General features: G+C 44.0%; 4 protein-coding genes and 2 long non-coding RNA genes across 6 annotated transcripts; 3 read left to right on the top strand and 3 right to left on the bottom strand.

Moving 5' to 3' along the window:
• The first annotated feature begins 26,710 nt into the window (after nt 1–26,710).
• On the top strand, nt 26,711–110,130 carry NUP205 (nucleoporin 205). Its single transcript, XM_082693262.1, has 43 exons — nt 26,711–26,979; nt 33,915–34,057; nt 36,029–36,200; nt 38,225–38,369; nt 38,745–38,904; nt 39,358–39,586; nt 42,468–42,632; nt 45,543–45,718; nt 50,404–50,520; nt 50,742–50,879; nt 53,225–53,375; nt 54,830–55,035; nt 57,059–57,241; nt 58,628–58,678; nt 59,276–59,485; nt 62,111–62,210; nt 62,642–62,779; nt 63,876–64,065; nt 65,195–65,315; nt 67,265–67,346; nt 67,610–67,774; nt 68,077–68,201; nt 72,041–72,155; nt 74,247–74,396; nt 74,974–75,045; nt 75,415–75,572; nt 76,294–76,374; nt 77,822–78,013; nt 78,556–78,823; nt 78,914–79,012; nt 87,342–87,490; nt 89,639–89,830; nt 90,719–90,840; nt 92,848–92,986; nt 95,689–95,815; nt 100,469–100,545; nt 101,957–102,085; nt 102,311–102,437; nt 105,290–105,456; nt 107,031–107,154; nt 107,607–107,735; nt 108,070–108,143; nt 109,772–110,130. The coding sequence occupies exons 1-43, from the start codon at nt 26,952–26,954 to the stop codon at nt 109,922–109,924; spliced, it is 6,039 nt and encodes a 2,012-aa protein (XP_082549388.1). The 5' UTR covers nt 26,711–26,951; the 3' UTR covers nt 109,925–110,130.
• Nucleotides 110,131–114,368: 4,238 nt separating this feature from the next.
• On the top strand, nt 114,369–133,828 carry STMP1 (short transmembrane mitochondrial protein 1; the record flags this gene model as incomplete). The annotated part of the gene is made up of 5 exons (XM_082694136.1): nt 114,369–114,381; nt 115,331–115,509; nt 116,844–117,089; nt 131,891–131,944; nt 132,931–133,828. The coding sequence occupies 5 exons, from the start codon at nt 114,369–114,371 to the stop codon at nt 133,003–133,005; spliced, it is 567 nt and encodes a 188-aa protein (XP_082550262.1). The 3' UTR covers nt 133,006–133,828.
• A 415-nt stretch (nt 133,829–134,243) lies between these two features.
• SLC13A4 (solute carrier family 13 member 4) lies at nt 134,244–178,969 on the bottom strand. Its single transcript, XM_082693283.1, has 16 exons — nt 178,108–178,969; nt 172,830–172,958; nt 162,827–162,963; nt 160,730–160,902; nt 160,250–160,304; nt 157,848–157,887; nt 156,771–156,848; nt 154,672–154,856; nt 151,015–151,134; nt 149,990–150,091; nt 148,598–148,699; nt 147,744–147,841; nt 147,429–147,553; nt 143,903–144,064; nt 142,540–142,677; nt 134,244–140,462 (listed from the first exon to the last, which is right to left on the bottom strand). Exons 1-16 carry the CDS (start codon nt 178,204–178,206, stop codon nt 140,325–140,327), a joined length of 1,881 nt encoding a protein of 626 aa, XP_082549409.1. The 5' UTR covers nt 178,207–178,969; the 3' UTR covers nt 134,244–140,324.
• Nucleotides 141,916–145,826, top strand: LOC309845392. Its single transcript, XR_014301265.1, has 2 exons — nt 141,916–144,085; nt 144,201–145,826. It is a non-coding gene; the product is annotated as an uncharacterized lncRNA (long non-coding RNA).
• Nucleotides 178,970–180,174: 1,205 nt separating the features above from the next.
• On the bottom strand, nt 180,175–197,738 carry FAM180A (family with sequence similarity 180 member A). The gene is made up of 3 exons (XM_082693291.1): nt 197,361–197,738; nt 185,390–185,490; nt 180,175–183,947 (listed from the first exon to the last, which is right to left on the bottom strand). The coding sequence occupies exons 1-3, from the start codon at nt 197,434–197,436 to the stop codon at nt 183,603–183,605; spliced, it is 522 nt and encodes a 173-aa protein (XP_082549417.1). The 5' UTR covers nt 197,437–197,738; the 3' UTR covers nt 180,175–183,602.
• Nucleotides 197,739–212,724: 14,986 nt separating this feature from the next.
• Nucleotides 212,725–230,911, bottom strand: LOC309845388. Its single transcript, XR_014301261.1, has 2 exons — nt 230,876–230,911; nt 212,725–213,161 (listed from the first exon to the last, which is right to left on the bottom strand). It is a non-coding gene; the product is annotated as an uncharacterized lncRNA (long non-coding RNA).
• Nucleotides 230,912–259,967: the final 29,056 nt, after the last annotated feature.

The following is a 259,967-nucleotide window of genomic DNA, read 5'->3' as shown; positions in this document are numbered from 1 at the left end:
CTACATTATCGTAACTTTTAAAATATTCTTATAAATAGTGTTTAAAATAAAATGTCGAAGAGGAGCACCTAGCTGGCCTGGTTGGTGGAGCATGTGACTCTTGAGTTGTGAGTTCGAGTCTCAGGTTGGGGGTGGAGACTACTTGAATTACAAATTAATTAATTAACTAATTAATTAATTAAAATGTCTAAGAAACAATAAGAAATTATGGAATACATTTCAGGACAAGATAATGTAGGATTGAGGGGCTCCTGGGTGGTTCAGTGGGTTAAAGCCTCTGCCTTCGGCTCAGGTCATGATCCCAGGGTCCTGGGATCAAGCCCGGCATCTGGCTCTCTGCTCAGCAGGGAGCCTGCTTTACTCCTCTCTATATGTCTGCTTCTCTGCCTACTTGTGATCTCTCTGTCAAATAAATAAATAAAATCTTAAAAAAAAAAAAAAGATAATGCAGGATTGAAACCCAGGTGCTCACCACAATGAGCTGATCATTAAAGAGTCCTTTTTCCTCTCTTCTACCTATGGGTCTCACTACCCATGCTCCCTCACATCCTATTACTTCTTTGAATCTCCCATGTAACTACTTTCACCCAAGTCGGCTTCTGAAGGATTGCAAACTAGTACAACAGAGGGGCCCCTGGGTGGCTCAGTAGGTTAAGTGTCCAACTCTTGATTTTGGCTCAGGTCATGAACTCAGGATCGTGAGATTGAGCCCTGCATCAGGCTTAAGATTCTCTCTTTCCCTCTTCTCCCCCATTTTGCATGCACATTCTCTCATTCTCTCTATAAAATAAGTAAACTTAAAAAACAAACAAACAAACAAAAAATATTGGGGCACCTAGGTGGCTCTGTTGGCTAAGCGTCTGCCTTCAGCTTGGGTCTTCATCCTGTGATCCTGGCGTCCAACGCTACATCGGGCTCCCTGTTTAATGGGGGGCCTGCTTCTCCATCTAGCCACTCTTCTTGCTCTCTCTTTCTCTCTCTCACTGTTTATCTCTCTCTCTCAAATAAATAAATAAAATCTTAAAAAAAAAAAACCCTAGTACAATTACACAATCACATAACCCCCACCACAATCAAGATAAAAAACTGCCCTCACCCTAATAAGTTTCTTTGTGCCTGTTTGCAGTCAATTCTCTCTCCCTACCCTCAACCTCATGCCGCCACTGATCTGCTTCTATTACTACCTTTTTGCTTTTTACATATTTTCATGTAAAATGGAAAATTTAATTGATTTTTTCCATCTTGTTGATTTTATTGCATGGAAGTTAAAGGAAATTTCTTTTATCTGCTTGAAACTGTTGACTTCATCCAAGGAGTATCCTAGAGAGACTCCCATTTGTGTCTGCCTCTGGCATTCACGGAAGTCTCACACCTCTGGGAGACAGGGATGGCCACCAAAAGTCTATCTGTAAAAGATCTTAAGAAATTTCCTGAGAAATGAGTCTTTGGGGAAGAACCTGGCATATAAGGTTGTAACAAAACCTTTGTCATTGGAGGGCCAGAGGATATTACTGAGTCAGTCATGTTTGTTACTCAGATCTGTGTCCCAGTTCGGCCCTCTCTATAAACTCATATCTGAGTAATGTGGGAACCCAAGTGCAGGTGTGTGTGCTGGGAAGAAGAGGAAATGTGAGCTATGAGTCAAATATAAAAGAGCAATTTCCCTAAAATCTCTGTGTGACATTGGTATACAAGCATCGTGTTTACTACTCATTCATAAAGTGGAATATCCAAAGCACACTCGCCCAGAATTCAGAGGACCTTTGGCAAATCCAGCAACCCTGCCACAGTGATCTTTATTGGGGAAGGAGGTGGAAACAAGAGCAAATGACAGCTTGGCAAGCACCAGCAGCGTGATGGGCACATGCACGTGGTTTGGCAGGAAGCCAAATCCTCAGCTCTTACTGCCCCGGGGGGGATGGGGGTGGTGTCTCAGAAGTAGACCAGATAGCCCAATGATTCAGAATTTGGACTTCTGGGCACATGGGTGGCTCAGTTGGTTAAGTGTCTAACTCTTTATCTCAGCTCAGGTCCCTCACTGGGCACCTCGCTGGGCGTAGAGCCTACTTGATTTAAAAAAAAAAAAAAAAGGCATTTGGACTTCAGAGGCTGGTCCGTTCTGAAACCCCCGTGTCATTCTATCCTACCAACACGGGGTGCCCTGATATGCCAACTATTGGTAGATGTCTGAGCTTTAACAATTCTTTTATTCCCTCAAGAAATTCTTATTGAGGATCTGCCATGTATCAGGCATCCATGAGGATGTGGCTATGAGCAAAGCAAACCACTAATGGAGAGATGTGCCAAGGCCCAAGTCATTCTGCGCTGGGAGCACATAGATTCATTCAGCCTGCTCGTCGTGTCTTACTATTTCCAAGTTACAGACTCCTTGCCACCTGCCACCAAGCTCTCCCTTTGAACAACTGAGTTTGGAATCTGCAGCTCTGACCTGAACAGTTCCATAAGTTTCCTCTTGAGTCTCTACCCTTCCCATCTCCTGCTCCCCTTCTGTGAGAGAAGGGTGTTCAGACATTTATCCTCCTACAACCCAGATAACTTCATCAGAAGGGATGGAAGAGAGAGAGCGAGAATCCCCAGGAGATCCGTGTAACCCTAAGTACCTTTGCTCTGCTTTTGTCTTTTCTGATCTTACAGGAAGAGACCAAGGCTGTAGTTCAGTGTTAGAGGTTATCCCATGTAGGACACCCTGGTTCCGGGGCTCTCTGCTCTGTTCTCGTTTCTGTGAGAGACTGGCTCCAGCTCAGGTTGTTTTTGTCATTTTCACTGCATAGGGTTCCTGAGTGCCAAGAACACCCCTGGACCCTGGCTAACATAAGTGGGAAATAAATTTATTAGAAGGATATTGGATGACTCAGAACTGGCTGGGAAATGGAGAACCAGGCTTAGAAAACAAACAGGAACCAGGGGGCAGGCAGCTGGAGCAGTCTGGTTAAAAGGACAAACATGGGGGCACCTGGGTGGCTTAGTGGGTTAAAGCCTCTGCCTTCGGCCCAGGTCATGATCTCAGGGTCCTGGGATCGAGCCCCGCATCGGGCTCTCTGCTCCTCAGGGGACCTGCTTCCTCCTCTCTCTCTCTCTCTCTGCCTGCCTCTCTGCCTACTTGTGATCTCTGTCTGTCAAATAAATAAATAAAATCATTAAAAAAAAAAAAAAGGACAAACATGGCAGGCATCATATCATCACCATTGTTCTGCATGGCTCCAATGGTACCGTTGTATCTGTTGCGTACTGCCGCAGGTAGAATCTGACTAATTCCTCCTCCTTGCATCATTCATTGAGTCCCAGAAAGAGCATCTCCTTACAGGGCCTAGGTCACATGCCTGAGCTTTAGCAGTCCAGCAACTCAGGCAAAACCGATGGCGTATTATTCATTGGTTGCCCTCAGCTTCCCCTGGCTGATGCTCCCCCAAGTGGGAGAAGAAGGACTGGTCATAGGTCAAGATGTAAAATCATATTTGACAAGAGGCGTCCATGGGTTTCGTGCTGACCCTGTTTGAGCCCATCATTGTATAGCCATCCTTCAGATATCATTTCTTTTTAATTCAATAACTATTTTTATTTTTTTAAATATTTTATTTATTTATTTGACAGAGAGAGATCACAAGTAGTCAGAGAGGCAGGCAGAGAGAGAGAGAAGGAAGCAGGCTCCCTGCCGAGCAGAGAGCCTGACACGGGACTCGATCCCAGGACCCTGAGATCACGACCCGAGCCGAAGGCAGCGGCTTAACCCACTGAGCCACCCAGGCGCCCCAATTCAATAACTATTTTTAGTTCCATGTGGCTCCCTTGCCCCCGTTCCCACCTCTCACTTTGCCCCATCTCTCTGCAACCTTATTTGAACCTATTTATTCTGCTCTTTTCATGACTAAGACCCTTCCCGTAGCCTTCATAATTTCAAATTTGTAGTCTTGTATTCTGTACTTTTTCCAGCTTTAAGGCCATTGTACACTGGAAAAATCTGTGCACTTGGAGCTTAGGTTATCTCTTTTCAACCATCCTGTTCTGCTATCTAAACACTTCACTTAATTTGCAAACCATTCTACTGATAGAGTAACTCATTCCAAAAAATCCAGTTTTCCTTTGCATGTTACAAATGTCTAATTTCTGTTATAGTTCATTATTCTCCTCAACTACTAGAAATTTATTTTTTCCCTTTTTAAAAAACTTCAGAAATAACTACTCTAAAAAAGGTTTCAAAGAATCTTCTTGGGGTACCTGGGTGGCTCAGTCAGTTAAGCATTTCCCTTCAGCTCAGATCATGATCTCAGGGTCCTGGGATCGAGACCCGCACAAGGTTCCCTGCTCGGCGGGAAGCGCGCTTCTCCCTCTCTCGCTCCCCCTGCTTATGCTGTCTCTGTCTCTCTCAAATAAATAAGATCTTTAAAAAAAAAAAAAAAAAAAAAAAAAGAGCAGCTTTATTTAAAAAAAAAAAAAAAGAACCTTCGTTTTCAGTGTTTACCTAATGTTATTTTCCCTATAAAAAGAAACACCTGTGGTCTATATGTTTAAGTATATTCTTTTCAGTATTGTTTGTAACAGCAAATTATAAGTTCTAACTGTCCAAAGGTAGTGGACAGGCTAAAGGTATTATGACATATTAATATTGGAAGTCTACAGAGTCACATAAATGAATGATTCAGATCTGTATATATAATGGTATGGATCCCTGCCCATCATGTCGTGGTATAAAAAAAAAAAAGCAAGGAACAGAAGTTTATGTATGGTATGTTATAATTTGTGAAAAAAAATATGTATGCAAAGAATATCTCCAGATGGATATACAAGAAACTAGTAATAGTGATTCCCTCTGGAGAAGGAATCTGTTGGCTCAGGAGGTAAGATGAGAGGGAGAGGTTCTTTGCACAGTACACTCAATGTGGTACCAAAATAAAATAAATTCCTTCTACTGGGAGAAAATCCAGACACAGAGACAAAGACTATAATAATTTATAATTCATCTGGAAGACTTTGAAAAACTACTCCATTTAAAGACTTTTGGTTTGTGGTTTAAATATTTTCTGATTTCTCCTCTGGGTTTGATTGCCACAAAAACTTTGGGAAAACGGGATTTTTGGTTTCACTTTATTTCTTTGGAGGAGGCTGATCTGCATTTTTGAAGAGCCATTCTAGAACAGAGGGGATGGATATTGGAACTGCATCTTCTCTTCTCTGTTATTCTCTCTTCAACAAGTATTTATGGAGCACCAGCAGGCCCATGAGGCCCAGTGGCACACATTCAAGTGGCCTGTATGTCTCATACCCTGATGAGAATAAAGTGGGAGAAAATATACACTTGATTGATCATAATTAATTCTCGTTCCATTGTTCAGGGTACATTTCTGGGTGATTTTTCTCATTCCAAGTCCTTGAAATACCAATAAAGAGACGTAAGAGTAAAACGAAAAATCCTTATATGTTTAGGCACATTTGCTTCCCAACTGTGCATTATATTTTTTCTCCTGGTATTCCAGGAGGCAGCAAACAGTATTTAAAAAATGAGGATCCTGGGGCGCTTGGGTGGCTCAGTGGGTTAAATCTCTGCCTTTGGCTCAGGTCATGATCCATGATCTAGATAAAGCCCCTCATCGGGCTCTCTGCTCAGCGGGGAGCCTGCTTCCCCCCTCTCTCTGCCTGTCTCTCTGCCTACTTGTGTTCTCTGTCTGTCAAATAAATAAATAAATCTTTAAAAAAAAATGAGGATCCTATTTTCATGGCATAAGCTTTTATAGAACAAACCAAGTATATAATAAGCTATAATAATGTCATAGTAGAAGTTTCCATTTAAATATTTAAATACATATGTTTAATTGTATTTCAATCGTTTTCACAATTTGCTTGGAACCTGAAGAGATCAGCAAAATAATGCTGCATGATTGGAAATAAAATAAATCTTTTAACCCCCCCCCCCACATGGCATCTACTGACATCTTGCAATGCTGTGAGAATTCAGTTCTCTAATTCTTTTCCAAAGATTTAGACAGCTATTTCCACCTTGAGACATTTGTAGAGACTAAATAAAAAGCAGAGCATCTGAGACAGAAGTATCTGGTACTTCACACACCCGTGTTGCAATTGTAATGCAAAGGCCAATGAAAAGTAACAAATCCAAGCCATAAAGAAAGCAATGAAGAAACCACTAGGAGAAGAATCAATGAAACAAGATGGGATTGGGAGGGAGACAAACCATAAGTGACTCTTAATCGCACAAAACAAATTGAGGGTTGCTGGGGGGAGTGGGGTTGGAAGAAGGGGGGTGGGGTTATGGACATTGGGGAGGTTATGTGCTTTGGTGAGTGCTGTGAAGTGTGTAAACCTGGCGATTCACAGACTTGTACCCCTGGGGATAAAAATATATGTTTATAAAAAAAAAAAAAAATTAAAAAAAAAAAAAAGAAACCACTAGGAAAACTACTTGACCACAAAAGTCTAAGGAACAGCAATCCCAGATTCCATAGTACATTCAGATAGATAGTTCATGCATTCATTATATACATTAAAGAACATGGGCTCCAAAGTCAGACAGCCTCAGTTATAATCTTGACTTTGTTACTTATTGCTAATGTGACCTTGTTCAAATTACTCAACTTCTCTGTGTTTCAGTCTCCGTATGTGTAAAATCATGCATACCTCCTAGGACTTTTAAATATCGGCTCTTTGCACAGTACCTGGCACAAGGTCAACATTATAGAAGATCTTGTGAAATTAATAATTATTTGAACAAGTCTGCATTGAGCAACTGCTATGGTCCAGGCCCATTTACAGTGGTAAATGCGGGAGTCACAGCCTCTGCCTCCATACCTTTGAGGCTATGGAGAAAAACAACTAAATACGTGATTAGAGAAAATGTGAGGAGTGTTTGGACAAGGAATGTATAAAGTGTTACACTTTACATCTCTAGCTTAAGTCAAAGCAAAGTCCGGCTGGAAGAGGCAGTACAATATAGGGGTTAAGTGGCTCTGGGAAGTCCAGCTCTCTGGCTTTGTATCATGGGTTCCAGTACTTCCTGCTTGTGTGACTTTGAACAACTTACTTAACCTTTCTGTACCTCGGATTTCTCACCTATAAAATGGAAATCACAATTGTACCTGCCTCTTGGAGGCAGGATTAAATGAGTTTTATTTAAAATACTTAAACAGTACCTAAAATATGGTAAGCACTCTAAGTGCTTATAGAAGTGTATTAACAGGGGCACCTGGGTGGCTCAGTGGGTTAAAGCCTCTGCCTTCGGCTCAGGTCATGATCTCAGGGTCCTGGGATAGGGCCCCGCATCGGGCTCTCTGCTCATCGGGGAGCCTGCTTCTCCCCTGCCCCCGCCTACTTGTGATGTCTGTCAAATAAATAAATAAAATCTTTTTTTTAAAGTGTATTAATAATAAATAGTACTTGAGTGTTATGTATTATTACTTAATAATTATTATCACATCATGAAAATAGGATAATAATATGATACTCTCATAGTTCATCTTGTCTAACTCTCTTCTTTAGTTTTACCTCCCTTTTTATGAGACATGCAAAGATTTTAGAGCATTATGTTTTACCTGCGTCTTTTGCCTAAATCAATTGTATAACTAAAAGCTTCCTCCTTTTAGGTCTGGCTTTTAGTACAGGTTGAAAAGGGACATTTAAGCTGGAGAGGTACTTGGCTGACTCGGTCAGTAGAACATGTGACTCTTGACCATTGGATGTAGAGTTTACTTAAAACTCTAGAATCTGAAACCATTGCATGTACAGATAATACCAGCATGCCTTATAATATAATTTGGGCATTCCTCTTCTGGAAAGAGCACTGAAATGGTAGTCAGAAGACTTGGGTTTTATGCCAAGCTGTGTCACTCTCTGGATGCTCTTGGGCAAGTCACTTAACTTGTCTGAGCTTCAGTTTTCTCATCTGATAAAATTAGAGAATAATAATTCCTCATTTACCTAGGTGGTATGAAGACACATGAGATAATGTATGAAGGAAGGAAGACTTCATAACCTGCAAAGGTCCGTGCAGTTAGACACGCGGTTAATCTCATATGTGAAATGTCAAACAGTCAAACTCATAGAAGCAGAGAGTAGAAGTGGTTGCTGAAGGGTTGAGGTGTACAAAGTTTTAATTATGCAAGATAAATAAGTTCTGAAGATCTGCTCTACAGTATAGTGCCTCTAGCTAACAATTTGCTAAGAGGGTAGTTCTTAAGTGTTCTTAACACACAAGTAACAATATAATAATGATAATGGAGGAAGGAGGAAACTTTGGGAGGAGATGAATATATTTATGGCCTTGATGGTTTCACAGATACATACCTATCCCCAACCTCATCAAGTCGTATACACTAAACATGTACAGCTTTTTGCATGTGAGTCATACTTCAATAAAGTGGTAAAAAAAAAAATTAGAAATGCAGCACATGCATTTCCTTTTTATAATATCTGATCTAGTTTGTTGGTTTTTTTTTTTTTAAGATTATTTATCTACTTATTTGAGAGAGAGAAATAGGGAAAGAGAGAGAGCAGGCAGTGGGGAGAGGGAGAAACAGGCTCCCCACTGAGCCAGGGACCCTGAGCCAAAGGCAGCGGCTTAACCCACTGAGCCACCCAGGCGCCCCTCAATGATCTTTTTCTGATGAGAACAATAACCCATGCTCATAAAAGAGCATTTAGAAAAGACAGAATGGTGCAAAGAATAAAAACTGAGATTTGCCACAATCCTAGAGCCAACACCTTGATTTAATTTTATTTGGATAAATTTTATTTGGACAAATTCATTTGGACAAATTTAATTTGGACACATAGATACTAATATAGATTTAAGATATACAAAATATATTATTTATATATTAAAATATATTTTCATATAATATATTATATACTATAATAAAAATATATTTATATGTAAAAATATATAAAATACAAAACATAAAATATATATTTAAATATATAAAACATAAAATATGTATATAAATATATTTAAATATATAAACATATTTAAATATACAAATACATATTTAATATATAAAATATATATAAAAATATAAGAAATATATATTGTTGCGGGGCTCGATCCCGGATCCTGGGATCATGACCTGAGCTGAAGGCAGATAGATGCTTAACCGACAGGGCCACCCAGGCAACCCGGCATGAATTTTTTAAATACTCTCAATAGATAAAGTAAAATTGTTTTAAAGACTTTACATTTCTGCCACAGAATGTACCTGACTCTCCAACCCAACTATTACTATTTTAAAACATATATTATTAGGAAGATTTTCTTTTTAAATGGTATCGAATTTTTACTTACTTTTTTTTATTGCTAGTGAAGTTCGGGAAATGGTTCCAAAAAATTTCTTTAAGAATCCAAATAGTCTCTCTATCCTATTTTAAAAATAAAATTAAACAAAGGATTATGCCTTTAAAATAATGTTATATAATAGTTTTCTCACACGGACAAACTATTTTTTAGAGGACCTCCGTGAATATGAACCAAAATAACTCAAGTCTAATAGTGAGAGGCAATATTTTAAAGCAAAACTGCGGTAGCAAAGCCAAGACGTGCTGCTTACCTATTGATATACCATGTCAATTTCAGAATTATTGGTGGGGGAAGAAACTGCTAGGTCATAATTTCAAGACAAACAGGGCTTAGAAAAAGATTTCTGTAAATCGTGATGATTTATTATGTGCTCCTGGGTTAAGCCATGACTAAGATTAGAGAGATGAGGGACCGGAAGGACGTGTACTCCAGACAGAAATTCATCTTTGCCAAAGGTTCAAAAATACCCAGACATTTCCCTAGTGGGGTTTTGCAATTCTTCGTATTTGCATTTTTCTCATAACAAAGACCCTAGCCTGCAGCCAGAGCTGTTTTACCCCCTCCAACAGTCTCTGAACAAAACTGCCTAGATCCAGCTTTCTATTTTTAACCCCCTTGAAACTCTTTTTGAATTAATCACTTGATCTGTGTGTGTGAAATATGTTCTGAGCCCTGAAGAGCTTTGATTGTGTTACATTCCATTCAGGTAAATTCAATCCCACAAACATTTATGGAGAACCCACCATGAAAAACAATTTTTTAAAAAGAGGTCTGTAGGAGTAACAGGGAAATCAACACATAACGGTAATGCTCCGTGACTCTCCATGTGATACAGATGGATCTAAAGGACCTAAAAATACAGAGAAGGGACAGGAAGAAAAACTCCTCTTACCTCCACTCCTTTTGTTGAATGGGTAGATCAAGGATTTTTCAGGATATAGAGGAGAAAAAAGAAGAAAGCAAGTTTAGTTTCTTTCCCATACCTACAAACCTACCCCTCTTGCAATTTAAGCCCTAGGTGGGCTCCTAGATTGATCTGGAATTGAGGTAAGTAGCCCAAGTTTTGGGGCAGATGTCTGCAGATTTATTGGGCAACAGGAATGGGCCATGAGAGTGGCCAGATGTGTTGAAAACTAGATCAGGGGGCACCGGGGTAGCTCAGTGGTTTAAGCCTCTGCTTTCTGCTCTGGTCATGATCCCCGGGGTCCTAGGATTAAGCACTGCATCGGGCTCTCTGCTCAGTCGGGAGCCTGCTTCCTTCTCTCTCTGCCTGCCTGCTTGTGATCTCTCTCTGTCAAATAAATAAATAAATCTTAAAAAAAAAAAAAAAGAAAAGAAAAAGATCATTGAAAATTATGGAACCTCAGTGAACCTCAGCATACGGATGAAATATTACACATGGTTAGATGGGGTGAGTGACAGAGTCAGAAGTTTTTCTAAGAAATTCTTGCTTGGAAAGAGCATCTCAGAGGATCCAGGGATCAGAGTTCACCTTTGCCAGTTGTAATCTAGAAAATATTTAAGTGCTATAAACCAAACTCATAGAAGAATCAGGTATGAGCATGTTCAAAAGAATTGGGACCTTGGCTAACTAGCAGGAGAGATGGTCCTAGAAGAGATCACTGAATATCGAAGGAGGGTCTTAAAAACAGCTATTGACTCTGAAGCCGCACAGAGAGGCAGAACACCATCTTCTACAAAGATTGGTCAGGCACCCAGACAAGTCCTATACCTCTGTGCAGGAAGGTAGAAATTAAGTAATTAATTACTCTTTTCTTTAATTAACATATGTATTATTTGCTTCAGGGTACAGGTCTGCGAATCATCAGTCTTACACAATTCACAGCACTCACCATAGCACTCACCTTAGCACATACCCTCTCCAATATCCATAACCCAGCCACCCCATCCCTCTGCCCCCTCCCCTCCAGCAACCCTCAGTTTGTTTCCTGAGATTAAGAGACTCTTATGGTTTATCTAGTAATTAATTATTCTTATTCTCATTCATCTATTTATTTATCCAAGATATTAAGCACTTCTCAAGTGGCGGGCACTGTGCAAGTCTCAGGGGATATACTGGTGAAGAGTATATCGAGAACCACACTGGAGGCTGAACAATTTGGATTTATTAATTCATTGCTGTGCAGGAGAATACCATGGAGAGCCATGGGGCATTTCAGTAAGAGGGTATTAGAGGACTTGGGGTTAGGTTAGGTAATTTTGGGAAAGGTCTCAGGAAACAGAGCTTTAGTCTGTATTGGTGCTTACAGGAAGTAGAGGTGATTCTATGACTGGCATATCAGTATATCTTATTTATAGGGAGGCTACAGCTGTAATTAGGAAAGAAGTAGCAGTCACTATATTAGCTGAAGGGAAAATATTTGGTATTTTGTACCTTGGAGACTGTTAATATTTTCTCTGTTCAGATATGATTATGAGTGGTTTGATTTTTTTTTTTTTTAAAGATTTTATTTATTTATTTGACAGACAGAGATCACAAGTAGGCAGAGAGGCAGACAGAGAGAGGAGGAAGCAGGCTCCCCGTTGAGCAGAGAACCCGATGCAGGGCTCGATCCCAGGACCCTGGGATTATGGCCCCAGCCGAAGGCAGAGGCTTTAACCCACTGAGCCACCCAGGCGCCCCATGAGTGGTTTGGTTTTGATCTTGATTCATCACAGTCACAAAGTGCCCTTGTCTCATGTTGATGTTGTGTGTTATTGTGCTATTGTTTATGCTCACTGGGAATATATCAAGACCTGGCTGCGAGGGCCCGGCCTGCTGCTCATAGCAACACCAAGTCCTAAATGATAACATCAGGTCAGTTCCTGGATATCAGGGGACTGCTTTTCTCTTTCAAATAAATAAATAAATAAATAAATAAATAAATAAATAGATAAATGTATAAATGTAGAACTTCAGATTATGCTTCACACCATTAAAAAATGAATGGGATGCAATGGTAGAGAATCAAGGTTGAGATGGGACCCATCCACACAGGTTGGTTGAAGAAAACTTCTCTTAGGAAGTTATACATCAGTCAAGATCTGAAGCATGTTATGTTTGCTTGTGTATATGTAGACTCTGGATCACAGTGTAAAATGTATATATTTTTTTTTAAGTGGATACCACACCCAATGTGGAGCTCAACACGGGGCTTGAACTCATGATCCTGAGATCAAGACCTGAGCTGAAATCAAGAGTTGGATGCTTGGGATGCCTGGGTGACTCAGTTGGTTGGATGACTGCCTTTGGCTCAGGTCATGATCCTGGAGTCCCGGGATCGAGTCCCACATCGGGCTCCCAGCTCCACCGGGAGTCTGCTTTGCTCTCTGACCTTCTCCTCGCTCATGCTCTCTCTCACTAATAAATAAATAAATAAATAAATAAATCTTTAAAAAAATAAAAAAAGAGAGTTGGATGCTTAACCGGCTGAACCATCCAGCCTCCCCTATAATATATTTCTTGTATTTTTTATTATGGATTGCCATTAAAAAAAAAAAAATGGAAGCCATTGCATGATGAAGGTAACATGGGTAAAAGAGGGAAGAGATTAGGTCCTGTTCATACACATCCTTATACACAAGGAGCTCCTGTTTTAAGTATTAGGTTGATCAATGTAAAATCATTGATTTTCTTTTTTTTTTTTTTAAAGATTTTATTTATTTATTTGACAGAGAGAGATCACAAGTAGGCAGAGAGGCAGGCAGAGAGAGAGGGAGGGAAGCAGGCTCTCTGCTGAGCAGAGAGCCCAATGCGGGACTCGATCCCAGGACCCTGAGATCATGACCTGAGCCGAAGGCAGCGGCTTAGCCCACTGAGCCACCCAGGCGCCCCTCTTTTTTCTTTTTTTTTTTTAAGATTTATTTATTTATTTGACAGACAGAGATCACAAGTAGGCAGAGAGGCAGACAGAGAGAGAGGAGGAAGCAGGCTCCTCCCTGAGCAGAGATCCTGATGTGGGGCTTGATCCCAGGACCCTGGGATCATGACCCGAGCCGAAAGCAGAGGCTTCAACCCACTGAGCCACCCAGGCACCTCAAATCATTGATTTTCATTTTGACCAGTAATTTCACTTGGTTCAACTTAATACAGTGACGCACTTAATGTTAAAGGTTTTAGGCAGGGGAGTGCCAAGACCATTTATGCTATAAAAAGACCACCTCAGCTGCTGCATGGAGGGTAGCTGGGAGGCAGGTGAATACAGTAAGGAAAAGGTCAGTAAAGATGTCATTGTTTTGAAACAATCCTGTTCTGATACTCAGTCTTCAGACTGGTTGGCTTGGAAATATGTTTTGTTAATTACCCATTAGAATGTGGGCAGTAGGGAATTGACTGATGCTTAAAAATAATTCATAAAGGGGTGCCTGGGTGGCTCAGTCAGCATCTGAGTCTTGGTTTCAGCTCAGGTCATGATCTCAGGGTTGTGAGATCAAGCCCCATGGTGGGCTCTGCGCTTGGTCTGGAGTCAGCTTGAGATTCTCTCCCTCTGCCCCTCCCCGGCTTATATGCAACCCCTCCGTCTCTAATAAATAAATAAATAAAACTTAAAAAAAAAAAGAATTCATAAGAGATTGATAATAGTAAAATGTTAATTTATTAATCCACGGTGAGAAATAAAACTATCAAAAACCTGAATACTTATAATCATTGATTAATGCCATCTCCTTTATGTGAGGAACTAAATTCAAATCAGTAGATTGTTTGATAAGATTGCAAGGAATCAGAGCAAGCGGAATCAGAGCCACTGGTAATGAACTTTGTTTACATGACCTCTAGTTGGAAATACATTTTGCCTGAAGACTTAGTTTACACTACGCAAAATAAGCTGAAACAAAATTTTTACAAATCAGAACAGACCCTTTTTACTTGTAAGACCCTGATATGTTCTGTTATATATATTTTTTTAAATTAAAAAAAGTAGGGACGCCTGGGTGGCTCAGTTGGTTGGGCGGCTGCCTTCAGCTCAGGTCATGATCCCAGCGTCCTGGGATCGAGTCCCACATCGGGCTCCTTGCTCCGCAGGGAGCCTGCTTCTTCCTCTGACTCTGCCTGCCATTCTGTCTGCCTGTGCTCCCTCTCGCTCGCTCTCTGACAAATAAATAAATAAAATCTTTAAAAAAAAAAATAAATAAAAATAAAATAAATAAATTAAAAAAAGTTGAGGTGTAGGCCCATTACATTTAATTTAGGATCTACTAATGGGTCACAAGTTGCAAGTTTAAAATCACTCTTTTTATTTTTTTTAAGATCTTATTTATTTATTACAGAGATAGAGAAAACACAAGTGTGGGGAAGGACAGAGGGAGAGGGAGAGACAGGCTCCTCATGGAGCAGGGAACCCACTTGGGGCACAGTCCCAGGAACCTGAGATCATGACCTGAGCTGAAAGCGGATGCTTAACCAACTGAGTCACCCAGGAGCTCCTGAGTTGGTTCATCTTTTTTTTTTTTTTTTAAGATTTTATTTATTTATTTGACAGAGATCACAAGCAGGCAGAGAGGCAGAGAGAGAGATCGTGGGAGGCAGGCTCCCTGCGGATCAGCAGGCCCCATGTGGGGCTCTATTCCAAGGACACTGGGATCATGAACTGAGCCAAAGACAGAGGCTTTAACCCACTGAGCCACCCAGGTGCCCCGAGTCGGTTCATCTTAATGCTAGCTAGCATCACACTGTGATCATCTAGGTTGGGATGGTGCCTTAACAGTAGTACCCCTAGACTCAGGGTGAACCTGTAGGCTGCCCTCCACATCAACCTGGCTTTCATGGCTCACAGCCTTAGGCCATCATCTCCCAAGGCTTCATTCCCTGTTGTCCTCTATCTCAGCCCCCTTGTCAGCTCAAAGTCGATTTCCAGGTCTCTGTCCAGCTCCTGGGTAATGAGCAGTATCTGGGTGAAATGCCTCCATTCTTAACCTTGTCTTCTCTTTACCCTTCTGAGTCAAGCCGGAGGAAAGGGCATTGAGGGATTGGAATCTCCTGCAGGTTCCAGGAAGGTACAGCTTCAGTGGAAAGGAGTGGGCCTGGCCACCCATGCTTGTACCTCAGCAACTGGTACCTCGGACCAACCAGGCTACCTTTGGGACAGGACATGGCTGCTGTAAGGTCAACGTCCCTGGCACAAAGCTGCCCAGCTGCGAGGGCTGCGTGTTCTCCCAGAGCGCTCCCTGTGCCCAGTGAGCCACGGCGTTCTAGAACCTCTCCATGGCATCCAAGATCAGTTTGAATTGTGTTTGGTCCAATGCAGGAACTCATTCTGGAGCATGTAGGACGAAGACACCTATAGGGTGTTCTCCACCGCCAAGTCTTGCTATAGAGAGAGCCCTCCCGAGCTAGCTTTTCCCCGAATGATGGCAGAGGAGCCAGGAGCCATTGTAGAACCTGTGGCCTGAAGCCACGCCCCAGCATTCTCCAGTTTGCTTGGAAGAAGACAGATACCGCGTTGAAGACTTGGCTTTGGCCAGTTCTTGTGTTGCATTCTTTGACCTCAGGCTCTGCTGGGATTTCCCAAGTACAACTGTTCTGTAAAGTGGCTTAGAAAGGTTCAAGAACAAGTTTAACAGGCGAGCTTGTGGTGTTGGCACTCCCGGGTGTCTCTATCAATGAGGATTCATCAAACTCAATAAGTAAAGTATTGTCTGGATTTCGTTGGAGCAGTGTGAAAGTAATATTTTATATAGGAAGATGTCGTGCCTTGATAGTCAAATATATTCAAAGACACTGATCTTCCTAAAGCAGTTTGTCTCCCTAAATAAGCGTTCTCAGAGGGTGAAGTCTCTGGCAATTGTTTTTTAATATTTGATCAAAAATCTATTTAGTTCGCACTGAACATTTTGGATTCTGTGTGCATTTGCAATGCTAAATAGAACTTCATAAATGAAAGAAATGTGCATGTCAGGATGTTTTACTATCTCATTCTTTTGGGGACTCAGTCTAGTGGATGAGTCTGTCTTATGTGGGTTGTCACTGGTATCAGACTTTCTTTGGAGCTTATTTGAACTCTTGAGCTATGTAACAGAGATTTAATGTGAAAACAGCTTATAAAAAAAGTTTTCCTTGCAAATTCATAATTCATTCATTCAGCTGTCCTTTGAACCAGATGGTTCAGGAAGTTGCTGAAAGTTAGCTGGAAAGGAAGTTGGTCTCTTCTCCCTTACTCCTTAACGAGTTTCATTAAACAGTTAATTTGCCAAATAATTAATCTGAGAGCAAAATTAATCATGCTTATAAAACTAAAATAGTGATTGCATGGAATGGTCATTTGCAAGAAATCCTGTCTCAGTCCGTTCAGGTCGTTACAGCGAAATACTCAATAGATTGAGTGATGCACAAACAGCCAAAATTTGTTTCTCAGTTCTGGAGGCTCGAAGTTCAAGGTCAGCATCCAGCATGGTCAGGTGAGGGTCCTCTTCCAAGTTGCACATTTTTCATTGCATCCTCATCTCCTGGAAAGGGTGAGCTAGCTCTCTGGAGCCTCTTTTATAAGGCTATTAATTCTGTTCACCTCCTAATACATCACATTGGGAATTAGGACTTAAATACATGAATTTGAGGGAAAACAAACATTAAGACCACAGGAAATCCTAAGACACAGAGAACAAGTGTGTTCTAGAAATTGGAAGACCGAGTCTAATCCAGAGACAAGAGTCTGTCCCAATCTCATCAAGAGGTTGCTGCTTGAATTAATTCTGGGGGAAACAAATGAACAATAAAACAAAGCAAAAATTTGTTAACAGAAACAGAGTGATCTGTCTTCTTGGGAAAAGAAGAGCAAAAGACTTAGATTTGTGACTGTCAGTGTCCTGTGGAGAGAGCACCCGGGCTAGCTTATCCAAAGATTTGGCTCATTATTACAAGCTCGATTTCATTAACAGATACAAAGCTACGTGGGTTTTCTATTTTGGAAATTTGTCTGTTAGGGAAAACTCTTTCATTTATGCTGTCAGATGTATTGGCATGAAGTAATTCATAGCATTTCCTCACTGTCACTATCTTTTGTTTTTAAAATTTATATAATTAATTTTTTCAGAGTGTGTGAGTATATGCACGAGCGCACAAGTAAAGGGGAAGGGACAGAGGGAGTGGGAGAGATTCTTTTTTTTTTTTTGTAATTTTATTTATTTATTTTTTTCAGTGTTCCAAGATTCATTGTTTATGCACCACACCCAGTGCTCCATGCAATACGGAGCCCTCCTTAATACCTACCATCAGGTTCACCCAACCCCCCACCGCCCTCCCTTCCAGAGCCCTCAGTTTGTTTCTCAGAGTCCACAGTCTCTCATGGTTCATCTCCTCCTCTGATTTCTCCCAATTCACTTCTCCTCTCCAACTCCCAGTGTCCTCTGTGTTATTCCTTATGCTCCACAAGTGAAACCATATGGAAAGAGAGAATCTTAAACAGGCTCCATGCCCAGCGCAGAGTCCAACCTGGGGCTTGGTCTCAGAACCCTGAGATCATAACCTAAACAAAATCAAGAATTGAATGTTTAACCGACTGAACCACCCAGGCACCCCGACATTGCTATCTTTTAAACGCATATGGCATCTGAAGTGACACTTCCTCCTTCTTGATACTGTGTTTGATTTGTGTTTTTCTCCTTCTTTTCTTGATCAACCAAGTTAAAGATTTATCAGTTTTATTTTTTTCTCCAAAGTACAAATGGTTGATTTCACTGGCTTTCTCTTTCTTTCTTCTATTTGATTCATTTCCACTTGTTTATTGTTTTCTCCTTCCCCATGTGTTTAATTAGCTTTGCTTTTCCAAGAGACAAAATTTTTATTCAATTTGAAATACTTTTTATATTGCTTGTGATTTTTTTTCCTAGCTACTTCTCGATATTCTTTCTCTCTCAGTCTAATTCTGCCTTGTATGCTGACTTCTTTTCCTATACAATGAGTCATTAAACAAATATTTGTTGATCACCTGCCATGGGGTATTACATATGGTTCTAGGTACTTAATGATATAGCACTGTCTACTTAAAAGGGTTAATTTTAAGTTATGTATATTTTATCACAATAAAAAATAATGAGGGACGCCTGGGTGGCTCAGTCGGTTAGGTGTCTGTCTTTGGCTCCGGTTGTGATTCTGGGGTCCTGGGATCAAGTCCTGCATCAGGCTCCTTGGGAGCCTGCTTCTCCCTCTGCCTGCTGCTCCCCCTGTTTGTGTGCTCTCTTTCTCTCTAGCAAACAAATAAAAATCTTAAAAAAAAAAAAAAAAAAGAGTACCCAGCCTTGTTCTAGGTACTATAAAGATGTAACTTTAGAGAAACCAAGATGCAAAAATATTTCAGTGCTGGACAGTAACATTTTTTTTCATAAATTACCTCTAAAAAGATGATTACTTTGCTTTGCTGTTGCCACACTTGTGGCTGGGGATTGAAATCTTAGAATTACAGTAAGTTCAACTCTGATTTCCTGCAGCCACATCAATTTTCTATCTAATTTTGAAAGCGTTTAGCTTATTACTACTTATGTGCTTATTAAATGTGCAATTTAATAGGTATAGAGTTGTGTAACATGGCTGAGTGAATACTACTGTGGGAGCCTCATTAATAGAATTCATTGATGTTTAACTATTATTAGTACGAGATTCATACATCTTTATCAGACACTCTTACTCCGTGGTTCCTTTCTCTTTTCTTTAATCCCCATACCTTACCCTCATTACTCTGTAGTCTGATCGTCCTTATTCCAGCAGAATGTCTTTTAAGTGTTTTATGTTAAATATCCACGTTATTTCACTGAATCTTCACAGCTTTCTTTTTTTTATTTTTAAAGATTTTATTTATTTATTTGACAGAGCAAGAGAGAACACAAGCAGTCAGAGCAGCAGGCAGAGGCAGAAGGAGAAGGAGTAGGTTCTTCACCAAGCAGGGAGTCCGATGTGGGGCTCGATCCCAGGACCCTGGGACCAGGACCTGAGCCGAAGGCAGACGCCCAACGACTGAGCCATCCAGGTGCCCCTCTTCACAGCATTCTAAAGAAAGTATTTCTATTTTATTAGATGAGGAATCTCAGACTGAAGGGGTTGAATAACTTGGTCACTCTCCTACAGGAAGTCACAGGCAGAGCTGAAATCCAGATTCCAGGCAAGCTGTCTTAAAAAAGTCTCTCCTCTACTCCGCCAACACACTGTACTTACATAGTGTGTCAGTCTCTTCATGCATCTCAAGGGTTCCTGGAAGTGGGAAGAAAGTCCCTAAGCCAAATGCAAGCAGAGCAATGACCCCAAATGACCCCACACGACAGCTTCATGTTCATCTGGAATTTTTCTTCAAGTCTCTTTTCTCTCATTTATCTAGTTTGCATTTGTCTGCACTAGGGAATGTTTCCTATTATCCTTTGTTTCTGCGTTTACATCATGTCTTGAACAGTGCAGTACTTTATTTCAATTAATAGTTTCTTGTTCCGTGTACAGTTTCTCTTGGAGCGTTCTTTTGATGGGATAAATGCTGTGTTCTGTCATTAGTCTCAGACTGAATTCTGCTTTCCTCAGTAACTCCCCACTATCCTTCACACACTCGTGCCCTACAAATTCTCAGAGTCCAACCCAGACTCCCGATCAGGTTAAAAACAAAAACAAAAACAAAAACAAAACAGACAGACAAACAAAAAACAAAACTTCGCCACCAGTGTTCATCCACTACTCTTCGTTTTCCTGTTCTGTGTCAGGCACCTTTTGTCATGACCAACTTTCCACACATACCGGTATGCAAACCTCTCAAGGGGATTAGCTGGAGCTAATTAGTTTCTTAGCTGGAGCCCTGGTGTTCTTCACAAGAAGAAATGTGGAGTGCCCCATCCCCTCAGGTCCTTGCTGGTAGTCCAGACATCCGAGAAAGATGGTCCTGGCTTTCTTATCCAGGAGTATTCAGGGGGTTGTGAGAGAGGTGGTGGTTTATGAATCCATCTTCAAGGAGTCCACAATACAGCCTGGCAGTGAGTAGAAGACAGTGGCGTGACCCTTCTTCACCCTTAGTCATTCAGCAAACATTGTGTACCTATTGATACCGCTACTCCTCTGTGTGAAACTTTTAGCGGAGGGGTAGACAGAAAGAGAGAGAGTGAGTGCATACAAGTAGGGGGAGGGGCGGAGGGAGAGGGAGGGGGAGAGAGACACGCAGAATCTCTGCTGCTGGTCTTAATCCCAGGACCCCAAGATCACGACTTGAGCAGAAGTCATGTGCGTCAGCTTAACCGACAGAGGGTAAGTGCTCCTGCAGGAGGGTATTTAATCTAGCCTCAGGTAAGGGTGCTGTGGGGAAAGGTGACTTCCTGAGAGAACCAACCAGATGAAGGGGCTAAAGAAGAGAGTGCCAGCAAAGATTGGGGGGAAGGAAGATGTGGTCCAGTAGCTGGAGGGAATATCCTGTGAAGAAAGGGCCTGCACCGACGAAGGGTCTTGAGAATGTGTGTCTTAGTACCTGCAGTAGTCGTAGAAGCCCAAGTGAGCAGATGTGAGATTCAACTGAAGAGGCCTAGAGGAGCCAGCTCCTGAACAGCCTTGTAGGCCACTCTAAGAAATGCATTTCGCCTCAGGCCCGTGACAAGAGTGTGAAGGGTGTTGTGGAGAGGACAAAGTGATCCCTCTGGTTATGGGGTGGAGTGGGAGTTGGAAAGAAGAGACCAGAAGCAGGAAGACCAGGTAAGAGGCTATTGGGATGAGGCAGCCTGTGAAGGGGAAGCAGTTCTACAGAACCCACTCGATACATTGTGGTTGTGGATCTCTAGGGAAAAATCTAGGGCCAATTAGTTTCCTGTTCCACCAGAGACCACTTGTAATCCAAGGCCAGTGGTTCTGCAACTACAAACTTAACTGGCCACTAGCTGGAGTCAGCACATACAGGTAGCGACGAATCTGTCATGTCTGCGGTCCTCCCCTGGGTGGGATAGGGAAAATCATAGAACAGGAAACACCACACCTGAATTTCATTTCTCTTTCTTTCTTTCTTTCTTTCTTTCTTTCTTTCTTTCTTTCTTTCTTTCTTATTTTCTTTCTTTCTTTCTTTCTTTCTTTCTCTCTTCCTTTCCTTTCTTTTCATTTCATTTCCTTCCCTTCTCTTTCTTTTCTTTTCTTTTTTAAGATTTTACTTATTTATTTGACAGAAAGAGAGAGAGCACAAGCAGGGGGAATGGCAGGCAGAGGTAGGGGGAGAAGCGGACTCCCCACTGAGCAGGGAGCCCAATGTGGGGCTCAATCCCAGGACCCTGGAATTCTGACCCAAGCCAAAGGCAGACACTCAACCTACTGAGCCACCCAGGTGCCCTTACCTGAATTTCTAAGCCTTGTCCAGAGAAGGTGCTGCAGCTCTATAAATACTAAACCTTGGACTTTTCATCACTTCTTTTTCACTGGTCTGTTCTCCCATTTCCTGTTCCCATCCACTTTTAAGACCCTGTAAAATCCCACCATCTGACCATCCAAGTGCTACCTCCATTGTGTACCTTTACCTAATTTTCATTTCCTAAACTCCAAATAAGAAATGACTGCCATTATTTTAAGATCTCAAAGCACTTTGTGTATACATTTAAAACTCACCTAATAGGGGCAGAGAGGGAAATTTCAAATAATGAATTGGTTTGATTGGGGCAGAACCCTATCCCAATCCCAGAGAAACCACACATTATTTAATTGTTGCATGCTTCCACATTTGCAGTACACTTTTTTAAAAAAGATTTTATTTATTTATTTATTTATTTGAGAGACTTGGGAGGGGCAGGTGGAGAGGGAGGAGCAGACTCGCTGCTGGGCAGGGAGCCTGAAATACGGCTCAGTCCCAGGACCTGGGGATCATGACCTGAGCTGAAGGCAGATGCTTAAGCAACTGAGCCATCCAGGTGCCCCTGCAGTACACTTTTTTTTTTTTTTAAGATTTTATTTTTTTAAGTAATCTCTGCACCCAACATGGGGGTCAAACTCACAACCCCGAGATCAAGAGTTGCATGTTCTCCCAACCAAGCCAGCCAGGTGCCCCTGCAGTGCAGTTTTGGTTTTAAGTAATTTACTATTCTTCCACTTGACACTTATTTTGCCTTAGAAATAATTGATTTTTATTTAACGAACACTCATATGGCACATTCTAAACACTTTACAAAAGCTTCTTAAAAATTCTTCCATGAGGGTACTAATATTATCATCCCTATTTAGAGATGTGGAAATTGATTGGCCAAGGAATGTTTCATAGTTAAAAGAATTTGAGCCCAGGAAGCTGGGCTCTGGGTCTGAACTGTCAGCCATAATGACATGTTCCATCTCTCTTTCTTTCAGGTATCAAGCACCAAACTCTGCAAATGTTTTTTTCTGAATTGTACCTGCAAGCCAGGGATGTGGCAGGAACAGGAAACGGGCTCCATGCCCAGTGTGGAGCCCAACACGGGTTTTGATCTCACAACCTTGAGATCATGACCTGAGCCTCAATCAAGAAGAGTCAGACGCTTAACCGACTGAGCCACCCTGGTGCCCCAAAGCAGTTGTTTATTGAACATAACAGACCACAAAACTGTAGCTTAAAACAATAGCTGTTCACTTGATCACAATTTTGGAATCTGGGCTGGGCTCGCATACCCCACTGCCATCAACCCGTGGCTCAGCGAGGACTGGAGGATCCAAGATGGCCTTGTTCATATCTGACATCTCATCGAGGAGAGTAGGAACAGCTAGAGGCTGGCTAGGCTTCTCTCCACATGGTGCTTCATCTTCAAGGAGGCAAGCTCAGATGTCCTCATGTGATGTTCAGGGCACCAAAAGAGGAAAAGTGGCAGCAGCAATGTCTCTTCAGTCCTTGGAATTTGCCCATCGTCATTTACACTGCATTTTTTTGGGCCAAGCAAGTCATAAGGCCCGCCCAGATTCAGCGTGGCAGATGATGACACACTAGAATTCAGAGGTGTGTGATTCTTTGGGGGCCTTTTAATAACAGTCTACCACAGGAAGCTAACAGTTTCGATGGAGAGATAGTCATCATAGCACATAGGGACGTAACGGAGTGGCTAATAGTACAATAGGGATGTGGGGAAAGTAACCCTTGAATTTGTCTCCCAAGTTGGAGTAATCATCAGGGAGGCAGCATTAACACAGGCCCTCAGACTTGGAAGATGGGTTATATTGGGGTGGTTAATTTAATGGGGGGTCAGCAGGATAGAGAAGGGATGGAAGGACATTCCAGGAGTATAGAACAACAGGTGCAAAGACATTCATTCATACACGGTACAAGAAAGCAAGTTGTAGTTGGGGAATAGAGACTAGTTGAGAAGGATCACCAAAAAGAGAACTTGAGAAGAGTGAGGGCGAGGAGGTTAAAGAAGGAGGCTGAACCAGATCAGGAAGTGGCATGATTTCCTTGCTAAGAAGTTTTCAGATATTATTTTGGGTAATAGTTCATTGATGAATTTTGATCAGGGCAAGTATAGGATCTGATTTGTGTATTTAAAAATCACTTTGGTGGGGGTAAGGGAGTGCCTAGGTGACTCAGTCTGGTAAGCCTCCTACTTTTGTGATTTTGGCTCCGTTCCTGATTTCATGGGGTGGGACCCTGCATGGGGAGTCGGCTTGAGAGTCTCTCCCTCTGCTTCTCCCCCAACACCCGTGCTCTTTTGCTCTCTCTCAAATAAATAAATGAATCTTAAAAAAAAAGAAAAAAGAAAAAAGAAAAAAAAATCACTTTGGAGTCCGTGAGAGGAGGATAAAATGGAAATCAGGAAAACCTGTGAGAGGTTATTGCAAAATACAAGTTAAAAGAAGTTTGACCTGAAGAAAACAAGGGCATAGGGCACAGAACAAAGAAAAAGGGTTCCAGAAACATCTATGAGATAGAATGAGTAAGATTTGGCCATTGAAGGAAGCATGTAGAATGACTCCCAGATTTCTGACTTTGGCAACTGAGTGGATACAGGTCACAGAACTTTAGGAGGAAAATGCTAATTTAAGTTTGGATTTAATTGGTTAAGTGATTCTGAGATGACAATGTGTGACAATCAATAGATATGTGGATATGCAAACCTGAAGCGCAGGAGGAAGACTAGACTAAAGATTTATTTATTTATTTATTAGAAGATTTTATTTATTTATTTGACAGAGAGAAATCACAAGTACACGGAAAGGCAGGCAGAGAGAGAGGGAAGCAGGCTCCCCGCTGAGCAGAGAACCCGATGCGGGACTCGATCCCAGGACCCTGAGATCATGACCTGGGCTGAAGGCAGCGGCTTAACCCACTGAGCCACCCAGGCGCCCCTAGACTAGAGATTTAAACACAGAATTCATCAGCAAACAGGGGGGTAGTACGAAGCAGTAAGATTTCCTAGAGAAAGCATGTAGAATGAGGAAATAGACACCCAAAGGAAAGACCTACATTTAATGGGCAAGAGGAGGAAGAGAAGTCCATACAGGAAACTTCAGAACTAGAAAACTAACAGGGATGGTGTGTCACATGCCAAGGGGGAAATAATTTCTAAGAAATTCAGAAAAGTGGGGTGCATCATTAAGCATCTGCCTTCGGTTCAGGTCATGATCCCGGGGTCCTGGAATCGAGCCCTGCATCATGCTCCCTGCTCAGCAGGAAGCTTCCTTCTCCCTCTCCCACTCCCCCTGCTTCTGTTGCTCTTCTTACTATCTCTGTCAAATAAATAAAAATTAAAAAAAAAAAAAAGAAATTCAGAAAAGTGCCAATGGGGTTGACCATTTGTCATTAGTGACCATACTGAAAGTTTTAGGGGAGTTATGATGGCAATATCTCAATTGCTATGGATTGAGGAACCTGTGAAAGAATCCTTGTAAATGTGATGGTGGGTAAGGGGGAGTGGCAGGAAGTTGAAGTGGTCCTTCACAGAAAGCAAAGTGATCTGTTGAGAGGGAAGTGTGTGGGCCTGCGGGGGTGGAGGGAAGGAGGGCTTGTAAGAATTGTTCTCAGAAAGAAAATCTTTAAATGCCCCCCTCTGCCAAGTTTCTGCTGAATATTTTTCTCCCTTTCATGCTAAACTTCAGGAAATATCACTTTGCCTTTTCATTTTCTCTTCCCCTTCACTCCTTAAAACCACTTTCATGGTAGTCTGGCATTTGTGTCTGTATAGCAATGACTTTCAAAAAAAAAATCGCCAGTGACTTTTGTGTTCCACTGAATGTACATTGTGTCACTCAATACTATTTGTTCAAAAGAATGAACATGCCTGCTCTGATTGTGTCTAAATTATTTAATTCTGATTTCCAACAATGAAGTAGAAATATAAACTCTTATCTCCTCCCAGCCTCAGTGGAATGTTGGAATTGATAAATTGAGATTGTAAGGCACAGGTAACGTTTCTGAGATAAATAATTATAATTAACATCATTTTGCTAATAGAGTTGTTTTGGGGATTAAATGAGATAACATAATAATTATTACATTGTTCAATAATGTCAGATTTGTAATCAAAGTCTGGCATAGATAGTAAATGGTAATCTTTATATTTTAGTTTGAAAATTAGTAAACTAAAATTTAGTAACTAAAAGAAAAGGCCCAGCTATCTGGGGGCCCTAGGTGGCTCAATCAGTTCAGCATGAGCCTTTAGCTCTGCTCATGATCTCCAGGTCTTGGGATCAAGTCCCATGTCAGTTCACTGCTCAGCCAGAGTCTGCTTCCCTTTCTCCCTCTGCTCCTCTCCCCCGTTCCTGCTTTCTCTCTCTCTTTCAATGAAAAATCTTTTTTTAAAAGGTTTTATTTATTTAGGACAGAGATCACAAGTAGGCAGAGAGGGAAGCAGAGAGAGAGGGGGAAGCAGGCTCCCTGCGGAGCAGAGAGCCCCATGCGGGGCTTGATTCCAGGACTCTGAGATCATGACCTGAGCCAAAGCCAGAGGCTCAACCCTCTGAGCCAACCAGGAGCCTAATAAATGAAAAATCTTAAAAAAAAAAAAAAAAAAAAAATCCAGCTCTTTGGGGTGTTTAGGTAGGAAAAATATTTGGTATTTATGAGAGGATATGTCTGGAAATTTCTTCAAAATAATCTCCCCTGTTAGGGGTGGAGGCCATGTGATTGAAGCTGAGCATTCATTATTTTACTTTTGCATACGTTTGAAAATGTCACAATAAAAAGTTATGATTTGTTTCACTGTGATTTGTTTCAGTCTATGCAACTATGTTGACACAATACACTTGGTATATTGGAATGTAACAAAAACTTAGTTTATAACTGATAAATAAATGGCTTTTGAGATTTATACACCTTACACTCCACTCCTCAAAGAAAGAAACGCAAGGAAGTTTTGATTTGACATGGAGATAATGACCTAGGTTTACGGCTTTTAAAATATCATAAATAGTCTTAATTTCAATAATTAGTCTCGTTTTCTTATTGTTACACTTACACTTCAAGCATCATTAAAAAAGAAACTACAAGGCCCAGTATGCACCGCACGACTAACGTCATATCGAGGACCTCGTATTTCCGAGCTGGTTGCCCTCGCCTAATTTGAATAAGAAGATCGCGGCCAAAATTTACGTCTGCGACCTACAGCAGATTTCCAAGTTGTTGTCCGCTCGAGTCCGTCGAGACTGCCATTCCGAGACAGGGTGATACCTTCCTGTTCAGGCATGATTTCGGGCAGCCTCGCCCTTTTCTGGGGCTTTCGTGCGGCAGGAGGGCTCCGTTAGTGCGCCTCCAAGATGGCGACGCTGTTGGCGGTAAATTCGGGTAAGGGCGGCCGGGGCAGAAAGGAATCAGTCGGGCAGGGCGACGGTTGGTTCTTTAGGGAAAGACCCGGACTCTGAGGTTCCTCGCAATCAGGCCTTCACTTGAGTATTGTGCTTGCTTTTCCCTAGCTCTGGGCCTAGAGTCCCACCCCTCCCCAGTTTGAATGGCGCGCGTCCGCGCTGCGGCTCCAGCCCTCGAGTTGGGGTTTAGTGTGCAGGCACCGAGGCTTGGTCCACTGGAACCCCGCGTGCAGTCTCTTGCAGCCCGGGGCTGAGCTTGGTCCTTTCAACTCCCCACCCCATTGTGTGTCTTTGGCTCGGATTTCGCCAAGATAGACAAGTCTCTGGCAGTGAGGCCAGAGGACCCGAGATGATTTTTAGCCACGAGCGCGGGCCGAAAGCTCCCACATCAGAGTAGCCAGCACAGCCCCTTATGAATGGATGTTGGGCGGTCTTGTAGGAAGCGAGGGTCTTTGATTATGAAGCCTGCAACCTGGAAGGTGGCTGGGGAGGGGGTGCCACTGCCTTAGCAGAGGATTCTGACCTCTGCCTTTGTGGCGCGTCCCTCTTTGCCTATGGAGAGGTAGCAAGGTAGAACCAAGAAGGTAGTAGAAGGACACTGGAGGATTTGGGGTGGGTTCTCTTTTGCTGATGCTCATCCTTGGGCAGTACCGTTCCCAGAGGCTTTTGAAAGAGTGGGTGCATTTTGATTGTCACAATTCCTGGCGCCTAATGGGCGGGGCAAGGATGCCAAAAGTCTTGCACAGGGTAGAATGGTCTTGAAAACGGAGAATTTCCTGCTCAGAATGAGGTGCAGTTAGCTTCTTAGATTCAATTATAAGAGCATGTCTGAGTGGTAAATGCTGGTAGAGAATCTCACTCAAGAGTAATATTTAAGGGGCGCTCCAACCCATACCCCCCCCACCCCATGTGATCTTTTTCTGGAGGGGTAAAAGTGCTGGTTCTACTTTGCACAGGACCGATATTCTTGTAAAGTTGTCTAAATCTGAATTTTGCAAATCAAGCCATTTCAGAAACACTGTAATAAATTATTTTATGACAATGAAGGATTATGTTATTGAGCATCTGCTATGTCCCAGGCATTGGACTAAGTGTCCTGTTTGCATCATCTCATTTAATCCCCTTTGTACACTGATGGAGTAGCTGTTGTTTAAGTACCCCAGTCTGCAGATGGGGAAGTAAAAGCTTAAGGTAGTTAAGTAACATCCCCAGGGTTATACACATAATGACTGTAAACCAGTCTTAGGTGCTTAAACTACTTAAGCACATTTTATTACATCGAGTTTTCATATATATGAATGCTGGTCATGAAGTTAGGTTCTAAATACTTCTGTCCTTTCTCATACCCAGATGTAATCTTAAAAACAAGACTTCGATATTATATGTGTCACTATATACTGTTCTTTAGTGCACATTCCAAGGTACTATCATTAAACATAAATCACGGAAGGACAGAGAAAAGCGAGTTACCAACAACTGCAAGGAGTATACATTGTATAATAAGGCCTTGTGCCAGGAGTGTTTAATTGATAACACAGAAAGGAAACATTTTTTGCATCTGAGTCAGGAGAATATATTTGTATTTAGTTAAACATCCTAGGGTAGCAGCCTGAATGTGCATGGATGGATGAGTGGCTAAGCAAAATGTAGTATATACATACAGTGGGCTATTATTTGGCCTTAAAAGGGAAATCCTGTCATATACTACAACTTAGATAAATCTTGAGGACATTGTGTTAAGTGAAGTAAGCCAGTCACAAAAAGATAAATACTGAATGATTCCACTCACTTAAAAATTTTTTTAAAAAATATTTTATTTATTTATTTGACACACAGAGAGAGATCACAAATAGGCAGAGAGAGAGGGGGAAGCAGGCTCCCTGCTGAGCAGAGAGTCGATGTGGGGCTCCAACCCAGGACTCTGAGATCATGTCCTGAGCTGAAGGCAGAGCCTTAACCCACTGAGCCATCCAGGCGCCCCATTCCACTTATTTTGATACCTAAAGTAGTCAAACTCATAGAAACAAAGAATGTTCATTGCCTGAGGAAAGAGAGAAATGGGCAGTGTTCCCTCTTACTTTGGGAACCCACATGCTGTCCTCTCTTCCTTGATGTATGTTCTTTCTTCCTCCCTTCATTTAACTCTATTCTTGATCCTTCAGATTTCAACTAATGAGCACTTCCTCAAGGAATCCTTCCCTTTTCTGACCTCCTTGAGTTGATCATATTCCCTGATTCTGTAATCTCTTGCCCTGAGTATCTCTTCTTCATAGCACTTGTCAAACTAGATACTACCCTCACGTCTGGCTGTATGATTACATCTTACCAGTAACTAGTATACTGTAAATGAGTGAATGAATGTGATTTGTTGGAGGTATTCCTAAACATTAAAGATTTATTTCTCAAATGAACTAATCACTTATGTTAAAAATACATCAATACATATTTAGTAATTTGGAAGAATTTATAGCTTCTTTACATTTGTAATCACAGAAAGGTGTTTATGAAAATTAGCCAGCCAAAGACAAGCCAATGAAAACTCTCTGTTGCAATTACCTTCTGTGATGTGTTGATGTTAATGATAGACTAAGGATGCCAGGATACATGGGGTTTTTGGTAGTTTTTGACCAGTTACTGGATGCCTCTTGGTTTCATAAAAGGGGGGAGGTTAGAATTTTTCTCTGTAACTCAGCTTATAATGCTAAGTATGTTTAATACAAAGAAATTTATTGGTTCTTCAGAGGTTCTGTTGTATATTGTTACTTTATTATTTTAATGATTTCTTTATTTATTTTTAAATATTTATTTAATTTTATTAGAGAGAGAGAGAGAGCGTGCGCCTGTGTACCCTGTGCGTGCCCTGGTTGGAGGGAGGTGGGTGGGAAGGGGCAGAGAGAGAAGGAGAAAGGCAGTCCCAAGCAGACTCCCTGTTGAGGGCGGAGCTGCACTTTGGGGTCAGTCTCTCCACTCTGGGCTCAGTCCCTCCACTCTGAGATCATGACCTGAGCTGAAATCAAGAGTCAGACAAATGAATAACCAACCAAGCCACCCAGGTGTCTCAATATATTGTTACTGTTAAAAAAGAGAATTTACTTTTATCAGCTCAGAATTTTTAAATACCTGAGATAAGACAAGTTTCAAATTTGCCTAGAAGTTGTTTTTTTTTTTTTTTAAAGATTTTATTTATTTATTTGACAGACAGAGATCACAAGTAGGCAGAGAGGCAGGCAGAGAGAGAGAGAAGAGGAAGCAGGCTCCCTGCAGAGCAGACAGTCTGATGTGGGGCTCGATCCCAGGGCCCTGGGATCATGACCCGAGCCGAAGGCAGAGGTTTTAACCCACTGAGCCACCCAGGCGCCCCTAGAAGTTGTTTTTGATGCCTTTCTTTCTTTCTTTCTTTCTTTTTTAAGATTTTATTTTTAAGTAATCTCTACACCCAGTATCTGGCTCGAACTGACAACCCTGAGATCAGGAGTCACATGCTTTACGAGCTAAGCCATCCAGACTCTCCTTGATACTTTGTTTTGTACCCTGTGCCAATCAGTTGCTAGTTCTGGCTCTTTTCTACTAACAGGCCTTTTCTTGTGCTTTTATTGCCCTCATCCTACTTTAGGTTCTGTCACCTTATTAGCAGCTTACTTACCAGTCATCCTTGGTTCCTGACACTTCTGTGATTCTATTTAGTCCAGAAACCACACCATTGCCCTATAGTACCCATTTCATTTTTTCATCTACTGCTTGGAACTTTCCTATTTACTAATAGGAAAAATTGCCTCTTGGACTCAAACCTACTCTATTTTTGCCGTTAGAGAGGGCCAAGAATATGACCTCTAGGGAAGTTAACTGGTTACCATCCAACTAGTTAGTACGTCACTGGCTGTCAGTAGGATCCAGGGGTTAGGTTCTCATTTTGTCAGGCCTGAACTCTTAGTGTATCCAGAGTGCTGGATCCTAGCAATTGATTTTCTTTAATAAGATTCAGAAAAGACAGATATGTAAAGTAGTATTTCAATTTATTGATCTTTAATGGGAAGTGTATCTGCACTGGTACTCTTGTTGGTTCGTTAGCACATTTTTTACTCTAGCAATTTATATGACAAGGTATATTTTTTAAATCAGAAGATTGGCAAAAATGGAAGCAAAGCAGGGAGTAGATTGCTGTTGATATGAAGTCTGGACCTGCTGATTCTCATCCCCCAGGTCCCCGAACCAATGACCTATGGCTTCCTGCCCTGATCTTCAGATTAGGTTTGGCTAGGTTCTCCCTTTTATACATTCTCCTAGCACTCTGTACTTCATCATCTTTTATTATACTGGTAATTGTTTTCTGAATTCTATGTTTAACGTCTTTCTCTGTGTCAATCTCAAAGTTCCATGAGGACTGGGATCCTGTTTGTCTTGCTTGGTTGATAGTCCCTGGCACATGGAAAGCCCTCAGTAAATACTTGTTGAGTGAATGAATGATCTGGTTTGACTAGTCTGTCCTCTCCCAGCACATTCTTCCTGAAAAAAAATTTTCCCCAACGCATTGCCTTTTTCTGATAACACTGTTCATAGGACAATGAACATTTAACATATTTAATTAGGTTACATTATTATGCCATCTTACTGCCCTGGTCGGTTTTTTAATTTATTCTTTTCTTTTCTCTTTCTTTCTTTCTTTTTTTTTTTTGAGAGAGAGAGTGTGTGTGCACTTGAGGTGGGGGCAGTTGGGGGGAGGGCCAGGGAGAGGGAGAGAGAGAATCTCAAGTAGACTCTGTGCTCAGCAGAATCTGCCCTACCTGCCCTGGTAGGTTTATTTGGATTTGTGTTTTTCTCAGACAGCAGTTAAGCATGTTTACAGACGACCCTTAATAGTTTAGGCTATAGATAAGTTCCACGTTTTTGGAGTGACTGATTGGTTTTGACTAGTTTCCCTTTCAGAGTCTTTATAAACACATATAGGTACCATATTTGATTGTTTGCAAACAGAAACTTGGGTCTTCAGGGAGTGTTATTCAAACAGTGGGTCTAAAATAAATATAGTGATTTTAGATTTTTTAAAAAATTTATTTATTTGACAGAGATCACAAGTAGGCAGAGAGGCAAGTAGAGAGAGAGGAAGGGAAGCAGGCTCCCTGCCAAGCAGAGAGCCTGACGTGTGTCTCCATCCCAGGACCCCAGGATCATGACCTGAGCTGAGGGCAGAGGCTTTAACCCACTGAGCCACCCAGGCACCCCAAATATAGTGATTTTACATAGTGAATAAAATAGTGAACAGGATAAAAAATTTGGAATGCACTGATACAGTGAGTGAATATTTATATACAACTTTTCGTTTTGCCCATAAGTATGTACTGGATTGAGATATAGAATATTTCTTACCATGGGTTATAGTGGAAATAGTTTGAAAGTCACCAGTCTGTAATGTCACTATGGCTCTGTGAATTCTCTTTTACACTTTCACATCTGTCTTTGAGCCTTAGCTCCTACTTTCCCTTGGCTACTCTTTGTCACCCAGATTTTCCCCAAATTGCTGCACAAGTGTAGCCATCCCTTAAAAACTTTTGACCATCATTTTGATCTTTTGATCTTTTGTGGCAACAACCATATTCACTTTTTGTATTGTTATTGAAATTTTTCACTTAAGTATGCTTTGTCTGTAAAACTTAATTGTGAGTTTTTAAAGATCAAATTGTTTCTCTTTTTCTCTGTAATATTTTATTATTTAAGGGCTTAGATAAGTGAATTTGGCTGAGTTTAGTTAAATTCACCTAGGTATGTCTAGATGTTGTGATCTTAATTTCTTCGCTTACTGGATGTTTCAGAAATACCTGTATTATCCCAAATCTTTTCATTTTCCAAGTGTTATGTATAGAGACAGTATAATTCAGCAGTTAAGGCACATTTTGATGATAAACTGCCTGGGTTCATGACCCACCTATCCAGTGTGGCCTTGGGTGAGTTTCTTGACCTCTCTGCCTCAATTTCTGTATCTATAAAGTGGAGGAAAACGTAGTGCTGTCCTCACAGTGTTCTGAAATAAAATAATATGTGTGACAAACTTAGAACCATGCTCGGTAGCACCTAGCAGAAGCTCAGTATTGCTTCCTGTTATTACCTTTACAAATAAAAATGTGATCCTTTTTATATAAATTTATAGAAGTGTTTCATATTTCTATGTTGATTTTTTTTTTTTAATTTTGTTTATTTATTTGACAGAAATCACAAGGAGGCAGAGAGGCAGGCAGAGAGAGAGGAAGAAGCAGGCTCCCTGCTAAGCAGAGAGCCCGATGCGGGGCTCGATCCCAGGACCCTGGGATCATGACCTGAGCTGAAGGCAGAGGCTTTACCCCACTGAGCCGCCCAAGTGCCCCTCTATGTTGATTTTTAATAGCTAGTATTCCTACCAAAATAAAGTGCTTTTTTTCAGCTGCTAAGTTTTACAAAACCTAATCTTTTTTCCCTCTACTCCTGCTTTTATTTGGATGATAGGGAGGCTAGAAAACACTGTATTTATTGAGTGCCTACAGTATGCCAGGCACTGTGTTGTGTGTTTCATCTAGTTTATATCATTTAATCTGTTCAACCTTATGATGTAGGTAATAGCTGTATTATTTATGTACAGAAACTGAAGTTCAAAGAGATTGTTTCCTTGCTCCCTGTCACACAGCTGATAAAGTGGCAAAACCATAGCAGATACTCCAGTTTAAAGTCAGGATTTACTTTATGTTATATTAAGTTAAGTAGAATGATGTTTTTATTGTCGCTTGAGAAGGCTGATATGTATGCTTTTATATTCATGTTTGATTTGTATGTATAACTCTATATTTTAAAGTAGGTATGGTGACCAAATTGAAATGTATGGACAGTAACTTTGCTATTTTCCACATGTATGTTTTATTTGATGCTTGTTTCATTTATTTTTTCCTGAAGCTGCCAGTCTCTGGGGTCCTTACAAAGACATTTGGCAAACAGTGGGAAATGCTCTTTGGAGAAGACAACCTGAAGCCGTCCACCTTCTTGACATGATTTTGAAGAAACACAAACCTGACTTCATCTCACTGTTCAGAAACCCAGTAGGAAATTTTCTTTTTTACTTCTTGGATATGCTTTTTTTAAAAATGTGACAAGGAAGTAAATTCTTAATGCATGTGAATGAAATACATAACTTGTATAGTCCTTGGCTCAAGTTTTCTCTATGAATGTAATTTTTCCTAGAAGCAGCTGTTCTCTTCTTTTTGTTCTCCACAGATGTTATACTGTACTTATCTCTAGCGGGGAGATAGCTTAGCAATATTTGAATGCAATTTAGAAGGTTTAGTATATTCCAGAAATATGAGCCTCCTTGGAATTTCTGACCTATAGTTAATATACCTAAGCTCAGTAAGATTGATTATTTTGTTTGTTTCCAGGTACACTTTCAACATTTTAACTCTTCATAATGTTATGTAAGTTGTATTAGGGGAACTAATTAATTCTCGCGTGTCATTAATCACCACATCTTGAAATCCTTTTCTTTTCTTTTCTTTTTTTTTTTTTTAAAGATTTTATTTATTTATTTGTGAGAGAGAGAGCATGAGTGAGGAGAAGGTCAGAGGGAGAAGCAGACTCCCCATGGAGCTGGGAGCCCGATGTGGGACTTGATCCCAGGACTCCGGAATCATGACCTGAGCCAAAGGCAGTCGTCCAACCAACTGAGCCACCCAGGCGTCCCTTGAAATCCTTTTCAACCAGGAATGGAGTACTTCAGTGGAGGGAATTTATATTTGGAAATTCTTTTCCTTACTGTTTGATAATTTTCTTTTATAGACTAACAAGACTATCTAAGAACTGTTTGTCTTACCAGAAATGGCCTTTTGCTTTTTAGCTTTTTTTTTTCCCCCTTTCTTGATGTCTTTAGTAGAAAGAGCTCTAGCCGGGGTCCATGTGAGCTGAGTTCTAGTCTTGGCTCTAACTAGAGCTGTATGTGCACCAGATGTCACCTGACTTATCTTGGCATCAGCTTTTCCATCTGTCTGTTTTTTTTTTTTTCTTTCAAAGATTTATTTCATTTTTTAAGGAGAGAGAGAGAGAGAGAGCGCGCGAGTGAGCATGAGCAGGAGGGGCAGAAGGAGGGGAGAGAGAATCTGAGGTAGACTCCGCACTGAGGGTACACGGAGGCTGGAGCACAGTATAGGGCTTGATCTCATGATCCTGAGATTGTGGCCTGAGCCAAAACTAAGGAGTTGGACGCTTAACCGACTGCATCACCCAGGTGCCCGCTTTTCCATCTGTTAGTAGAGGAGTTGGATTAAATGACTGATATGGCCTTTTATAAGATGTACATTTCTTTTTTTTTTTTTTTTTAAAGATTTTATTTATTTATTTGACAGACAGATCACAAGTAGGCAGAGAGGCAGGCAGAGAGAGAGAGAGAGAGGAGGAAGCAGGCTCCCTGCTGAGCAGAGAGCCCGATGCGGGACTCGATCCCAGGACCCCGAGATCATGACCTGAGCCGAAGGCAGCGGCTTAACCCACTGAGCCACCCAGGCGCCCCAAGATGTACATTTCTAAAATTTTATGATCCATCAAGTAATTCTATACCATATGTCATTTGTTAATTATTTGAACCTAGTAAGACCTTTGGGACTAAGATTACATTTTATGTAATATATTAATAAACTATCCTTAGCCTTCCTAATTGATTCAACAATTCATGTATCTATTTGTTATTTCTCACTTGAAGACCATATTGTTTTTATTTATAAAATATATAATCAGAAATGTTCTTTACAAATTTGAAAAATAGTGTATTATTTGGTTTGCTTTCTCAAAATTTTGTATTTCAGAGTTTAGCAGAAGCAGTTTTTAAGAAGATAGTAACAGCATAAGTGTTGAAGGTAATAGGAAGTGTCACGTCTTAAAGGTCTAATGGTAGATTGTCTGATAAGCAGTACTTCTTCCATCATGTTACCTGTCACGAATTACCTTCTTTAGGTAATAATTTAAGACCTTGTCTCCAGTATACGATTTTCATTCCATGATTTTATTTATTTTTACCATTGTAGCCCAAAAATGTCCAACAGCACGAAAAGGTTCAGAAGGCCAGTACAGAGGGAGTCGCCATCCAGGGTCAACAGGGAACCCGACTTCTTCCTGAACAGCTCATTAAAGAGGCCTTTATCCTTAGTGACCTTTTTGATATTGGAGAATTGGCAGCTGTTGAGCTTCTCCTTGCCGGTAGGTTGACATTTAACTGAATCTGTCGTAAGGTAGTACAAAATTATAAAATCATCCACTCAGGGTTTCAAGTGTTGTATCATTTAGATTCCAAAGTAGTTTAGTTGAAAAACCATATTCAAAATGTCTCCTTCTGTTTATCTTTGACTAATGGGAGGGCTTTAATGATTGGAATTGTTAAAGGTAATTTAACTGTTTTAAAATAGGCTTTTCCATGGTAATTTATTAGCAAAGTATTGTTGACTGCATCTCACAAATTTTATGGCACAAAGAATTTATTGTCCTGTAATGAGTAAGAAAGTAAGTTCACTCCTTTTTGGAGTTCTTTTTGAGAAGGTGATTCAGATAATGAATAGGTTAGAAACAAGATAATTTTAGTAATACTGTGCGCTAGGAAGAAAATTTAAAAAGGTGGTGATATAGAGATATGGGAGCTTCTGGGGGGGCATCTCTAAATAGGATACTTAGAGAAGTCTTCTCTGGGACACTTAACCTGAGACCTGAATGATGACAAGGTACCAGAGTTGTTGGAGAAGGTGACCCAGGCAGAGCAAACAGCAGGTGCTTGAGGTTACACCAAAGGCACACTAAAGAATAGAGAGACTGTGGGTAAAAAGATGAAGGAGCCTCATAAAGACAGGGGAGAGTGAAGGAAGTTAAGGAAGAGAGCAGGAATCTGATTATATTCAGTCTTGTAGGCAAGGCGAATTACTAGGATTTTATTCTAATTGCAGTGGGAAGTTGCTGACAGGGAATTTAAGCAGAATAGTTACATGTAAAGAGGGAGTGTGTGTGCATGTCAGTGGGGGGAGGGGCAGAGAGAGAGAATCTCAAGCAGATTCTGCACTGAGCATGGAGCCCCACGAGAGGCTCAGTCGCACAACCCATGAGATCATGACCTGAGCTGAAACCTGAGTTGGGCACTTAACCGACTGAGCCACACAGGTGCCCCAGGAAAGTTTCATATGTTTAAAGTTATCACATGACTTCCAAAATCCTTTTTGACCTAAGGCTGCATTAAAAGAAGTATGTTATTGAGAAGAAGAAAGGTAATTTACCGCTCTATTATAGAAATGTTACCTGGATAGGCTTCAGTTTTGAGTTTAACTCAGAACTTCCATTAACAAACATTTATTTTATGTTTATCATGGGCTTGGCACTGCATTAAGACTCCAGAGATAGAAACACAAATGGAACTTCAACTAGTGTAAAGGAGCTCATAGTCTAGTAATTGAGAAAAACATGGAGACGAGTAATTAGACACTAAAGTGCCTTGATGCCAGTTTATGCAAGATTTAGTATCCAGAGGCGTACTGTCCAGAGGCAGAGGGATTAAATTGACCTCAGGATGTACAGAGAAGTCTTCACAAAGTTCATGAGGACTGAACTAGATGTTGAAATCTGAGTAGACACATGTCACATGGAATATGTATGTGCTCAGGAGGACGAAAGGCATCCAGGCACAAAATGGCCTGTACAGAGGTGTGAGCCATGAGATGAATTTGGGGACAGGAGAAAGTGGAGTGATTGGGTTTTGGGGAGAAGACAACCAGCTCAGGAAATGAAACCAAAACTAAAAAAGACAAAAGTGGAACTTATTCAAAGGCGAACAGTTAAAAGGGTGAGTGAACTAGAAATGTAGGAATAGATTATTTACTTTTCAGAGAAAACTCAGGGGAAAAACCTTCCAAACATTTGAAAGATCTCGTGTGAAAGAGGGGAAATGGGCATTAAATATCATTAGATTCAGTGGACCAAGTGAGACCAGCATGTGGAAATCATAGATGAAGGTGAAACTGAGAGTTTGGGAAACAGTGAGTTCCGTGTCAGTGCTGGTGTTCCAGCACAGATTGGATGGCTTCTTAAGATGTGGGAGGAGGAAAACAGTGTTTGAAGTAGAGGAGTCCTACTGTCCTCTAGAACCCTGAAATTCTGTGATTTCTCTGAACTGAACATTGGTATGGTAATTTTTGTCTCCTCCTAAACACATACTTACCAAATTATTTCTCAACTCCCTTTTCTAGGAGAGCACCAACAGCCACATTTTCCTGGTCTCACCAGAGGATTAGTAGCTGTTCTTTTATACTGGGATGGAAAACGGTGCATCGCAAACTCCCTGAAAGCCTTGGTACAGTCTAGACGAGGCAAAACATGGACCCTCGAACTCAGGTCTGTTCGCTTCTTAGGATTTCAGAGCTTTTTTGGAAATTACTTGACAGATTATTATTTTAATTATTAGAAATAACAAAAATTTCTCCTTTTAGTGTGTATAATTTAAATAAAATCAGTAATATAACTGAGTATTCCATAAAGATTGACAGATTAGAGCTGCTTTATTTTGTTTACAAATAAAAAATAATTTATGGTTAGAAGTTTATTGACACCTAATTATATAGCAAGGATGGAAAGAGCTGAGTTATAATTCATTCTGTTTCTTTTCCAGTAATGAAACATTATTGTCAAGAACAACTGCTGTATCTGTGTGATGAAGCATAGACGTGACTATTCCTTGTAACTTTCTCCATTGATTTCTTTTCATTTCAGTCCAGAGCTGGTTTCCATGACAACACGCTTCACAGAGGAGCTGATGGAGCAAGGATTGACTTACAAAGTCCTTACTCTGGTGTCACAGATTGATGTGAACAATGAGTTTGAGAAACTACAGCGAGAGAGAGGTTTGGGCAGTGAAAAACACCGAAAAGAGGCAAGGGTTCAAATATCATCAGTTCATGGTCATCTGTGTCAGATCTCAGGCAGAAATGTCATAGCATTTAGAACATTCTAACACAGGCATAGGAAAATTGCTAATGCCCATTGAAATGTGTGGGTATCTGTATCCAAAATTGACTTACAACTGTTTCCACTTCTTTCTAGTCTCTTATGTGCTATTGTTGCTCTTTCTGGAATGAACTCTTGAAGGAACTGGTCATTGCATAAAGAAGGTTGGAATATAAAATAAGGAATTGATAATAGGGTTTGTTTAGAATTCTAGACGTGAGATTTTAGAGTTACTTGTGGATTCAGATGGATTTAGTTAGTTAGTTAGTTAGCTTTGTAAAAGGTAGTTTACTGTTTTTTTTGGTAGTTTACTTTTTGAAATAAGACCAGGCTTCACTGTGATTTATGTATACTGATAATCGTACATTTTTATCTCTAGGTTTCTGATCTCATCAAGGAATGCAGGCAGTCTCTGGCAGAAAGCCTTTTTGCCTGGGCTTGTCAGTCACCTTTAGGCAAAGATGACACTCTACTTCTTATTGGACATTTGGAAAAAGTGACAGTTGAGGCTAATGGCTCGTTGGATGCAGTGAATCTGGCTCTTCTTATGGCGCTTCTGTACTGCTTTGATATCAGTTTTATAGAACAAAGCACAGAGGAACGAGACGGTATTGAATTCTGTACTACTATTGTCTTTGTTTTTTTAAAAAATCAGATTAAATTGTGGAGGTAACGTTTAAGTAGGGCATTATTTTAACTATTTTAACTACTAAAATAAAAAATTATGTATTTTATTCCTGTATTCCTGTGTGTGTAATTCATCGGTATTTGAATATTTAGATATAAGATCACATTTTATAAATATGCACCCTGTTAGATATCTCTATTGTCCTTTCAGTTTTGGAATAGGGGAGTGGTAAAAGTTAGGTAATATATGTCATGAGTTCTGCATTCCTTATTAATTGCCTGTTCCTTTCTATATTATTCACATTTCAAATCTTTCATGAAAACATTTTAATGGAGGATAATTATCATTTTTAGTAATATATCCTCTTTAATTTATATTGTCACTTGGTGACATTATAGTTACTGCTTAGAAATGAGGATATTAAAAATGATTCTCCAAGATTATTGGAAGATTATTGCCTTTTAACATCACAGATACTCGTACTTATTTGAACAGTTATCCCCTGTCCACTTTTGATTGTATCATCAGCATGTTCTCTCAGTAGGTATATAAGGAGAATAGACATTTTCCACTCATATTTGGTGACCATCCTTAGGCATTGGGAAAGGCTTATGGAAAACATAAGTACCCCTTTCCTCCAGTCACACTGTCACACAATGCTTTGCCTGTCACAGACTAGTGGTACCTTTGCTCATCTAGGAATGCTGCCAGTTATTGCATTTGTCAGATATCCTGTCTTGAATGAAATGAAGCACAGAATTAAGTAGGGGTAGACTGTGTTAATGGAAGCTGGTAAGTGGGACTTTCAAAAGCAAAATGAAATGCCTAGAAGGTCTCCTAGGCTAAAATGGAAGGTTTTGTATTAGGTTGCAATTTTAATCAATTTAGAATGCTAATATTATCTCATTTTAATTGTAATTTCTTGCTGTTTTTTTGTGTATATGTTTGATTAATAAATGGGAGAAGTGAATTATTAGTACATGTATAGTTGTAGATGAAGATTTAAAATATAGGAAATTAAATAATGAGTATGTTCTTGGTTAAAGGTTGGGAACCACTGACAACAGAAGGAAATACAAGAAAATAATGAAGTAAAATAAATGAATTCTTAGGTGTTAGTGGGGTTTCCCATTCTAGTATTTTTTCAGAATCCTGTGCTTGTTTGAAGTACCCTAATATAATTGAACTGTAAATTGAAAATTATTATTATTTAGCATTTTTATTTGTTATAATCAGAATAGATACTTGTTTGCAATTTGGATCTTTGTTTTGGCCAGTTTTTGCTTGATATTTTAAATTGAGGCATTTATTTATCTAGTAAAAAAATAGATATTTTTTTAAATTTTATTTTTAAGTAACCCCTGTACCCAACATGGGGTTCAGGCTCACAACCCTGAGATCAAGAGTCATATACTCCAACTGAGCCAGCCAGGTGCCCCAAATTATATCTTTCTTAATCTTTAAATGACATTGATTTGTATTTTATTATTTATTTATTTAAAGATTTTATGTTTTATTTTTTTAGAAAGAATGCATAAGCCATGGTGAGGACAGAGGGAGAGGAAAAGAAGGGACTCTTTTTTTTTTTTTAAAAAGATTTTCTTTATTTATTTGACAGAGAGAGACACAGCGAGAGAGGAAACACAAGCAGGGGGTCGGGGATGGGAGAGGAAGAAGCAGGCTTCCACTAAGCAGGGAGTCCGATGTGGGGCTTGATCCCAGGACCCTGGGATCATGACCTGAGCTGAAGGCAGACCCTTAACAACTGAGCCACCCAGGTGCCCCAAGAGAAGGGACTCTTAAGCAGGCTCCATGCTCAGCACAGAGTGGCTTGATCTCATGACTCTGAGATTGTGACCTGAGCCAAAATGAAGAGCCGGTTGCTTAACACACTAAGCCACCCAGGTGGTTCTGGAGACTGGAGAGTCAAAGATCAAGATGCCAACATAGATGGTCAGGTCCTGATGAAGGCTGTCTTCCTGGCTTGCAGATAGCCACGCTGTATCCTCACATGGCAGAGAGAGAGAGAGAGCAAGCTAAAGTCTGTATTTATTTATTTTAAAAAATATTTTATTTATTTGACAGAACGAGAGATCACAAGTAGGCAGAGAGGCAGGCAGAGAGAGCTGGGAAAGCAGGCTCCCTGCTGAGCAGAGAGCCCAATGCAGGGCTTGATCCCTGGACCCTGAGATCATGACCTGAACTGAAGGCAGAGGCTTAACCATCATAGCCACCCAGGCATCCCTAAAGTCTTTATTTTTAAGTAATCTCTACACCAAATGTAGAGCTCGAACTTAGACCCAAGATCAAGAGACTGAGCCAGCCAGTTGCCCCGATATGTTTTAGAATTTAAATACAGAAGAAATGAGTGGCTTTTTAACTGTTTTTTAAAAGTTTTGTAGTATACTTATTAAAAAAATGGAAAAAATAGAACTAAGATTTAGAAATATTGTCAATTGCCACTTTGAGTTTGCATATGATTTTTGCGGTGGAATTTTTTTTTTTTGGTTTGTCAAACATTAATGTTAATTAGTCACAGTTATTTGATAAGAGTACTCTGATTTTCTTATTTTTAGACATTATTCCTGTCTATCAAAAGTGAGAATTTCTCTGGCGCCTGGGTGGCTCAGTGGGTTAAGCCACTGCCTTCGGCTCAGGTCATGATCTCAGGGTCCTGGGATCGAGTCCCGCATTGGGCTCTTTGCTCAGCAGGGAGCCTGCTTCCCTCTCTCTCTCTCTGCCTACCTCTCTGTCTACTTGTGATCTCTCTCTGTCAAATAAATAAATAAATAAAATCTTTAAAAAAAAAAAGTGAGAATTTCTCCACTTTTCAGTATAGTGTTCGATTTTTGTGTTTTCAGATATGATTCATCAGCTTCCTTTGCTGACAGAAAGACAGTACATCGCAACAATTCACTCCCGCCTTCAGGACTCACAGCTTTGGAAACTGCCTGGGCTGCAAGCCACTGTTAGACTTGCCTGGGCACTGGCATTGAGAGGAATATCTCAGCTACCTGATGTGACAGGTAAATTGACTGTGGGTAATTTAGTTACGAGAAAGAACGTATCAACATTAATGGTATTTTGAAAGAGGTATTATCTTTGATATATATAAGCATGAGCACAGGACGGTATCTAGAGTTGTGTTAAATGAAGCTTTGGAATGTGGTGAAATACACAGTTTTTTCCTGTCTCCCGGAAGAACTTTTATGAAATATTTCCCTTAGAGCCAGTGATTCTCTTTTTTTTTTTTTTTTTTTTAATTTATTTATTTGACAGACAGAGATCACAAGTAGGCAGAGAGGCAGGCAGAGAGAGAGAGAGGAGGAAGCAGGCTCCCTGCCGAACAGAGAGCCCGATGCGGGGCTTGATCCCAGAACCCTGGGACCATGACCCGAGCCGAAGGCAGAGGCTTTAACCCACTGAGCCACCCAGTCGCCCCAGAGCCAGTGATTCTTTTGGCTTCTTTTTTTTTCCTTGAGTGTAAAGTTTGAAATAGTGGTATCTTGAAAAAATAATTTTGAAGATTTTATTTATTTATTTATTTGACACAGAAAGAGAAGGAGGGAACACAAGCAAGGGGAGGGGGAGAGGGAGAAGCAGGCTCTCTGCTGAACAAGGAGCAGGACTGGTGAGGGGTCTATCCCATGATCCTGGGCATGAGCGGAAGGCAGATGCTTACCCCACAGCCACCCAGGCACCCCCAGACAAATTTTAATAAAATAGGAATTTTGAAGAATTAGTTACTACTGTCTTCATAGACTTCTGAAGAATTTAGCAAACGTTCACTAATTTATAGTGTTTGAAACTTTATTAAACTTCGACATTTCAAAAAACTTTTTAGGCATTAACACTTAATTTACATTAATATATTAATGCTGCTTTATTTAAATAGTCTTCAAGTAATAGACATTAGATAGAATTGGTCTAGATTGAAATAGAATTGATCATCATGTGATTTCAATTCCAGTATTTCTGAGTTCAAGTGAAGCTTTGTAATGAGTCATTGTTACTAGTATTTAATTAGTAATTTTAATAATAAGTATTAGTCATAAAGAATTAAACTATTTCATTCTCAAGGGGTAGGTATGGTATCCATAGATGAGCAGCCTTTATTTCAAAATGCAAAATAAAACATAAAAACGCATCTGTTTTCCTCTGGTTGAAACTCTTGGCTTGTATCTTTTCCTGACCCTTTTCAAGGCAATGAAAGTGTACTTTGAGTAGCACACTCTGTATTTGGTCTTAATGACGCTCAAGTAGAAAGAACTACATAGTAATTCTTTTCCAAAGCCAGATTACCTCAAAGTAACTAGCAGTTTTATGTTTTAAAAGAAGCAAGCAACAATGTATTTCTTGATGGAAGGACACAGTAGCACCTGTGACATACTTTTACCAACAAAATTGAATGTAAGTCAGATCAAGTCTTTAAATCAAACTACCAATTTTTTAGTGTAACCAGACAGAGGAGTATGTTAACTATACCACTGGGATGGGTATCAAACCACACTGTGGAAACTATAGCATAAAAGTCCAGTGTCTATAGTGGATAAAGGGCAGTGTCAAAAAGATAAAGGAGGAGTCTAGAGGTTTATCACTCAAACATAATCTGTAGATCTTATTTGAATCCTGATTGAAGCAAATTGCTCAAAAAGGCAAAAAGCAAAAAACCAAACTGAAATCTTTTATAACATTTATGGGATAGTTGTAAATTTGATTCCTGTGTGGGTATTTGATACTGAGAAATTGTTTTTTTAAGATATAATGGTATTAAGGTATAATGTTATTGGTATGTAATGGTTTCTTTTTCTTTTTCTTTTTTTAAAGATTTTATTTATTTATTAGAGAGAGCACAAACAGGGGAAGTGGCAGAGGGAAAGGGAGAAGCAGGCTTCCTGCTGAGCAGGGACCCTGATGCGGTGCTCGATCCCAGGACCCTGGGATCATGACCTGAGCTGAAGGCAGATGATTACCCCACTGAGCCACCCAGGCACCCAATTTTTCTTTTGTTTTTAAAGTATTCTTTTGAGTTGTATACTGAAGTACTTACAAATGAAGTGTTAAATTATCTGGCATTTGCTTAAATCTCCTTTGGGTACGCGTGGAGGTCTACATTACTTATGATCATAAATGCGTAACGTCGAAGTTAGCTAATGGGGTTTGTGGTGGTTCATTATATTGGTCTATATTCATATACCTGTTTGAATTTTTTTAAACTAAAAGCTAAAAGAAGTTACAAGTAGACCAGTTTGTCTTTAGGTTAAGGTTTAGCTTTTCAATTTTTATTACTTTGTTATCAAATTAGATGAGTTACTTAATGTGGTTGTGTTCAGGTCTTGGTCTCACTTATGAGCTGTGATGACTTTTTCTGAGTGCTCTAGTTCATCTCTCTGAGATTAAAGCCTTAGCATCATTTTCATATGTTCATGTTTTGATAATAACTCCCTGACTATATCAGTGTTACATAATATATCTCTGAAGTAATTTTTTATTGCTCATGATGTTGCTGTGAAGAGCACTTTTTTTTTTTTTTTAAAAGATCTTATTTATTTGAGACAGAGAGAGAATGTGCATGTACACAAGATGTGGAGGGTGGTGGGGAACAGAGGGAGAAGGAGAAGCAGACTTTCTGCTGAGCAGAGAGCCTGTTTTGGGACTTGCTACCAGGACCTTGGGATTGTGACCTGAGCTGAAGGCAGATGCTTAACTGACTGAGCCACCCCACGTGCCCTGAGCATGTGGTTTTCTAATGTACTTTTTCAGTAGCTCTTTTGAATTTTTGAGGCAGTTACAATAATACAGTCTTATTTTATGCATAGCACATGCTTGAAGGTTGAGAAGATACCTGAGTTTTGAAACATCAACAGAGTATTCTGAGATAGTATAATTTAGTTTAATAACTTTCCCTCCATGCTGTTTTCCTAATGTATTTCCAGCCCTGGCTGAATTCACAGAAGCAGATGAAGCAATGGCAGAGCTCGCAATTGCTGACAATGTTTTCTTATTCCTCACTGAATCGGTAGTGGTATCAGAAAACTTCTATCAGGAGGAATTTTATATCCGTAGAATCCATAATCTCATCACAGATTTCCTTGCACTTATGCCAATGAAGGTAGGTTTAATAATGTAAGATAAGTAAAAAGTAGTAGAAAAATTTTATGAAATAATAAAACTGATAAATTAACTTTGTTTTGGAAACTAATAAAATTTTTTATTGTAGACTATGATTTGACAATAATTTTGTTACAGCTTTTGAATTAGTTATTCATGAAAATAAAGTAAGACCTGTTAATTGAGACTAAGCTAAAAGAACAAAATATTTGATACTGAGAATAGCTTATAAGGAGAGAGTAATAGTTAAATTTCTGTGGGTAGAGAATTATTAATGCCGTGATACCCCAAAATCAATGCTTAGATTGTCTTATATATTTATACATGATTTGGAAGAGGCATAGTGGAAAATCTCAGTTTTATAGATAATTGTATAGACTCTTAATTACAGTGTATAAGTGGACTTCTGCATTGGCTACAGGTAATGTAATGGATTTAAGAAACAAAGGAAAAGACTACTTTCTTTTTTTTTCTTTTTTTTTTTTTAAAGATTTTTTAATTTATTTATTTGACAGACAGATCACAAGTAGGCAGAGAGGCAGGCAAAGAGAGAGAGAGGAGGAAGCAGGCTCTCCGCGGAGCAGAGAGCCCGATGTGGGGCTCTATCCCAGGACCCTGGGATCATGACCTGAGCCGAAGGCAGAGGCTTTAACCCACTGAGCCACCCAGGTGCCCCAGGAAAAGACTACTTTCGAATTAAGAGTTTGAGCTGTAACTTTGATCGAAAAAGAATTCTTAGAGCCATTTCAGACAGTTTCTTCAGAATATATGCTTTTTGTGCAGCTTTGTGCCAAGGAAGCCATGAAAATGGGGTCAGAAAATAAATGAGGGAGAAAAGCCCTATGAACTCACTTTTTATGTATGTATATTTTTAAAACGCCCCCCTAAAGAACCTATGCTTATAATAATGTTGTACAGTTAAGCTCTCATACCCTCTCCCCTGAAGCACATAAGGTAAATGGAAAGATTACCTCAAGTGGCAACAAACAATCAAGGTGTGAAGTGCTTATTTATTTTTAATTAATTAATTAATTAATTAATTAATTTTTAAAAAAGATTTTATTTATTTTATTTGACAGAGATCACAAGTAGGCAGAGAGGCAGGCAGAGAGAGAGAGAGAGAGAGGAGGAAGCAGGCTCCCCGCTAAGCAGAGAGCCCGATGCGGGACTCGATCCCAGGATCCTGAGATCATGACCTGAGCCGAAGGCAGCGGCTTAACCCACTGAGCCACCCAGGCGCCCCTTATTTATTTTTTAATAAATTAAATGTTTGTTGAGTTTCTCCCATGTGCCAGGTACTATACTAGGAGTTGTGAAGAAGACAAATAGGAGACTCATTTTTTACCAGTAAAGAATTTATAATGTAGGGGCACCTGGGTGGCTCAGTGGGTTTAAAGCCTCTGCCTTTGGCCCAGGTTGTGATCTCAGGGTCCTGGCATTGAGCCCCACATTGGGCTCTCTGCTTAGCAGGGAGCCTGCTTCTCTCTCTCTCTCTGCCTACTTGTGATCTCTGTCAAATAAATAAAAAAAGAATTTATAATCTAGTTGGGGAGATTAGGTAGTAACAGTAAGTAAATGAGAAGTATAGACAGTAAACTTATGGATTTATATAGGCTAAGAATAGTTCTCTCTGGATTAGAATATTCGAGGAATACTTTAACAGATAACTTGAACCCTTGGTAACCTAGAAGGAATTGGTAGAGTAACATCACAGAATTTTGGAATAGGTAGAAGTGTGTTAATCCTTTCATTTTACATTTGCAGAAACGAGGCTGTAGAAAGGTTAAGACTTAAGTGTTTCCTAATCAGTAGTCCAGATGGGACTTTGATTATGGAAAGATGATCATAAATGACTTGAATCGTGTAAAGAGTGAATTCACACAATTGGGGATACTGGAATTTCTTTGATAGATATAGGAGCATTTAGGTTATCTGTCTCTTTTTTTAAAATTTATTTTATTTATTTATTTTTAAATACTTTAAATATTTTTATTTTTAAGATTTTATTTATTTATTTGACAGACAGAGATCACAAGTAGGCAGAGAGGCAGGCAGAGAGAGAGAGAGTGGGGGAAGCAGGCTCCCTGCTGAAGCAGAGAGAGCCACCCAGGCACCCCAATATTTTTATTTTTATTTTATTTATTTATTTATTTTAAACATTTTTTTTTCTTATGTCAGAGAGAGTGAGCACAGGCAGACAGAGTGGCAGGCAGAGGCAGAAGCAGGCTTCCTGCTGAGCAAGGAGCCCGACGCAGGACTTGATCCCAGGACACTAGTATCATGACCCAAGTCGAAGGCAGCCGCTTAACCAACTGAGCCATCCAGGCATCCCCCCAATATTTTTATTTTTTAAAAAATTTATAATTTTTCATTTTTAATATATATTAAAATTTTTTTTTAAAGATTTATTTATTTATTTATTTGAGAGAGAGACAGTGAGAGAGAGCATGAGCAAGGAGAAGGTCAGAGAGCGAAGCAGACTCCCCATGGAGCTGGGAGCCTGATGTGGGACTCGATCCCGGGACTCCGGGATCATGACCTGAGCCGAAGGCAGTCGTCCAACCAGGCAGAGAGGCAGGCAAACAGAGAGAGGAGGAAGCAGACTTCCTGCTGAGCAGAGAGCCCGATGTGGGTCTCGATCCCAGGACCCCGGGATCATGACCCAAGCCGAAGGCAGAGACTTTAACCCACTGAGCCACCCAGGCGCCCCAATATATATAGTTTTTAAATTAAATTTTTAATTAAATATAATTAAATTTAATTTTCTTAATTATATAATGTGTTATATGTTAATTATATAACATATATACTATATATTGATTATATAATGAATATATAAAATATAAAAATATAATAAAACATTATAAATATATAATATACCTAATATAATATAAATATATAAGATATAGATTTATTTATAAACCTAATAAAATATAATAAAATTAAATGTTTAATACTTATATTTTAATTTTAAAATTATAAGATTTTAAGCAATATTTATTTTTATTTTTTAAATTTTATTTATTTAGGTTATCTGTCTCTTCTTGAATGAGCTTTGGTTTGTGTGTGTCAGTGTATTTGTCCTTTTTATTCAGATTAACATAAAGTTATTGCTAATATTCCTTTATTATATTGTTTGTGCATGTAGGGTCTGTAATGATGTTTCCTTTTTCATTCTTAATTTTGGAATTTGCATCTTCTTGCTCTTTCTCTCTCTCTCTCTTTATTTTTTTGCAACTTCTCTTTTTGTTTCTTAATTAACCTGGCTAGAAGTTTATCAATTTTATTGAACTTTCTAAACAACTAGATTTTGGCCTCATTGATTTTCTTATACTTTGTTTCACTGTTACTGATTCCTGCACTACATTATTTTCTTTCTTTTGCTTTGGGCTTCATTTGCATTTCTCATTTCAGTTTTTTCAGTTTATTAAGGTAGAAGCTTAGATTATTGATTTGAAACTTTTTTTCAAATGCAAATATTTAATGTTACACACTTATCTTTATTGCTTTAGCTGTGTCACATAGATTTTGATACGTTGTGTTTTCTTTTTCGTTCAATTTAATGTTTTGTAATTTTCCTTGAGACTTCTCTGATCAGTGGGTTATTTAGAAGTATTGTTTAATTTCTAAATATTTGGGGTTTTCCAGGTATCTCAGTATAACTGATTTCTAGTTTATTTTTGTTATGGTCAGAGAACATACTTTATAGGATTTCAGTTTATTTTAAATTGGTTGAGGTTTGTTTTATGATTTAGAATATGAAATATCTTGGAAAGGTTCTGTGCACACATGAAAGGAATCTATATTCTGCTGCTGTTCTGTGGAGTATTCTGTAAATGCCAGTAGGTAAATTTGGTTGATAGTGTTAAGTCTTCCATGTCCTTATAGATTTTGTATACTTGTTCTATTAAGTTTTGAGAGAGGAGTATTAAAATCTTTAATTGTGGGTTTGTCTAGCTCTTTTTGTTTTGTTTTTAAAAGGGAGTATTGGGCACCTTGGTGGCTCAGTTGGTTAAGCAACTGCCTTCCGCTCAGGTCATGATCCTGGAGTCCAGGGATCTAGTCCTGCATCCGGCTCCCAGCTCCATGGGGAGTCTGCTTCTCCCTCTGACCTTCTCCCCTCTCTTGCTCTCTCTCACTGTCTCTCTCTCAAATAAATAAATAAAATCTTAAAAAATAAATAAATAAAAGGGAGTATTTTCTTATATCAGTTGACATTTAGTTCACACAAATGTTACAGGGTAATGGTTCTTAGCCAGTGCAGTAATGTCCACCAGAAAATGTTTGAGAAATTAGTGGCACCACTTTTCCTTGTTATAATATCTTTGGTGTGGTTATTGGTAGCTAGTAGGTAGTCCAGAGATGCTAAACTGTCCTGCAGTATTCAGGATGATCCAAAGCAGGGAGGAAATGTCTTGCCCAAAATGTCAGTAATGTTCCTTTCAAGCAACACTATAGTTTTAAAACTCGACCTCTCTGTAATGGAAAATGCTTTGACATTTTAAGATCTTATAAATTATGGATAGTGGTATCATACAATTCCTGGTATATTTCTTCATGTCATTAAAGTGGAGTAGATGTTTAAACAGTTTTTCTATTACGTAACCACTCTTAGTTGCTGGATTTCAGTATTATTGACCTATATACTAAATTTCCATATGAAGCTGTCTGTAATGTATTTAATAGGTGAAACAGTTGAGGAATCGGGCAGATGAAGATGCTCGAATAATTCATATGAGTATGCAGATGGGTAATGAACCTCCCATTTCACTTAGAAGAGATCTGGAACACTTAATGCTCTTGGTAAGCCATTACTCTGGATGAACGGTCATCTCTCCCTCCTTCCATTACTTACTCCGTAATTGTGGAAAGTTTCAGTTTTAATGTCTTAAATGTACAAAAAGTAAAAGTTTCGGTTTTAATGTCTTAAATATACAAGTGAATTCCATAAAAATGTAAATTTTTACTTAAAAGTAATTGTTGAATTAAAGGCATTTTCACTCAGTTTTGCTTACATTTTGCAGATCGGTGAGCTATATAAAAAGAACCCTTTTAATTTGGAGCTTGCTCTCGAATATTGGTGTCCCTCAGAGCCTCTTCAGACTTCCACGATCATGGGTTCTTACCTTGGTGTAGCTCATCAGCGACCCCCTCAACGCCAGGTGAGCTCTTAGTTTTCTTGCTTTTCTGCCTTGGTATGATAATTGGGAGTGTTGAACCATGAACAAGTGTTATTTCCTGATGTTACTGCCATTAACACAAGTGACCACTTGTGTAACTTAAAAATGTACACTGTTTTCTTAAGGAAATTTGAAACTCTAAGTTCTGATCATTTATGTAGTTAGCCTTTTGTAACATACTAGGTATGTGTCCAGTTGTAGACAGGTGTCTGTAGTCTTTCTATGTGTCACTTATTTGGTAATCTTGGTATTAATATTAGTCTTTCCTCAGCAGGCATGACAATAACTGGTATACATCATTCCTTTTTTTATTTTTATTTTTTAAGATTTTATTTTTAAGTAAACTCTACACTCAGTGTGGGGCTCGAACTGACAACCCTGAGATCAAGAGTCTCATGCTCCACAGACTGAGCCAGCGGGTGCCCTCAATACACCATTATTAACAAGTTAGGTAAGATAGGAGAGGTATACGTAATAGAAGGAAAGGCTTAGAAGTTAGAATTGATGACAAAATGCCTATGATCAATATCATATTGATCCATCCATATCAATAGATGATATGGAAAAAATCCATTTTCTATTCTATGTTAAGTATGATAGGCAGTAGCAAATATGGGATTTGCTCTTCTAGAAGCTTTCATGTTGAATAATTTTCAGTTATGCTAGAGTCTGGGATCAGGTACCTTTTCTTTTTACTGCATTTCTTACATTTATTGTTTTTCTCCCCATTTATAAAAATGTTTTGAGAAGGGCTTATTAAAATTTTTTGAAGATTAAAAAAATATATTATGAAATATTTCAAACATATGGAAGAGAGAATAATTATAATGAACACCCAGCATTTTAATAGCTATTAACATTTGCCCTGTTTGCTTCATCTACTACCGCTATTTTTTTTTTTTAATTTTTTTAAAGATTTTATTTATTTATTTGACAGAGAGAGATCACAAGTAGGCAGAGAGGCAGGCAGAGAGAGAGAGAGAGAGAGGGAAGCAGAGAGCCCGATGTGGGACTTGATCCCAGGACCCTGACATCATGACCTGAGCCGAAGGTAGTGGCTTAACCCACTGAGCCACCCAGGCGCCCCATACTACCGCTATTTTTACTACTTTGATTTTGCTGGAGTACATTAAACTTACAGACAACATGGCATTTCCCATTTTCCTGGGTAAATAGTATCTCGTAAAAATAAGGGTATTTTTCTAACTAATTAGAAAATGACTTATACCTAATAGATTTTACAGTGATTTCCAGAGATCTGTAACATTTTCAGTTCTGAATTCCAGCCAATGAGCCTCAATGTCTGAATAGTATTTTTGTTTGTTATTAGATTTAAGGAGTAAGCAAGATAAAAGAAAAAACTAAGAGGTAGATTTACAGAACAGGAATGTAAGAATGTGGCATTGGCTGAACACAAAACAGTATGTTTAGGTTAGCATCCAAAATTCTTTCAGGTTCCTAGGTCTTCATACTAAATTTGACTGGGATTCAGGAACCTTGGTTTCCAAGTATATCTGACTTTGCTGGTTAATTTTAGAGGAGTCAGTTTCTTCCATTGCTTTACTGTTTAAAATGTAAGTAGTCTTGTCCACAGTAACCAAACTATGGAAAGAACCTAAATGTCCATCAGCAGATGAATGTATAAAGCAGATGTGGTATATATACACACACAATGGAATATTATGCAGCCATCAGAAAAACAAATCTTGCCATTTGCAACAATGTGGATGGAACTAAAGGGTATTAGGCTAAGTGAAAAAGTCTATCAGAAAGACAATTACCGCATTCTCCCTGATAGGAGGAATTTGAGAAACAAGACAAGATCATAGGGGAAGGGAGGGAACAATGAAACAAGATGAAACCAGAGAGGGGGGCAAACCATAAGAGACTTGTAACCTCAGGAAACAAACACAGGGTTGCTGGAGGGGCAGGGGCTGGGATGAATGGCGTGTCTGGGTGATGGACATTGGGGAGGGTAGGTGCTAGTGAGTGCTGTGAATTGTATAAGACTGATGCATCACAGACCTGTACCCCTGGGACAAATAATACATTATATGTTGATTTAAAAAAAAAGAGAAAAGTGTAAGTAGTCTTATATTCTGTGACACTGAGATGATTTAAAAACATTGTACTTCATGTTCACAAAAGTATTCTATAATTGCATTAAATTGCTAATGATCTTGAAAAATAATGTTTCATAAGTAGAATACCAGATTATTAAATCAGAGCACTTAGTTTTAGTTCATATGTAGTCTTTATTAGCTAGTCCATGCTACCTTAAAATTAAGATAAGCTTTATGTAAACTATTGATTTTTCCCTATTTCAGGTTGTGTTGTCAAAGTTTGTTAGGCAAATGGGTGACCTATTGCCTCCAACGATTTACATTCCTTATTTGAAAATGCTCCAGGGATTGGCCAATGGGCCCCAGTGTGCCCACTACTGTTTCAGCCTGCTTAAAGTCAATGGTAGTAGTCATGGTGAGAAAAATCTGGATATTGTCTAAGTTTGTTGTGACATTCTTGAGTTCATTATCCCCCTGCCTATTAAAGAATATTGATTATATTCTTGGTTCTACCAAGTGTATAAATTATTTTTATAATAATGGGAAAGAAATGCGTTGGTAGCTTCATGCATTAGTGATGGTCTCACAGATTGGGCAGCTCTACTATTTGCTTTATAAAATAGAATTCAGGGGCACCTGGGTGGCTCAGTCGTTAGGTGGCTGCCCTCAGCTTGTGTCATGATCCCAGCATCCAGGGATCAAATTCCATATTGGGCTCCCCTCTCAGTGGGGAGCCTGCTTCTCCCATTCTAGCTCCCCCATGCTTGTGTTTCCTCTCTCGCTATCTCTTTCTGTCACAAATAAAAAAAAAATCTTTTTTTTTTTTTTCAAAGATTTTATTTATTTATGTGACAGACAGAGACCACAAGTAGGCAGAGAGGCAGGCAGAGAGAGAGGGGGAAGCAGACTCCCTACTGAGCAGAGAGCCCCATGTATGGCTCGATCCCAGGACCCTGGGATCATGACCCAAACCGAAGGCAAGGATTTAACCCACTGAGACACCCAGGTGCCCCAATAAATAAAATCTTTAAAAAAAAAAAAAAAAATATATATATATATATATATATATATATATATATTGTACATATATATATATATGTACAATAAAATTCGGTTTAAGAAATCAGAATTGATACATAAAAACTTTCAAGAACACATCTGGTACTCAAAACAAAATATATTCCCTTGGCACATGAGTTTGATTTTCTCAATTCATGTTTGTAAGTACTTGTTTTCTAAATTTCTGTACTTACAGTTTCTCCGTCAATCCTCCCAATTTCCGCATTTAATTTTCAGACTTGAGTCTGGTTACATTGCAACACTGCAAAAGAGAAGAGAAAGAAATAGTTATTAAGCACCTGTTTAGTTAGGTAGATATTATTACTTTCATTTTTACATGGGAGGAAACTGAGGTTTAGAGAAGTAACTTATCCAAGGTCACGAGGAGGAGCAGGATTGGAACTGAGATCTGCCCAGCTCCAAGGCCATTTTTCTGGCTACTCTGTCAAGGCCTGCTTGCCTTGCCCAGTGGTTAGTATATAATGGAGTATATAGTAGTCTTACCTAATTATAGCACAACACAGAGAACTCTTATGGATATAAAGTAGATAACTGAAATCAAAACTAATTTACCTTTGCGCTTAGATGGGCACCACCCATTCTTAGCCGAGGAAAAATTAATACAGAGTTTTAGTTTATAGAGGAATTCTAACCCTTTTTCAACACACTACTTAATCTGGACAAGACAACACACTCTACTTAACTAGGACAAAGACAAAGTTTATTGCTTTAAATTTATTTTCTCCCTCCATTTCCAAGCAGATGCTTAGACATTTTTGAAACGAAATTCTGTGCTGTCTTTCTTTACAGTTGAAAATATTCAGGGAACAGGTGGCAGTCCTGTTTCCTGGGAACATTTCTTTCACTCCTTAATGCTTTACCATGAGCACCTCCGGAAGGATCTTCCAAGTGCAGATAGTGTCCAGTACCGTCACCTCCCTTCACGCGGCATCACCCAGAAGGAGCAGGATGGATTGATTGCTTTTTTACAGCTCACCTCCACCATCATTACTTGGGTAATTATTATCCACAGCATGTGAGGGTGTATTTTAATGCACGGGGCATTTTAAGGAACTTGCAAATTTTCACGAAATGCTTGAAGTTTATGAGTGATGAGTTTTGTACATATAGAATTCTGCATATATGGAATTCTGTTTTTAAGCTCTGTTTCTTTACCTTCAGAGGGTGTAGTAATGGTAGCCCAGCTTATTGCTGTCAGCTAGTGGGAAAGTAATAGCATATGCCTAGAAGAAAATAGAAGGGCAAATAAGAATCAGTTGTAGATGCACATCCTTTTAGAAAGTTCCTAGCATAGGTTTGGATGTGTGTGTGTTGGTGTTATGTATACATAAACAATATATTTTTTTATTTGTTATTTTTAAAATTTATTTTTAAATTTATTTTTTTATTATAGAGCATGTGCAGGGGACGTGAGAGGGACAAAGGGAGAGACTCAAGCAGGCTCCATGCCAAGTGCAGAGCCCAAAGTGGGGCTCAGTCTCTTGACTCTGAGATCAAGAGTTGGATTCTTAACCGACTGAGACATCCAGGAACCCCAAGAATATTTTTAGCTAAAAAGAAATATTTTTTACTAAGAAAGAAAGAAAGAAACCTAAGAGAAGTTATTTACTGAATCCTCTTTTAGTCTCTCCTTACACCAAACCATCTTACCCACCACTATCAAATTAGTCTTTATAAGAAAACACAAGCTTCAGGGGCGCCTGGGTGGCTCAGTGGGTTAAGCCTGTGCCTTCAGCTCAGGTCATGATCTCAGTCCTGGGATCGAGCCCCGCATCAGGCTCTCTGCTCAGCAGGGAGCCTGCTTCCCCCTCTCTCTCTGTCTGCCTCTCTGCCTACTTGTGATCTCTGTGTGTCAAATAAATAAATAAAATCTTTAAAAAAAAAAAAAAGAAAGGGACACCTGGGTGGCTCAGTTGGTTGGATGACTGCCTTCGGCTCAGGTCATGATCCTGGAGTCCCGGGATCGAGGACCGCATTGGGCTCCCAGCTCCACAGGGAGTCTGCTTCTCTCTCTGACCTTCTCCTCGTTCATGCTCTCTCTCACTGTCTCTCTCTCAAGTAAATAAATAAAATCTTTAAAAAGAAAAAAAAAAAAGAAAACACAAGCTTCATTACATAATCTTTCTACTCAGAAACCTCTTCTACTTGTTCTGTTATTTCCTAGAACAAAATTGCTTAGTGAGACATTCTGTCTTGAGGACAGGAATAGTGACTTCTAACTTTTTGGCTTTTCTAGTAATGCTTGTTATTAAACATTAAAACATAAAGTTAGGGGGTGCTTAGGTGACTCAGTCGGTTAAACGTCTGCCTTCTGCACAGGTCATGATCCCGTGGTCTTGGGATTGAGCCCCATATAGGGGTTCCTGGTCAGCAGTGAGCCTGTTTCTCCCTTTGCTGCTCCCTCTACTTGTGCATGTTCCCTCTCTCTCTGTCAAATAAATAAAATATTAAGCAAAACAAAACAAAACCCCCCCATAAAGTTAGTAGTTATTACTTGTTGAATTAAAATGGAATGGTATTGGCGTGCCTGGGTGGCTTAGTCAGCTAAGCATCCAACTTTTATCTCAGGGTTGTGAGTTCAGGCCCTGCATTGGGCTCTATGCTGTGTGTAGTCTACTGAAAAAGGAAAGTGGTATATTTTACCATATATATCTTCATTTTTTTTTTTATCAAAAAACTAAAAGGTATTCATTCATATATTATAGTAAAAAACAGTCTACATTTGTTTAAGATTGAAAATGCTTAGGTAAGATTTATGTGACCCTCATATGGATTATTTTCCAAACTTAGAGCTCTGAAAGTAATTCTAAAATGCTGTTTCTCCTCCCTTCTTTACACTGACTGAGCTGTAATCTGATTTGATCCCTCAAGCATCAACCATAGGCTTATCTTTGTTTTAATATGTATTAAGCCCTTGAATACTCAGTATAAGTGCTAGCAATTTAGATGATTCCTGGTCATTTTTCTTAGGTTTTGAATATGGGAAAGTCTCTCTCATCTTTTGTGTTTGATCCCCAGAGTGAAAATGCTCGTCTGGCACTCTGTGAACATCCTCAGTGGACCCCGGTTGTGGTGATTCTGGGACTCCTGCAATGCAGTATTCCCCCCGTTCTCAAAGCAGAGCTGCTGAAGACCCTTGCAGCTTTTGGAAAATCCCCTGAAATTGCTGCTTCCCTCTGGCAGTCGTTGGAATACACTCAGGTAGTATTATCAGCTCTCTGATGTAATAGTTTGGAAAATGAGGCTCGATAATATGGTAGAAGCAGGGGCATCCAATTTGCAGCTTCCCAGTTAGTTATGGTTTGAGTACCGAGCATAGCATCAGAAATTAACAGGCTTAGGTTTTTCTCTTAGATCAGCTGACAGCTTCAGTAGGTTACTGGAGATGGGTTCTTCTCCTAAGACTTTGTTTTTCAGTGTCTTTGAGATATTAATAAATGGACAGAATTCCTCAACTCTGTCTTTAAGACCAGGCTGATAAAAGCCTTCAGATATTATTTGTACTCATTAAATGTGGGGAATACCTGTTTTTCTTTTCTGTTGCTTCCTTCCCTGTCCTCCTGTCCCATACCAGAAGAACGAAGTATCTCTGTTAACACTTATTTCTTTAGATATAAGGCCTATTGGAATTGTTTTGTGAAGATATAGTTATTCTATATATATACACACACACACTAAGATTAAAAAGGAGAGTAAGGATGTGCTTTACAGAAATACCTCTGTGAAAATAGTTAGGTGGAATATGTGTTTGTCTAAAAAACAATAAAGCATATAGGTGTCTGTGATTCTAACACTATTTTGAAGGAGTAAAATATTCTAGTTATTTTCTAACGTGTGTCCTGAAGATGTAATGCTACTTTATAAGAGCAAAATGAAGGGAGCTGGTGTGTGCTGAGAGGCTGAATCACTTTGGATTTAGTATTAATACTTCATTTTTTTTCATTTGTGAATATATCATACTTAGTGTTCGAAGTGCTTAGTGCTGCTTTATACCGAAAATGAAATATGATTAGGTTTAGACATTTTAGATACCCTTAGAGCAAGACTTGTTTTTAAAGGATCCTACCTGATAGTATATTTTCAGCTTGTAAGAGAGGTAAGTAACATAAAATTAAGTGAAATTAATTATACCATTTATTGCTTATGTTCCTAGCAAGGTCAGGTCAGAACATCTTAACTCAGAACTTTTGCCCACACAAGAAACCTTTTCAAACCTGTTCTTAACAAATTTAATTATTAGTTTTCTGGTTCTAATTGTAGGGCTGGTTTTGAGCATTGGTGAGATTTCATCCCATAAATCCTCTTAAGATGATTCCTAGAATATCTCAGAGGAAATTTTTTGTCATACTTCTTGTGTGCTCTTAGAAACTACCAGTTTTCTGAAGCCCAGATAATCAGAGGTTCTACCTGAATCCCACATGATTGCTAATGAAAGTGCCATCAGAAACTTTTCAGTTGTGCTTTCTGATCAGCATAAGATATACGCATGTGGTGTGGGAGGAATAGGACTATTATATTGCAGAGCCACTATTTTTCATTGAGGAGTGGGGGGGAGTGTTCCTAACATCTGTTTCTTAATATTTTAAGATTCTGCAGACCGTGAGGGTTCCAAGCCAGAGGCAAGCTATTGGTATTGAGGTAAAGTTTTCCTTTTTGTTTAAATGTTCTCTATTCATACAGTCACATGATGAAAATTAACAAAATTGTTCCTACCCTGTTAGGTTCCTATAGTTTTCAAACTTAATATATTTCATTTGAAATGTCCGGTCCATGTTGAAATGGAGATGAAATTTTTCGTGAGAGGAACCAAAATACTTCAGATTTCAGAGTTGGGAAAGGATGTTACATGGCAGCCATCCAAGCTGAAAGTTTGCTTTAAATTCAATTTAATTAGGTTACTTGAGTCAACCTGAAATGAGAATTTACTTGTTTTAGTTTTTTGTCTTCTCTCTGTCTACACTCGCCCTCTCTTTTTCATAAGGAAACATGTAAGATTTCTATTTTTAATTCGCAGTTGGGAACAGTATGTGGGAATTTAAAATTCTCCCATCTGATTGATCTAGATTTATATACTACTTTGTGTCTTTTCCTCTAAGTGAAAAATGGTGATATGCGTTAGGTTTCTTTTGCTGTGATGATGATAAGCTCAATATTAATGAGTCAATATCTGCAAATGTTTTGTACTTTATAGCTGATTGTTTTATATTACTAAATGTCTTTATTTTTCATTGGTAGGTTGAACTAAATGAAATAGAATCCCGGTGTGAAGAATACCCATTGACTCGGGCTTTTTGCCAGCTTATTAGTACCCTGGTGGAGAGCTCATTTCCTTCTAATTTGGGTGCTGGCCTGCGGCCCCCTGGCTTTGACCCTTATTTGCAGTTCCTTAGAGATTCTGTGTTTCTCCGATTCCGTACAAGAGCTTACCGGAGAGCTGCTGAAAAGGTAATGTTCAGAGAAAATGTTTTTTGTCCTTACTCATTTATTGCTGCTTTTTCTTATATGAAAGGTATAAGGAGCTATAGATTCATATTAGCTTTTGCCAGTCAGTAAAATCCATAGTCTTTAATACTGTGTCGTCCATGATCTGATTAGTTTATATGCATTTAAAAAAATCCCCCAAGGGACGCCTGGGTGGCTCAGTTGGTTGGACGACTGCCTTCGGCTCAGGTCATGATCCCGGAGTCTCGGGATCGAGTCCCACATCGGGCTCCCAGTTCCATGGGGAGTCTGCTTCTCCCTCTGACCTTCTCCTCGCTCATGCTCTCTCTCTGTCTCTCTCTCAAATAAATTAAAACAAAACAAAACAAAACAAAACCAAATCTGGGCATTAAAACCAAAGCACTGACTTTTTAGTGATCAGTAGTTTAGTTGATATGAATTCGTAGTCATTCAGATCCTTCACTGAACAAATTTGGGCCAAAATTGAACCAAAAATGTCATACCATTGTTCGTTGGAAACACATTGTCCTTTTTTGGGATGATTTTGTTTAGGAATTAAAATAAATTAATCCTAACTTGCACACCAATTTCTATAGATTTAGTAGTGCTTTTGGGTTGTGAAGTCTTGGCTTAGTGGGAAAGCGTATTATAGTCTGTCAGGTATGTTTGTGATGGAGGCTCAGGGAGCATTGACGTTAACATACATATTTGCTCTGGTTGCAACACACTCAGAACTGAACGTATATATATTTCATCTTATGTAATTCTAATATTACCCTGAGGCAGGTACTATTAACATTCCCATTTTACAGATGGAGGCTTAGCAAGGTTAAGGAACTTGGAATCAAGTTCCTTGATTCCAAGGAATCATAGGACTATGATTCCAGATTCAAGCTTATAACCTTTAAGCTATATAAGAGACCCTTCCAGGTTCTGATGTAATTCACTTAGTCTATAAATACTGTTTATCACCTCACAGAATACACTTGAATATATCTTGTAGGGACATTTCTGCTTTATTTGTATAATTTTCTTGTTTTTTAACCTGTTGGATTTATTTGTTATTGTATGGGGATTATAAAATTTTTATGCTGATTTGGGACAGTTAGGAAAATAGAGAACAATATAAGAAGTAATATTGTCCGTAATCCTGTTGCCAAAGGAAGATAACTTTTTCCTATACATATATATTGTAATTGAAATAATTAGTTTAGTTTGCATCTCTTTTTGGCCACTAAATACGGTATCATGAGCACTTCTTCATGCCGTCAAAGATTCTTTGAAAATAGTCTAATGACTGCACGAGCCTCACTTGTTTTTAGCGTGATTCATGTATTCATTCCCCTTTCACTGGACAGTTTGTTTCTAGTATTTAGTCTCAAGTACTGGAAATTCATTTTTTTGTCAGTTGCTTTATAATTTTTCCTTCTCACATAGTAAAAATAAACACTGAGAGGGGTTTACATTTAAGTCCTCAAATTATCTCAGCAACCAAATAATGGATGCTAAGAATGGCTGTCTCTTCGACAAGATGTTCTGATACATTTTTGCACTTTGCTTAGGTAGCTTATTTGCCTTTTCTTAAAAAGGTCATTATGACCCTAAGTGTTTAGAGCTTCAGGCAGCCACGTTCTTTCCAGGTTACTGTTTTTCATTCACGCGTATGGACATTTCCAGTCCTACACTTTTCCCAAGCTACCATTGATTGTGTTTCCGGCCCAGCATACTAACCCTCAGACTTTTGTTCCTCAACTTCGTGAATTTTTTGATTTGAAAGTCTTCAGGTTGAACTTCTTTTATTTTAGAACACTAGCTTCTCACAAAAACAGCTTTAGATCTCAATCTAAATAGCATAGATTATTAGAGACAGTGTTTGTGTATTTCTCAATCCTAAAATCCATTCTTATGTGGTGATAAGCCTTTTTTATTTAAATAAATGATCTTGAAATTTTTGGAAAATATAGCTAAGTGGACAATTTTAAAATAATAATTTTTAAAAAATCACTGTATAGTCCCAATTCCCAAACTCCGTCTTGATAAAATTATATGCAGTGGAAATGGTTTTAAAATGATAATTAAAAAAAACACCCTATCTATATTTAGCAAACTCCGCCTTCATAAATTCTATATGATGGATTTTTTTAAATAAAGTTTTAATTTTACTGTCTATACTGTTGTATATATTTTTCCTTTGGCATAAATATTTTTACTTGTTACACGGCTTTAAAAAACATTTTTTAACAGAAAGGTGTTAATGGGGTCATTAGGGGGCAAGCCCAGCAGTGACTGAGTCCTCTTCACTTTTTTGGCTAGGGCCGTAAGGTAGAATACTGGTCTGGGAATAGAAGTCCAGGCCTTGTATTTCCAGTACCTTTGCTACCAAGTTTTATGGTTTTGGGGAAGTTACTCATGCTTTGAGCTTCATTTGTTTCCTCTGTGAAATAAGGGTGATTAGATGATGTCTCAGAACCTTTATAGCTGGGATTTTTAGAGAAAATAGGAAGTATTTGACACGTCAGAGAAGGGGCTTCTTCATGTTCTGGAGAAAAGTGGGAGGAATGGAAAGCCTAGCAAGGCTATCACCTTGGACTGTTTTATTGTTACTGTCACGTTTATTTCTTTCTGTAGTGGGAAGTTGCTGAGGTTGTTTTGGAGGTGTTTTATAAATTGCTCAGAGATTATGAGCCTCAACTGGAAGATTTTGTAGACCAGTTTGTGGAATTACAAGGTAATTTAATTCTGTCACTTTCCAATAAGCTGTCAGCTATTTGTAAAGCTATTTGTAATTTATAAATTATAAGATACAAATTATTTCTAAGTTTGTGAATTAGGTTAGAATGTAATCTTTTTTGTTACATTACTTTAGTTAATATTTTCATTGTTCTGAGCAAGAGAAAATAAAGTAAAATTTTGCTGAATGAAAGATAACACTGCCTTACAGATTCTTGGATAGTTAACATGTTATAGGTAACTAACTGCTCTGAGCAAAACAGCCCTTTTGGAAATTATAGCCTTATATAGTTTGTGTCCTTGTCTCTATATTGAACCTTGCCCGTTTAGATGCCATTTAATTTACAAGTTTCATACATTTCATATAAACCAAGGGTCTGACAAAAATACTAACTGTTCGTCTTTTGGATTGTGTTGTGTTCTATTTAGGAGAAGAAATCATAGCCTATAAGCCACCAGGATTTAGTCTCATGTATCATCTTCTGAATGAGTCACCAATGTTGGAGCTTGCCCTTAGTTTACTGGAAGAAGGTGTTAAGCAGCTGGATACCTATGCCCCTTTCCCTGGTATGTGCCTGAATGTCTTAATGTCATGAAAACAGTTCTCATATTTTTATTTTTTTGTAAGCAGAGGGTTTGAAAGAGATGATTTCTGAAGTTCTTTTTCACTGTGAGATTCTTCATAGGTGTTTCCAGTGAGTCATGCAATGAAAGCATATTAAAAGTGAAAGTACAGTACACTATCACTGTGTCTCATTGCATGGTTTTTTAAATCAGTAGTTATAATAATGTTTCTTTCACTTTAATATCTGTAACATGCCTAAATATAAATCTAATGTACTTTTTGTTTTCTTGTCCATATAGTTTTTGTAAAGGTACTTAATTGGTGGTTCATAGTGTTAAGTTTTATTCAAAATCATTACTGCTGCTAATTATCATGATTTATTGAGTGCTTAATATTCATTTGGTGCTTTTAAAAGCACATTTAACACATTTAATCTGTACAAAAGCCCTCTTATTAGATACTGTTATTTCCGGTTTGCAAATAAGGAAATTGATGCAACAAAGTGGTTTCGTATCTTTCCACAGTAAGTTGTGGCTCTGATTTGAACCTAGGCAGTTTGGCTCCAGAGACCATGTATTTTAAATTTGAATGGTGGGATTGCAGATGATCCTGTTCAAATTCTGTTTATTTATTTACACATTTTCTGCAGTATGTATTACTCGAATCAGTTTCTCAGTCTTGGTGCCATTGACATCTTGGGCCATGAAATTCTTTGTTGTGGGGATTGTCCTGTGCACTGTAGGCCTCTAACCACTAGATGCCTGTAGAACTTTCCCAGTTGTGACAACGAAAAGTATCTCTAGGTCTTGCTACGTGTCCCTTTGGGCCTAAATCACCCCCCAGTCTCGGAACCATTTCTCCAAATAGTTAAGGAAGAACTAAGGGAAAGTGACTGAGAAGCCACTGCATACGGGGATTCTTAAGTTAACGGTAATTACCGTGAATTGGCATGGGTGAGTAGTTTTATGAAATTGCTGCTGCAAGTGAATATTTGAGGGCTTTTTAAGTCCAGAACTTGTCCCTTAGCTTGTTTTCCTAAGAACTGTGCATTTCTAAGGTTCATGTAGAACTTTAACTTCAGTTTGTGTTTTTTTGTAGGGAAGAAACACTTGGAGAAGGCAGTACAGCATTGCCTTGCACTTCTCAATCTGACTCTGCAAAAGGAAAATCTCTTTATGGATCTTCTAAGAGAGAGTCAGCTGGCTCTAATCGTCTCTCCTTTAGAACAACTGTTACAGGGAATCAATCCCAGAACTAAGAAGGCCGATAATGTGGTGAATATTGCCAGGTAAGTTACAATTGTAGGTAGAAAAATGATGAAATAAATCACGTGGGCATTCTGTCTTTGATTTCCAAATCTGGTAAGCTCCTTCATTCATTACTTGGTGGGTGGGGGGCTCATTTTGTTCTTGCTTTCTTTAGTCCTTCTTATTTTAATTACTCTGACCTTTATGGTTTCTTTTTTTCTTTCTAATGGGTTCCACATCCTAAACATTTCTGAGTATAAAATGACATTATCTTAATATTGTTTGTCTCCTTGAGGGGAACCCCTCACACTGTTGGTGGGAATACAAACTGATGCAGCCACTCTGGGAAACAGTATGGAGCTTCCTCAAAAAGTTAAAAAATAGAGCTACCCTATGACCCAGCAATTGAACTAGTAGGTATTTATTCAAAGGATACAAATACAATGACTCGAAGGGGCACATGCACCCCAATCTTTATAATTGCATTGTCCATAATAGCTGAACAGTAGAAGGGCTGAAACAAAACAGATAAGTGTAGGGGAAGGGAAGGAAAAATAAAACAAGATGAAAATGAAGAGGGAGGCAAGATGAGATGAGATGCTCAACTCCAGGAAACAATATAATATTACATATTATATTATATATACTATATATCACTATAAATATATAGTTTTTTTCCTTTAGGGAAGTTGGAAGTTTGGCGGTTAGGAGCTAGGAAGAAAACTTCTCACGTATACATCCTAGCTTCCAGTGGTTTTCTTGGCAGTGTTTGTTGTTCTGTGACTTGTAGAGGCATCACCCTGATTGCTGTCTTCAGCTTCACATGGTGTTCTCCCTGTGTGTGTGTCTGTTTTGAATCCCCCCCTAATTTTAATAAGCCATCATTGGACTAGGGCTGCATGTAGTCTGTAATGACTTCACCTTAACTTGAATTGACTATGTCTGCAAAGACCCTGTTTCCAAATAAGGTCACTGTGGGTTTGGATATCGTGATTGAATTTTGGAGGAATGCCATTCAACCCACAACAGACTGCATCTAGTTAGAACGGAAACCTTTATCTCATTTACCCAGGAGTGCTCTATGCCCTGGTTCTACATGTTCCTTGTTGAGAGGTGTGAAAAGCCAAAAGTTTCGTCACATTGTTCCTCAAATGTTTTTTTGCTTTAAAGATACCTGTATCATGGCAATACTAATCCGGAATTGGCTTTTGAAAGTGCCAAGATTCTCTGCTGTATCTCTTGCAACTCCAATATTCAGATAAAATTGGTTGGAGATTTCACACATGACCAGGTAACTGCTTTTGTTGTTGTTACTTCTTTTGGTACATTCTGAGTGCATATGGAAGTCACAGTGTCTGTGGAGGACTCTTACTCGTGTTTATGAAAAAATTCTTTGAGAGTAAGTGTATTTGTATATGATGGTGAAAACCTATCCGTGTCCTGGGCTGTGATTTGTGTTTGAAGAGTGTACCATCCACAGTGATGCTGCAGACGCTGTGGTGTGTGCCTGGCAGGCGGAGTGAGACTCTTGCTCCTCTGAGTACATTAAAGGGATAAGGTTTCTAGTGTAGCTTCTGCTTGTGTTTGCATCCTTTGTTTCACTCTGTCGGTTACTCTGACTGTAGTCTGAGCTTGTGCAGTTGTGAATGTGTCTCACTATTGAGTCGTCTACTGTTGTGGTTTTCTGGTAACTTCCATTTGTGTCACTTCATCTGATATTGCACTTTAGACAGTTTTCAGATGCTATTCTGTTAAACTGATTTATAATCTCTTTCTGTCCTGGATAACTCGTTTCTATGCTGAATAGCTACCTTTGGGGAATTTGCTGCTTTTTTCCCCTCTTTATAAGCATTTGTCCCCTTGTATCTTCACATTAGAAAGCACTACTTTAGCTAGTTGAATTTTGTTGTGTACTCCTTGGTAGCTGAATTTTGTTATGTACAGTTTTTTTTTTTTTAAAGATTTTATTTATTTATTTGACAGAACGAGATCACAAGTAGGCAGAGAGGCAGCAGAGAGAGAGAGGAGGAAGCAGGCTCCCCGCCAGATAGAGACCTGATGCGGGACTTGATCCCAGGACCCTGAGATCATGACCTGAGCCGAAGGCAGAGACTTAACCCACTGAGCCACCCAGGCGCCCTGTACAGTGTTTTAAAAGAGGGACTCTTGGGGTGACAGAGTGGCTCAGTTGGTTGGGTGTCTGAGTGTTCGTTTTGGCTCAGGTCATGATTTCACAGTCCTGAGATCAAGCCCCATGTCAGACTCTGTGCTCAGTGGGGAGATTCTCTTTCTCCTTCTCCCTCTGTCCCTCCGCTGCTCATTCACTCTCTCTTTTTCTCTCAAATAAATAAAATTGTTAAAAAACAAAACTGAGACTCCTCGGGCCTTTTGGATGGGACAGATATTCATTTTGTATCACTCTTCCTCATACTGCAAGACTCTTAGCATCCCTGGTCCCCTGCCACTGTCTGTCAGTAATAATCTCTAGTTGTGACAACTCAGAATGCCCCCATATATTTCGAAGTGCCATCTGGAGTGGCAGTGCCACCCAGGTTGAGAACCACTGTCTGATCTAGCTTTTGGATAAGGTTCTTGAAAACTACATGATAGGGAGGATTGTATTGTTGTCAGAATCCTCCTTTGTTGGGCTAATAATCAGTGTATAACCCACATACTGAACTAAAGTTCCATTAATCAATTGTAACAAACCCCACAAAAACTATATGAGAGGAGATGTGGAAAGTGAGGGTTCTTAGCTCATTCATATACATTTGAGTATGAATTATTATTACCAATTTTAATATCCTGCTTGAGTCCTCGAGGAGACTGGGTAATGTCTAATCTCTCAGCCCAGCCTAGAAACAAATTCTAAAGAGAAAAGGTGAGAATTTTATTTTGTATTTTAGTTAAGATCTCATAGTCTTGGGTATACAATGAGGAGGTCATCAGATGGCAATTTAATGTTATTTTTTTAAACTGGTTTGATATTTTGGGAAAGGAAATTAGGGAAGCGAGTTTTGAAACCAATAAAAAATATTTGTTTCTTTGTTTCTATAGAGAGCTAACTTATGGCAATTTAAGGAATTGCATTTCTTATTAAAAGTGAAATTGAAACCTAAATACTTTAGAGATTTACCTTTTTTCTTTATAAACAAGTGTCTATAAAGAAATGTATCATAGTTTCTCTGATATTTAAGAAGTTTATAATTTGTCTTTTAAAAAATCTTTATATGACCCCAGGGTGTAAGTCAGAAGCTGATGGCTGGATTTGTGGAGTGTTTGGATAGTGAAGACACAGAAGAATTTGTACGTCTAGAAGAGGGTATGTCTTCTACTAACATGTATTGTTTTTTCACTCTGTATAAATAATATAAAGAAAACTGTTAACTGTCTGTTGGTGATAAAAGAGAAGTTTGAGAATTTGCTAGCACAAACATGTAAGGCTTTAAACAAATCTGCATTCTAATGGCTGATGAAGTGAACTTAAAGAGAACATGGAGGTTTGGAATACAAGCTTTATATATTTAAACTTATCTTGACCTTTTTATTGTTTTGTAACTTTGTGTCATGAATTTCCACGTTAAGGATCAGAACTTGAAAAGAAATTAGCTGGAATCCGTCATGAAACAAGAATTCACATCTTGAATCTTCTCATCACCTCTCTGGAACGTAACCCCCCCAACCTTGCTCTCTACCTTCTGGGCTTTGAACTGAAGAAACCTGTCAGTACTACAAACCTGCAAGATCCAGGTATAGCCAGAGGACACGTAGACATTGATTTCTGTTCATCTTTATGCAGCTAAGTGGTCATTCGTTGAATTCTGGGCTCATGGGATAATTCACTGGCAGTGAGAGGTCAGATGGTAGATAAGTCTTTAGAAATTAGATCTAAGTCAACAAATTAAGCCTTGGAGAATTTAATTTTCTACGGCATTATTTGAAAGTGTGTTTACAGTGGAGCATATATTTGTGGAGTTTAATATTTATAAAAGGATTTTTAGGCTTTTAATGCAAAAGTTTGAAAAGCTGAGTTTCTTCTTGGTTTCTCGTAGGAGTGTTGGGTTGCCCTCGGACGTGCCTTCACGCCATTTTAAACATCTTGGAGAAGGGAACTGAAGGGAGAACAGGCCCAGTAGCAGTGAGAGAATCTCCTCAACTCGCCGAACTGTGTTACCAGGTATACAGAAGGCTGTATTTAATAGCAATTAGTAGGAGAGATTTAAGAAATGCTTGAATATATCACAGATCTGGAAGTATAACAGTAAGACTTGAGTTGTGAGTTTGGCTTGTCTTTCATTTATAGATAAAATCCGTGGAGCACAAACCCCAAGAACCTATAGATGTATAGATCTTACATGTTGCTCCCTTGAGAAATGAGGGAAATTAGATTTTCGAGATGGATTTTGACCCAGTAGTGTAGAAAGTATCCAGTGGTGCTGTTTCAAATTGTTTCTTTTTAGTGAAGACAGTAGTGGATTTGGGTCAGAAGACCTCTAATTCTCATCTCTGTCCCTTAACGAGCTACGTCAGCTTGGGCGTGGCGCGGAACTTGTCTGTGTGTGTCTGTGTGTGCGGTGGGCTATTGTGGGACTTAGCTGAGAATGTAGGACTGTGGGTGAAAGCGCTGTTTAAGAACCACGTGACTGGGACGCCTGGGTGGCTCAGTTGGTTAAGCAGCTGCCTTCGGCTCAGGTCATGATCCCAGCGTCCTGGGATCGAGTCCCACATCGGGCTCCTTGCTTGGTGGGGAGCCTGCTTCTCCCTCTGCCTTTGCCTGCCATTCTGTCTGCCTGTGCTCACTCTCTCTCCCCCTCTCTCTCTAATAAATAAATAAAATCTTTAAAAAAAAAAAAAAAAAAAAAAAAAAAAAAAGAACCACGTGACTCCAGCACTGGAGCCAAACGTAAGGTGGTGGAAAGTCACATTAGTGCCAAGTTGAAACTGTCCTGAGAGCTTCTGTTTTGCCTTTGTTCACTTACGATTATTTCTCATCTTACTCATTTTGTGTTTGAAAAACTAGGCTCTTTAAGGTGTGACTCATTTCTTAATTTCAGTAGCACCCTTGATTCACGTTTTCAGAGTAAGAAAGGCATTGTTGGCTTCTAGTGACCTGGAGATTTTTCTTCATTATGCTCCCATTTTTCTTTTTGTAGTTCTTTACAATTTTCTTCTGTCCTCTAGCTATCCAAACAGTCCTTCACTGTGAGTCCTGTGAGGAAGACCTGTAAGCTTGGTCTCCCTCAGAATCAAAATGGGGGAACGAACTTGATGTGCATTTTAGCAGTGCTCTAGAATTCGACATATTTATGTAGAAGTAGTTGATAAGCTCGATCTAAAGGAGTTAGGCTAAAGGCTAAAGGAGGCTAGAGGAGTTAGGCAGGTGAAGTAAGTGAACAGAGCCAGATTTAAGACAGAGGTGGGGAGAGGGCAGTGGGGGAAAGTCTGACCGGAAAGCAGAAGCGCTGCTACTCAGCTCCGCTGATTTTCACCACATCAGAGTGCGGGCCCTGGTTCACCCAGATGCTCTGGTTTGTATCCACCGTCCTGACCAACGAAAACGTGTCTATCCCAGAGGTCTGCCAGCTTCTTACAGCTGCTCTGTGACTTCACTACTCAAACTGGGGTCCAGCCTCATCAGCCGGCCCCGCTCAGGAGCTTGTTAGTGCCGAAGCTCGGGTCCCGCTCCAGACTGCTGAGTCAGAATCTGCACTGAACCAAGGAGCACTGCTCCATTTTTAATGGAAGATGCTTCCTTCCCCCATAGGTTTATACTTTATCCTGCTTCCCTTGTAGCAAAGGGAAGAGTTTGGACCTTCCTGATAACTTCGTCATCTAGCAGTACAAGGCCTTCTGGATGAAGAAGTTGAGACTGAGCCTGTTCCTTTGTGCTCCCTCTGAGGATGGAGATTTTTCCTGCCTTGTCTTGGGAACTGGGGAGGTTATTGGGCACACACTTGTAGAATGGCTTGTAGTGTTTCGGGAACTCACTTGCCATGTCCTTCCTCCGACAGTGTGACCTCTCCCACATCTTTGAGCATCTGTTCTTGTATCTTCTCAGTAGAGAAGATCTTGTATCTTCCCTGCTGAGCAGAGAGCCTGATGCAGGGTCTCAATCCCAGAACCCTGAGATCATCTTCTCAAGTGGCCACATAATATGGATAACTGATTTTGTTTTGTTTGGAGAAGTTCAGTATTAGCTTCTCAAATGCTTATTTGTTTATAGAGTACCAAAAATAACATCACAGCTATCTGGAAGACCAGCGTACATCTGCAACCACACAATTCAAGTTTTACCTTGTGTTATTTTTAGTTTTTTTCCTTGTGTAGACATGGTTTGTGTAGTTCTTTCTGCTGACAGCTTCCTGCACTGCTGCCGTGTAAATTACCTGTAGATTGTTGCCAGGTTCTTTGCTCTAGCCAGCACCTTCAGAACTTTTTGTATTTCTCTCTCTCTCTTTTTTTTAAGATTTTATTTATGTATTTGACAGAGAGAGGGAACACAAGCAGGGGGAGTGGGAGAGGAAGAAGCAGGCTTCCTGCTGACCAGGGAGCCCAGTGTGGGCTCGATTTCAGGACCCTGGGATCAGGACCTGAACCGAAGGTAGATGCTTGACTGAGTCATGCAGGTGTCCCTGTTCTTCTGTATTTTTCTTTTTATTTATTTATTTACTTCTAAAAATTTTTTTTATTTATTTTTTTAAAAGATTTTATTTATTTATTTGACAGACAGAGATCACAAGTAGGCAGAGAGGCAGGCAGAGAGAGAGGAGGAAAGCAGGCTCCCTGCAAGCAGAGAGCCCGATGTGAGGCTCGATCCCAGAACCCTGAGATCATGACCTGAGCCGAAGGCAGAGGCTTAACCCACTGAGCCACCTAGGTGCCCCCTCTTCTGTATTTTTCTTAAGAATATAAGGACAGACATGGATTTATAGTTGATTGTCATTACTGGTTTTATAAATTCACATTGAACACCGAATTGGTGAATATTGAGTCATTGCTCCTAGGGAAAACTTAGTGTTAAGCCTGTAAGCCTTGGATCCCGGCAACCAATAATTCAATAACCTGGTTAGATATGTGTTTCTGTTAAAAGACACTTTACTTAATACATATCATTGATTCGTTAGCATTGAACTCAAGGCAAGTAGCACTACAGCTCATGCCTGAATGAAGCTTACCTAACACCTGTATTTTCTCTGTAAGGCACGTCCTAGCCTTCTTGTACTTAGGAACACTTACTTCAGCCCTATGCTTGGGGGCTATTTTAAATAGCGAAATCACAAAATATGAAAAACAGGCACAAAATAGGAAAAACAGATCACATACAATATATAGAAAGGACAGCTGTTACAACATTAAAGCTGAAATCAGGACAGAGCATTGCCTTCTTCGGCCTCAGCTGAGACTGTACAAGGTGTTATTTAATCTGCATCTTCTTTCTATTTTTTTTTTAAATTGCTTCAATTCTGGTAAATTTTTTATCTTCCTGAGAGTACAGTTTTTAGAAGTTACTTCGAGTATTTTGCTATTAATAATAATTGAAGGGGTGCCTGGGTGGCTCAGTGGTTTAAGCCTCTGCCTTTGGCTCAGGTCGTGGTCTCGGGGTCCTGGGATCGAGCCCCACATCGGGCCCTCTGTTCGGCGAGGAGCCTGCTTCCCCTTCTCTCTCTGCCTGCTGCTCTGCCTACTTGTGATCTCTCTCTCTCTTTCAAATAAAAAATAAAAATCTTTTAAAAATAATAACTAAAATACTAAACTTAACTGTGTGTATTAACAAACATACTTAGGCTGACTCCAAGATTAGCTCTGTAGTGATGTCATCAGCACTCTCAGTTATATTCCAGGACGTTGTCTTGCGTCGGCTTCCCTACAACTGCTTGTACCTGAGCATGTGTTTTATGTGTATTTATCTATTTTGCTTGAGTTACCGATGGGTGTTAGTTTCTGGTTCACCTTTTACCTTAAAATATTGAACACACAGAAAATGACCTGGGGCTTTGCGCATCTCTAACCCTTCAGGTGATCTATCAGTTGTGCGCCTGCTCGGACACTTCCGGTCCCACCATGAGGTACTTGAGAACCAGCCAGGACTTTTTATTTTCTCAGTTGCAACATTTACCTTTCTCTAACAAAGGTAGGACATTATTTTCCCATACCATTAATATCTAATTTGTCAAGCCCGTGTTGCCTGGTTTTGTTTGTACAGTGTTGGTGGTGGGGGGTAGCTGTTACAGTATTTGTGGAATTCTGCTTTCATTTTGTTACTTTGCTTCTTTGTTACTTTGGATTGCTTCTGTAATTGTTCTCAAGAAGCCTCATGTTCTAGCTGCTGGCATAAAATTATTTAAAAATAGCTTGCCAGGGATAGAGTTTATCCTTGTTCTACCAAATAAAAATTTTTTTTGTTGAAGAGATAAGAAAGTACTTATATAAGAAGATTCTGGAAATTCAGATTTTTCTGAGTGAAGGTGTTTAATTACAATCTATTGTTTTACTTTTGTTTCTTGTGTATATATTGAAACCAATCCAGGTCTTGACATGAGAAATGGAAAGCTCAGTACGGTGGAAAACCATAGGGGAGTTTATTGATGGGGCCAACACAATCCCAGGCTACCTGTGTTTTATAGGATTCTACTTTATATAATTTTCTTTTTGATCATTTTGTAACAATTTTCTTAATTCATATTATATCTAGATAGTGTAATCTGTGGAGTTTTTTTTTAAGATTATTTAGCATCATCTTTATGTTTTGGGAAATACAAGCTCACAGATTGCATAATAAATTCTTATTACTAGGAATTATTAGCTACTAATCTACTTTTTAGAGTGATGGTTCGAGAGGCCCTGGGGAATTACCTAATAGCAAAATATTTTTCACTTCATTTTCCTATTAAGCATGTCTTATTTTTAGTCCTAAGATTTTGTTTATATAACAAGCTTTTTAAGAAGCCCTCTTTTCTATCTAATTAGGAAGAAAAGTTCATGTCTTATCTATTACTGTATCTGTCTTTTTAAAAGTGAATCTAGTTTTGCCTGTTGGCAGTAGAGCTGGTGGCAGTAGTAGTATTTGGTGTATTTTAAAGATTTTATTTATTTATTTGAGGGAGAGAGAGAGAGATCACAAGTAGGCAGAGAGGCAGGCAGAGAGAGGGGGAAGCAGGCTCCATGCCGAGCAGAGAGCCCAATGCGAGGCTCGATCCCAGGACCTTAGATCATGACCTGAGCTGAAGGCAGAGGCTTAACCCACTGAGTCACCCAGGTGCCCCTGGTGTATTTTATATTTATACTTTTAGAAATTAAGACTTTAGATCAGGCATATTAAGAATATTGGATTCAAAAGCTTTAAGTGATTCCCAATCCTAATTATATAGTTTCATTTTTGTTCTTGTTTCTGGAAAGGTTTTAGTATGCCCAGAGTAGGGAGGGGCTCAGTCCTTCTTGATAGCAGCTTTCCTCGTGGCTGGCAGGACATTGCGAAATTTGTCTCATCTTCTTGGTGTCAAGAAAAAGGCCCCCCCCCCTTTTCTTGATGAACTTGAGAGCCCCTTGCTCTTGGAGACCTTGAGTGGCTCCACAGCATATCTTGGATAGTGTCTACATGAACTTGGTGTTCTTGATGAGGTGCCTGTCATGGCTGGGCCTCAGCTTTCTCATGTTCTTGGTCACCCTGTGGCCCCTATTGAGGCCCACAGCCATAGGATGGCTCAGGGCCATGGCTGTAGCTCTTGAGTCACTGCTATGGTGTAAAGATGAATGCTAATTCTGTGTTAAATCAGGTGGCCTTGATTATATCAAGAGATATAAAATTATGAGTTATATATTTGTTTTAGAAAATAAAAGTCAAACTGTATGTTAGGGCTTTTTTTTTATAAGTTATATATTTGAGAATTAATTTTTTTCAAGTATGAAGTTCCATATTAATGTCCAAATAGGATGGACTTATAATTCTGTAGATCTCTGTAAAGTTCTGGTAATGGAAGCTTGATTATCTTGTATTCTTCATTTGCTTTGGCTTATCTTTTATAGACATATACTTGTTTATTTTTTCTCTCTTAGCCATCTGTTTTTGCTTTTTTAATTTCCTTAGAGTGATAAATTATTATGATGGCAGGTTTCAGAAGTTACTGACTGTGTTACGTCGAAACATACCTGATGAGTTACAGAATTTAGGTCTGTTACGATCCTGTGTTACTACTCTGAAACCAAATCTCTATGTAACTTGCAGAGTATGAAATGTCTATGCTGAACCAGATGTCATGGCTAATGAAAACTGCCTCCATAGAACTAAGGGTAACTTCTCTGAATCGTCAACGGTCACATACCCAGAGGCTCCTGCACCTCTTACTGGATGACATGCCCGTGAAACCGTACTCAGGTCAGTGTGTATGCGTTGGCATTTGTTTTATTGTGCTGCTGACTGGTCTGTGTGAATGTGAGCACAACAGTCTTGTGCTTAGCATGTAATTGTAGACCAAATAAGTTCTTCTGTCTTTAGAATTTTCTTCCTTAAAACACAGAATTTTTAAGTCATCCCATAATTGTCATTTTATTATTGTTTGAAGCATCCATTTTCTGCTATATGCATATTCACAAATATTCAGTGGAGTGTGTCACACTGAGCCAGCATGACCCATGATATTTTAATGTGTCTTATGCATGCAAATTAAGCATAAGCTTTTCTAATCATCTCCCTGGCATGATTGGGTCCTGCCTCTTTGGGAGTTCTGATTATCCTCTTTACAATTGTGAAGTGGATCTCCTAGGAACGGAAAGAATTAGATGAATGTTGTTGGTAAGTTCTCATCATCTCTGCATTTCAATTATCCTTTTGCAGAGGACTCTTTGACCTAGCAGCAGTGACCTAGAAAAGAAATACTTTGTTTGTTATTTCCAAATAAATGTTACAAGTGTGTTGTTCTTTTCCTAATCTGCTATTATTGATGCTCTAACAGATGGTGAAGGAGGAATAGAAGATGAAAATAGGTCTGTCTCTGGGTTCCTTCACTTTGACACTGCTACAAAAGGTAAAGCCCTTTGAATCTGTAACGACTTTATAGGTATATATTAAATTGCTTAAAAATTTAGAAGGTAATTATTACTCCTGTATCTGCAAATTCTGAACTGGTATAGAAGAGTGGATTATTTGCCACAGAAAAGTGGAAAGGATTATTTGCCATTCAGAAATATTTTTTTTAAAACTAGGATGAATGAATGGAAAAATGTTCTTGTAAATGGGTATATTAGAAATAAAGTCAAATTTAGATTTCAACCCTGTCTTCTGTTGCTGGACTTGCTTGAACATAGCACAGCCTTTGTGCGTGAGCTGAGTACAATGGTTTGTTCTTCTCCTGATGGTCCCAAGTAAAACTGAACTACTTTTATTTTTTTTCTAGTACGTCGAAAAATTTTAAGTATTCTTGACTCGATTGACTTCAGTCAGGAGATCCCTGAACCTTTGCAGTTAGATTTCTTTGATCGGGCCCAGATCGAACAAGTTATTGCTAACTGTGAACACAAGAATTTACGGGGACAGACAGTCTGCAATGTCAAGGTGAGGATTAGTCTGAAGTGTGTGCAGTATCAAGTGCTTCTGACTTTGAGTCATCGGAGAAAAATAGAGCTATACAGTTGTTTTCTGATAAGGATTTTGGTTCATTGGGCTGTGGTTTTCATTTTTCAAATAGCTGAGAAATGAAACTGAATAAGCCACACTAACTTTACCTCTTTTTTTTTTTTTTTAAGATTTTATTTATTTGACAGAGAGAGATCACAAGTAGGCAGAGATGCAGGCAGAGGGAGAGGGAGGGGAGAAGCAGGCTCCCCGCTGAGCAGAGAGTCCAATGCGGGGCTTGATCCCAGGACCCTGAGATCACGATCTGAGCTGAGGGCAGGGGCTTAACCCACTGAGCCACCCAGGCGCCCCCTAACTTGACCTCTTCAAAAGGTTTCCCATCACCTTCCTGAGAGCAGTCACGCTGCCCAGCTGTGGAATGGTTTTAGCTATTTAATTCTCTACCAGGTGAATGGTAATGGCCTCACTAGTAGGAAGAAGATATCCAAGGGCATTTGCATGAACTGATCTGCTACAGAGGCTCTTTGGTAGCACTTAGTAATGTAAGGGATATCTAAAGTTTGTAACTAGAAACTAGACAGTGCCACTTGAAGATGGTATCCAAAACTTTTCCCTCTAGGGCTGTTTATAGTAATTGCTAAAGGTATTGTTCTGTCAGTGTCTGCAGTGGTCTGATTTTTCTCTTTTCTCAATTCTATAGCTTCTCCATAGGGTTCTGGTAGCGGAAGTAAATGCCCTTCAGGGTATGGCAGCCATAGGCCAGCGACCTCTGCTAATGGAGGTAAGCCTTGTTGAGTATTTGTTAGTTTTAACCTTTTTTAATGACTTAATTGCCAGTTTGAAAACAAAACAGTAAATTGACTTGTAGTTGATTAATAAGTAAACTATTTAAAATTAAATATTCATGGAATCTTTCATTTTGATTTTAAAACTTTGATACTCTAAACCGAAGTTAACATCTGGATGCCAGAGGGAATAACATCTTTTTCTGCTATACTAGTTAAGGATTTGCAGCCTGTCCATATTGCGTATTACACTTCCCTTGCTCTCTGTCATTTAGGGAAGAGAAAGTCATTTGTCATCACAGGTGGGGAGGAATGGGTAAGAGGTCAGGTGGGAAGAATCATGTATATGGACACACTGCTGGTTAGGCCAAAGAAAGAGGCAAAGAAATAAAATATGTGTCAGGGAAACATGCCCTTGACCGTGAGTTATAGGCAACTCTGGTGCTCCACAGTAAGTGTAAGTAGATAATACAAAGAGAAGATGGAGTTAAAAAGCTCATTTCTACCCATACTGCCTCAGCTTTTTGACGTGTACGTGGAAGGTTTCCCAAGTATACTGTAAGTGTATTCAGAGGAACAGACAGAGTTAAAAATAGGACTCCACTGAGACTCAGCCAAGCTTAGCTGGAGGAGTGTGCAACTTGGTCTCAGGGTCATGAAGTTTGGGCCCCACGTTGGGTATAGAGATTACTAAAAAAGATAAATGAATTGAGGGTTGCTGGAGGGTAGAGGGGAGGAAGGATGGGGTAAATGCGTGATGGACATTAAGGAGGATATGGGTTGTAATGAGCCCTGGATATCACATAAGGCTGATGAATCACAGACCTGTACCTATGAAACCAGTAATACACTGTATGTGAATTAATTGAATTTAAATTACAAAAATATTTAAAATAAAATAATTTTATTTTATTTATTTATTTATTTATTTTTTTCAAAGATTTTATTTATTTGAGAGAGAGACAGTGAGAGAGAGCATGAGCGAGGAGAAGGTCAGAGGGAGAAGCAGACTCCCCATGGAGCTGGGAGCCCGATGTGGGACTCGATCCCGGGACTCTGGGATCATGACCTGAGCCGAAGGCAGTCCTCCAACCAACTGAGCCACCCAGGCGTCCCAAATAAAATAATTTTAAAAAGATAAATAAATTTTATTTTTTTAAAAGACTTTATTTATTTGAGAAACACCCTCAAGCATGAGTGGGGGGCGAGGCAGAGGGAGAGGAAGAAGGAGAAGCAGACTCCCCTCCGCGTGAGGACTTTGATGTGGGGCCTGATCCCAGGACCCCAAGATCATGACCTGAGCTGAAATTAGACATTTAACCAACTGAGCCACCCAGGTGCCCCAATAAGAAAAAAAAAAAAAGAAAAGAAAAAAGGACTCTGGTTGGTAAAAGTATCATTTGCCCATGCAGTAACCTTGTGATTCAATTTCTGTGGCTTTAGGAAATCAGCACTATACTTCAGTATGTGGTAGGAAGAAACAAATTGCTGCAGTGTCTTCATGCAAAACGGCATGTGTTAGAGTCATGGAGGCAGCTGGTAGAAATTATACTGACAGCTTGTCCCCAGGACCTCATTCAGGCAGAGGATCGACAACTGATTATTCGTGATATTTTACAAGACGTGCATGACAAGGTAACGTATTTCCTAAATTGCTTCCTAAACTTTCTTACTTCATAATTACTTCCTATATTGCTGAACAAATATTTGTACACCATCTAAACACAGTTTGCCACCATCCTTTTCTGCCCCCTTTTCTATTAGGAATAAATAGAGTCGCACACTGCCATTGTTAAGACTTCCCTTGAGAAAGGCTTCTGTACAGTAGTGGCTCTCAGCCCAAGTGTGTATCAGAATTATCTAGGGAGCTTTTTAAAGATACACAGGAATAGATCCCACCCCGGACATTCTGGATGGGTCACTGGTTATGAGGCCATTTACGTGAATGTACATTAAAAAACCTAAGGAATGTTGATAGGAATCCCTTTTGGTTAGGAACACGTGTTTACCAGCTTCGTGTTTCAATTTCTTTCTATATTTTAGTTTTTGTTTTCTTTGAACAGTGCCATTCCATTCTTACATTCTTATGGTAGTTGAAAAGCTAAATGCATGTAAAGCCTGCTAATGACTGTAGCTAAAAGCAGAGTCCTCACTCTGATTTGTCTTTCTGCTTTAAGATACTGGATGACGAAGCAGCCCAGGAGTTAATGCCCGTGGTGGCAGGTGCTGTGTTCACCCTGACTGCTCACCTAAGCCAAGCCGTTCGCACGGAACAGAAACAACCATTAGTCTTGGGATCTGGAGAGACTCATTGTGCTTTTATGCTTGATAGTTCTTTCACCTCCCCTCCTCCAGCAGAGAACCCAGTGGTGGGTTTTGCTTCTATTGGAGATTCTTCGCTTCACATCATATTGAAGAAGCTCTTGGACTTCATTTTGAAGACAGGTTTTTTTCGTCTAACGTTCTTATAAATTATATTTTTATGTTTGTTTTAACTTTAATCTGAAGAAAGGTTTTTACTATATATCTCCTTAGGTGGCGGATTCCAGCGAGTGAGGACACACCTCTATGGCTCTCTGTTGTATTACTTGCAGATCGCCCAAAGACCAGATGAACCAGACACATTAGAAGCAGGTAGAACTGGATAGATTTCTCATCTTTTCTGTTTTAGTGATTGGTTACCTTAAATTAAAAAAAAAAATCCCTTTTCCATCCCTTGGCGAAGCAAATCTTAATAAATGAGTCTTTATGGAATCATTAAAGGTCTGCTCTAAAGTCAAGGAAGAATGTTTAATTTTCTAAAATTAAGAAGATAGTATATGAGTACTATCTTCTCATAATAGCCTGGGTGGCTCAGTGGGTTAAAGCCTCTGCTTTCGGCTCAGGTCGTGATCCCGGGGTCCTGGGATCAAGCCCTGCATCGTGCTCTCTGCTCAGCGGGGAGCCTGCTTCCTCCTCTCTCTCTTTTTCTCTCTCTCTCTCTCTGCCTCCTTGTGATCTCTGTCAAATAAATTAAAAAAGAAATCTTTATAAAAAACAAACAAACAAACTCTCAGATACCACTTTAGCTTATATATATTTTTAACTCCCTCTATTGTCTCTGGTCCCACTGAACAATACGTGATACTTAGTGTATCCATGTCTTTCTTCCTTTTGCAGTACATCACAGTGCACATCTAGTTGAATCTTTTCTTTTTTTTTTTTAAAGATTATTTATTTGACAGAGCGCACAAGTGCACAAGCAGAGGGAGTGGCAGGCAGAGGGAGAAGCAGACTCCCCGCTGAGCAGGGAGCCTGACAGGACCCCGGGATCATGACCTGAGCTGAAGGCAGCTGCTTAACTGACTGAGCTACCCAGGCGCCTGTAGTTGAAGCCTTTTCAAATGACTATGTTGTTCTGTAATATGGAAACATTTATTTCCCTACTTGGATTATGGCACTTCTGTTGTTTCTGATTTTTTACTGTCACAAAAGTGCTACATCAGATATTCTTTTATATGCCTGTGTATTTTTCTCGAAGAATCCTTCATGGTAAAATTTCCATGTGAAAGAGTGTGCACATATTTATTTTAGTAGATTCTACTAAATGGCCTTTTCCTATATGAAGTCTCATCAGTAGTGCACATGTGTCTTTGTATTAATGTGACCATGTGACACATGGAGTGCACATGTGTCTTTGTACTAATGTGACCAAGAAGTAGCATTTCTTGGTCAAATGTAATGCCTGTTTCAAATATTGATAAATTTCACTTTCTAAAATATTAGCGTTTTTAATTAAGAGTAATAACGTGGACTCTTCGATCTCCGAATATGAAAAATGTTTTTAACAATTCAGCAGATGAGTATATAATACTCTATATCAGGGTTATCCTGCTATTTAAGAACTTGCCATAAGCACCTTTTGATAATGGACTCCTGGTACCCTGCTAAGAACGGTTATAAGTATTTGCTATTTTGTACACAGATTTTTAAAAGCCACTTTGTGTGTAAGACCCAGATTATCTCATATTACTCTTTACTGGCTATATATTTTTACATATCTTTCTTAGAAAGATAGATAATAACCAAATGATGTGTTTATGGAAATGCCTTACTCACTTAAAAAATGCACAAAAATATTTTTAAAGTCATTAAATAATAGTTCAGAGAAGTTTTTTAAGCAAATAGGAACTTTTATAAAGAGAGACAGTAATGATGGAGCTTCCACTCCCTACTCCTCTCCCCCAGCACGTCACCCCCATGTTTCTCTTGTCTAAAATTTTTTAATATTCTATTTAGTAGAACTATGGCGAAATCCCCACATAACCACTAGGTGGCACGCCAACTTGCTTTTTTATAAAAGGCATGATTATCAAGATGTTAAAAGTAGTGTGGCCACAAAAGAAAATTCTCCTTTGTTTTTAATTTTCAAATGATCTGTTTTTAATTTCATCCCTTAGTTTTTTTTTTAACCACTTAATTGCTGCTAATTTTGACTTATTTTATTTTTATTTCTTTTTTGATATTTTATTTATTTATTTGTCAGAGAGAGAGAGAGAAAGTGAGAGAGGGAATATAAGCAGAGCGAGTGGGAGAGGAGAAGCAGGCTTGCCGGTGAATAGGGAGTCCAATGTGGGGCTTTATCCTAGGACCCTGGGATCATGACCCTGGGATCATGAGCTGAAGGCAGATGCTTAATGACTGAGCCACTGAGGCAGCCCTATTTTGACTTGTTTTAAATAGCAGAATATTTTATTCCGTAGATACTAGAGTTTTAAAGGTTCAAATTAGGTATATTAAATTCAGGGGTGCCTGATTAGCTCAGTCGGTTGAGCATCCAACTCTTGATTTAGCTGAGGTCTTGATCTCAGGGTCTTCATTTTAAGCCCCACCATTGGGCTCCATCCTGAGCATGGAGCCTACTAAAAAAAGAAAAAGAAGAATTAAATTCAATAAATATTTATTGAGGACATGTGTGTATACGTATATTTTGACACTATCTATTTTCTATTTTGTTTTAAAACAAAAACTGATTTAAAAAAAAAGATTTTATTTATTTGTGAGAGAGAGAGAGAGAGAGAACATAAGCAGGGGGAGCAGCAGAGGGAGAGGGAAAAGCAGGCTCCCTGTTGAGTAGGGGGCCCAATGTGGGGCTCGATCCCAGGATCCTGGGATCACGACCTGAGTCAAAGGCAGATGCTTAACCAACTGAGCCACCCAGGCACCTTCCAGAAACTGATGTTTTAATGTCTGTATACTTATTTTTCCATACCATTTTCACTTTACTTATTTATTGATTGATTGTTTAAAGAGTTTATTTATTTTAGAGAGAGATAGCACACCTGCAAGCGGAAGAAGGGGTGCAGGGAGAGGGAGAGAGAGAATCTCTAGCACACTCTACACTGAGCACCTAGCCCAGCATGGCGATCGTGACCTGAGTTGAAACCGGAGGGTTGGACAGTTAACTGAATGAGCACTCAGGTGCCCTTACTTTATTTTTAACATAGCTATATATACAAGATACTGGGCAGTTATTTTCCCTGTTTTGTGTAAAAGGAATCTTATTTACATAGACTAAATGACTTGCTTGTCTGTAATAGATCTGAGATTAGAATTCGGCTTTCTCAATCTGTAATAGAATGTTCCTTCTCCCGACCAGAGCATCTCACATCTTCATCTTTTTTGTTGTTGTTGTCTTTTTGCAATTTGTAATTTTTTCCTTTTAATTTGATAGATAATATCTGCCAGCAATGTATTTGTAGCTCACTTTTTTTTTTTTTTTTAAAGATTTTATTTATTTGACAGAGATCACAAGTAGGCAGAAAGGCAGGCAGGCAGAGACAGAGGAGGAAGCAGGCTCCCCGCTGAGCAGAGAGCCTGATGTGGGACTCGATTCCAGGACCCTGGGTTCATGACCTGAGCTGAAGGCAGAGGCTTTAACCCACTGAGCCACCCAGGTGCCCCTGTAGCTTATGTTTTAAGTGACTAATTTCTAGTGTGTAAAGAGCACCTATAAATCAATAACCCAGTAGAAAAAATGGACAAGGGATAGGAACATATAGTTTAGGGAAAAGGGAATTCAGATGGCTCTTAAGTGTATAGTTAGCTTTCTGAAAATCCCTATAGGTAGATTTCATCACCTCGAGCTGTCAGTGCAGATCTGGGGAGGAACAAAACCATACGTTCTCTGAGTGAATTCTTACATGTCTTCTTATATGGAAGATTCTTAGATGTTTTTCCAGTTAAGAACATGGTAGTGAAAATATGACATTGCTTTTGCATGTGTAATCCCTAGGGGTTAGTTGATAAGAGTTGACATCGTGACTATCTCTCTTTGTATTCTTTTCACCTTTTATGTTCTTTTTTTACCAGTGACCACTAGGAGAAAATATGGATAATTTGACCAGAGCCTAAATGTTTAATATGAGGCTCCATTGTTATATTCCTAATTTCTTTTTTGGTTTGTTTCCTAAACTCTTGTATTATAAAAACACTTTCCATTTAAATACAGATTGATAATTACAAAGATAACACATTTTTAGCACTTTTTTTTTTATCAGGTTAATGTTTTCAGTAGAAGTTTATTTATAAAATTATGCTAACACTTCAGAGTAGAGAGTGTAGTATATCTGCCTTAGTTTTATCTCCATGAGATTAGCCCTGTTTGAATGTTCTATTGTAATCTCAGTAAAATGGATTATATTGCTTTTAAAACAAGTTAATAACTTTTCATTTTCTAGGAGCTTATCATTCAACTTGATAAGCTGATTGGTACAGCTATATGGAAGATGTTGGTTCAGTTACTTAATTTTGAAAGTGTTTAAATTGTTACAATCTTAAACACTTTATTATAAGCTTTTCTCATGTGTTCTTTATTTTTTAAAGATTTATTTATTTGAGAAAGAGCACGTGCGTGCATGCTATGTGTGTGGGGGGGGGTGGCAGAGAGAGAGAATCTTCAAGCAGACTCCCCACTGAATGCAGAGCCCAACACAAGGCTTGGTCTCATAAGCAATGAAATCATGACCTGAGCCGAAATCAAGAATTGGACACTCAACTGACTGAGCCCCCCAGGCACCCCATGTTCTCATAGTTTTAAATTGGCTTTTCTTTTCTCTTAATTTTGACAAGTTAATGATACTCAGTTTTATACTTTATTTATAAGTAACCATTAGAAATTTTCATAAGAATAAGGAATTTTCTGTTCTCATAATTCTTTGGGGGCTTTTGTAACTTTTGAGCAAGAATATTATTCTTTGTGAAACCATAATATCAATTCATCTTTTGTAAAAAAGGGTTTAGAAAAGACAATCTATTGCCATTATTAAATTTTTTAGACTCCTTTGGTGAGATTCTCAGTTTTTATGATCTAGGCATTAGTGGGATCTGGTATTATAGTATAAATACATATATAATTCATAAAGTAGTGGGACTAAAAGGATTTCATAGAGAGTCGTGCCTGCTATTGACTCTGTTCTTTTGAGTCTGATTCCAATAAGAGACGTAAAAACACTAGCTGTAGCTATATGTGTATGTATTGTAGTTACGTGTAGGCTCTTTGCTTGATGTGAATTTAGATGTCCATTTCTCATTTGTTCTTTTAGAACCTGGGCTGCCTGGGTGGCTCAGTTTGTTAAGTGACTGACTCTTGATTTTGACTCAGGTCATGATCTCAGGGTTGTGAGATGGAGCCCTGTTTTGTGCTCTAAGCTGGGCATGGAGCCTTCTTAAGATTCTCTCCCTTTTCTTCTGCCCCCATAATTCACACACATGGGCATGCATTCTCTCTCTGTCTCTCAAAAATAAACCAAAAAAATCAAACCTGAGAACCTGACTAAAAGTTAATAATCAGGCATTTAGAAACCATTTTTAGCTTTTAGTTTTTATTTCAAAATACATACTGAATGTAGGAAGTTTAGAACATACTAATAAATAAGAGGAAGAAGAGGTCACACATTTTACCCTGCTAAGAACTACCACAAGATTTTGGTTAGAGTCAGCCATCATTTTGTACTTATTTATAATTTCCCTTTTCTCTCCACTCAATATTTTATGAACTTTTTTCTTAAGTAATGTTTTTAATAGCTCTGTACATTTTATCACTTAGAAAATACTGTAATTTATTTAGCTTACCCATTTTTGGACATTAGGATCATTTCCAGTTTTTCGTAATACAAATAAAAATCAGAAATCGTTTGGTGGGGTTGGTTATTTTTAATCTAAGAAGCAGAAAATACTAATTGGGTTCTTGTTTTCATAAGGATTATATTCTAGTAGAAATGACAATATATGTACTTATAAAAGAGGAAGTGTTAAATTGGATGATATGGTCCAGATGCCAGCAAACTTTTTCTGTAAAGGGCCATATAGTAAGTGTTTTAGGCTTGCAAGCCATATGCTGTGTGTTGCAGCTACTCAACCCTGCCATTATAATGTGATAGCAGCCAGAAACTGCAAATGAAGGACCGTGAGTTTGTTGCATTTTCATTAAGCTTTTTAAAAACAGGTCAGATTTTGCCCGCAGCCCTTAGTTTTCAAACCCCAAGTATGAATTTATAAGAGGTAAGAGATAAAAAAAAAAAAGATCAAGACTTTCACTGTTCTTTTCAGGTAAAGATGTATTTACACAGGAATAATTGGTGGAGGGCTTTTCAGGCAAGGCCCAGACTAGGAGGGAGTAAAGACTAAGGAGAGTGGCCTATAAGTAGGGGAGAAGGTTGATGGCAAATAAAGTCAAGTAGAGAGGGTAGGACCATATTATTAATGACCTTGAAAATGAAATTGCAGTGTTAGAGGTGGTTGGATTAAGCATTGATAGCTATTTCATTATTTATTTATTTATTTATAAGATTTTATTTATTTATTTGACAGAGAGAGAGATGGCCAGAGAGGGAACACAAGCAGGGGGAGTGAGTGAGGGAGAAGCAGACTCCCTGCTGAGCAGGGAGTTCCATGTGGGGCTTGATCCCTGGGATCATGACTGAGCTGAAGGTAGACACTTAGCAGCTGAGCCACCCAGGTGCCCCAAAACTATACAGTGGTTTTTTGTTTTTTTTTTTAAATATTTTATTTATTTATTTGAGAGAGAGACAATGAACAGCGGCAGAGGCAGAGGGAGAAGCAGACTTCCCACTGAGCAGGGAGCCTGATGGGGACTCAGTCCTGGGACCCTGAGATCATGACCTGAGCCAAAGGCTCCTGCTTAACTGACTGAGCCACCCAGGTGCCCCAGGCATTTTAAATTATTTAGAAAAGTTATACGAAGTTGGTATTTAGGAAAGTTTGTATGGCAGTAATTTATAAGGTATGTTGGAAGAAGGGACAGTTTGGTGTATAAGAAACTAACTTGATAGTTTCTAATGAACGAATTTCTCAAAAAATGAAGATTTGAAAGAAAGTTTTAATCTTATTTCTAGGTGGTGGTGTTAATAGTATGTAGAACTTGGAGACCTTATTCAAGTTTGAAAACGAAAATCAAGTTATTTCTTTGATACCTAGTCGGCTGTAAAGCACTGCTTTCAGTTTTCACCGTGAGGCCCTCGGGGTTCTTACAGGGGTCTCAGGTTATGTGGAAGGAAGAGTCTCCAGAGTCATGTTTCAGCAAGCCCTCTACCCTCATTTCAGCCATGTTTGAAATATGCAGTTTGTAGCTAAAACAAACTTGAAAGTGGTGGCTTTCAGACTTTTACTCAAAACCTCTATTCAAACAGAAGTTTGTGGGAAATAGAAAAGGTACCATAGCTCCTCAGACTGGGTTTTTTCCGCACCCGTCCTTAGGGCAGCTGGTGGCATCCCTGGGGCAAGGTTCTGAACTTTCTTTACGCTGTTAGTCCATCAGAAATATTGGTGCTACCGTGCTAGCCACTGGGCTAAATACTGGGAGACTAGTGGTAGACAACACAGAATCCCACTGGAATATCACCCGAGGTCCTGGTAAGTGAGTACTAGACAGAAAACACAATAGAACTGTGATGTGTCTGTGTGTAGTAGTGGAGGGAGATCCTGAGATCTGCACGAGATCCTGAGGCCAAAGTGGTAAATTTCGAAAACATAAAGGCTCGTGTGGTGGCAGCTAGTGGGAGAGGCAAAGAGTGGAAAGTGAGGCTGAGAGGTAGGTGGGACCATATGACTGAAGGGAGTGACATTGAGAAACGTCAAAACATACCCTCCTTTGACACTATTTGAAATTAAAAATAACTATAACAAATAAAATTCATAGTAGTGCTAAAAATATTTTAGGGAAAAAATATTAAAACTGAAAGTTTGCCTGCTGCAAACTTTATAATGGAATATAGGCCCAATGTGGGTTAACTTTTTTATTTTTCATGATTAATCCTGCTTCATTTTTACTCTCCATTCTGATCAGTTAATCTCGAGAACTTTTCTTTAATTTTAAAACAGCTGCTGTGTAGTAGGTGGAAAAAAATCACAAGATTGGTTTCAAATACAGGTCATGGCTTTATGTAATATACTTTTGAAACTTTTCTGGAAGGTTACGTGAATCTCATGTTTAAGATATGTGATGTATGATCATATCTTTAAGATACAGGGTATACTCTTTCTTTTAATAAGTACTTCAATTACACAATATAAAAGAATAAAATTATCTTAATTTTTTGGGAAGCAGATACTGGTCTACGTTGTACCTGATTTTTTTAGCCACATTTCTCATAGATCTCAATAAAGGATGAAAATAGGTTGGTTAGCAGAATAAACACAGGGTATTGGTTCTCTTGTACTCTTATAATTCATCTTGATTTCTTTAAGAATAACTAGTCTATCCTTCTCCTAATACCATTGTTATCTTAGTGTACATACATGGAATGTGTGCGTTGGGTCCTTGACATTCGCCTGCGTGGACCCTTTGGTTGGTGGGCCTGTGGGTACATGCGATAATGAAGGGGTTTTTTTCTCGTCTGTATGAGGTGTACTCAGTTACCAAACTGTTTTTTATTGGAGTATTTTCAATGTTTTCTTTTATTAGCCAAGAAAACCATGTGGGAAAGGCTGACAGCCCCTGAAGATGTATTTAGTAAATTACAGCGAGAAAACATAGCCATCATTGAGAGCTACGGTGCTGCGCTCATGGAAGTGGTCTGTCGAGATGCCTGTGATGGTCATGAGATTGGAAGGGTATAGTAACTCTCTATTTAGCAGAATGATTGAATAAGTGTTTTGACTTACTAAGGTATAAACTGAATCAACTTTTCAAATGCGTGTTGCATATTGAGAATTGTTTTCTATAATATATTTTAGTGAATTTTCTTACTTGCTATGATTTGGAATTTCTGTTGTTTATTCGTATGTTTTAATTCTGTTCAGAATCTCAGTTTTTTTTAGAATTTTCCCTCAGAATAATCTTTTTGCTGATTGTGAGATTGGCCCTACACTGTTAGAAATGCTGCTTAAGGAAGATTTTGGTTAAGAGAATGCTGGAGGCACAGCTTTTGTACTGAATATGTCTTTCTTACATTTATATTTCTTTCTTTTTTTTTTTTTTTAAAGATTTTATTTATTTATCAGAGAGAGAGAAGGGGAGAGAGCGAGCACAGGCAGACAGAATGGCAGGCAGAGGCAGAGGGAGAAGCAGGCTCCCCGCTGAGCAAGGAGCCCGATGTGGGACTCGATCCCAGGACGCTGGGATCATGACCTGAGCCGAAGGCAGCCGCTTAACCAACTGAGCCACCCAGGCGTCCCACATTTATATTTCTTTTAAAATATTGTGTCATACTAGTGATAATGCAGTGAGAAAATGACTTCCTGCTAGTGGAGAATTTCATAGCCTCTGAATCATATACAAGTGATCCTTGAACAACAATGGATTTGAACTGCATGGGTCCACTTATATACAGATTTGTTTGTTTGTTTTAAAGATTTCATTTATTTGAGAGAGACAGAGAGCATGAGAGAGGGGAGGGAGGTCAGAGGGCGAAGCAGACTCTCCACTGAGCAGGGAGCCCGATAGGGGACTCAATCCTGGACTCCAGGATCATGACCTGAGCTGAAGGCAGTCGCTTAACCACCTGAGCCACCTGGTAATCCTTACACACAGATTTGTTTTGACAAATAGAGTACAGCACTGTAAATGTATTTTCTCTTCTTAAGATTTAAAAAAAAAAGATTTTATTTATTTATCTTAACAGAGAGAGTGAGAGACAGAGAGAGCACATGAGCAGGAACAAGGAGGCAGAGGGAGGGAGAGGCAGAGAGAGAGGGAGACGCAGACTCCCTGCTGAGCAGGGATCCTAATGCTGGGCTTGATCCCAGGACCCTGGGGTCATGACCTGAGCTGAAGGCAGATGCTTAACTGACTGAGCCACCCAGGCTCCCCCTTCATATGATTTCCTTAATAACATTTTCTCTTGTCTAGCTTTACTTTATTGGAATAATACAGTATATGGTACATAGAACATAGAAAACATATGTTAATCTACTCTTTTTTGTTTTTTGTTTTAATCTACTGTTTATATTACCAGCAAGGCTTCTGGTCAACAGTAGGCTGTTAGTAAGTAAGGCAGTGGGGATTCTTAAGTTATACGTGGATTTTCCACTGTGCTCCTAACCCCTGTGTTGTTCAAGGGTCAACTGTGTTTGAAGACTGTGGGAAATGAGATTTTAAGAAATAGGATAAGATATAAACTATATAGTAAGTTCTCAATTATGTTGAAAAAGTTTAAGTGTTCTTATGCATTGAAAAAAGACTGGGGTGCCTGGGTGACTCAGTTGGGTGGGTGTCTGCCTTCCACTTGCGTCATGATGCCAGGGTCCTGGGATCGAGCCCTGCATTGGGACACTTGCTCAGCGGGGAGCCTGCTTCTCTCTCTCCCCGTCCCTACTCGTGTTCTCTTTCTCGCTCGCTCTCTATCTCAAATAAATAAAATCTTTGAAAAAAAAACACACACAAAAAACAAGGAAAAGAAAAGAAAAAAGACTGGGAGGAGAGAGAGACCAAAAATGGATTAACAGACCATGTATTTCTATATTCTTTTCTATATTTTCTAGGTTTCCTGTAATGAGCAATTAAAACTTCACAGTTAGGAAAAAAAAAAGCTATTTTAGAAAGTCCCTTTCCTCCTTTTATTAATAAACTGAGATTCTGTATGCATAGCTTTCAGTTTCTCAAAAAAAAAAAACAAACAAACCACAAAATAAGAAAATATTATTGTTAGCTACCATTCCCCTTGTAAGAAAAGTGCTAAGTATTTTCACATGAAGGCAGTTTCTGTTGTTGATTCTGGTGGCCATCTCCGTGTTCCAGACTGTGATTTGTTCTTCCCTCAGATGCTGGCGCTGGCTCTTCTTGATCGGATTGTCTCCGTAGACAAGCAGCAGCAGTGGCTTTTGTATCTTTCTAACAGTGGCTATTTGAAGGTGCTTGTGGACAGCTTGGTAGAAGATGACCATACTTTGCAGAGCTTACTAACTCCACAACCTCCCCTTTTAAAAGCGCTTTATACTTACGAATCCAAAATGGTAAGGCTTTATGTTCATTTGAAGTTAGATCAACAGCTCACTGCCTCTTAGAGCTGTAAATAGATTAAAGAACATTAATGTGACCACCATTTTGAATATTTCTATCATGTAAGCTGTAATCATTTTAAGGAGTTTGAAATTTGGAACCGTGTTAGAAATGCGTCTTCTAGGCTGCTGAAGTTGAGTTGAAGTGATCCTGAGGGGGTTGGTTGGGTCATGGAACCGCTACTCAGTCAGGTTGCTGATGATGGCAAATGATTGGACACTCAGTCCTCTGAGGAGAGCCATGAGCAAAATTTTCTCTTCACAATAAAATTCAGACCATTAGCTGCCTGGTGAACATTCTAGTATCGATGTGCTAGTTCTAGTTTAACACAGGATTTTCAGGACAGCATATAATCCATCATTTCCTTTCCTCCAAATTTTTTTTCTCTGTTCCCTCCTGGTTGAAAACACTACCGTGTCATAATAATAGGAGCACTGAAGTTTAGATTCCTTATGAAGTTCTTTCCCTTCCTTTGGTTATTCAGTAAGTATTTATTAAATACCCATTACATGTCAGGTGTGGCACTAGGTACTAGAGATAGAGCTGTGGGCAAAACAGTCTTCCCTGCCCTCCCTCTGCCCACATGATGGTAAGAGAAACTCCTGTGGAGTTGAGGACTTATTTTCATGCAAGGCACTGGAGGCAGCACTTGAGATGTGTGGTGCCATTCAGTCCTCACAGAATCCTGAGAAATGTAGTCTAATGTGCCCCTGCATAGCTAGCTCAGAGTTTCTCTTCAGTGTGATCGAAGATCATAAATGTGCTGGGAGAGAGTCTTATTTTTATCTGAGGCCCTTGGAAATGATTTCTGTACTGATGTTTTTCCCTTTGTAACTTCTTAGGCATTTCTTACAAGAGTGGCTAAGATACAGCAGGGTGCTTTAGAGCTGCTGAGGTCTGGGGTGATAGTGAGACTGGCACAGTGCCAGGTCTATGACATGCGCCCAGAGATGGACCCACAGAGGTAAGTGTCCCTACACGTTGGTGCTGTTTCCTTACTAATTCTTCACTGTAAAGGATCAGTGAGGAAAAAAAATATTCCAAACATTATTTTGCCATTGGTTTATCATTCTGTTTGAGCAGTATTCTTTCATCTTGATGACGCTTTTTGGGTCCTCTGTCCTGCCATTTACTAATAAATGGAAGTTGCTAGTGAGGATAAAAGTAGGAGGGACCTAATCCTTTCCATTTTAGAGCAGTAATGTTAAGAGGAAAATAGAGGATTTTATTAGTAAATGTTTTTCTTCCCAACTTTAGTGTTCTGTTCAATAGAACATATATTTTTAGGGGTGCCTGGGTAGCCCAGTGACTGAGTATCTGACTCTTGATTTTGGCTTGGGTCATGATCTCAGGGTCCTGAGATCAAGCCCTGCATTGGCCCCAGAGGTCAGTTCGATATCTCCTTGAGATTTTCTCTCTCTGTCTACCCCTCCCACTTGTGCTTGCTCTCTTTCTCTAAATAAAGTCTTCAAAAAAACACATTTAGTTTTAGTTGTAGTGTGATTCTTTAAAGTATTATAGTGAAATTATAATTTGTTGTAGATTTCCTATTCCTGATGATTTGAATAGTATTTTATTTTATTTTTATTTTTTTTTTTTAAAGATTTTATTTATTTATTTGAGAGAGAGACAGTGAGAGAGAGAGCATGAGTGAGGAGAAGGTCAGAGGGAGAAGCAGACTCCCCATGGAGCTGGGAGCCCCATGCGGGACTCGATCCCGGGACTCCGGGATCATGACCTGAGCCAAAGGCAGTCGTCCAACCAACTGAGCCACCCAGGCGTCCCTGAATAGTATTTTATATTTTTCTTGTATCATTTTACCAACTCTTTGCACATTTGAAATCTTTTAGTCAAACTATTTTTAAGTTTCAAGCTTTTTAACAGATATCTCAGTTCAGTTTGAATATGGGTTTTTTTTTTTTCCTCATTTTTGTCTACCTGGCTACAATATTGTTAGCATACCCTCTTAGCAGTAAATAACACTTAGGTCAGTTTTACTAATTTTTGTCAAAAGATCAATTGCCAAATTGAATATTTGAGTATTTCAGGATTAACTGTAGAACTATTTTACCTCCAGCAAAGAAATGTTTTTTTTCTTTTTATATTGCTTTCTGAAATCTTAAACATGAGAATTATTATTTTTCCCTTTATGTAAAGAGGATTGAGTTAATTACATTCTTTAGCTATTGGCATCTAATCACTTGTCTGTGCAAAGCCTTTTTCTTATTTCTGTATTTTGCTTCCATTCCCTTCTCTTCAACAGGCAACCATTTTCTTTTGTTTAAAAATTTAAATGTAAACATTTATAATAAATGATAGCTTATTAATACTTTATTTTAAAAGTGAAATTTTACAGCCTCATTTTAACTTTTTTAAGTTTTTTTTTTTAAAGATTTCATTTATTTATTTGAGCGAGAGAGAGAGTGAGACAGAGAGCATGAGAGGGGAGGAGGTCAGAGGGAGAAGTGGACTCCCCGTGGTGCTGGGAACCCGATGTGGGACTCGATCCCGGGACTCCAGGATCATGACCTGAGCCGAAGGCAGTTGCTTAACCAACTAAGCCACCAAGGTGCCCCTCATTTTAACTTTTTCAAATCTTGATTTATTAGTGTAATGGACAATGTGGACTCATTTCTGGCTCTGCGTACAGGAGAAGGAAATGTGGAGAAAATAAAGTTTTTTATCTGTTTCTTGTTTGTAGTTTTTGTGGCCCACAGAAGCATTTAGAGTAGAATAAATATATTGAAGTTCTAAGTATTGTCTTCAAATTATACAGATTTTCTTTACCACGATTTTTCAGAATTGAAATAACTCCGTTTTTACTGTTGGTACGGGATGCCGAGTTCTCCTTAGTAGCCTCACACCTTAATCAGGCACCTGTGATTGCTTGCCATGGAGATGGGCAGGAACTGTTAGCATCCCTTAACTCTTGGACTGTCGCTCTCTCCTTGTTGGGTGGAAATGAATGAAGCATGTTCGGCATGAGAGACCCGCCAGTGTTCATCCCCGCCCCGGTGGACCGCTACCGGCAGATTCTGCTCCCGGCGCTCCGCTTGTGCCAGGTCATCCTCACGTCCAGCACGGCCCAGCACTTGCAGGCAGCGGGGCAGGTGAGAAGAGCCCTTGGTATAGACGGTGTCGGTCCTCATTTTACCACTGCACAAACCCGAGGCATAGACCACATCCGTGATTTGACCATACTATCTGTGACAGCCCTAGGCGTCGAAAGCCAGCCCCTAGTACTTTGCTGTGAACTTCATTGACCCGCTCTTATTTGAATGAAACCCCACAGTGAAGAATAGAATAGTGAGATGGAAAGCAAGATCTCTAAATTTGTTCTTCTGTAAGAGAAAGTGGTTATTGTAATAGGAATAAACTGGCTTCTAAAATGTAATTTAACCAGAGATTTATTGAGAGGCTGTACACCATTTTAGGCCTTGCAGAAAATATGGAAGAGAGATGATTATGGCCCATTGGGTTGTGATATTTAGAGAACGAATTGAGATAAGTGAATTTTCTAACTAATAAAAATCTTTTTCATTGAGCACCAGAAATCAGTTTTATTTTCATCCCTTTTCAATGAAACCTTCAAAAAAAAAAAAACACTTTGTTTCTTTAAACTAATAATCTGTGTATATTTTAGCCATTCACTGATGAGACATACCATTATGACTAGCAGATTTTGATTATACTGCTCTATTATTGTGATACCCCCAGGAACTGTGTCATACTTTACGGTAATTTTAGGTGTTCTCCCTGCCATCAGTCTTTTTTTTTTTTTTTTTTTTTTTAAAGATTTTATTTATTTATTTGATAGGCAGAGATCTCAAGTAGACAGAGAGAAAGAGGAGGAAGCAGGCTCCCTGCTGAGCAGAGAGCCCGATGCAGGGCTCGATCCCAGGACCCTGAGATCATGACCTGAGTCGAAGGCAGAGGCTTTGACCCACTGAGCCACCCAGGTGCCCCTCCCTGCCATCAGTCTTTAGGCTTATGTCACTGAGGTAGAATGCTGCTCTTTCCAGCATGGCCCCTTGTTTTATGCTGCTTTAGTATGTCCTGCCACTTCCGTATGTGGCCTTGGAGTCAGTTCTTTAAAACTCAAAAGACTTTCCTTGTCTTCTCCTTTATTGAGATTAAGATTTTTTTTTTTAATTAGAAGTGGGACATTCTGATGATACAAGATTCTCTAATAGCACTCTTGTACTGGCTGTGGCAGAATCCCCTGAGGAGCTTGTTTTAAAAATAGAAATTACTGAGGAGTGTCTGGGTGGCCCAGTCAGTTAAGTGTCCAACTTTTTTTTTTTTTTAATTAACATATAATGTATTATTTGCTTCAGGGGTACAGGTCTGTGAATCATCAGGCTTACACACTTCACAGCACTTAAACTGTAGCATATATCCTCCCCAGTGTCCATAACCCAGCCACCCTATCCCTATCCCACCACCCCCTAGCAACCTTCAGTTGGTTTCATGAGATTAACAGTCTCTTAATGGTTTGTCTTTCTCCCGATCTCATTTGGTTTTATTTTTTTCCCTCCCTTCCCCACATGACCCCCTGCCCTGCCTCTCAAATTCCTCCTATCAGAGAGATCATATGATAATTGTCTTTCTCTGATTGACTTACTTCACTTAGCATTAATACCCTCTAGTTCCGTCCATGTTGTTGCAAATGGCAAGATTTCGGTTTTTTGATGGCTGCATAGTATGCCATTATATATATACACCACATCTTTATCCATTCATCTGTTGATGGACATCTAGGTTCCTTCCATAGTTTGGCTATTGTGGACACTGCTGCTATAAACATTCCGGTGCACGTGCCCCTTTGGATCAATACATTTGTATCTTTGGGGTAAATACCCAGTAGTGAGATTGCTGGGTCCTAGGGTAGCTCTATTTTCGACTTTTTGAGGAACCTCTACACTGTTTTCCAGAGTGGCTGCACCAGCCTGCATTCCCACCAACAGTGTAGGAGGGTTCCCCTTTCTCTAAGCATCCAACTCTTGATCTCAGCTCTCGTCTTGATCTCACTGTTGTGAGTTCAAGCCCCACATTGGGACCCAGCATGGAACCCTCATTAAAAAAAAAAATAATAATAAGATTGCAGAGTTCTATATCCAATAGTTACAGGCTAAGGCCAGGAATCTGAATAAAAAATAAAAGGGGGCACAGTTCCTGAGTGATTCAGATGTTTGGCTTGTTTTAACATAGTTCAGCCTTTGAGGCATTTATGATCTAGTTGAGAAGACATTACATGTAAAAATAATTGGATTCCTCCATGAAAGTTCACTTGAAAATGCCACAGTGGAAGGGCAGAGTTTAGAGGTCAGGATTTTTATCGTATTTGTATTATATCCAAAGGAGAATTTAACAAAAGCTTTTATGTGATTGTTTCCATGTCAGGCTAGTCAGATTTTCCCAGAGCAACTTAAATTCAGGGATTTTTATCCCCACTCATTCTAAATTCCTATTCTAGTTCCATTTAGATAAAAATAAACAAAATAAGGGTCAAGTAATAGTTTTCATGTAGTAGTTGTAAGTTATATTATACTTTTCTACCTTAGCCTCTGAGTACAGTAATTTCTAAAAGCTGAAATCATCTTTGGTTTTCTTTTGCATTTTAGGTAAATGTTTGCTTCTTGAGGAAATAAACAATAAATGCAGAAGACAATCACTTAAATTACGTTCACTGTGATTTATGACATCACATTTGGTGCTTTGGCTTTATTAAAAAGATGAATTACAGATGTAGAAAAAATGTGCTCGTCTTGACCTCCCTTTTTTCTGTTTCTCCTCCCTTGGCCCGGCTCAGGTGCTGCAGTTTCTCATTTCCCATTCGGATACCATCCAAGCGATCCTGCGCTGTCAGGACGTGAGCGCCGGCTCCTTGCAGGAACTGGCTCTGCTGACAGGAATTATAAGTAAAGCAGCCCTTCCTGGTGAGTTGAGTATGTTGAACGGACTTTGAATAATTCTCTACAGACTGACGTACACTTCATAGAATGAGGTTTTTATGGCTTTGCAGTACATAGGACTTATTGAAATTGGTACTAACGGAGTTAACTGCCTTTTTTTTTTTTTTAAAGATTTTATTTATTTATTTGAGGAAGAATGAGTGAGAGAGAGCATGAGAGAGAAGGTCGGAGGGAGAAGCAGACTCCCCAAGGAGCGTGGAGCCCGATGCAGGACTTGATCCTGGAAGTCTGGGATCATGACCTGAGCCGAAGGCAGTTGCTCAACCGAGTCACCCAGGCGCCCAGCCTCTTTTTCTTTTTTAATTAGTAAGTTTACATGTATAGGATGATATATGATCATACCAAAAAATTCAGAAAGTTAAAGAAAATAATTAATACTCAAAACCTCACTGCCTGGAAATTAGCAAGTGTTTTTTTTCAATCCTTGTGGTGCTGAAGCAAGCACAGAATCACCACATGTTAACATTTGGTGAGTGGCTTCTCAGACATTGTTTTTTGATTATGCACGTACAGGAGAGACTCGGACATCCTGAGGTGACTTATGAGAACAAGATTACCTCTTATGTGCAGTTTAAGAAAGCAATTTAGTTTTGGGGTGCCTGGGTGGCTCAGTTGTTAAGCATTTGCATTCAGCTTAGGTCGTGGTCCTGAGGTCCTGGGATTGAGCCCCAGGTCAGGCTCTCTCTCTCTCTCTTGCTGTCAGATAAATACATAAAATCTTTAAAAAACAAGAAACTATTTATTTTTACATGAACTTAACTGATTAAAGAATTAATTGAAGAGACTCTGAAAACATTGCTGAATTCCAGACAAGTGTTTCTTCACTCTGAGAGCATAAGAGCTATTAGCTCTTTTTTTGTTTTGTTTTGTTTTTTGTTAAAGATTTTATTTATTGGAGAAAGAATTAGAGCGAGGGAGAGGAAGGGAGTGCTTGTGAGCAGGGGGAGGGGCAAGGCGACTGCACGAAGCACGGAGCTGGTGCTGGAGCCCAGTGCCTGGGCTAGATCTCAGGACCCTGAGTCGAACGCTTAACCGGCTGAGCCACACAGGCGTCCCTATCTCTTGGTATTTTTAATTTGTACTGAGGTCCCTTTTCCCAAGGAAAAGTATATTATGCTCCCTAAATACTCTAATGTTGATGAATGTCTAAAAGTTGCCTTTATTCATGAATGATGGCATGGCTGATTATGATTTTATTTACCTCAGAACTTGTAGCTCTTATTTACTAAGCATAATGTGCCAAGTACTTATTTTAAACATTTAGTATATTTATTTATTCCTCACAACGGCCTGACGAGATTATTTTCTACGTTTTACAACTTAAGAGAACAAGAACTTATGAGAACGTGCCTTATTTTCTACATTTTACAACTAACAAGAACAAGATTACCTCTTACGTGCAGTTTAAGAAAGCTATTTAGTTTTGGGGTGCCTGACAGAGAGGCACAGAGAGGTTGCCTTGTCCAAAGTCACATGGATAATACTGGTGGTGTGGTTTCCCAGCCAGTATGGCTTCTGAGCCCGTGCAGTGAACTCGTAGGCTACACTACCTCCATTTTTAACCTGCTGCCAAGTCAGAGGCCAGCCCGTGATTCTGCTCCCCACAACCCCAATATGTTTTTCTCTCCATGGGGTATCGGTGCTTGGGCCCTTTTGTACTGGGAGAGAAAGAGTGTTTGGCAGGGCAGAGTGCGGTGCCTGGGGAAGCACTGGGAGCCCCTGCTTATTCGGATGAGAGTGCAGCTTCCACTCCTCGCAGTCGTGGTGTATCTCAGTCCTGTGTGCTTGTTAGGCTCATTTCCCCAGATCATCCCAGTGTCTTCAGATGAAACCAGTCAGGTCATCCTTCTTACCTCTGCTGAGGTCCCACGGTGCTTTGTAATGGTTCTCCTCCTAACGGGTTTCCCTTGATTTCTCTAGGCCTTGCCTAATTACTCTAAAAGATTTCTCTGCAAACTGAAGAGTCTTCATAAGAATTTGCAAGAGTTTTTGGTTTATCTTCTTTCCTTCACTGCATCTGAGGAGTGGAATAAGGGTCATGAAGCTGAATAATGCTACTTACTTCACCAGAATTTTCTCTTATTTTTGTCCTTTGCCATCACCATTTTTTAGTGTTTACGGCATAAGTCCCCCCACCGCCACCCCCTTTTTGGCAAATTTCATTCATTTTGTAGGTTGATGACAGGGGAGACATTCTTTATTTTTTTTTTTACATTTTATTTATTTGAGAGAGAGAGAGAGAGAGCAGGAGGGAGAGGTAGAGAGGGAGAAGCAGATTCCTCACTGAGCAGGCAGCCTGATGCGGGACTTGATCCCAGGATCCTGGGATCATGACCTGAGCCAAAGGCAGACACTTAACTGACTGAGCCACCCAGGTGCCCCAACAGAAGGGACATTCTATGATGCTGCTTCATTCTATGATGCTACTTCATTCAGCACCAAAAGTGCTGAGATAGGATAGAGAGAATTTATCATATCCTCTGGTAAGATCGTTATATTCATGAAATCTCCTGTCATTAATTTTTTTAAATGCCTAAAATTTTTGTATTTTGCTTACTAGCATCATTTGACCCTGTTAGGGTATTAAGATTGTATTTGGAAAAACAGGTTTTTTTTTTTAACATGCTGATGATAAATTCAAACAAAATAAAAGAATAGAGTGAAAATACCATGACTGGCAGTTCTAAAAGGAATCAGTAATCAATTTATTTTTCTAGACATTTCTATGCATATGGTATAAAACTGTCACCTCCCTACACAAATGAAATCACACTATACACACTGCTGTGTAACTTTTTTCCAGATCTTTTCTCATCATCACATAGAGTTCCTACCTCATTTTTAAAAATTGGCTGCATGATTCTCCAGTTATGAGAGCTAATCAGATCTTTATTGTTTAAGCATATCCCTGTAACATGTTGACTGTTGCCAGTCTTTTTTTTTAATTTCCAGAAGTGTGGCATTTAATAACTGTGTGTGTGTCTTTGTACACATATGTGTTTTTGTAGATTTGAGGTGATAGGCTTGATAAATTTCGATAGTGTTTGGTCTGAAAATATATATGCTTAAAACTTTTTTTTTTTTTTTTTAAAGATTTTATTTATTTATTTGAGAGACAGAGATCACAAGTAGGCAGAGAGGCAGGCAGAGAGAGAGGAGGAAGCAGGCTCAGAGAGCCCGATGCGGGACTCGATCCCAGGACCCTGGGATCATGACCTGAGCCGAAGGCAGAGGCTTTAACCCACTGAACCACCCAGGCAGGCGCCCCTAAGATTTGACTTTTAAGTAATCTCTATATTCAGTGTGGGGCTTGAACTCACAACCTCAAGATCAAGAGTTGCGTGCTCCACTGACTGAGCCAGCCAGGCGCCCTAAGTAGTCTTTTTAAACAGAGGCAGCGGGTGGAAAAAAAGAACTGGGGAATATCAACACATGCTGCAGAGATCAGAAAGTTTGAGGACAAAGAGAAAAAAGCCTGCATTCCATGACAGGGTTAGATACACAATCCGGCTTTCAAGGGGTGGGACGGGAAGAGAAGGGCTTAGAGTTGTAAGCAGCAAATGTGGCAAAAATATTTCAAGAATTTTATATTAACGAGGTTTTTGCTTGTCTTTGTTTTGTTTTGGAGTACAAAGGAGACCTGGACATATTTTCAAATAGTGAGGAAAAATCCTCTGTGGCAGGCTAGATTTTGGTAAGCTGGGAAAGAAGGGGATTCTGGGAGCAGACTCGCGGAGGAGGTAGAGGCGGGAAGGGACAGAGAATGAGGCACAGGTGAGGTATTGCGAGCCGGCATGTGTATTTTCTGTAGGTTTGGGTGAGGTCATGGGCTGAAAAATCTAGAAAGAGGAGGTCTTATCATCGTGAGTAGCAAAGGATAAGGTTCTGGGTTATATACCCTGGAGTGGATGCTTGGAAGTTAGGCCTGAGTTAAAGAGATTGTACAAACAGAAAGTTAGGGTGACTGAGACAGGTGTAGGTGATCCTCAGCAGAGAAGCAGAGATCCTCAACAAAGAAGAAGCCAGTGTGGGTTTGCTCGGAGGCCTCGATAGAAATAAAGGGATTTTTCCTGATAGCTTTTTTTTTCTCATAGTTTTTTTCCTATGAGAGGTTGATCACTCTGATTTAAGAATTTTGTAGTAAGTCTAAACAGAAGCTGAATGGGAACTTTTTTATGTATATGCAAACTGTACTTTGTTTAAGGGAAATGAAAAAAATTAAATGATACAGTACCTAGGAGAGTTAAATGAAAAAGGAAATGTATTTCATTATCAGCATTTTATATCCTAAACTCTTTCATGACAAAGTAATTTACTGCTGAGTTTAGAAAATTTTAACTTTTGTGGTTATAAATAAAAAGTGAAATTTATGCCAAAACCTTTAAAAAGTACCTTTTAAAATTATGAATTCAATCTAGATTTAAGTTGCATGTAAATGAACAAGTGGTGAACTTCCAGTCTTTGTGAAGTTGTATTTCCCAGAGCTCCTTCATGGCAAGTCTCTGTCTGTTCTTATACATAGGGAATATAAAATGCTAGAACCACTCTTCCCGGTCTTTTAATGTTTTTATTTTGTTGATTATAAAACTGTATTTAAAAGCATTCCAAATTTTATAGGTATATTAAATGAACTTGATGTTGATGTAAATGAAGGATCTCTAATGGAGCTACAGGGACATATTGGAAGATTCCAGGTAACTGATTCTGACTTCTTTAAAGAGTAATTCCTAAAAGACTTACAGTAAAATACAGCAGTCCTCTCATCCATCCTCCCTGTTCTGCTTCCTGGATTTGGGCAAACCCTCTTGATGGGTTTTAATTGATTTTGTGGTGTATCAAAATAATGTGTTTATTTTCCAATTTTAGGAATCATCTGTTGATTTTCCATTGAGGAGGATGAGACCTTAGATCCCTTTTGTCCTTTTCTTCCACTGTATAATATGGACGGTTCTCACAACACTGTCCCCCCACCCCCACTGAAACGCAACATAATTATATCATAATTTTAATTAGATAAGCACTTGTCATTTATGATTAAGAATGGGTGATAAGTGGCGCCTGGGTGGCTCAGTGGGTTAAAGCCTCTCCCTTTAGCTCGGGTCATGATCCCAGGGTCCTGGAATCGAGCCCCGCATAGGCTCTCTGCTCGGCAGGGAGCCTGCTTCCTCCGCTCTCTCTGCCTGCCTCTCTGCCTACTTGCAATCTCTGTCAAATAAATAAATAAATAAATAAATAAATCTTAAAAAAAAAAAAAAAGAATGGGTTATCACCCATGTTTACTTTTAAGTGCAACATTATATTTTCCCTAGAGTGAGTAGTTGGGTTTTTTTGTTTGTTTGTTTGCTTGGCTTTTTTTTTTTTTTTTTTTAAGATTTCATTTACTTATTTGACAGAGAAAGAGAGAGCAAGCACGCACAAGCAGGGGGAGCAGCAGAGGCAGACTCCCCACCGAGCAGGGAGCCTGATGATGCGGGCTCCATCCCAGGAAGGACCCTGGGATCATGACCTGAGCTGAAGGCAGATACTTAACTGACTGAGCCATTTCAGCGACCCTATTTGCTTGGTTTTTATATAGTTCGTTCTAATTTATTCACAGGCTGTCTTCCAGTTATGTAATCTCCCTTTAATATATTTGAACATATTGTCAACTAAATATGTATTGTCTTTGTGGGAGCCTCCTGGCCTGCTTTGATCTGAATAGCTTCACTTTTGATTGGCTTCAGAATAATTGTATTTATATATTAGAATTTGTATTTCATTGTTTTTGGTACGGTAATTTTCTTGACCAGTTCTCTTTTCGTGAACTTTTTTCAGGTTTCTAAAAGAAAACAGTTGCTGTCAGCATTTTTGTGTACAAATTTTTGAGCTATAGATTAGATAAACCTAACTGGTCTCGCTGGGTCCAAGGATACACATACAGGCTGCAAAAAGGCTAATTTTAATAGGGCTAACTTCAGTTGCCTCAGTTGGAAGTAAGAAATCAGACTCCTTAAAGAGCAATTTTTACTCTCTGATGAGTTTTTCTTTTTTATATCCCTCAAAGAGAGGTCACTAATTTTAGACATACCCCATTATATATGAATAAAATCTCTTTCTCTTTCTCAGCGCCAGTGTTTAGGACTTCTAAGCCGCTTTGGGGGATCTGACAGACTGCGTCAGTTTAAATTTCAAGATGATAATGTGGAGGGAGATCGAGTGAGCAAGAAAGATGAGCTCGAACTGGCCATGCAGCAGGTAAGAAAGTAGGGTGGGCATCGTGTATCTGTTCTTGAACATTTGTGTGTTTTCAGAAGCAAAATAACAGATGGGTAGATGGGAGTAATTTTGCAAATTGATTTAGAACTTTGTTATAATTTTACAAAATGATCAGTAACTTTGTTCTCCTCCAAATCTGGAGTTCGATGATATTTGGGCATTTGGAGAACTAATATTTTTGTTACTGTTATTCTTCCTTCGTAGATCTGTGCCAATGTCATGGAATATTGCCAGTCACTCATGCTACAGATCTCCCCCACATTTCAACATGCTGTGTGTCTCTTCACCCCCAGCCTGTCAGAAACCATTAACAGAGATGGACCCCGGCAAGGTGGGCCTGTTTCTTTCTTTATGTATTTGAGGATTAAGTTTTCTTCTGTATTCTGTATTTTTTCTGTATTTCTGTATTCTGTAATTAAGACAAAATCTAGTTGGCTCCAGTGAGACACAGGTTTTTTTCTTTATATGTAGTTAGTGGGAAAATTTGTAAATGACTTTAAGAAGGCTCAGTAAGGCGGTAGTGTTGTCAGTCCCGTGCATAAGCTAGAGAGCCCGAGAGGACAGAAAGTCAAGATTTTCTGAGGATAAGTTTAGAAAAGCTTTGTGGGGAGAGTATGGTTTTGAATAGTATTTGAGACCCCAAAGAGGCTCTAAGATTGGTGAGTAAGCTAGCTGGGTGAGAAATGTACAAATGTAACAGACGGTTTATGTGTGAAATCATGTTGAGCTGAATGCAGTGTCTAAATTGGGTTCTGTAGTATAGCCCCAAATTTCTATACCACAGCAAAGTAAAATGTAGGTGCTAAGTAGATGCTAAGTAAATGTAGATGACACAGTCTATGACTTCCTAAGGACATAATAGGCGAGATCTGGAAAGTGACGGCTATGGGCTGATGAAAGCTGTTATCCCATGGGAGACTCAGAAGACAAAGCCCATTCGGATCTTAGTGGTTCTTGGTAATGGAATGCACTGCTACTCATTTCCAGAAGCTTTTTGTGTGAGGTTTCTGAACATCATTTTGTCACATTTTCATCTTTAAGATCTTATTTTCTCTGAAAATTACTTAATCACATAAAATATTTAACAGAATGATGTTATGAAAAACATATTAGCTTAACAGCTTATAACCACTGTCTCGTGTAAATGGTGCCAAAAACTGTTTGTGTGACTCCATTATAAAGTGTCGAAGGAGGCCCTTTTCTTCTCCCTTGAATCTTACAACATTTTAAAACAAATTTAACCTCTAACATTTTCAAATGAAATTGTAGTTTTGTTATCTATTCTTCAAAAACATTAATTATATGCTAATAATGTATCAGTAGTAATTATTAACAGTTCATTCGGTTTCTTCCCACTTTGAGCCAGTCTTTCACATACGAAGTCATTCTTAGATCTTTAATACTTGATGAACTTTATGAAGCCTTACATATTGGTCTTCATTTTTCCTCAGACTTTTTAAAGATTTAAAAAGCCTACTTACCTTTGCCAGTTGTAGACACAGGAGTGCATAGGTGTTTGGTAGGTTCAAGAACATTCAGTTGTAGAGGGCGGTCTAACCTAGCGGAGAAGAACATAGACTCATGACGAGCTGCCTAGATTTGAGTCCCCGTTCTGTGAGCGACTGTTGATAGGACTTTAGAAAAGCAACTTAGTCTCTTTGTGCCTCACCCTCCTCATCTGTAAAATGAGAGTAACAGCAGGCTCTTCTCCAGTGAATTACTGGAAGGATTATCATGTTACTCAAATGTGAAGTGCTTTAGAGCAGTGTCTGGCCCTTAGCACTGCCTAAGTGTGACGTAGAATTATTTTCATTCCTGCGGGTCATCACTATTACTATTTAGTATATGTGCTATTACTTGTGGTTGAGGGCGCTCTCCTGTAGCACTTCTGCTGCCTGGACCTCACGCTCTTTCCTGCAGAATCTGTTTCTGTAGTCAGCTTTGTCGGGAGCCGTCCTCATCTGCTGTTTAAGTCTGCTGGCTTCTGCACACCTTAATATTTTCTGGCTATGAGCATGTCAGTATGTGAGAACTCCTGATAGGCTTTGAAGTACTCCTGTCAGCATTAGATCATTCTCTTTTTGGGTGTTTTCCTACCAGAGTAGGGATCATTTAAATGTTGCCTGGGCACCAGGGTCCCTAGGAAGAAGGCCCTATATTGTAGAGACTGTCACATCTTCACTGAAGATGGGAAAGGGAAACCCGGCAACTTAGATGAGTCTAGGGTGTCCTGGTTGGTGGCAGCATCCACTGACAAGAAACTGTTCTCTCTCTTCCTCTCCTCATGAAGACCTATGAAATCTGACTTTGAAGCCAAGTTAAGGGAGATAGTGGGGAAGGAAGCAAATGCACATCTCTCCTACAGTATTCTTGGCAGTTAGAGCCATTAAACAAAGATTATCTCCAAATTATACTTGAAATTACTAAGGTATTTCCCAAGGGGTCACTCGGTTGTAAGAGGAAATTGCTGTGTTTGCACCAATCCGTCCATTTCTTCCCTTCATGAACTACTTTCCCAACTTCTCATGGTTCCTTTGCACCTTCATCAGAAGCTAGTTGAGTAAAAGGTAGCACATTTTGTTTTCCTACCCAAATGGACTTATGGTGGTAAGAGAGTTGTTGAAATTTAAATTTAATTGTATCTTTTCAATATCTCAGTGTTCTCCTTCTCTTGGGAGAATGACTGTGAGCTGGGAATTCAGCAACCAGAGAGGTGCAGACCAGAAATGAATCGATATAACTAGGGCTGTAGGTGAGGCAGGATTTCTTCCCCTGGGCTCTGGAAACTCCAACTCGTATGTACGGCTTGCACGTGTGTGCATGTATGTGTGTGTGTTTGGGATGTGGGTGGGGAGCTGGATGCAAAGGTGTGTGCCAGATTTATCAAAGAGGTCTCCCCCCCCATAAAGGGAGAGTTCTGTCAGAGTCCACCAGCCAGATTGCCATATTCTTTAGGCTCCTGCTTTGTGCATAGAAGCTCCTAATCATGGTAGCTCGCCGTTCCTCTGAACTGTAAGAAGTACACACCAGTAGTCTTGGGTTGGTTTTAACCCACTGAGCCACCCAGGCATCCCTTGGGTTGGTTTTAATAATAGCTTAAATGCCCTTCAATTACCGGCCATCCCTCATTTAAAACAGGTCTTATAGGTGGAACATTGTGTTTTTTTTTTTCAACTCTGTTAGATACTCAAGCTCCAGTGATTCCGTACTGGCGCCTGCCTGGTTTGGGTATTATTGTCTACCTGCTGAAACAGAGCGCTAATGATTTCTTCAGTTATTACGACAGTCATCGACGGAGTGTCAACAAACTACAGAACGTAGAGCAACTTCCACCAGATGAGATCAAAGAGGTATGAATCTTATAACGAGCTGTGGAGAGTTTTGAGAAGCCATTGTTTTTCCTGATAGGGCCACAGTCCTGGTGTCTGACTTGTGCATAAAGATGACGTGTGCAGTGAGATGAAAGGGTTTGAGATGATGGCTCTGTGTGGCCTGAAGAAGAGTCCCTCACAGGAGTACCACGCCTGGTAAGCAGGGGAACACTTGAATGGGAGACAGGCAAGTCACACCTGTTCAGGAACACCACCTGCCCTCCAGTAGGACGGCAGCTGGCTTGTGAAGAAGAGCTTTGGTAATTTATGCTCTTTTAAAATCTGTGCTGAGAAACTTGGGTTTCTGTCGCAAAGGCTTATTCAATAGAAGTGATCCCTTAAGTATGTCTCTGTGCCTTCAGCATCTTCGGTTTCAGGTGAATTTTTCAGACAAATGGGATGGCACCTCAGACCTGACTGCCTGCCCTCGGTGACCCAGAATCACTCACTGATATTTACTGTAGCTAACAATGCTGAGTTGCTAGGCCTGCTTCCTGAGCAGCTGCTGTCTTTCCCGTTTGGCACAGCTGAACCACGCCAGGTATCCCTTGGCACGTGCCGAAGCTTCCTGGTGGCCTGTGGTGGTCTGGAGGTGGAACCATGTTGCCATTCCTCGTTTGCACCAACTGTCCTGGAAAACTCCATGTCACTTTACAGAGCAGTCAGAGCTCCTCCCTCTTGCCACTCCTCAGGATGACAGGGCACCTGTGGTGGGTGGTGACGATGTGCTGGGCCCCAGCTGCAAGTTCTATCTCAGTCCTTGAGGACTGAGGACTGTCACTATACCTGCTTTCTCGGATGAGGAAATGGTGGTCCTGGAGGGTTGAATGACTTATCCAGAGCCACACAGCTAGCGTGTCCCGAGGCAGGAGTAACTGTGACGATGTTCAGATAATCCCTGAAATTGGGTGATTTACCTCTGGCAGCCCTTCCCCCTCACATGCAGCTTGTGAGCGATGCCGGTTCTTGTCAGAGGGACTGCAGCCTTCCCGTCAAGGACGTGGTGCTCCCCCAGCCGCACTTCAGGGTGCCTTCTGTCAAAGCCACAGCTGAATTTTGAGGCGGCCCACGGTGCTTATGCCGAGCAGAGGTGTGATGAAGGGCGGTTCTGGGTTGATGAGCCTATTTTAGTTTATGCTGTAGAAATCTGCTTTACATTTTCTTCAGAAGACACATGACAGCTGTTACAGAAATTCTCCATGGCACTGTTAGACCTGCAGCTTGAAAAACCTACTGTTGTGTTTTGTTTTAGTTTGACAGGAAATTCAGGGTGGGTCGGCCCATCAGCAGATTGGAAATGTCAGTTTCAGAGATAAGACCTTTTCCAGAAAGCAGCAGATGAATCTGCATTTGTGAATTCCACTACTTTGGCTCTCAGTTTTTTTAAAGTTACCAGCTTCCTAACTAGATAATAACCCTTGTCTGCAAGGATGTTTAAACTTCTTTGAATGTTATTCGCCTTGTCTGTCATAGGGACCCAATCTATAGAGTTTCATGAAGTTTTTGTTACAGTTTATGTTCTCGCTAATGCTGCTTTTGCTTCTGGTCCTCAGTTGTGTCAGTCTGTGATGCCTGTTGGTGTTGAGAAGATCTCCACTGCCCAGAAATATGTTCTAGCAAGACGGCGCTTGGTGAAGTTGATCAACAATCGAGCCAAACTGCTTTCCCTTTGTTCTTGTATCCTTAATGGAAATCACAGTGGGAATTTGAATGGTGACCTTTAAGAGAATCTTTCAATATAGGAACTGTTTGCTGATTCTCAAATTATTTGGGCATTAAAACTGTATGAGAAGGGACATAATTTTTTTTTTCTCAGTAAATGCCTGACCTATTTCCAAACTGAAATTTTTTTTCTTATCTTTTAGAGTTAGCTAGTAATCCTGATAATGTATACAGTCATTTTGGACTGAAGGCAGGGACTCTGTTGGTACAGCAGCCCCTGGTCCCCACCTCCTTCCTCTCAACACACCTTGCTGCTTTCTGGGGGGGGACACCTTCAGTGGAACGTTTCCCCTCTCTCTCAGACCGAGGCAGTGGGTCTTCACTCATGAAGTAGTGAGGTCTCTTTGTTTTCCTCCTCAGAAACTGGTTTGATGAGATTATCTTCCTTTAGTCTGAGCACTCTGTAGTCATCATAGAGACCTGCCTATTTATTCTTTGGCGCCATCTGGAGTACTACTTGTTACACTGCACGCCCACGGACTCTCAAGATTCCTTGTTTGCCTCCAGAACCTTATTTAAAAGCAGAAGACTACAAGGTAAACTTTATTCTGAAGATTAGTGAACCATACATACCTATAGATTTCCGTGCTTTGAAAAACTAGTGACATTTTTATTTATTTTTTATGTTTCCGGGTTTCTAAGAGTGGATTGGGCCATTGAGAGCTACTTCGTTATTAGACTTAGCTGTTTCTTGTACCTTACTTCTGCTCATGGGAGATAGTGTGGAGCATAAGAACATCTTAGACGCCAGTCTTTAGCTTCTCGCAGTGAAGAGCTGGCCAGCTCCAGAGTCCCCTGGTCTTGAGGTTCTTCTGCCAAATGGTAGATACATACTTGTAAAGCTGGTTTGTTTGTGTCTTTCATTGCCAGATTCCTTCACTTCAGAAACCAACCTGGATTTTAGAAGTGGGCTGACTGGAGTGAGCCAACATGACATAGACCAGGTGAGGTTCTATCCACATACTCTTTCTATTTTGAAAGGAAAAAGGAAAAGCCTAGTATGTTGGTAAGATAATGATTTTCAGGATTGTGTTCAAAGACCTGATTTTAATTCCGTCCTGGCTGCCTAACAATATGGGACTTGGAACAACTTAACTTTTGCGCCTCCATTTCCTCACCGAAGAAATGGGAATGATAGTTCGGCCTCAGAGAGTTTTGTCAGGATAAAATGAGGTTTCGTATGTGGGGCTCCTGGGGCAGTAGTGCCTGGAAGGAACATAGTGAGAATTCAGTCATTAGTAGGCGTCGTGATCAGAAAACTCCCAGTTTCTTTAGATTGACTTTGTGGACTTCTTAGGCACAAAGGCTAACTTAGCACTTAATTTTTCAGGAAATAATTTAATAGAGAGAGTATGAGCAGCCATTAAAAATTCCTTTGCAGGAGACTATATTATTATGGTATTATGTATTTAGTAATCTCTTGACCTGTAATATCGGAATGGATGAAGAGCATTCTGAAAACAGTTAATTTAAAAACCTCACATGAACCTAATAAGAGTCTTGGGAACAAAACAGTTAGCAGGGTATGTGATATTAGATAAACTGAATTACAGCTAGATCTGCTGCTAGGCATCTGAGTGTCCCTAGCTCTGCTCTGATAAAGCCTCTAGTCTTCTGTAATCCTTCTTGGTCACTGCCTTTCTTGAAGCCAAAGACTGGGCTTTATCCAGGAAAGAGCATCCTTCCGACCATACTTAGCCAGATGTCATACGTAGCATGTTCTCGTCCTCGTCCTGACTGCATCTGCCCTTGGAGTGACTGCATAATAGTAATTCATGTTTTGCTTGGCTTGTTGAGGGAAGCCAGTGTTCAGTGAGGCCATGGGCGGAGTTAGCCAAAGAATAGTTCTTCCAGAAGATGTTTGGGAAATACGTGTTGAATTAATGACTGTTTGTTTCATTAGACTGCTCTGTTATAGTTAGAAGAAATGCAGGATTAATAAATGATCTTCTCATTCTGTGCTTTGTATATGTGCTGCCGAAGCGAGCACCTCACTCTGTGGTTTGATTTTACTGCAAATCTAAGGCAGATAGAGTCATCTAATTTTACACTTAATTTTAGTGTTTCAGTATAATACCAATAGAATCCATCCAAAACTATATAAGCATTCTAAAATACATGAATTCTAAAGTGTATACCAGGTTCCTTTCCTCTATTTATATATTTTGAAAATAAACACATGTAAATTTTTTTTCTTAATTGAAAAATCAAATAAAAGTAAAAAGCTTCTTTCCAATTTATCCTTTGTTTCTTTCCTCAAAGGCATCCACTCCTAACAGCTTCTTGTATTGCCCTTGGGGAAAAGTTTTGGTGTATATGCCCATATATCAAAAGCAGCATCCATAGTTGTTGCTATTTAAGATTTTACACATTTTTACAAGATAAGAAAGAGGGAAAAACAATTCTATACCAGTAAATTCTAGCATGGAAGTGTGAGTATTTAGTTAATTTGCTACATGAGAAAGGACCGCATTACAAAAATTCAAAGATACTATAAATTGAGAGATATAGAATTAAAGAAACATTTGAGACTGTAATTTTAATAATGATATGTCATCTGTGTTACCTCTAGCTTCAGGCTGATGCTATCAACGCTTTTGGAGAATCACTACAAAAGAAACTTCTGGACATTGAAGGATTATACTCAAAAGTTCGATCTCGCTATAGTTTCATACAAGCTCTTGTCAGACGTATCCGAGGCCTGCTAAGGATATCCAGGAACTGAGAACCTGTGCTTATACTCTTCTAGGGAAGAGAGGAATTGGGGAAAACTGTCCCCTTCTTAATAGATTAGCTTGTTTCTAAATTATGACCAAAAAATATTTTGCTATTTCTTTCTTTATATATGAACATCTTTTCTGTACATTTCTTTGCCTGTTTCCAATTGCACCGGTGAAAAAAATAAATACTTTTTAAAAAAAGGAAACAAAACGAATGGATGGTTAGTCTTTTGAAATTTTACCTAGAAAACGATCAACATTAATAGGAATCCAACAAGTAAAATTCCCACAGTGGTGTTTTTCTTCTAGGGATATAGTTCTGAATGTTATATTAAAAGCATAGTCTGAAAATTCTACTGTTTTATCCCTTTGTTGTCTACATTACACCTTTGTGATATTCAGGGTTACTCCGTGAGCTAGAGTGGACAAGAAACTGTAGCTATGCTCTTTGACAAAAGTGTGCTCAGTGTTGTGAATGTGTTACAGAAAAGTCCCAAGAAATGAAGCCCTCTCCTTCCTAAAATTGTTTTTTTTCTTTTCTGCATATAAATGACAGTGGAATGATTTGCATTTCTTCCTTAGAAATGATTAGAAATTTCACAAACTAATCACCTGCCCATATTTCTCATGTAATTAATATGATGGCTACGATTAGAGCAAAAGAACATATACAATCACATTCTACTTCTTGCCCAGTTGTACTTATGTTTAAGTAACTGCATCATCTCAAAGTCCATTTTTCCCTTTCCAGCCACCAATTATTTCAGCCTAATATATGGGAGAGACTGGGCTCATGTAGTAGCAGAAAAGTTATACTTAGTTATAGTGTTGCTCTTTAAAAAAATTTTTTTTCTGACATTTCCATAGCATCTTTTTAAAAGGGCCTTGTCATTGTTATATTTTGAAGTTAATTTATTGCCCACCACTTAGAAACATTAGTGTTTAGCTGGAAGGCATCCCGCTAACAAATAGAAGTCTTAGAGGAGTGTGAATGTGTGAGTAAGTGGGTCCACCATGGAGGAGCGACTATAGCTGCCCCCGGTCAGGCCTCTGGCGACTGTACCATCTGAACACGGGCAGGAGCCCAGAAAGGATCAGAAGGGAGCCCGGGGCACAGAATCAAAGCATTTTATAAACCTTGTGAGTGTGAAGCTGAATTGAAAATGATTTTTAGATTTACTAAACCTTGTTTTCTTGTTTTCCCATCATTTCTTCCAAAACCTCCAGCAGACTGGATCAGAATTTGGACCCTGGGGAAGAATGTGTGCGGAGGGAGGGCGGGAAGGATCGCAGCTTTGTAAAATAAAGCCGGAGGGAGAAGCTCCCACAGGGGGCCGCAGAGGACACACTGCCCGGCTCAGCATGGTTACCTGGGGTGTGGAGAGGGGCTTTTGGGTGTGTGGCTGGTGCTCTGCAGCAAAGCAAAGGGGATCAAAACATTGCAGAACTTGCATTTGAAAAAGGTGTAGCATTTAAAGGGAGGGTTCGTTAGTCCTAAAAACTACTAAATAAGCTGAAGGTCTTAAAACATTGTTTTTACTGAGTTAATCTGTTTGGTGGGATTAGACAAAAGAGGTGAGTACCTTTTTTTTTTTTTTTTTTTTTAAAGATTTTTATTTATTTATCAGAGAGAGAGAGGGGGAGAGAGCCAGCACCGGCAGACAGAATGGCAGGCAGAGGCAGAGGGAGAAGCAGGCTCCCTGCTGAGCAAGGAGCCCGATGTGGTACTCAATCCCAGGAGGCTGGGATCATGACCTGAGCCGAAGGCAGCTGCTCAACCAACTGAGCCACCCAGGCGTCCCGAGGTGAGTACCTTTATTATTATAGTTTTCATAAAATAGTGTTACATAAATATATGTCCATACTTTATTTGAGCTATAAAAGCTGTCGATACACAATTGAGTCATTTCTAAATATTTGTCTGTTTTCCCAGGTTATTTTGAGAAAATGTTGACTCTTCACAAGAGTTGAAAGAAAAGTACAGTGAACCTATATACAGCTTTAACCTAGCTTTGCCAACTGTTAACATTTGCACATTTGCTTTATCTTTTTATATGTGTATATATATACTGTTTTTTTCCCTTAACTGTTTGAAAGTAGGTTATTGACATTGTGACACTTCATCCATAATACTTCAGCAAGTATATCCTTCCAGATCATAATAGTATTATCACACTTAAGACATTTGCTAATAAAATGCAATAAAAATTTTTCTAATACTGAGCTTGTATTCAAATTTCAGTTGCCCCTCAAAATGTACTTTTAGAAAATTTTTTTTTTAACCCAGAATTAAATCAAGAATCACACATTACATTTAGTTCTCTCATTTTCCCTTGATTCAGAAGTTGTTCCCTTCCCTTTTCAGGGGAGAAGGTGTTTAACCTGACACTTAAGCTATTTTGGAAAAGGTCCCCACAGTTATGTTTTCTTTTTTAATTCAGGTTAAACATTTTTGGCAAGAATACTACAATTCTTTTTTATTTTTTAAAAGATTTTATTTCTTTATTTGACAGAAAGAGATCACAAGTAGGCAGAGAGAGAGGAGAAGGGAAGCAGGCTCCCTGCCAAGCAGACAGCCTGATGTGGGGCTTGATCCTAGGATCCTGGGATCATGAGCAGAGCCGAAGGCAGAGGCCTAACCCACTGAGCCACCCAGGTGCCCCAAGAATACTACAATGCTATGGGTGATGTGCTTTCAGCATATCCTATCAGAAGGTATATCAGTTTGTGCTATTATTTTAAGCTTGCTCACTTAATTAAGGTAGTGTTTGATACACCTCTCCATCGCAGTGAATAATCTGCGGGTTGATGCTTCAAGAATGTGAATTTATGTTTCCAAAACCTTTTCAGCGATTGCTTTTGTCATGTATTCAAATTTTTAAAATTGTGTATGGCTTCAATCATACATATAATCAATATAATAAACATGCAGATGCCTTATCTCATATACTTAATTTGATCAAATCTTTAAATTAACCATCTTTGCTCCAGAATTTTTTTTTTAAGGAACTCTGCCCTGGTAGGTACAGTTGGGGCTGCTGGGAACTCCCTGATCCCATGCCCCCTACTTCCCTCCCAAAGATAACCTTTGTCAAGAATTCATTGTTGAATCTGCCGTTCATGTTTTATGCCTCCACTACATATGTGTGTATTCACAGGCATTAAAAAGGGGTGTTTTACAGGTTTTTTTTGTTTTTTAAGTTTTTAATTCCTGTGGACAAAGCATATTAGTTTCAGGGGTACAATATAGTACAATATAGTGATTGAGCCCTTCCATATGTCACATGATGCTCATCCCATGTGCACTCCTTAATCCCCATCATTCATTTCACCTATCCCTTGTTTTACAGGTTGTTAATCTTTATAGGTATGTTGTCATATTATGGAACAACGTGCAGTGTGCTTTTTTTGATTTAACATTGTGTTTTTAACAATTCCGCATACTCATTTAGTATAAATACTGAATGGTAGTTACTGCATTTTACAAATACCCTATTTTATGCATTCTATTGTTGGTGGGCTGACATACATTTAAATTTCCAGTATTTTGGGGGCGCCTGGGTGGCTCAGTGGGTTAAAGCCTCTGCCTTCGGCTCAGGTCATGATCCCAGGGTCCTGGGATCGAGCCCTGCATCGGGCTGTCCGCTCCGCGGATAGCCTGCTTCCTCCTTTCTGGCTTACATAACTATAAATGGAAACCCTGGAGATTAAGAGTTTTAAGTTTCACCAGGCATTGCAATATTTTTCTCAGTGATTCCTCCAACTTACTCCTATCCGTGGGGTGAGAGCACCTGTTTGTTCATATCATTAATAACAGTTCCAACTGTCAATTCCCCCAATGACTTAATATTTTTAGAGCAGTTTTAAGTTTACAACAAAATTGAGAGGCAGGTTCAGAGATTTCCCATATACCTGTTGTTCCCACACACCCATAGCCTCCCGCCCCCATTATCAGTACCACTCACCAAAATGGTATGTTTTTACCATAGATGATCCTACATTGACACATCATATAATTGCCTGAAGCCCTGGGGTTCACTCTTGGTGTGTATTCTTTGGGTTTGGACAAATCTATGACATATATCCATCACTGTAATATACAGAGTATTGTCACTGCCTAAATCTTACCTTCTGCACGCTGCCTGTTCATTTCTCCATTCCTGCTCACCCACTACCCTTATAACCAATTATCTTTTTATTGTCTCCATAGATTTGCCTTTTCCAGAATTTCATGGACTTGGAATTGTACATTACGTGGGCTTTTCAGATAAACATCTTTCATTCAGTAATATGCATTTAAGCTTCCTCCAATCTTTTCATGGCTTGATAGCATTTTCTTTCTTTCTTTTTTTTTTTTTTTAATTAAGCAATGATTTATAGTCTGTTGTCTGGATGTACCACAGTTTGTTTTTTTAAAGATTTTATTTATTTATTTGAGACACTGAGAGCATGAGGGGAGAAGGTAAGAGGGAGCAGCAGACTCCACATAGAGCTGGGGCCCTGATGTGGGACTCCAACCGAGGACTCTGGAATCTTGACCTGAGCCAAAGGCAGTTGCCCAACCAGCTGAGCCACCTAGGCGCCCCTGTACCACAGTTTTTTAATCCGCTTACCTATTAGAGGGCATCTTGGTTGTTTGCATTGATTGAAGTTCAGATCTCTTGGGATTTAGACCAGTAAGAAAGGGAATGAAGTCAGAAGGGAGCTCACAGCTTATAAGAATATGGAACAGCTGAGAGATTGGAGATTTGGCTAAGGTCAAAAAATTGGTGGGGTGCCTGGGTGGCTCAGTGAGTTAAGCCTCTGCCTTCAGCTCAGGTCATGATCTCAGGCTCCTGGGATGGAGCCCTGAGTCGGGCTCTGCTCAGCGGGGAGCCTGCTTCCCCCACTCTCTCTCTGCCTGCCTCTCTGCCTACTTGTGATCTCTGTCAAATAAATAAATAAATTCTTTTAAAAAATTGATAAAATAGGAAATAAGATTTGAGGATATAATACTTCAAAGGTGGAGCAGGTCGAGTAGATGACCAAGTGCAGGTTAAGAACATGGCGGTGGATTGCTGAAGTGGTGTGAGGTTGAAGGTCCCTGGAGGTAAGAATTCTGGAAAATACAAGTGTATGTGGCCTTGGAAGCCACCCGTGATTGTGATAGCTTGGCAAGCCTGAAACTAAGGCTGTTAGATGCCAAAGCCTTTGGTGAATGAGGAGGGGGCCACCTGGGAAGTCAGTAAATGAAGGCATCGTGAAGGGATAAAGGGAAGGCATTATCTTGGAAGTGTTTTCATCAGAGGACATTTAATAATCTCAAAGTAGCAAAAAGAATTCTTCCCTTTCCCCCCTCTCCTTGTGGTTATTTGGGGGTATAAGAGAGAGAACCTTTGAAAAGACCTTAGAGGAAATGTTTTCCCTTTCAGGATTCATCTGTGAGAAGGGGCTAAGGTTTTATGCAAGGAACCTCAATAAATCCTGTGTTCAGAGGCTGCGCCAAGCACTTGCTGGCAGTGAGGATAGAGTCATGAATGGAATGAAATTCTCATCTTTGTGTAGCTCACAGTATGGTGTCTTGCAAGTCAAAATGTTTCAGAGGCCACCGGTTGTAGCATCACTTGGGAGCTAGGTAGCAATGCGTGATGTCAGGCCCCCACTCAAGATTTCAAGGGGATTTGAATGCACATTAAAGTTTGAGGAGCACTGGTCAAGATTTGACTGAGTCTCATTTTAATCTAGGAATGTCAGAAAGTAAAGTGTGTTACAGCCATCTACCAGCATCTCCTCCTCCTTGCCAGTCACTTTAGTTCCAAGAGAGCTCTCTTCTCTGGTTATAATTGATGAGAGAGCGCTTGACACTAACTTGCTCAATCAGCATTCCTTTCCCAGGTATTGAACATGGTAGGGAAAGTGATCCAGTTTTCCTATCATTAGATCATTTAATGAGTAAACTCTAGTGAGTGACAATGGTCATATTCTGGAAGGCAGAAAAAACAAAAGGCAAAATGAGAGAACAATGAAGCAGATATATGGAGAAAAGCAGAGATGGAGAGAAAATGCTGCTTAGTTCTGGATACCTTTCCTATTCCCCATCATTGTCCTCTGTATCTCCATAACATACTCCCATATAGTTTACACCTATATGATTTGGTTGTTACAGTTTGGGACCAGAGTTCCACTTAATATAACAGATAAGGGTGAACTCAGAAGGCTGAGAAGAAGGAAAAAGGTCTTGCTTTGGAAGTGTGTGTGTTAATGGAGATCGTTGAATGATTTGAAGACCAGGAGCGGGAGGTGGCCCATAGTATGAGAGGGTAGCTCTGTGTGGAGACAGGATGAGGAAAGGTCTTCTAGAACTCACTGTCCACCCCAGACATGTGACGAGCATTTTTTGATTCCTCATGTTGTCTCATTTGATTCACACAGCAGGTCATCGGGGAGCTGGAATCAGCCCCATTTGCAGAGAAGGAATGCGAGCCTGAGAGAGGTTAAGCAGCCAGGAATGAATTGGACACGGCTGTGCCAGTTTCCAAAACCGTCTAGCTTAACCACTTAAGCCCCTAACCTCTACTGAAAGTGCTCACTGCAGGTTACATGACACACCCGTGGCACTTTGGAAACCCACAGCTCTCCCCGCCCACAGATTTCTGCGTGGGGTCTGGGTAGATTATGTTGCAAAAGCGCCACGGAGGATTCCCCTTTGCACGTAGGCATGGGATCCACTACTTCTGCAGTCCTTCTAGGTGACCGAGTCCTAAGCCTGGCTATGCATCAGAATCGTTGGGGTGCTGGGAGTAATCTAGATCCCGGGCCCGACCCAGGTTTACAGTAGCGGGACTTGGGAACTGGCACGTCCTAGAATCCGAACCATCAAACCTGTACGTCCAGGCCTGCCTGGGACTTGAGGTTTCTCCCAGCCCCGCGGGCCTTCTCTCCTAGTCGGCCAGCCCAGGAGGTAATTCCGGGGCTCTCCGCCAGGGGGCGCGAGGGCGCCGCGCGCGGCTTTGGGCGAGGCGAGGCGAGGCGAGGCTAGGAGCGGCGGGAGGCGCGGGCGGGGTCGGGCGTGACCCGGAAGCCCACGGCGGGTTCCGCCCCCTCGCTCGGGGAGAGGCAGGCTCGGACCGGCCCACCGAGCTGCAGCCGCCCTTCGCGTCTCTCCTCGCCGACGCCATGCTGCAGTTCCTGGTCAGTGCAGTTGCCCTGGAGTGGCGGGGTCGGGGGGAGTGGTGGGGGTTGGTTCGGGGCCCGGCCGGCCTGGGTCCGGGTTTCGGGGGGTCTGGGCGTACGTCCGGGTCCGCGCGGCGCCCGCTCGTCGCCTGTCCGGGGTGGGGGGGCGCGGGGTTGTGTGTGTGCGGGGCCCAAGCCCCTTTGCCCGTCCTTGTGGAGTCGTCCGAGTCCCTCAGGCGTGGAGGTGTCGGCGGGCATTTTCGCAGCCACTGCGGTGCCGTCCCGGCGGGCACTGTGGGACGCCCGAGTTAAAGCTGTGGGGGCCGCAGAAGACCAGGAGGCGCCCCTCCCGTGCCCTCCCGCCCGCACACCCCATCCCGGCCTCGGAGCCCCGCCGGAAGGTTTTCTGGAAACGTGGGAGGGCCGGCCGCGGACTCCTCACGAGGCGGAAGCACGGGGTCCGAGCTGGGGCTTGCGGAGCGCTCGCCGGGCCCTGTCTAGCGTCCAGACTTTGAGGGTGGCGGGCGGCCGGCGCGAGTCGGACCCTGGTGTGCGCGGAAGTCCCGCAGGGGGCTCATTCTGGGGGGGGAAAGTGTTAGTTTGAGTAAAGAAACTCGATCGCACGGCTGTTGATTGCGGGTAAAAGCTGCCTTTGTGGCGCCGCGCGTTTCCGGCGGCCGGCCGAGCGTCGCCGCGCCAGAGTCGGCCTCGCCAGCGTTCGAGGCTTCCCAACTCGGTGCGGCCTCCCTCCGGTTCGGTGAGGGGCGCGCCACCGTGCCAGGTTACCTCCCCGGTTATCCTCCACACTGAGTGCTCTGGGGAGGAGACGCTTTCCCCAATGTCAACGTTCTTTATCGAAGAGAATTTTTTCTAAAGTGCCCCCCCCCCGTCTTCTTTGAGGTGGTCATTGATTTTTTTTTAAATCCTCAGAGGGAAAGAGGTATCCTTGGCTCACATCGCCCAAGTAAGACGGGGCTGTTCCTTTGCCTCGGGAAGTTTTCCCAGTGTCCTAACTAGGTGTTAGCTTAGGAGTCAGTAGGAATCATTACTGTCTTTTTGTTGGAGGAGACAGTGTCAGCCTCAGAGAGTGAGATGATAGCGTTGAGCCTAGTATAGCTGTAGCGCATTGACAGACTGGGAGGGCATTGATTATTATTATTATTTGTTTTGTAAATCTTTTTTTAAGATTTTATTTATTCGATAGAGAGTGGCAGAGGGACAGAGCATAAGCAGGGGGAGAGGGCGAAGCAGACTCTTCCGTGAGCGGGAAGCCCTTTGAGGGGCTGGTTCCCAGGACCCTCTCTGATCATGACCTGAGCGGTGGGCGGACACAGCCGTCTGAGCCACCCAGGCGCCCCTGATAATTACTTTGTAAGTGCTTTTGCGGAGTGAATTTACCTGGTTTTGGAATAAACTTTTGCTATGTGTAAATATGCGTGTACCTGATTCGAGAATTCAGAGTCCTCAGCATTGAAGGCGAAAGGCTGCAGCCATGCATTAAATTCCTAGCTCAGAAGTCGCTGGAACAGGGATGTTCTCGTGTCCTCTTGTTCCCCCATCTCCTCATCACCTCTGTTGGAAGAAGCAGGATAGTATGACTTCTCACCTTGGTTCCACCTCTGTCGAATGATTCACTAATTCTGTGAACTTGAGCATGTCTTTCTCTTGCTTTTAGCCATTTGATTTATAAAACAGCGAGTTGAAGCAGGTGATTCCTGAGTTGTCCTCGAGCTTTTAGCCTGTGCCCAGCTGTCTTGTCCTAGTGCTTAAGAGGTCAGATGTCTGGGTTCCAAGCCCAGCTCCATCATTGGCAAGCTGTGGGAACTCGGGGAGGTCCCTTGAATTCACTCTGCTTCAGTTTCCACAAATGAAAATGGGAACCTACCTCATGGTTTTGTTGTGAGGAGTAAAAATGAATTACTACATGAAGGTGCTTTAGAGAACTTAGTAAGGACTCAGGTAAAATTCAGTTTCTCTTTTACAAGATACCAGCTGAACTCTGATACGGTTTCTTCTCAAATTGGAGGTTCCTTTGCCCTTAGGAAAGTAGGCGATGGCGACGGGACAAGTTTTGAAAGGGATGAAATTATTACAACTGAAGCCACAGTCATCCCGCGTTTTGAAACTGTCCAGGTTGCTTCCTATATTTGTCACTTCCTGGAACTCTATTCCAAACTACCGCAGCCGAATGGGCTGCTTATCTTCTTCTTCATTGTTCATTAAAATATTCGCCCATCGTTCCTGTCCCAGAAACCTGTTCTGTGGTCCTGCTGCCCTTCGCTTTTACTACAGTGGCTTCTTTAAGGTTTCACTCCAGGTTTTGTAAGGAAACTTGGGAAGCTTTTCAGGGCAGCCTGACAGGACAGGCACCGCTGGGAGCTCAGTATCCGCTGTCTGTCGGACTGTTACTGGCATTGGCTGTTGCTGGTCACTTTCTGAGGTGGCAGCTCTTGGTGCCCTTTATCACGACCTCCTTAATCCCTCCCTTGGCTTTTGGATCCTCCATCTCCATATTTTCTGACATTCTTTAACATTACAACACATACGGATTTATCTTCACAGAAGAACCCGTGAAGGTGACTGGCTCTGGTGCTGGCCCCTCCAAGGGCTGAGAGGATCAGTATCTTGGTGCAGCAGCTGGGAAGGGGCCCTATCTAATCTCGCCTGTTTGTGCTGGCTGCTTTTCCCTTTTTTTGGTTACTAGGTGTTCCTCAGGGCTCAGTCCTTCACTCTTCACTCTTTTCTTCAAACCCACCCTCAGGGAGTGTGTTTCTTGTCATGCTGCCACCTTCTCCTCTTTGCTGCTTCCAAAACTACCTTCCATCCCATTTCTCTGAGTTCCAGTTGGCGGTCATCAGCTGTCTGCTGAACATCTCTCGTCATCCCCTCTATCTCAGATGCAGCACCTCTGGACCCATTACCTCCTCGTTCCCCACCCTGCAATGCATGCCTCACACCTAACTTCTCTGTTCTCCCATCCTGGCTTTCTCAAATTTGAAATACTGACATAATCCTTGATTTATTTCTCCTTCATTCTCCATATCATTTAGCTGCTATGCCTAGCACATATATTTGCCTGTGTATTCTTTTTTTTTTTTTTTTTTAAAGATTTCATTCATTTATTTGACAGACAGAAATCACAAGTAGGCAGAGAAGCAGGCAGAGAGAGAGAGAGGAGGAAGCAGGCCCCCTGCTGAGCAGAGAGCCCAATGTGGGGCTCGATCCCAGGACCCTGGAATCATGACCTGAGCCGAAGGCTGAGGCCTTAACCCACTGTGTATAACCCACTGTGTATAACCCAGGCGCCCTCCCTGTGTATTCTTGAGCAAGTTACTTTTCTGCTCTCTGCCTCAGTTTCCCCAACAGAAATTGGGCAATAATAGTATCTGCTTATAAGGCTATGAAATTCATTCATGAAAAAGAGAATACTGCCTTGCACACAGCTCTCAGTAAATGTTAGCTATTGTTTTAAGCCATTGGGTCTTCTCTACTCACCTTATGAGAGTTCCATCTTTATGTTCCTGCTGCCTGGTTTGTAGAGTAGGTGTCTTTCACTCCACTGTGGCACTAACTACACCAGCCTTGCTGGGGTACAAATGTGGGTTTTGAGTTGGAAGAGTTGTTTTAGGTTCTCTACTTCTGCTAAGATGCTGACGTGTCAGTTTCTACTACTAAGGGGGCATCCGGTTTATGTTTCATCACCTCCCATTGAAATTGGTGCTCTAGTTCCTCAGATGATCTATATCATTTTTGGTCAGTGTCTCCCTAACTAGTTCTTGGTATTAAAGAGTAGTTCTTTTTTTTTTTAATAGTTTGCATTTTTTAAAGATTTTATTTATTTATTTGACAGAAATCACAAGTAGACGGAGAGGCAGGCAGAGAGAGCGAGAGGGAAGCAGGCTCCCTGCTGAGCAGAGAGCCCGATGCGGGACTCGATCCCAGGACCCTGAGATCATGACCTGAGCCGAAGGTAGTGGCTTAACCCACTGAACCACCCAGGCGCCCCTTAAAGAGCAGTTCTAATCCGCATAACAACCCTGTACATATTTGAAGAGCATCTTGGTACCTCTCTCAACCCCCCTGACCCCCATTATTCTGTTCTTCAGATGAAACATTTCTGATTTTTCCATCTATTCTTTATGGTTTCAGGTTTATTCCAGTTAGCCTTCTTTCCCCCGAATATTATAGTTTTTCGGTTCTCCCCCACTGTTCTTATTGAAACATGGCACTCCTGTTCCAGTCTGATCAGCCATAGAAAAGTAAGGCTGTCTTCTCTAGTTCTGTGTTTCCCTTGATACTTTTGGTGTTCTGTTCAGTCTTGCAGCTGCCAGAGTAATCATTTAGTAGTAATTGTCTAATTCACATGCTCAGAAACTGTCAGTGGTCTTTATGTCCCTGCACATCAGGTAGTAACCACTTGCACTTGATTTTCAAGATTTGCTCATCTGACTCCATTTTCCCTTACTACTGCCCTTCAACATATCTCCTCTGTTTTAGACTGACCAGGCTATCTTACCAACCTGGACCACCAGTGGACCTTCCTGCCTTCAGACCTTCCCATCTGGTTTTCCCTTTGTCCTCTGTTTTTTTTTTTTTTTTGGTCTCCCCAACTACTCTCAACTCCCATGTTTTCTCAGGAGCTTTTCTTTTCATAAAGAAAGTTTGTGGATCACTTATGATCCACCTACCTGTTAATTTACGTCTTAAATGTCTTTTATCATTATTTTATTGTCCTCTCAGTAATAGCCTTTTTTTTTTTTTTTTTTTTTTAGTATTTCCAGGTGCTTTTTAGTTGTTGTGAGTGGCATCCTTTTTTTTTTTTAAAAGATTTTACTTATGTATTTGGCATGTAGAGATCAAAAGTAGGCAGAGAGGGAGGCAGTGAGAAAGGAGGAAGCAGGCTCTCTGCTGAGCAGAGAGCCCGATGTGGGGCTTGATCCCAGGACCCTGGGATCATGACCTGAGCCGAAGGCAGAGGCTTTAACCCATTGAGCCACCCAGGTGTCCTGTGAGTGGCATCCTTTTTAAAATTAGATTTTCAAATTTGTTGCTGATGTATGGAAATGCTAAGTTTGGTGTACTGATTTTTGTATCTAGCAATCTTACCTATCTTTTAGCTCTCATAGTTTGTAGATTGACTTGGAAGTGAATGACTGACAAGGTGCCTGGCTGGCTCAGTGGGTAGAACATGCAACTCTTGATCTCTGGGTTGTGAATTTGAGCCTTATGTTGGGCATAGAGCTTAGTTAAAATAGTTTTTTAATTAAAAAAAAAAGTTGGGGCGCCTGGGTGGCTCAGTGGGTTAAAGCCTCTGTCTTCAGCTCAGGTCATGATCCCAGGGTCCTGGGATCGAGCCCCACATCAGGCTCTCTGCTTAGCGGGGAGTCTGCTTCTCCCTCTCTCTCTCTTTGCCTGCCTCTCTGCCTACTTGTGATCTCTCTCTCTCTCTGTCAAATAAATAAATAAAAAATCTTTAAAAAAAAAAAAAAAAGTTGGGCACCTGGCTGGCTCAGTTAGAGGAGTGTGTGGCTGTTGATCTTGGGGGCCATGAGTTTGAGTTCCACATGGAGTATAGAGATTAAATAAGTAAGACTTTTGGAGCACCTGGGTGGCTCAGGGGGTTAAAGCCTCTGTCTTCAGCTCAGGTCATGATCCTAAGGTCCTGGGATCGAGCCCCACATCAGGGTCTCTGCTCAGCAGGGAGCCTGCTTCCTCCTCTCTCTAACTGCCTCTCTGCCTACTTGTAATCTCTGTCTGTCAAAGAAATAAATAAAATCTTAAAAAAAAAAAGTCTTTTAAAAAAATAAGACTTTTATTTTTTAAAAAAGATTTTATTTATTTGACACACAGAGATCACAAGTAGGCAGAGAGGGGGGGGATGCAGGCTCCCTGCTGAGCGGAGAGCCCGATGCAGGATTCGATCCCAGGACCAGAGGTCATGAGCCGAAGGTAGTCAGTCGCTGAAGGCAGTTGCGTAACGACTGAGCCACCCAGGCGCCCCTAGGTTAAATAAGTAAGACTTTTAAAAAAATTTTAAAAAAGGAAGTAAATCAATGAATGCAATACTGTGAAGGCAGTCATATTTCTGGTGAAGGCAAAAATGACAGTTGTGTGTTCTTTTCCAATTCTTGTCTTTCTCGAGTTAGGACTTCAATAGGAGAGTGGATATCCTAGTTTTTTCTAGGAAATGCTTCTCAGGTTTTTGTATGATGTTTGTGTTTCTGGTATTTCCTAATATTAAGGGAATTCTCTTCTATTTCTTTCTTTTTTTTTTTTAAGATTTTATTTATTTATTGGTCTCACAGAGAGACAGATTGAGCACACAAGCAGGGGGAGCGGCAGGCTTCTGCTAAGCAAGGAGTCTGATCAATGTAGGACTCGATCCTAGGACCCTGGGATTATGAACTGAGCCAAAGGCAGTCGGTTAACATACTGAGCCACCCAGGCATCCCCTCTCTTCTGTTTCTAGTATAAGAGTTTTTGTTGTGATTGACTGTTGAATTTTGTCATGCTATTTCCCCCTCTGATGATAAATGATTTTTCTCCTTTAATATGTTCATACAGATTATGTTCAATTTCTAACATGATGACCTTGAACTATGCGGCCCATTCAGACCATCATTTGGAGATGTGCTGCTGTGTTTTGTTCCCTGCGCCTCCACTTGTTTTAGTCTTACCTTTCTAGAATAGATCATAAATTCCAGGGGAAGAAGCAACATGGCTTATGCTTAGATTTCCTAAGCACATGGCACTTAGCTAATACTGTGTGATTGATTTAATTAGATATTCCTTCTTTACTTGATTACTACTCTTAGATATTCATAAGATACTTGAATGTTTGAATCAGCTTCTTTGAGAACAGGCAGACCGGTTCTACCTGATTGACCTCTTTCCAAAGTGTTAGATCTATCTTTTTCATGAATGTCCCTATTTAATTTACTGGCTCAATTGAAGAATTAACAGCCTCCTCCTTTGACTATCTAAGGAAAATTATTGAATATAAAACCGGCCTTATATTTTAAAAATGCACATCTCTGTGGTGGTAGTAGAAGAGATACAGGTTATATCCTCAGCAGGTTTTTGTTTTAATGTGTAGAATATGGGTTTTATTATTACTTGAAGCAGATGTTAAACACAGTTTCTTTGCAACAAGTCTGAAACGTTTAAAGACTAAAGATGAATTTTTTTCTTGCCTCCTTGGAATGAGCAGTCTTCAGATAGTTTCTGTAGGTCTCTCGATTTAAATGGAGAAATAAAACTATCAATTTATTTTTTTATTAATGTTAGATAATGTATACTTCTGGTTTTCTTGTCATTGTGTAGCTTTTCTCACCTGAGACCATACAACATTTTTAGGTATCCTGTTGAATGCTAGTTGTAACTATATTTGCTAAATAAAATGAGATTACTTTTATTTTTTATTTTTAATGGGATTATTTTTAGATTTCTTAAGCCTTTGTCAGTGAATATGAGATGGTTCAGATTCTTTGTCATAACTTGGGTTTGGGTGTGTACTCATTGAAAATGTAATTTGATGAGTCTTTCAGAATTGTTAGGTAGTATTCAGTTGGGGTTATTGCCAGGATCCATCCCTGGGTAAAAATTATAGCTTTATTTACTAAATGACAGAAGTAACTTTTTGATTGGGGAAGAGATTAAGCAACAAATGATGAGAAGAGTCAGATTGCTCTGGAGTTAGCTTTCTTATTTTTAAGACTTGGTGCTTCTTTATGTTGATACAGTGTTGAGATTAACTTGCTTATGTGTCCTTATATAAAAAAGAGTTGATTTTTTGTGGTTTTCATATACAAAGCCAACTGTTTATCTCAGTGGTCCTCATTTTTTTCAGTCCAACATTTTCATTCTTTTTAAACATTTGTCCAGTCTGGAAACCTTGAAGTTGTCTGTGATTTCCACTTTTATCCCATATAGCTGATATTTTACCAAATATTAATGGTTTTTTAAAAAAAATTTTTTTTTAATTTTTTTTTTTTTTTTAGATTTTATTTATTTATTTGACAGAGAGAAATCACAAGTAGATGGAGAGGCAGGCAGAGAGAGAGAGAGGGAAGCAGGCTCCCTGCCGAGCAGAGAGCCCGATGCGGGACTCGATCCCAGGACGCTGAGATCATGACCTGAGCCGAAGGCAGCGGTTCAACCCACTGAGCCACCCAGGCTCCCTAAAAAATATTTTTTAAAGATTTTATTCTTTTATTCACGAGAGACCTGGAGATAGGCAGAGGGAGAAGCAGGCTCCTCAAGGAGCAGGGAGCCCGATGCGGGACTTGATGCCAGGACTCTGCAATCAGGACCCAAGCTGAAGGCAGATGCTTAACCGACTGAGCCAAACAGGCGCCCCAAAATATTTTTAAGATACAATATTCGTCATACAACTCACCCATTTGTAGTGTAGAATTCCCTGGTTTCTTACATATTCATAGAGTTGTGCAACCATCACCACTATAATTTTTTTTTTTTTTAAAGATTTTATTTATTTACTTGAGAGAGAGACAGTGAGAGAGAGCATGAACGAGGAGAAGGTCAGAGAGAGAAGCAGACTCCCCATGGAGCTGGGAGTCCGATGCGGGACTCGATCCTGGGACTCCAGGATCATGACCTGAGCCGAAGGCAGTCGTCCAACCAATTGAGCCACCCAGGCGTCCCACCACTATAATTTTATATCCAATATTTCATTGGCCCCCAAAGAAACCCCATAACCATTAGCATTCGTTTTTCATTCTCCTCTTCCCCAGTTTTGGACAACCACTAATTTATTGTGTGTCTTTATGGATTTACCTATTCTGGACATTTCCTTTAAGTGGAGTCATGTAACATGTGGTCTCTTCCGACTGCTTTTCACTCAGAACAGTGTTACCAAAGTTCATCCATGTTATAGCACAAATTAGTACTTTCATGGCTGAATAATATTAAATTGTATGGATATACCACATTTTATTAATCCATTCACCAGCTTATAGGCATTTAGGTTGTTTCCACCTTTTGGCTATTATGGATAATCTTGTGAACATTTGTGTACAAGTTTTTGTGTGGATGTATGTTTTAGTTCTCTTGAGTATACACCCTACAGTAAGATTGCTGCATCATATGGTAACTGTACGCTTAACTTTGAGAGATTGCCAGACCACTTTCCAGAGTGTCTCTATGATTTTATATTCCCATCAGCAGTGGATGAAGGTTCCATTTTCTCCACTTCCTTTTCAACACTTTTTGACTGAAGTCATCCCTAGTGGGTGTAATATAGCACCTCACTGTGGTTTTGCTTTGCATTTCCTTAATAACTAGTGATATTGAGCATCTTTTCATGTGCCCATGGGCTATGTATATCTTATTTGGAGAACTATCTGGGGCGCCTGGGTGGCTCAGTTGGTTGGGCCACTGCCTTCAGCTGAGGTCATGATCTTGGGGTCCTAGGATTGAGTCCCACTTTGGGCTCCTGCTTCTCCCTCTCTGGTTCCCTTGTTTGTGCGCTCTATCAAATAAATAAAAATAAAATCTTAAAAAAAAGAAATGTCTATCAGATCCTTTGCTCAGGGGTGCCTGGGTGGTTTAGTCAATTGAGTGTCTGCCTTTGGCTTGGGTCATTAACTCAGGGTCCTGGGATCAAGCCCTGCATCTGGCTCTCTGCTCAGTGGTGAATCTGCTTCCCCGTCTCCCTCCCACTCTGTGATCTCTCTGGCTCTCTCTCTCTCTAAGATAAATAAAGAAAATCTTAAAAAAAAAAATCCTTTGCTCAGTTTTAAATTGGGTTGTCGTTTTATTGTTAGGTCATAAGGATTCTTATATTCTGGATACAAGTCCTTTATCAATACGTGATTTGAAAATATTTAATTCTATTCTATTGGGTTGTTTTTTCATTTTCTGGATGGTATTCTTTAAAACATAAATATTTTTAATTTTGATGAAGTCCAATGTGTCTTTTTTTGGTCACTTGTGCTTTTGATGCCATATTTAAGAAACTGTTGCCTAATGCAAAGTCATGAGATTTACTACTTTGTGCTCTTACAAGAGATTTATAGTTCTAGCTTTTACATTTAGGTTTTTTTTTTTTAAGATTTTATTTATTGATTTGACAGAGATCATAAGTAGGCAGAGAGGCAGGCAGAGAGAGAGGAAGAAGCAGGCTCCCTGCTGAGCGGAGAGTCTGATGATGTGGGGCTCTATCCCATGACCCTGGGATCATGACCTGAGCCAGAGGCAGAGGTTTTAACCCACTGAGCCACCCAGGAGCCTCTACATTTAGGTCTTGACCCATTTGGAGTTAGTTTTTGTTTATGATGTGAGATAGGGGTCCATATTCACTCTTTGGCTTGTGGATATCCAGTTGTCCTAGCATCATTTCTTGAAAAGACTATTCTTTTTCCATTGAATGTATCAGCACCCTTGTTAAAATCACTTGACCAGGGCTACCTGGGTGGCTCAGTTGGCCTGTTGACCCACCCAGGTCATGATCTCCGGGTGATGAGATCGAGCCCCATGTCCACCTCTGAGTTTGGTGGGGAGTCTGCTTGGGATTCTCTCTCCCTTTGCCCTTCCCTTTTCTTCCCTTACACACTCTCTCTCAAATAAATAAATCTTTAAAAAAAAAATTATTTGACCATGAATGTAAAGGTTGGTTCCTGGACTCTCCATTCTATATCATTGGTCATCATTGATTTTTATTTTAATTGTTATTTTATTTTTTAAATTTATTTTTATTCCAGTATAGTTGACACACAGTGTTATATTAGTTTCAGGTGTACAATGTAGTGATTCAGCAATTCTGTATATTACTCCGTGCTCACCTATTTCACCCATTTCCCCACCCATCTTCTTTCTGGTACCCATCAGTTCTCTATAGTTAAGAGCCTGTTTGGGGGATTATCACTGACTTAAGAAGAAAAGCAATTTAGTGATGATGTTTGCTCTCTGTCCCCTATGCTACCACACTAATCTGGGCCTTCCGGATCTGTACTTACTAACTGTTCAGCCTTTTTTGAGTACAGTTGCTAGGTGAATACTTCCAAAGCAGTGCTTTTATCGTGTTGTTGCTGGTAAATAGTAGCCATTGGCTTGATATCAAGGTTACATGGGAACTAAACTACTTTGCCTGTTTTGAGGTCCCTGAGCCAGCCCTATCCAGGGCTCCATACTTGTTTCTCTGCATTTCTAAATTCAAGTCCTCTCCTAATCAGTCCTATTTCTTTTAGTCATCACCTCCACATTCATACCTTATGCCTTGATTCTCCACGTTCAGTTCCCTTCTCAGTTTAAATTTTTTTATACTTACTCAGCATAGTTAGAGGCTTTAATAAATTTGGGTACATTGATCTCTTTCAGATATGGTTTCTTAGAAGAATCACTTCTGTTTCATTCATGTGACTTCATGCATGACCCATTTCTGGTTCTTCCTGCATCTGTTATATTCAGGGTCCTGTACTGGCTGCTGCCTCATATAACTATTTTATGTATCTATAGCTTTTTTCCTATACTTTCCTGTACACTGAAATATGTAGGTACTGTTTTAGAATCCCTTCACAGGGCTGAATATGAATTTATTTTTAGTATATAAGGGTCTTCAGTCTTCTAATCAAAACCTTTGGGGGCCAGATGTATTTGAGAGATTTTTTAAAAGATTTTATAAAGGTTTACGCTGCATATACTTATTATTTAACTGATAGCACTCTGGGATAGCACTCTTTAATGACATACATTAAAATATTTACTGTTACACATATTCTCCAGTGGGATGTAGGGCAGGATCCTTTGTTTAAAGATTGCTTTTTCTGTAGCAAAAAGTGAATATTCACACTGAAATGTGATAGACTATAAATAGTATCATACAGGTTCTGGTCAGGTGTGATTTTGCTGCCAGTTGGATTATAGTGAAACAGTTTGAATAGAGTTTTGCTTTTCAGAAGTGTGGATAACGGATTGAAGAACCTCACCGATTTTACCTGTACGGTACCTGTATGGTGTAAATGTAGAGCTGGAAAATTCTGTCTCTTACGTGCGCTGCCCTGACCCAGTCTAGACTTGCCTCCTGTGTCTCTTAGCTGCAGCCTCTTCCCTCCATCCATTTGTTCTCAACCACTTTGCTCAGGTCACTCCTGTGTCCCTACACTTGTGATGTCTTACCATTTATTGTCCGCAGTGTGCGTGTGAGAAGTAGCCACATATTCTTAAAGTCTCAAAATGATTGCAGAAGGAATGCGATAGTCATTCGTTTAGTCAGTGACTGCTGGGGAAATCATTGCCTTTTCTCTACACTGCCTTCCCTGCAGGGCCTACTGTGGGGGGGGGGGGGTCAGTGAGTTGGAGGGGGCACCGTGGAGGATTACAGCTATCTGGATGGACGCCTGATGCAGCGTCCAGGTCTTGGCCTGGAAGAAGTTAAGCAATCTGGGCCTGCAGGGACGTTGCAAACTCATTCAAGGCCTTCTATAATCTGGCTTCAGTCTAACTTGTCAGACTAATGAGTCACCATTCCTCAGATTTATGTTTTATGTTTTTTATTAGATTAAGATGTTTTCTCTGGTAAACTTGCCTGGTGAGCATCCCATGGATAACATATAAATGGTTTTCTGGCTTCATGCATTTCCCTCAACATTTCACTTAATATGTGACATTTCTCTTATGTTGTGTATTTAATTTTACAATATCCCAGTGGTAGATCTGGCAGTGTTCTGAAACTGGAATTGGATACCACTTGTCTAGAGGCCCGTAGTTTTTGTTTTGTTTGTGTTTTAAAATAACTTCTATTTTCTCATGTGCTAGTGAAATTGCCAAAGTGAAGCCACATTAGATACGCCATATTTTTATGTTGAGACACACGTGGTTAAGAACCAGGAATCCTAGAATGTTGGAGCTTGAAGGAACATTGTTTTTGTTGTTGTTTGTTTTTAAAGATTTTACTTATTTATGAAAAGAGATCACAGGTAGGCAGAGAGGCAGGCGGGGGGGGGGGGGGGAGCCGGCTCCCTGCCTAGCAGAGAGCCCAGTGTGGGGCTTGATCCCAGGACCCTGAGATCATGACCTGAGCTGAAGGCAGAGGCTTCACCCACTGAGCCACCCAGGTGCCCCAAGAACACTGTTAGTATAATGTTTTATAGAACAGGAAACTCAAATCAGCTACAGCTACCCAGCTAGGTAGTGAGTAGTAGAATCAGAACTCTGTTTTTCTTGAGAATTTACACCTTTCTGTTTTTTCTGCTTTGTGTTAGAGCTAAAATTCTCGGTTGATCACCCCCCCCCCCCCCCGCAGTTCTTAGAAGTAAATTTAATACTCTTTCGGATTTGGAAAACTGTCTACCTGGTTTCAACCCACAGGAGTAAAAATATCATTTTGCTTCTTGGTGCCACCTTGGTAAAACTATTACTTGAGAGAATGTGCCTAATTAATCAAATTATTAGAAATGGACTCTGATTAGAGAATGGATAGCTGCTTTTATGTTCCTAACATCAACTAACAACCAATTTAAATTGTGCTTTTGGTATTTAAAGCTCAGGAAGGCTTTCCCTATATGTTTCCCTATATGTATCTCTGACTTGAAGAGAAGGTTCGACCATATTACGTAGAACTGACAGTGTTAAGTGCCACGTTTTTCTGTTAAGCTCTGCTACTTATTGAATAGGAGAAATACTGATTAGAGAAAATGATAAAAAAAAAAAAAGATGCCAGTTTGAATTTATGAAATTAGAAATTAGGCGTCCTGTTGGAGATTCTTAATTATTGGAGGAAAAAACCCCAGGGAGTTATGGAACATTAGAACTCAAAGTTTAATGAGCTTTGGTTTGTTTGTGGTAAATTGAGTGCTTTAAATTTTCATGAAACAGTTTTTAAAAGTTCAGGAAAATAGTCGCCCAATGGCATAAGCATTTATAGTTCTCTGAAAATCATGCCTTTCTCTCCTCACTGAGTAAGAGCTGGTTAGGGAATCTTTGTCCCCCACAGGTCTTAAGTGCTCTGCCCATCAGGTTACACCCACGGCAGAGTGCTAACCAAATGCTGTCTCAGTTGTATGTCAGAGTTTCCCATGCTTTTCTGTTATGATACATTTTCATTTTTGAATGAGAATCTAATTTAGGTCTGTGTTCCTTTGTTATGAATGACCCTGAAAAAGTCACTTCACTACCCTAGGCCTCAGATATGAAGAGAGTAACTGTGAAAATGTCTCCATTGTCCAAGATAATAGAGCTTAGCTGAGTATTTTTTTTTAATCGGATATTTTTTATTTGATGTAGTAAGTGACAATACTTATAACCAAAAAAGAAAGAGAAAACAAATTACTTTTAACTACAAAATCATCAATATGGCTTGGGTTTCTGGAGCTGACAGTTAAGTATTTATGGAGGTTGTGAGGGGACAGGGAGAATCTAGGGTAGATTTGTTTAGTGCTGCCATTTATTCTCACTTTTGTATGCTCTTTAACCTTTAGGGAGAGTATTCCTATATTTATTTTACAAAAGAATACTGAATCTCATACTGTCTAGCCCTAGACTGGAAACTGTTTTTTTTTTTAAGATTTTATCCATTTATTGGCAGAGAGACGCAGTGAGAGAGGGAACACAAGCAGGGACAGTGGGAGAGGGAGAAGCAGGCATCCCACTGAGCAGGGATGCGGAGCTTGATCCTTGGACCCTGCGAGCATGAGTTGAGCTGAAGGCAGATGCTAAACGACTGAGCCACCTAGGCGCCCCTGGAAACTGGGGTCTTGAACTGTCAGTCGCCACTTCAAGACTACTGTCTGTATAGTTTGGCTTGGTATCAGATGGCACAGAACTTGGGATCCAGTATAACTCTTCCTGTTCTATTCTTTCAGCTTGGATTTACTCTTGGCAACGTGGTTGGAATGTATCTGGCTCAGAACTATGACGTAAGTGACTGTATCCATGTCCTCCCCGATTCCATGTCACAAATTCATATTGACTTGTCTTTGTTAGAGTCAGATATACCCTCCATTGTAAATGAAGTCCATAGATTGAGGAAAATGTCCTGAACTTTGTAGAAAGATTTTCCGTTGTTAGAAAAATACACCTCACAGAAGCATCTGTCCTCCATATCACCACAAGAGGGCAAAATTCCATCAGTTTAAGATGTTCTTGTGATCCTGAGCTGTTTGTTAGCCCAGAGCAATTAATTACTAAGTTAGAGTCTTCTTACAGTTCTATGGAGAATTATGTGATAAATGGGAATTTAAAGACCAATTGGATAATCTTTTTAGCTCCTGCTACATGGTAATATTGGTAATAATGACTGAGAATTTTAGTGGCAGATCTTTACAATGCAGCTCAGTTAAGGAGGTCAGAGTTTTGTGAAGTGGAGAGTTATATTAGCTTCATTTTATAGACAGGAAGTTGAAAAACAGGTGAAAAAACTGCCCATGAATGGGGATTCTGGAAAGGTTGTTGTAAAGAAAGGGAAAGGAAGGAAGAGGCGGGAAGAGGGAAGGAAGGGAAACATGATAATAACTTTAGATTTTTTTGTTGTGAAGCTTTTAATGTGGCAAAAGAAATTCTTTATCAACCTTCACTTGAGTTATATGGTTTTCTAGGAAGGAGCTTTATTTATATGTACGGCTTCTACTTGGTACTGGATTGAGGTGCTAAGTGAGTATATAAAGTAGAAGTAGAAGTAGAAAAGTAGAAGTCAGAATATCGCTTCCAGGGAGGGAGCATACATTACTTAACAACTCCTGAGATCCTCCTTATACGGTTAGGAGGCCAAGAAATTCTATTTAGCCGGTCACTTTCAGAAGAAAATAAAGACTTGTACAACAACCCTTTATTGTTGGACGAAGAAAAGTAAAAGACTATTGATTAGGTAGATGCAAAATTACAATAACCTTTTTTCTTTTTAAAGATACCAAACCTGGCTAAAAAACTAGAAGAAATAAAAAAGGACTTGGATGCCAAGAAGAAACCCCCTAGCTCATGAGGCGGACTCCAGCACTGCCTTCTGGATATACCGATTCTGCTGTTCTTGAGGGCCTCCTTACCATCTGAACCAAAAGTTTTTGTTTTAAATTCCAGCCTCAATAATTTTCCTGTTAGATCCTGCATTGCCTGAGAGCACAGATGGGGCCACAAGTTAAGAACCACCCTTTTCCAGCTTCCTCACATGTCCCTTCCTCCTTCCAGCCACTTGAGACGGCCTAAGACTGGAATTATGGTGCTAGATTAGTAAATGTGACCTTTAATTACTAGTCTCTCCTTTATTCTTTGGAATTTCTACTCTTTTCTAAAGAAAAATTGATGAGTTTTGTATAGCTGGTCAGACATAAATAATGCTGATTTCACAGTTTAGCAATTATAATGGGTGTTTAAACATTTGGTACTAAATTATGTTGTTTTAAGGTCATTAAAATTAAAGCCAAGAAGCCAGTCACTCCTGAATTTTCCACTTATTTTATGCTGTTGTTAGGCAGCTCCATAATTGCTAATTTAATCAGTAAATCAATTTATTACTCATTAACTAAGAAACTATACTCTGAGAACTCTGTCAGGAACTAGGGAGTTTAAAAATATGTAAAGTAATGGCCTTTATCCTCTGTAGAATTCATAGTCTAGTATGCATGTTTTCCTTAATTGTGTCTTTGATTTGGCTCTTTTCCCTCAAAAGAATCCTACTTATCTTAGGGGGTTTACAGGTGCATTTGACGTTACATGACAGATAAATGACAAGTTGTAAAGGAAATTTTATGCCTCTTCACATTAAAAATGTATTTACAATATATCTTTATAGTGATTCTCATAAGAAACTTTGAGAGTTTTTTTGTTTGTTTCCTGCGATCAGAAATCACCATTGTATGTTGACCCATAGCTAGGGACATCTCTTAAGTCCCTCATTCAGCAGGAAGAAGCTAGTGAAAATGAGACCTTCACCCAGTTGCCAAAGATTTGTTATTGTCAGTCTGTCAGGGTAGAACACAGAGGCCACTTTTAGGCCATGGGCTTGAGCAATAGAAACCTGAGCAAGGCAAAGGGGCCCACAGTGACCACTGAGCTGATGCAAACAGGCTCATTAAGCCATAGGCCTTACCTGACCAATGGGCTACTTAAAACCAGTCACGGTCCCTACGATTGCCATAAAGGGAGAATTCCATAGTCCCTTACTTTGCCCCGTGACTAGTCCCTCACCACCACTTCTTGGTAGATAGTGTCTTCTTTGCTGTCCTGCCCATTGCTCCCTTGCAATATATTCAGTAAACTTCTACTGCTTTGAAAAGAACGAAGGAAAGAAAGAAAATCACCATTGTAATCTGTCAAATATATAATTAGTCCATTTTTTAAAATTAAATGTTTGTATACATCACTTTTCCCATGGGTCAGGATACAGAAGTGATTCAGAACAAAGGGCCTGTCATACTCCTGACCTTCAGTTCCTAGTTCTTCTTCCTGGAGGCAAGCACTGTCAGTAGTTTCCTGTATACTTTGAGAAGGATTATGTGCCTAAACAAATACATGCATGTAAGGGGGTTTTTACACAAATCTGAAATTGCACTGAGTTCACCCCTTGCCCTTTTTCCCCTCCTCCTTAATGGAGATCATTCCATATCAGTATGTACGGGCCAAGAAACCTCTCTCCCTTTTTTGGCTACATGAGATTCTATTGAATGGATATACCATAACTTATTTAATCTGTTACTGATGAATGTTAGATTTCCTGTCTTCTGCTGTTACAGTGATAACGTTTAACCTAAAGTTAAACATATCTGTGCAGGGTATAGCTGTAAGCTAAACCCTAGAAGTGTAATCTGCACAAACTGTAGATAAAGTCTCATTTGATTGTGTGTTTTGTTTTAGGGACTTGTCGGGAAGCTCACTGATAATGCCATTTCTGAAGACATTTTAGCAGATATCAGTAAACTGGAAGAGTAATTTAGAGACACCTTATTTCAGACAGTGATGACATTAGTACTGTGTGATTCTAAAACAGAGGGGTTTTGCTGCTCTTTGGAAACAGGGTTCTCGTACATGGGTGTAGGTTTTATCTCTGGAAGCTTGTCCTGGTGTGTGATACAGATTAGCAGCGTGTTATGGTTTGGCTTCACCCTAGAAGGGAGAGCATGGGCAAGGCGCTTGTTTTTCTGACACTGTTGTATTCTCTAATATGTGGACGCAATATCTACCTCCTATGGCTCACACCAGAAACAGGTGAGATAATGTATGTGATATGTTGCACAGTGCTCTGCAAATTGCCCAATAAATAATAGATATTGGTCCAAACATGCTGCTTTTGGTCAGAATACTTTTATTTTTCTGCAGTCACTTTTGGAACCAGTTTATGAACCATGCAAAATTTGTCATCCTGTGGTCACTCTCTTGGTTGCTGTTGAAAATCTCGAGTGTCTACCTTGATCATACCTCCTGGCTCACAAGATTTTATCTTGGATGAGGAAGTTGTCAGCAGAATGAACGACAGCCTTGAAGGATAAAGTTTTACCACCTTTGAGTGTATTGAAAATGCTGCAAGTTTAGAAAGGTGCTTCCAAACAGATTCCTTGTCACAGTTACGGTAGCATGATTGCTCTTATGTGTCTCCAGAGTGGCTTTTTTAGGGATGAAGGTAACTTAGGTATTAGGAAATGAGGTGTCCCTATATTATATCTAATCTCATTTGGATGTAAGGCTTCCTCAAGAGTGATGGTCTCTTTCCCTGGCTACTAGGCTCCTTTCCACCAGTGGAGCCATCCAGCAGCTTCGTTCTTGCTCTCGCCTTCATGTGAACTGCGACACCGTGAATACAGGCTGCCTTAGTGTTCGCTCTTCAGGAAAATTCTGGTTTTAGGTTGCAGCAACAAAAAGGGGCTCAGAGTTCTCAGACGAGATTATCCTCACTGAGACAGAGGAGGAGCTCAGAACCATCACGCATTGTAGGGTGTAGTTGAAACTCTGTAACACGGGGGCGGGTTGCAGTGATTGTGACTGTGTCACTAAGAGTTGTGTTCCCTGGGGGTTTTGTTGGGACTTTTGGCTCACAAGTCACTGGAGGGATGGGAAGAATCACCTCAAGATATACTCTTCTTCTCCTTTTAAAATTATTTGAAAACTCCTGCTGATGTGATTTAAGAAAACTTTTGACCATACCTGATCATAAGAGGAAGTTTACCGACATGTACAAAATAAGACTTTAGGATTGATGTTGGGAACTTCATAAACACAGTGAACTTGAAAAGTTTATCCTTAAACCACCATCCTCCCAAAGAAAGGGAGAGAAAAACCCAAACAGCTGCATTTAAAATCACCAAAAGGGGCTATATTTTAGGACTTGAAGTTACCAGTTGATGCCTTTAGACATTTCTTTTGATTTGGTGTTTTATGCAATTAAGCAGTGACCTGATTTATAGGAACAATTCCTTTTTTTCTAACCCATTTACTCAATTTTCATTTGCAGGACTGTAAAAGTTATGATGTGTATTTTTTCTAGTTGTCTTGCATACAGGTTCGTAGAGCATATGTACACGTATATATAGTTTTCATTTCCACTAAGCATTTCACTCCCTAGATGCTCTGCTGGTATTTGTTTTTCCACTGAGGTCTCTTGCCTTTTTAGTACTTCTTCTGTTACTCCCCCGGCAGGAACACCACAGACCTTACTGGAGCAAATGAGGCTTTTCTTAACTTCCCATCTTGGACTTTGCACACAGCATTTCCATTCCTTAGTCATGAATGAGTCCTTTTTTCCCTAGTGACTGTTCGGGCCTTGTGGACAGCAACAGGGTGGTGAAAGGAACATAAGTGTCACAGTCTTAATAGGGGGGATTGTGACACTTAGATATTCATGTTTACTCTATACCTTTTCTAAATCTCCGTGCATCATAATTTAGTCAAGTCCATTTTTTTTTTTGCAAGGCACTGGGCAATGGCACAACAGTAGGGCTTCATGGAAAGTGAACAGGGTGGGGCATTGCAAAACCTCAGTCGTGAGTCTGCTTGGATCACTGCCCGTGTGGCAAGGCCTTATGAAAGGGGCAGTGTGGTGGTGTCATTCCTGCATTTATGGTTGTACCAGCATTGGGACAAGGAGTCACCATGGAAATAGCTGGGCAGTTGTGCTTTGAATTCATTTAGTGATGGCAGCAGCAGGATCAGTAATCTGTGTACTTGGGTCGTCTCGGGCCTTTGTGTGCCAATGGTTTGAACATTTTGCTATACAGTTACTCTGTTTAAATGTTCTCTTTTTTTTTTTAAGATTTTTAGAAAACGGACAGAGTAAGCACGAGCAGGAGATAGGGGCAGAGGGAAAGGGAAGAGGCAGACTCCTTGCTGTAGGGAGTCTGACCTGGGGCTTGATCCCAGGATCCTGGGATCATGACGTGAGCCAAAGGTAGATGCTTAACTAACTGAGCCACCCAAGCACCTCTAGATGTACTTTTTCAAACATGGTCCCTTAGTGTGAGGCCAGTGATGTTATTTGGTATTCAACTGGAAAAAAAAAAAACAAAAACAAAACAAAACAAAAAAACAGATTGATTCTGAGATTGCTGAGGGAAAACTAGCTAGCTTTTATTAACTAAAAGATGGTTCATGAGTCTTTGCCATGTAAATCCCATTATAAAAGATTGTACCATGTACTTCATGGGTGACTTTACAGGAATTTCAAAGGCAATTTTCAAAGGCAATAAGCAAGTTTGATATATAATTGACTTGACAGTAAGGTGCAACTATACTTAATGTCTTTGTTTCTCAGTCATCTATAAAATTGAGCTGGTATAAGATGATCATTACTGCTTTCCACTCATAGTGTGATATTAGAAGACAAAAATCAAATTAGAATATATTTGCAAGAGACATAAGTCTACTAATACTAAAGAGAACGCTTAGTTTTTGTCCACCAGTGGAGTGGTTTTAGATGACAAGGAGTTGTTAGTCATCTCTGACATCTCCTGTCACGGGACGGAGCAGGCTTGGCTACCCTGCGCTCTGGCTTTGGGCAGGACGAATGTTGCTCTTGAGAATATTCAGTAGAGACGACTGAAATAAATGCCATTTCTAAACCAAGGGCACTAGCTCCTTGGAGAATGTGGCCACAGCCGCCCAGGGAAGTTATGCTCCTTTCACTGTAGGACTGAGTGAGGTTTTCAAATGCTGAACAGTGGCCAGGAGTTCTAAGTCACCTCTTCTTTCTCTTTTTAAAAATTTATTCTCCCAGAATCTTATTATTTGTACCTTTGTCTTAATGTCACTAGAGGCTTGGTGTCTAAGTTCTGCAGTGGATTAGACAGTTGAAAATTTGGCAGCCGTAACAATACGAGAACACCCTAACTCTCTGAACATTTTATAGCAAAATGCCTGCTGTAGAGATGCTGACTTTATCAAAGCAGCTATAGTGTACATAACACCAGTATTTTATTTGGGCTCAGTAGGTCTTTTTAAGGAGTCAGATAATGTGGCTTCATCCAATGGGGTGAAGCAGTAATATTCTTGGTTACATCTGGCCAGTTGTGCTGTGGTGAGAGCATGTGAGTGTTGGCTGGCACGAAAATTTTAGAATTCATAGATAACTTGATAAACTAAGGAGGTGACTTTATTGATAAGTTACTGTATGGGAAAACTGCTATCAATAGTAACTTAAAATCAGTTAAAAGAATGGAGTAATGGTGGGGTTATTCCTTTTCCAAAAAGACTGATTTAGCAAGGAACTGGTGGTAGAAATCGGAAATATGTATTGCCTACAAACCAGGGGATGTTGGGAGCTGTATCCAGTCGTATAGCAAGGACATTTATAATGGAGAAAATGGCATGGTTTTTAGGAAGAAGCAGGAGGTCTTGATTTCCAGAGTGATTTCTCATGGGCATCATTTATTGAGTAGTTAGTTCACTATATTGTATAAGTTGCTGGAGACTTTAAGGAACATAAGACATCTTCTCTCTCCTCAAGGGGCTCACTGACTTGTAGAAAGTGACAGATGGGTTTGGAACTTTCTGTACTTGTCTTCTCAGGAACAAACTCCTTATATCCAGAAGAAAGCTAGTCAGTCATTAATAGTACTGTGGTCTTAATGATAGTTTTGGCCTCATTAGTAAGACAGCTGTGAGTTTTTACTCCCTCCCAACTGACCCAATGCAGTGGTATTGAGGATTAGTGGTAAGTGATGAGAGAGACAAGTATCCCCTGCTATCCAGAAGTAGAGCATTCCTATGAAACCTTTTGTAAGCTGAAATGATATTGATCAAAGAAGCAGTTACCATTCATTTATGTAGAAAAATATTTGAGCATTCACAGACCCAAAAAAAAAAAAACCGCTCTTAGGTTCCTCTAATACCTTTGGACACTTTCTAGTGGGTGCACAAAATAAAGCACAGATATTCACAGCTTTGGCAGCTGAATGCTGAGATGCTGGGTGTAGGTTCCCAGGAGGGAGCACGGTAGCCCCACTCCAGCCGCTCAGGTTGTGCACTGCTCCTCTGAGGGCTCACTGCAAAACCAGTGCTGAACGCTACTTGGACATTTCTCATAAACCCAAAAATCCTCTTCAGATTTCTTCCAGTTAGTGAAAACAGGTACTAATGTAAGTCTTTTGTGAAAGTGAAGTGGTACAACTGGAACTTTTGACAAGTGGGGGATACCTGTACTAATATCAGTGTGCCTTCTTCCCCTTTGACCAAGAGAACCCTGCTCACCCCTTTCTAAAGGAGAACACTATTTCTTTATGGGAATTTGGTGCCAAAGGTAGAGAGAAGCCATCGAAGGGAGATGCTTAAGTAATGTTAAAAGAGTACTGAATGCCACAAAGAGGACTTACCAAGATTGCCTTTTTGTGGTGAGAGCTTAGGATAGAAACACTGAAGGGAAAATTCTGAGGGGAGATTGTCCTCCAAAAGAGGAGATGTAACTGGTTTCATTATTAGTGCATAAGGAGGATGATTTGGATTTCCCCTCAATTCCTAAAAAGGGATTAAGATATTAAGAATAAACCTAGTGAGGCTAGTTTGTGAGGCTTAGCCTCTGAGGGGTAACTAAGGTTTTCTTCTCTTCTGGTCTTTAGAAAGAATTGGAGAGCTCAAGATACAGGAAGTGAGCAAGACCACAGGTTTTCCTGAACTAGGGTGCTAAGGAAGGAGAGCAGAGCAGAAGGCACTAACATCCAGGCATGTGTTTCGGTTGTCGGAGGCTTGCTGCACTTCACTTGAGGTGGCAGATGGCAGAATCCTCTGGTGTCGTTTGTGTGCTCCTGGTGGCTTTCTTGGCCTCTTGGTCAGATTCTGGTAGGTGCTGGCAGCTCCTTCAGTTGGACCGTTTGCCCACCTGTGTTAGGCCTGATCAGTGATGTTACTGACCTTCGCCCAGGCAGGAAAAGTGTCCAAGTGGAAGAGGCTGACTCCCCATGTGTTGATGGCCACCATGACGATCACCAGGCCAATGACATTGACCCCCAGGCCAGCTTTCACCTGTAGGACACAAACCAGCCAGCCCACTGTAGTCACTGAGCAGGTAGTAGCCCAGACCCCCCAGTGCTCCTTAGCAGTGCCCCCCACCCAAGCCTTGGCCCTGATCTGTGCCCAGTCACTGCCAGGGATCTGTAGTGCTGCCTCCAGGAGTGGCTTGGGACTGTGGAAGGGTGGGAGAAGCCCTCAGGACCATCTCCACTTGGGTTCTCACTCCCAAGTGGAAGCCTGGAAGGCGTGTACTAGGAACACCCGGTCTTAGAATGTTAGGAGTTAACGCTACGCAAGGATCCTGTAGCTACATGATCGGGAACTACTTTAAGGCGGGAACTTCTTGGAGCCTTTAATGTGCTGACACATACGGGAACCTGTAGGAGAGGCCTGATTTTCCGAAGCCTCTGCTACTGTTAACTGTTTTTCCTTCCGAAAGGAACAGCTTATGGAAGGTGGTGTATCTTGGGTTCACCTGGAGAACTAGGTCAGCTGCCTGTGCTCAGCCCTTCCATGGGAGGGTGACACAGACATGTTAGCTTTGCTTCTTTCTGCTGAGGGAATGTCACCTCCATGACCCTGAACCCTCCCATTTCTGCCATGGAACTGACACAGGCTGAGGGAGGTGTGAGGGCTAATGGATGGCAGAGCCAGGGCCAGATGGAAAAATGGACAGTAAGCATAGCTGGCAGCCTGTCAGGGAGGACCCAAACACACTGCGGTAGCCACCACGGGTCTGCTGGCTGGCACAGAGTTGGGAAAGCTGTGAGGGAAAATGAATGCTAGGAAATTGTTCCAAGCAGGTGACTAGATATATTGCTTCTCCATTTTCTGGCCAGAGCCCCAGACTTATAAATCATTTTTCCCCTGGTCTTTGGGTGTGGAAAACTGCCCAGGTCTGTAGCCAGAGAAGGCAGGTTCTAAAGGGGCTCAATTAAAGTCCTCCAGACCTGAAAGGAAGCCCACAGAGCATATAACCTCCATCTTTCGCAGATGAGGAAATGGAGGCCTCAGGTCAGTGCCCGGGCTGGAAACAGAACAAACGACTGGCCTACTTCTTGTCATCTGGTGCCTTTGAAAGGCGCTGTCTCTGATTGCTTGATTCCAGAAAAGATGGCGGGGGGTAGTGGGGGGCAGCAGTGAATGGTGGGGTACCCAGAAGAGGAAGTGGTGGAACGGGAGAGTTAGGACTGAGCTTGGTCCCAACTCTCCTGAGCAGACACTGTGCACTAAGAGATGGGGCGGGGGGGGGGGTCGTGGCTGTGACCTCCCTTCCCTGAAGTGTCACAGATGACTTCCATGAGCGGTTTGATTGGTAGAAAGGATCTGAGCATCTGCCACTAGCCTGAAGCTCTCCCTTTCCTCCGTTTGCTTTTTACAGGGCGGCTGGGAACAAGTTTGGACTTTAGTGAACAAGAGTGTGTGAGACCCTCAGCAAGGCAGACTGAGCCCTATTTCAGACAGCCCAGCCCCAGTGACTAGGAGTTGCTTTCCCCTTTCCTCCATCCCCCAGTGGCCTGGATATCCAGGAGCACAGCAGTGAGTATAGGTTGAGGGGTGGAGGGCAAACAGGCCCAACGCTGACCAGATGTCTCCTCAGCGCCATCTTGTGGGGAGGCCGGCTGAGAACTAGGAAATGAAGTGTGGGCGCCCCATTTTGCCATTGTTGCTTCAGGGGCTGGCGTTGGGGAGAGTTCAGTGGGAGCGCCCTGTCTCCTCAGACCTTTCACCTTAGGTTCCTATGGTTTCTCCTACTTCGCTTCTGTGAGTAAACCAGCAGCTTTTGCTATGAACGTCCCCACTGGCCCCGTGAGGAAACCGAGGCAGAGCCTTGAGCCTCCCCTGGGCCGCATCTCTTGTCTGTTCCAGCTGTCTCTGTATATCCGGGGTAAGGGTGGGAGAGCACACTCCTGCTGTCCTCGGTGCTTGTGGACCGGCGGAAGGCCTTTTTGCCAGCACCGTTCTTCTGACCACACTAGACAGTGTTGACAGACCACAGACACTGCTCCAAAATGATAAGCTCCAGGAGGCCGTGGAGCCACTGGCTCGTCCCTGTCCTCCCTGCAGCAAGAGGGTGCCCATGACTTACCATATCTTTGATCTGGCAGTGCCCATAGCTGAAGACGATGGCATTGGGGGGATTGCCCACAGGCAGCATCACTGCAAAGGAGATGCACATGGTGACTGGGATCAGAGTGTAGAGTGGATTAATGTGCAGCGTTTCAGACTAGGAGAAGAGAGAATTCACAGAAACATCAGTGTTGAGATGCAGCTTGCATTTCTTGGGCTTAACATCACAAACATGCTTTAAATGCTGGCTTGGTGGTGGCTAACCGTGGCTGGATACTGTGTGTTGGGGGCCGTGAAATCACTACCGTCGAGGGCATACAGTGCTGGGCAGCCCAAGTGGGCTTAAGCTGCTCAGTCACTTCCCGTGGAAACATGGGCTCTGAGTTCCTTCCTAGAAGGGATGTTTCATTTCTTGGTGCTGGACTAATTTTATCCTTTTGCCAAGAGAGTCATTCTTCAAACTCAAATCCCATGAATAAGCTGCTTTGGTTGAGGTGGGGGTCCCTCATCCTTGGAGTGTAGAACTAAGGTGTTTTCTAGGTGATGCTTGCTTTGGATGGGGTTTGAAACCTGTGGTCTCGCCCTCCGTGTCGCTATTTTCACTGCGTGCACTCCCGCGCTCACACAGATGAGAGGGCAGCGCAGTTGGAAGGAGACATCCGAGCAGACAGCAAAGACAGGGGCTGGGGTAGTTTGGGGTTAAAGAGAGTGGAAGGGTTTCATTTTGTTGGGGGTGGGGAGGAGCCTTCATTTGCTGGGTCCACCTCACTAGTGGGACAGAGGCAGCCCTGTGTCTGGTGCATTACTCGGGGGGCTGCTTAGCCAGGCTGAGATCTGGGAGATGCACCTCTCCCCTCACTCATGAATAACAGATTGTTCTGAGACCATGCGGTAAGGCTGGCGTTGCCTCAATTCTCAGACCCTCCCGGACAGAGAAATGGGGAAGGCAGTGATGGAGCTGTGGTTTTGGTCTTTACAGCTGAGTGTACTTGTGGGAGCATTTTGGCCCCATTTTCTGTAGTTACTCCTCCCTCTGGCCCTACTCTTAGGTCTTAGGAGAGAAAGAAATGATGATTGTGAGGAACTGGAATCCTAGGGTTTTACAGATATTCTGTGCATTCTTGTTTCCATTCAAGACTGCCTCTAAACTAATCCTAGTCTTTCGGAAAAGGGTTTCTAGGACACTTGCTACAATTTATGTCTGTCTCTCTGTCTGTCTGTCTATCTGTCTATCTAATTTGAAATGCTTCATTTCCAAATTGTGGCTGGAGCACCCATCAGTGAAGTCTGTGGCAATGACCGGAGGAGAGAGTAGAGCTGGGAAGCTGTTCGCTGGGCCCGAGGAAGCCCGTCCTGACATCTGGGAGCCCTGCCCTACTCACCAGGCTGCACAGGATGGGCAGGAAGATGGTGATGGTGGCTGGGTTGCTCACGAACTCTGTGACAATGGACACCAGGATGCATGCCAACAGGGTGACAGCCCACGGTGGGAGGCCACTCAGAGACAACATCTGGTGCCCAATCCACGTGGAGAGGCCAGAGCTCTGCAGGGAGATGGTGATACAGTAAGGAGAGGAGGAAGAGCACATTCCCCCTGGAATTCTTAGACTCCAGAATGTCAGGATGTTGGGTGCCGGAAGGAAGCACTAGGAGTCATCTAATCTGTCTTCCTACTTTCAGGCACACTGGATCCAGAGGCATTCCTGACCTGATGATGAGGTGGTTTTTACAGCCTAGAAAATTCCTTATGATCGTGTAACATTCAGTCTTGGGGTTTTCTGGACAATCATCACAGCGCATGGAGAGCTGCCCATCCTACTGGCTATGATTCTTGTCAGGATTATGCAGGGGCTGGAGATCTTCGGGGCCACAGGCCTCTCAGCTTCAGTTTCCTCACTCTCTCCTGCCTCTGACATTCTCACTCTGTGCATCCAGTCAACAGTGATTCTGACACAGACTCCCCAGTATAATCCTTAATTCTGCTTTTGAAATCTAGCTCTCTTATCACTAATAAAAGGGGGGAAATTATCAACATCCTTGGACAGTAACCTTTCCTGTGGTTTGTGGGGAGTCAGTGGGCAGGGCTGAACACCAGAAGCTTTGCATACACGGATTCCCAGTCTATCCGCTCTCAGTGGGAGAGTGCCACCTGGCTGGCCTACAAAGCTAGTCATGGTGGTCCGTCCTGTGTCAGGTTCAGTCTCATCACGGCTGACGACGGGATCTGCAATCCACCAGTGCTTTTTCACAACACAAGATAAGAAGGCATGTTGCTGCTCTTGAACCTTTTCCATTAGCAAAATTTATATAGATCTCCAATAAATGAGTTATTTCCCACTTGGACTAACTTTGGTTGGAGGCTGTTCCTTTGCCAGTGGTGAAGATTCCTTCCCTCCCTTAGAAAATAAAGGCCACCGCTGACATTTTGTACTAAACACAGGTTGCCGTGTGCATTCTCCTGCCCTCCCTGCCTTCTCTCCCTTCTGTGGGTGATGTGCTCTGTTTCTGCTGACCCTAGAGACTGCAAATCCACTAAAGACATGGAGAGTAGGGCCCAAAGCAAGGATGGACATTTTATGATTCCTCAAGCCTTAAGTCCTACTCATATTTTACTGTTAAGGACAGCCTCACCACATTGCCGGCAGACTGCTTTTTCTCCCCTTTTCCGAATTCACCAAAGACTATTTGATGTTGACAGCACCCTGGCCACCATAAGGCAAGCCCGTAGTAGACAGCTGGTGCCCAGAAGCCTTCAGAATTCTCTCTGCTGTGGCCATTTTACCTGGGAGCACTTTCTTTCTTCTTCTTTTTTTTTTTTTTTAAAGATTGCATTTGTTTATTTGTTAGAACACAAACAGGGGGAGCAGGAGGAAGAGGGAGAAGCTGACTCCGCACTGAGCAGAAAGCCTGATGATGTAGGACTCATTCTCAGGACCTTGGGATCATGACTGGAGCCAAAGGCAGATGCCCAACTGACTGAGCCACCCAGGCACCCCCTTAGAGCACTTTTCTCTTTTTGTTTTACTGCCCGTGAGCTGCAAATCCAACGTGTGAGGACTACAGCAATTCATGGTTGGTACAGAGCCTTGAGGCTGACAGGAACTCTGTGATTGTTACCTCTTAGAGCACATTAAACCTTACCCAGGGGACAAAGGGGAGGAAGAGCAGTTAGCTGAGTGGAAACAGCACTTATAAAGAAATGGAGTTCCACTGAGCACATTATCCAGATAGTATTCAGAAGTAAAGTGGAAAAAATTTAATAGCAATTTTTTCCAGAAGCTATTTTATACTGTAATTTGAAATAAATTGATAAATTAGATTGCCAAGTTAGAAAAAAGCACAACAAAGGAAGTCTTATTTTTTTTAAACCTTGATACAAAAACATTTTACATGAGATTTTCCTCCTATCAAGACTGAAATTATTTCAAACTTGGTAGGAATCACCTATAGCATACTTGAATTCTATTACTAAAATGAGTAGAGTCAGTAGATTTTATAGAAATACCAAGTATGCTATCTGTAATACATAAAAATTTTGGTTAAAAAAAATTTTCCCAGGCTGGACTCGGGCCAAAACTGACAACTGAAATTCAGTAAAGGTAAGTATGATATTTTGAACTTGGAATTAGAAATAACGTATACAGGATTGGCTGCAAGATGGGACATTTAATAGTGGCTAACAATTAAAAGAATGAGGGTTTTAGTTGGCTGCAAGTTCAATATCAATGTTGATCTGAGTGCCAGTGATGCCTTATAAAAGCTTCCATAAAAATACAGATTGGTGCTTGCATCAGAGGTGAGAGGTAATACGGCTTGGGTAATAGGACTCCTTTACTCTGCAGCAGACTGACTACCTCTGGACCACGTTTAAATAAGGCCAAGGGCAAACTGTATTGAGTCCTGAGGAGAGACCAGCATGGTAAGGCGTCACTACTTCTTGAAGAATGGTTGAAGGAACTAGGGAGTTTTAGTTTCTTGGGGGGAAAAAAGATGATCTAAGGGGATCTAGTAACTTTTTATGACTTTGATAATTATTACCTAGGCTGGGGTTTCAGAGGACAGAGCCAGAGCCAACAGTGGAAGGCACACAGAAGATCTGAGTGAAAAGAAAAGAACAATTCTTCATTCCCTGCCCAGGGAGTGCCCTGTCACTGGTGCTGTCCAAGCCCAGGGGTGTCACACAGGCAACTCTCTCACCGGGTAGGAGACCGGACTCGGTGTCCAAGGTTCCTTCCTAGTGGAAAGTTCTGTGATCTTACTATTAGTGATGCAGATAGGCGTGGCCCTCAACGAGTAGGCAAAGAGTGAGCCACATTAATGAACAGTGAAAGCCGAGGGAGAAACTGTGAACCTGATTGATTTGGAGGATCATTTCCTATTTCAGGAAGGGCTAACACTTGAGGAAACCCAACTATTTCCCACCGGCCCCCTTTATAAGATCGCATCCCGGCTCCTCCCCATCAGGAAATCAGGGCACGTGCACAGCAGGTACATCAGCTTTAGCACACATTCTCCAGCGGGGCTGAACGTAGGCAGATGGACTGACTGAGGGGCAGTTTGCTGTGTGTCCATGTGGGGTGTCCTGGACCCTTAGAGACACGTCTTACCACCACTGTCAAATGCCCAGGAGATGACTACACAAGCCGATAAATCTTTTGCCTGTGGCCCTGTGGGCCCGTGAGTGAGGCGGGAGGGACTCCCTAGCACAGCTGATCTGTACGTCTGTTCTCAGCACGAGCTTAGAAGCTCAGGGCAGGACGGAGGATCCACATCTGGCTCCACTGTTCCCTGGGGTGAACCTTCACCTCTCCCTCAGCGCCTCTGAATCTTCCTCCCGGAATCAAAATGACTCATTAGGTAAAGTGGCTTAAAAAAATCTTTGGTCCAAGAGCAGAATTCAAGAGTTACCTTGCTGCCAGAAGCCAGAGCGTAGCCTCCTCCCACCAGAATGACAATCTCCCAGGGCATGGTCTTCTGGAAGTCCTTCCAGGTGATGATGGGCTCTGTCCCCAGTGAGGGCTCTTCGTTCTTTCCTGGACCACAGGTAGACGGGAAGAGCCTGATGAATCCTCATGGGTGGGCTTTGTGAAGATAGAGCCTAACTAATGAACCAATGACTTGTGGGGGGACTCAGAATGGCCTTGGTAAGGCTCTTCTGAAAATTCTAACTTGGGTCTGATTGACCAAAGCCAGCCCTGACCTCTTCCCTTGAACTTCTCTCACCGTCAGTCTTCTTTCCAAAGCAGGGCTTCTTTGCTGGGATCAGGAAGAGCAGGAAGCCAAGGAAAACAGAGACGGTGGCGTCGGTGCGGTAGCCCTTCCTAGCAAAGAGAAGAGCAGGGCTGGAGGCGGAGGGTCAGGACGGGGGTGGGGGGGGGGGTTGGGGAGCACAGTGTTTCAGGACTATCTGGACACAGTGCCTCTTTTTAGAACCCAGTGTAGGGGCTGGTCAGCCTGCCTTGCAGCAGCTGCTGCCATGCTAGCCAGCAGTGGGTTCAGCAGGCAAGGCTTAGAGTCTGGAGGCTGGGCCTGGCTAGGGTAGACGTCTGGTGTGGCTGTATGCGCCTGTTCGAAGGAGAGAGCGGGAGTTATTTCGGTCAAGGAAACTCGAAAAGGATGAGTTCTCTTTCCTGCAAGGGTTGCATCTCTGTGTGTGTCTTTGCTCAGCTGAGAAGCCAAGCGGAGAGATCTGTGAGCCAGCCTTCCGGGGTCCTGCAGGGGTGGCCCGGGAGCCAAGGCGTTGGCCACTCCCTCCATCTCTTCCAGGGGCATTTGGTCTTTAAGCGTCAGAGCCACCTGCAAGACGACTGAGGTTTCCAGAGCTTAAGTAACAAGACAAGGTCACATGGCTGGTCCTTGGCATCTGGCAGCACCAGATGCCAACCCCGTATTCAGATGCAGCACACTGTGTTTTCTTCCTGACTCCACGCTGGCTTCCCTGAGAAGGGGGCACTTTCAGGGGGACGGAATGCTTCCTGGGCTCACCGCTGCCCCTGCGAGTGCAGGAGGGACGCTGGTGGGAGCCACCTGAAGGGTCCAGTCGGGGTGATTCTTAAGGAGGGGACAGTACCACTTACTTTTCAAAGAAAGAATCCCAGCCAGGAACAAAGCCAGGCTCGCGGGTAAACCACAGCACGGTCATCAGGATGAAGAAAAATCCAGTTACCATTTCAGGGTAGCTGTAAGATACAATAGGGAAAGCCGCTCCAGGACCCGGGAGGTTTCTGTGCACTTTTTCACTTTGCGTGGGGCGCGCCTATGTTCAGAACCCCCATCCTGGAGACAGAACAGTGGCTGCCCCACTGCTCCAAGTGGCTGAAGCGGAAGAAGGCTGAGAAGAGGCCAGAAACCGTGACGTCACCCACGTCACCCACGTCTCCTAGAGCAGCAGAGGCGGGAAGGGAGGAGGTGGCCTGGCAGCACACATTTCTACGACACAGAGTATGGCCTCCGGGAGAAGGCCCTGGAAAAGGCCCGCAGTGCTTGGTGGGTGGGATTGGAGCAGCTGCCACCTTTCAGAGGGAATCTGATGGTGTATTAGCTATTTAAAAATTAAACACTGAAAGTAGAAGCAATCTACGCATTCAGTGGTACCCCGTGGAGTCAGCTACTTTTTGGTGTAACTGTAGGTTCGGGTGAGATGGGCCCAGCCATCAGGCCCGCACTGCAGAGCTCACGGCCTGGGAATAGAAGGACAGTCTAATGCTAAGTGAAAAAAGACAAGCTATAAAACCGTGTTCAGTTTGGACTGCAGTTTAGCCAAAATACATAAAATTTTGTACAAAAAAAACATGGAAGGAAGAGTACGTTATGGTAACAGTTGTTAACAGTTAACACTGAATAAAGAGAAGTCATTTTTAGTTTTTTCTTTATATTTTCCTGTATTTTCTAAATGCTCTACAACGAACGGGTATTCCTTTTATAAATTAAAACATTTAAAAATACTGCTTATACCAGGATCCTTTTGCCCAAAGCTATAGCTGCCTATTGCCCTAAAAGGAGAGAAATGGCACCAAGTAGGCTGTGGGGGTCACTGAGGGAAGCTGATAATGGCTGATGGGGTGGTGAATCCTCGGGCCCTCTGTCTTCAGGCCTGTATTTGATGGCGTCAAATGGTCGTGGCCCATGCAGAGCAGTGTGGGGTGCTGGCTGTATGGGGAATCGGACCTGCCCCAAGAGGGTGGCTGTGCTGTCTCACACTTCTTTCCCCAGCCACCCCGTGTGCGCCATCCCTCCCTGACACCGCGGCTATACCTTGAACTTGGGAAATGGCAAAGGGGAAGGGCGGCCACCTGGAATCTGGCCCACTAGACTTGGGCGTTCAATAGCGTCTCTAAATGCCTGGATTCACAGCTGTGGAAAATCCCCCAGCTCCAGGGGCCGCGGAGGACAAGGCTGCTTGTGTGCTCACTACACCTGCTATGTTTTCTCTCCTGGAGAAGGAGAGAGGGCGAATGGCTGATTTTTACCTAATGGCTCCCAGCTTTTCATATTCCTCTTGGATTCTCTTCTCTGACACCTCTTCCCTTTTGGTCTTCTTCTTCTTGCTCAGAGAGCAGGTCTCTCTAAAACTGAGAAGGAAGAAAGAAAGAAGAATAAAGGAAACGTGTTTCTGAGGCCAGGAGAAATCAAGGATTAAGCAGATGCTGAACTCCTGGCTTGCTGTGGTCACTTGTCCCCTCTTCTCTCCTGTGACTTTCATCTGCCAGGTTCCATGGCCTCCTAACAGCCCTCCCCTAGGCTTCCGGGTATATCCATTCAGGTACATCTCTGGTGTATCGATGTACAGACTTGGGTGAGTGTATTTATGTGCAGTAGTTTCTACATACCGGAGATACAGAATATACAGCTACCACTGTTTGACAGTAGCCTTTGAGTTATTTAAAAAAAAAAAAAAAAAGGCAGCTCAGAGAATATTCCCTGAACAATGGGGGTCATATATATCTTCCCTTTATGTGTTTGAGGCTGATTGAAATACGGTTATGAAGAAAGCTTGCTAGGCAGATTAATATCAGAAGTAACATTGCAAGGGGAGTATCTAACTTACGATTTTGAGAGGTACATGAATATTTCATGCAACTACTAAGTGTGAATCGCTCAGGTCTATAAAACTAAGCCTCAGGAAACTTCTACTTGGAGTCACATTTCTGTTGAAGCTAGTTCAAATTACTCTGTTTTGAGAGAAATGAAACTAAGTTAATCACCCTCCCATTCAGACTTTTTATAAGTCTGATGGTTCCTTTAACCAGTGAGTTGGAATTAAGAACATTCCATGGCAGAGCTCATAGTGAGGTGCCGAGGCCATGTACGTTTAGACTGTCTAGAAGGGGTGCCCTGACACCTCCCCCAACCGTCTAGTCCGGTGTCTTCTCCTCACGCATCTTCTGTCGTCACTCAGCAGCTCCCCCTTGGGTGCTGCTCCCCAGGGCTCCTGCCATGACTGTGGACGGATAGCAGAGCCTCGGGGCCTCGCGGGCAGGGCCCTGGGACTCACTTGCAGCCGAGGAACAGCCAGTGCATCCAGAACCAGCTGACCACCAGCATGATGAGGGAGATGGGGAAGCTGAAGAGGAACCAGGTGCCGAAGTTGACCACCTCCGCAGCTGGGTACTGGCTGGAGGGAAAGAACCAGGTCAGTGATGAGAACAGGCTGGATTCCCATGTGGTTTCTGGGGGCAATAAGCCAACGGCTCCCTAAGAAGACACACATCAGAGCTAATGGTAAGGACGTGGTGACACATTAGAACTCACGTATGTGACAGCTGGGAACTGTACAGGGCCCCGCCGAGCATTACGAAGTAAGCTAGAAACGGCACTAAGCAAACAGACTTGACACCCGTGTGCATTGCACTCAGGAAAGCCATGCAGGAGCTGTTTTGCTCTTAATTTATGTAAAGATTCTTACAAGTTTACTCATCTGGTGTTCAGGACAACAGAGAATGCAAATGCTCTTAATTTATGTAAAGATTCTTACAAGTTTACTCATCTGGTGTTCAGGACAACAGAGAATACAACCTATATACTTGGTTTATAAAGTCCCTGAAGGAATGTGAGCTGCCCTGAGCTGCAATTGGGGGCATGCATAGCACTGACTCGGGACAAGTCTGGACTCTAGAGCATCATGAAAGTTCTAGGTATGAATGGCGCCCCTAGGAGAACCGTGACTTAGAATCTCCAAATTGTTCATCAATGTCCACTGCTGTCCCAGGGTCTCAGGGAGGTGACCTGGACGACTCGTCATTTATCAGGAAGAGCTGTGGCCCCCAGCCCAGGTGTTGTTTTCTGGGGAGCCTGGATGGGCTATATGTGAGCCATGACTTCAGCCTAGACAACGCCTGTGTTCCTTTCCTCTTGGGCTCTTCTCCCCCCTCTAAGGTGGGAGGAAACTGCCCCTCTTTTCACACTAGGCGCTGCGTGGAAAAAGAGAAAGACCAAAAGCAGAACCCCTCCACCCCGAGAGAATGCATTGGAAGCACAGGAGGTAAAGAGGGTTTCATCGTCTGTCCTTGCAGGGACGTCTGCTTTTTTGCCCTGTGGCCTTGTCAGGGACTTACCTTTACCATCCACACGCTTCTTGGGAAATTGTAACAGCTTGAGCCTACCCTAACGGCCAGTGAGTCACTGTTTGGGGGGGTGGGGGTGGAAAGAAAGGCTTTAGGATACCAGAGGGTAGAAGTCATTGAGTGACTCACTCTGGCCTGTACTGGGCTAACAGCCATCAAGTCTGTTGCATCATCTCTTCTCCACACTCAGAAATCTAGGCCCTATTCCTGGACCCAGGAAAGGGAATGAGTTTTAGAATAGATTAGGTAGACTTTTGTGGATACATGTGTGAGCCTATTCCCATTTATAGCACTTTAGAAAGAGTAAGAACTAATTTCTAGATTTTTGAAACACAGCCAGAATGAACTGTGGGGGCGGTCTGTTCACCAATGCCAAGAAAACCAGCATGGTGGCTATTCAGACCAGTGGAGATCCTTTCACAGGATCCCTGTTGTCCACATAAGCCACAGTTACGACTAAATGTACCACGACAAAACCCAGGAAGGAGACTAAAAGAATATGAATTTGCCCAACCACAGAGTGAATGAGAAACTAAAGAGCAGAAACTCAGAGTCTGGACAGAGTGATGAGGTGTGAGGAACGCTGAAGCTCAGATCTTGGAGACTTGGGTCTTAACCTTTCATTCCTTCCTCCTCCTCCCCAATCCTCCCTCCCTTCCTCCCTGGCTTCTTCCCTTCCTTCCTTTTCCTGCTAAAATGGAAGGTCTGTTTCTCCTCTTGTCTGTGATCCGTTTCCCTACTCTCTCCTCTCGAGGCCTTCTTGTGTTCTCAGTGACATCACTCTATCAACCATCCCCTTTCTCAATCTTTAATTTTCCTCTCACTTGGACACCCTATCAACATTCCAATGTGTCCCATCTTAAACCCTCCTTGGCCCCACTCGACTGGCCCTGTATCATCATCCCATACCTCTCCTGCTTGTCACAGACCACTCTGTCTACACACCTCCGGCTCACTCAACTCCCTGAGATCTGGCTTCACTTTCCAATCACTTGACCAATTGCTCTTGCCTAGGTCCCAGTAACCTCCACATCACCAGCTCGAATCGACACATTTTGGTCCTTCTTTTGCTCAGTCATTCAGCCACTGTAAACAGTGTGGTCCACTCCTTCCTCCTTGAACACTTTCTTCCCTTGGACAGAATGACACCGGATTTTCCTCTTCCCCGTGTGATACCTATTGTTCTCTCATTTATAGTCTACTTTAAATATTTCAGTTTGATATTTATGGCCTCTGCTCTTCTTACTTTATACAGTATCCCTGAGTGATCGACTCCTTCCCTCCCCTGGATTCAGTTTCCATATGCATCCCAGCAGGACCCACTACCATCTAATCTGTGGGCCCTGGTGCAAAAGGCAAATATGGGGCCACTTGCTCAAAAATGATTAAGAATTTCCAGATGAGAGGAGCCTGGGTGGCTCAGTGGGGTAAAGCCTCTGCCTTCAGCTCAGGTCATGATCCCGGGGTCCTGGGATCAAGCCCTGCATTGGGCTCTCTGCTCAGCAGGGAGCCTGCTTCCTCTCTCTGACTGCCTCTCTGCCTACTTGTGATTTCTGTCTGTCAAATAAATAAATAAAATCTTAAAAAAAAATAAATTTCCAGATGACAAAAGCAGGGCATGAAGCTAAGTGTGGGGCCCTTCCGAGCACGGTGGTCCGGTGTGACTATACAGGTTGGGTGCTCATGAAGACAGCTCTGAAGGCCACTGACTCCAAATCTATGACATAAGCCTAGAAACTTCTCTTAAGATTCAGTGCTGTGTATCCACCTGGCCATCTCAACCTCTCTGTCAATGTTTCCTTACTTTTTCTGCTCATTCAGATCAAGGGCAACTCTGTTCCCCCAGCTGTGGAGGCCTTGAGTCTGACAATCAGACTTGGCCTCTCCCTCTTTCTGGTTCTTTCTGGTCAAGCCTACCTCTGCCTATCTCTCAAATCTGACCGTCCCTCCTCACCACTGCTTCGGTCAGCAGGCCACCACCAGCTCTCTCCGGGGTGTCTGCAGTGGTGTCCGAGTTGTCTTTCTGCTGAAAGGAGGCATGCTTTGTCTTCATTATTTTAGTCCAGAGCCTGCTTTCAAAACTATAAATCTTATCACCTCACTCCCTGCCTAAAATTCTTCAAAGGCTTCCCATGGCCATTCAGATGAAATCTAAGGTCCTTCGTGGGCCTCAAGAAGTCCTTTGTGATCTGCATGTCCACCTCCCTGGCCTCCTTTTGCCCTCTCCCAGTCTCTCGGATCATTACATGTTCTGCTCTCTTGCCTCTGAGTCCTCCCACTCTCTGCTGTCTTGGTCCGGAACACCCCCCTTCACCCAGTGTGGCCCACGGTGCTTCCAGTCTTGCTTCCCTGGCTGCGTCCTTGGGGAGGCGTGTCCTCTCCGTGGACTGGGTGGCCCCCGTGGTCTCTCCCAGCAGAACCCCACTTGTCTCCAGTCACCCTGAACTGTCATGCTCCATTGTCTCTTTTCTCTCTCAGCACGGAAACGGCTCTAGTTCCTTTTCCAGCTCTATCCTCAGCCCCTGGTGCTGCTCCTGACACACAGTGGGCAGTTAGTACATCTTTGGTCGGCCAGGCGAGCTACCTACTTGTTGAAGTGTTCCAAGAAAATCAGGCTGGTGGACGTGCCGATGATGGTGGTCAGGCCCCCAATGGTAGCAGCGTAAGATATGCTCAGTGAGAGGCACTTGCAGATCATCTGGTCATGCTGGGACTTGTACCTTCTGTTGAGCTCCTGGTTCCTGGAGCCGGGGAGCAGGACGAGTGGCTTTTCCTATTAAAAAACAAAAACAAAAACAAACAAAAAAAACCACAGTGAATCTTCCTAACCCCACGTGGGCTGTCCAGCACATGAAGCATGAAGGCAAGGGTACCAGAGTGCTGTGGAAAGGTTTTATGTTTGGGTGTCAGAAAGACAAATCCCAATCCTAGTTCTACTGTGCACCAAATTGGGCAGCCCCTCTGAGCGGCAGATGCTTCTGCAAAAAGAAGAAAATTCTCTTTTCTCCACCAGATCATTGGGAAGAGTCACTGAAGTAACATATGTAAAGTGCTTAGAACACGTCCTGCATTTAATGCATGGTAAGCTATTACTACTTGAGTTCTTAGTCTCCGCATGCTGTTTTCCCTTGAACTCCAGCAAAAGTGGTTGCTCTCTGCTTTGGGTGTGAATGACACATGGAAGGCGGTGGTTCTTTCTGGAGCTGAGGGGAGGGTCCGGACTGGGAGGTGACCGAGAAAGAAGCCTTGGGTGGCAGAGGGAATCCAGTGTGTGATTCTCTCCTCACTCTTTTCTGCTTCTTGCCTCTTGATTTTCCTCCCTACTTTCCCCGTCGCTTTGCATATAAGGCTAGCCTTCGGGGCTCCTCTCCGGCCCTGCTTGGCCCAGATGGTGGCCTTTCAGGGTGCGAGGCTGCTGACCTCTGGCCTCTAGTGTAGATAAAGGAGCAAGTGGGCACCTGGATGGCTCAGTCAGTGAAGTGTCTGACTCCCATGTCCGGCTCCCAGCTCGGCATGGAGCCTGCTTACGACTCTTTCTCCTTCTCCCTCTGCCTCTCCCCACTGCACAGCCCGCTCTCTCTCAAATAAATAAATAAATATTTAAAGAAGAAAAGAGAAGAAGAGAAAAGAAAAGAAGAAGCAAAAACCCTCTGCCCCACACCCCCACCCCCAAGCCCGGGCTCCCCCCACCGAGTCTTTAAGAGACCAGGAGCTGCCTGCGGCAAAAGTCAGCAGGAGAGATCCTGGGAAAACCTGGAAAAACCTCCCTTCTCAAAGCCCTTAACCAGTGCCCCACCTCATAGGAGGGCCCAAGTCAGTCTGGACCCTTGAAGCCTTCCTGAGACATTCATTATCAGCGCTGTTAAGAGACCTCATAGATTCTCTGGGCCAGTGGTTTTCTATGATCCTTTCTTCTAATGAAAATCTTTATGGACCTCTGATATATAAGACATAATGTAGCATTTAATCAGCATCCATCTGTTTTATTACTGAAAGCAGACACATGTGGTCAGGGAGACTTGGATTTGAATGGAGATGCTCCTCTCCCTACTGGCTCCGAGGCCTTGGGCACGTGCCGTCATCTCTTTGCCTCATTTGCAGGAATGGAATTCAAGACTGCCACCTCCCTGAGCCGAGAGAGGGACAAAATGCTCAGCAAACTGTGCTTGGTACACAATCAGAGTTTCAGAAATGATGTCGCTTACTTATACTGATGATGGATGTGAAGTATTTGAGATTATTTGGATGGACACAAAAATGTGCAATCAAGGATTATAAATCAAGGATTACAATTTTGGGCCTGCTTCAAGATCTATTTTGTTCCCGCATTTTGTTTCCGTGATATAGCAAGTAACAGGAAGATACTCATTCGCACAAAAAAGCAGTTTCCTTACAATCTCAGGACACTCAAATATTTGAGTATTTGCATTGTCCCCGAAGCACCTTCGAGAAAATATTTGAACACCTCTGACCTAGTCCAACCCCCAGCTTTTAGAGTTGAAGAAACAAACAGGCTCAGATGGTGGCATGACTTGCTAAATTAGACCTTTTAACTCGATGCAACCCACAGGCCAGACTTTGTGGTTGGAGGGCCTGGTGACAACACCAGACCGATGTCCTCATTACCTCAAGACCAGGGCCCCTTGGGAAGCTCCAAGTTCCATTACGTGGGGCTGAGTTCCATTACCTGGGACCGGCGCTGCTTCTTGCCCTGGGGATTTGCTGTTTTGCCTGGGCTGGTGATCGTGGGCACACCATTCACGTTCTGTGGGGACAAAGACCAACCCATAGTCAGGAAGAGGACATGGTGGGCGTCAAGAGGGGCCGCGTCACCGCCCCACAGCATCCCACGCCTCAGCACTGTGGCCGTCGGAGACCAGAAACCAGGGAGAGGGTGCCGCGGGGAGCCAGTCCACCAGGCCTCCAAGACAGAGTCCCAACCAGCGGGTATGAAGCAGCCCATTTGCAGAGACTTTTGAAATCTGGCAGGATAGAGCTCTGTCCTTGTCAGACAGCTTCACTTTCTGGCACTTCATTAGCTAATGAAGAATCCTTCATTTTTCTTTAACACAAAGAAAACAAAACAAAACAAAATAATCTCACCACAACAGAGTCTACAGTTGGGTAATCAAAATTTGGGCTGATGTAAGTAAATGTGAAACCAGTTCTGGGGGAAGAGGTAAGGCCATAAACTCTGCTTTCCTTTATAAATGTGACCCTTTTGGGGCACCTGGATGGTGCAGTCGGTTAAGGGTCTGGCTCTTGGTTTCAGCTCAGGTCATGATCTCCTGGCCAGTGGGATCGACCCCTATGGCGGGCTCTGCACTCAGCAGGGAGTCTGCTTGCAGATTCCCTCCCTCTGCTCCTCCCACCACTCACACACAGGCATGCTCTCTTTCTCTAAAATAGGTAAGTAAATCTTTAAATGTGACCCTTTTTATATGGAATCCCCACTGCGGGGAATCTTGAGGGTGAATCTGTGACTCTTGGAAATCTGGCTGGCTGAGTACTGGGTTTCCACGGAAAAGGCTAACCTGCCCTTTAGGAGGCTAAGCTGTCTCAGGGCCAAGGTTCAGAGGTCCGCAGGCCCTCGCCCAGAGCCGGTCCAGCCCTTCTCATATTCGGGCTTGGGTGAGCATCTCTGTGTCCTTGCATCAGTGGCTGCTGCTGGGCTCCAGGATAAGCTGCCTGGCATCTCTGTCCCTGAGGTATCTTGAGGGACTTCCCAGGAATCTTAAAGCACAGAAAAACCCCAAAGCCTTACCTTGCTGTGCATCAGCGAGGTGAAGTCTGCAGTCGATGTGCTGGAACAAAGCAAAGGAAATGGGAAAACACTAGCGGACCGGACTCTGTGAGATGGGAATGCCCCCGGCCCCACGGGTGTTTGCTGTAAGTGACCGCTCTAGAGTTGGGTAAGATTAGAAGACTAATCTCACCCGAGTCTTCCTGGCCTTCCAGAGATGCTGTCAGGATCTGTGGGGACACAGCATTTCCTTAGAAGCAGTGCTGACCCTCCTAGCAAATAACAGGGAGGGCTTTCTAGGAGCCGAGCACTTAAATATGGACCTCAGTCCTCATGACACCGTTATCGTCACCACAGAGGGACGGCACGTATTACTACGGTTACTACCTGCACGTACACAGTAGGCAGTGGACGTATTACTACCTGCACGTACACAGTAGGCAGTGGACGTATTACTACCTGCACGTACACAGTAGGCAGTGGGCCCAGAGAGGAGCCCCGGGGCTCCTGCAACCCCAGATGAGCATTTTACAAGTTTCTCCTTCTAGACAGTGACCTTCACCGAGTCAGCTGGTGAGAGTTGCAGGAGCAGGGGGGGCCTGGGCTGCACGTGGAGAAAGGCAGGTGAGAGCAAGAGGTTGGGGGTGAGAGAGGAAGGTGGGAACTGGACCACAGCAGTACTGGCTGTGCTCAGGGCTAAACGTGTGCTTTGGTTTGTCGTAGTTCTGAGGACAGTGGGTACCGTGAGGTCCGTGTGAAGACAGCTGTTGGACACGTGTGCAGGACTGGAGTCCCGTGGCAGACAACCGTGTCCAGGCTACCCAAGGGGAGGGTAAGGAGTTGATGGGGCTCAGAGGGAAGCATTCTTCGGAGGGGGTTGCTAGCGTGGAAGGAGTGGAGCGGTCCGATGTTTCCCCCATTCCTTCCCAGGCTGGGTGAGGAGGGCAGGCCCGGAGCCCCTCAGACAGCATGGGAGGTGCCGGCCACCCCGGAAGATGGCCGTTCTCACCCTCACTCTGCTGAGGGAGTTCTAGGGCCAACTTGAGCTTTTGCTTTGGAGTTTGGGGGACATAGATTTAGGTCTAGAGAAGAACAAAAGCAGGCCATGATTCTGAGTCTCATAGTGGGTGGCGCACACAGAAGGTGGCCAGGCCAGAGCTGTCTCGAAGAGGCCCTACCCAAGAGGCCGAGGCCACCCCAAAAGGGGACCGAGGCAGCAGAGCACAGAAGCGAGGGCTGGGGATGCGTGGTCATCCAGGAGGGCCTCACTGCTGTCATCAGGCCTGGCGCTCTGCAAAGGGCACCCCAAGGGGACGCTCCAGAGGCGCTGAATGTGGGCACTTGGCAAGGGAGGGAGCCAGGGAGTCTCAGAGGGGGAGGGCACCGGGAGGGGTCGGAGGCAACCGAGGGAGCGGCAGGGGCCCAGAGGATGGGGGGAGGAGAGGTGAGAGTCTGTCCCCACGCACTCTGACCTCTGACCGCCTGGGTGACAGCAGGTAGGACGTGCTGTGGCTGAGAGACGGAAGTTTTGAGGAGTCTGGACCAGACTGCTGACTGACTCTCTGCAAAGGAGGTCATTCTGCTCTAACACCTTAAAGAACCAGAGAGCAGTGAAGTTTGCCTGAGATCTCATCCAGGGCCGTGGAGGGGAATGGGCTGCTGTGACTGAAGGCCACAGAGCCGGGGAGAGCAGAGCGGTCCCCCACCCTGCCGCGTTCTCCCCTCACACACACTGGTTGTGCTCAGGGCAGCTCTCATTGCCCAAGAAGACACGAAGCTGCAAAACTCAGCTCTGCTTCACACCCAGCCTTTAAAGGCAATATTCATCACAGTAACCCTTGAAGACCACATTTTGACATAGAATTTCTGGAAGAAATAAGCTCTTAATGGATCTGTCTCACATGAATGTTTGGGGGGTGTATTTCTCCTTTTTTAGCTTCTCTCCACCCTCACACAGCTCTCTCATCAATTGTCCTCAGATCTGCCACCCGTCACCTCACCCTTCTTTGTCATATCTGACAAGCCTAAATCTAGTGAGACCACGTGTAGTATCTAGAAGATACTTCGCGATTCTCTCAGAATCTCCTGCGACATCTATTCTGTGAATGTTTTTCTATTAATTAGTTAAATGTACTATTCTTCTACTTCAGTTCTACTTGGTAGGCGTGTAGGCAATCAGATTGTCTTCCTGTCTCTTCCCTCATGGCTGCAACGCCCTGTGGTCGAGGGAGTTGTCCTCAGGCTCCTGGCAGGTGGTGCCCAGGTACAGAGAGGAAATCAGGGCAGAGGGGAGGGTGGTGTGGCATGACACGAGCCTGGCCCATACTTCTAGAAGAGCTGTTTAGGAGCTCAAGGACTGGCTTTCCTGACCTCCGGGATAGACCTGGCCAGGCTCTGTCTGGGAGGAGGACAGTCATACTCACTCTTCATTGACAAAGATGAGTTCCAGAGAGGGCGGGCTGTTGTTTGCCTCAAGACCTACAGGAGCAAAGGAAAGCAGACGTGAGATGCGGAGGCTGGAGCCGACCATACTGGGCAGGGGCTCAGGGATGGGGCCGAACGGGGGAGACGAGGGCATGTCCTGCTGGAGGCAGGCTTGACCACCACCCCTCCCTCCGCTCTGAAAGCATGGCACGGCTTGCGGGCACGGACAGGCCTAGGGTGTTGTCAGAACCCTTGGGTGCTTCCTCCCCCCGAGGAGCAGCGGTGGCTGCCGTGAGCAGGGGAGGAAGGAAGAGCCAGGAACGCAGGGTCAGGAGGGAGCTTCAGGTTCCAAGGGCTGGCCTGGGATGGGGGGGAGGGGCGGGGCACGGGTGAGGATCCTGGGGGCAGCACTGAGCCGGGCGGTGTCCCGGGGAGGGGGGCCCCGGGGCGAAGGGGAGGTGAACTCCAGCAAACTGTACTGATGGGCTCGGCCTCTTCGGTGCTGGAGCTGCCAGCCACGAGCTGCTCCTCCTCGGCACTGACCAGCTCCTGCAGCACGGCCTCCACGATGGGCATCACCATGGCGGTGGTGGACGTGTTGGAGAGCCACATGGACAGCAGCGTGGTGCAGCACATGAAGCAGAGCAGCAGCCTGCAAGGCGGGGCAGTCAGGGCGCCGGGTCACAGGGGGGCTGCCGACCCAGGGTGGCCCCCCACTCCTCTCACAGGGCTCCTCTGGGGCCTCCTACAAACCCGGTGGAGCTGGCCTCGAGAAGGGGCGGTGCGGTCAGGAGGCGCTGGCGTGGAGCCAGAAGGTCAGGGTTTTAAGTCAAGCTTTCGGCTTTGTACTCCCAGGGCTTGGCACAGAATAAACATTACCTTCGTGTTTGTTGAATGAATAAATCACACCTCTTGGGCTAATGGCCTCAACCAATAGGAAGCCCTTCCTTAAGCAAAGACTAGCTTTGGTTGTAGGGTCACCCAGTCTGGGACTTACTGATGGCTCGGCTCTGCAGATGTTGGCTTGGTAATGAGGTGTGCTTTGGGTGCATAAAGGAATTCTTTTTTTTTGCCCTCCAGCCAACAGTTCTTCAGGGCCCATGACAGTCCCTTCTCTGCAGCCTCACCACTCTAGTTACTAGTGACCAAACAGAGACTAACATATGGAGGTCACAGTTCTGTCCATCACTTGCCTGCTGCCCACTTGCTGAAAGGCTAGCGCCCACCTCCGCCCCTACCCTGCCCCAAGCCACACAAGGGTCCCATGTCACTGCGTGAATCTCTTCAGCCGGTATCTTGAAGAGTCAACCCTTGGAAAACATTAACAAAAAATAACCGTCAAGTTATTTCACTTTGGCTTTGGAAACACAGTGTGTTGCTGGTATAGACATGGTTCTGACTTCCGTGAGACCAGCCTGCATAGAGACTCCCCATGTTTCTTACTTGAGGTGGGATCCCTGGCATGGTGCAATGTGGGAGCACCTTTTGTGTGGATTATGTCAGGCAGGCCAAATGGTGCTGTTTCTGTTTAGGCTGAGGGCAACAGGAGTTTGCCTGCCCCATGGTGGGGGGGCAGGTGTGGAAACAGACATGGGGAGGAGTTTAGTGAAGAAGCATGGAAATGCAGTGGGATCAGCTTTCTTGAGTTTGAGTGTAAGTACACAGTGGTTTCAAAGAGCTGCGGAGTCCCCAGCACAACTGCAGATGCCGTTGTGTGTCTGGGAGGTTGAGTGTGGGGTCCAAGGTGATTACTAAGTGACAGGGCAAATGACACCAAATTAAGCTGTGGTTAAGTGCGAAACAGGAACCTCCTTTGAGGCTTAACCTGTATTCATCCAGAGGACTCATGTTGGAAACTGGTACCATGTTGTTCATTTATACCCCATCAGACTCCCAAAGGAGTCAGGGCCGCTTACAGAAAATGTCCCAAGAAAGCTGTAAATAGGAGGTGGGACCCAGATGCCGAAGGAAAGAGAAGGGTAGGGTTGTTCTACGCAGCAGAGGTCAACACAGAACTGTCAATCCCGACTTTGCCACACATTCCCCAGGGTTGGGAATGTTTCCCCCTGGTGTTGCCAACAGCAGACAGAAAGAGGACAGGGCTGGGGGCCTGCAGGGCATCTCAGATGCCTGGTCAGAGCCAACATGTCTGAGCTGTGGTCTGAGCCAGTGACAACAAAAACTAAGGATGGATGGGAGGAAACCTCCACCTCTCCTTAAATAACAGAGGAGAAGACACCTATTTCCTTGTCCAGCCCGTTCCCTGTTAACACCGGAAAAAAGGTTGAGAAACAACTTGCATTGGTCCATCTCCTCTTACCCAATGGGCCCCTTGGATTTTGTAACCTGCTGCCCGTGAAGTCTACGTGGCCCGGATAAATTATTGAGACTGGGGTAATAAATGACACCAACGTCACCCGCACATCTCTCTTCCATGATCGACGGCCCAGCAGCCCTGACGTCATTCCATCCCCATTAGTTGTAAAACACCCGGACCCGGGGTCACCCGGGGACCCAGGAGCCCTGTCCAGGTGGCCCCCTGGCAGCTGGGGGCCGCAGAGTGGTTGGGTACTTACATGCCCGGCTTGGCTCCGGCCATCATGACCATTCGCAGAGCAATGCGCTTGTGCAGGTTCCACTTCTCCACGGCAGCCGCCACGCAGATGACGCCCACCAGCAGCAGCGTGGTGTTCTTGAAGTACTCCGCGGCCACCTGCGGGAAGGCAGCGTGTCGGCCCCTCCCGCCCGGCCCAGCGCATGTGTCCGGCCCGGCGCATGCGCCGCTGGGCGCATGCGCCCAGCCCAACTCAGGATGCTCCCCTAGAGACCCCGCAAGCAGGAGGCACGGACGGAGGTGAGGGTTGTTGGCGTCGCCGACCGCTTGACATTATGTCTGTTTGACGTATATAATATAAACCCTCTTTAAAGGGGGAAAACAAGGACATTTCTCATTGCAGGAGAAATGAAAATGGCGGGAAATGTAAATATAGTAAAATATGTGGTGTTGGAAATAAACAAAATCTATATAATCATACTGTTAAACTTTGATGACTGAATTAACCAAAACCGTGGGGGTACCTATACCGGGAAGCCGGAGGCAGAAGGAGAGGGTGCTAGGAGGATAAAATCCTCATCGGCTGTCGTAGGAAATCAACTGATAATGTCTACAAGTGATAACTCGAGAATTAACATAATATCAAATAAGAGGGGCGCCTGGGTGGCTTGGTTGGTTAAGCCGCTGCCTTCGGCTCAGGTCATGATCCTGGAGTCCTTGGATCGAGACCCTCATCAGGCTCCCAGCTCTGCAAGGAGTCTGCTTCTCCCCTTTCATGCTCTCTCTCACCTCTCTCAAATAAATAAATAAAAAGAATATAAAATAAGAGGGGCGCCTGGCTGGCTCACTAGGGATAGCATGCGACTCTTGATCTTGGGATTGTGAGTTCCGGCCCCAGGTTGGGTATAAAGATTAAAAATAAACTCTTAAAAAAATAGAATATTAAATAAGAATACTATATGGTGCTTAATTCCAGAAGAATCTGTTAATAAAGATGGAAGTTGTTGACCCTGGATGGGGGTTGGGCAGAGGTGGGGGACTTGTTGGGGGTCACAGAGGGGGAAGGCAACCCCCTGCTTCTGCTTAATCTAGTTCTTGTCCCCAAACCCAATCGCCAGTTGGCACTGTCACTAATGTTTCCAGAGGGGAGAGATGTCCTGCTGGGCTGGTGACTCTAGGGCAGAGTCCCCTCAGATAGGCCTCTGGGCTGCGTGGGCATGGGTGAAGATGCTGCCCCCTAGTGGGACGTGGAGGCACCGCGGGATGCCCGAGGCTTACGCTGGGGACTGGGGAGGGGTGCAGGGGAGGAGTTGAGAGAGGGATGCAGGGGAGGCGGTGGGGAAGGCTGGTATCTAGGACCTTTCTCACTGCACCCTAACTTTCCTAGAGGTCTAGGAGGCAGCTCTGGGGGCGGAATTGGTGTTCGCTTTTCCTCTGTCTCCCGAGGAGGGAAACCCACAGAAGACACAAGACTCAGTACCGGTTCCTCCCCTGGCCCTGCGACTTGAGGCCCCTGCAAGGCCTTCCAAAAGGTCAGTGCTATTGTGGTTACTTTCCCAGGGTACTGGCTGGCAACATTTTCCTTTTCTGCCTCTTTGGCACATATCATAGTAGAATACCAGTTTGTGAGGGCCTTTTAGGAGCCCAGAGCCTACAGGACAGGCAAGGTCACTTTCTCAGGATTCCTTTCAGGGGGATGGAGAAAGGAACCTCCCTGCTGAGAGGGCCCTCTCGTTGCCAGGAGATTTCCATTTCACATTCACTTTCTCATCAACAGTCTAGGAGGCAGGCGCTGTTAGTACCTCACTTCGCAAGTGACGAAGCGGGACTCAGAGGGGTTAAGGAAATCTTCAAGATCAGAGCGCAAGGGGCAGGGCAGGGGTGGGATATCAATCCAGGTGTGTCTGAATCCAAAGCTACTACACAACACATCTGGGTGGGCCAACCGGAAGCCGTGCGTCTAATTCAACTCTAGGGGAGTCTTCTTGGTCTCCGTGAGAGCATGCGTAGGCACACATTGCTGTCTTCATTCATGATCACAGTCCTGACTCTGGCCCTAAATAGCTGGGACACGGGCTCTGGGCTGTTTTCATACTTGGTGTTTGGTGGGCTTAGGTCTATTTGCGTGCCCTCTGCTGGGTGCCCTCTGATGGATGTCATGTGCTTGGGCCACGCAGCCTGGCTGTAGTCTGTGCTTAAGAGGCAGCACAGCCAAGTAGGCAAGAATGAGGACTCTCGAGTCAGCCAGGACTCAGCTGTGTGACCCCAGGCAAGTTAGTCAACCTCTCTGGGCTTCATTTAGGCATCTAAGATCATGTGCGTCTCTACCTTTTGTAAAGCTGTTGTCAAGAGTAAATGACAGATGCAAATCAGCTAGCCTGTGGGGCGGGCGACCAGGATTTTTTGGCAGCTCTTTCCGTCCCTCAGTGTTCCACACAAAGGCTGACCTGCTCTGTGGCCATTAGCACACAGAGTGGACCCAGCCACGAAGCTGCCTTTCCACCTTCATAAATCAAAATTCTATCCGATAGTGGTGTTTGTTAGTTGTGCAGCCCAGTGGGTTTTTTTGTTTGGTTGGTTTTACAATAAAACCTTGGTTATTCAGAACCCCTCAGGGAACACATGGGTTCCAGGATTCTTGAGGGTTATTTTCATCGTTTTCCAACCTGCGTTGCTTACTCCTGCTTGCTGTGGGCATTCCTTTCCCCACTACCTAATTTCCAAAACTGATATTCTCTGAGTTGGGAAACTAGATAACAAAGCTCGTTAGAATTGTGTGCCAAGAGGAACAGGATCTCCAAACGTGCGCTCCTTTTGGGAGCAGAGTCCATGGTGTCTGTAATATTTGCAGTAGTGGTTTTATTCTTGCCTTTTCTGCTCTGTGGTTTTTCTCTGTTTGCCCAAGCCCTGAGCTTGGAGAGTAGAGGTATTCCTGGACAGTGTTTTAGAAGAGATGTGCTCAGGGAGGCCGCCTGGAAAGGCGGGGCAGAGAGGAGCAACACCGTGGGCTCTGGAGTTCTGATGAGCTGGGTTTGAAGGGTGGCTTCCCCGCAGAGGAGCTGGAGGCTCTTGGGCAACCCATGGAACCCCGTGGCCCCGTCATTCCAATGTCTTCCGTGGCGAGAGTCAAGATACACAGTTCGTTTAATCCGTCACCGTGTGGCCTCGAGTCAGATAATGGAGGCAGGGTCTTAGAATGGTGCCTGGCATACAGGAAGTGCTCAATAAATGTCCATGTTATTAAAGAAGTGGAAAAAGGATAAAAAGCTTCAAGATGAGATTGAGGGCGATGCCAGGGAGGTCAGCACAACCGAAGGAGGGAAGAAGAGAAAGAAATGAAATAAGGAGCAAGGTGGGGCCTGAAAATCAAAAGATTCCCCCAAGTTTTCTCAGCGAAGTGGGAGCCGGGCTGGAGGCAGAGGCCCAAGGACAGAAGGGCCGGCTCATGGGGTCCTTCACTAACTAGCTCAAAGTGAGTGAATCACAGGCGACATCCATTAGTGATGAGCTTTTAAAACACTATTTTCTTTGAAGGTGGAGTTATTGGTTGATCTCTAGACAGGTTAGGTTTTAAATTTTTAGAACAATTTTTGTAAAGGTTGTGGCTCTGTTCCTAGACTTTGGAGAAGGGCACTCCGGACAGCAGGCTTAGCTCAGGAGGAATGTGAGTTGGCCTCCCTGGGGCCACCCCGGTGGAGGAGGCCTGAGGGCCAGCCCATCCTCCCTCCCCGGGAAGGCGCTTGCGCACGGGGAGAACGCTTAGCTCCCTGAAAGGTGGCTGTTTTCTAGATCCTCCCTTTTCAGGCGAGTAAAGAGTAAAGGGCAGTTTGTACAGATTACAACTTGTTCAAGACTGGTTAGTGACAAAACTGGATTCAAACTCAGGTTTACCCTACTCCCAGCTTGGACCCCCAACCCTTTCCACACTGCCACTCTACTTGCTCCTGGTGGCAGCAGCCAGAGACCGCAGGAGGTGGGGTGGATCTCACCGTGCTCTGACGTGGCCATCTGGCAGCTCTTGGGGGAGGGACCCCAGAAATGCAGACGCTCTGCAGGTCAGCTGCGGGCGCCTCTAGGAATGGTGGGAATATGGCAAGCCCTCAGGAGACCAGGGGTGGCCTCTGGCAACGGACTTACTTTGAGGCTCTTCTGGACATCCAAACAATTTTGCAGGAAAATCCTCTAGACCCCAGGAGTGGGTGATGGGGGTGGCTCTCCCTCAGCACGGAGCTAAGCCCCTAGCCCGAGCTGGAGCCCGGGGAACAGCATTCCAGCCAGTGCCGCGGCAAGGTGGCCAAATCCAGCGCACCTGACTCCGGGACTTTCCCTGGGGAAAGGAATGCTGTTCCTGCTGGATAAGCCTCTGCGGGCTCCAACACGCTCCTGAGCACCTGATTGCACTCCCCAAGGCCAGAGGTTTGCCAACCACACTCACTGTGTCTGAAATGTCAGGAAGCCCGTGGGAAGGGCCTCTGCAGCCGGGGCCCTGGGCCTCCTTGCCCAGTTTGAGCAGGAGTTCCTCTTCCATCTGTTTTATGTATTGAGTCTCCCAAGATGTGGTTTAAAGAGAAGGTTTTGTTGCTAAAAAAACATTCTTTGCAAACCTTGCCCTAGAGAAGCTTAAAGCAGGGAGACTCTGAGGAGCGCTGACCCGGGCCGGAAGTCTGTTTAGCTAACTCGTAAAGCACCCCCAGTTTCTTCTCTGGGACCTCATGGACCACCTCCAATGGAGGAAACTGAGGCAGGGGGCTGGGCTCTGAGTCCACTGGTAAAGGGGCTGGCTCCTATGTAGGGAGTAGCTCTTGGCCCAGAAGCATTAAGTTGGCCTGAGGAGGCCGCAGTGTCTGGAGATTCCCGGTCCCAGGCCCCACAGGAGCTCAGCTCTGGGCTGCATCTGGCTGGCTGTGGGTGAGGGACGGCTGGGGTTCAGGCAGGGGGCCGGGCCCCGAGGCTCAGCCTCCCTCCCCGTGGGCCTGTATGGAGGGGGTCAGCCCCCGTGGTGAGCAGAGACCAGAAAGGCAGAGCAGAGAGTGGTACGTGGAGTGTGCCCAGGTCTAAACAGACAGAGAAAGTCAGGGTCTGGGGGCTGGTCGGCAACCTGGCAGGTCAGAAGGATCAGGAACCGACAGGGAAGCAGATTTGTGACATTGAACTCCGGTGTCATGGGGCTGCTGAGGCTGTTCTGTTATCGCAGCTGGAGCCGCCCTGCTCCCTCTCCTCTCCTGGCGGGGGCTGGAATGCCACGGACACTTGCCAGGGGCCGGCAGCGCGGGGCCGTGGATACAGCAGAGGGGGTGTGTTTGTGTGTGCACGCGTGTGTGAGTGTCTGTTGGGCAGGGGAGAGATAGAAAGCAGATGTCATCTCTACTGGAAGTCGTTCCTGCCCCTGGACACCCTGGAGACTCCTCCGGAGCCGCAGCATTCCAACCATGCCTCTTCCTGCCCCAGAGAGTGCTCTCGCTCCCGGCCTCCTAGAAACAGTAAATCTTAGCTAATTTGATTGTCCCCGGCTGTGGCAGCACCTTAGAAAGGCATAGATGATTCCTGAGGCAGATACAATGATAGTCGTGAGGGTCACAACGGAGGTAAAATAAAGAACAAACCTAAACTCCTGGCCTTAGCTCTGTACGCCCACAGGCGGAAATAGCGGCAGGATGCCAACCCGAAGACCATGGAATCCCAAAGTCAAAGAGCCCTTTGAGTCCGTCCCCTCTCCCAAGGCACAAAATCTACCTCGAATGTCCCTGACTTGGTCACCTGGCTTGCCTTCCCAGGACCAGGAATACTCGGACCCCACCTGGCTGCCCCGTCCGGCATCTTCCCACACATGGAGCGGGTCTCTCTTACCGTGCGTGGACTCTGGTTCTGGTTGGAGCCTCTGAGCCTTGTGTGCTGAGACGCAGAAGCCAGAAATCACGTCCCTCTGGAGTCTTCTCATCTTTCCTCGGGTGACTCACATTCTAGACGGGGGACATCTCAGCGACCCACCACCGCACGACCTCCTGATCTAGAATCTGACGCTCTGGGCACAGACGTTTATTAACTCAGCAGACTTCAGTACCTATCGGCCAGTGGTTAAGAGCACACGTTCTGGGGGCACACACTCCTGGGTCCAATCGTGACTTCTCTGAACTTCCATTTCTGAACTTGTCCGTAAAGACAGAGCTGAGAACCTCGTTACAGGGGGTTAAGTGACACGGAGCACGTCAAGAACCTCCCAGAGTGCTTGGCATATGGTACGTGCTCCAGATTTTGGCAGCTACGCTGGGCTGATAGATGATTCATGCTGCCTCTGGACTCAGCTAAGAGCCAAGGTATTTTCCACACACACTGTGAACATTTATCCCTATGAAATGTCATTCTGTCACTCCCAGGCCATTGTCTCATCCTGTCAGCCTTGTTTCTGTCCTCATTAATCAGTTGGCCCATCCAGCTTCGGGACATCTGCAGATCTGATAACGTACCTCTCGTATTTCCACCTGGGCTCTCCCTCTAGTCTACTGCCAATACGTTACTCGAGATTCTTAAGGTTCAGCTGGTCAGCCAGCACTCGAGTCACTCGACTGTGCCATCATCCAGTCCACACTGGCTCTTTAGATTGAGAAATTTTTTCCCCCCGGAAATTGTGAAGTTTCCGGAGAAAAAGTTAATTTGTTTTCAACAACTTCTGTTTAAAAGGCCGGGGAAATTATAAAGCCTCCTAGAAAGACGTCGATCAAAAAGTGGTCAAAGTAACGTTTGGGCACCTGGTGGGGTGTATTTCATTTATCTAGAACATTCCCTCTTGGGGAATTGGGTGAATCCTCCACAGGGCCAGAACACGAGGCATTACCGCATGGGTGTTCTGTGTTTTCCCTTTTGGCTTGTGCCTTCTCTTTTTTAGAGGAGAAACTCTCAAGGTCAGGAGTCTATCATTTTGTATCACTTTTTAGCAAGGCAGAAAGAAGGAAGTCTAAGCTTTGCACACAACAAACTCTTAACCCCTGCTGACTATCAAGTCATCACCATAAAAATGAACCATGTGTATGCATACATCAGCTGTGAGACTCGAGAGGGCAGAAATTCCGTGTTTCATTTTTGTCACAGTCAGGGTCCTGTAGATACAGAACTCAGGAAATATTTTTCTGAATGTTGAATGAATAACATGAGGGACAAAAGCCACGGTTCTAGGGGCACCTGGGTGGCTCAGTGGGTTAAAGCCTCTGCCTTCGGCTCAGGTCATGATCCCAGGGTCCTAGGATTGAGCTCCGCATCGCATCGGGCTCTCTGCTCAGTGGGGAGTCTGCTTCCTCCTCTCTCTCTGCCTGCTTCTCTGCCTACTCATGATCTCTGTCTGTCAAATAAATTAAAAAAAAAAAATCTTAAAAAAAAAAAGCCACGGTTCTAGATTCACACTGATCCTACCCACAGGCCTTCCTTCAGGTGGAAAGCACACTATTGCACACCGTCTGGAAACCCTGCAACCAAAAACCCTTCACTGAAGGCCAGCACAAGTATCTAGTCCACAGATGCCACAAATCCCAGGGGCTGCAAATCTTTGTGGTGAGGTGACATGTCCGCAGAAAGTTGCTGTCAGGTGTGTCTGATGTACCCCTTCAAGGCTAAGGACATCAGATCGGCTCCGAGGGAAGGGAGCAACACTTTTAGCTGAGGTCTTTGGAAAGGCTTCACTGTAGAGGGTAACTGGGCAGGATTTTAACAGTGGAGGAAAGTGGAGAGAATTTTGAGTCAAAGCAAGATGAGGCAAGCACAGTGTGGGTTTGGGGAGTGACAAGTAGATGATCTGACTGCCTTTTCCCGGGGAGCCCTGCACATGCTGATGTGGGGGTGTGGCTGCTGGTGGTGGACAAGGTCTCCATCTGCAAAGTTGAGTGGCTCACGAAGGGTCATAAGCCCTGTCCTCTACTTACTGGCATTTTCCTCTACTCTGAGTTTAAAAAGCTAACTAAACAGACTACCTTTGGCTGAATGTGCTTCCTATAGACCAACTGTTAATTATCATTGCCAGCCACCACTACTTTTTCAGATGGGGTAGGACTTTTCACCTCAAATGACAAGATTTGCCCTCTAGCTCCTCCAGAACTTTCCAGAACTTGCCTAGCCCTTCACCGGACAGTCTTCCTTTTCTCCTCACAAAGTCATGTTATGCCACAAACCACTGACTCAATAGATGCCTTCTAGGTCAGGCCTTCCTGGCTGTGCAGAGGGGCGGGCCCTTGGATGAACCATTGCCTAGCAACATCTCTATGGAGCAGAGGCACTGAGTGGGCCACCCCTCTGGACGACTCCTGCTGCAGGCAGCCCTTGGAGAAAGAGGGACGTCATCTACTTCAAGGCTGTCATGCTGTTGGCTTTGGGGCTGCCCATTGTGAAATACAAGATAGAAATCTTTTAATTAGTAGTTAGCTCACATTAAATGTTCGTTAAGATTCAATTCTTTCTATAATGTCATTTTTTTTCTCTGCCCTCTGTTTTCACCCCCTGATTCATGGGCTTCTGGTGTCTCACTTTTAAAGAGAAATCTGTAGAATAAGCTTAAATGCTCTTCTTAAGAACAGTCGTGTTTAAGGTTGGTGGTTCTTTTAGGCAGGCCCACAGACCAAACTACCTATTCTTGTTTCCACAAAGGAAGGGGACACTTTGGAGCAACTGCCGGGTGATGCAGGTCACAGGCTAGGTTTTCTGTGGCCCTCCAGGATATTGGTGTTGTACCCATTTCCGGAATAAAAGCACTGCTGATGGTTGGGGGGCTCCCATCCTTTTTGACTACTACAGCCACCCATCGCCACCAACTCTTCCACCCCAAACAAGAACAATACAGAAAAAAACGATAGCAACAAAAAACTCAGTGAAGACCAAAACCCCAAATATCCCAGACACAAACTAACAATCAGATTGGTCAGTTGAGTCTGTCTGGTAGAACAGCAAGCAAGAATATACTTTGAAATCGAATGGATATGAGTTTGAATCCAGTTCTGCTACTTCCTACCTTGTGATTTTGAGTGTGATTCTTAACTCTCTGAGTCTCTTCACTCATCCGCAGAATGGAAGTACTAACACCCACCTTGCAGAGATCTCAGGGGTCTTACATTAAGTAATATAGTACTTCCACTGTGGTGCCCGGTTGCTCGTAGGCCTGCAAACATTGGTTCCCTTTCATCCTTCTTCTTTGCCTCTGTCCTTTGTTGCTACCATTCAATCTTTATCAGAAGCCCTAAGCAGAGACCAGGTGCTGTGACAAGAGTCTAAACAGAACCAGGTAGTAATGGATGGGGACCATCTTTCATCTTGCTTCTGGGTTCTGGTTGTGTTTTTCTTCTTTCCCACTTGTGCTGGGTGTTAAGTGTATGCCCTGAAATCTGACCACAACCTGGGCTCGATACTGACAATTTCTGGATGAGTTTTTAAGGATGCCGTAAAGAGAGAGAGAGAGAGTGGACAGAGAGGGCAGGTTCTAGGTAGACAGAGGTCAAGGAAAGAATATGCAGTAATCTTGAGTTGGGGAAGAAGGAATAGAAATTTTTTTTCTTTTTTTATGGGAAGTCGATGAAAACATTGTCAGGACTCAGGAAAACATCATGAGTCTCTCTGTCAACACACATTTATTGAGCACTTACTGTATAGGGGCTGAGGTTTATGAGATTCCAAAGACCTGGGAAACCCAATTCCTACCTTTGATTCCTGCCTTATAGTGTAAGTGGATACAAAAGACTGAGAAAGGTCAACAGCAGGTTGCTTATAGGTGCTAACCCCCCAGTTCCTAGAGGGTTTCAGACTGAAGAAGCAATTGGATGTGATCAGTTAAGTAAGGCTTCCTGAAAGAGGCAGTTTGAGGGAAATGAGGGTCATGGGGGAGGAACTCAGGGGCTGGAATAGCAGCTGCAAAGGCTTAGTGCTAAGAGGTTTTTCCAGAGGGTGAAGAAAGCCCTGTTCTCAAGTGCTTTGGGACTCTCCCTTCACCTCGAGCCCTCTTTCAGTGGCCCAGGGGGGCCCTGAGCAGGGAGCTGGGCCATCAATGTTCTAACCTCGCTGGACCGGAGGACTCCGAAGAACGGGTACAGGAAGGCGGGCACCAGCGCTGCAGCTCCGAGAGGCACGGCCTCAGACACCCAGTACACAGCGGTCACGATCAACACGTAAGCACACGAAGCCTCCTGGAAGGGAAAGAAAGTAGGCGGTTAGTCACAGGGACAACCACTGCCATGGAGAATCCAAACGAGACCCGGGGTGGAGGCAGTAGGCATCCAGACTCGAACACGGGCCCCAGGACACAGCCCTGGGGGGTGCAAAGCTGGCCTTGGCAGGACCATGTTGGGATCCGTGGCGGGGCCCACACTTGGGTGTGTGCTGTAATGGCTGCTCCCTGGGTGGACCGGCGCCTGGCATGTGATCTGTGGCAATGGAGCCACCAGACTTAGGGTATCACGGCTTTGCCGGTGCCTGAAACTGTGCAGGATGGGGACTGAAATGAACTGTGTCCAGACCCACGATCACAGGCTCTAAAAATGGAGTGCGCGGCCGAATATTTTGGCATCAAGTTGATTGGATGCTAGGTGTTCTTGGGGTGGTTGAAATTTGGGATCCATTTGTGTAACTGACTGACGTGTGAGCTCTGAGATTGGCCCATTGTAGGGCTGGAAAAGTCTACATCGTGGGGGGCTGTCCTGGGCGTGAAGAGGTTTAACAGCATCCCTGGCCTCTACCCACTAGATGTCAGTAGTACCTCCCGATTGTGACAACCACAGATGCCTTCAGACATTGCTAAATGTCCCCGGGGGGAATATTTGTGCCTGGTTGAGAACCCGTGTCCCTACCAGTGTCTGATTCTCACAGCTCTGGGACTTCATCCCCCCACCCCGGCCTGATACACATGGAAACATCCCTCCAATAAAGGGAATCAAAAGTGCTATCTACCTGCAAGGGAAGGCCTGGAAATTTACCAGTTTTCCCCAATACCGCCACGTGGCTGGCTGTACAGCCTTGCGGTACTTCAAATAAAAAAGCACAACAATGTTCTCGACAACCAGCCCTCCTTAACCTCAGCCTCTAGTAGTGCTGGCCGCTCGGTATCGCACTGATTAACGGAGCTGAGAAAAGTCACTGGCTTACTCTCAGGGGTGGGGGGGTGACTGTCCAAGGACCTTAACAGTGGTCTTGGAGGGCCATTGCACAGAGGGTCCAAGCAAACTCTGGGTTCCTCAATTTATACATCATCCTAAACCATCTGTGCTCCGATCTGACCTGCCCTGGGGCTGGCTGGCGATCAAGGAGCCTGACGAATCTTGTTCTGTTTATCTCTCCCTTGGGTTCAGAACAAGCGTCCTCAAACTCTTGCACAAAAGTTACAAAAGGTCGCCAGGATCCGTGAGGGGCGTCAGGAGTGATTAACCCAGCTTGGCTGGATGGGACCTTGCTCCCTCCTGATATGCATGGATTACCGCCTTGGGGTTTGAGAAATGGGAACAGGGCCCAATGGTTGTTGACTGTGTAGCTCCCACTGAGATGTCCTCTGGGGCCGAAAGATCAGAGAGAAGTTAAAACTTTTAGAAGTTGCTGATAAGAAAACAGAATCAGGAAGGGGGGGGGGAAGATTCCATTGGAAAATAATGCAATTTAGAGAAATACTCCCTTTTGTTGCAGAAATAAAACTATATAAAGAATTTCAAAGCCTTTAGCCCCCTTGAGCCTACTTACTCCTATCTCTTCCCTGGGACACAGAATGGCAGGTCTCAACTCTAGCTGAAGATAAAAGGGACAGGCTATCTGTCCCTCCCTGAGAACCTTATTCCCTCCTAAGGACCTTTCGTCTTTCTTGTCCTTACAGGGCCACAGGTTAAGGTTAAGGGAGAGGGGAAGGGAAGACAGATGGAGAGAAACAGAGAACCAACCTTCTCCTGGGTACCATCTTAGTTTGAATTAGGGTTTGGGTAAGCTAAGGTATACTTGTTGACTGTAATTACTGTTTTTTTTTTTTTTTTTTTAAAGATTTTATTTATTTGTTTGTCAGAGAGCGAGCAAGCAGGAACAAGCACAGGCAGACAGAGTGACAGGCAGAGTCAGAGGGAGAAGCAGGCTCCCTGCAGAGCAAGGAGCCCGATACGGGACTCGATCCCAGGACGCTGGGATCATGACCTGAGCCGAAGGCAGCTGCTTAACCAACTGAGCCACCCAGGCGTCCCTAATTACTGTTATAAATTAAAATAGGTTGGCTTGGAGGAAGTCAGCAAGCCCCCTTAAGAACAGGGTAAACCACCATCATCATTTTTATCTGGACTTTCCTTACAGCACGAGAATGGCCAAGAGTCTACCTCCAGGGGCCCTTTTCCATATTTCTTCCCCGTTCACCCATGGAATTTACATAAACTTCCTTTTGGTCCTTCTGAACCTTCTCAAAATTCAGTGGGTAAGCTTGTATTTAGACACCCTCTCCAGAAGCTTTGTGAGGTTTGATTACAGGAATCCTGGGGCCCCACATCCGTCCAGTGTCTGGCAGGTGGCTCAATTAAAGTTGGTTGAACTGAACTGGGTTCCTCTGCTGGCTACCGGATTTCTCTTATCTATCTATTGGAGAGAATATTCTGGACACCCTCGGCCCCTTATCACTGCCACTAGTTAGCTGGTGTGCAGGGGCTGAGGAGTTATTCGGGCAGTGCCTTTAAAGCTTAGTATTATCAGTTCTTTTTGGCTTCTGTTTACAAATAAAGGAGGGAGCTCAAAAGTGGCATTTCCCATATGGGATGTTTCCTGACTCTGCTACCAACTGATGTGTCCATCTGGTCTTTTCCCGGGCTGTCCGATCATCTCAGTGATGTTCCACTCAAACTTCACCAGAAGGGGCTTGAGGTCTGTTTATTTGCTGTCATACATGACCATGAGGCCTTTCTGAAATTTCATTTGGGACTTGGGTGTAGCCTTTATCCCACCAGGGACACTGAGGCAGGTCTTGGTTATGGACAAGCCCCTCCTATGCCCTTCTCTTTTGGAACACAGGAGACCAAGTCTGGGCCCCTGGTGTTAGAGAGCTGGGCAGGAAAAAGGGGAGGGTCCTTCTAATGCTTCCTAGGTTGTAGCTGGGGCTTATCTTTTGAAGAACCATTAGAAAGGCAGGCTGGGAACTCGGGCCGGGTCCCTTCCCTCAGCTCCAGCCTGGAGCAGCCAGGTCCCATTTAGAATCCTGAGGATTCAATATCAGAATCTAAAAGTTTGACACGTGGGAGTAAGAATGGGTAGAGACCTTCTATGTGTTGGTTTGTGCTTACTGTGGGCATTGGTCACCTCAAGGTGATTTTATGTCCTGGTAGAAGAAGAGCAGAGCTCTCGCTGATACAGTGACACAAACGGAAATCACCTTTGGCGGGCACCCTGGGTAAGTGGCAAGTGAGCTGCATCCAGCTCTGAGGTCACTGGCCATACCGGGCTCCATCTAGCTGTCCCCAGGGCTATGGGAGTCCCAGTATCCATCCGCGTGCACCGACCGGGAGGCCCTGAGGGAGTGTTAGGTTTACTTTCCTTAAAGGCACTTGTTCTTAAAGGGGGCGAATTTGCACCTCCCCGGCCCCCCTGCAGTCCAGGGGATATTGGGCGATATCTGGAAGCATTTTAGGTTGTCATAGTGGGAGGGGGGAAGAGACAGAGTCCCTTGGTCTCCGTAACTCCAGCTGTAAAAATCTCTTCAAAGATTATGTACAAATCCAAACAGACCAGAGCTTCACCTGCTTTTCCTTTGCCCTCCTCTCCCCACGCCAGGACTTTTCCCCTTCTTTTAAAAATAACACCTGTCTTCCATCAGATTTATAGATTATTTTGCCTACTTCAATAACTGGTTATTTTATTTTGTTTCTTCTTGTGGATTCTTCTTACGAGTCATTGGTGACTGAGGCGCTCAAAGCCAGGTCCCCAGAATGAAAACCGGGCAACACCACACCCTAGAGTCATGGTCCTCCCAAATGGGGCTGACTTAGGGGGACACAGAGTGCCTGATACCACCACGGAGAGGAGGGCACTGTGTCTCTGGTGAACATTCCCTTAAGTGCATCAAATATTGAGTAAAAACAACAACAACAAACTTTGAAAAAAGAAAGAAAGAACAATCAGCCCATTTGGACAGAGCAGAGCATGGACTAGCAGGAGCCCAAAAAAACTGTCAGCAGCAATCACTGTCTCTGCTAATCCCAGGGCGGTTGTTACTCTGAGACTCCCGGCACTCTGGGGTATTTATTCTAGTAAAGATTTAGGCCCGTTTGTTTTTAAGACATTCTAATCCCCTCTATTTAACTTTCTAACTCAATGTTGGTTACCAAGTTACTCTGGGAGCTGCCTGGAAAAATCTCTTCCCCTCTCACAAACATGATTAACCTCTCTTAGCTTATTTTTCCTAAAGTCTTAAGGGTAGTGCCTGCAGGACAAGGGGCATAGCCCCGGAGAGGAGGAGGGGGAGGAAGAGGAGGAGGAGGGAGACAGGGAGGGAAGGCAGGCAGGCAAAGGCAGACCCAAAGCTTTGGCACCACTGCTCATGCAAACTGCTCAAAAATTGGGTCATGGTCTAGAGTTGGGGGCTCTTATTTCTTTTTTTATCGCGTCCTTGAATGTGCCTCCTTCAGGGGCATAGAGAAGGAAACACAGAGGATACACATGATGAAAGGGCCGTAGGCATGGGACTGGGGCAAGATGCCAAGCTCCGCTTCAATGTAAAGTTCAGAAGGACTTCGGAGACTGCATTTCAAAGTGTGGATAACAGAACAACAGCCCCTGGTGGGTGCAAAGGAGTTCCAGTGCCCCCCCTCCCCCATGCCACCCCCCAGCTTCGCCCACGACCCCCCCCCCCAGTCCTGCAGGGTCATCCCCTCCCTCTGGCATCACTCCCCCTACCCCACTGTGTCCTTCCTGGGAGGCCTCCCTGCTCTCCAGCTTCCTCGCAGAGAGCCGGTCACATGGTGATCCTGTTGAGCCCAGGACAAATGCCGGCCCAGCAGCGTGTCCCTCTCCGCAGGGACACAGCGCGTGGCCCCCGCTCCGGCGGCCCGAGGACGGGGTAGCACCCCTTAGCCGGTTCAGCAGCCCCCCGGCCAACCTCAGCCCTGGCTGGGGGCCATGTGGTCGGGGCCCTGGGAAAGGTGCGGAGGGACAAAAGTGGCAGCGTGGGGGGGAAGAAAGCATTCGAGCCTCCCCCAGAAAGACCTGTCCATGCCCGGATCCCGGGAGCAACGCTCACGGAGGAGCTGCCTCGCACCCCATCCCTCGGCCCCGCTGCTCTCGCCCCCCACGGCCGGCCCGCAGGGGCAGGAGACGACGCGCGGTACTCACGCTGCTGGGGTGGAGCATGGGCAGGGGCAGCAGCAGGAGCGGCACGAAGATGACGAGCAGCAGGTTTCGCGCCCCGAGGAGGCCCTTGAGCAGGCCCATGGTGGCCCTGGGCGCCCCCTCCCGCCTCCCGCCGGCCGCCGGGGCCCTTCGCCTCTCACCACGCTGGGCTCAGTCCAGAAAGACTTCTGAAACCCTACTCGGCTTCCAAGAGTCCTCTCTTGTCTTGGGGGCAGAAAAGGAGGCCAGTGACGGCTCCTGTGTGCACAAAAAGGCTGGGCTCCTTGCCTCCTGCTTTAGGTGGGATTGGTGAGCATCGTTTCACGCCCAGCAGAAAGGGACCAGGAGAGGAGGCTGAACCGAGGCATAGTGGGGGCCCCCGTCCCTTGCTCAGTAGTAGAAAAACGTCATTCTAGGGCTCGCAGAAAGCCCCCTAGCCAATCAAAGGCACAGCTCTGCTGCGGCCGGTTAGCCTTGAAGAAATCATGTAAAGGCTTTAACCGATTAAGGATACCGAGCGCATGGACTGGTGCCCTCCATCAGTTGGCCTCTTTGGGGCAGTATCAGTTTCTCTTCCACCTGTGCTGGCCGAACCCCTCTTCCCGTAACCCAGGCCCCCAAGTTGGTCAGCGGCCGGTGCAGACTTCGGACAGGGCTGGTCTTCTCTCCCAGGACCTGCCACCTGAACTCGGTTCCAATTTCTCTCCTTCAAATTGGTTCCCCACTTATAATTTGCCTTGAACCTGGGCCTCCAAAGCAGGGAAAAAAAGAAAAAAAAAATTCTCCGAGACTTTCCTTGCTGTCACCGGACAAAAATCCTGCTGGAGGCTCACCTTAACTTTCCCTCACCTACGGGGAGCCGACCCAGGCAGTGGCCCCGCCCAGGCCTCAAAGCCAATCAGTAGGTCGGAAAGATCGGGCCGTAGCTCTTGCAGAGGCGGTCGGTGATTGGTCCCAGCAGGGGCCTGCTGAGTCCGCAGAACCTAGGCAACTTGCAAAGCTTATTTTTGTTTCTCAAACATCCTAGGGGCTGCGGTGATGATCGTCATTGTGAACGTAATCCCACGCACGCAGACCTTTCCCTGGGAGAGCACTTACGAGCCTAGTCCTTAGGAAGATGCGTTTGCGGGCAGGGAGAAAATGAAATAATAATTCTGGAGAAATTCTTCCCCAGAGCGTACAATATTAAGCCCTTCGGACTTCCCTAATGACAAAGATCATTTACTTCGGAGTCTGAGTGAATACGAAGCATCTGGGTCAGCAGAGGGTGTTAGCCTATAAGAAAGACCACAGACTCTGAGGGAGGTTGGGAAGTATAGCTACCTCTCTGGAAAAGTCTAGATGCCCGTCTCATTTCAAAAGGCTCTTTCTTGGAGCCCAGATGTCAGTGGTCTTTCTTGACTGGAGTAGGTGCTCAAAGGCTCGTCTCTGAGGTTCTTTAGCAAAAAACAAGCAGAAAGCTCCCTTTGAGGGGGATACTAGGAGGAAGGAGGTGGGAGGGCAGGGAAGAAGTTGACAAGTTCAGGGTCAGGGCCTTGGCAGCTGTTGCGCTCTGCAGTTTCTGCTGGTTAGAGATTGGGAGAAGCTGTCAGCCTCCTTTCTCAGAAGGGACATGTGGATAAGGTTACCCATGTTTTTCTTGAATTCACAGAATGCAAGAATGGCATTCCAAGGTCTACAGTTGGAAATGCTCCCCAGGCTAAACGCAAAGAGACTGGAGAAGTGGCTCCAGAAAACCAGTTCTTCTAGACTTCCAAGGCAGGGGCAATTATGGACAGTCGAGGTTCCCTTCGAGGTTATCTTGCCATTGTAGGATGGGCTATGATGACCCATCTCTTTAAATGCATGTGAAAGTCTGGCTACCATATTTGTTACATTCACGCCTCATCTTGGGCTGATTTTGAGACTCAGAACGAACAAGACCACAGGTATGATGTTTGGGTGGCAAATATTAAAGAGGCTGGAAAATAATAAACAGCTGCGGGACTCAACATCCACCGTTCAACCCCTACATCATTTCAAAGTCCTTGGTGAGATAATCTGACATAACAAAGGTCCCACCGAGCCTTGTAAACTTGATCAGGACATGTTTATTACACCGTAAGTGAATAATTGTTAAATAAAATTAGGTAAGGTGAGCGACACAGTTAAGACCAGTAGTTCTTCTTTGGGACTCTACTGTTTTTCAGATGAGGAAAACACTTTCCAGAACACTATGCTTGAGAGATAGAAGGCAGGTTCCACTCAGATGAGGTATCTAAAGTAGTCAAACTCTTAGTAACATCCAGTAGAAAGGCAGTTGCCAGCCATTGTGGGGTAGAGGGGGGAGGGGAGTTGTTCCAGAGGTATCATTTTTTTGTAAGACAAAAAGTTCTAGAGATCTGTCCTGCCATTTGGCTAACACTATTGTACTGCCCAGTTAGACATTCACATGGTAAATTTCATGTATTTTTTTACCACAATAAAAAATAAGGTAAGATGTTAAAATGGGGGCGCCATGTAAAGACCTTTGACAAGCGTTCACCTGTGGAAATCTCTTCTGATTTATCACTCAGTTGATTCTCTTTTAGATTCAAGGTAAGATGATGTTTTTTCACTGTCTCTTGAGTGACACCAGAGGTAGCCAGGAGGATGCCAACTCTAGAAGACGCTTCCAGAATTTTTAGATCCTAAAAGTCCCCAGCGGTATAGAGATGGCAGAATTAGTTACAGGCAAATTGCATAAGTTACAGGAAAGTTTCCAAAAGTTCCATAAGTTACAGGCAAATTTCCATGGCAGCCACCATGCTCTAAATTACTGTCTATGCATACATATGGCAAAATGTGACCCGGTTGTGATTGTGGTGTTACGGTGTGGTATTAATGAGGCAAAATGGGATAGTCCGTTTCTGTCCAGTCTACTGCTTTACTGTTCATTGAGCAGAGGGTGGCATCTTGGGGTGAGTGTTATATTTGATTTTGCATGTAGATGAAGTTCTTATTATAAACTGTTCCTGTGGGTAAACAGTCAATTTGTATTCAGCCTAAAATAGTCATTAATAGGGTCATCTAGTTAGGATGAAAATGGAATTTCCTTTTGTCTTTAAAAAGATCATGCCCTTCTTGTTTCTATTTCTTTTACAGTCATTGGCTGCCAGCTGCATAAATATGGGCCCCGATTTATAACTACATAAGGCCTTCCATTTTTTGCTGCAGGTTGAACGAACCACCATTTTAGCACTGGTCCTGGGAACCATCCTCCCCATTCGTGGATCTCCTACCCCTCGGAGCAGCCATGTATATCATCACATGGAAGGCAGGGCTTACAGGCAGCCTTTCTACCCAGTGACGGGAAGAAAGCACTCAGATTCAACCTAAGGGGAATGGTACCCCAGGATGGGATGCAAGACTCTGAGGTCAGGCTTTTGCACAACGTGGAAGGGTTGAGGCCTCTGCTCACCTCCTCCCTGCCCCACACCGAGGGAAAGGACAAATAGTGAAGGCAAACCATGAGACCAATCCTCCTTTTGGGAAATCCCAACCCTATACCTTGACCTTTGTTTGAGTCAGACAGTGATACCCAAAGGGGGTGGAAAGACAGTGCAGGTCAGAGTGCAGGCAGGCAGAGCTCAAGTGAGCAAAAGTCAGCCAAAAGAGACTGGGAGATGCCTCTAAGAAGTGGATACAAAGATAATCAGAATTGGACCCAAAGATAGAGCAGAAGAGACACCAACTAAAATAAAGAGACCAGCTTAGTGACCATGTCAAAGAGAACACATTAGAAAAAGAAAAGCTGAACAAAAAGCAAATATCAGAGACTGCACTTGAGGGAGGTAAGAGAGAAGCACAACCAGGGAATGAGAACCAGAGAGGCTGACAGTTATTAATCTTCTGAACCCAAGAACATGAGGATGCCAAGCTGTATTCTTCTCTGACGATGAATACCTTCTTCCTCCATCCTACTATTTCTCCAAAGTGATTATGCAGCTCATGCTGCTCGGCGATCACTTCTTCAAAGTTTTTAAGAAGTCCAGAGCAGCTTTGGGCATCATCAGATGAAACCTGTTAAATACCCATTTCACAATCAAAGTTAGCCCGATGAGGTCTCACTCTTTCGAAGATTAGATCTCTTGCGACGTTGGCCTCCAAAACTCAGTGTCCACCTAAGAGAGCCAGAAAGATCTCTGAGCTGGTGGGGAGTCTACATTAGAGCCCAGTGCTTTCCTGCTAGCAGAGATCTTCATCCATTTTCTCATATTTAATGTAGAATTATAACAAGCCTAGCCATCTTGTGGGATAGCAGGTGCTAAGAAAAGAACATGCTGTGAAGGGTGGGTTCTGTTGGCAAGAAAGAAAAGTGCATCTTACAGCCTCACAGTGAGGAAGGTAGCAGAAGAGCTCACAGCACATGCAGAATTAGCAAAGCCTGGGGCCTTCCAGGATTGGGGCAAACAGTCCAGTGGACCCTTAGGTCCTGCTGTCCTCCCCGTAATAGCTCACTTAGCTCAGTGATTATGGACCTTTCAGAAGTAGAATGATCTTAGAATTTATTTTATCCAACTCCTTCATCAGAGTGTTTCAAAGATATTGAATAAAAGCCTAAGGTGTTTCATATGTAGAGCTTAAAAATATACCAAGTTAATGTTGCTCAAAGGAAAGTTTTGGCCTTGGAAAGGGGAAATCCCGTCGTCCAAAAAATTTGTTTTACTGGAAGCACCTCATTTTCTGATGACGCTAAATGATTTTAAGCATCTGGATAGACATGGCCTTTGATGCCACCACTGCATTAGGGTGACGAGGGTGACCCTCTCTGCATTAGCCTGCTCTCTCTGTTCAGAAGGCAAGGCATGACTGCTCGCAGCCTTCCTGCGGGCCCCTTCTTGTTTCTCCTCTGTATTAGGTCAGCTTTCAGAGAAGAGGAATCAAGACCTATAGGTCCTAAAATTACTGATTCTCCAACTGACTCTTCTTTGTGACTTTTGGAAAAGGTGAGAAGTAGATCTTTGACCAACAATGTATTTATTTGGCTATAGCTCTAGGTTGGGTTTTGTTGTTGTTGTTGCTGTTGTTTTTAATCTCTTACTATAGAACCTTTGGAAAGATGTTCAATCAACCTCGCAGCCTGATGTCTGTCCCTGGTCTTCCCGCCATGCCCAAACCTCGGTGCTGTCTCCTCTAACTCTGTGCTTGGCCTTGGGTGCTCATGGCGGTCGCTCAGTGTTGGAGCATGGCTGAGACTTCTACATGTCACCAGGCAAATCACTGGGCCTTTGGAGGCATCTCAAATTCCCGGTCTAGCCCTTTCTTCCAGCACAGGTTGCACTGTGACACGAGTCAGACGTGCTGGTCAGGAATCTATAAGGGGCAAAGAACATGGCGGTGTTTATTTTAACCTTGGCTACTCTGAGTTGGTGGGATGGGCTTTGTTGCTGGGCTCTGTAAACGGAGTAGGAGTAAAGAGTATTTGGATTACTGTGTGCATGGGTCCCTGCTCTGCGGTCCTGGTGCAGGCCAGTCTCTCAGGGAGACACTCTGGGGCTCGAGGACCGCATCAGGTCGTGCCGCAGGGCCTGGAAGAGGCTACGGAGGGACTGGGCCCAGATGTCCTTCTGATGGCCTTGGGACAGGGCTGTGCGGTAGGCCGTGTAGGCCAGGGTCAGCGCTGTCCTTTCAAAGTCCTCTTTCTTGAGGATGCCGGGGTGGCTGGAGAGGCTGGCAGTCAGCCGGCGGATGTCCGGGATGCGCTTGGGGATCACGTCGTTGCAGATGGTGCGGAAGTCAGAAGCCTTCCTCAGGGAGGCGAGCTCCTCGTCCTTGATGGAGATCTGCAGGTCAGGGCTGATGTCAAGTTCAGCTAGCAGGAACTGGAGAGAGAGGAAGCATTCAAGCATCACTGAGGACATGATTGTATTTATTCATCATCACGTATGTTCTTGTGGGGAGGCAGCTAGCTGCGCCTCCAGTTCCGACTTTCCCACGAGCTGTATAACCCTGGATGAGTTACTTAACTTCTCTGAGCCTCACTTTCCTCCTCTGCAAGATGATCAGTGACAACAATACTGCACTGGGATATTGTAAGTAAGTGAGACTAATACAGATGGCGTCTAATACAGTGCCTGGTACAGAGCCACTATTTCAAGGACTGCTTATTATTCCTAGTGCCCTGGCCAGAGCACCAGTCCCTGCCTTCCTTTCTTCCTCCCACCCACCAAAGATCTCCTGGAGCACAAACTGACTATTTTGGGTAATTTAAAATCCGAAGCTGAATTCGAAGAATGCAGAGAATTGTGCTAGGAATTAGGTAGGATACAGAGATCTGTCCTCATTTCTCAACTGTTCTTTAAGAGTAGCAAGGAGTTTTCTATGTGCTTCCCCGGCTCCGAGCCAGGCTCATTCCAGGAACCTCATAAATACCTCTTGTCTGAATTCTAACTTGTCTCCCTGTCTCCGAGTCCTCCTGGCTCTAACCCATTCTCCATGCTACTGTCTGCTGTCTTTCTAGAACAGATCTGTTCCTGTGGCTCCCAAGTTCCAGACTTGGCCAAGTTCGTCCCCCAGGGCAGGATTTGAAATCTCTTCGTCTTCTGCCAGCTCAGCTGCTTGGCCTCCATAGGCTGTGTCTCAGCCAGACAGTGCTGGGACGTGGAGGACGTGAGAGGATGTCAAGACAGGAGGGGAATCTTGGAGATCATTGTAGTTCCTCATTTAACAGTGGAGGGGATTCAGGCCCAGAGTGGGCGACGCGGTGTCACCCAGTTGATGGGGGCAGAACCAGAAGGACAGCTCAGATCTTGAACCTGGAATTTGATCACTGAACCCATTTAAGCAGCCTTGGGGGATTCACTTGTGGCTTGGAGGAGGAATGGGGTGTCAGGGGCCTGGGAGGGGGGCAGAGGAAGAGAGCCTCGGGGCGGACCTTGCCAGTCAGAAACGGAGCTATCCCAGCTGTGAAGCTACCGGAGACAAGGCTCTGCTTAGACACCAGGCGTGGCATTGCCCGAGCCCTCCAGACCAGTCCTGCCTCAAAGCCTCTGCTTGGGAATGTTGCCCGACTCTGCGGCTGGCGGTGGTGCCTGGGGACCAGATGGAAATCTCTTATTTTGCCTTGACTGAACCCCTGATGCCATCATTCCCTGTCACAACGTGTGGGAAAGGGGAGGAGAGGCGAGGAAGACCTGACTCTGGGATGGGCGGGAGGCCACGAATCCACAAAGTTGTCTAGACCAGTCCCTCCGGCGCTTAGGTCCCTTCTCCAAAATACACGCTTTTTGCGTGACTTCAGTTGACCACCTTCCCTTCTGCCTACCTCATAGAGCAGTTCGACCTCCTCCAGGGAGCTCTGCAGGACGGGGTTCAAGGGCATCGTTGAGGATCTCTTTGGCCGATGGGCAGCAGGGAAGAGCACGGCTGCAAGAAACGAGAGTTAGCTCGAGGGGCTGCGGTGGGCATGCGTCCCGGAGGCCAGCCAGCCGGTCTGGAGGGTGACCGACACCAGGTGGTGGTGGACCGGAAGCGGGGAGAGGTGACAGATGACACTGGTGTGTCCCCAAGAGCTCCCAGGCATGTCAGATGTTAGTTTCAGGCCAATGATTTCAAACCTGGCTGCTCACCAGAATCATCCCAGAAAGTTTTGAAAAAATACACATGTCTAAGGGTATGTATCCCCTAGGGAAGTATGTCAAAATATAAAACCGAAATGAGCAAACTGACACTCCCCCCCCCCCATTCAATAAATGAGTTCTCTAATAATACGGTTCCTTTATCAATAGGAGGGGCTGGTTTATATTTATTGACAACCTTTTTATTTTATTTTATTTTTTAAAAAGATTTTATTTATCTGACAGAAAGAGAGATCACAAGTAGGCAGGCAGAGGGACAGGCAGGGAGAGAGAGGGAAGCAGGCTCCCTGCTGAGCAGGAAGCCAGTTGCAGGGCTCGGTCCCAGGACCCCGAGATCATGACCTGAGCCGAAGGAAGCGGCTTTAACCCCCTGAGCCACCCAGGCACCCCTTGATAATCCTTTTAATCAGAGGAGCAGACTTCTGGCTGGTCCCCGACCATCTGAGACATAGCTGCCAAGAATGTGAGTAGAGGTGACAAAGTACAGGAAGGGAGCTGCCACAAGACCCTCATGCTTGGCCGCAGGGGTGTGAGGAGCCAAGCTCAGCGCTTCCCCCAGGGGCTGGCTGACTTAGAGATACGTTTGGTGGAGTCAATGACTTGTCAGTGTTATGCCTTGGTGCTTGCATTTAGAAGTTGGAGGAAGATGGATAAGCTGCCAGAGGTAGAGGAGGGGACAGAATCGGGAACGGACAGAGAGGACAGGTGAAGAAGACCAGCTATTACGGAGTATGGGAATACTCAGGACAAACTGCCGTTCCCAGGATCATGCTGGGTGGGAGCAGACAGCCCTGTTCACCCCGCAGCCCCACCTTGTACCCAGGCACTGTGCAGGAGTGACTGGTCACCCTGCTGCCTGCTGACAAAAAAAAGGTGCACCTTCTTCAAGACATTGGTTCTTTTCTGCTGGAAGCTGGGGCAACCCACTGTAAAAACCCAAGAGATTTGGAGGTAAGTAGCGCCCCCTGAAGTTGTGGGAACCGCGAGTTGCACAACCGTATGTCACAGCTCTCCTTCTTGATCATGGTGCCCTTGGAACCACAAGAGTCTAGGGATGTCCAGTGTACTCTGGCTAAGGAAGGAAGGGCACTGCCGAAGCATTTTAGAAGGTTTTCTATTGGAAATGATAAAAATGAAACATCTTCAGTGTAAAGGACATTTCCTGAAAAGCTCACTGATGGGCATCTCCTACTTCCTGGAGAAAGGTGGTTGGGTGTCGTATTGCTATAATACTGTTTACTCTGTAACTTATTTATTATTATTTTTAAATATATTTTTAAAGATTTTATTTATTTATTTAACTGAGAGAGAGCACAGAGGCAAGGGGAACAGCAGTGGGAGAGGGAGAAGCAGGGTCCCTCCTGAGCAGAGAGCCTGATGTGGGGCTCCATCCCGGGACCCTGGGATCATGACCAGAGCCGAAGTCAGATGCCTAATCGGCTGAACCCCCCAGGCGCTGCCTGTAACTCATTATCTCTAGCACAGGTTCCTCCCGGGCTAGCATAAATAAGGTTTCAGCACCCCCCACAGAGCCTGGCAGGCTGACACAATCCTTGCATCCAAGGGGGCCTTGACGGGCAGAGTGACCATCTCTGCTTCCCCAGGGCACTTCCCCAGAGCCTGTGAATTGCCAAGCATTAGATCCTATGCCGGCAGTTTAGCAAAAATTGTTTTCTTTGCCAGCAAAGTGCCAACTTCCCACAGAACCATGGTTTTTAGGGCTTGAGAAGACCTTGGCCTCTGTTCACTCATTGCCTCTGCCTACAGTATCAGGTGGACGGAGGCATCTCCTGCTCCACTGACTTGCAACCTTGACCGCATATTAGAATCACCCAAGGGGCGGATGCGTGGGTCCTGGCTGCAGAGGCTCTGATGTAATGGAACAGGGTGCACATGGGACAGGAAGATTTTTTTCCAAAGCTTCCAAGGCTTCTAATGGCAGCTCCTTATGGCAGCTGAAGTTGAGAATCAGAGGGTGGTTGGCCTGACATTGTAGAGAAGGAGCTGCCCCACCCCTTTGGCCACTCTTGGGTTAACCCAGTGGTTCTCACCCTTGACGGTATATCAGGATAACCTGGGAGCTTGGGAAATCCCGAATGCCCAAGGCCAGCTCCCAGGTCATTACAGTGGGCAGGCATTGGGTTATCCGGCCCCACAGCCAAGCAGAGGGTGCCCTGCTGCGAGGCACACCCCACTCTTATCTGATGGGATCATCAGAAGAGACCAGGGTCATCTTGTCCTCGGAGACAAAGGAGCAGAGGCTCAAAGAGGGTGCGTACTATGACTTTACTTTCTCCTCGGTGGGAGATGACACCGGGATCAGGTCCAGTCCTAGAATGAGATGTGATCTGCTTTTCTGCGCGCCCTTCTTTTCTTCTTACCATGGAAGAGTGGATGAAATCCCCTTCCCAGGATAGGATCCGAGAGCAATTTTATTTCTTTAATTCTTGTCCCCGGATTCCATTCTTATTGTGAAATTACAGGTATTGGTCCCTTAGGAAAAAAAAAAAAATTCATACCCCAGCAGGTGAAGAGGATAAGAGGGAATGAATGCCTTGGGCATGGAGGCCTTTCTGCTTCCCGTCATCTCAGACTTGGGGTTGGCTGCCTTCCAGGAAGTTCTTCACAGCTGAACTGTCTCCCTGTGAACACCAAGACCCCTTTAACCCACACACCCCAAGTGGACCCTGAGTTCTCAAAGAATGGGCAAGAAAATACTTCCGGATTCAGAGCTCAACTTAATAATGAAAACACTGTTGTTTCCAAGAGCCCTTATTCTGATTCTTTTAAAAATGGTAACACAGTTTGGGGAAGACCGTTAGAAATAGCTTCAGCTTCTAGACTGGGAGACTCATCATTGCCCCAGCAAGTGTGTGTGTGGGGTGCACAGAAATCTGAAAGATGGACCCCTCCGACCTTGTTCTGCTCTACATCATTCTACCACCTTCTGCAGGAGCTCTGCCCGTTGCCGTGGCTGCATAGACGGTGTGTCTGGCAGGTGCTTTTCTACAGACCTGGGTGTGGAAGCGCGGGTCCAGACATCTGAGAGGCCGTGGGTCTGACTCTCTGGAAACAAGGCGAGGCCTGGAGAGGATAGATTTGCCTCCATGGAGATGCTGGTGGTGGGGCGGGGGGTGGCGAGAAATAAGCTATGTCTGGTCCCCAGCAAAACAGTGGGTAAAAGATTAAATACACAGTCACTACCGATATTCTTGTCTACGCCAGGGAAGGCTGGACTCTGTCAGAAATGCAAATGGCCCACGTGAGAGCTGACCAGCTCCCAGAGGCATGGATGTGCGAAGCTTTAAACTAGACTTGCTCCTGCGTGGTGAGACCCACAGTCCAGCTCCCCCAGAAATCTTTCTCTGCAACCCTGCTGTCCACTTGTGTCCTTTCTCTAGCTCCATATGCCCTCTGTGTCCTGTCTCCACATTTCACATCTTGCCGTTTGTCACCCTGAAGGTGTTCATCTGGGTGGCCGGCCAGCTCCTGGAAGCGAGGGAGGAAGTTTATGCTCCCCTTCCTTGACCTTGATGTCTGCATAACCCTGGGCTTCAAGGGAAGCCTCAGTATATATGTGGGGGTGATTTTAAAGATGAACCAGGGATTTGGGGGGGCGCCTGGGTGGCTCAGTGGGTTAAGCCGCTGCCTTCAGCTCAGGTCATGATCTCAGGGTCCTGGGATTGAGTCCTGCATCGGGCTCTCTGCTCAGCGGGAAGCCTGCTTCTCCCTCTGCCTGCTGCTCCCCCTGCTTGTACTCTCTTTCTGCCAGATAAATAAATAAAATCTTTAAAAAAATTAAAAAAAAAAAAAAAGAAAAGGCCGAGCCAGGCATTTTTAAAAAGCCTCACAAAACCAAAACAGCCGCAGGGACTCTTCAGGCTCTGCTGGGGTTTTCCTGTCCTACCAGCAGCTAGCTCATCGCCTACCTTGATGGAGGTCATTGTTAAGTTCGCTGTGGGTGATTAGTAAACTGCCTAGGGCAGCCCAGCCTTCACCATACAGATGGGAGGGAGACCTGAGGATGGCCATTAGTGACAACACCTTCTCTGAGAGAGGGGACAGCCGGGAGCTGTGTGGGAGGCTCCAGACCGGCAGAAGGGCCCCATCTGAGCACGGAGCCTCAGGCAAGCAGGCTACTGGGACAGGTTTGTTGAAATTATTGACTTTTTGTGCCTTTTGCTTAATGTAAAACTGGGCCAATTTATTTTCCTCTTCTCCACTCAATACTCGGCAACCTGCCCACTCTCCAGCTGTTTCTTGAGGACATGAATATGCGCACGAGGACCACTCAGGGTGACCAGGGGACATCAGAAGCTTCCACGTCTCCTAGCACGAAGGTCTGCTGCACACGGCTGGTCTCGGGGCAGGAGGACCGTGAGCGTCTCCCCTTCTCCCGGATTCCCTGGACATAGGAGCCTTTGCTGGGGGGACATTGAGGGTCTAGGATACATTGGACAGACCAGCTCAGAACAACAGATTTGCTTGCTACAAGTTATGCAGGTGCACTGAACCAGTCGGGATCTGGATCCAGAGATTCAAGAGTCCTGTGCTAGGGCATGTTCTGTCCCTGTGTTCTGCTCAGAGACGCGTTGGGACCGCAGACCCAGGTTGCTAGAACGTGAAGCTTAGATACCGTAACAGCACATGAGCCCACGTGCCCTGGGCTTTTCGTCTGCACTTTGGGAGGTGAGTACTAACATGCCATTGCGTAGATGAAGAAACTTGCCCTAGGCCACCCAATTTGTTTGCCGTAGGACTGAGATTAAATCCAGACCTCACGGGCTCCCAGACCCTGTCTCACTGATAGGGAGAACAATGCTATCTTTCTGTAGGTGTATCGGGCCTCAGCCTGGGCTCAGGAAAGATAGCGTAGTTAATTATGAATGAATGCAGTTGGTATGATACAGATTCTGAAATGAACCATACGTAATTTTTTTTTTTTTTTTTTAAGAGAGAGAGAGTGCGGTCGAGTGGGGCAAGGCAGAGGGAGAGAGCATCTTAAGCAGGCTCCACACCCAGCACAGAGCCCGGTGGGGGCCCTGATCTCACGACTCTGGGATCATGATCTGTGTCGATATCAAGAGTTGGTTGCTTAACCGACTGAGCCACCCAGGCGCCCCTTGCCACACACAATTTTAAAAATTCTCTAACTTTGATTTGTAATCCTGTGACACGCAAGGTCCCGTCACTACAGGCCTGTGATCACTCTCCTACATAGACCCCCCAACTCCTTTGCTCCCCCTTTGTGCCTCTGCAACCACTTGGCGAAATCATAGCCCGTCTCGTCCCCTGTCCCCTGCCGAGCCTGTGCCCCCGAACGTGGCCAGGGGAAACCACAGTCGTGTTAGCTGTTCTCGTTCTGAGCTCGCGACCGTTCCACTGGCAGAGGCCTCTCCGTGCCGCCCGACCGCGCTCCGGCTCTCCTGGTTCCCCTCACTTGGCTGCCTGCGTCTTGTCCACTCACTTGGACTTGTCCTCAGCCCCTGTGTCTGTGCGCCCCCGGGGCCGAGGTCTCCCTGTGTGCGAGCGACCCGTCCGTGGACGCGCTCTCAGCCTTGCACCTGTTCTCTCTCCTCTCCTGCGTCTGGCCTCTCCCCTCGCTGCTGGATCTTGCGCATCAGCACGAACACTTCGGTCTTAGAAAATTAAAGGCCGCAGTACCGGCTGTCCTGCTCACCTCCCTCTTCGCGGTGCGAGCCCTGCCTCATCCCCGCACTCAACCCTCTTCCGGCCGCACGCACTGCCGGGCTGACCTCCAGCCTCGCCCTCCCGGCCCGACCTCAGGCTGCCCAGCTGCCGGCGGGCATGTTCTTGCCCCTTTGTAACAGCTGCCTCTCCTGACGCCAGACCCAGGCCAACCCCAACACACACAAACACACACACTCACCCAGACTACCCCCCATACCCTTACCACCCCCCACCCCCCATGCCACACACGTACCATGTATGCACACACACACACACTACCCCCCACACTCCCCATGCCACACATGTACCACGTACGCACACGCCAGACGCATGCCACACCGCAGACACATACGCCACACACCACACCACACACCATGCACTCCACACATGCCACATATGCACACAGCAGACACATATCATACACATACACACATATACCACCCCCACACCCTTACTACACCACACACACACACACACACACACACCCCTGCACACCCCACGCTACACATATACCACGTACCCATACACCAGATGCATGTCACACCACACACACATACACCACACCACACACCACACACACTCCACATATGCATGCACCACACCCTCACACCCCCATACATACCAGACACATGCCACACACACAGGCACACACACCACACACATGCGTACACCCTACGCCCCCATCCCCCACACAAACACTCATACACACCATGCGCGTGTGAGCACTGCTCTCCCCGCACACCCATCCTGCTGTCTGTGGTCTTCCCCACCTCTCTCAGTTGCTCAGGCCAAAAACCTTGGGATCATCCTTTATTTTTCTCTTTCACATCGCACATGCCTCCAGTCAGCGAATCTTCCCGGCTCTACCGGAATCCGTCTACTACTTGCAACATCTCGGCTAGACTCTGGTTCAAGGCTTGGGCGCCTCTCCTAAAGTTGTCTTAGCTTCCATCCTTGGCTCCCACTCTCATTCTATTCTATTCTTTTTTTTTTTTAATTATTCATTTATTTGAGAGGGAGAGAGAGAGAGCATGTGTGAGCTGGGGGAGCGACAGAGGGACAGAGAATGTCAAGCAGATTCCCTGCTGAGCCTGGAGCCCAATGTGTGTCTTGAACTCATAACCCTGAGATCATGACCCAAGCTGAAATCAAGAGTCGGATGCTTAACCGACTGAGTCACCCAGGAGCCCCATCATTCTGCTCTTAATGCATCTAAAGTGAGTCTGTGAAAACATAGGTCAGAGGCTGTCACTCCTTTGTCCAGAACTGTCAGGGCTTTTCATCTCACTCAGAGTAGAAGCCAAAGACCATCAAATGATCTTGTAGCTATGAGGTGCTACATGATTTGCCTTCTTCCTGCCTCTCTGAGCCTGTTATTTCCCCGTACCCCACCCCTGCTGCTGCCACCACAGCCACAGGCTTCTTCACTGTTCTGTGAGCATACCAGGCATCTTCTGCCACAGGGCTTTTGCACTTCTGTTTCCTCTGCCTGGGATACTTTCTCCAGGGATTGCATGGCTTACTACTCCGTTTCCTTCAGGCCTTTAGTCACCTCCTTAGGGACGCCCTCCATGATTTCTCTATTTAAAATTGTGATCCTTTATAGTCTGTCCCTAATTTATTCTCATCAAAAAAGCCAGATGTCTTATTTATAGACATGTTTATATCTGTTTCCCTCACTTCCTGAGGGCCTGGGTTCCTGTCTGTTTTGTTCGGTGCTGTATTCCCAGTGCATAGCATCCTGCCCACAGCTATTGAAGGAGTACATGATCCCACAGAAACACATTAATTACCCTCGTCACGAAACCCCATTCTTTCTAAACAGAGTGTTTACTAAATCCTTCTCTCCCCTCCCCCGCAAATTTTAAAATAGGCTCCATACCCAGTGTGGAGCCCAAGGCGGGGCTTGAACTCCAGACCCTGAGATCAAGACCAAGCCGAAATCAAGAGTCAGATGCTTAACCGACTAACCACCCTGTGCCCCTAAGTTCTTTCTTTCTTTCTAACAGGATAATTCTAGAACTTATTTTTAGTTCCAAGTGCCGACTAATTATCAAAATGTAGATGTGGTCTCCTATCTCTACCACCTCTTCCCTTTATCTTCGAGGAGCCTGCATTCCTGCCTGGGAGAAGCTCCTTTTAATAATCTCAGTCAAGGCTGACACCTGTCTCCCCCACACCTCCGAGCTTTCTTGCCCAGACATACAGACAGAAGTCGCTTACATGGAAGAGCCCGTCTTTTCTCTGCAGCCTGACCTTCTCGTTGACTTCTTGTAATCTGGGTTAAAAATTTTCCTTCCCACAATCTTCCAAATATGTTTAATAGAACAGAACGGTATTAAGGCTAACCACGGCTCCCACACAACTGTACACGCCATTTGTACCAAGGAGCTTGCTGGAAAGGATTCAGACTGCGCACGATATCAAGCCAAAATACGATGCTTTTAACGAAGCAGTCGAAGCAACTCCATGGAAATGGCGGGTGTGGATAGGAAAAACTCTCCTTTATGAAAGATCTTTTGTGAGATCTTACTGATGTCATTTACTTTTCTGCTCCTGGGCCAACCCTTCAGAAACGCAGTGACATTCTGAGGGATCCAGGATCTTGGCCCGGTGTGTTGGGGTCTTCTGGGAGTGGTCCTGAAGGGGCCAAATTGCCCCCCCGACCCCCCCTGCCCCCCTGGGTGGGGAGTCCTAGGGCTGCAGGGAGGACTGAGACTCTGATGCCACAGACGTGGGGTAGGCGACAATATCCAGCTCTAGCCTTCCAGCTGAGTGATCCGGGGCTCCTCGACTGCTGGCCGGTCCTCCAGTTTCCTTACCTGTGTGCAGATGGTCACCGGGGGTGACTGGGGCTGCGGGGTGGGGGGCGTTCAGTTACGCGAGTCCTGTTAGTCAGTGCTTACTGGACACTCATCACAGACCCTTCCCTTCATGCCTGAAAACACACCCAGCACTAAAAGGGACTCCTGACAATGACATAAATTGCACCAGGTAACTGAAGGGCCAGCCTTCCCTATTAACCTACTTTTAAAAAGAATAATTTGCATGTATTTAATAAAAACAGTTAAAGTATGTAATACATACATTTTTTTTCCCTTTCTTCTTCTTCTTTTTTTTTTTTTTTTTTTAAAGACCAGTTAGTTCCCCTCAGGCCCCCAAGGGGGGTTCTGGCAGGACCTGGGGGCTTGGGCCAGGTGTGTCCGGCTTCCGGACGGGCCTCGCTAACCACAGGTGAGTCATCAGGTCTGGGTGATGTTGGTGGGGCTGGAGCAGCGGGCCGGCAGGGCTGGCATGGAAAGCCGCCTCCCAGGGCGGAATCCTAGAGAGCGCGTCTAGGGAGAGGCCCCGAGAATGGTAGGAAAATGTCCTGACAGCAGGGTGTGTTCTTTTTGGGTTTATTTCTACATTTCCACTTGGGGGCAGGGGGTGGGGGAGGAGGGATAGAGGTGGAATGGAGGAGGGTTTTTGGGCAGAGGGGCAGGAGACGTGTGGGAATACCCTCAGGCTGAGTCAGAATTCTCTCTCTCTCTCTTTTAAAGATTATTTATTTGGGGTGCCTGGGTGGCTCAGTGGGTTAAAGCCTCTGCCTTTGGCTCAGGTCATGATCTCGGGGTCCTGGGATCGAGCCCCACATCGGGCCCTCTGCTCGGCGGGGAGCCTGCTTCCCTTCCCCTCTCTCTGCCTACTTGTGATCTCTCTCTCTCTGTGTCAAATAAATAAATAAAATCTTAAAAAAAAGATTATTTATTTATTTGACACAGACACAGCCAGAAAGGGAACACAAGCAGGGAGAGTGGAAGAGGGAGAAGCAGGCTTCAGGTTGAGCAGGGAGCCCGATGGGGCTTGATCCCAGCACCCTGGGCTGAAGGCAGATGCTTAAGCACTGAGCCATCCAGGAGCCCCGGCTGGGAATTCTTCTAAATCAGGCGTGGCGCTGGGGTGGGGTTTGGGGTAAGGATGAAGGCGAAAGGAAGAGTTAAATACATTAGGAAAAATTATTTTTATTTGGGTGTGACTCCCATTCCGTTTTGAAAAAATGGCAATTCGGTATTCCTTTTATAATTAGGAAAAAATGTTAAAAATGAAAAAAAAAAACTATCTGGAAGACTTTTGATGATGGTTGGAAGGACGCTATCACTTGTTGACTTTGCCGGGAACCACTAATCTAGGATTTAACAAAGCTGCCTCATCAGTGCCTCTGTTCCAGCTGTGCTGGCTTCCTGTCTCTAGATAGATTTGTTATTATTATTTAGGGGCCGACCTTCCCCACGATGTTGCTATAGAACCATCTGTTAAGTGAGAACCTCAAATTTTCCTTAATGAATTTTTTTTCGTTGGTTTAAGTGATAGGTAATAATTCACAATTGATAAACTTCTTCACCATTTACAAAACATTTTATTTACATTTTGAATATGGCCCTCACCACACACAGTGAAGATTAGCTCTGTTACGTGATTTGTTAGTGAACCGAAGCTCAGAGAGGTTAAGAGACTTGCCAGACATCACACAGCCAATGAGAGGCAGAGCTTAAATCCTTGAATTTCTTGCAGGATTGCCCATGACGTGGCTGTGGTGTTTACAGCCTTGTTAGATATCCACTTATCTCATTTGGCTTTCTAACAGCCCGTGCATCGGGGGGTGGGTGGGTATTACCATCTTTTTCTAATAGGCAAGTGGGGAAGGTTCCCGGTAGCACATAGGGTTAAGTGGCCGAATGTAACGCCATGGTCTCTTTGCTCTCCTAAGTGTTGCCTCCAAAATTTGCGCACATCATGAACAGGGAGGGTGTGATGTTTCCAGAAAAAAAAGGAAAATGCTCCATTAATTATTTGCCTCTGGGTATAACAATCATTTCACAGCTCAGCTCAGAGAAAGCTCAGAGAATTGGCAAATCACTGATCTCAAGCTTGAAAGTGAGAGAATAAAACCCAAATAAGTGGATGGCTTTTGCTCCCACCTGTGTCAGTTCATTTGCTCTGTGCATCTCCCGTCCACACCGGCGGCTCCTTCTTTCCCCAGCACTTTCCTTGAGAACCTGGAGGCTCAGCCCCACCCCCACCCCTCCCGCCATGCCAGTCTGACGTCCTCTTTTGGATCTCTAGAAACACCTATGGGCCTGCCTTCTTTTTACAGTGCTTCTGGGGAGAGAGACCTCAGCTGACTTTAGGCAGTGGAGAGGGTTGAGTTCTGCACAGAGGGGTCCACACTACTGCTCCCTTGGTCCCCAGCAGTGACCATGCTGCCAGGCTCTACCACCTGGAGCCAGTCCTGAGCATACAGAAAAGATGCCATGGGGTCCTGAGGGAAAGGGAGTTGGCCACGAGGGAACAGCCTTGCCGGGCTCCCTCCTTTTTGAGGTGGACCACTGGGCGATGGGAGCTCACTCACACCTGAGGGAACACTAAAGGGTCACTCTTCTCCTGCCACTGGGCCGGCTCTGCCCAGATGGAAAGATTGTCCACCCCTGCTCCGAAGCAGCATGGAGACCTCCATGTGGACAGCCAATGCCCTGGGCCTCTTGTCGGGATCCCCCATTTAGCAGGCCTTCTGCACCCCAACACCCACCGTCCCACGACACTAGCATCAGTCTTGGTACCCGCTCTTCACAGGCCCTGCCTGGCTGCGGCAGCTGGGGGTGGGGGAGCTGCTCAAGAATGCTCACATTCTTAGAAGCAAAGATGACTTAGCTCTGGCATGTCAGAAAGGCATGCCCTCTGCGCTCTTCACCTCGACTCAGTTCCCTCAGCGGCTTTGGTATTTTTCAGTGTCCCATCCCTCATCAGCTTCTAGCACCTTCTAACATGTCCAGAAGCATCAAGCCATTGGCAGAGAGGAGATAAAAGGGGGGGGGTGATGTAGGGCTTCTGATCTCCTTTTACCACCTTATTCTTTCTCCCCCCAATTCCTATTTGTATTTATAAAAGAGTAATGCACGTCAAGCAGACAAATAGAAAGCAACTTACCCCTGCTCCACCTATGGGACACAGTAGCCTGGGCATTGTAGCACAACAGCAGAAGCAGCAGCGTTTTCCAGCACATCTTCTCTTCCAGAAAGGTGAAAAGTTGTCCTCAAACCCAGTGGGACCTCAGGAGCTACAGGTATGCCCGTACCAGTCCGCCCAGAGCAAAGATATAGTTCGTACCCCCCTTCCCTTTACAGAAGTGCACAGATGCCCTCTCCTGCCCCAGAAGGGTGGAGGCAGAGGCAGCCTCTTGGGGGGGGGGCGTGGGGGGGCAGGAATTGGGACTTCTGCTAATTCGACTCTCTCCGGGATTGGGGGACTGGGCTTCCACAGAGAGACTCTGTTTTTGAGCACATCTGGAGTGACTCACGGGGCATGTGATCTCCTTGGCAGTAGGGCGGATAAATATAATTTCTGTACTTGAGTTCCATGTGTTGGATGGACCCACTGGAATTTTTCTTTAACAAACAGACTCGTGGAACTTGTTAGAGAGCCCGGCAGAGAGCTGGCTGCTGTCCCCGTCCACACACACACACACACACACACACACACACACACACATACACAGCAGGAGAGCCAGGGGCGAGGGCTGCAGGGAGAGCTGGGTGGCTTGGCTGGCAGACACAGGGGCTGACAGCCCAGAGTTGCCTTCAGGACAGCGGAGTCATTGTGGTGTCTGGGCTGAGTGTCACTTGCCGCCCTTCCCTGGAGCTGGACCTAGCCATCTTGGTGCCTGGCGTCAGCTCTGAGAGCCTTCCCCAGGCTGTACATGGACGGGGAGTCAGCAGTTGTGAGGTGCAGAGGTAGAGTACTGCTCTGGTCCATGGATATTGTATAAGCAGCTAATGATCTGGGGACCCACGGTGGCCCTCTCCTCCCATTCGTGTTTATGACACCCCAATTTCCGGACTGTATCTAGCTAGACCCGGGACCAAACCACTTTGATTCTCCCAGGCAAAACAGTAGTGGTTTTCCATGATCTTGTTTTGGGTAATTGATTAATTAACTTTTATCGAGATGTAATTGACATATGACATTGCGTAGGTTTAAGGTGTACATGGGTTGATTCGATTTGGCACACTTCCATATTGCAATATGGTGACCACTGGAGCGTTAGCTAACACGTCTATCATGTTATGTGATTATCATTCCTTTTTTCTGGCAAGAACATTTGAAGTCCATGGTCATTTTTCAAGTACTGCCATTGACAGGCAGACATCGTGGTTTTTGTCTCATATCACTCCTTCACCTTCTCTGAAGGTTCTAGAGCTTTAAGGACATTTTAGGATGACTTGACCGTATGGGTTTCCCATCTATGGAGGTGGTGCCCAGGGTGAATTTGTCCCTGGGGAGAACTCAAGTTCTCTCTGCTTTGATCAGAACACCATTTTTTTTTTCAGATTTTATTTATTTGAGACATAGAGAAAGAGAACATGAGCTGTGTGTGTGTTGGTGGGGGGGGGCAAGCAGACTCCCTGCTGGGCAAAGAGCCTGAGGACTCGATTCCAGGACCCTGGGATCATGACCTGAGCCGAAGGCAGACGCTTAACTGACAGAGCCAACCAGGTGCCCCCAGAACTCCTTTCCTAAATTTGTTAGAAGAAGTGGCTTGAAAAACAAACGACTATAAAATTTGAAAACCACTAATCTTACTAATATTAACAATAATTCTTGTGCTTAATTTGTTTCAGGCTCTGCACTAGGCCCTCTCCTTGTCTTGGTTGATTTAATGCTGGCCCCAAGCTATGAGGTCAGTAGAGGACTGCCCTCCTGTCCTGCAGACGTACAAGGTGAGTCACAAATGTAATTTAAAATTTGCTGGGAGTCCTATTAAAAAAAGTGAAGAGAAACAGTGTTGCAGCGATCATAATAAGACATTTTATTCAACTAAATATATCTGAAATATAATTTCTATGGGCAATCAATATAAATATCAACATGATATTTTCGATTTATTTTTCAGGCCAAATCTTTGAAGTCCAGTGTGTATTTCCCTCAGCACATCTCCGTTCGGACTAGCCACACTCTCAGTCTTCCACAGCTATATGTGACCAGTGACTACTGCCTTGGGCAGAGCAAGGCTAGAAGGTAAGAGGGTAGGTTCCATAGCCAGAGCAACACAGCAAGTGTGGTTAACATTTATTCCCTCCCATAAGATCTACTTTGTTAGCAACTGTCACGTGTACGGTGAATTACTATGAGATATAATAACTGTGATGTTCATCATATACCACAGACATAGTTCTTTTATAACTGGAAGTTTGTACCTTTGACCCATCTTCACCCATTTCTTCTACCTCTGGCAACCACTAATCTGTTCTGTTTCTTAAAGGTTGGCTTTTTTAAAAAATTCCACATGTAAGTGAGATCATATAGAATTAGTCTTTATTTGACTTCTTTCTTTTTTTTTTTTTTTTTAATTTATCCGAGAGAGAGAGAGAGGGAGAGAGAGCGAGCACAGGCAGACAGAATGGCAGCAGAGGCAGAGGGAGAAGCAGGCTCCCTGCCAAGCAAGGAGCCCGATGTGGGACTCGATCCCAGGACGCTGGGATCATGACCTGAGCGGAAGGCAGCTGCCCAACCAGCCGAGCCACCCAGGCGTCCCTATTTGACTTATTTCACTTAGTATAATGCCCTTAAGTTCTGCCCATGTTATAGCAAATGGTGTGATTTCCTCCTTTTCCTATGGCTGAAAATATTCCTCTGTGTGTGTATGTATGTGTGTGTGTGTGTGTGTGTGTAATGTCTTCTTTAACCATTCATCTGTTAGTAGATGCTAGCTTGTTTCCATGTCTTGGCTATTGTAAATAATGCTGCAATGACCATGGGGGTGTGGATGTCACTTTGAGATAGGGATTTCATTTCCTTTTGGATATATACCTGGAAGTGGCATCGTTGGATCATAAGATAATTCTATTATTAATTTTTTGAGGACCCTCTGTACTGTTTTCCACAGTGGCCGCACCAATTTACACTTTCACTCACAGTGCTCAAGGGTTCTCTTTTTTCCACATTCTCATCACCACTTAGAATTGATTGTCTTTTAATGATAGACAATCTAACAGGTATGAGGTGATATCCCATTGTGGTTTTGATTTACATTTCTCTGGTGATGAGTGACGTTGAGTGTCTTTTCATATACCTGTTGGTCATTTGTATGTATTCTTTGGAAAGTTGCTCAGCTCTTCTGCCTGTTTTTTAATCAGATTGTCTTTTTGCTATTAAGTTGTATGAGTTCTTTTTTTTGTTTGTTTGAGTTCTTTATATATCTTGGATGTTAATCCCTTAGCAGATATATGATGGCAAATATTTTCTCTTGTTCTGTAGGTTGTGTTTTCATTTTGTTGATGGTTTCTTTTGCTATCCAGTGTCCTTCCTTCTTAAATCTGTGAAGATTACTCAAAGGACCTAGCGCAGGGCTAGACACTCGAGCTGTTCATTGAATATTTATTGGTAGCAGAGAAAGCCCCCTACAGCTTTTTTACCAACACTCCCCTGAGTGAGGCAGTGCTGGGGAGGGAATATGGAAATGACTGCCTGGCCGCAGGGAAATCAGGGCCAGAAATCACACTCTTGGCTTCCAGTCCTGGACTATTTCATAGGTAGGCTCAAATCCCCAGACTGTCACCTCCTAATTCTTAAGCTGGATTGAGGATCGGCTTTTGGATTTGGGCTGGGAAGGAATGTGTTTGTAACAAATTTCATTTCGGAAGATGATGGACTAAGCCTTCTCTCCCACCACTACAACCTGGCAGCAGGAGGGAAATGCGTCACTCCTCCAGGAGCCTCACTGAAGTCTTGGGAAACCCTGGCCTAATTGCACTGATCTCCACCACCCCCTTCTTGCTTTTCTGGTTTGAGGCGTAATTCTACGCACACGGGTAAGACTGGCAAGCAGATGGAAGCAGATGGAAGCCTTTTGTGACGACACAATAAGCCCACAACAGTGGAACTCCCCTGATTTTGTACAGAGCCCTTAGAGGGTGGGGGGAGGGGCTCCTTAAGGCAACAGTTTTCAAGGACATTTTTGCCTCCAACTCCACCCACCCCCCATCCCCCGCACTTTCCCGCATACTTCTTGTCAGCCCTGGTCGCCTTACAGCTTGGTTACTCTGACCACTTACTGAGTTCTGACCACACACCTTATTTTATTTCATTCCGTTTTCATAGCGGTTCTGTTCAGTGGATTTGGTAAATGAGCCCGCTCTTACCCAGGGCCAACCCAAGCTTACAAAAGATCAAGGGCTGGGGCCGCACAACTGTCAAATGGCGAGCGCTCCCGTGTCCTCCCTCGAAGGGGTGGAGAGGAACACTCGACACCAGGAAAGCAGCTTCTCCATGTGAGAAGCATCATGGAGCCAAGGGACTGGTGGGCTGGGCCCAGGTGATAGGGAGTGACAGGTGGGGAGGATTCTGTCCATTCCGACGGCTCTGGCACAGACGCCACACGGTCCACAGCCATTTGTTGGTCATACACTCCTTCATTCATCTAGTCTTTGAGCATCAGCTCCGTGCCCGGCAGTAGGCATGTCAAACCAAATGACACATGGCCCCTGGCCTCAAGCATCTTTATTCTTTTTTTTTTAAAATAAATTAATTTATTTATTTGACAGGCAGAGATCACAAGTAGGCAGAGAGGCAGGCAGAGAGAGAGAGAGAGGTGGAAGCAGGGTCCCCGCTGAGCAGAGAGCCCGATGCGGGGCTCAATCCCAGGACCCTGGGATCATGTCCTGAGCCGAAGGCAGAGGCTTTAACCCACTGAGCCACCCAGGCGCCCCAAGCGTCTTTATTCTAATCGGGAAGATAGACACCTTGATAGCTATTTAAAATACGTGATGTTTATGGATGGAGGACCCTGTGGTAGAAAAGGAGAGGGAAGGGTTATCTGGGAAGGCTTCTTGGAGGAGCTGACACCTGAATTAAGGTTTTAGGGATGAGCTGGATTTAATTAGGTTGTGTGGGAAGGGATGGTGGGGGCGGGGGGACAATCTGAAAAAATGGCGCAGCGGGGAGAGAGACAACTTGATGTGTACATGGAGCTGAAAGTGGTGGCCTTGCTGGCAGGTCAAGGGTGAATCAGGGAGCAGTGGGAGGCAGGCTGGTAAGGAGGCAGGGCCCTGTCATGGAGAATCTTCTGTGCCACACCTGGACCGTTCTCTGCCAGGAATAGAGAGTGCTGGAGGCCGCCCCTGAGTTTATGGTGGCTTTGCTCCAGAGGCTGGACTTGCTAGGGTAGAGGCCAGTCAAGGAAGGGGCAGAGGCAAAGTTCTAGGGAAAGATGATAAGGACCTGAATCAGGGCAGGAGCTAGTAGCAAAGGAGAGGAGGGCATGATTCGAGAATGACCGAAGAGGCCAAATCAGGGACACACAGTGATCCCTCAGAGTAAGAGCTGAGAGAGGGACAGAGGGGCAGACAGGAAGTTCTGCGGTGTCCCCAGCTGAGACTGGGAGCACAGAAGAGGAGGAGCTGGTTTCAGGGACGCCCTGATTCCGGTGTGGAAGTGTTGAGGTCGTGTGCTGGGCCTCGTGTTACTCGGTTTTGAGGCGCTCGCTCCCTGCCGTGCCCTCTGGACTGTGCTGAGCCCCGGGCGTGGCTTCTCACTCTCTGAGCATCCCCTTGACAGACAGATTCTCTGCTGTGCTCTGCAGCCATGAGGATGGGAGAGAGTGTCAAGTCTTCTCAGAGAGGACGGTCACTAGTGGGTGGGTTGGGATATGAATGCGAATAGATCCCCCAGTGGAAGGAATTAAGGAGACCGTGACGTAACTCTTCAGGGGTCTTCTCCCTTAGCCAAGAAGGGGACCAAAGCTCCCCCCTTTATCTGGTTGACTCCACTCATCCTTTGCTTTCTGGCGCAGGTGTCCTTCTCCCTGGGAAGCCCTTCCTGGACTCCCTGACTAGAGTGATTCCCCCAGTCATGCATGTTCCTAGCACCGTGAACCCAACTTCTGTGTCTCAGCCCAGTTGCAGTTTTACTTTGTGATATTTTGATTAAGGCTCTTCAGCTGTGGACTGTGAGCCCCATGAATGCAGGGACTCAGCTAGTGTCTGCTCACCATTGTATCCCTAGAACCTTCTGGCACTCTGTGGGTGCTCTACCAGCCAGGCAGTCAGGCAGTAGGAGTTTCCATCAAGGTTCTGGCAAAAAACTGGCGGCACCTCTGAAAAAGGAATCGAAGAGTCCGATGAAGGCACTCTTTCTAAAGGAGTGAAAGGGTTAAGGGACCGATGTGGGGACTCATCCCAGTGGAGGCTGTTACCACGTGTTGTGGATTGAAATATGTCCTTGCAGAAGACACCCTGAAGGCCTAGCCCCGAGTTTCTGGGAATGCAATCTTAGTTTGAAATAGGGTCTTTGCGGATGTCATCAAGTTAAAATGAGGTCATTAGGGTGGGCCTTCAGCCAATATGACTGGTATCCTCAGAAGAGGAGATACGGACAGAGACACCATGGCCGTGTAAGCCAAGGAAGGCGCACAATTGTTGGCAATGATCAGAAGCTAGAAGAGGCAAGGAATGATCCTCCCCTACACGTTTCTGAGGGAGCATGGCCCGGCCAACGCCTTGATTTCACACTTCTAGCCTCCAGACCCGGGAGACAAGACCCGGGAGACAATACCCTTCTGTTGTTTGCGACCCTTCGATTTAGTGGCACTTTGTGACAACAGCCCCGAGACACTCATATGCCCCTCCTAGGCTTCCAGGACAAGGGAAGGAAATCCACTGTTTGCAATGACCTGTAGCGGAGGGGCCCGCTGCCAGGAGCTGTGGCCCCGGGCGGAAGGATGCACCCACGGCAAACTCTAGCCTAGCGGGGAGCGGGGGAGAGGATGCTTCTTTGCTCTCTCTCCTCTCCCACTTCCTAATTCCCATCTGCTCTCATCAGCCTAATCCAGCGGGCAGCCAGAGGGCAAGGGAGTGGGGTCTGCGGAAGTCTCCGAGGTGCAAAGCAGAGTGGCCAAGGGGGAGAGTGATGTGGAAGGCTCGGGGAGCAGATCCTTTCCAGTAAGTAGGTAAAATGAATGGGAGCATGGCAGGGACAGAACTCCAAGGTTATTCTCGCTTGTCTTTGGGAACAGACAATTTTACGGCACCACTCTGTTTCCACCAGGAGGAGACAAGAGAGGAGACACAGGTTTTAACAGTGAGGACTTTTGCGTCTGGCTTCGAGCGCTGCCCCCTGGCTCTGCACCCGGGTTCTGGGTCTTGTGAAGCCTCCCTCCATGTTTGTGCAGTTAGCACCTTGAGGCTGGATGCTATTTTAAGGCTGGAAGTGAGGTAATTTGGTACGACAACAGAAACCCAGCTGTAATTATGAACGCCAGCCTCTCAAGCAGAGAAGTCACCGGCCTGGAAGAGTTGCCAGTGTCAGTGACTCAGTGGTACGTGCTCACTCGAGCCAGCCTGGGCCCGGCCACCCTCCGGCCATGCAGAGGTCCGCTGTGCACGGAGTACAAGGAATACGAGGGTAATTCATCTCTCCTACCATGCAACGCCTCCGCCTCTAGTTGTTGCCAGCTCTGCGAGCCAGAGCGGTAATTTGGGGGAGAAAAGCTGAGGCCCGTGAATTGATGGGCCAATTGAACAGAATGGGCCAGATCTCTCCACTGATGGAAATACTGTCAAGCTTGGCCGCCCGGGCAAAGCCTCTGGAGCTGGGTGTACACGGCCCTGCAACATCTGCAGTGCGATCTGCTGGGCCGCCTGGCTGCTGTGTAGACTATGTGACCGTCTCCGTGCAGGTGCAGGTGCCTTGTCTCTGGAGGTCAGAGAGAGAAGACTGTATTTTTGTTGGACTTTGTCCAGTCTGGGATCTTTGCATTTCTCAGATTAACCCATTACACTCCTTGTTTCGAGGGCGTGTGTATGTGTGTGTGTGTGGGGGAGGTGGGAGGCGGTAACTAAAACAGGGACATAGCATATGTACAGATTTAGCTGGAACAAATTCTAGAGGTTCCCATCCATCCTTTAGATTTTTGAATGACAACAATGATGCTACTAGTCCCTCTTAGAATTGTCCCAATTGCCTTTAGATGGCGAACATTCACTGGCATCCACCGCTACAAGCCCCTGGGGGAAAACTAAGTGGTGGCGTTGTCCTTTGAGAGGGCACGGTTTTTTTCTTCTTTAGGAAAAGGAACTGCCAAATGGGATTCCCCAAACAAAGTTACCAGGGAGACTGAGACAGACAGACAGACAGATTGATAGATCCACCTGACTGATGCGGGGGAGAAGGGTAGGGGTTCTGGGTCTGTGAGGTGCTTGCTGGAACCTGTCCTGATTTAGTTCTCCTGGGGTGGCCTCAGCAGCTGAAGGAATCTCTCTCTTTCTCTCTTTTTCTGTTTTATGGATAAGTAATCGACACACGTTGCCATATAATTTAAGATACACAGCATGACGGTCTGATTTATGTGTGTTGTGAGGTAATGACTGTGAAAGCTTCGGCTAACACCCACCTCCTCACGTAGATACAACAAAAGGAAAGAAATTCTCCTCATGCTGAGAATGCTCAGGATCTCCAGGATTCGTCACAGCCGTGTTAGCTGTGGTCATCGCATGGTGCGTCCTGTCCCTAGTCCTTGTTTATCTGATAACTGGAATTTTGTATCTCTGGACCACCTTCCTCCCATGCCCCTCCCCACTTGGCGTAGTTTTCTTGCCTGAGCACTGTCCAGGGAGATCACCGCTGTGGCTTCCAGAAGGCAACCTGCTTGTCGTGACTCCGTACCCGGGGAAGTGAAAGTCTTCTCTGGCCCTCAGCTCGGCACTGCCGTCGGCACAGCTAGGGAGGACTAAAGACCACTTGATCCCTCCGCAAGACTTCTCATTTCCTTTGCGTTTTCTCCTCCAATGCCCTGCCTACATACTAATGAGAACGTGGGTATTTCGGGATATGCCAAGGCGAAGGCACTAGGGCCTTGGAAAACATAAACTGGGTTTCCAGCTGCTACTAGCCATGGGATGTGGTCGAGGTTGGTGGTTGCTATTTGTGCTGCAAACGAGAAAGTGGGGCATTTCCGTGACATAAAAATAGAGAAGTCACGCTCCCTCAAAGAACTGTGACCTAGAAGGCAAGACATTTAATTAGAAAAAAAACTTTACCATCAAGGCACTCTCTGGTAAGAGCAACAGGCATTAAATGAGAGACGCACCCCTTCCAGTGGTGCATCTGGGATGCTGGGAGTGTGTGTTACAGGGATGAGGTCTATCCTGACCAAAATAACTGTGTGTGTGTGTGTGTGTGTGTGTGTGTGTGTGTGTTGGGGGGAGGTGGGAGTAAGTGTCAGAGAGGTGGAGGTGGTGGCTGGGTGATTCCAGAAGGAATTTCTCAGAATGGCTAGTTCTCTGGGGAGGGCATTGGGGCTGCTCTTTGGCGAGGATTCTAAACAAGACATGGCCGAGACTCCATAAAGAAGGAAATATTGGCGTTTCTGCAAGTTGGGTTTTTTTTTTTTTAAAGATTTTATTTATTTATTTGACAGAGAGAGGTCACAAGTAGACAGAGAGGCAGGCAGAGAGAGAGGAAGAAGCAGGCTCCCCGCTGAGCAGAGAGCCCGATGCGGGGCTTGATCCCAGGACCCTGGGATCATGACCTGAGCCGAAGGCAGAGGCTTTAACCCACTGAACCACCCAGGCGCCCCCATTTCTGCAAGTTGAATCCCATCTTCTACCCTGAATTCTTCTTGCCCAGCAGGGATTGGATGAGCGGACGTGAAAATACGCTACAAAGCTGTCACTTACAGTAAATGGCGGGTCGCCTCCGCTCAGAGCCAGTGGGTGGCTGGGCTGGGACTGGGGAGAACGGGCCAGGGAGGGGCGTTGGAGGCTCCTGATCCCAGCAGGCTCCGGGAAGAGCGGCCAGTTATGCAGGGAATTTCCTGCCTCTGAACCCGGAATGCCAATAACCACAGTTGAGCAAATTTACCTCCAGGCCGCTTTTGATAAATTTTCAAAAATGAGACCTCAGAAGCTCTTTCAGGTTCGTCCTTAAAATCCAAATCCCGTCCGGGGCTGGTTCAGTTCTGAATCAAATTTTGGTAAAGAGCTGACAACTAGGTTATTCTCATCAGCTGTCGATATGGAAGAAACCCTCCTCTCACTTTTCCTCTTAATGTAGAGAGGCTGGGGGAAAGAATTTGCCCCGGAAAGAAGAGGTGGGGGGAGGGAGGGGGGAGGTGAGAAAAATACCTTGAATTTTGGTTTGCGTGCCAGGGCTAGAGTGCCCCAGGGGCTGGGCTGGGGCTGTCCGGAGCTGATTGTACATGGGGTTGGCATTTTAAGAAAAGGGTGAGAGCAGATTTGGGGAAGGAACAAGAAGGAGTCAGGGGACAGATAAGCAGCACCCGGCTTGCTGGGCAGATGAATCCGAGAGGTGAGCACAGGGACCTCCTCCTGCTTAAGCGGAGGCCATTCTGTTGTGCCACCCTTTTCCCTTTTCTTGTGACCCCGTTTGTAGAGATCAGTAGGGAGATGGAATTAATCAGTAGGAAAAGGGAGAGGAGAGACGTTTGGAAAAGGTGAGAGCAAGGGCTGAGCTAGGAGGGATGAGAGGAGACCGGGAGGAAACGGGGTGATCTGTGTTGCACCCCTCCCTCCCCCACTGCTCTGCCCATTGTATATTCCCCCGGAGGAAGTTCAGTGTGAGCAGGGAGGCCGTTGTTGGTTGAAACCCATGCACACGGGGAGCACAACAGTAATAATTTGGACGATTAAGGGCTTCAGGTCTTTGTGGTTCAGTAAATATCTGTTGAATGAATCCGAAGGCCAAGAGATGTCTGGTTTTTCTATGTGTCTCATCCCAGGGATTGTTCCCAGTCTTTTGTTTGCATGTCCAGGAGGAGGATCAGAGTCCCTCGCCATGATTAAATGGAGGCCTGACTTTATGATAGAGTTTGTGCCCTGCAGTTAGACTCTCAAGGTATCATATGGATTTGTTAGACAAAATAAGAATCAGAAAGAATAAGAATGAGCAGTAAGAATTCATTCAAGCGTCTGTAAACTCTGATGGAAGTGCTTTGGAGACCTGGTTAATGGTCCCGTGTTGGCTTTACTCTTTCGCGCATATCTCAAGGGAGAACGGTTGTTTCCCACGGAGGACAGAGACGTTGGCTGAACTAGATCCATTCGTTTATGTCCATCATGTCTGCGGGCCTCCCACAAGTGGCTTCCAATGGGGGAGAACAGGGGAGCATCTTTCCTTTGAGATAGCTCTCATCTGGTGAAGAGAAACAGGTGTGTTTCTTGTTCTTCCTCTAGTCTCTGTTGGTGAACCGAGAGGTACAGCGTCGTATCCCCGTGTGTGAGGAAATGAGTGCTCTCTGCCCTGAGAGTGGTTCCTGCTGTTCCGAGAGGACATCGTCACAGCCCTGTGCAAGGAGGTGCTTGGCAGCCCCTCTGAGAGATGAGGTTGGGGGAGAGGGTCTCATGGCTGAAAGGACCTTAGCTCATCTAGTACCTCTTTCTTTCTCCTTGTCCTGTGACCTGTGGAGGGTGACCGTCATTACAGTTCATTGGAACAGAGAGTTGAAATATGCATGTAAGACTAATTACCAAAAAAAAAAAAAAAAAAATAAATAAAATGAACATTATAGCCCCAAACTAAAACCAGTGCAAATATCCATCAGTAAGAGAGTGGATAACGTGCTGTGGTATGTTCGTACAGTGGGGTGTTATCCAGCGATGACGAAGAGCACATTTCTGACACCCCATGGAGGGAAGAGAATTGTGTAGAGCAAAAGCCCATGAGGAGGATGGGAGGCTGAAGAAGAGGCAAAACCAGACTATGGCAATAGAAGCATTAAACAAAGGTGACTTCCTGGGGTGAGGGAGGCTAGAGAGAACTTTCTGGAACGATGGACATGTTTTATATTTTTATCCTCGTGAATGCTTTATGGATGTGTGTGTGTGTATGTGAGTGAGTGTGTGTGTATGTGCGTACGTGTGTGTGTGATTGAGCTGTATTCTTAAAGTTCGCACATTTTCCTGAATGTAAATTGTGCCATAAAAAAAACAAGCAAACCCTCAAAACCAAAAGCCAAACAACGGACACGTAGAGAATGGGAAATATATGGTGAGGGGACTTAGGTACATTTCTGGTTGACCCACTCAGGAAGCAAATCTAACAGTCAGCAACACTCAGAGAAGTCCCCTTGCCTAGCATTTTACGTAACTTGGGCATATTACTTGATGTCTCTGAGTTTTTAGTTTTTTCCCTACTAAAAGAAAAAAAAGGGGTTCATTCATTCCTTGCACACAGAATCTGCCACGTCGAATGGTCTAGCAGGAGAGAGGACACACAGACTCCAGTTACAGACTTCGGTGCTGTTCTGCCAGCACTGTGAGCCTAGTCACACAGAAATAGCCGTAGGGGCCAGTGCCTGCCCTGGCCCGGCTCCCTGCTGCTGCCTCTGTCTACAGTCAGCACCACAGGAGTCCTAGAAAGGCCTTATGGTTGGGCCAGACGGGAGCTTCTCTCCCTCCTCCAGGGCCTGCTTCCCCTGTGCTCCAATGCGGCTCTTGTCCTCCCGCCCCCTGGCCCTGAAAGGGTCTTTCTGTTTCGTGAAGGAGAGGGAAGCCAGAGAGAGGGAGAGAGAAGAAACAGAAAGAATGAGAGAGAGTGAGAGAATGAGTCTAGACTCACCCCCAGCCCCAGGGCCTCAAATATGTGGCCAAGAATCCGAGTCTAACTTCCCCTCAGGGAGGCAAATGACCGAGATCCTCCTTGAGGCACTTCCAAAGACCTATGAAGAGATACTAACCCCTCCCCAGCCCAGCCTACCTCCCTAGGCCAGAGAGCGGGTCCTGAGAGGAGTCTCTCATACCCTTCCATTGCCTCAGAGCCCCCAGGAGGGAGAGATGCGGCCTGTAGCGTTTGGGCTTCATCCCTGGAGCAAGATCCGGGTAATTTTCCATCCTGCCTCACTTACTCATTCCTTTCCTCCTGACACAGGGAGGTGGATGAATTAAGTGGTTCTTCTTTGCTGATGGGAAACAGCCTCTGAAGATGGAGGTTCCTAACTGGAGGTCCTTGGGCAGAGGTCACACTTCACCATCCGGGATTTAGCCTCAGGATCAACCCAGGAGACATGCTTATCTCCTCCAGCTGGGTGGAGTCAACAGTCCCTGGCGGAGGCGATCTCCGAACAGGAGCCCGGCTCAGAGCAGGCACTCTATTGGCCCAATAAAACCATAGATTCTTAGCCTTAGACAGGAAGGGATTGGAGATTAGAGACTCCAACCCAATTTTATAGACAAGAAAACTGAAGCCAGATGGGGACTAACTTGCTTAGGGGCAGGAGCCCATCAATGACAGAGCCCGGGAAAGAGCACGAGTGGCCGCCATGATAGGAATGACTCCTTCATATTCACTCAGTTATACTGGGCTCCTCAACCTCCATACGATTCCTGTTTGGGGCTGGGTAGTTCCTTGTTGTGGGGGACTGGCGTGTGCATTGTAGGATGTTTAGGAATTTCCCTGGCTTCTGCCCACTAGACACCAGCAGTATCCCTTTACCCCAGTTGTTAACAACCCAGAATGCCCCCAGACATTGCCCAAAGTCGCTGGGGGGACAAACTCGTCCATGGTTGAGAACCCCTGCAACAGAGAGCCCGTTCTTACAGTTCAACACATAGAGATGTATTGTGATGTGTTTATTATTTGTAGATCTGTCTCATGCATTAGGCCAAAAGTTCTCTGAGGTCACAGACTGGGTCCCATTCACCTTGATGTCTTCTGTGTGTGGCACAGTACTTGGCATGGGAGAGATAGGCCATAAATGGTTTTGAATGAATGAATGAACCAGCTCACTGAACATCAGCTTTCATTTGCCGGGTATCTAGTATCATATGAAACCAGCCTGGAGGACAGGCAGAGGAAGGACCTTCAGAGGGAAGTGGGGACCTCCTCATCTGCTTTGTCATCTACTGCCATGGCGCCACCAAGGCCTCTTTTCCTGGAGCTCCTTTTCTCATGCTCCAGGCTTAATTATGTGGCTTCATTTCGTTCTTACAAAACAATAGAAATAGATACTATACCAAAGAGGTTTTTCTCACTGGGGATAAAGCCAGCATTCTGGAATGTGAAGCCTTGAGATTCTCATGTTAAAAGGAAAAAGCCTCAAAATACTGCCCTTGGCAGCCATGAGAGCCTCAGGAGGATATTTGTTGTAGAGTCATAAATTTTGGCATTGGGAAAATCACAAGAAAATGTGAAAGGAAAAAGTCTGTACCACAAAATCCCATCTTTTTGTTTTTTTCTTAATCTTAGAAATTTTCACCAGTGTTGGCTTTGGGCAAGTGGTAAACTCTTCTGTGTCTGTTTTCCAAACAATAGCATGCTTGAGAGGGTAGAGGGTTTTTTTTTTCCCCCTGTTTTTGTTTTTATTTTGTTTTGTAGGGGGAAAAAAGTGTTTTCGGAAGACCTTATATGAAAAACGTTATAAAATATAAGTTCCAGTGAATCTCGAAATTCTGGAACTTTTTATTTTATGGTTTGCTTTGGGCAGAAAGAAACCCGACAGAGGCTGAGAGAAAATACCAGTTGGTGGCTGGATAGGTCCTACAGGGGAATTCAGTTAAAGAGATGGACTGACTTTGCCAAGGACTTTATTAGTCAATGAATGCAAATGGACACATTGATTTCAGTGTGATTGGCGAAAGAGAACACAGTTAAAATAGAACAAAAGGACCAAGAAGGGAATGAAGACAGGGCAGCAAGAGGGATGGATGGGTGGTATTGGGTTAATATCATTTTAAATGTGACTTTTCCCAGTGTAGTGCTTTTTCAGGTATGGTGCTTTCTGCTTACACATGAGTAGATGTCTGTCTCTCAGGGATGATGACTGTTGCTTATTATTGACTGGTTGTTCTCAGGGGAGAGGGAGATAGGTACACCAGAACCAGTGAGAGAGCCAGAGGCTTGGGGTGCTAATCAGATAAGGACCTCCGAACAGGACCCCCACGCAGGATGGAGGGTGAAGTGTCTGATGCGTCAGGAGTGGTTGGGAGACAGTCTGCCGCTGGGGGTGCCGGTGGGAGAAGTCGTTGGGGCGGAAGCCAGACTCCGGATGGCCTGGAGCAGCGCCGGAGGGAGGAAGACTAGACTTCGCAGCCAGCCAGGGGCAGACAAACTCCCAGAATTTCAAGCAGGAAAGGATTTTTGGAGTCTCTCAGTTTTCAGATGGGGCGGAGGGAGATTGACATAAACAAGCCACAGGCCTCCCTCCAACTGTCTCCTCTAGAGAAGTGTTTTATGAGAACATAGAACACATTTATTGAGTGTTTTTTTTTTTTTTTTAGGTATTCAGCATGACCTCAGGCAAGTAAGTCTGAAGCAACCAGAGGTGAAACATCTCCCAGTGGGATTTTTTTTTTTTTGGAAGATTTTATTTATTTATTTGACAGAAAGACACAGCGAGAGAGGGAACACAAGCAGGGGGAGTGGGAGAGGGAGAAGCAGGCTTCCCGCAGAGCAGGGAGCCTGATGGTGGGGTTCGATCCCAGAACCCCAGGATCATGACCTGAGCTGAAGGCAGCCACTTAACCACTGAGCCACCCAGGCACCCCTCCCAGTGGGATTTATCTCTGACACTGTTCAATGCTCAGCACAGCTCGACATCATTCTAGATGCTTCTGGCGTGGGCCCCCAGAAACCCTCATCGGCAGGAAAGGCATCCCATTGCACTTCTGGTTTTCAGGGTTGGACCATGTAGAGACCAGAGCCAGTGGGGGCAGAGGGTACCGGGGATGGGGGTGAGAAGGACGAGATGATGTGGTTCGGGTGCCATGTTAAGCAGCATATCTGAAAAATGAATGCTTTTTTAGTTTAGGTATGTCCCAAATGTTGCATGAGATAATACTTAAATACTAAACACTTATTCAGTGTTTATGTGAAATTCAGATCGAACTAGGTGTCCCGTGTTTTATCTGGCAGTCCTCTGGGGGCAGCCAAGGAGCCCACATCCTTGCTGGGGGTGGTGAGGTTGAGGGTGTGGTTCTGCCCCTCTTTCAGGGGGAAGACGGCCGCCTGCGTCATACCTTCTCTTATTCGCCTGGGTTTCGGGAAAAGACGGAAGTCCTATGGTTTTGGAGACGTGCAGGCAGCAAAGGAAGGAGAGAGAAGCTTTCGTAGGTCATTGCTACAACAAATTTCTTTCTCCAGTTCCCTTTTGTCTTGTTCCAGAGAGAGGAACAACACACTCTTTAAGGATTTGAGGACAGAAGGAAATGTGGCTAGATAAAGCTAGCATACACTGTAGCATGTGTCCTGCGGAGATAATGGCTCTGAACCTGCTAAAATAAATGGTCTGCTTTGTTCTTGAATAATAATCAGCTGGCAGCTTTGTTCTCTCTTCTCAGCAGCTGGATGAGGAGATTCTGATTGCCGAGGAAAAGCAGTGACAGTGACCGAGGACTGACCACAGTGGACAGAGTGGGCGTGGAGGTGGGGGGGGTGAGAATTTACCACACCAGACAGTCCCCTCTCCGGTGGGGGATACAACCCCTTGCTACTCTTATTTCCTCACTGCCTGTCGTAATGCCTCAAGGTCTACATTAAGTCTTAAGATAAATGACCTTCTCCTTTAAAAATCCACATACACCCGAGAAACAACCTATTAAACCATTATCCTTTTAGAATGATTTTATTCTTCAGAGTTTTCTAACCCCACATTTGGTTGAGAACAGGGTCTTGGGGTTGGTTCTTGGATCCTAGGATGGGAGTGGCAGAGGGGTTGACCCACAGAGACAGAATATGAAGAAACCCAGAAGGTAAAGGGTCTGGGCAGTTCAGGAGAACAGGGGAAGGGAGTGGGGGAGGGGGAGAGAGAAAGAGGGCGTGTGGGGTGAGCTGCCTGCTTTGCCGCCATCTCTGCTGGGGCTCCCATGAGTGGAAGTGTCCCCAGCTTTTCAGACAAATTGGGACTGGACGTTGCCAAGATCAGGGCCACCTGAATCCCTGTCCTGCTCTTCTGTGTCGTTCAGAGCAAGTCATGTCTGCTCAGTTCTTACCCCCTCCTCCCAGACGCAGGAGGACACAGGAGAGCCAGGAGAGGAAGGCTCTGCTGGGTCGCAGCAGGGAAAGAACCCACATCCAGTGGCTTGAACCTCAAGGGGTCTTTTTGTCTCATGTGACAGCAGACACAAGGCAGTCAGGACAGGCTCACTTAGTGCTTGAGCACGCCACCTGGGATAGACTCTACCGACCACCCTAATCCCAGAAGAGGGCAATGGGTGAGGGCTGGGAATCATCGTTAAGGAAGCTGCTGTGCCCCGGAAGAGAATTGCTAGAAGCTATTCAGTGTAGCCCTGGCTTTCTGGGCCGTTTTGCCCATTTGAAGGAAAGTCTACCATTCTGATGTTGGGGTTTCCAGTGCCATTGACTTTGATGGGTGGTTGAATGTTCTATTTCCTGTCAAATACTTGGCCCTGTCTAGGTTCCCCGTGTGGTTTCCCCTCTATGTGGGAGGGTACTGAGGGGTCCAGCTCGGTGCGTGGGTCTCCAGTGGATTCTCTGGGCACAGGATGATCTTGCCCAAGCCCTCCACCCAAAACCTTTACAGGAAATCAGCCATCAGTACCCTCACTCAGCTTACACTGAGAAGGCTGACCCTGCAGTCAGTGCGGTTTCGTTTCTTTCCTGAAGACTAAACCTTGAGAAGAGACATAGTGTGGGCTTGAAGGTCAGAAAGCTTGGATCCGTTGGAACAGTAGATGCAATTCTCATCAAGAATGACTTGTGCTGTCCTCCTCCCCCTAACCGGCCTATAAGGAAGTCCCAGTGATTTCCCTCTACTCAGGCTGGTCCCGCGGACGGAATAGTTTTAATTCAGGTAACGGTAGAATTTGGAGCATGATAATGCCAGTTGCAAAATTCCCTTCTTGGATGGACAGATCATGACCTAAATGAAGATTAGGGCTTCTACAGCCATAACCCATACCTGGGCACGAGCCAGTTCTCCTAGAAATGTGCTTTCTAGAACACATCCTAAAGACTTTTCAGTGTGCTCCCTCCACGTGACAAAACCCATCTGATTTAGTGACAGAGCTCTGGAATCAGGAGGCCACAGTTGAGTGGGGCTGGACTTTATTGCATAAGCTCTTGGAGACTGTCTCCTCCTCTGGAGGATAAGCATCAAATCCCGATCGCCTCCGTCATAGGGAGGACACAGATACGCATGCGTATTTCCAATGCTGAGCGATTAAACAGCTGTGGGCGAACATCGTTCACAGATCACGATCACAGCTGTGGATGGAGAGCGTGGATTTCATAATCAAGGGGCAACCCGTTTGGCAACTCTGCCCTCACCCTCCTAGGCTTTGACAGAGATTTCTTTTCTTTTCTTTCTTTTTTTAAAAGATTTTATTTATTCATTTGACAGAGAGAGATCACAAGTAGGCAGAGAGGCAGACAGAGAGAAAGAGGAGGAAGCAGGCTCCCTGCTGAACAGAGAGCCCGATGTTGGGCTCGATCCCAGGACCCTGGGATCATGACCTGAGTTAAAGGCAGAGGCTTAACCCATGAGCCACCCTGGCACCCTTGACAGTGATTTCTAAAACAGGGCCCTTGAACATAGTAGCTGCTATTCAAAGTCAAAGTGATGTGAATGGGTCTAAATAAGGCAGTCGCCTTTGCCATCTCTACTTCTGCTCATCCCGGGACTTGGTACACCAAGGCTGTTTAAAGGGATTTCCCACTACTCAATGTGCTCATGAGTAGAGGTGGGGTCCCAGAAGGAAAAGTCCCACGAATTAAGGCCCTCTGCTCGAAAGGACATGGGAACCCACTTCCTGGCAGACACCCTTGCCGTAGCTCTGGTCTTCTCTGAGAACTCTTCTTTGCTACTAGAGAGTATCTTTTCATTTTCTGGTTTAAAAAGAAAAAAACTAGTATAAAGTATTGTTAGTTCTCTCCAAAATGATCCCATAAAGGCAGTTGTCCTGGGCACCTGGGTGGCTCAGTTGGTTGAGTGTCTGTCTTCAGCTAAGGTCATGATCCTGGGGTCCTGGGATTGAGACCCACATCAGGCTCCCTGCTCCTGCCTCTGCCTCTGCCTCTCTCTCTCTCGCTGTCTCTCATGAATAGATAAATAAAATCTTTAAAAAAAAAAAAGAGGTCAGTGGATTCAGGCATCCCATGCATGGACATCGGGATGCAAATGGACAGAAAAAACAATGGCGGAGTTTATTGAGTAGCTACTATGTGCCAGAGGCTGCACGAAGCGTTTACACATGTTACTGCCTTTAATCTTTACAATGAGCCACTGGGGTGAGTAGTGTTATTATACCCCCTTTACAGATGGGGAAACAGGTTCAGGGAGATCAAGGAATGAGCCTAACCAGCTGGGACATAGCAGGGCTGGGACTTAGACCCAGCACTGTCTGATTCCAAAGCTCAGGTTCTTTTTTTAAATTATTTATTTATTTTATTTTATTTTTTTAAAATAAAATGTATTTACTTGACAGAGTGAGATCACAAGTAGGCAGAGAGGCAGGAAGAGAGAGAGGAAGAAGCAGGCTCCCTGCTGAGCAGAGAGCCCGATGTGGGACTCGATCCCAGGACCCTGGGATCATGATGTGAGCCGAAGGCAGAGGCTTAACCCACTGAGCCACCCAGGTGCCCCAAAGCTCAGGTTCTTAACCGCCATGCGATTATTTAACTGTTTGCCTTAGTTTTCTTTTCAGTTTGTAACTTCCCATCGATCCAAGTGAAAAGATACCCCTTTTGCCCTCCAGCTACCCATGTCTCCTTTCTTCGGTTGGGCAGCCCTGGGTTAAACTCCACGGAAAGTTCTGCCCCACTCTGGCCCAGGCAGGTTTTGAAGCCATTCACTGGCTGACTCCCTCTCTGGCAACGATGACCACCCCCCCCCCAACCCCGCCCTGGCACTAAGGGTTCTGCGGTGTCCCTGACAGCCCTTGTGGGGGGCAGGGGTGCCAAGCTGAAAGGGTCAGGGACAGGGTGTTCTGCCCCCATGAGGCACTCTGTGAAGTTGGCAGGGGATCTGCCTCACCTTGCCAGCGCCGCCCCGCCCCCCTTCTATCCCCCACCCCAGCAGCAACCCCATAGGCCACCTAGAGCAGAGCTTAAGTCTTTCTTCTCGCTTTCTCCCTCTTTGAAATGGGCATAATGATGGAATGCCAAGGGACGAAAGAAGGAGAAAATGGACTCTGCCCATTCTTTTTTTCTTTTTTTTTTTTAAAGATTTTATTTATTTATTCGGCACACAGAGATCAAAAGTAGGAGAGAGGCAGGCGGAGAGAGAGGAAGAAGCAGGCTCCCTGCTGAGCAGAGAGCCCGATTTGGGGCTCTATCCCAGGAGCCTGAGATCATGACCTGAACTGAAGACAGACACTCAACCAACTGAGCCACCCAGGTGCCCCTCTGCCCATTCTTTTAAAGACGCTCAGCATCAACCCCATGCCTCCTCTTTTGCAAGCCTTGGAGAGGGGCTTCTGATTGTTCCTTCTCATCTTTCTTAAATCGATGTTGGAGTTCCATCTCCACCTCTTCCTTGAGGATCCAGACTAGATTAGGACCCCCCGCCCATGCATTCTGCTGTAGAGTGCGTTCCTAGTGCATCTGTGCTATCAGTGGCTTTCCTACCCCTTTCCTCCTCTGTCTCCCCCTAGGCTGGGCACTCCCTGAGGGCAGGACTGCATTTCAGGGCTCAAAGCAGATGCTTAGGCATGTTTGTTGATCTGAACCATTAAACTGAACTGAAGGAAAGATCCGTATCCATTCCCGAGGTTTCTTGTATGTTTGTTTTGTGCGTGTTTGTCTTTCAGTGCCCGCCTCTTCCACCTCTTAGGCAGAACAGCTCCCCAGAATTTTTAGATATCTTTGGAAGTTTGCTTACCTCCTTCAGCTCTCTAGGTCATAACTGAGTGTTCCAGGGAATTCCAAGGGAGAAAAATTATTTGCTTCTGCAAACCCTAATGTCCACTGTTCTGATAAAGGATCCCAGCTGTGACAAGGAGATTATTTACTTGAAACTAACGAGAAAGCTAATTATTGCAAGTAGATTGGGGCAGGGACAGAGTGTACCCGAGCAGGCTGCAAATGTTCCCAGCCCTGCGACTTGGCAACTGAGCCAGGGAGTCCACCAGACGTGCCGGTGCCTTTTGGTCTTCGAATCGCCTTTTCAATAGCAAACAGACTTTGGGACTGTGGTTTGGTACTCAATTGTCTGATAGGAGCCAAGAACGAATTTCTGTGGCTTGTTCTTTTTCTTCCTGGTTCCCATTTTTTTTGTAGAATATATAATAAGACAATTAAAGTCTGACTTTTTTGAGGAAGTGGGATCCACCCTTCGCTTCCACAACTCCATTCCTCACAACTCCTGCATGAGTCCTTTCCTCTACTTCTTGTCTGTTCCCTTCGCTGCCTGGGGTCTGAGCCATGTCCCTCCTAGAGCAGCTCGAGCTCACCTGCCAGGAAATCTGTGCCATGGACCCCAGCTGACGCTGCGCATGCCTCCAGTGGGCATTCTGAGCTACGCTTGTACCAGATGCCAAATCCCATTATAATGAACTATGTGGGATATCCAAATTCTTTCCTCTTGGTGGAATTTTGTTAAAATTAGACCTGAAAGAAGGTAATAGTGGTACGGTTTAAGAATTAAACATGTGGATTAAATTAAATCACACAAAGTGCCTGGTCTAGTGCTTGGCACAATTTATGTACACCTTTTTTTTTTTTTTTTAAGATTTTATTTATTTATTTGACAGAGATCATGAGTAGGCAGAGAGGCAGGCAGAGAGAGGAGGAAGCAGGCTCCCTGCTGAGCAAAGAGCCCAATGCAGGTCTCCATCCCAGGACCCTGGGATCATGACCTGAGCCGAAGGCAGGGGCTTTAACCCACTGAGCCACCCAGGCGCCCCTTATGTACACTTCTTAATTTAATTTCTTATGTCTTTAGATCATGTATTGGGAAGCCCAGTCCTGTTCTCTGTATCCAAAGAGGGAAAAAACCCACACGTATAAATCAGGGTCTCTGCTCTCAAAGGGTTTGTGGTTTCACGGGGAATGATAAGATGTATGCGTGACCGTCTGGAAGCAGTCTTTATGTGATGGACGGGCGACAGGGAGAGAGAGAGATGGCCTGGGCAGCAGGCAGGGGAGCACTAGGATTTAAAATGAAGCAGGAGCAGCCATGGGTGAGGCCAACTGGAAGAGGCTTAATGGGGAAGGACTGTCAGAATGTGGAGGTGTTCTTTGGCCAGAGACTATTGGAGAAGGCACCATGGGCATGAGGCGTTGGGGCCGGAACCCAGAGATGGTTTCCACGGCAACGAAGGATGCGTGGACTTTGAGAGGCAGGGTCTACAGGAGCCCAGGGCATGATGGCACCTGGGGCTGAGTCATTAGTGAAGCTGTCAGGGACCCAAGCAGTCATGGCTTCAGGAGAGAGGGGGGTAGATGATGGGCATTTCAAAATCTGCATAAGGAAAACATTGGCTTTCCTTGGAATTCTGGAGTGAGAAGAATCCCTCAGCTTAAGTTAGAAGCAGGCAGGGGAAGAGAGAGTCTCCATGTTTGAGAGAAATGGGGTTGAGGTGCCCCCTGGAAAGCAGCAGTTTTGGCCAAGGTGCCAGTGGGGACAAGAGGTGAAAATGGCCTACCAGAAAGGTGATAGAGTAGTAGGAATTGACACTTCACATTATGAATGAAAGCTTCCTGTGTCAGGAAGCTCTGGGGCAAAAAAGAGTGCCCCCCCCTCCGCCACTGAATTAGCAAATATGTTCCATGCTTGGTGCTTTGGCCCTAAAGGACAAATAAGGACTTGTCATGGACCTAGTTCCTTGAATTAAAAAAAAAAAAAAAATTACGCTAGATTCTTATCTCATACAATTGGTCAAAATAAAGAAAAAAAAGTTGTGGAATCAATATAAAAATAAGATCTATATATCTTAAGCATTTTATTGTAATTTGCAATGTAAAATGTACATTCATTCCCTCATAGTTTGATGTTGAGGCTAGGTTTTCTCTCTGACCACGGGTATGCTGATTGGAGTTTGCTCTTGTCTATCTTATTTGGGCCACATTCATAAGGATCAGTAATGGCTTTGCTACTCCTTCCATTGAGAGGTGGAGTTCATTTTTCCTCTACTTGAATCTGAGCTTGTCTTAGTGATTTTCTTGACTGACAGAATGCAGCAGAAATGACACTCTGGGATTTCCGTGGCTAGGCTCAGAACTCCCTGCTGGGCTCCTTGGAACTTTCTTCTGGGAGCCCTGAGCTCCAGGAGGCTTATGGGAGCTGCCAGGTAAGAATTTACTACCTTGAGTTGTCCAGACTTGACAGGCCACAGGTGCGTGCTCCAGAGAACCTTCCGAGCTGGGCTCAGCCTTCCAGCCATCTCTGTGAGGGCGGAAGCCATCTCGGGTGCTCCCTCATTGATCCCCGGGGAGCCGAAACATGGAACATCTGAGCCCTGTCTGAATTCCTAATCCACAAAATGGTGAGATATTATAAAATGGTGGTTTCTTTTTTTTGCGAGATTTTATTTATTTATTTGACAGAGCGAGAGAGAGAGAACGTAAGCAGAGGGAGCAGCAGGCAGAGGGAGAGGGAGAAGCAGGCTCCCCGCTGGGCAGAGAGCCTGATGTGGGACTTGATCCCAGGACCCTAGGATCATCACGTGAGCCGAAGGCAGATGCTTAACCAACTGAGTCACCCAGGTGCCCTGCAATGGTGGGTTGTTTTAAGCCACCAAGTTTTAGGTGGCTTAACCACCTAACCAAGTTTTCAGGTCCTGGAAAGTCTCTGAGATCAGGTCCTATTTGTTTGACAGGAAATAGGGAGCAGCAGCCCAGTTTAGGGAGAGCTTGGAGCTTCCCACCTCAGGGCTCCTATAGATGATCCCAGGGCTGGGTCTGGCCCCATGGGCATGTGACTGGTGTGGCTGGCCAGAACTGCATGCATAGAGGAGCTCCATGCTTGGTTTGATGCTCTACTGTCGCCATCTTGAAATTCTTAATGCATTTGGAACGAGGGGCCCTGCGATCTCATTTTACACGGGGCCCTGGAAATTACGTGCTCAGTCCTGCCATGACTCACGCTGCGCATGGCCAAGACCTGGACCTGTGGCTGGTATTGCCTGGAGCCTCTCACTGAAAACCGGTGGGAAGGTGGGGTCAGTGAAGAAGGAAAAGCACACGGACACATGAACGCTGTAATCTGGTCTCCCTTGTTAGGAGATAAATTGAGGCATCTTGAAAACTTTAAGAGTTTATTCGAACAAAAATCGATCTGAATCAGGCAGCATCACATCAGAAGGGGTTAGGAGCACCCTGCCCCCAAGAGCGGGGACAAAGACTTACATGGAGACAACGAGGAAGGAAAATAAGGAAATTATTGAATTAGCTGCAGCGTAAAGCCTAGCTGGCTTTCGTGGTTGGTTGGCTTGAGTGTTTTGACTTCGTAGTCTTGAGCCATTACAAGCTTAGATCTTGGTTTGGTAGGCCGCTGTGGCAGTAGAACCATCCTGGTTTGATGGCCGCCTCGTCTCATGACTAACACCCTCCAGACGACAGATGCCCCCCCCACAAGATGGATACAATGACCCACCTCTGTCAGGATGGACAGTTTGAGAGGGCTGCTTGGCCAGGGAGGCAGTGAGAGGTAGACAGTGCCCTCCAGCTCAGGCCTGAAACGATATCACCCAGAATGTGCTGACTCTGAGCCCTTCTCTCTAGAAACCAAGCTGAGGAAGCTCCCTCCTCCAACAGCAGGGTTTTCCAGCCCGGGGAGATATGGGGCAATGGGGAGCAAGAGTTGAGCAACTCCTGGGGGTCCGGACAGCCACAGCTTCTAAGAGAGGGAAGACATGCAGAGCGAGACCCTGCCTGGGGCTTCAGTAGAGACCCAGGAAGCTGGGGCGGGGGTGAAGGAGGCCCATCCCCACCCCTGCGGCAGATGTGAAGCCCCCTCTCTGGTTAACTAACCCCTCCTCCTAACAGATCATCTCTCACTTGGTAATCCTTAAAAAAAAAAAAACAACCCTTCTGCTTGCTCTCAGTTTGCCCTTGCACAAACCTGCTCTGATCTCTGCAGCTCTCTCTCCCTTGTCTACTGGCTGCATCTCAAAATACCCACAGGCTAGGTCAGAGGTCACCAAGCCCATAATTCTTCGCCTTTTCTCTTTCTCTTTATTGTCTTAGAACAGTGATCCTCAAAGCGCCATCTCGGCTCCGGCTCCGGCAGGCAGCCGGCCTTGCCTTACCGAGTGAGTTATTAGAAATGCTAATTCTTGGACTCCAGCCCAGCCCTACTGAATCAAAATCAGACACTGCCCGGGGGTGGTGGGGGCAAGGCTGGTAATCGGCCATTTAAGAAGCCCTCCAGGTGATTCTGATGATCCCTGAAGTTTGAGAACCCCCCCCACTCCTTACGATAAGAGTCTGAACAAGGCTCCTCACCAGCACATCCAAAATTTTGGGAGTTGACTCCGGTGTGATGGGATGGCACGGCGTTTTTGCAAAGGAGGCAATAGTCATTCTTATATGTACAATACCCTTCTTCCTTGGCCCCCACCCCACGAGCCCACAAAAATACACTAGAGGGGGAAAAGCTTTGCTTCTCATTCCTCCTCTATTTAACATCTGTTATCCACGCTCGAGTTGTTTGAACAAGAGAATCTGCGTTAGCATAAACTTGCTTGGAGGGTGTCAGGAAGGCAGGTGCAGTCTGCCATTTTTAGGGCAAGCTGAGAACAAACACAGCACACCGAGCCCAGATCAGCCTTCTGCTGCTGGAGACAGACGTGGAATTTCTGTTTTGCTGCGATGATGCCCCCTGAAGTGCTGCCTCACCTTGGGGCCTTAATTAGAAGCAGCGGTGGCCCGCGGGCCTGCTGAGTTTCCATTTGAAGTGATTGCCCAAAAGAGCTGAGATGGAAAAGCAGACCTTTTGTTATTTCACACATTCTGAGAAGCTTTCTCATAAAAGCCCCTTTCTGGGTTCTTATTTGGCGTACACGTACCGGGGTCATTTTAAAAAGGTTTCTTATACAGGGTAAATGGTTGGTGAGATCTGGTTTTCCCTTGTTTGCCAGAGATGATCAGACTCAATATATGTCATCTGGGCCCCAGCTCCGCTCTCACGGTGGGTGGGGGGGGGTGGGAGTGTTTCTGTCCCTTCCCGCCTCCTTCCTGTCCACGCACGATTGCCCTTCCTGCCCCAGCTCTCTGTGGGGCTCTCTCCTTTCTCTCCTGGTCTTCCTGGAGATGTCCTAGGGGCTGGTATTGGCTTGGAGTCTTGGACATTTGAAAAAATATATTCAATATAAGTGAAACGACCCACTCGACAGGTAGATATTTTAATTTCCTGATGCACCCTCAAATCGACCTGAGAAGCTCTGGAGATTTTCTTATGTTTTTCTTTATACCACTATAGGCAACAGAGGATAGACTGCAGGGCTGAGAGACACCAGCCATAAGTCTGCCGAATGAATGATGGGAAGCTGGAAAGGGGAGAAGTGTGACTGTCTTCCTGGATCTGTTGTGGGAATGAGCTCATAGGCTTAACTCTGTGCAACTCTTGGCTCATGGTAAGTCCCAGCTGCCTGTCTTCCACGTGCCACTGAACTGCACAGTGGAGTCCTCTGATCTTGGTTAACAGGAAGCATGCAAAAACTGATGTCTTCTGACACAGAGAGGAGGTCTTGCACCTGGACCTGTGGAGAAGCATCCATTGGACAGTCTTACATCCAATCAATGTGTCTGTCTTGATTCTCTGATTTTCAACTTGTGGGTTAGGTTTTTTTTTTTTTTTTTTTTTTTTAATGCACTGTTTAAGCACAAAGGGGGCATTTACTGGGGACTACTCGAGTATTGCATAGCACCCAAGGCTGAGAGCTGCAGCCTAAGCTTCATGAAGTCTTGGAATCAGGAAGTAGATGGGAAGTCCTCAAGAACCTCATTGGTTCTTTTATCTCGACTCTTCTCTCTCACTTGTGGTCTCTTTTGTCTCTTTCTCCATGTTTGATCTGTGCTCTTTTTCGTGTTCTTTCTCTCTGGTCAAGCTTTTACTTCTTTGGCATGAACATGGATAAACATGGCTGTTGCAAATTGGCAGACCACTCCCTAGCTCAAGGAGGAGCCTTGAGGTTGCCCCAATTCCCAATAGCTGGTAGAGAATCTGGGCAACCCAGGTTGGGTCAGTGGCGACCTAGTCTGTGGCCGGGGCAGAGTCGTGTGATACCAGCATTACTGCTGTGGTTCATTGCAATAGGTGGAGATTTGTTCTGTTAAGAAAAGTGATCTCAGTTTTGGAATTAAGGCAAAAGAAGGACAGCATGTTCTTTCGATGTTGTGTTGAAGCATTGTTTAACCACGTAAAGATTCTTTACATGGTTATATCTTTAGGATATAACCTTTAAGGAGATATATCTTTATTTGATTCACTTTCTGCTGCTGATAAAAGACCCAGATTCTATGAAGTTTATGTGATAATTTATAGATCTTTGTCCAGCAGATATTCAAATTATTTCTGTCTGGTAGAAAATATAACCGAAGCTTATGGTTTTATTGCCCAAAGCACACTGAGTAGTTTTGTACCTAACCTAACCTTTTTTTTAAATTTTGACTTACAAAATTTAAATAATTATTTATAATTACTCTTGCTCTATACACATATGTAGTAGAGAATTTAAGTTTTACTATTTATAAATAGTTATTTCTGCTATAAGGAGCCATAGGCATTTTAAAATTAACATATAATGTATTATGTGCTTCAGGGGTACAGATCTGTGAATCATACACAATTCACAGCACTCACCATAGCACATGCCTTCCCCAATGTCCATCACCCAGTCACCCTATCCCTTACCCACCCATGCCCCAGCAACCCTTAGTTTGTTTCCTGAGATTAAGAGTCTCTTATGGTTTGTCTCCCTCCCCAGTCTCATTTTATTTCATTTTTCCCCTACCTACCCACCATGACCCCCCACCCTGCCTCTCAAATTCCTCATATCAGAGAGATCATATGATAATTGTCTTTCTCTGATTCACTTATTTCACTTAGCATAATACCCTCTAGTTCCATCCACCTCGTGGCAAATCTTTTTTTTTCCTCGTTGCAAATCTAACCTATCAATCTTATTCCAACATTTTCTCTCTTTAAGGATGATATAATCCTTCACTGTCTGCTCCTCCTTTGAACCAACCCCCACCATCCTGCTGATTACCCCATACGTGAGTTGCACGGATCTTGACATATGTTTATTCGTATGAGAATCACGTTAACAGAAAATTGTATTTCTGTAGTTCCTGGAAAAAAGGGGAGGATTGGATTGACACCTCAATATTATATTTTCTTTTCTGGTTCCTGTGAATCTCTTGTTCCTTAATGACTGTCATAGTGTTTTACCAATGATCTGGTCTTTTGCTTTAGTGAGAGTCTAGTGTCAGTAAACGTTTTTCAGTCTTTGTTGGTATGAAAGATATTTATTTCATCCTTGCTCCTGAAAGAAACTATCATTGGATATCCATTCTAAGGTGACAGTCTGAGGTGACTCTCTGTTAGGACTTTGAAAATATGATGCCTCTGGGTTCTGGCTTCATTTATAGCTGTTCAGAAGTCAGAAGTCAATTTAATCGTTACTCCATTGTAGGTAATTTTTCTGTTCTCTCCAGTTGCTTTTAAGACCTTTTCTTTCTCTTTAGTATTTTGTGTTTGACTGTCAGAATCTTTTTTAAAATTTATTTTTAAAATTAAAAAAAAAAAGATTTTATTTATTTGACAGAGAGAGACACACAGAGTGAGGGACACAAGCAGGGGGAGTGGGAGAGGGAGAAGCAGGCTTCCGGCAGAGCAGGGAGCTGATGCAGGGCTTGATCCCAGGATCCTGGGAATCATGACCTGAGCCGAAAGCAGATGTTTAACTGATTGAGCCTCCCAGGAGCCCCTAGAGTCTCTCTCTCTTTTTAAAGATTTTATTTATTTGAGAGCAAGAGAGTGAAAAAGAGAGAGAGAGATCACAAGCAGTGGTGAGGGGTAGAGGGAGAAGTGATCTCCCTGCTGAGCAGGAACCACCCCCCACCCCGCCCACAATGCGGGACTCGATTCCAGGACCCTGGGATCAGGACCTGAGCCAAAGGCAGATGCATAACCAACTGAGTCACCCAGGTGCCCTGACTATCAGAATCTTAAAGCAGATTTTTTTCTTATTTGTACTTTTTGAAATTCACTAGGATTCCTGACTCTGATGACTCTTGGAAACATTCAGTTAATATCTGCTCAAATATTACTTTCTTCCATTATTTAGATTATCTTATTCCAGAATTCTAAGAAATGATACATTAAATATTCTTCCTCTGTCTTCCATTTCCTATAACTTCAATTTCATCCTCTTTCTTTCCCTCTATGCTGTATTCTGGGCGAGTCCTCTAAATCTATCTTCCAGTTTACAATTCCTTCTTTAGCAGTGACTAATATTCTCTTCTGCCAAATAAACCTATGAAGCATTATAATCACGAAAATGCAAGTAGAAATGATTAGCCTCTCATCAGAATGATAAAAACGGAAACCAAAGTCAATTTCAAGTGTTGATAAGACTGTGAGACTGTACCCCCACCATTGATGGGGGCGTAACTTGGTACGGCTCTCTTAGAGAATGATCGTCATATTACCAATGTTGAAGATTCTCATACCTGTGGAGCTAGTGCTTCTACTGATAGGTGTTTAATTAACATAAAATATGGACACCTATGTGCTAAGAGACTTCTAAGCTTGCTCACAGCAATGTGACTCATAATAGCTCAAGTGTCCATTAAGAGCCGAATGATAACGAATTTGTGATCTATTCATACAACAAAAACTATAGCAATCTAGAGGAACAAACTCTACCTATAAACAACCATATGGAAACATTACACAAGCATCATGTTGAGTGAAAGAAACTGGGATTTGAAAGAATATATTCTGATGAGCCCATTTATATAAAGAAATAGAAAAACCAAAACATTGTGAAACAAAACTGTTCTATTTAGGGGTGAACACTTAAGAGCATAAAACTATTAAAAAAGGGGCACCTGGGTGGCTCAGTGGGTTAAGCCTCTGCCTTCAGCTCAAGTCATGATCTCAGGGTCCTGGGATCGAGCCCAGCATCGGGCTCTCTGCTCAGCAGGGAGCCTGCTTCCCACCCCCTCTGCCTGCCTCTCTGCCTACTTGTGATCTCTCTGTCTCTGTCAAATAAATAAATAAAATCTTAAAAAAAAAACTATTAAAAAAGGATAGGATAGCCATAAAAGTCAGGATAATGGTTAGCTTCAGAGAGGGTGGCTGAGTATGCTGACTGAGAAGGAATACTCCAGGGTTGGGGGGGTACAAGTAATATTCTATTTTTTAACCTGATTGTTGGTTAACCAAATGTTCATTTTGTAAGAAATCATGGAGCTCTATGCTGTTTGGTGAAAAAATAAAATGCTCTGATTTGAAAATAATGGAAGTGTAACATATCTAAATTTGTGAGATATAGTTGTAAAGGATTTATAGCCTTAAACACTTATATTATAAAGTAAAAATGGCTAAAAATCTAGGAATTAAATATTAGATTTAGGAAGTTAGAAGAAGAACATTAAAATAGCCCAAAGAAAGTAGAATCAAGAAAGCAATAGAGATTGGAGAAGAAACTGATGAAACGATAAACACATAGAGAATAAAATGTAGAATAAAATTGATGATCAATACAAAAAGTTCGTTCTTCAATATTATGAACAAAGTTAACAGACTTCTAGCAAGATTGAAAAAGAGAGAAGACAGAAATGGCCAATATTAGGAAATGAGAAGGGGACTATGTAACAGAGACAGCAGAGGTTACAAATACAGTAAGAAACTATTCAGAACAAATATATGCTAATAAAATAGAAACTTAGGTGAAATGGGCAAATTAATGGGGAAAATACAACTTATCAACACTGATTGAAAAGGAGAAGAAAAATGGAATACTTCCATAATTGTTGAATCAAATAAACTGAATTAGTACTAAAGACCCTTCCCACTGGGAACGTGGAAGACCTAGAGAGTGTCAGAAGCAGGTTTCACAGACTTCAAAAAACAGATTATCAAAATATCACGGAAACTCTTACACAGAACAGAAAAAGAGGAAACACTCCCCATCTCGGTTATGAAGCTCATAAAAAAAATCTTCCTTCCGAAAGCAGATGAAGGCAATATGAGAAAGGAAGATTATAGACTGATTGCACTCATGAACACAGATACAAATAGCCTAAACAGAATTTTAGCAAACCGAATGAAACAAGATATAAAAAGACAGCATATCATGGTTAAATTGGGACGAGAGTATATCCCAGAAATGTAAGACTGGCTCCACATTGAAATCAACTAATATAGTTATCCCGTTCATGGACCAAATGAGAAAATTCATGTGGAATTCTCTTCCAATAAAAGCAAAAGAATTGTTTGATAAAATCCAACATCAGCTTATGGTAGAGTCTTAGCAAACCGGGACTAGAAGAGAACTTTCTGAACCTGATCAGGGTCAACTACCTCTAAAAAAATAACTTACACAAAGGCTAAACTAAATGACGAAGAAAAATGCGGTTCCTTTAGACATTAGGAACAGGACAAGGATTCTTGCTTTCACTAGTTTTTAACCAGTATAATAAGGCCAAAAAAAAAAAAAAAAAGATTAGTAAGGTTTAAGGATTAGAAAGGAAGAAAAAACTTGTCATTTATACATGATATAATTGTTTGCAGAGTTATAGGCAATTTGTTAGAATTTATAAGAGAGTTTAGCAAGGTTGCCAATTACAAACCCAATATAAACAAGTCAATTGTATTTTTATATACCAGTACCATTTGGGAAATTTAATTAGATAAAGCTGTCATTTACAATAACAATAAAAAATATAAGGAAATTATGTCCAGTTTTTCCAAATTTGAACTCGAGATCCAAAGCATTTCCCATAAAAATACCAGCCTGGTTTTCATTTAAGTTGGCAAGCTGATTCTAATATTTACATGGAAGAGTGAAAGTCCAAGAATAGCCACAGACTCTTAAGAAAAAAGGACAGAATGGAGGAATTTGCCCTACCAGCTATCAAGCCTCATCATAAAGCAGTAGTAACTAAGACCGTGAGATATCCATACAGCTAACGACAAAAAGATGACAAGCAAAATGGAGAGCCTAGAGGTGGACCTGTGCATGTTAGGAAACTTGATAAATGACAGAAGTGGCATTGCAGAAAAGTGGGGAAGTGCTGGACTATTCGATAATCATCCATATGGAAAATAAATGGAATTGCAGCCTATATCTTTGCATGTGCAAAGCCCAATTCTGTATTAAGACCTCAAAGGTAGGGGTGCCTGGGCGGCTCAATTGGTTAAGTGTCTGCCTTCAGCTCAGGTCATGATCTCAGGGTCCTGGGATCAAGTCCCACATCGGGTTCCCTGCTCAGCATGGAGTCTGCTTCTCCTTCTCCCTCTGCCCCTCCTCCTGTTTGTGCTCTCTCGTGCTCTCTCTGTCAAATAAATTAAAAATCTTAAAAAAAAAAGAAGACCTCAAAGGTAAAGGTAAAACTGAAGTCTTTTAGAAAAAACACAGAACATCTTTAAGACCTAGGGTGGGGAAGGCTTTCTTAAGCATTACACAAAAGTACAATGCATCAAGAAGAAGACTGATAACCCAACTACCTGACTTAAAAATGGTTGTAAGACTCTATAAAAAGAGGGAGAATAGAAGCTCTGAGCGGGAAGACATCTTTAACACATGGAAACAAGAAGAGATTGTTATCCAGAATGTATAAAAAAACTCCCAGAAATCGTTAAGAAACCAGTAAATCGCAATATGCAAATAAGGAAGACGTGAGAACAGTAAAAACATAGAAAAAGATACACAGGTAAGAGCAGATGAGAAAAGGTTTCGCTCCATTATGAATCATGGAATGCAAATCAAGACAAGGAGGAGATACTGTCTTATGCCATCGGACTGGCAAAAATTAATAATTCAGACAATATGTAGATATAGAGCAAATCACTCCTGGTGGGAGTGTAAATCAGCACTCTGGGAGAACACTGGCATTATTTAGAAAAACTAAAGATGCACAATACCTCAATGGTCCAGAAATTCCATTATATCCTCCCTGGAGACATTCTGTCACAATGAACATCCAGAGAGAGGTACACGAATTTTCATAGCAGAGCTGTGGCTCATAACAAAAACCGGAAAATCACCCAAATATCCACCCAGGAGAAAATGAATATATAAGCTGTACCACATAAGTGAAAAAATAAATGAATGACACGTCCTATGTTAACCCGAGGTGGGACGACCATTCAGCCGCTGCGTTGAGCGAAAGGAGCCATTCGCAGATGAACGCATCTCCAGTGACTCCATTTACGTCAAGTTGACAAACATGGAAAAATCAAACAAGGTTTCATTCAGGGATACATAGATACGCTGAGATGTTTTTAAGGAGAGCCTTATAACAGACCCCTTTTATAGGCTAGGCTCCCAGCTGCCCCCCATTTCTGACAGGAGAACACTTACCTGTTTCTCTGAGGGAGGAGGGCGCTCTGAGGAGGGCTGCCCACGTTCCTTGCTCTGCTTACCTGGGTAGTTCTCCACAGTAACCCCATGGAGACCAGCCTGGCTGTCTGGACTCTCCCACCCCAGAGAGGGGGCCATTTAGCTGTCTCTGTCTTCATGCTCTCTTTGCTGCTGGGCTCCGGGGAAGAGCCAGGCCCGATTTTCAGCCAGGAGAGAGAGATGGGCTCCTGAATCCCCAGTAAGATGTGTTGACTTGAATTTAGTCTTATTCAAGCCAATCACCATGGTTCTAAGGTTCTTGGTTCTTTTATCTGGTATGTCAACCCTGCCAACTGATACTATTTTTCATCCCAAAGTTATTCATAGGACATAATCTAGGAGGCATACCCTGTGACATTTTTGGGTACAACCAGAGTAGAGGTCATCAAACTTGGTCCTGCCTGTGTGTAGCCACTGAAAGACCCAGTTTCTGGTGATGTGTTCATCTGGGAAAGGGTCCTGTTACTGACTGGTGGGCTCTAGCTGTCCCCACCTCCTCCTGCCCCTCTTTGCCAAGGCAGCGGCCTGGTGCAGTCTTAAAGGGGAGTAGGGCAGGTGACAAGGGAAGGCCAAGAAGGACAGGGAGTGGGGGTGGACAGGGAAGGCAACCGGGCAGACCTGGAAATGGAGCTCTCTGCTGTCTCTGAGCCAGGATTCCTTTTGAAATACACGGAGACCTTTTCTAGCAAGTGCCCGGACAGACCCTCCATTCATCTGGACAGCACATTTTTCTTTGCAGAAAGGCACCATTCATCAGCCAGCAGCTCCTGGAATGTGGGCTGAGAAGCGCAGGCCGCTAATGGCCATTGGCAGGTGACATCACAGCCTAAAAAAAGCCTCCAGCTCACCCCCACCCATCCGGGGCCCTGCGCTTTCCAGGGACTCCCTCCCCCTGTGGACTGGGTTTGGGACAGGAAGGGTTTATCTGGAAGACCAATGTTTCTCTCCGGAGCTGCTTTTTCCTTTCAAGTAAGTCATTGACCTTCAACGAAACATTCAGCGAGAGACGACGCAGTTCCTATGAAGTTTGAACACTCAAGTCAAAGCCGAACTCCATGAGAGGCCAAGCTCCTATCAGTGGTGTGAAGTGAAATGTACAAACACATAATTAACAGGAGAGCCGGAAGGTAAAACCGTCCGGCCCACAGATAGGGGAGCAGAACCACCCGAGTGTGGCCCAATCAGAGCTTGTCACTTGAAGCCCGTCACACCCAGGGACGCTTTGAGTTCAAAAAGGGGGGCCCCCGAAGAACAGTAAATCGTTAAATCTTTTCTGAGTTTTCGGGCAGGGGACTTCAATATCACACAGCGTAAAAGTTGTCCTTGAGTTAAAATACGATAACACGTACCAAAGTCGCAGAGTGTAGAGCATAGAGACCATAAAGACAGGCTGAGTTTCTTCTTCTAAGGGCAGAACCACGCGGTATGGTGGGGGGCTAGTCCAGATGATTCTGCCGTCACCTTGACTTACTCCTCCTACAACCTCACTAATATCCTGTTAACCTTGTCAATCATCTGCCTACCGTGAATCCTGGTGGTGGTGGGGCGGTGCGGAGAGGGGCCGGCGGAAGGAAGATGGTAGGGAAAGAGAGGGGCTCATTTCCACTTCCGTGGTTGGCTTGTCCTAGCCACCCTGCCATTTGTCTCTGTCCTCTTCTCTGGCCATCCAGGTCTGGAACATCCTTTCTTTTTCTTTCTTTTTTTAAAAAATCATTTTAATTAACATATAATGTATTATTTGCCCCAGGGGTACAGGTCTGTGAATCATTAGGCTTATACATTTCACAGCACATACGATCCCCAATGTCCATCACCCAGCCACCCCAGCCCTACCCCCCCCAGCAACCCTCAGTTTGTTTTGTGAGATTTAAGAGTCTCTTATGGTTTGTCTCCTTCCCGATCCCATCTTGTTTCATTTTTCCCTTCTCTACCCACCACAACTCCCTGCCTTGTCTCTCAAATTCTTCATATAACAGAGATCATATGATGATTGTCTTTCTCTGATTGACTTACTTTGCTCAGCATAATACCCTCTAGTTCCATCCATGTCATTGCAAATGGCAAGATTTTGGTTTTTGGATGGCTGCATAGTATTCCATTGTGTGTATCTACCACATCTTCTTTATCCATTCATCTGTTGATGGACATGTAGGTTCTTTCCATAGTTTGGCTATTGTGGACATTGCTGCCATAAACTTTCAGGTGCACGTGCCCCTTTGGATCACTACATTTGTACCTTTAGGGTAAATACCCAGCAGTGTGACTGCTGGGTCATAGGGTAGCTCTATTTTCAACTTTTTGAGGAACCTCCGTACTCTTTTCCAGAGTGGCCGCACCAGCTTGCATCCCCACCAACAGTGTAGGAGGGCTCCCCTTTCTCCGCATCCTCGCCAACATCTGTCGTTTCCTGACACGTTAATTTTAGCCATTCTGCCTGGTGTGAGGTGGCAACTCTTGAGGGTTTGATTTTTATTTCCCTGATGCCGAGGGATGTGGAGCACTTTTTCATATGTCTGTTGGCCATCTGGATGTCTTCTTTGCAGAAATGTCTGTTCATGTCTTCTGCCCATTTCTTGATTGGATTATGTGTTCTCTGGGTGTTGAGTTTGATAAAATCTTTATAGATTTGGGATACTAAACCTTTATCTGATATGTCGTTTGCAAATATCTTCTCCCATTCTGTCAGTTGTCTTTTGGTTTTGTTCATCCTTTCTTTGAGATCCAGGTTTCCCCTGGGGTCTTCGCATTAGGAACACCTTACTCCCTGCCCTTCTGAGCTCCTTCAGCCCCTGTGGGTTCAGTTTCTTTGACTCAGGGGCTTTATGGGGAAGTATGCTGGTGCAGGTATTGTCCTACTGGTCATGCCCAGCTGTTGACAGAAGCTAAAATGACCCACTTGAAGATTTGCAAACAGAGATGAAATTTCATGGACTGCTTAGGTCTCTGGGCATTCCCCAGGCTTCCTGAATAATCCTCCTGTGTTTTCTAACTGTAATGGAAGGGAAGAGCTTGAACTCTGCTCTTTCCTAACCATTGGTAGGTGATACTTCCTCTCCCTGAACTGTTCTTCGTTTATCAGATCTTTGGTGAGCACTTATGATGTGCCCAGGGATACTCTTGTCTGAGGATTCAGACAGATAAGGCACAGCTCCTGGCTTCAGAGAGCTTACAGTTTAGGAGAAAGTAGACATACGGTAAGACAGTTAGAGTGTGATATGACTGGTGCTTTGATAAAAGATGCCCACAGGACACTAAGGAAGAAATCATGATGGGCACTCAGTGCAGCAGGAGAGTCAGGGAGGGTTTCTTGGAGGAGGTAATATCTTACCTGTGTCCTGAAGAATGAAAAGGGCTGAAGCAGGCAAGGAAGGCCAAAGAGTTCGCTGGAGCGGGGTGGGCAGTGATGCCAGGCACCCACAGAAACACTGCTTTTCTCATGCCTTCCCCCCTTCTCTCCTTTATCCCTGCTACGTTGGGACACCTGGCTGAGACTAGAGCAAATATTGCAGTAGGAGCTTAACCACTCAGAAGAAGCAAAACTGGGCTTTCCAAACATGCTCTCTTGCTTCACGCACAGGTCTAGGGAGGAGAGAGATCAACAGTGGGAACCATGAAGGGCCCCCATGTCCCCATTTTAACTCAGAGAGTGACAGCCCATGTCAAGATGCTCCAATGGCTTCAACCATTCTTGTGGAATGAAAGGAATCGATAGATTTGCCTATGACTGTGTTATCTAAGACATACAAGTTTGCACAACACATCCTATAGTCAGCTAGCAAGTGGCAGACAGCTCAGGAGGATGAAGTGTTGCTTGTGAGAGATCTGTGAACCGCCGCCATGTTTGAAAGTACACATTATGGACAACCAGTGGGAGATGTCAGCCGCATTCCGTCTGTGTTCTTTTGTATCCTTGCTCCAAAAGGAATGTTTATCTTGCAGTATAATCACAGATTATTCAGTCACATTTTCATAATGAGTATTGAATTTGCATAAACTCATTAAAATTTTACTCTGTGGTTTGGGAGATAAGCTTTAGTTTCCCAAAGAAAGGCTGTTTGGGTCAGGCTGTCTGTTTTGTATCTTTTTACGGACTCAGGAATGCTCTGGGTGGGGCTCCAGACCAGGGACTAGGAGCCCACAGTTCACTGGCCCCTGTCCTGGGGACAGAGACTCGTGGGTTGAGGAGTGGAATGTGAGCACGGTGTCCCCTCTGCAGTCAGCAGACAGTGACCCCGCTTCTGTTTATGACGGGATATTTCGTCTGGACACCTTGAGCAACCGGCATTAAGCGAGGGAAGTATCACTGAAGCCCCTGGATTGGCGTAGTCTTTTAAAAAATTACCATTTTCTTTTAAAAATAGGTAATACATCCCCATAGGTGATTTCCCCCCATACATTGTCATTGTTTAAAAATGAAAATTGTAAATAAATTGGATGTTGCCCGTATCTGTCCTGAGTGCTCCCGAGTCCTCCCGGTTTCCGTTCCTCCAGCAGGTGTCCAAGATGATTTAGTTCCTTTGGGTGTTCTCTAAGAGGTATTACGGAAGGTGTAAACAGATGTGAATGTTGTCTTTCCTCTTCCAGCTTTTTTTTTTTTTTAAGATTTTATTGGTTTATTTGAGAGGGAGGGAGAGAGAGAGAGCACGAACAGGGAGGGGAGGGAGAGGCAGGTTTGCTGTGAGCAGGGAGCCCGGCATGGGGCTCCATCCCAGGACCCTGGGATCATGACCTGAGCCGAAGGCAGACGCTCAATCAACTGAGCCACTCAGGCACACCCTTTCCCCACTTTTAAAGAACAACTAACAGGAGTGCCTGGGTGGCTCAGTGGGTTAAGCCTCTGCCTTTGGCTCAGGTCATGATTTCAGGGTCCTGGGATCAAGCCCCACATCGGGCTCTCTGCTCAGTGGGGAGCCTGCTTCCCCTGCCCCCTCTCTGGCTGCCTCTCTGCCTACTTGTGATCTCGGTCAAATAAATAAATAAAATCTTAAAAACAAACAAACCAACTTAACAGTGTTCTTTGTATTCTGTACTTATATTTTTCTTCTTACCACCTAACATCTTCTCTATCAGTTCTTTCTGGGCATTCTCGTCCCCGCTTAGGGCTGTGTGATATTGCACTGTGGGGCTGGACTGTCATTTCTTACTGATGTACATCTAATTGATTCCAATCTTTTGCTCCCACATACAACACTTCCACTAAGAATTCTGTATGTTGGTCAGTTGGCATGTGTAAAAAAAAATGACTGTGGGATAAATCCCTGGAAGTGGAATTGTTTGGCCAAAGAGAACATGCCTTTGTGATTTAGCAGACATTGCCGAATTGCTTCCAAACAGATTGTATCACTTTGCACTCCCACTAGCCATAAGGGAGAGGACCTGTTTCTGTTACCGGCTTCCGCCTTATTAAACATTTGGATTTTTGCCAATTTGTTAAGTAGGAAAATGAAATCTTGATGGCTTTAATTTGCATCCTTTATTGTGAATGAGGGAGCGCATTGCTATGTCCTTTTGTGGGCTGTCCTTTGCCCATTTCTCTTGGGCCATTGATCATTTTACTTGTTGATGTGTTAGAACTTTTTGTATGTATGGGGTGTGAGTTGCAAGTATTTTTCTATTTGTCATTTGTCTTTATAATAAGTCATTTGGCTGTTTGTTTTTCTTCATGCAGAAGTTTTAATTTTTTTTTTTTTTAAGAGAGAGAGAGAGCAAGAGCAGGATGGGGAGGGGCAGAGAGAACGAGAGGGAGAGAGAGAGAGAATCTTAAGCAAGCACCATGCCCAGCACGGAGCCAACAAGGGACTCGATCTCACGACCCTGAGATCATGACCTGAGTGAAACCAAGAGCTGGACGCTTAACTGACTGAGCCCTGCAAGCACCCTTATTTTTCTCTGAGAAGTTTATTTTATTTTTATTTTTTTTAAGAAGATAACATTTTTTTTTTAATTTAAAGATTTTATTTATTTGTCAGAGAGAGAGAGACAGCTCAAGCAGGGGGAGCAGCAGGCAGAGGGAAAAGCCGGTTCCCCACTGAGCAAGGAGCCCAATGTGGGACTCAATTCCAGGACTCTGAGATCATGACCTGAGTTGAAGGCAGATGCTAAACAGACTGAGCCACCCAGGCACCCCATCTATGAGAACTTTGGACTCCTGTTGTCTAGTTCCAGAAAAAAAAAGTTTGCTGGCACTTACTATTGATATAGTGTTAAATTATAAACTCATTTGGAGAATGTGGACATATCACAACATGGCATGTCTGTTTAAATCTTCTTTTGTTTCTTTCAGAATTTTTTTTTTCTGCAGGACTTAAACTTTTTTGGTTGTTTATCTTTTTGTCTCTCTGTTTCCGATTGTAAAACGTCTCCCTCCCCTTCTATCTTCTGGCTGGTTACTGTTTCCTTGTGAATTTTATAGCCTGCTACTTTACCAAATATTCTTATTGTTTGAGGCATTTTTTTGGTTAGTTTTCTTGGGTTGTCTGGTGTATCATCATAGAATCCATAAATAATGACATTTCACTTCTTCTTTTCTAATTTTCATGTCTCTAACTCCTTTCTTTTATCTTTTTTTTTTTTTTAAAGATTTTATTTATTTATTTGTCAGAGAGAGAGTGAATGAGAGCGAGCACAGGCAGACAGAGTGGAAGGAAGAGTCAGAGGGAGAAGCAGGCTCCCTGCCGAGCAAGGAGCCCGATGTGGGACTCGATCCCAGGACGCTGGGATCATGACCTGAGCCGAAGGCAGCTGCTTAACCAACTGAGCCACCCAGGCGTCCCTCCTTTCTTTTATCTTGTTCTAGGAATATTATTGGTGAGATGGCTTTTTAGTAATTGACATGCAAAGCAAGTTCAGTATAACAGAGAGAGTGTGGGCACATTGACAGATGGAGCACAGGAATCTCCAGGGAGGGAAGAGATGGAGACTTTAATCCCCTCTCTAGAAAATTCAGGTAGGAATGTAAATTTGGGCAGCCAGTGTGGAAAACAGTATGGCGGTTCCTTAAAAAAGTTAAAAATAGAACTACCACATGGCCCAGTCATTCCATTTCTGGGTATTTATCCTAAGGAGATGAAATTACTACTCTGGAAAACATGTCTGTGCCCCGATAGTAACATAGTTACATTACATGTTATTTTGTAACATTTTTCATTACAGCAAGCATTATTCACCATAACCACACTATAGAAACAACCTCAGGGTCCAATGATGGATGAATGAAGAAAATGTGATATGCACACATACATACATGCTCTGGAATGTTATTCAGCCATAAAAATGAAGGAAACCTTGTCATTTGTGACAGCATGGTTGGAAGTCAGACAGAGAAAGACAAATACTATATGATCTCACTTATATGTAGAATCTGAAAAAAACAAACTCATAGAAACACAGAGAAGATTTGTGGTTGCTGGAGGCAGAGGGTGAGGGATGGGGAAATGGGTGATGGTGGTCAAAAGGTTTAAATTTCTGTTTATAAGAGAGATCAGTCTTGGGGCTGAAATGGGGAACGTCATGGCTGGGGTTGACATTATTGCGTTGCGTATTTGAAGGTCGCTAAGTTAGGAGATCTTAAAAGTTTTCACCAGGAAAAAAGAAAAAGTAGAAGTAAGGTAATAAATATAATCCCTTTTTGAAATGCTGGATGTTAACTAAGCTTGGCATGTGATCATTCTGCAATATATACATCTATCACATCAGTATGTCGTATCCCTTAAACTTTTATAATGTTGTATGTCCATTTTATCTCAATAACAACAGGAAAACATATGTGGTGCACTGAGTTGCCCAACAGAGGTCAGATGGCAGGAAAGGGTAAGAGGAGGGTCTAAGGGTATGTTGGCCACAGGGCAGGAGGGTTGGGCCCAGGACTCAGAGAAGGCTAATTTTGCCTGTGGCATTTGGCTGATTCAGGAACTACTCTAGATCCATCTGTCTTGGAGCCATGAATGTAGCTTTTGGGGGAGATGGCTGTGTGTGTGTGTGTGTGTGTGTGTTCCTGCATGCATGAATGGGGAGAGTAAGTTGTTGGACTTTGTACCATTTGAGTTTCAAGTTTCCACTCTCTTCCACGTGGGATACACGTGGCTGGAGACAAAGCTGAGAGATGAGGCGCCGGGCGTGCCCTGCAGCTATAGAGAGCACTGCACCTGTTGTGGCCTCTCTGAGGTTTGGAGTCTCCACTACATTGCCCTAGTCACTCCTGGCATCAGTGGGCATGTCCTGGGTTGCTGGGCCCCTGGTAATGGAAGTGATGACATGTCTTACGAGCAAAGGAATCAGGATGGAGAACAGGGGCTGTCGGGCAACAGAGCCCAGAGCCCAGAAACCTTTCCATCTCCCAGCTTTGAACCCACAGAGCCCTGCTCTGGCGCCCCAGTGCACCAACTCTGCCTGCCCCCAGCAGGTGGCTGTAGTAGAGCTCCCGCAGGGCCCTTTCCTGGCAGCCATATTGTTCATTACTCTGCTGGGTGCTTGCGAATCCGTGGTGAATTATCACCAGAGAGTACGGAGGTTAGAAGGGCAAAGAGTAGATCAGTAGATCAACACAGGAGATGTTTGTCAAGTCATAAGAAGACAAGAAGTGGTTGATGAAGTAAAAATTTGCAGCTATGATGAGAGGATTAGCACCATTGTTGGAAGCCTTGGCTTACTGTTGATTCAGGTGATGGGTGGGAGTTTGTTCAGGACTTTAAAGGCTAAAAATGGCAAAAATGTGGCTGCTGAACTATCACAAGCCATATGTGGCCCAGAAGTGCAAAGCCTGTGCTTGAGAAATAACGTTTTTGAAAAAACGGAAGACCTTAGTATTATGTATTTTGGGGTCTACCACATCGCCTCTGTTTCCTTGTTGCAACTGAGGATACAACTAGAGATGTCATGGAAGAAAGGGCAGGATCTAACTTCTCTTTCTCATATATTGTCTGCTCAGCATCAAAGGGTGAGTTTGAGGAGGTGATGGTAGATACAGTGGCCTGGAGGTCAAAGCTGCTAAAGAATTCCTTAAAAATACTTGCAGAGATCATCCAGGAAGGAGGTTCCCTGACTCAACAGGTGATCAGGGTAGGTGACAGTGACCTGTTCTGGCATTACAGATTAATTTATTATTTTCCCAGGTTTATTGAGATATAATTGACATATGTAATTTTAAGGTGTGTGGGGTGTTGATTTGATACACTTTTCTATTGCAAAATCATTACCACTGGAGTGTTAGGTAACATCTCTGTGCCACATTTAAGATTTGCTCTCCTTGTAACTTTCAAATATGTAATTTCTATATATATAATTTCAAATATAAAAATATATTATTAGCTATAATCCTCATGTTGTTAGATCCCTAAACTTGTTCATCTTATAATTGAACATTTGTGCCCTTTGGTCAACTGTTTCCCCGCCAGCCCTTCGTAACCATCATGCTTCTCTCTGTCTCTCTGAGTTTGGCTTTTTTAGATTCCACAAATAAGTGGTATAATATTTGTCTTTCTCCGTCCAACTTATTTCACTTAACATAATGTCCTCAAGATTCATTCACGTTGTAGCAAATGGGAGCATTTCACAGCTTTCATGTATATACTGCCTCTTTAGCAGTCATTCTTTCATGGACGGACCCTTAGGTTGTTATCATTTCTTGGCTGTTGTGAGTAATGTTGCAGTGAACCCAGGGGCCTCAACTATCCCTTCAAGATCCTTTTTTAATTTCCTGTGGATATATACCCAGAAGTCAGAGGGATGGAGCACGTGGTTGTTCTGTTCTTAATTTTTTGAGGAACTTCTACGCTGTTTTTCATAGTGGCTGCACCAATTCACTTTCCCACCAACAGCACACAGGGCTGCCTTTCCTCTACACCTTTGCCAACATTTATCTCTTGTCTTTTTTTTTTTTTTTTAAAGATTTAATTTATTTATTTGACAGAGAGAGAGAGAGAGAGAGATCACAAGTAGGCAGAGAGGCAGGCAGAGAGATGGGAGGGGGAGAAGCAAGCTCCCTGCTGAGCAGAGAGCCCAATGTGGGGCTCGATCCCAGGACTCTGGGATCATGACCTGAGCCGACGGCAGAGGCTTATACCGCTGAGCCACCCAGGCGCCCCGTCTCTTGTCTTTTTGATGACAGCCATACTGGCCTCGCATAGAGGAGACTGCCCCCAAACACATGTATCATCCACAAGTGGCTTTAAAGCTTTGCATGGTGGTCGGGCTCTCTGCTCAGCAGGGAGCCTGCTTCCTCCTCTCTCTCTGCCTGCCTCTCTACCTACTTGTGATATCTCTCTGTCAAAGAAATAAATAAAATCTTTAAAAAAAAAAAAAAAGCTTTGCATGGTGGAATCACAATCCTATTGGTAGCCTTGAATCTAGAAATGGTCTGTTAACTTTAGATGGACGGCCCCTTGGAATCTGATCTGCTTTAAGCAGGAAAGCTTATGTGCCTCACTGCTGTGCGGGGAGGCTAGGCGGAAAGCCTTTTGGCAAGTAGTAGATCCTCAAAATATGCAGAGGTCTTCTGATTGTTTCCAAAGTTTATGTCTCAACTATGATTGCCAAACCACCAAAATTGGCTGGAAGCTGTGCCGGTAGCAGTCCTCTCAAACAGTAGACCTGCAGGCCCGAGTTCTTAGTCAGAATCTGGTGTCTGGGGTGTGAGTGTGAAAAGAACCAAAAGACCTTGTCAGGAGCTTCGATTCTGGCCTAGGTCGGGTTGCTAAGAGCTCCTGGAGCATTTACAAATCTCAATTGCTCAGGCCTCTCCCCTCAGAAATCCTGAGTCAGTGGGTCTGGGTTAGGGCCCAGTGAGTGACTCAGATGTCCAGTCAGGGTTAGAAACCACCCACCTAGGCTGGTCCGAGCATTGTCACCAGGGACCTGAGTGACCCTTGGCAAATCATTTTACTTCATTGAATTGCGGTTTCTCATCTCTAAAATAAGAACTTGGCAGATTGGAGGCACCCAAACTCCTGCAAATCTGCAGCTCCCAGAGAGCTTTAGAAATACAGATTCTTTTTTTCTTTTCCTTTTCTTTTTTTAATTAAATTTTTTAAAAGAAATTACTTTCCCCTATTTTTAAAAAAAGATATTTAATTAATTAATTTATTTGACAGAGATCACAAGTAGGCAGAGAGGCAGGCAGAGAGAGAGAGGAGGAAGGCAGGCTCCTCGCTGAGCAGAGAGCCCGATGCGGGGCTCGATCCCAGGACCCTGAGATCATGACCTGAGCTGAAGGCAGAGGCTTTAACCCACTGAGCCACCCAGGTGCCCTCTTTTTTTCTTTTTAAAAAATTTTTATTTAAATTCAACTAGTCAACATAAAAAAAAAAAAAAAAAGATTTCTGAATCTCACTCCAGACTTACTGAGTCTGAATCTTTGGGGCCAGAGCCTAGGAACCTGTATTTAAAAAATTGTGGTAAAATACCCATGATGTAAATTGGACCAGTTTCACTATTTGTAACTGTACATTTCAGCTGTGTTACATATATTCGCACTGTTGAGCAAATGGTCTCCAGAACTTTTTCATCTTGCTGAACTCCAACTTGGTACCCATTACACAACTCCCCGTCCTCTCCCTCCCCACCCTGGTCCCTGGCAACCACCATTTTACTTTCCATCTCTGTGAATCTGACGACTCTCTGTGCTTCATAATAATTGGGACTGTAAAGTATTTGTTGTCTTTGTTGGGACTGGCTTCTTTCACTTAGCCTAACGTCCTCAAGGTTTGTTTGTGTTGTACTATATGACAGCATCTTCTTCCTATTTTAAGGCTGAATTATATTGTTTTTACATATTTTTCTTGCCTGAGGATCCATCCATGGTCCCTTGGGTTGCTTTCACCATTTAGTAACGTGGCTACGAACAGGAGTGTACAAGCGTGTCTTGGAGTTAGGTGGACGGCCGGAAGTGGAATCCCTGGTCACAGGGGAGCTTTTATTTTTTTAAAAATTTTGAGAAGTGGCTATACTGCGTCCCAGAGGCCCTGTGCCATTTTACCTTCCCACCAGCAATGTACAACGGTTCCAATTTCCCCACGTGGTCTCCCGTCCTGGTACGTGTGAGGAACGTGCGTGTGTAAGCAGCTCTCCAGGAGAGTCTAATGAGCTAGTCCCTGGGCAGGGGGCCTAGGACCGCAGTGGTCATTTGGGCCCCTTCAAGCTCAAAAGGGCCTGAATTCACAAAAATGCCTTCTGTTGATCACGAATGTCTCCCAGTGCCGGGCAGGGTGCTGGTAATGTAGTCGATACTAACAAGTGTTTGAGTGTGCAACAGACACCTACGTGTCATTTCTGCTAGTGTCGAAGTTGGCCCTTGCAGCAGGCTGAGCGCTGAGTGAGACCCCAGGTGGCAGTGTTTGGGTTTTTCCCTTGTACCAGTGTTTTCCGGTTAAGGCAAAGCCTGTGTAGGCAGCACCAGAATGCGCAGGGCCTGGGGGAAGGTGTTTGGGTGACTCTGGGCGTTTCTCCTCCTTGTGTGCCGGAGCTCCCCAGGCCAACCGGCGGCTGGCAGGCGTGACAGGGTGGCACCCTGGAGCGGAATCCATCCTCCCCAGGGAGCCTCCCATCCAGCCGTGGCCTGACTTGCCTCGTAGGGTTGCTGGAGCCAGCGTTGCTCGGCGCTGCCCCGGGGGAGCTGGAGTCCTGCCCTGCAGCGTGGCCTGGACAACCAGGAGGGAAAATGTGGCCTCTGTTCTCTGGAAGGTGGTTCTACCATGCCCTGCAGATTGCAGCCTCTGGGATGTGTCTGCAGTTATGTCCTGTGAGGCCAGCCCAGCCTGCTGCCCTTCTGGTCCGGAGAAAGCAGCCCTGGAGCCCCCTCGCCAGCATGGTCCTCACTTCCAGTGCTCCCTGGCCCGGTGGGGCGAGGCACTGGCTTGTCACTGCTGATGGGCTCGGCCCGTTCTTGCCTCTTAGATGTTCCCATGGTTACAAATCAGCTCTTCCCTGGACTTGGCAGCCTTAGAATTTACCAATCACGTCTACATACAATGTCTTCTTTAATCTTACAGGTGGGTGATTTATGGACTTGGCAAGATGGCGAAGAGAACTGGATTTTCCTTAACAACATTGGCCAGAAGCCTGCCTGTACCCCCAACTCGGTAATTGTTGGCTCTGCTTTGCCTCTCACCTTCCCTGTACACCACAAAATGTTTTTTTTAGAACAGTGGGCTCTTCTGGTCTCTGTGACATGGAGTCTTGTCTTGGAAGTTGGCTGTAATTGAACTTGCGAACTGATTCAAAAACCAGGATGCCTCTAGGAGAAGGTCATTAGAGAAGACCGTAGAGATCTATAACATTAATAATAATAAAGTCCCAAACAGTAACTAACATCTGGCTAGTTTGCTGGGAGCTGGCAGTTCTCCCAGAGCAGAGAATGGGGGCCCTGAGAGTGTGGGGGGACTCACCCCCAGTCCCATGGCTGGCCTCAGCAGAGGTGGTGTCTCCTCCACGCTGGTCTCTGCCTCTCACCCCCACGCTGCTTCCTCTGATGTTTTTGTAGGTCCTCTTTATTCTGCATTCTCTACCCCCTGCTCCTGGCCCTTAAAAAAAAAATTAAGGCAAAATTCATGTAATACAGAATTAATCATTTTAATGAGTACAGCTCAGGGACACCCCGTGTGGTCACAGTTTTGTGCAACCGTCACCTCTATCTTGTTCCAGAACATTCTTATTTCCCCTAATGGAAATATTGAACCTATGAAGCAATCACTCTGCATTCCCTCTGCTTCCCAGTCCCTGGCAACCACTAATCTGTTTTCTCTCTCTATGGATTTGTGTTCTGGACATCTCACAGAGGGACAGTCATGTGGTGTGTGGCCTCTTGTGTCTGGCTTCTGTCATGTAGCATGTTTTTGAGATTTGTCAAAGCTGGTATAGCAGGAGTCACTGGCTCGTCCCTTTTTATGGCTGAATACTATTCCACCGTGTGGAGAGACCACGTTTTATTTGTCGGTTTGTCTGTTGGCTGCACTTGGGCCCTTTCCACCTTTTGGCCATTATGAATAATGCCGCTGGGAGCATTTGCGGGTGGGCAAGTATGTGCGCGAAGACCCATTTTCCCTTCTTTTGGCTTATACACACCGGAGAGTGGAAGAGCTGGGTCAAATGGTGATTATATGTTTTGCACTCTGAGGAACGTTCTAGTGCTTTGAAGTGGAATAAATCTCCCCTTCCTTTGAGACTGAAACATGCTGGTAGTCCAGAAAATGCTGAGGCAGGCCTCCTTTCTCACCTGGAACCAGTCCCCTGGTGTCCCTGTCATCTTGGGGCAGGGGGCAGAAACAGTGATGGGGGTAGGGGGAAGAAAGCTGTGTGAGTTGGCCAGCTGCCAGGACCAAGTACCCCAGACTGTGGGACTGACACAAAAGAAATGTACTTTTCAGAGTCCTGAAGCCTGGAAGTCTGAGATCAAGGTGTCAGCAGGGCTGTTTTCTTCCGAGGTCTCGCTCCTTGATCTGCAGGCGGCCATCTTCTCCCTGCGTCTCCTGCATCTTCCCTCTGCGTTTGTCTGTGTCCTGATCTCCTCCCCTCATAGGTCAGATGGGACCGGTTCTTCCCCACATGACCTCATTCTGTCCCCTTTCCCTCTCTAATGGCCCTTTTCCCAAATAGTCACATTCTGAGGTTCTGGGGATCCAGGCTTCCACATAGGAGTTTTGGGGGGCCACAATTCAGTGGGTAACAGCTGCTTTGAGGCTTGTCACAGGATTTTGACTTCAATGCCTGGTCCCAGCCCTGCCAGGTAACAGGTGCAGAATGTGGGTCAGGGACAAACTTGCTAACTTGTCTATTAGCCGTAAACGGAAGAGAATAATACCAGTCCTAAAAATCAGTAGATGTGAGGTAAAGTGTGCGTGTGTTTCTAGAACTGTGTCTGGCATGAAGTGGACACAAATAACAACTTGGGCTTTCGTTCCCTCTCACCTCCAGGGCTTTCTGTGTTTTCTTTTCCCCAGCAAGTTCATTTGAAACAGGGATCCTCCTCAGGGGGCACCCTGAGGGGGCTGGCTCTGTAGGGTTTCTCAGTTGCTAGCCCTAGCCATAGCATTTTTATATATTAAAAAAATATAAATATATATATAAGAGATATATATAGTAAAATATCAAGTATATAAAAATATATACTTACATATACTTTTTGGTATGAGGTACTGGTAGTACATAAAAACGGTCCTTTTAAGTTCTGCTCTAAGCACTGAACTCCTCCATAGTTGAGAAGTTAAAAGGGAGCTCAGTCTGTGCCTTCACCGTCTCCTTTCCCACGGCCACCGTCCCTCCAGCCAGGCGCGTCCCTCCTTTTCCATGAGCGCCCGCGCTCTCAGCTTCCAGACCTCTGCCTTCCCAGCCAAGCCACCCACAGTGTCATCTTCCAGAGGTACAGTTCTTCTCCTACCATTCCCCTACGCAAAAACACCGTGCGCTTTCCCACCACCAAATGTAAACTTTTCACCTGACACGAGGCTCTTCAGCTTGCCTTTCCAGCCTGGTTTTTCTCTGTTCCCTTTGTCCGCTTCTAACAAATCAGGGTTTACTCACCTTTCCTTGCAAGGGCTCTGTGTTTTCCCTCTCTCCTGCTCTGTGCCCATCAGGAAGGCATTCAGCTGCAAGTCATAGAGCCTCTGCAGCGGTGACAAGAACAAGAACATCCAATCTTTCACATAATAGGAAGTCCAGAAGCGGGCTTTTCAGGGCTCAGCATGTCATCAGAGACTCCATTCCTGTGGATCCTTCTTTTCGGTCATTTCCACACCTTGGCGTGTTGCCATATGATTGCAAAGGGTCTGTTCTAGCTTCAGACATCACGTCCCTGTTCAGAGTAAGAAGAAGCCAAAAGATGTCACTGTCCATTGATTTCCCTTTTATCAAACAGTGCAATCTTTTCTAGAAGCCTCTATAATTCTCCTTTAGTGTTTCATGTCCAGCCTTGTGTCACATGGCCAGCCCCACTCTAGCTGCAAGGGAAGCTAGGAAAGTGAATATTTAATTGGGAAGTGAGCAAGAGGGCACGGAGGTGGGCATGGCCCTAGGGTGAGCCCAGCATCAGTGTCTGTTACACCATTCCATTCTCCACGAGGCTCCATCCTCTCACCCACATACAGGGAGTTTTTCTCCCTTCTTGCTCCTAATCCTTTTTGAATTTTGATTTCAGCACACATCTACTCTCTTATATGGTGGTTAGCAGTTATTTTTGTGTTTATCTGATCTTCCCTTTTAGACTAGAAACTCCTCAAGAGCAAAGACCATTATTAGTTCATCTTTGCATTCCCTGTAGCACCTAGGACTCAAACATACCCTGTATACAGATGCTTTAATAGTTCAAGTAGTGACTTGAATTTAAACACTTGCCTTTTGGGAGGGGGGCGTGTGGGTGGCTCAGTTGGTTAAGGAGCTCTTTTTTTTTTTTTTTTAAGGTTTTATTTATTTATTTGACAGAGAGAGAAAGATCACAAGTAGGCATAGAGGCAGACAGAGAGAGAGGGGGAAGCAAGTTCCCCGCTGAGCAGAGAGCCTGATGCAGGGCTTGTGATCATGACCTGAGCCAAAGGCAGAGGCTTAACCCACTGAGCCACCCAAGCGCCCCGTAGCTGACTCTTAATCTCAGTTCAGGTCTTGATTTCAGGGTCTTAATTTCAGGGTTGTGAGTTCAAGCCCTGCACTGGGCTCCTTACTGGGCGTGGAGCCTACCTAAAAAATCTACAATAAAAACTTGCCTTTTGTGTTAAAACTCTTTATGCTGTATTTCCTTTGTGACTATTTTAGAATATAGATGGTTATTATAGCAAACATTTGTGTTCTTACCATTTGCCAAACATGATATTACATGTAAGATGGTCAGCACTCTGTAAGGACTCAAGACACATCAGCTACTGCCATGTCCTTCACGCCGTCTAGAATTCCAGTAGAGTGGGAACCATCATTACAATAGCTTATATGCTTACTTTATGGATGGGGTAGCTGAGGTTTTAGGGAAGTTAGTCCCCTGTTCCCAAACACCTTCTGAGTTGCAGAGTTGGGATCTGGATGCTTGTATGTATGTATGAATTCGAGGTCCATGATTATAACCGTTAGCTATAGGATTTCTAGTCTAGACTACATTTTCTTCCTTACCTCCTACAGGACCTGAAATTCCATGGAGGTTATGTTCTTGGGCACCAATTTCTGTTTTTCAGACCCTCTCCATCCACCTGGTCAGGGATTTGGTATATTGGCCTGCATGACCCTAAAGACAACCTTCTGTCCTTATCAGGCTGAGAATGGCCAATAGAGGTGTTGTTCTGGAACGGCTGTGGACTGTCACTCTCAGTGACCAGGAGAGTCCCCTGAGAGAGCTGTTCCTGAACAGACACCTCAAATCTATGCCCTATAAGAGTCTTCGCCAAACCTGTACCTTCAAACCAGCACTTAGCATGAATTTGATCAAGACACAGCCCACACATGTCAGCCCCATTGATGGAAACAATCCTGAACCTCCTTCCTCTTTTTTTTTCTGATCTTTCAATGATTACTGCGTGATTCCTGACCCCTTTGGTTTTGTATCTGACGATGAAATTTGGCTTCTCTAACCTGGCCCAAAAAAACTTAGATCACAGTGTTATTTGTTCTTCATGTTCTTGGCTTCATTGTGTCAAATTTGAGTTCAGCTCAACCCCAGCAGCTGTGATCTCTTCCTAGCTGCATGGTGACCCCCTTTGGCCCTCTGTGATGCGGGGAGCCTCGGACCAAGTAGAACTTTAGCTCAATAGACGTGTTCACTAGCTGGGACACCCAGCTGACTCAGTCAGTGGAACGCATGACTCTTGATCTCAGGGTCATGAGTTTAAGCCCCATGTTGGGTGTGGAGCCTACTTTAAAAAAATGTTCACTGGCTTTTAAAATACACAGTGACCTACAATGAAGTGGGATTCCCTCTTACTACTAGCCAGCACTGTCCATTCTTAGACTTTATTACTGAAACTTAACTGTCTTTACACAATGCCATCTATCTGAAGGAAAAGCCAACTCTGTGTATTCTCAAGGTTTTGCCTTCTAAATGTTTGGGTCTAAGGGAGCCCTGGCATCTGTATGCATTAAGCATGCAAATGACTAAACATTTGGATGAAGAATGAAAAAGTCAGTGACTATGGGGAACATGGATTTTGTAAAGATAAGTCCAAGAGCTGACTAGTCTTTAAGTTGTTTGTGGGCTGGTGGAGACAAAGCCCTGGCATTTCTTACATCAACACAGACTGTGATTAAAGACCAGTCCAAGTCAAATGAAATAAAAATGAGGGGCAGAGTTTAATACTTACCTCTCTGTCCACTTTTTTCCAGCTTCTGGACTCAAGGGCATGTGTGGACTTGCATAGCTTTTGTAACCGGCTTTCTCGGCTCTAGTCTGTCTTAGAAGGCAAAACAACTCCCTTATCCCGACATACCACAGCTGCTTAGACGTGATTTAACCTTCTTAAGAGCAAAATCCCATCCCTCACCCTATCCACTACTACACTGGGAAGGGTATATAGGCTGATAGATTGATAGAAGTAGGCTAGCTAAAAATACCTCATCTATACCACATCTATTCTAAAAAACCAAGACCTCTATTAAGCTGATGATTTCCGGGAGTAAGTGCATTTGGCTTAAGGTCAGCAGACAAGGAACTTTCACACCAGCTATGCTGCTTTGTAATTTAGAGTCCTCACTGCCTGTGGGAAGCAGTGGGAAGAGTTTGGTTTTGTTTTTATTGCTTATACACTAGCTATCTTTGGTGCTGTTGTGAAGACAGAACGAGGTGATGTGTGTTGAGATCTTTTCTGTGCCAAGCATGTTAGCTCCCCATGTGCCCATATTATTTGCCATATCCTTATGTGTTTTGTTTTGTTTTGTTTTGTTTTTTTGGTCTGCGATTTAGGGGATAAAGGATGGAGGCCACAGCACAGGAGAATGGCATACCCATGTTCCTATAACTTCATATAAAAAACTCACATATTTATTCTATCGAGGTATTCCACAAGACTTGCTTCCTTCTGCCTCTTTGTTTCCTTTCCATTGTATTGCAAGATGATTTAGATCATCCAGAAAGCACATTCTTTATGGAAAACATCAACACACCCTATTTCCTTTGAAGAGAGGAATCAAAGGAAAGCAAACAAGCAGAGCAAAGAAACCCATCGTGCAGGCAGGCTGGGCAGATGTTGGTTGCCCCTGGAATGCTTGGACCTGAGCCCTTCGCTGCAGTTTCCACAAGTCAGAGGAGGTTGGGGCAAGGTCCATCGTTGGTGTCCGGCAGGACAGTGCCCTCTGCCTTCAAAGCCCTTTACCTTCCATTCTTGGTCCCCAAGTCTTCAAACTTTAAATAAGGGGTCCCCTCCCATCAATTGTAAGTGGCAAAATATATAGCCTTCTGGTCTCCTGCAATACGTAGGCATTATTTGATTGAGGGCAAACATATCCATCAGGTGTTTTGGGGGTGGGGGGGTGGGGTCGCAAAAGCTCCCCCCCCACCACATTTCTTCTGGAGCTCTTTCAGAAGCAGGGAAAAACCTGCCTCTACCCCACCCCTCCCCATGCCCCGGTGCCCCCCAGACCGCCCCCCCGCAACAGGAAAGAGGGTGGGGGGACTGAAATAATTGGCAGAATGCTGGGAAGGGCCTTTGAGCATGTGCCACGCAGCACCTTCTTGGCCAAGGAAGCTGCAGCACCAAGTCTTGCTCTCTGCGGCAGTCTCTGAACCCTCCCCCACGGTGGCATTTGTTTTCTCCGTCCATCATCTGAATTTATATAAATCAGGTATCAGCTGCGGCCTCCCAATGTCACACCATATAGCTCAACTTGAGCCTGTAGTTTCTTCAAATTTCTGGGGTGCAGAGAGGTGGTTGGAGGCAAGGCTGCTGCAGCCCTGCTGGTCCCCAAGTCTTTGTATGTGTCCCAGGCCCACACCTCAGTGGCCCAGATGTGACCACAGCTGCTGCTTCAGTGGCCGGAAAGTCCCATTCACCCCAGTTGAATATGGTTCCTGGAGTGGGGTGCTTGCGGGAGGGGGCCGGCACCCCAGCCCTTCGCGCCGTTCCCAGCCCCTGCTGACTTCTCTCCTCTCCTTTCTGTTGAGCTCCCCCTGCCTCCCTCCTCCCCCTTCCCTCCTTGCCGCCCAGGGCACCTCCTCCCCAGCAGAGCGGCCCTGGCTCCCCGTCTTGTGCAGCCCTCGTGCCCATGACATCCATGCCCCTCAAGGGTTCAGCACTAAACCCTAGTATTCCAAGTTACTTGTCCCGACCGTGTCCTCTCAAAGAGGAATTCTCGGGGCGGTTATTCAAGTTGATAATTTTATCCCCAGTGCCGCTTGTACTGTTTGTTTGCTTTTTGAAAGATTTTATTTATTAGAGAGAGAGAAGGAACAGGGAGAAGCAGGGAGAAGGAAGAGGGAGAAGCGGACTCCCCACGGAGCAGGGACCCTGATGCAGGACTTGATCCCATGACCCTGGGATCATGAGCAGAGCCACTCTGTAGTATTGGTAGTGTTGGTATGGCGTGTATACCCCCAGTGGTGGGGTTCACAGAACCCCCATGAGGAGGTTGGATGTTTCATACTGCCCCTGCACACAGGAAGGTGCCCCCACTGATTTCTGTTCAGGTACCCCTTGGCCAGGAACTCAGTTGTTCCTATCTCTGTCCCACAGCGGGGTCCCTTACCCAAGGTTCTCTACCGGCAGGTCAGGGGGACTTACATATGTCTAGGATGTTATTCATGGGAGAACTTGGCAGGGAATTTCCACTTGGGACAGTTCATTCTCCTTCCTGCCCTCTCTGACTGAAGGGTCTCCTTTCTTCTGTTTAAAGTACTCCTCAGCCCTCCTGAGTCCAGACCATCTTCCACTCCTGTGTTTAGTGGCTACCATCTCTTCTCTCCTTTCCCTCAGGCCTCTGAAAAGAAAATCTTTGTCTTTCATTTAAGTGGAAGTGAGTGTTTTTTTGTTTTTTAAACTTCTTTTCTGCTTTAGTGTAAGCTATGGAAGAGAAAATGGCCCCAAGGGACAAGTAACAGACAAGAAACAGAGAAGAAAGAAAGTAACACAGAAGAAAGAAAACAGGGAAATAACATGCTTGGCCACAGGAGGGTGCACAAGTTGTGCACTGCACAAATGCAGGGTTCCATTTCACATGAACGGTGATGTGAGATGTAGAACGGGGTTTGCAAACTAGTGAAAAAGCTTTCTTTGATCTGACTTCCCTCATTCAAGGGTGGTGTGGATGCATTGGAGAGAGTGATATACTTTGAGTCCAAAAGGTCCCAATTTGAGCCACTCAGTTGAGTCACTATTTCACCAAACAGCTGTGGACTAATCTCTTAACATGTCAGAACTCCAGTTTCTTTATGAAAGGAAAGTCATAGCATCTTATTTATAGAGTTGCTTCAAGAAAGAAATGAGATCTTTTATTAGTTGCCTGCTATGTATTAGGTGCTTAATAAATACCATTTTCCCAGACGTGTTGTGCTGGGTGATGGAGTGGTTGCCAATCTCATTACTGGCCCTTTTCCTAGTGAAAATATTCAGGGCCTTTCAGAGATGTTGAGTATATCTGTTGGGGGCTGACAAAGATACAGTTATTCCTCTTGGAACTTAATTGAAGAAATCGACAAATTTGTCAAGATATGTGCCTGTTGAGGTGAGCCCAAGACACGCGTCTGTGACCTGGGCGGTGTGCAGGAACCAGTTTGCCCCACTGCTGAGAGCACAGGGTATGCATCTCCCCTCAGTTCAGCAGCAGTGATGTCATACTAGTCTTTGAAATCAGCCCTGGTAGAAGTATTTGCAGCAAGGAAACCAACAAATGCTATGAAGCAGGACCCTTCCTCCCTGGGAGCTGGCTCACCGCCATTGCACTGCACCTAGTGCTTGTGCAGAAAGCCTACCTGGGTATTTCGGACTTGAATGGAAGAGCCTGTGGAAAGCCTGTGGAAAGCCTCCACAGACATGCCTTAAATGGGGGAATTTCTGGGAGGCAGAGCTGCTACTTCTATTATGCCCCAGATGGAAGAAAACAAGTAGCAGGTCTTTAAAAACTCTGCCGAAGGGTACCTTCTAGGGACTAGGTCATCTTTAATGTCACTCCTGTACCTGGTAATAACTTCACATGCTCAGAGATACCTTACTTTTCTTATAATGCAATCATTGTCTCCGTATCGTCTGGCAATTTGGAAGACACCCTGTAGAAACCTGGTGAAATGAAAGAAAAGAATGGGTTGGCATAGCCTGGACTTCAGTGCTTCTACACAAGATGGCGCTCTGATCTTAGGAGAAGGCGGCCATGGGCCCCTTGCTAACTGTCGAAGCTGCAGCCCGAGAGCCGGTCTCCCCGGCATGCTGTCATCTATTGCACGAGGGCAATTAGTTTGACCTGAGCAATATTAAGGGCAAGGTCATTGGCCTGTTGCCTCACTAACGGCTATCTGTGATCATATGACTCTGCATTAATTACTTTTACTTCTGGGGGAAGAGGAGTAGGAAAAACCCACCCTACGCAAGCCTCATTGCAGAGTTTGATGTTCACAGGTGAAGGAGAGGGCATTATAATTGATCCCCCACTTCTAAGAAGTAACCAATAGGTGCGTCTGTCTCCAAACAGAAGACAGAGAAGGTGTAAGAGATCTCTGTACGTCTGCTTTGGAAAGCATGGTTCCTCCTGTTCCCATCGTGTCTGCTCCCATCAGCATTTCACATCTATGATTAGATCTGACTGCAGCTTGCAGGGATCTGAGGGAAGAAGTGCTGCTTCTTGTCCCTGTCACCATCCCAGCCACACACAGACATGCGGGCACTGACCATCTACTTAAGGTGCTCTCTTCACTGCCTCCTATACTTGGTCGTGTCCTTGCTTTGGCCAACTGGCCAGCCCTGGAATTCCCATTTTTCTTGGCTGTTCACTGCCCCTGAGCACCCCCGAATGAGGCCATGCTTTTTTATTTATTTATTTATTTATTTGTTAGAGAGAGAGAGGGAGAGAGATACAGAGCGCAAGCACAGGCAGACAGAGTGGCAGGCTAGAGGCAGAGGGAGAAGCAGGCTCCCTGCCGAGCAAGGATCCCAATGTGGGACTCGATCCCATGACGCTGGGATCATGACTTGAGCCGAAGGCAGCCGCTTAACCAACTGAGCCACCCAGGTGTCCCTGAGGCCATGCTTTTTGCTTTGGTCCATTTTGGTCCCAGAGGCCAGCTCTTGCTTTCTGACCCGGGGTGGAACACAGGCCACATGCCCCACTGGCCTCGCTCTTGTTTCCCCCAGTTGTCCCCTTCAGTCTTGTCTGCAGAGCTTCCTGCTGATTATGGCCCCTCAGTCTGTTCTTCTGCTTCTCTGAGCTGAGCCCTGCTCTTGAAGTCCTCTCTGGAGGCCATTCCCATGCTGTTGGCTCCCACTTTCCTCATCTGCCAGTTGCCCTGCTCCTGGGCACTTCATGGGCTCTTCCCCAAGCCCTTGGTTTGAATCTACTCACCTCAGGTTGTTCCTCTGTCTCATCAGGAAGCCAGGAGCCTTCTTCAACTTTACAGCTCTGCTCTTGCGATCCCCCTTCCTTGGGAAGTGGAGTCTTGGGAATTTTGTGAAATGAATGTCTCATCTCTTTGTTAAGGTTTGAGGAGGCTGCCCACATCTTGCACAGGTTGGATTATTCCATGTCTCATAGTCGAGAGTAAAAGATACACAATGACTTCATGTTCTAAACTTCGCAATCTTTCCAATGACATAGGCAGGTCAGGATCTCATCTTCCTCTCCCCGGCTGGTCATGACCAGGCCCTTCTGCTTCTAATTTAGGTCTTACTCGGCTAATTTGAAGGGAACAGACATAGAAGGTCACCAGGATTCTCTGCATCACATCTACTCTTTCTCTTCCTTATATTTCAAGAATGCTGGCTAGAGAGGCATATGGAGTCAAGTGAGAGTTCATTTAAGGTGGACAGATCATAGGTGAATGCAGAAGGGAAAAATCCAATTGGTACGGAAAGCAAAAGTATTTGTGATCACCTGTGGTGAAGACCACAAGAGCCAGTCTTTGCCTGTGCTTGCACTGCTCACGGGTGTGGGGAGGCAAGAGTGTGCCATGGGGTGTGTTTGAAGCTCATCAGTCTTTCTTTCTTTCTCTTTAATAAAGATTTATTTATCCATTTTAGAGAGAGAGCAAGAGAAAGAGAACACAAGCAAGGGGAGAGGGAGAGAGAGACCTCCTATCCGACTGTAAAGCCTGATGGGGGGCTCAATCCCAGGACCCTAAGATCATGACCTGATCTGAAACCAAGAGTTGACTAACTGCACCACCCAGGCACCTCAAGGCTCAGCAGTCTTTCTAACACTCAAGGTTCAATTCTCCTGGTGACCTGTTCTACCATTTCCTTCCTAGTGTCACCATGGAGACTTCCTTCCTCAATCCAGGTCTTGATCTGCTTTTGGAATTCAAATATCTTTCCGTATTTTTTCTTTCCAGGGCTGTGAAACATTGGTGTCATCGATGCCCCCCACTAATGACCTTTCTGGATCTGCCCTTTGCTGGGTGGCTTTGCGGTCTCCACGCACTCTGATTCTGGGATGTGTGACTTGTTGTGGCTGATGGGTGGGGAGCAAACTGGACTGAAGTACAGACTTGTGAAAATTCGTTTGCTTTCTTCCTCGTCTTCAACTTCTGCTGCCTTATGTGAGCAAAACTGGGCTAGCTCCTGGAGGATGAGAGGCACATGGAGCTGAGTCATCCCATCTGAGGCCATCTTAAACCAGCTGGTCCCCAGCTGACCTGCCAGACACATGAGTGAGCCTGCTCAGATTAGCAGGATGGTCCAGCCAATCCATCCAGTCAAGAGCAAACAGAAATATCTATTTCTGTACTCCACTGGGGTTTTGTGGTTGTTTGTTATGTAACAACATTGTGGCAATGGGTAGCTGATCCTGGCATGGGATGTGAGTGCCAATCAGGGTGCTCATACCCCCAAGATTCTGGGAATGTTTAGACATGACTCTTACCTCCCTATTGCTCTAGACTAGTGGGAGTCAACTGGAAGGTGCTGGGAGATTCTGGTGACATATTTTAATAAAAAAGAACACAGGAGATCATGGGTCTTTGAGCCAGACGTGTGTAGGTATGGTATCTATTGGAACACAGAGAGGGACTTTGGTTGTTCTTACCTAGGCTTTCTTACTGCTGCCTCACTAAATTTTAGCCTATCTGAGCTGAAGAAATGAGCTTCTCCTCCTGGATGGGCAGCACGCTTGTGGACTTCGGGTTTATCACTGTGTGACCCAGCCCATTTGGAACTAGAGTCAAACAATCTGGGCTTCATTACCTGGATTATTGTAAGAACTCCTTAACTTGTGTCTGGACCAATGCATCCTGTCCACTACTGCCTATCTGTCACTTTACTTCTAAATTCTCTCTTCTCTACTCAAAGAAATAGAATGGTTCCCCATGGTCTTTTGGATTAAGCCTGAACTCAGTCTGCTAGATTTGTGACCTAGTAATCTGCCTCACCCATTGTCCCACTATTTCCTTCTGCCCCAGTGTCCTCACACTCTCCAGCCCACAGCAGGCTCTTTACCCTTCCTGAAGCCCGTTCCTCACTCTTATTTCTCCCTCTACCTGCCCCAGCCCGTGCTTCCATCCACCTATGCAGAGCCTCTCTGTCCTTTAGGGCTGACTCAGCTCTTCCCTTGTGCATGAAGCCTCCTTGATACTCAGGAAATGTTGATGTTTACGCACATTTTGAGAACCAATAGTCCTTGTAATGGAAGACAGCCTCACAGCCTCCCCTTTCCCCAAAGGCCAGTCACCAGGGGGCACAAGCCATTGGCAAAGATTTTAGATGAGTTCTCCCTAGAAGGGTCAGCTCACAGCTTTTCTTGTACTGAGGGAACAGCTACTAAGGAATGTGTGATCTCTTTTCTCAGTCTGTAAGCTGAAGAGGAATAGAGGAAGAAAGTAAACACTGTTCTGTATAGTGATAGGATTTTCTGACCTCATGGATGGAGATTATTTCCTTCCCAAGAGAAGCTACAGTCTTTGAGCATGGTTTGGGCTGTGCTCTCTTTCTCTCTGTCTCTTCCTGTGTGTGTGTGTGTGTGTGTGTGTGTGTGTGTGTGTGTGTATAAATGGACCTGTTTCAACAGGTCCAACAATAAAGGAACAGGAAATAACTGAGAGATCACAAAGGCAGTCTGACCTAGAAGATCCTTCTGGGCCCATTAGAAAAGGGGAGATTTCAAATCCACTGGACTGTTCTCAGGATTTTGGGGTGTTAGTGGCTGTCAGTGGCAACCTAGGAAAATTCTCTGAGCCCTCCTCCAGACTAAGTGACATAGACTTGAGAAACATCCTTAAAAGAAGAAAGGGGGTGTGACAGGCATCGTGGTTGCTGCTGGTGCGCTGAGCTCTGGTTTTCCCAGAAGGTAATTGGAGATTCTAACTTGGGATACAAGGAGATGTTATGAGGAGAGAGATGGGAATTTCAGGTCTGGGGGCTGGGTGAGGAACTGAGGGTACAGCTTTTGCATGGGGATTGACATCTCAGATGCTTTTCCTTTGCAGTTTAAGTCCCATTTATTTAGTGCTCAGTTTTAGCTCTTGCCGTTCAACATTGAGTTCATATTTTTGATGTACCGGATTTTTTGAGTATGCCCCCGTGTCGCCTGGCACAGAGAAGTGGGCAATGGAAAGTTGGTGTGGCGAGTAATGGGTGCAGCTCAGCCTTCTCAGGGGTTTCTGCTTCCTTTCTTCCTTCCTCTCTCTCTCTTTCTTTCTTGATTTTGTTTATTTATATGGGAGGAAGAGAGAGAGAGCACGAGCAAGGGGAGGGGCAGAGGTGGAGGGAGACTCCCTGCTGAGTGTGAAGCCTGATGCAGAGCTCAATCCCAGGACTCAGAGATCACGACGTAAGCCAAAGCCAAGAGTCAGACGTTTAACTGTCTGAGCCACCCAGGCACCCCTTCTTATTTCTCTTCAACAATTTTTGAACTTTATAATTTGACTTGGTAAATTTGTAAAAATGCTAATCGAAGACCTCCTGGATGACCATTTGAAACTGTCATAATATTTTCGCACTGGCGTTTACACTTTTTGTATCCAATCCCATCTGCACCAAGTGAAAGCCAAAGAAGTCACAATGGTTGTAGGAATGAAGCTTTGTAGTTTCCAGTAAGGCAGCGAGGGGGAAGAGCTGTGTCCGCTTCCCGCGTGGAGCGGGGGCAGGCATGCTAGAGGCCGGAGAACCTGCACCTGCCTCAGGGGAATTTCACATGGGCGTTAGTCAGTGTTCTTGAGAGAAACGGTGTATAAAGACATATAGAAAGAGGTTTCTTTCTTTCTTTCTTTCTTTCTTTCTTTCTTTCTTTCTTTTTTTGTAAGATTTTATCTATTTATTTGACAGAGATTACAAGTAGGCAGAGAGGCAGTCAGAGAGAGAGGAAGGGAAGCAGGCTTCTTGCTGAGCAGAGAGCCCGATGTGGGGCTCGATCCCAGGACCCTGCGATCATGATGTGAGCCAAAGGCAGAGGCTTTAACCCACTGAGCCACACAGGGGCCCCTAGAAAGAGGTTTTTCATGAGGGGCTGGCTCACATGATTATGGCCGTTGAGAAGTCACGTGACTTGCCATCTGCAAGCTGGAAGCCCAGGGAATCTGGTGGTGTGGTTCTAGTCCAATCCCAAAAGCTTGAGAACCAGGGGAACCAATGGTGTGAGTCCCAGGCTCAGATCTGATGCTCGAGGACAGGAGACGCTGGATGTCCCAGCTCAAGCAGGGAGCAAATCCACTCTTCTTCCTCATTTTCATTCTATCCAGGCCCTTAATGGATGGGTTGATACCTACCTGTATTGGTGAGAGCAAATTTTTTTTTTTTTAAAACTCGGACTATTGATTCAAATGTTAATCTCTCCTGGAAACATTGTCGCAGACATACTCAGAAATAATATGTTTTTTGTTTGTTTGTTTGTTTGCCAGCTATCTGGGTATCCCTTAGCCTAGCCAAGCTGACATGTAAGATTAACTATCACAACATATAAGCAGATATATGGCAGCTCAGTACTTTGCAACTTGTACTTTATAAAACCTTAGTAGTAAATTTACAACAAAGAAGTTTTCTTCTCCAAATACAGGTAATAACAGGATTAAATTTAATGCAGATTCCAGAGTGTCACAATGTTAATCTCATCTTTAGTTGAATTCAATAGCTTTATAGTGTTATCAGATGGTATATCATTAAAATAGGCAGTTGAAAATTGCATTTGAAAATTGCATGTGGCAAGTTTTGGTGAAGTAGGAGGTCTGATTATTCTGAACTAAGAGGCAAAACCTTGAAACCATGAATATCACTTTGAAAAGCATTCTTCTGTAAGTAAGCCCTCTCTGAATTAGTATTCTGAAAGTCAAAATACGAAGCCCGTGATTAAAGTAAAGAACCAGACCCGAGGCTATCTCTTTCTATTATTAAAGACTATTAATTTGCTTTCAGCAAAGCAGTATTATTAAATTGGTGTTGCTAATGTGAAAAGTATTTGGCTTTTCAGGATTTTTTTTTTTTGGTATGTAATTTAAAAATTTTCTTTGGTGTTTATCAATTTAAAAAATTTATACCGATTTTTATGTTTATGCTTATTCATGTAACATTATAAGAGTTTTGAGTCAAACTGGAAGGTCTCTGAAGTTTTTTCCCTCTTAGGGAACTCTTCATTATCCTAATTGAGAAAAACTGTGATTTGGGAGAAAGACACTTGCATTATGTACCTATTATTGGTACTATAAATTTGTCTTCTTTTCTTTTCTGATTAATCTGATGTCTGCTAAACTTAGCGCCCCAGTGAATTATTATGCTTTTTTGGTATACTCCACAGCACCTGGACAATACAGGGAGCCTCGTAGCTGGTCAGTCAATCCTGGCAAAATGGGAGTGGTCTGGGCTCTGTGAGAGGGAAACTGGGAACAGATTCAAAAGGAGCAAAGTGAAATGTATCCCTCGCTTGCAAAATTCTTTAGCTAGTCTGTTAAGTTCTGATAGTGTAAGGGTTTGTGCACCCTATGGTACCTGGACATGTTCAGTCAATGCTTCTAAAGTAGAAAGGTCTTACCCTC

This window comes from Mustela nivalis (genome assembly GCF_964662115.1).
Source record: "Mustela nivalis genome assembly, chromosome: 12".
NCBI classification, from domain to species: Eukaryota; Metazoa; Chordata; class Mammalia; order Carnivora; family Mustelidae; genus Mustela; species Mustela nivalis.
The sequence above is the reverse complement of the archived record's forward strand: the minus strand, read 5'-3'. Positions and strand labels throughout refer to the sequence as shown.

Bases quoted from the DNA above. Each gene is read 5' to 3' on its own strand.
- NUP205 (XM_082693262.1), top strand. From the start codon at position 26,952: ATGGCGACGCTGTTGGCGGTAAATTCGG. The intron at 90,841-92,847 runs GTAAGTGTCCCT...AAATGAATGAAG, and splicing joins CCAGAGATGGACCCACAGAG to CATGTTCGGCATGAGAGACC. The intron at 100,546-101,956 runs GTAACTGATTCT...TCTCTTTCTCAG, and splicing joins GACATATTGGAAGATTCCAG to CGCCAGTGTTTAGGACTTCT.
- SLC13A4 (XM_082693283.1), bottom strand. From the start codon at position 178,206: ATGGGCCTGCTCAAGGGCCTCCTCGGGGCGCGAAACCTGCTGCTCGTC. The intron at 162,964-172,829 runs GTTAGAACATTG...GCCTTCCCGCAG, and splicing joins GAGTCCTCCGGTCCAGCGAG to GTGGCCGCGGAGTACTTCAA. The intron at 147,842-148,597 runs GTAAGTGGTACT...TCTCTTTGCTAG, and splicing joins TGGGATTCTTTCTTTGAAAA to GAAGGGCTACCGCACCGACG.
- FAM180A (XM_082693291.1), bottom strand. From the start codon at position 197,436: ATGTGCTGGAAAACGCTGCTGCTTCTGCTGTTGTGCTACAATGCCCAG. The intron at 185,491-197,360 runs GTAAGTTGCTTT...CGTTTCTTGCAG, and splicing joins GTCCCATAGGTGGAGCAGGG to CCGTGCTCTTCCCTGCTGCC. The intron at 183,948-185,389 runs GTAGGCAGAAGG...CTCTCTCTCCAG, and splicing joins AGGTCGAACTGCTCTATGAG to TTCCTGCTAGCTGAACTTGA.